General features: G+C 37.5%; 2 protein-coding genes across 4 annotated transcripts; both read left to right on the forward strand.

The window, feature by feature from the left end:
- The first annotated feature begins 2214 nt into the window (after window positions 1–2214).
- On the forward strand, window positions 2215–42997 carry LOC149797248 (procathepsin L-like). Its single transcript, XM_089960735.1, has 7 exons — window positions 2215–2257; window positions 3678–3820; window positions 5552–5710; window positions 19675–19863; window positions 22425–22590; window positions 26650–26755; window positions 42885–42997. Exons 1-7 carry the CDS (start codon window positions 2215–2217, stop codon window positions 42982–42984), a joined length of 906 nt encoding a protein of 301 aa, XP_089816861.1. The 3' UTR covers window positions 42985–42997.
- Window positions 42998–62984: 19987 nt separating this feature from the next.
- LOC149797249 (procathepsin L-like) lies at window positions 62985–196085 on the forward strand. 3 transcript variants are annotated; one of them, XM_089961948.1, is made up of 10 exons: window positions 62985–63063; window positions 80885–81066; window positions 87650–87792; window positions 89539–89697; window positions 107023–107055; window positions 111494–111682; window positions 114383–114548; window positions 118951–119056; window positions 192880–192993; window positions 194167–196085. In XM_089961948.1, the coding sequence occupies exons 2-9, from the start codon at window positions 80910–80912 to the stop codon at window positions 192977–192979; spliced, it is 1053 nt and encodes a 350-aa protein (XP_089818074.1). In that variant the 5' UTR covers window positions 62985–63063; window positions 80885–80909; the 3' UTR covers window positions 192980–192993; window positions 194167–196085. The 3 variants fall into 3 exon arrangements, with proteins under 3 accessions (XP_089818074.1, XP_089818073.1, XP_089818075.1); XM_089961947.1 differs by lacking the exons at window positions 192880–192993; window positions 194167–196085 and adding exons at window positions 120109–120221; window positions 121872–123144; XM_089961949.1 differs by lacking the exon at window positions 192880–192993.
- The last annotated feature ends 21415 nt before the right edge of the window (window positions 196086–217500 follow it).

Below are 217500 nucleotides of genomic sequence, written 5' to 3' on the forward strand. Positions count from 1 at the left end.
GATTTCCAATAATTCCACAGTTTGTTTCATGCTGATATGTGGAATTTGGAATTCGCTCTGCTCTTGCAATATTTTACTGTATGCCTTCATCATTGCCTTAAGGCAATGTACAGTCTGTGTCTGTCATCACGATATGTATGTAGGGTCTATTCGGGTGTAGTTTATTTTTCTGAATGATACAAACATCTCCATATTTCTCTATCAAAGTTAAAAACAAATGAAGTTGAAGAGACGACAGTTTTTTTTTCATCAGTCAGTAAATACAGTAGCTTCAAGTTTCGGAATTATTTTTCTGATAGCACTGTGGATGCATACCAATTACAGAAAATGCTCACTCTCATGCATTAGAATATGTCAACCACCTCTTTGAACTAAATGGATCGAAATAAAATATACTAATGTAAGTCACTAATACTCTAGCTTAGTACAGTGATGAAACATTATCAGCCTTAATACCACTTGTAACCCGTGATGACTTACAAAGTCAATATGAGCAAGATACAACATATGATCATTTATGCAATAAACGATAACGCAAATTATGGGTAACCAGTGATACACGGAGAACATATATAATAACTGGCATCCGTTCTTCTGCGTAAGAAATTGGATATTCTGTATCATTTGAGATCCTTCATATTTTACCTGAAGAGGATTTTGGGGCGTTCTGATCGTCTTTGCCATTGGTAATGTTGCTGTAGAGCATGTCCTTTCAGATACGCCCATCATGCATGTTGTCCACGGTAGCCCACTTTGTATAAAGAGTTCATGGTTACTTTGTTGTTTGGGCTTAAATGCAGTATTCGTTCAAGGGCACAAGGTTTCGTTCAAGCAAATTAGATAACATTCTTTGACAGACCTGAGTGGCAACTTACTTATAGCACGGAAGAGGACCAATCTAGATTTGGACGGTTAGGCTCCTTTTGCTGTAGTATCCGATTTTTGTTGTACTCATTTTAGACAATTTAAACATCGTTACCTTATATATTTTATCTTGTAGTACTTCTTCTTTTTACATTTATTTGGAACCGTCTATCTTCTTAACTCATTTATTGTGCCAGTCTTCATTTGTACATTTTTGGAATTTTCCTTTTAATTGCAATCATGTGGCCATTATTTCCTGACATGTTTTACGCATAGGTATATTGCTGCTTATAATCGTAAACAATTCAGCTACTTAATGGAGCAATAAGCAACTGTGTGTGTTAGCTAGAAATAAAATGCCACAAATGCAGCTGGAAACGACGAGAATGTTATAGAAGAAAAGAAAATCGTCGTGGCTTAGACCACTCGGCCATCGGCTACCTGGCCCCTTGGCATTGTACAACACCATCTTAATATGTTTTGCAGGGACACTTGTATTTATTCTGAGGTGGAGAATATATTTGACTAGTCGTCATGCATCGATGACAAATCAGTGTAGTAAGCAATTTCATGTAAGTTAGTCATATTTGGGTGACTCTTATGTATCATTGTCACACAATATCTGATTATCAAAATGGGAAGAAACCACTTAATCTACACCATGTGACCTACTTGCTGTGTCACTGAGAGCATGTTTCCTTTCATTGACCATTGTCTGAAGTGAATTTACTATATAATCCATCCACTTGCTGTTAACAGCGCTGGATTGTTTTTCGGGATATATACTTAATCATTTAAAGACATTTATTTTATTTATGGACCATTTATTTTCAGCTTATGTTTTCTCTTTATAATATCTATGAAATTACCTTTAGGCAATTGAATCAAACAACACTAGCAGGGTTCGTTTTCAACATGAAGATAATCAATGGCGGATGCGCTTTGCTTAAATCACTCAACATAATGCCATTACGTGATGAAAGTGATTAAACTTGAACTGAGAAAACTAGGGCTGATTAATTGATTATTCTCAGTTGTCCTGCTTTTTAAAGCTATTTCAATAGAATTTCATTACCACACCAGAAGGCTATTGGAGTATGAAATTCTCATCAGCTAACTACCATGTGCATATGTGCTCTCATGCCCATACAATATAAAATGTTGTCACTGATTCTCTTTAGATAACCAAAACTTTAGTTGCCGACTAAAAGTCTAAAGACGAAGAGACTAAAACATTAGAATTTGTCACCTTATTTAATAGTAGTCCGTACTAAATTCTGTATTCAATGTACGTCCCCAGTACTGATGCCGGCAGTTGCATATAAGTGAAATAGTCAAAGTGTGGAAAACATGGACCAGTCTTTCACCTTTGGCCTAGAATTGCAGGTTTCCTGTATTCTTTTGTCATATATCTCCCAGATCTTGACTCCCATGAGCGTTTTGCATCAGATATTATGACAGATGAATACTAATAATGGATGAATCGCACTTACATATGCTTAATCAGTATGTTAATACAAAAGAACGTACATCGTCTTTTCTCTTGTCAAATATGCAGAATTAATTACTTGAATTTGGGAAAAAATTAATCGTTAGAAACCATTGTGTGCTTGTTTTTAAATATTAAACTCACTTTGTATGAGTAACTACCAGTCTGCCTTCGCGAATGTAACTGAAGAACCCATTGTAAATGAGAGAGAGAGTCGTTATACTTTACCACATAAATAAATGAAAAATAAATAAGATGATGTTTTTAATCCCAAATTTAAAAATATATTATTCATTTTGTAAATATAGGAATCAAACACCGGAAATGTTACACGTACTAGATATATCTTATATGTATATATTGACCATTTATCAGTTGTTAGACTTTACAAATTGCACAGTACATGGTTTTATTTTTGTAACCTTTCTTATCATATTTCAATGGCTCCAACCGTACACCGTTAATCATGTTGACAGAAAATGCTATCAGACGTGTCCAGTAGCTTTAGATTGGAAACTGCCGTGTATTAACACGAGCGTAGAAAACAGTTATGGCACCCAATGTTACGACCTTCCAGATAAAAAAGAACCTGTAAAGTTGATATAAAAATAAAATATAAACTTTGATTATAATTTGACTCAGTGAAATGGAAGTCTGCAAACTGGATACGACGGGGTACTCCAAGTGCCTGTTAAACGTGAGAAACCACAAGATGACCGACTTGAAAGTTTAGTGACACGTAGATTTTAAGTCAACACGCTTGTAATGACCTATCACAGCACGTGTGTGTCCAGTCTTGTAAATATTGTCAATACCACTCCTTCTAAACAAACAATCTTACTAGCATCATGTTTTCCGACGCTTCTTACTTCGTTCAATATAGAAATGGATTTACAGTCTGACGCTTTATCAGTTGAGCTACTGCGAATCCTAAAATGAAAGAATGGTCTTTAGAAATAGTCTTGTTAATACTGCTGCATCATGATTCTGATGATTCCTTTAGAGAAGATAATTGATCATTTTTACACCATAATTCCGAGTTTATGTTGCACATGTCATGATATTTGTTGGAACATGGAGAAATATGCACATAAATTGTAAAGAATCAAAAGCCTGTTGGGGATATTTAATGGCGAATAAAAGCACGTTTGCATTAAAAAAATCCACACAAAAATACTGTGAACATGTTTATATGAGATGGGTTGGTCTTGATAAATTTAGAAATTCTACTCGGGGCAGGGTCTATTTACAGCTTCTATTTACCAAAAACGTCTTTGGAATGACAAATCTGTAGTGTCTTTCTTTGGTAATTCTGTCATTCCAGACAAGCAGTACGAGAACACAGAAGTTGAAATATATCGACAGTCTGTTTTTGCTGCGAATGTGAAGAAAATTGAAATCCACAACCAGAAATACAAGCAAGGAGAGATAAGTTACTGGCTGGGAATAAACCAATTTTCAGATCTGGTAAAGTCATTTCTAATGATTGAGCATAATATAGAAACCTTTTAAATAAACTCATCTGGAAAAAGGCCAAGTAAACTTGCCGTTGGACCCTGCATCCTTCATTCTGTCTTTAGCTGCCTTGTGCATGATTTGAAGGCTTTATTTGCGAACATACACTAGTGAAACTCAATGTGTGGTTAAAAGTTTAAAAAGCTATGCGGAAACATTCTCTTCTCTTTACAGACAATGAATTTGTATCATATATCACTTTTTTTTCTTCATATCTTTTAAGTGCCATCTTATGATCAGATTGCTTAAAGAAACAAGTAACCTCTCGGATAGCCCGGTTCTCAACAATCGTTTGATCAGGTTCTTTGTTGATAACGAATTTCGGGTGTGGATAAAATGGAACAGAAAGTTATTAATGGATATAAGAAGAGAATCAAAACTGTATGATTTCTAATTTGGCTAACTGCAACGGATGAATCCTTAAGGAGTCAAGACAGAGACATTATAATTAAAGTTATACACTAATATGTTAATCTGTTCCATTAAAAACCATTTATCCTTTTGTTTCTTGTTCAAATAAAAGTGCATTTCTGACATGCAATTTTAAATCTATTATGTTGCAGAAAATATCATTCACAGCAATATTTACAACATCAATAATTACTACTAATGCTATTACTATAACACCCGTAACAAAATAATAGGTTGTAATAGTGTCCTCTGACGTGTACATAATCCCACCTCCACCCCCACCTTACCTATTGCTAATTGAGTCTAGGCTAAAGATAGCAATACGGAAGATGTTTCGTTCAAGGATAGGATACCTTTCATTATGTATCGAACTATTCCATATCTGAATCCGAATCCGTACACATTGCAGGTAAAGTGTTTAGGTAGACGATATGGCGTAGCAGGCTGCTGAACAATTTTACATTTTTTGTACAATTGTGTATCAATTTTACTAAAAGATCAATAAAGCATTTTACGAACTTGAAAATTGAAATGCCTCACAACTGCTCAGCTGATAGTGAAAACGGCTAACAGACAGTACATACTACTTAGAGATTATTTTCACGAAGGCTGATCACATAACTATATTTGCGTAAAGGTAGAACTTGCATAGAAGGTGGCTCAACAGCATTTAGTTCAAAACCGGTATAACAAAAAATGGCTACGACAGTGGATGATTATCCTGAACTATCTTAATTAAATAAGTGTGTTAAGAAAATGTGTCATTCGAGTGATGCAATTTGAAATTACATGATCGAATGTTTATTTAAGGCTGGAAACATAAATCATATCGGTATATTCAAGACATTGGGGCCTAAATAGTGGACCGTGATGGTAAATAAGCCTGGTGAAAAAGTTATATCAATTTGGCTCTGCTGAGGAAAATTTACTAATCTTCTCACACAGAATGTCACTAACTAACTAAATATGTCTTCATAATTGCTTTTCAACAATACTCTTTTTCGTGTCAGACTGAAAAGATGTAGGAGAACTGTTGATATCTTCTCAAGTGTATTTCATCTTCAAATAATGAAAACTAACATTGCTGATCAGATTCGAATTGGACTTTGAACAGTTAACAGAAATAGTATCTTGTGGGAAATGCACAAAGTTCTTTAACATAAAACCTTGTTAGCTTTTAGGACCAAACATTCTAGGGTTAGATGCATTCAATATCACCACTCAGAGCTATGCACTTTACCCATCCAACGATTTTAAGTTTCTCTTTTGTAGACATCAGAAGAGTTTAATACACTGCATAGTGGATGTATAATGATGAGAGTCAATCTAACAGGCAGTACCTGCAGTACCTTCCAACCCCCACATAACGTGATGCTGTCTGATACAGTCGACTGGAGAGAGAAAGGATACGTAACACCTGTGAAGAACCAGGTACATTGACATTACAGTGGTTATACACTGTGTCATGTGAAAACATTTGCTGGAACAAAGAACAGAAAATCACTTAATTCGTTCATGATGATAGCCATGTACATATAACGGTTTCATATTGAAAACTTTTGAGTTCGAATCCCATGTGCTGGTAAACGTTTGTAGACAGCAAATCATGCTGGATTAATTGAAAACATTAGCAAATCATGCTGGATTAATTGAGAACATTCTTGCACCATATTTGATTTTCAAGGGCAACTGGATTCGTGCCCAATTCTCCGCCGTAATAAAATAACATATTAACGAGTCATTATCAACTCATTTATGCAAAAATAGTAAGTCATTTTATTATCTTTCCCACATAGCAAATAGCAGATATTAGCCACAGTTTCTAACAGAATATGGAAAATGATCCATATCAAATTTCAATGCTAAAAAAAGGATGAAGTTATGAACTAAACGAGGATTAAATGTTTACGTTACACGCTGACATGTGGAAGTGAACCTAGCCAGTGCATATCAACTTACTTGGTTATATATATATATGTATGTATGTATGTATGTATGTATGTATACGCAAATTTAAAAGGGTAACTTGAAATTACTATTTTTGAAGTCAAATCTGCACTGATATAAGGACGATTTGATTTAACAGTTTTTTTAACTTAAAAACCATTGAAAAATGTTGTCCATAATAGTGAAATAATTGTTGATTTTAGTAACTCCTTAACACAGCGAATGTCAAATTGCAGCTTTTCACCTGATTAAGTATCATGTCAGTGCCAAGCAGATAATTAAATTCCACACAGATGACCAATCGCAACTCGTGTATTTCGCATGCGTGTCAATCTTTCTAACTAAACCAGCATATTAGCAAATTCCACCTTCATGTAGTGTTACTCACTTTTTGTAAAGAGCATTACGGTAGTTTTTATTGACCTAGAGTTATAAGTAAGGTTGGAATTATGGCTTCTTCATTATTGAAGTATACTAAGAAAAGTATCGGTGGAAATGTTTGTGGCATGTATATGTCTAGTCCATTTGCAAACGGCACATAAGTAGTGAGGTGGAATACTTTAGCCTCAATGGAAATCAAAGACAAAAAGGTCGTGGGAACGTTTAGCTTTAAAGGGCAATTTAACATGGGAATATTGGGACTGTATAGCCTAAAAACATATTGGGATATTATAGCGACAAGGATATGGGACTGTTTAGCGACAATTGGCATTTACGTCATGGTACTGGCAATTGGAAACAATGTGGCAAAGGGCTGACCTGAATCGGACCAAAGAGCGGGAAAAGAGAGCTAAAACGCTTGGCGGGACGGGACATATAACTGGATAGACATAGACAAAGAAAGATATACATATATATGGCAGAGAGAATAAATATATCTTTCCGAGGCAATTGAGTGACCCTGAAAAAAGCCTTTGGGTTTCTTCTTTCGTCTAATGTGTTGGTTTCTTCCAACAACACCTTATCTTCCCCATGATATCCTTATTCTTCTTTTTCTTCTCCTTTACCTCCTGCACCTCTTTCTCCTTCTTATCTATCGTATATTACTTCCTCTTTTCATTTTGGTCTTTAGTTTCTATCTTCTCATTACATGCTTTCATCCTCTCTTTGTCTTCTATGTCTTCTTTATCTTAGTTTTCTTCTTTAATCATTTCTCTGAGCTGATCTTCGCCTTTTTCAAATTATTAATTTATATTTTCAAAACATGTAGATCATAGGCACGACTTCCTGCAACTTTAATATCTTGTACATATGTTTGCTAGCCATTTTCGTTTGTTATTCAAGGTTGAAAGGCACGAATGATGAACACTGAAGTGTATATACTTCAAGCACTGACGTGAAGGAAAACATTCCTTACACTCACTTCACGTATTACGTACTATCCACACAGAAGGGAAAGGGAAAGACCCACAATATCTACTACCCACATAAACCTACGCAAACGCATTCAAACACACTATACTATCCACACATGGGGAGAGGAAAAAACAAGCCCCAAATCTACCATCCATACATGGGAAGGATAAGAGAAACAAAATCTACTATCATCACACGAGACGAGGAAATAAAAGAACCAAATCTACTATCCACACACGGGAAGAGGACAAAAAACACAAATATACTATCCACACACGGGAAGAAGGAAAATAAAAACATATTATCCACACACGGGAAAAGAAAAAAAACACACACCCGAAATATACTATCCACACACCTGAAGAGGAATTAACAAATCCACAATTCTACTGTTCACACACGGGAAGGAGAATAAAAACTATACTATCTACACAACGTACGCGCACGCATGCAATTACACATACACGTATACACACAAACGTACGCGAACGTACACAAATTCACAAGCACACACACACATATCAGGAAAGGAGTGAGTGTTTATAATCACACTACTCCACATTCACAGCAATAGGCTACTTGAATAATCTCTCTTTTCTAGATATCTGGGTAGCCCTGAGAAGGGCTTTTGTTGTCGAACTCCAAATGCAAATTTCTTAATGATGTCATCTCTCTGATCTGGTCCGGGGCCACAGACACATCGCCGGCTGCAGTCTTTCTCCCAGTTTAGTTTTGCTCGTGGGAGTGCAGATGCTACTTGATTGGTTTCAGCTCCAGAATCTTCCGTTTCTGGGTTTGGTGGAGACTTCCTTCCTTCTTCTATGCCACACCCGTGGATGATGAGGTCGTGCTGCTGGTAGTGGCTGTGGTGCTGGTACAGGTTGATACTGGCCATGGAGGTGCCCTCGCCTCAGGCTAGACTTCACACAGAGGTCTCAACATGAGGTGAGGCAGGATCACACTCTTCCTTTCTTCCTCTTCTTTATTTATCATGTCCTCCTTCTCCTCTTCTTCAACCATAGCTGCTTCGGCTGTGGCCTCCATAGCCAATCCATCTAAAATACGCCTGGCATATCCCAGATGCATTTGGAACTTCAACATTTTTGCTATTCTTGTCACTCACCTTCTCAAAGTTGATATGTCAATGTTGGTTAGTCAGACTGGCGAACGCTTTCGCTTTATATATGTCAAAATCAGACCTGAAGGAAATCATCCACGTCGTCAAAACTTACAAGAGCCACATTACTATCTATCACGTGGAACGTTCCCCGTCCATGTCTTCCAATTTGTAGACAGCAGGATGACGGACACGCACTCGTCCAGTGACACGAAAATATTCAGTGGTCCAGTTGGGTAAGTAACCTTGGTCGAAAGTACGTTTGGTTTTGCCAATCCGGAGACCATCGAGCATGTTCCAAGTAAGCCGAATCTTTCTGCTCCCATTCGTGACACACCGCAAATGAAATATTTGATTTTATCCCCTTTTCCCAAGTAGATAAATCCTGCTCTGGCTAATTCTTCCGAGGTAGGTCGTCCCCGATGTCTAGGCCATTTTCCTCGAAACGTTTGGAATCAACTTTTACAGTCGCAGTATTCAGGCAAACGCACATGGAACGAATATTCGTCTTTCACATGTTCATTTTGATGACGGTACAGTGGCAGGAGCTTACTTGGGGTTGGATGACATCCGTAGGGTGGTAGCTGTGTGGTCTCACGTGAAAGTTGACAACCACCATGAAAACCAGTAAAGAATCCACGATAACGAGTGGAATCGCTTTTGCATCCGTAGCATTGACACGCACATCATCACTTTCCATGGTAGGTGTAGTGATAGTAGTCATAGTAAAATTCCCATGATGTGGTACTGAATCGCGGAGGTCACAGCATACGGCATCCCTGCAATCGCAAGGCACAGCGTCGCAATCAAGTTTCATCTCGCTTGATACTTGCTGTTTAAAAGGATTCATCTTTCTCGCTTGGTGTTGCTAGTTATAATGAAATATAGGTCTTGGACGTTGTCCCTTATATACTAATCGTAATGAAATCTCAAGCTTATGCATCGTTTCCTTTCTATTCCTAGTTTTGGAAATCTTCCTTTTATTTTTCCTGGACTGATGTACTAACTTCTATAAGATACCATCATACTTGTACCGTAGTGTGATGGATGGAAAAGCCATAGAAAGATAAGGACAGTGCGGTGACCATTGACCATTGACTATGTTCTAGAATAGCTTAATCTTTATAGATACATCGATCCATTCGCATTGTACTTTGTATCCCAATCCAGTCTCAGGTTGCAAGTAGACAAATCCTGTTTTTGCCCAAAATATTCGCAGTAGCTAATCTTGTTATATCCGTGGGCTATTGTTTTTAAACGTTTCCAATCGCCTGGCGCAATCAGATAGTCAGGCAACAAGACAGGAAAATAGCATGGTTTGTACTTGGAGTTCTAAGAGGGTCTCTCACTCGATTCTTGCTGTGTTGAAATCATCCTTCTTGTTGGTGACTATCCTCTTCAACCGTGTTTTTTATACCGACATGTTCGTAAGGTAAAGTGAAGTGATTGGGAATCCGCACTCGCTTGTGGTACACGAACTGATACACTTTTTACAAAGGTCGACTGCCGATTTGGTGTGTAGCTAAACGTACAATCTTGTGAGGTTGGTAAGTGGTCACTTTAAAATCTTGATCCTCTCCACATTGGAAGGCTTCTTTCAACATCCCAAAGTTCACCACTTGACTGGTTCGATGATTGAGAGTCAATCCTTTCACTTTCACTCCGTGTGCACTTCTCTTTCGGGGTTCCGTTATTCGAAGCCGTAAGTTTTGAGACCGCCTCAAGCAAAACTTAGAATCTTGTCGTTAGTTTACTCATCCGTCCAGGATGCTAAACGGACTCGTTTGAAGACAGGGTGACTTTGACCCAGGCGATCGATGTAGATGCAACTGTTCGTGTCAAAATACAGCACACGATCTCTTAATTGGTGTAACGCCTCGTACAATTGTGAGCGAACTTGGGCTCTCATGTAGGCCGCAATGATCACATTTCCTAATTCGTCAGCTTTTACAAAGTCCAGTTCTTCTTCGTAATTGATTAAGATCTAGTCCTCACGAACGACGTCCACGTGTTTCACGTATTTGGTTTTCTCGTGAAGCATCTGAAAGTAACGGGAAAGTTCTGTCAAATAATCCGTCTTGGGTAAACACGGTCGTTATGCCATTTTGCTTTACAAGCGACTTATCAGCACTTTATCAAACGATTGCCTTCCTTGTTTTACTCCACGTGGCTTAATGGGATGCCTTCCCGCTCCCAGTATTTCTCTTCGAATTTCTTTTGGTCTTTAGGAGTGTTGCACCTGGAGGGATATCCGCGGGCTTCTTGTTTCAGTTTCAAAAAAGCATCCACGTAATCTGCGAAAATGCCTTCCTGCGAAAGCATCCACGTAATCTGCGAAAATGCCTTCCTGAGTCTCGTCACCTTTGTGGTATTGTTCTGTCTTGGGAAAGTGGTAAATTTCGTACACTTCTAACAGTTGGTATCCCAGGTACAGAACCTTAAACAATTTCACGCTGACCCACGTTCCAGTCAGGGCTGGTTCTTACTGGGTGTGCTGACAAGGTCGGTGCTGGTTACACGTTTCGGCACAAGTACGGCAAAAGGGAAACATCAGTTTTCATTGGCAATGGAAAGGTAAAACGGGATGGTACAAGTCCGCGGGAGGCAAGACTTTGCACTAGATAAATCCTTCATAATGTCGTATGTTATCCTGATCGATGTGTTACGTCAGAAATTGCGGAAAAGTGACAATATTTGCACACATAATGATACAGCAAACATACGTCCAACGTTGGGTATTTTGGTATCAGAAAACATTTTGTCCATCGTATCCCAATAAATTGTGAGCCACCACCGTGGCATGGTGATGACAATCTCCGTAATGTTCGATGTCCTCTTGATCCACGTCTTGTAGATGGGGTCTAAGATCTATTGGGCGAAATTGGGCAGTGTGATCGGTCCCAGAAAGATCTTTTCACGTCCTCCAGGAATCTTGCTGAAGTGAGGACAATGACTAAAGATAGACTCTTGGATGCACTTCTTGCACGCTCGATGAGCCACGCAGAAAATATGATCGTGAATACGGTCTCAAACATGTATTCGAAATCGAAAGGATGAAATTGCCTTTCTTCTGGTCATCTTCCTCTTGATGTTCGGAATGGTATTTTTGAATGTAGCATTCGTATTCCAAGTCCACGATTTGGTGACAAATGTGACATCGTTTCTTTCTAGACATACGTGATCCTTGGCATTACTTGTACGCATGCCTTGTCCACAAGTAGTACGCAATCTCAGGAGTTGGCAGGCACTTTTCCACTGGGTACCTTGTGTCTTCAGATGTTGTTGGGAATAGGTAGGGCCGAAAAAAGTGCGGCGAGAAGTTGGTCAATGCACTCGTTCGTGTCCTTAGACGTCAAACATCCCTCACATTTCGATCCACAATGCTTATGTTGCTCTCGGTTTGTTATAGCCGTAGTCACATTTCTCGCATTAATAACTGTATCCCAGAAATGCAGTGAAACAGGTATTGGTATCGAAATGTTCATCGAGATAATATAATATATCTTCCATCTTTGAAAGTTTTGCCTCGAAACAACAGAGGTCCACGCACTTCTTGAGGGTTTACTTTCAAGATGTAGCGTGGAGCCAAGACGTCTTGCACTTTTTGCATTTCAGGAATGCCACAGCGTGTGTATTGGGAAAGTCCCGCTTTCTGTAACAAAAGTTCTGCTTCTCTTCATTGTTTGGCTATGTCCGATTGTCGTTCTTGTCGGCATACGTTCGTCCCACCACGATGGCACGTTATAAATCCATCTGTTCTTAATGGCTGTTAATTTGGACGAAGTTCTTTTTCGTGCTGCGAAAGTCGACCACCAATAACACCTTTTTGCGTCCGGTCCCTTGCGTAAGAAACACGTGAGTCATGAACAATGTTGCTTTTCCATCGGTGATGTGAAACTTGTCGATGGATTCTTGCACGAGTTGAATCTTGTCAATGACATTGGAATGAGCTAATTCTGATGGGCTTCTAAACTTGATCCAAACGGGGACCTTCAGACTGTCGTGATGAATGGAAAGTCTCAAGCGATCGTCTTCGTCTTCTTTGGCTTGACATTATCGGTTCAGTGTGGTTAACAAAGAATCCCACATCTTCGTCATGAAACCATCTAGTTCTAAAACGGTACGTCGGACTTGAGTTCTTTAAAATTTACCCTGTACATGTAGGCTGTGGTTCTATATTTATTAGAGGAAGGCATTTCCGTCTCTCGAATGTGGTAGTACTTTTCAGGGTTTAATAGTGGTGGTGGTAAACTTTGGTTTGTTGTAGACTCCTTGGGTCTGGATCTGGTTTACTCATGTTATCTTCAAAATCGCTGGCATGAGTTTGAGCCAAGACTTAAGCTACTTTGCGAGTGAAAGGTAACCGTTCTGCCTTTACTGTCTTCTCCTTTCTCCACGAAATGATGCGATAGTTTCATCTTGACTGCAAAAAGTCAAATGACTACATTTTAAAAGCTATGGGTCCTTATATACATGTCAGGCCAGTGTCGTCCCTATATAAAGGGTCAGTGTCTTCCCTCCCAGTATTCTTTTCACTCTCAATTCTGCCAGAGCGGTGAAAGAGCCAACATATGTCGACCTTAGGCTTAGGGAGGTGTCATACGAAAGTTTTCTTCAGACAAGCCGACGGACTTCACCCCCTCCTTGCTACATCTGTCAGAAGAAAGGGCATTGGATTAGAATAGAGAATGTGAAGACCGTCAAAAAAACAAGACAGGTTTCAGAATTGAGAAACGTCAAGATACCTGTTATCATTATCATGCGAAAGGACATTGGTCATCAGACTGCGGAGAAACAACACGCGCAAGAGGAAGAGAGGGGTTCTGAACAGAAAGAAGATGAGGTACCCTCCAAAAAGGAAAAACCCAGACACGTCCAGAACGAGGAAAAAGAGAAAAAAGAATACAAGGAGAAAGTGAATAAGAAGAGGAGAATCCCGTGAAAGTGAAGCAATTCGAAACACATAGAGAATGAACAAAGACACAGAAGAAGTCTATGAACGTTTTAAAGTGTGGTGCTGTGTTGTGAACTGGATTGTATAGATTGAACCAGAATAGACCAGACAGAAAACGTAAGTGTCTCTTGGTTTTGATTTTAGAATAAGGACCTACACTCACGCACTCACACGTTCATCTTGAGGCAAAAAAGGGATTTTGAGTTTTAATTGATTTTGGCAAAATGAATTCTATCCCTTTTCGAGAGAATTGGATGCCTCTTAGAAGGACCGTTGTGTGTTCTTTTTAAACAAACTCAGAAACGGGAAGCAATCAGCTTTTACTGATTTAAGCCTTTGCCACGGCCAAGACCTATTTCTGGACTTGCTACTGTCGATGATTTGGTAGAAATCACTAGGGCTGGGATCTCAGGTGTAGTAGTGGCGTTGGGTTGTTTGGCTCGGGAAGGTTTTTTTCTCTTGGGTCGTCTTAAAGAAGACTGATATATTTGTTCAGATTAATTAACTCTGTCAAAATGTCTAAGAGTACAGTCATTGCTTGACTTTCACTGTTCTACGTCTCTTTTATACATTGTTTCTTCTCTGCTGCTGTTTCTTCTTCCTGTCGTTTCCTTCTTCTTGCCTCTTTTTCTAGCTAAATCAGAAGAAGTTTGAGGAAGAGAAGAAGACCTATGTAATGGCCTCTACATGAACGGGATGGTGTTCATAAAAAAACAACGGACCTTTTCAGAGCAACTCCATTGTCTCGAAAATATTTGTTCTCTTGACTGATGTTTTTTAGGTGTAATAGATTGGTATTCATCAATGTATGTATGTATGTATGTATGTATGTATGTATGTATGTATGTATGTATGTATGTCTATGTCTATCCAGTTCTATGTACTGTCCCGCCAAGCATTCTACTTTTTCTCTCGCTGTTTGGTCCGATTGAGGTCAGCCTCTTGCCAAATTGTTGCCAAGGGCCAGTACCGTCATGGGACTGTTTAGCGACAATTGGAACTGGCGTCATGTCAGTCCCAATCGTCGCTAAACAGTCCCATACCCTTGTCGCTATACTGTCCCAATATGTGTGAGGCTATACAGTCACTTTATTCGCCATCTTAAATCTCCTTTGACGCTAAACGTTCCCACGAATTTTTGACTGGGATTTCCACTGAGGCTTAAGTATCCAACTTCACTACTCACATATTCAGATATTGCACTTAGAGATCTGGGTCTGGGCAGTTTGTTATTTAATCTGTAAAAAAAACCAAAGAATATAGAGACTCATTTGCTGGTACGTTATGTGAAGGTATAGCATAGTCTGTGTTGTTTGTAGCCTGACTCGTCTTTTGAGCGAGTACGTAGGTTAATTAATTTAATATAATATGACACTTGTGTTTCCAATTGAGCTAGCAGACAGCATCCGTTGGTGATTTACCTAAACAATAACTTAAGAGTCATCAGAAAATCTAACAGCCAGGCATGATTTTGTATCGTTACGTACATCTGTATCGTTACATACACATTTAATGTTTTACGGCTGATCTGGCATTCAATACAGGTGTGTAATCCGTGTGTTTTTATCAGACGACCTGATTGGAACAAATTTTGTGCCTTCTCTGACGTCAGCGTGTTGATATCTCTAGATGCAGTGAATCAAAATTTTAAATATTCCAACTCGTTGTAATTTCAATACTATTTTCAAGTTGAAAGCATTTAGAAAGCGTTTAAAAGGAGTGCGGTATGTAATACATACAAAACCGCATTCCTGTTAAGTGGGGATGGTTGGATGGTTAGAAAGAATTATTTTCTATGGCGCGTGAACACATCTCAGCCTAATGGTCAGAACATATCCATATTGCGTAATAGAGACGTTTTTTCCGCCAAATGATAACAAAAATGTATGAAGCTTTGTGTATATGTTTCAGATAAAAAATAAGCTACTTATTGCCAATCTTAAAAAAGTAAGATTTGAAATAAGACTGAGGTTTCATCCTATGTCAGTTTTACATGTATTAATTTTTGTATAAAACCTGTTGCTGATATTTGCTATCTGTTCATTTTCAGTTATAATGTGGCTCGTGCTGGGCATTTAGCGCGGTAAGTATATTTATAGAAAATGTTGCATTTCTGAATTGTTGCACCAGAAACATGACAATTTCCATTGTGCTCAGTAACGGAAACTGTAAAATATGATTATCAAATACAAATAACATATAAGTAAAATACAAGTGTCACTTTTCACACATAATCATTCCTCCAGTTCTTTTTAGAGCAAACTACTGACATAGGATTGTATCAAGTTGCCTGTCTCCCACTAGTGTGGCTTTCTTTCTATTCAGTCCTTGACTTTCATAGATAGAGATCACTATTTCTCTTTGTTTGGCTTCTTTCCACTTTCAATTTTAGATGGTCTACTTATGAACATTGTAAACTCAAGCTTCTGTTTATTTAGTTTGTTCGGCAATGTATTTAATCCTATCCAATTTTCCAAACTAATATTTAATAGTAAAGTTAGTAAACGTTTCCGTTTATTGTTATTCATTGTAAATACCCAGTAATTAACACTTAGGCACATATTTGTTTGAATTACTACACAAGAAAGATTCTCAATGAATAATGTCGATATTTTTATCGGCAATGGACGATATAATTCTCCGGTCAAGTTATTGAGTAACGATCGTCTGACGAAATCGTGAAGATACATGTGTGTGTTGGCGGATTGTTATACGAATGCCTTATAAATCGTTTGCACATAATTTGAACAACTGTGAGACTGACTCTGATGATTATCAATTACGTAAGTTAATTGATTTATAAATTCCGGTGAGAATATTGCATCAAGTACCGTGTGATGATTGGTTGTGTATGCTAACTGAATGAGAAAATGTATGTCTACTATTGTTTGAGAAACACAAAATCTGATTAAAATCAGATCTCCGCTATTATACATAAAGATGTGACATCTACCACTTAGGGGTCATGTTCTGGTAAGATACGTTTTTACCATAGCTAATTTTATCAACCAATCAATTGATGTCTTATATATTCGCGTTTATAGACTGAGCAGAGTGGATGACGAGCATGAATGTGTACCGAACAATCTGATTCACTTTCGGGTTTTTCAGGCTGCATTTTCATTGGCTAATTCAAAGGTCACTAGAACATGACCATAAATATTTTCAGGATAAATGTTTTCTGTTCGGTCAATAATATCTCTGATCGAGAACATCGATCAGTTTTCCGAACTATTTGTGATCAACTATTGACAGAGGCCTGGTATCGGAGGCTATAACAATTCTTGTCTAGACTGTAATTATCTGAGTTTGTTGGGAGTTAACTTGATATTTATTTTCTCCTTTAAACCTTTCAACAATATTAAACTGTCCATATCCAACTTGTTTTCCAACGAGTTCAGATTTCTCCACCAAATAGATTACTGATCACATTAACATTAGGGTTACTCCATGAAATACCCTCAGAATCCAGCCTTTCTGAAAGATTAATCAAATTCTCTCTATCAATATAACATTAACAAGGGAAACAACTCTTGCTGGTTATACCCACTTAACTGGCCACCGATATCCATGATATCAATTTACTTTGTCTTGTCTGATGTCAAGAGTGAATCCGTCTAAATGTATACTTACGTCAACCATTTAATTTTCATCTTTTCTGCCGCATATTAAATTTGGATGTTTAAATATTTTACGAACAACATTTACGAGATCTCCGTTCATTTTATTGCTAGTTTTGCATTTATCGTTCCGTTTGGTACAATGCATATAAAATCGATCGGTGATAGGCAATTTTCACAAGTGGAATAGTCGCGCGCTGGTAAATTTAAATTAAGTTTAAAATGTTTAAATGTTTAAAATGACAATTAAACGGCCGCGAAAACTTAGCATGCTAAAAAGTATCGTAGCAGCAAATTTGAAACGTCCATCCCACTTCGGAAACGTTGATGGCTTTTATGAGCGAATGTCGGTATGTCCCCTCCACCAGTATGAAAATACAAACCCATAGCCAGCGACGACTGCGAATATCACCGCAGACAGTCGAATCCACTACGAGCGATTCCAGCTCAGTATTGGACTCGCGAATGTTTAATAATGTCCAACAGGACTTATTGTCGAAGACGTCGGCGAAAGAGCTGGACGAAAATCGCCCTCTCAATATTTTTAAGTCTTTTTACAGGTTTGTGCATGGCTTTGGAATTGTGGATACCAGAGGTGCGGGATTGAAGTAAAGTTCGGCAGCCGGACCAGACCACAAGTCAATTATTGTCCATCATACGCCGTCTCAGCCTACTGCTAACCAGTCTAGCCGTCCAGACAATCTATGTGCAGTTAATGAGCTCATGTTCTGCCATCTCGAACTAGCAAATCGGCCTGCCGACCATGTGTCTCGAAAGCACCAACTCTAACGGCATCTTACGCCCAGCAGACTGTTTAGTCGTCCTCCTGCCGAGCCGAACGAAACATACATGTTTCATAAAGCGAATTGATATTACATTTGCAGCTGTGTGACCTATAAAAACCAGCTGGACCATCATTCCACAGCGCCTCGATGTTCGGTACTGAACATCGTGTGATTGGTGGGACTGCATATCCAACAGGGAAATTAACTAAGTACGTTGATGATACGTTGTTCTCGTTACTGAATGGAATGTTGTACCACTTGACTCCGAGTGTACAGGATTAGTACAATTGCTCCGTCGACGATGGGGATACGACCTACATGCCTTGGCATTTAAGATACGAAGGCTCCTACAAAACATATTTCCGCCAACAATCAATCCGACCTATAATGCCAATCTTCTATGGATGTGGATGACGATGACCACAGTCCGTCATTCAGAATCTTACCACAGTCTTCAGACATTACGAACATTATAGGCGTTTTACGGATAAAATTATCGATCCCGGTAAAGTAAGACCCTTTTACTTTGGTGAGTCAATTATCCACAATAGTGTCACCCCATTGTTACAAATCACATACTGATATGTATTATTCAGATTTAGCAACTCTAGACAATGCTATTTCTGCCATCAATATATCTTTTTCACTATATTATAAAGTGGACAGACAAGTGTTTAATGCTACATTGTGTCGACTTCATTCCTACTTGATCTCGCGTCTTTGGCGATTTCTCGTCTAGGTGAAAACACCGGAAGTGACCATGTGTGTCTGCTACTCGGTAGGCCGGGATCGCCAAGATAGATGATATGGCTTCTCAGCACACGATGGAGAAAGTCCTCACAGTCTCGCCGACTATTCTAAGTTCGAGTTCTTTTCTTCCAACTTGAGGAAACAGTTATAATACAAGACTTGCTTCGTGGTGGCACTAGTTTTATAATGCAGGGTGAGTGAGCTACCTGAACACTCTCTGTATCCAAACTATATGCTGTTCAGTTCTGATGTCTCAGCCGTTCTCATTACGCAACCTGATTTTTATGTTGTAAAAACGTGTCACCAGCAAATAAATTTGGGTTTTCTCTCCTCGATCGACTCGTCCAAAGAAACCGAGCTGCATGACTATGCACGTGCAATAAGATATTATCTTTCGCTAACGAAGACTATTTGGAGCGAAAAGTAAGACATTATGACACAAACGCTGACCGCTTGTCTATATGGAGTTATTAAATCAGTAAACTTCACTTCAGTAAGTATCATTATTGATGACCTCAGTTCAAGAAATACAGGCCATTATAAAGAGCCTGGTCTTCGAAAGAAATAGACAGTCATATTAAATTGGTGTTTTACTGAGAGACCTCAAAGAAAATGGTGCCAATCTAACATCCAATATATCCAAGACAGGAGCTGAACTTGAAACATTTGTTATCGCTGACGATTATCTGAGATTGTTTCCGCTAAGAATAGCTAAAGGGATAAAAGTTCTTCTATGGAAATCCTGGAAATTCGTTTAGTCCAGTAGAGTGTTATTTCGTTTGAGATTTTTGTTTTCTTCTTGCTTAATAAATGCTGTTATAACATGTAACAAAGAGTTAATATTATATTTGTGTTCTCTCTCTCAGACAGGATCTCTGGAGGGTCAGTACTTCCGTAACACGGGTAATCTGATCAGTTTTAGTGAACAGCAGCTGGTGGATTGCTCCACATCCTTCGGAAACAAGGGGTGCGAAGGCGGTCTGATGGATCAGGCCTTTGAGTACGTCAAGCAATATGGTATAGAGACCGAGCTGGATTACCCATACACAGCCGAGGTATACACGTAAATTTTGTTGTCTTACCTTCCTTAAATAGCTCAACATAGGTTTTTCTGTGGTCACGCCGCATTGTGATACAGCTTCATTTTAAAGTTGTTTTTCCAAGGAGAGTATGTCACAGTGCATGTTTCCGATGAGACATTGATTCACGTGCCTTCGTTGGGTAACCAATGTACATTTAGATGGAATGGCTCTCACTGTATGTATTTTAGTATTACACGCACCTCCCCCCCCCCATGTGAACAATTAATCAATAATTCAATTACTCGTTCCTCTATCAGGAGAGTTTGTTTACAAATATAGAAAATAGGACTAAAAAGAGAAATTTAACAATTTATATTGATGATTTCGCAAAGTATACCAGAACGTGATAGACATTAAACTAATACAGGCGAAGAAAGAACAAATGGGATATCAACAATTAGGAAATACATGCGAGTAAGCAAAATTGGCATATCATTGTTGTACATATACTTTTAAAAGTAAAGGCGCGGTGTGTATAACAGTACTGATCCATTGATAGAAATGACTTTGCTTTAAAAATGGGGTCTCATCTATACAATCATTTGGTAGCGGCTGATCTGGGAAGTTCTTATTTTGAAAAATGTTTGGTCTACAATTTAAGAAAAACACTCGTAATACAAGGGTCATAGTCGAACACTCTATTTGAAATACGAATAGAGTGCAGAACAGTGATACTGAGCAATTATTACAGTACACAGCAGACTGTAGAACTGGGTGTAACACGTTGATGGTGTGGAAACATGCTGAACATAAGTAAATGAGCAGACATGGCGCATAGTGTTTATTTTATTCTGGATATTATTAATAGTGTGTACAAGACTGTCCCTGTTTAGCCACTGACTTATTCTACAGTAGAACTGGATTATCCCCGTTCAATATATCACGCAATATATCTTACACTTAAGCGTGGAAATCAGCTCTGAGTATACCAGGTTCATGGTGGGATCCACGTTCTACATTAGCACATGAACTGATATGGACTTATGGTGTTTGGAGTTTACGTAATTCAACAAATAGGAGTTTAATGATAAAGTTATCTTTATAAACGCTCAATTAAACGATATGTATTGAGTCTTGGGTACATTAGTCATTAGTAACACTGAAATTGAAAGCAGAATCAAAAATGTTTCTGAGAGTTAGAGACAGTGGCTGTACATATTAAAAGTATATGAATTGCTGGCATCATCTTCAAAATTAATTTAATCATGCCAGGAGTTCATAACCTAAAAAGCTCACTTTTACATGTATTGATAAATAAATTAAGAGTTTTTAATATTTTATAATAAGAGATTTTACAGATGAATTTATTCTTAAAGATGAAAGGCTGTCTTTCTTGGAATAAACATTACACTTCTGTCATTATCTGTTTTCGTGTTAAGGAAGGTATTACAATTTGTTTTCTCCCTCTCTCTCTCACGCACGCGCGTGCACACACACACACACACACACAGGTAACCTTACGACAGCTAAAAGGAGTCATTACATCAATGATACCAAGTGTACTGAAATTTTTTAAGAAAAGTAGAAAATACTGGAATCGTAAAATCAGCAGTATTTCCGCCGTTCTCCTTTTGATATATATTTGTACCAGGGATGGAAATATACCCGGCCCCTCTCATCAGATTAGGTTTAGTTTTGCACTGCCCAGAATATTACCCGTCCTTACCGGGTTTTAAGATAAATTATTTGATTTCGCCGGGTTGGGTTCCGCCACCAGTAAGTAATAAAAAAAAATTAAAAAGCAAGCTAAACCCGTTGTTTTATGGTTGAGAAAAGCGATTGTGAGCGAGGTGGATTACGAAACCTGACACAATAGAAGTGGAGAAAGCCAACCCAGTTAAAACTGACCCAACCAAGTAGTTTAGTTTTCTAACTGTTACATGGAGCCGGTACCAGGCATAATTTTCTTATTCGACCATCAATACGTTTTTATACACAAAGTTAAACAAACAATATTTTTAAAGATTAAGACTACAAAGACTAATTATATCCAACTAATATTTTTCTCGCGAATTTGTTTTATAATTAAAAAAAAATGTCCAGGATTGCTGAATTTGGCAGCCATTATGAAAATCTTGTTTTTTTTTACTCCTAAACAGAAAGACATCTTGACATGGATTTGTCACCAAGAGACTTGATTGATGCTTAATTAGTCACAAATAAAAGTAACCCTGGTCTGACATCTAATAGGGCCACTATGTTGTTACTCCAGAATGGATAAAAGTCAGCATGGTGGTTCTTCAATAGCCTTCAAATGCTGTCTGACTGGTCCTAAATTAAATCAGTGCCAGTCTTACATCTACAGAAAGATTGTTATTATTCAAGAGTATCAGAGATGGTTTCAAATTGCAGTGGTGAAAATGATGAAAATTGAAATCATTTTTGGCCTGTAGAGTATCAGACCCTAAGACGAACTCATGTACTAAACATCCAGTAATAAATTCAATGAAATGTAATACTCTACATCAGTGAAGTTTTCAAATGACCAAATTTATATTTTTTAGCTTCAGTTATGTTTTTATGATTGAAAACAGGATGATAGCTGTAATTATGATGCCTCCAAGGTAGTGACAAAGGATACTGGCTGTGTAGATATTGAGAGTGGTAATGAATTAACCCTACAGAAAGCTGTTGCTACCATCGGTCCGATTTCCGTAGCTATTGATGCAAGTCAAAGTTCATTCCATTCCTATTCAGGAGGTAATTATAACACCATTCAGTTTTTTCTTTCATCTTTGTTATATCCTGGTCTTTGTAGAAAGAGTGATATGTAGTGTTTCTTCCAGCTTTCTAAAATAAAAAGTCCTGAAGACCTACCACCCCTCGTCAAGTTTAAGGTCCTTCATCACTTAGTTGTGATGATGTGGGTGGTCAGTAGTCTATGTTTGATTATTAACTTGGTATACGATTATTACATTACCATTGTTAATGAATAGTTCCTTTAAATAACTAAAGGAAATTTATGTGAATGGTTCTTTTCATTAATATTATTTCATTATTTTCCAATACTCTTTTTCATTATAAGAAAATGTCTACGGCGCATGTGCAGCATCCAAAGAAATCCAAACCAAATACTGCAGCTATATGACTCAACTTTCTTTGGAAAGGCTCCAAAGTTGTTAAACAAAAACGAAATTTTGTTGGTCCTTTTAGTAATTTTAAAGCAATTCTTTATATTTGGGACATATTAGTATAGTTATTTTCATTTATGATGCATTATTTACGCTTGATTGGCAAAAACTATCACTATTAATACTATCATCCCATGCAGAAAGACAAAAGTCCCCATCGGTTTTGGCATTAATTTGAATTCACGTGTTTTATATCCAACGTACTTTCCCTTATGAAAGACCATCATGTATTATCACGTTAACAACTGTAGTATTTAATCGGGAAGGTTCATGTTCTATAATTCTTAACGATTTTCTCGCCTAAAAAACCTCAGTCATAATTAAACGGTATCTTTATCATTGGGAAACTTCTTACATTTTGATGATCTAGAACACTTTCTTAATAGTCGTAACATAAAGCAAAATATAGCAGATGCTTTAGATTGCATTTTTGTATCTTTTAAAAATATGTTGCATATGTTTACATGAGACTTTTCAATTTTATTATCGAAAAGGTGGTATGGTACAGCCTCTAAAGATGTGGTGTCTATTGGAATCATTGTGTCTGCACATAATCTAGTTAGAACACCTATGAAATGTGCTGAATAATATGGTTATTATGCTAAAATGGATATGGGAACAAATGAGTGTCAATTAGAGTTATTGCCTTTTATGACTTATAGATAACTGCAGCCTGGGATAAAATTTTGTGAATACAATCTAGTCTCACATTTTTTATTCCACACTAGTGGGAGGACATGGAGCTGGATGTAGACTATAAGAGAAAGGTGTGAACACAACTACTATTTGTTTTACAGGGTCGTCATTAAACTTTGCATGTGTTAAGGAGGTAAAGATCCGCATATTGACATATCATTGTACCCCCTCAATGCTTGCTACATTTATCATTCTTTTGTGACCTGCATCTTTATGCGGTGTAAGACAGACTTGTGGATTCAACTTGTTGTACTGATTTTCGCTCTACTAACCGTTTACCAGAGTAGCTAATTCATGACCCTTTTGTTCGTTATCCTCCGTTGTCTTTCGTCCATCTGTCCATTAGTACAAGCTTGCTATTTCTACTCTATCACACTACGACTTGCAGGATAGCAACGAAGCTTTACATATGCAATGGCAATTTTAAACATCGTGTTGTTACTACCATTGAGAATGAATGGTCACATTACCATGGACTTTCAGGAAATTCTCATTATGATGTCTGGTCCGTTCTAAATAAAATGGTGATAATCTCACCTCTAATATGGCTGGCAAGGCAACCGTCGCAAATGTTTTATATTTCACTTCTCCTGAGCGAAAAGCTATATCTACACAGGGATTTCACCAAAATAATTATGATATCAAGCTGGTCCTGAATAAAAATAGTTCAGATCAAACTTCAAATTTGGCTACGATCATGAACTAAATTAAACTCTTGCTATTAATTCTCCTGAATGGTTGGTCATATCAAGAGCGGGATTTTAGGAAATGTCTTAAAATAGCATCTAGTTTGTCCAAGTGAAAATGGTTACAATTTTCTATTTCAGTATAGCTGCGACAATGGCTGATTATAAAATCGTATTGCTTAATATCAGATATGGTTTCAACACTCAACAGTAAAAAACAAATTTGGTCTTATATTGAAGACCTTGATGTGACTCATTTTTCTTGATTGCTATGAAATTTTTGCATATTATAGTCAATAGGTTAAGATGTAAATACCGAGCAATTTGTGCGTCTGTTAGATTTTGATAATTATGTTCTTTTTGGGTTTCAGTTGGATGCAGTATATGATTTGTAAAGCTCTTGCAGTTTTTGGTAGATTGCATTGAAACCTAATCTTAATACATAGTATGATCATCATCAGGAGATGTAAATGCCGAACACTCATTGTACTAGCGATATTTTCAGAATAGTTCTGTCCTTTCCTTGACAATAGACTCATCTCCAATATAAGATAAAGGTGGTATGCGAGAGATAAAACGGAATATTTAGATGGAAAAATAATTATCATTCCTCATGTTCCAGTTGCATTTTAATTATCATTATTACTGATTAAAGTTCATTGGCAAAACTTTCATTTCTCCGATCCTCTTAAATATGCAATTATAAAACTTAATTTATATAGGCTTCTATTGAAGTAGTATTCTTTGCCAGAAAAAGTAGTTCACAGTTATTGGGTTTCGTTTCTGTTACAGATAATCTTGAGTATGAGTTGTTTACATTATTTTATCACGACAATGGCTTCCAGCAAAGGAAAATAAGAAATAAAAATTTTTGAAGCAGTAACTAGTCAGTGAATCTAAAAGTTTAGGTTGATCCAGTTTGTTTAGTTTCAAATAAGAGAAATCTTTTATTATCAATTGAATAATTAGAAAATATATATTTCGTATGTCATTTAAAGATGTACGTTTATATTTAGGTCAAATAAGCATTTTCGCTTATCTCTTTTTCTCTTTCTCTCTCTCCATCAACATGAATATTTCGTAAAAAATGCTAAGACTATAGACTTTCACGTTTACAATTATTTAATCAAAGAGGAGGACTAAAACCAAAGTCAAAACAACAAAAAGTAGACTTTATGTATGAAACCTTTTTGAATAATTTTTTATATGAATTGTGCACATATTCAATGACTGAAGTTAATGATCTGTTCCATTTCGATATTTTTCTATATCCTTGCACCCGTGCACATTGTGAAAAACCTTCTGCTAATTAATAGTGTCTAAATGTATATTAACGTTTGCAATATGATAATATGTCACCTACACAGACAGTGTCGAATGCCTCTCACAGGCTACGACAAAACGGACAAATTAGCAGGAAAAACGATTGGTTCAATATTAAAGGTCAGTTGTTTCTGTACCGATTCTAGCTCGCAAAAACCTGACATTGATAATAATTGATTACAGGTCGAAGTTAAGTGACACTCAAAATTGGGTGCAACGTCTGTTGAAAACTAGACCGAAAGCTTGCCAAGACCAAACGTTTACGTTTGCATGCATAACTGAACAAATAAAGAACCAAATTACATACAAGAAAACCCACAGTAATCGAAGTCTTTTGTTTAAAGCTGTTATGCCCTGAAATCTATCAGATGTGACCGCAATGTGACGTCGGTACAACAGCCCTCCCCAACAATGTTCACTATACCAATTCGCGCAGAAACGTGTTAGCGACAATAACAATCTCCTCGTTTTCGCTTTAAAACAATCATTAATTTGACGACAATAGACGATCTGAAGCATTATGTGTTATGTTCACCATCCTAAATATATCATACATTTTTGAGCACCTTTGTTGTAAATGAAATAATGCAGTTGCAAATCACAGTGACACAGAATAGAGAGATGAAAACCAAGGATTGAAGGGTTTTGCCTCATTATAAGTGTATATATATATATATATATATATATATATATATATATATATATATATATATATATATATATATATATATATATATGATGGATAATATACGTTTTGGAGGAGTTGATATAAAAAAAGATTTCACTCATGAAGTAGACAAATTTTTGTACTGTCACTCTAGTCTTCGCCAATCGTGATAGTGCAATGTTTGACTTCTCTAGTCAAATAGTTCGTGATATTTGCTCAGGTAACGTAGATGTTCTTTATTTATCTTGCATTTCAGGGGTGTATAATGACGTCGAATGCAGCAGTACAAAGTTGAACCATGGTGTTCTAGTAGTTGGATATGGCACAGATGGTGGCCAAGAATATTGGCTTGTAAAAAATAGGTATGAATATGATGTAGTATCTATTCTCCAAATATTTGGCAGATACAAATTTTATCCATCTAACGTTTATAATACACTGAAACGTTTCATGAGACACGCGCAATTACATGTTTTATTCTGAGCCAGCGTAAAGAACAATACATATGATGTAGGAGTATCGTTGTACCAAATAGCAGCAGAGAAGTTCTACAGACCAGACGGTTCCGCCAAAATAAAGCTTCCTACGAGAACATTTCCCGTAGAAGCCTCAGAAAGCAGAAATAACGCTTCCCACGAAAATTAATTTGCGTAAATTCGTCCCCGAGTGCAATTTTTGTGTGCAAAATCTATCATTCTGGACAAGGAAAAAACATAACTTTTCGGGGGGGGGGGAATTTATTTGGTGTCGTGGACGTTGTCAAGGTTTGGCTGCAAATCCTAATTTTCCGTCGCATTAAAATAATATACTTGAAAATAATATGAGTCCGAAAACTAGTACAGTTGGAGAACCTCATTCTGCTAGATTAGCGCGAGAGCAATTAGCGGCACTAAAGAAGCTCATCCCGACAAAACAATTATTCAAGAGAAATGTTCGTGGTTACGAAGATGTACAACATGGAATTTCCGAGGTATCATCGAAATGGTTGAAGCCAGTGACCGGAACAATCGAGCAAGTCATATTTGGTGACGAAAAAGATCCAGATACCAAGAAAAAGGGAATTTTTCCCATGTTGAAAGGTATCGAGGAACAATCACGAACATTACCCGAGCGATTAGCAATAGCAGCACAACAACAAGGGCAACAAGGGCGACCTGCAATTGCTTATAAAATAGGTAGTAAGGGAAAACCTAGAGTAGGAAAACCCGTAATGATAAAAGGGAAGTTTAATATCGAGAATTTAAGAGAGAATTTCACAGATGAGGGATGGGAAATAATATCACAACCGCTATCTACGATGTATAGTTTAGATCAATTTGGTCAAATTGTGGAAGATATGTTTAGTGTTCGAAATGAATATTTGACTGAAAAAGGAAAAGGAAGATATCCAACTCGTAATAATTGGTATGGTATGTTATATAAAGTTTATACGGAAAAAACACAGGCAAGTGATAGGGATCCGTCTTTTAGAAGATTTACAACGGCAGCAAAAGATAGATATAATTATAATAAGCAACTAGCGGAAGATATAAAACAGCAAGCGAAAGAAAGAAAACAACAGGAGAAGGAAGAAAAAGCTAAAACACGAAAGAGAAAAGTAATACCACAGGAAGAAGATATTCAACCACAGGAAGAAGTTTTTCAACCAGAGGAATTAGGAGCTAGACCAAAAGAAAGAATTCCACCTCAGAAAAAGGAGAAAAAATCAAAAAAGAAACAAGAACAGAGTGACCAGGAACCAATAATTCAACCAGAGGAATTAGGAACTAGACCAAAAGAAAGAATTCCACCTCAGAAAAAGGAGAAAAAATAAAAAAAGAAACAAGAACAGAGTGACCAGGAACTAATACAACCACCAAGAGAATATAAACGACAATTGTCCGAAGGGATAAGGATGAAGGAAGAACATGAACTTTATTCAGGATTAATTGATCTTAATTTACCTGCTAATAATTATTTAAACAAGGAAATGGCGCACTTACTCAAAAACGATGATTCAAGAATTATGATGGCTGCGGATAATTCTCCAGAAAATAAAAGATTATTTTTGAGAAAAGATATTGCTGATAAAGTCGGAGATATGGAATGGCCGGCAATAATTTATTTTGGTGGTTTAGAAAAACCAATAAATTATTCTGATGAAAATTTCAAAAATTTTTTATTGAAAATTAATGAACAAAGTCCATCATCTAAGAGGGAGAGAGTAAGCCATTTACTTAGGTCAGACTTAATCCCCCACTTGTTACCGAGTTATCCGATCTTGAATATCCCCATCGAAAAACCATTAAGATGGGATATCCGTCGCGAAGGTACGGAACTCAGGAGTACCCCCCCATCTTACCCAGAAAGAGAAATATATTCTCCACCGATTTCTGATTTGCCAGATGCATCAGAACCAGAACCAAAGACAGGAAGCGGATATACCATTTGTCCTGACAGCGTTGTCAATGACGTGTCTCGCCTCGAGGTATTAATCGGAGGAAAACGAGCGGGAAATAACTCTCGTGAAATAATCAACGAAGCCTCAGATATTTGTCAGCGATTATTCCGTGGTGGCATCATTAACTCTAAAATTTATAAGGAGTTCGTTGATGAACTCATCGATTAAAACAACACAATTGAAATAACATGATTGTTCACAAGCATCAGCGCAGACCTAAACAGGTCCGCGTAGTAAACTCTCGATTGCCCGTGTACAAATATATTCACGGCAATGGATTCGGCGATATCATTGGAAGTCTCGTTACGCGAATAATACCTAAAATCGGACCCACGATCAAACAATTCGGGTTAAAAGCAATAGGAAAGATCGGCGAGACTGCTATCTCTGGTATCGGTAATTTGGCCAGCAAAGGCTTCAATGCTGTCAAAAGTAAAATATTAAATTTAATGCGCAAAAAACAACCCGTCAAATTACCTAGCACCAGAGAAATGCCACCCGAAGTCAGCAAAGCCATAAACGACGCAGCAAATAAAAAAATAAACGACCTAGCACAAGAAGTTGCTAAGACAAATATAGCGCAGGAAGTTGCTAAGACAAATCTAGCAAAGGAAGTAGCAAATACAAGCTTCATTTCAGGCAGTGGTCTTCGTTTTAGATGAAATTCTTATTAATAAATGTTTTCACAAGTGTCAAACGAAGTGTTCGACATGGACGAGCCTGTAGGCAGGGACACATCCGTGCGAGATTTCCAGTATTTCTCATACGACGTAGTTGACCCAAATACAAATAATCGCAAGGAAATTCAAGTCCACGATACAACAAGATATTTTCTTCCATCTGAGGCGTATATTGAATTTGTTGGTAAAATTGTAAAAAACGATAATACCGAATTTGACACCAATTTTAAGGTTGGATTTGTTAACAACGGTATCATGGCGTTATTCAAGAGCGCCACTTACATGATTGATGGAAGAGAGATCGAATCAATCACGAACAACGTTGATATAGCAACGACGATCATAGGCCTAGCCAGATACTCGGATGATTTTACCAGGTCGGCCGGCCCTAGTATGATGTTCGCCAAGGATAATTCTGATGAAGCTGATCATAATCAGTATAATATTGGTGTACCGACAAATGCCACTGGTGCTGCCGCCGCCGATGTTTCACGTGTAGTGCTCGCCCCCAATAACAATTACAATCTTGGATTTCACACGCGAAGGAAAATGTTAAAAGATGATGATCGAAAATTTTCCTGTGCAATTCCACTATCTCACATTTTTGGATTTTGCAGGCATTTCAGAAAAGTTATTTACGGAGCAAAACATACGATAACTTTCGTTCGAGACTCCCCCGCTGGCGATAACAGAGCCATCTGGCGAGAAACAGGCGCGGGTGCAGGTGATGACGGTAAAGTTGTCCTTGAAAAAATTACCTTGTGGATGCCATCGATAATTCCATCGATGATCGTGGAAGAAAAATTATTATCATTCATGAATCAAGGCGGAAAATCCGTCATGTCCTGGCTGACAACGATGACCGACTCCACCGATAATATTAATATTAACGGAATATTTACTTGGCGAATTGCATCACAACAGGGTGCTTCAGCACCTAGACACATCTTTGTTGTTCTCCAAAACATGAATAGATACGATCAAGAACACAATCATATGATATTCGATCAATTCGCGGCAACAAACGTTTCATTGAGAATAAACGGCCAACAGGAACCATCCGAGGAAATAGCCATCGATTTTGCCAATTATTCGACGACCCGCGCATATCATCGATTGTTAAGTTTCATGGGTCGCGATCAAAATATCGATACAGGATTGCAAATATCACAGCTGGATTTTAATACTTTCTATCCTATCTATTACTTTTCCTTGGAACATCTCGACCTGGTAAAACAATCCGTTGTCGATATCCATTTCAAAGCCAGAATTAACACAGTCGGAATTAATGCAAGAGCCATCGCAGTGATTCTCAGTGATAGAACAATGATCCTGGAAGGCATCAGCGGCAGAATGAGAGTCATCGACGCTCCTGTCGAGAACATGTGACAAATTCCAAATTTAGATTAAGCGGTTATTAATATGCCATACGAACACGTCAGTGTAACTCTGACCCCGGGTCAGATGAAAAAACTCTAATCAGCGATATCAAAGCGATGCGGTATGAAATTAACCTTGAAAAACGATCAAATTCAAGGCGGGCCTAACAAACTATCGCTGAGCAAAAGTCAACATGGACGATTTACCAAGGCCAAATCAGCGAATACTGGTGTTCATGTGAGCCTTTCCATAGGCGCCATCAGAGACATGGTCAAAACTGGCGGATTTCTTCCTTTCCTATTACCTCTGGCGAAACTAGCTCTTCCGGCGATTGGAAAGGCATTAGGATTAGGCGCGCTCGGAGGTGTTGGTTCTGAATTAGGCTCTACAATAATGAGAAAAATTACCGGAGGAAGATATCGTAAAAAAAAGGGATCCGGCCTTTATCTGAGACGACCCCCGTACGGATCCGGCCTAAGTCGAGTCTACCAGCCTCAAATTTAGATCTAATCAGTGAAGTAAAGAAAAAGAAAATAAAATTTTTCAGAGGCGTATTTATGCGGGATCAACTACCAGAAAAACCAAACCCTACCGAGACAGGAATAATTAACCTCGATGAAAATACCGGTCCTGGCACACATTGGGTTGCCTACGCGATTAATCCTCGCGAAGTTGTTTATTTTGATTCGTACGGATTAGCGCCACCAAACGAATTTATCAACTACGTGTCAAAACTGAAACTTCCGGTTTGGTATTCGACGCTTCCTACGCAGACATTAGCGGATCCACCGATATGCGGCCCAGAGTCAATTAACGTCCTCGACGCAATTTCAAAATCATCCGGTCCTTATCATAAAATTGTATTTGAATATGCCGTAGATAAATATCATGGTTGATATTTACGGTAGATCCCTCTACAGGAAGGAAAAAACAGAAGCAGGCGACATCGATACATCAAAATTTGCAACCAAGAGTGATATTAACAATCTCCTATCGCTGTCAGAGGTAGATCCTGGCGAAGTTGCTGTTTTTCAAAATACCGAGGGAAGATTACACACCAGCAACGTGAAAATAGCTGATATAATCAAGCGAGACGAATATAATGATCACATTAGTCAGTTTACTCGCCAATCGGAGATGGTATTAAAATCTATCGCTGATATTAACGATATTATCGCGGAGTTTCCACCAAAGGCCGATCTCGTGGATATAAAACAAAAAAATAGCGAGTTATCAGCGGCGATGCTTCTAAAGTCCGATAAGGCATCACAGGATGATTTCCAGGAAAAAATAACAAAAAGATTTAACAAGCTAAATAATGATCTTAAAAAACTCGAGGAGGTATCAAAAAATCTCAGTAAAAAACTCGACGAGGATATAAAAAAATTCATCGATACCTCCTCAACTACACACAGCGATCTCATCGAGAGAGTAAAATCCATCAACGAGGAAATTACCAAGATAAATATCTCGATGGGTCAGAAAACATCAATCGACGATCTCAACAAAAAAATCAGCGAGGAAATTAATAAACTCAGCGAACTTGTTATTCCCGAATTTACTAAGGGGTTTAACGCGGCGCGTGAATCGACAGATGAGAAAATAAAAAAAGTCAACAAGGATCTTCTCGACGCATCTACAAAAATTAGCGATATTAACACAAAAATATCACCACTGAATCTTCCATAATTGGCGCGTTTTCACGTGCCGGATCAGGTGGTAACAAAAAATCTTAACTGCAATGTGCCATTTGTGTTTAAGACATACAATTATACTTGGGACCCTGGAAACAGTATCGGGTTTTATTTCACCGTGCCAATTACTGGCGTATATCGAGTATATGTTATCTCTGAGATAAAATTTAAGATACAAGGACAAAACCGTAAAATCCACGAATTTTATCCTGGATTTTTTATTGTTTCGCTAAGTGAAGATAGCGATATGGTATGCGATCTAGAACCGCCAGACAGAACCACCACAGGACCGATTCCCTATTTTGTAATTTTCGAATATTTATCGGGATGGGAAACAGTTGGTATTCCGGGATAAACACAATTGGTAATCCGTAATTGTTATCGTAGATACTAATAAATGACCGCATCTGATTACCGCTACAATCAGGCGAGGTCATGGCAGGATTCGCTAAAAAAACTCCTCGACGATTACCAGATAAAAATAAAAAAATACCAGCGTAGATTAGTTACCATTGACGTTGCCGTGTACGTGATATCTGCGATAGTCGCCGGTGCGGGAATAATTTTATCCGCGGTAACAACAATCGCGCCAATCGTTGCAACGATCATAATTTCATCAACAACGACAATCGCTGGTGTTCTCAATATCATCGCGAAAAAAATCTCATCGTGCACAAGTGAAAAATTATCATTGTACAAGAATAAATTATCCCAGGTGAATGGCGCGTATTCGAAATTATCATCGTTACTTTCTGAAAGTCTCAACGATGGTGTTATCTCCGATCTAGAATTTTCTTCGATGATCAGTATTTACTCGGAGATTGAACAAATGAATATTAATAATGTCCGAGCTAGCCCAGATCGTGACAAACACGACACCGCCGACAACAACACTAATATCGTTAAGCTCCACCAAACCTGAATTTAGCATTAATTTTTCAACACCAATCAGCGTCAAAGAAATTGCACTAACACAACTGCGTGTCTACAACAGCTGGCCCAATGTTAGATCGACGTCATTCGGTAAAATGTTATCAAATAATTCGCTTGTTTTTGCCAATAAAAACAAACCCGATGGAACGCCCGATTGGATCGTCGTTGGTATACCAACAGGCAGTTATGAAATTGATCAGCTGGATAAGGAATTTACCACAGAATATCAAATATAACCGGCGATGCTACCCCGGGAATAAAGATATCCTCGCACGATCCAACTCTATCGTCGATGATAGAAGTGAAATCGCCGTACATGGTAGATATTTACCAATCAACGATTAGGACCATATTAGGTTGGCCTAAAATCGCACCTTTGGCAAAACCAGAAAAACCAGATTTTATTATTCCAGGTTGGTACGAGGAAGCTCCTCCAGAACTACCGGAACCAAAAAAAGAAGATTTTACCACCAACGAAGGATGGTATGGAGATATCAAACACAAGCCTCTGATCGGTAGCGCCATCAACCTCATGAATAACCACAAATTTAACCTGGTAATGTTCGCTTTTACTTTTATTAACGAAAGAATTCTCTCGTGGTTGCCTCTTCCTAAAATTCCCCCCGGTGTGAAAATCTTCGACGCTACCAACATTAACAGGATAATAGCCCCCATAGACGGTATCTTGGTAAGAAGAACCCTCGACGAATTTATTCAAGAACATGAATTACAATTAAATTTATTGCGGGGATCATTTCATGAATGCATCCTAAATAAATCAGGTTCATGTAGCGAAATTATCGGACGAGTGAAGATTTTAAATCAACTCGCGAATGATATTGAATATTATCATGGTATGTTCATTGGGGCGATAGTCGACGATATATCAATTGCCGATTATGTTCTTCCTATTAGCAAATTCGAGTTGATCAGAAATTCAGGAGAAAAACAAAAATTCATGAGAGTATTTGAATTAACCAAGGAAACGCTGCCAAATTTCAAATTTCCCGATTATGACGTTGATAAAATGAGAAAATCCGTCACTGATACCATCGATGATTTATTTCCGAAGTTACATGCCGCGTGGACTAAAAAAGTACAATCAGAATTGATTCTCAAACACAATAACGATCCGACCAAAGGTGGACGGCATATATCTCCTGGCATCGTTAATATAACGGAAGTTATCGCGATTTATCTTCACGCGGATGTTGTCGAGGGCAGCTACAATGTTGATTCGTCAATGTCAAATCAAGCACAACAGGGATTTATCTTGTATTCGTTCTCGCCTAGCGCTTCTCCTGGTTATTTGATAATAAAAGAACCAGTGAATCCGTTTTACCTGCGATGTCATAATCGGTTATTATCGAGGATAAATTTCAAACTAACGGATCAGAATGGAAATTTGCTTGATATACGCGGGGAAACTGTAAGTATCAATCTACTGGTAAAATCGTAAAATCTTTGATGATAATTAGGGAATCCTCGATTCCTGAATCTGTCTGCCAGGGAAAAATGGGCCAAAAAAATAAATAAAATCCAGGGAAATTTTCAAAATTAATATATTTTTTTAATTTTTGTTTTTTCGTGGAGATCTTCAAGAGTCTGCGATTTTCGCTTTTTCATCGACAAGCCTTTTCAGTTGCCTAACACGCGAGCTTGTAATTTTTTTTGATTCATATGCATCTGATAAAATCAACCTAGCTTTTTCCACTAGCGTAGATAATTTAACGAAATCCTCGATTTGATCATCGCTGACTGTCGCAAGTGATTGGTACATCGCAATCTGGATCTTTTTTATTAATTTGTATTCTGACGGCAGCGTATATTTATATTCTAGTTTTCCTTGAATGATCGTCTCGAATTCGGATCGAATTTTATTCGTGTCCAACTCCGAGGGAAGATTTATTTTTTTCTTCAGGTCATCGATGGCTTCGATGATGTCGTTTATATTTTGTTCGTCCATTATACAAATTTGTTAATATTCAATTATTCTTCAAAATCTTCGATTTCACTATCCGAATCAAATATTATTGGAATATAAGAAAACTCGATCCAAGCATCAGCATCATAAGAAAATGCCGCATGTTGAATTCCCTCTGCTACAAATTGCACCGATCGTGAGTTAATACCGAAATATTTCGCAGCTGCGTTCATTGAATCGAACATGAGCTCCATACCTGTTTTTTGATTTACCGATTTGACGGCCCTCGCATACTTCGGAAATTTACCGGTATTACCAAACCTTGAATTTTCACTCGAAGTTACAGCCCGGAGATTGGAAAGTTTGTTGTTAAGCTTATCGCCGTCAATATGATCGATAACAAGTCCAATCTCTATTGGTCCTTTGAAAACTTCGAATACAAACCGATGATTTGAATAACTCATTCTTCTTCTTTTATTATTTTTGCCTACTGAAAATCTGAGATATCCACTGTTATCAACATTACCAACATTTTTCCTCGTTCTGATATGTCTGACTGTACCATCCGATGACGCCTCGTAACCCTCGATGGTTGGATGTAATCTAAACTCGTATGTGATTGTTGCTGCAGGAATCGTCGATTTCAGATCCATATATGATATTCTATTTGTCTAAATCGTTATTTGTCTTGAATCGATTAATATAATCTTCTTCGCATGTTATCACCGAGGAAGATTTCTTTTCGTAATATCGGCGCAATTCCCGATAATTTTTCCCTCCACAGGATAAACATAATCGAGTTTTTCCTCGAGTGCCAACTTGGCAAACTAAGCACCGCTGTGGTCCTTTGCTACCACGTCGAATTGCATATATGTGAGCGCCACAATAATCGCCTCTGCAGGACTTGTCGCATGATTTTGTTGATCCGATTGTTATCCATTTGCATTGCATTATATAATTTAAACATTTGTCTAAAATATAATAATGGATGCATTTGATCTTGATGAGGCAGAATATATTATACCTGAGGTCGATCGTGCCAAGAAGGAATTCTTCGATGATGGAGCGATTCACACTTGGTCGACTTGGAAAACTAACTCTGTTGATGCTACGATGAATCTGGAACGGGCCAAGAAAATAATCGAGCACATAAAAAACTCGCATAAGGAGGAGCGATTTATCTTCGGGATAAAATTTATCGCACAAATGCCGGACGACACTTGGATCATTCGCGATAAACGAGATCCCGTGCGTGGCGGTAAGAAAAATGTTGTTCTCGATAAAAATTCGAAGCCAGGATTATTATTGGGAATTGACGGGCCCTATTATGCTAGGGCGTATCCATCTAGCGCTGTTGTTTATGGAATTTATCGGCTGAATAATAATCCTGACATGAAAAATCTACCTGCGATGAAAGAATCTCCTATGATAAATTGCGTGGCCGAGCGCGTTATCGAGCATATGAAAAACGCTCGTCGTGGATCTGGCCTGACCCAGTTGAGGTTGGATAAAATTAACGCGTGGGCGAAGACTGTTGTTGATGGTGCATCGATTGACGATGTGGCTGTGTTGAGCAAGAAACTTAAATTTCCTATCACAGTAAAAACGCTATCGGGGGAAATATTATACTCGTCGCCGTACAGATCTCGAGGAGTACCAATCGAAATTGTTGATCATAATTCACATGCGTGGTCGCAGTCGGTAATGATATTCCCGCGGGATCGTGTTGTTAAATTTTATCCCACAGATAGTAAATCTGCGGAATCCGCGAAGGACAATTCCGATGCCATGTTCAGATATATCAAAATATTACCCGCATCTGATCCAATATCAGTTTGGTTATTCTCGAGCGAAGAAAAATATGATCAGTTTATCTTGCCGCGCGGAGATATTTACCGTGATGAAAAATTAAATGAATCGATGAAAAATATCGCGGTGAAATATTCGTCAAATCCTGATCAGCTACTGACAAATTGTTTTACGGTTCCGTCTGTTGCCGCTCACGCTGCCAGAGAAAGAAATTCGTGGAAAACTACAAGGAACGAATACCTCGCTGATATTCAACTTAGTTGTATCGAATACGGCCATGGCGGATTGTGGAATACCAAGTATTATTTCGAAGACATGATCTCCGTTGATATGAGCGCGTGCTATCCTGGAAGTTTCCTCGGATATGGCGATTGTGCGGATTATTTTGCTAAATTTGGCCATCCCACCAACGAGATGACAAGGGTAGCGATTAACGGACCGTTGCCTGATTTTGTTATGACAGGATTCGCTTATGTTACTTCGTTCGAGTTTGCTGAAAATTTACATAAAATTTGTTATATTTGGTTCGGTCGGCATTTATCGCAGCGAAGATGGGTTCCCACGGTGTTGTTGAGATATATGCTGGATTCGTCGATGTTAATATCGTTGACGGTAAGTGAGGCGATTATATCATATAGGAAACAAACTGAAGTGTGGTTGCCGACAGATTGTGACAACGCGAAAGATATCGGAAGAAAAATAATTGGCAAATTTACTCAAGGAGGATCCGTTGATCACAAGCATCGACACGCTAGGTTGTTTATCAATGATGCCGAGATGGACTTTATTATCGCCGATACAGTGTCGCGAGGAATATTCTGCAACAGAGAGAATATTATCATTGATGGAACAAAGTTAGGTACGGTAATCAGCTACCTCGACGGAGAATCAGCGCAGTATACGCATTTGAGGTCGTCGATGCTCGCTTATGTGAGTATAAATTTACTGTCGATGATAAACAAATTTTCTGATATCGCGGTAAGGGTCGCAACGGATTCGTTTTATATCGATAAGAAATACCAGTATAGGCTGGAGAATTTAATTACCGATGGCTCTTGGGGAACTTGGAGGATAAAAAACGAAGATATTCTAGATTACTGTGAAGACGCCGATGTTGAAGATTGCGATAAATTTCATCGAGATAAATGTGAGGAAATATCGACGGCTGCATCCGCATTTGATCCGATTTCGCGTAACAAATTTGTCTACATGAATGGTCCTGGTGGTAGCGGTAAAACAACACGAGCGATAAATTTATTTTCAAATTCCGATATGATCGTGTTAACTCCAACTCACAGATTAGCGCGAGAAATAAAACAACGCGGCGTTGGTTCTTGTACGTATCACAGTTATTTCAAATACAGCGGTGGATTGTGGGATTCGGCTCGCATGGGAAACAAATATATCAATAAGATCATAATATTTGATGAAATTTGCACAGTAAGTCTTGTCACGCTAAAATCATTCCTGACCTGGCTGGAGGGGAAAAATACCGCCGTGATAATGTGCGGCGATCATGGTCAGCCTGATCCTATTGATGGCGAATCTCCTCATGAGTGGCTCAGGAACTTCGTTGACTATTACGAGGAAATCGACGCCGATTATAGATCCGATGATATTTTACTGACCGAATTTAAAAAAATAATTCGATTACAACCGAATAAGATTCAATGTGATGTGATGAGAAGAATAATCGATGAAACTCCGATGGATATTTTTCTAAATTTGTGGCGTCCCGATCATCTGACTGTTGCTAGTAGGAAAGTTGTTCGTGATGTTATCCAGGAAATGTTATTCAAGCTGCATTGCGAGAAATTTCCAACGTTGCAGGTGCCGTTATGTTACAGGCCCGCTGATACCAGGAAACAAAATATCAGTGTTACTTTACCCTGCGGAGAGGAAAATATCTTGGTCTTGAATGATATTATCCTCGTTGATATTAATCTTGTCAATGACGCGATAAACGCAGAAAGATCGCCATGGAAACTAGGATATGCAACAACGATACATTCGTCGCAGGGATTGACAGTGCATGGCCAGGTCTGGATCGTCGATGATAGAATTTCCTGGTCAAATTTAGTGTATTTAGCCGTGTCGAGAGTAAGAAAATTATCTCAACTAGGACGAATTCGAGTAAATTATCTTAGTGACGCTGGCGGTAGTTGAGTATCTTCGGGTATTATTTGTAATTCTTCCTTGGTAAATCCGCGTTGTGGCGCTAACGAATCTAGGATATAAATAGCTGGTCTTCCTGACGATCTTGTTACGGCGGATATTTTATGTGTTGTAACGCTCCAGTTTGGATCGGTTGCTCTTTTTCTGCCTCCTTCAGCTTCGCCCTCTTTGTACAAATACCTGACCGTGACACTACCTAGTACAGGTTGAATCGTGGAATCTCGCTTTAGGGGTATATTCGATTTTGTAATTGCAATTGCGGGTTTCATTGCTATTGTTCGAGTTACTTCGTTATTTAGCGCGTTAATCACATGAGGCAATCTTGATACCCAATCGTGAGATCGATTATTCTGAATAAATTCACGCGCGTACTGGTATCCGAATAATCGTTCTGCAAGCGTTTTATTGAATCTTTCGACGATAGCTTGATTGTGATGAACACCTACAATACCGCGACGGATTTTGACATTATTCTTTTTCATCAATGAAGTAACCGCACCAAGAAATTCTCGACCCGGATCAACCTGGAGAAGATTCGGCCATGTTAACGGGGATCGTGAATAAATTTCGTTAAATGCCTTTGCAATTTCTGTTGCTGTTTTATTCGATAACGGCTCCGCTTCTTTATACCTGCTAGCGATATCAACGACTGTCAAAACATATTTGTACGTGACGCCGTTGACGGTATCGTGAGGAAGAAACAGAAGATCGGCCTGATGGACCTCATTAGGGACACTGACAGTGAAACTCGCATACGGTATTTTCTTAGGCGGAGGAAGATATATTTGCCAGATTGCCTGTTTTGATAGCCAAGATTCAGCGACAGATTGTTTTACTTTTGCGGCCTTGGCAAGTTTGGCAATTGCTGATTTTCCTCGCCAAAATCCTCGCGGAGAATAATATATCTGCTCCATTATTATTTACCAGCACCGAGTACTAATTTACCTTTCATTGCGCCTTTTATCAACCAAGTTGCCAATTTTTCTTTGAAACTTTTGTCAGGAATCGCGTCTATTGCGTGAATTAGCCTGATATCAGCGAGATGTCTTTGTTGTAAATCGCCGCTGCGATACGCAAGATCGTGGTAGTAACACGCGTTATCGATGGCGTTTACTGGATCTTCACCTTGCTTTGGTTGGTTATTATCGTCGAGTCTTATATCTAGTCTTGTTCCGGGTCCACAGTAATTGTACCCTGGCAGATGCTTCTCTCCGGGATATTTCGCCCAGGGAGTTCCGGGTAGATTTGACAAGGAGGAGGCAATGTCTCCTCCGGTTCTATTTTTTTTTTTACAAATTTAAACTTGCGTGTCTTGCAAACTTCGCATTCTCCCTTGATTGCGTTTCTGTTATTGCGTGTGACGATTTCGATTGGATTTAGCGTAGCTGTGTGAGTGCGACACTTAACACAATATAGATCCATATATTCTAGTAACATGGATGTAATTGATTTTTCCGCCACAAAGCGACGCGAGCAAATAAAACATAACGCGGTATTACCAAATTCGATAAGGATGATAATTATTGGCCCGTCCGGCTCTGGAAAGACACAGTTGTTGCTAAATTTGATTATGCGATGGCTAAAATGGGATAAGTTGTATTTGGTTGCGCCGTCCGTTGATGATCAGCGATGTTATCAAGTGCTAAAGGAATTTAGCGACAATACCGACGAGGGCACGATCGAATTTATCACAGATATCAATGAAGCTCCATCAGTGGAAAATTTAGATGGCGATGTTAATAATCTTGTCGTATTCGATGATGTCATGCTGGACAAGCAAACTAACCCGGCTAGAATATTCTCGCGTGGCAGACACAAGAATACCGATGTGATTTACGTGACGCAGCGATATACGCAAATTCCAAAGGTAATTAGGGACAATTGCAATATCTTGTCGGTTTTCAATGGCGTTGACACTCACACGCTGAGAAATATTCACCAGACCTGGTGTAACGGTGATATGGACATAAACAAATTTAAAAATTTCTTCAGCCGCGCCCAGGCAACACCGCACGGTTTTATCACGATTAATCTTCATGATCCGCGTAGTAGATATCGAATCGGTCTCGATCAAATTTATTCATAAATTTGCAGCCAAACCTTGACAACGTCCACGACACCAAATAAATTTCCCCCCCCCCGAAAAGTTATGTTTTTTCCTTGTCCAGAATGATAGATTTTGCACACAAAAATTGCACTCGGGGACGAATTTACGCAAATTAATTTTCGTGGGAAGCGTTATTTCTGCTTTCTGAGGCTTCTACGGGAAATGTTCTCGTAGGAAGCTTTATTTTGGCGGAACCGTCTGGTCTGTAGAACTTCCCTGCTGCTACCATATATATCAAATAATTTCCTTCACCCATCTCGAAATAAAACACAAAAGCAGTTTTGCATTTATTAACACTTGCAGATTTTCCAGTTAGTTGATATCTTCAGAGTAAGTGGAATCCTAAATCAAAGTTTGATTCTGGGCTTCTAAGAATAACCACTCTGGTCACAAGTGTCGGATGGGGCTGGGTAGTCGGTAATTGAGAGGTGGATGGGAAGGGGGTTGCGTGATGTTTTTTTTTTTTTTTGGCACAAGATGTGACACTTTTATGAAGGACACTTGGGAAATAAGACATTTGTCCAGCCTGGAGAGACCAGTTACACTTTCATTTCTGTTCTATAGCATTATAAATGTTTGAGATCAAGTGATGAAACTTGGTACTATACATCAATGCTGGAACGTGTTTCATGTGCATCATTTGAAGTCCTATCTTCAAGGTCAAAGTTAATAGCTGAATATTTTGTTTTCTACCATACTTTCCATGCAGCTTTGGGTGGAATTAAGCATTATTACTAGAACTGGAATAGTCACTAGAAGGTTTAATATATACCTCATTGTGCGTGCTGTGACAATATTTTACGACAATAAGGTATGTCATATACCACATTCGGCACCCTATATTCAAGGTCAAGGTCACATGGCAATAGTCATGTTTGCACGTCTGATTTCTGAAGCAGCAGTTGTTTCAGATAAATGGGCATAGTTCACTAGAATGTGTAATAGTGCATGGGTGAGGTCTCATATTGAATGTCAACGTCACAATCCAATATATTAAGGTTTCTTTTATTTCTGCTTTATTTAATTATTGATGCTTGAGGTAAAGGGTTCAACCTTAGTACACTTAATGCTTCACAGTTTGATAGAATCTCATGCATCAGAGTCTTTGTTTCAACTTCAAGGTTATGATCACTTAGCAGCTTTCATAATTGTAAATAAAAAGCATTTATACATGTTTTGAAAAATTATCTTTAAGATAGAAATGTTGAAACTTACTTCCTTTTGATGTTTGGCCATTAACTTTAAACCTATTTCTGTAATGTCATAGATTTCATTATTGTAAAGTGTTACAACTTTTACAAGTTAGCCACGTGATACAAATTTATGAAATTAGTTTATTTTCTTTGCAGTTGGGGTGACAGCTGGGGAGAAAATGGCTACATGAGGATGGCCAGGAATAAGGGAAATATGTGTGGTATAGCAACACAAGCCAGCTATCCATTAATGTAGACATATAAAAGAGGTAAGCTTGATACATATGGGGTGGGAGATGTACAGTTCTTTTTCATTAAAGTACACTTCATTCTAAGGGGAATTTGAATATAGAAACACACCATAGACCCGTTTAAAACATTCAGATACATTAAAAGGTCTATTTTCCGATGTTTATTTTCTTGCATATTTATAAACAATTTTATTCCATTTTGTTGTCAACAAAACATTTTGTCCTTAATTAGCCACCTGTGTGGATGACAAGTTCCGCTATTCTATTTAATAATTACCTATAAGACATTCTGATCTGTCATCAGTACAAGTTGGCTAAATGAGAGTTGTTGATCCTTAATGTGTCTAAGTGAGTGCATAATGTAGGTCGATATTTGCATCCTTTATAATCCTAAGGTATGTGAGTCTATAAATTATGCCTAAATTTGCATTCGTAATGGGTCTCAGTGAATGAACGCATGATGTGTGTTTAATTTGCATCCGTAATGGGACTCAGTGAATGAATGCATAATGTATGCATAAATTTGCATCCTTAATAGGCCTCAGTGAATGACTGCATGGTGTGTGTCAAAATGTGGTACATTAAAAAGTCTTGTAAACAATAATTGGTTCTTTTTAGTTATCGATTTAGTTTCGTTATGCCAACATTATGTGACAGTATATACAGTCAAATTAATCGAATTAACTTAATTAAAATTCTGAGATTGTAATACTTTTCTTTCTTTTGCATTCATCAGTTATTATGTGATTGCATTAGTGTATGTATGTGTAACGTCTTGCACCTACTGCAGACTTGGAGATAGAAATTAAATTACTTGGGAATTATATTTCGTGATGTGTATACATACAGCAATAGTTGAATAAGTTTAATTTGTGTCATGATGCTTTAAAGAAGTAGTTATGGAATATTGAAAGAGAACGTCTAGTTTTAAGTTTATATTTACGTATAGCTATTAGGAGATATGTATCACATAATCTGCACACTTGGATGGCAAATATATTTTCTTCTAATAAAATAAATTGATTGGGAGAACAACATTATCACTCTCACGTTTGGCTTACATTCCAGACAAGCCCTGACATATATGATCACGTTTCTTTTTTTACAGTGACAACATGTACTAATGACTTGATGCTTGGGATTACAGTACTTCCATGGGAAAATTAAGAAACTATTTACGTACTAATGTTCATTACTGATGATGGAGCTAAATTAGCGTTGATGCTTTAAATTTTGGCATGATTTATCTGTGTTGAATCGATAGTTCTAGCAATCACATCATCTTTTACTGTCACTTTGGTTGGAAATTGTCAAAGAGAAGCACAATTAGATTATAGGTAAACATAACTAGAGGTTTGGTATGGTTAAATTTGTAATTTTATTAAACTTACTTTCTAAATTAAACAATAGCCTGACCTAATCCGATGCTTTCATATCATTCAAACATTTTACCTTGGGACTTTCGTTCTTGCAAACACATGGTTGATACGATAGATTGTCAAACGTTGGAACCAAAACATGCCAAAAAGCATCAGGATTTCAAACTTAATTTAAATGTTCGATTTATAAAAAAAACTATATGAATATTATCATGTATTTCCACTTTAAAAAGGACAGAATAAATTCTATTTAGACTTCTGTTTGGATATTTTTCAGACGAGACAGCTTGATGAAGATTTAAACAATGGCCTCATACCCAAACATCCTTCCAAAGGCAAAGTTGACTTTCCTGACACATTAATTGTTCAAAAACATCCATCCCCTACATTGAAGTGTAGACTTTGTATTTCTTCATGTATTCCTGGGACGAAAAACACGCGACGCTGTGAAGAGCTGATAAAACTAAACTGTAATTGCTAAGTAGATCGTACTAAACAATTATCATATCAATGTATTCTAGCAAAAATGACGCGCTCCACCTTTCATGCAAAGGACATCATTATCTTCCTGTAAAAGAAGCATTCCATCTTTCATGCTATTTTCCAGGAAAATGAGGCATTTCATCTTCCATGTTCACTTAGTTATGAATAACCATTATTGTATTGTAATAAAAATCACCTGTTGTGATGGAATTGGTAACAAATAATGTCTTACAATGGGTAGCATCCTCTACAATAATATTACCCACCATCACTGTTTAATCCTGGATGTCTTTAAAACTACATTGAAATAAGTTTACTTTTTATGATTTACCATTTCATAATTTTCTTGGTTCTTTTAATGCATGTTATAATAAGGCACCATTTTCAAACTATTTTTGCATTTTTAAAGGAGAATTGTGTTGATATGTTTTTAGTTTGTAATGCCTCAACATAAGGAATTATTTTTACAGCTTCTTTGCTAATATTTGTGAAAACCTTTATATTTTACTTCAATAAATATTATACCATTATAGGCAAGAAACTAAATATACAGCGTTTACTCACTTATCAATCAAGTCAAACTGCAAACAACAAAGATCCTGATCTTCTGTAGCATAATATACATGTAGACCAGGGTTTACGTTGTTTGTTCTACTGAATACTATACAAACTGCACATACTCAGATCTGCCAGTGCATTATGCAACGGTAGATATGGGTCTGTGCAGTTTGCAGTTCGATTAGTCTTATAAGCGAGTACATACTATATGATGCAAATTTTTTTTTCTGTGTCATGTATTTTAAAGAACATTCACTTTAACGTTTACGTATGGTGATATAAAATTAAATATCTGTCAAACAAAGCTATCTTCATCTATGTGAACTGAACCAATTCGTTACCTTTATATAGTACACATCACCTGAATATATATACTATATAGATCTGCAATGTGCTCGTCTTTTAATTGTAATTGTATAAATAAAGAGCTTATTTTAAATAACTCTAAATGTTCCTTCCATATATTTCTAGTAACACATATAAATTGACAGCCTTCATTGCTTTTGACAAATGATTTATTTTTCTTCATGCAGGCATGAAAGTATATTAATCTAGTTGAAGATGAAATCTGAAACCACCATTACCCATCTCTCCATTTCAAACAATATAGATACATACCGCATGAACCCTGCAGTGATTTCTGAGACCTCTTTTTACTTGAGACGAAAATGAATATCGTAATTTTAAAAGGAATTGTTTTGCCCTTTTTCTTAAGATACCTATACAGGCTAGTAAATGACTCAATTGATTTGCCCGTGGATAAGTAAACTTTTCCAAGAAAAATATTTGCAAGAGCTGGAAAGACAATAGAGGTTGTTACTGCTTTTCGCATCTTGTTGTGATAGGCATAGCGTGACGAGTAAATAAAGTTTCTCTTTTCTACATAAAAGTACGGAAACGTTATAATTCGTGAATAATGGTGATATCAATGTTATCATTTAATGTACATTCAATTTCTACTATAGAAACATTTTGAATATAGAGAATCCACTATAGAATGAATCTCCTTCATTGCTCTAAGAACTTGGATGGTGTGTGTGTGTGTGAACGAGATCTCCAGTGTAAAATTATATCAAGCTGTCTCACTTAATGACTCAGAATACCTGCTTTAATGTTTTCATGTTGTTATGAAATGAAATATAACTTTTAATACATTTTCCAATACTATTTTCCATTCACCAATTACGATGCATTTCAAACCATAAAACCTTCCCTCATGCTGGACTTCAAATTTTTTTGGTAAGGTAGTTAAAGAGACTCTAAAACATAATGAGATTGTTTAGCTTGTTTGTCGACACAAATTAAGACGTTACCATGATGGAAAAACAACAATGTGCATGATTCTCTAAGTAGATGCCTGGAAAATGTCCGAATACTTGATTATGTTACGGTGACTAGAACCCCGCTTAAACAAATTACGGTCTAGGGACAGAGATTGGGTCAATGGCACCCAGCCATCCTCATCCCGCACAACGCATACAACTGATGTCACAAGATGTATTGTGTTCCCTCTTTAACAACACAAGTTTACATATTGAAATTGTTACAATACCCAAGAGAGAGAGAGAGAGAGAGAGGGAGATCATATGGGAAAATATCAAAGTATCACCAAGAAAATTTCATAAGGGTCATGATGCCAAAAAATGTCAGTAAATAAGATGAATGACAAGAACATTCCATTATCATTTGATGTTGCATACAGTGTAAACATGTTATTTAATGACGGAATTTACACAGTACGTTTTGAAATTACTACGATGTCCCCTTATGTTCAATTGGTAAAAGGCTATACAAAGCTCACACATTAAGGAACATTGTATAGGCCATACATGCGAAACAAGCAATGAGTGAGATGGGCTAGAAGTTTAGTTAAGTCTATATCATCGTTTAATCTGTTTAAATTAATTTTTTAGTTTATAACTTAGGCCCGAAAATGACATTGTACTGAAAGACTCCGCAATACGCGGACGCTTTAAAAACAATAACCTGATAGCCCGAAAGCAAGGAAGGGTCGGAATATTTAGATGATGAATAAAACAGATTCATTCCCTCTGGGTTTTTTTAAAATCAGAATTAGAGTCGTCATAACTTACCCCTGCACTTGACTCTCAGACATCCAGAAAGCCGATCAGATCATTGGGTTGAACAGCTATGTGACTACCAGAAGGAATGACGATACGTCTAAGCCAATCGTCACGGTCTTTCTCTATCATGTTTTGCCCAAACGACTAGAAAATGACAGGAAATAAATGCTGCGTTAGTAGACAAAATGAACTGTAAATACTATTGCTGATAAAAAAGTATTCCTTTTTCTGATAGTGTTGAAACTAATGCTGATATTAATGCCAATGGTTTTCGTTTGAACTATTTTAATTGGCAACCACAAGGTTAATATCTAAAGCAATAATAATAATAATAACAATAATAATAATAATAATATTAATAATATAGAGAATAATATTATTATCATTACTATTATTATTGCAGAGGAATAAAATGTCTTCACTTGCTGCTAAAATAATGACCAAATAAAAGTTTTATTGCAAAATAATAACGGAAATGTGCGTTATTTGGATTTTTACAGCGACATCATCTTTCTCAATTGTATTTCCGTCAACATTGCGGAATGACTGTATCTTTAGGCAACAATTTTCTTATCATTAAAATGTTGGTAACCCTTCGTCTCATATTCCGAGTTATCTTTCAATAAGGAAATTCCCTACATAATCCGCTTGTAGCATGGCCTAGGAAAACACGATAATTACCATATATATGCATACTGTCGTGTTGCTTTTTCTCAGCGCAGAAAATGCAAAATGTATGTCGGATGGAAGTCATATGTCATATGTAGAACTTATTTGGAATTTCTAGAGTGTGACTGAAATTTTAATTATTGATTATTTACGATATGTAAACAGCCACGTCGGTTGGCATGCTTAACGGCAATTCTTCACAATTTTGTATACTTGTCATCAGTTTAATTAATTCTACCGCTTAATTATTTCAATACGTGGATCCGAATATTTATATAATGTTATTTATCCTATAACGTAATTTAACATCTTTGGTTTCTACATTTTTTTTGATCAAATATCAGGCGCGAAAAAGAATATTCAAACGATTTATTTAGTACAACCAAGCTTTATTCTTATTGGTCCCCTTGAGATGAAGACTTCTAAAAGCTGCATAAACTATTTTTAAGTGATTCTCATGGAATAAATCAACGGATATCACTGTTGTCCTTCAACTTGTTACAGTTTTGCCTCCGTTAGGTAATAGCTGACCTAATTGATCCTGACAAAACCAAAGCGCGGACGACACGAATGTTTTAACCTTCCCAACACCTGAACACATTCGTGCCTGCGTAATCGAAGGTTAGACGTCATGTATTTTGTGTTTAACTAAACAAAATTATGTCTTGAGATCCCAATTTGATAATAGGCGTTATAGTATTGAATATGATCTATTTGCCCACAGTTCGAAAGCGTACACTAATTTTATCTAAATAAGACCATTGAAGTTGGGTTTTTTCAGTTCTACTCCTGAACTTTAAGGACAAGGAATCGAATTATGTTATTGTGGCTTTGATGCAACTTAACAATGAAAATAATAACTGGCGGATTGTATGGACTTACGTGCAGTGTCCACCAAAACATTTTGCAGGGTCTTTAAGTGTGAATAAAATATTAGTTTAAACGACGTTTGTGTTTCTTAGACTGGAGCTCTGGAGGGTCAATATTTCCGTAAGACAAGCAGGTTACTTACTTTAAGTGAGCAGCACTTGGTGGATTGCTCAAACTACTTTGGTAAGAGGGCTGTCAAGGTGGTCTGACTGACCAGGGGATTGAGTGTATCAAGAAGTATGACATAGAGAATGTGCTTTTCTATCCGTACAATGCCATGGTAGAAAATATTGTTTTTGGTGTCTTTTCTTCGTTAATAAATAGCCCAACTTAAGTATCACTGCTTTAAAAGGCAATCATACAGCATTGTGAAAAGTTTCGTGTTTTAAAGTTGGATCCAGAAAAAATGCATTTTATTATATAGTGACATGTTAGAATGTTTCAGCGGGAGAAAAATAACGCCAGTGGCGATAGCACTTTTATCGCCACAAAGGCAAAATTCCTTTCGAAACAAATTTGTTCCCATTTAGGAAATGTATATACCCTATTGTATGTGATTAAAACTGGTATTTTCATATTTAGACTTATTTCATTTTCTTCTTCTCCTTCTCTCTCTCTCTCTCTCCCTTCATTTCTCTCCCTCCACATCAGGATATACAGATCTTTTTCTTATGTTCGATCATTAGTCTCGAATAAAAGAAGGAAGACAATAAACGTATAATGTAATATGTAGGTTAAAGTCAACAGTTCCTTATAGAAACAAGAAATATCACTTCGGTTTTTATAAAAAGCTGTCTTTCTTCAGGAATATCACATGAGCACACGTATTTTCCAAGACAAAACAGAATTAATCCTTTTGAATCCATGTAATTTGAAATCACTCTAAACAGCACAACATACAACTTCCAGTGTAAGAGCCCAGTTGAGAATACCTCTCCAAACAAAGGTTATATCGTATTATAAAACGAAAAAAGAGGTTAACGCGATCATGTTCCTAAACCTCGTCGAAATTATTTACTTGTTAAAATACACGTACACCCATGATGGCCCAGACGAAAACCAATTATTTTACCCTAAGAAGTAACATTTTAAAAAATCTTTTTCATTTTAAACACGTAATCCCATCATGATCTGGACAACACCCAATCATTTTAAAATAAAAATAGAACTTATGTACATGGTTGATACAAATTTTGAATCAAGGTACGGATCTATATCAACATATGGTGCTAACAAAACGAACAATCAAGGTCAAACTATTTTCTGGAAAGAGTAACATCTAAAGTGAATAAATTTTCATTAAAATAGCATGCAATAAAAAATAAATAAAAATTTAAAGTTGACAAAGGAACAGTTAAATTGAAATAAATATGTATTAAATCAGATAAAATTAAATCAAATATACATATCAATTTCACCATAAAGAAAAAGAATGATTTATATAATAAAGCTTTCTTTTTACTTCCGACTAATTGTACATGAGGTTAAAAAGAACTTATATAAATTACACACATCATACATGAAATAATACATTGTTATACACGGGAAAGTGTGTCTGCTATTAAATTATATTTCCCTTGATGTTCCGGATATCAAGGTTGTATTCCTGTGACAACAAACTCCACCTTAGTAGTCTCTGACTTTTATATATTATCCTGCCGATGAAAGTAAGAGAGTTGTGGTCATTAAACACAATAGTCGAAGAAGAAGCTGATCTTCTGTAAACTTCCAAATGTTGTAATACCAATATCGAAACCAAACTTTCCTTATCGATTGTTGAATAATTTTTTTGGTCCTTATTTAGTTACTTAGAAAATTAGCACACTGGATGATCAATATCATTTACATCATTTTGAATCAAAACTATTCCAACCCCAGCATCAACAGACAGTTAAATGATTGGATGAAATTTGGAGCTGTAAGAACTGGCGCGCTTTTAAATATGGCTTTAAACACGTCAAAAGCCTCCTGACATTTTTCAGTGCAAAAAAAATTGTTTTTCTTACTCAATAAATTTGTCTGGGGTTCAGCAATTATAGAAAATTGGAAAGGGAAATTCAGAGATAGCCTTGACCATATCATCTATAGGTTTAACTTGTCCGTGTCCCACGATATGTCCTAGAAAAAGTTACACTAGCACGGTAGAACTCACTTTTAAATAAATAAATTGTCAAACATGCATCAGCGAGTCTTTCAATGAATTTCCGTATTGTTGCTAAATGTTCTTTCCAAGAGTAGTTGTAGATGTTGACATTATTGATGTAAGCATCACAATTGTCTAGACCAGAAGTAATCATATTCATGAGACGTTGAAATGTACTTGACGACCCTTTGATCCCAAACGGCATTACTTTACATTGTTAAAATCCATCGGGAGTCACAAATGCTAAAATTTCTTTTGCTCTTTCCGTTAGTGGAATTCGCCAAAAATCCTTTCAGATGGTCAACTTTGGTGACATACTTGGCATTCCCGATGTTATCAATACTTTCAGCGATTCTTGGTAATAGGAATGAATTTGTTTTGTCACACTATTCACCTTTCTATAATCAGTACAAATAAGGAAAGTTTTATCTGGTATTCGAACAACAATGCAAGGTGAACTCCAGTCACTTTTCTTGGGCTCTATACAATCATTCTAATGCAAATATTGAATTTCTTTTCTCAAATATACTTGTTTGACAGGGTTCATCATGTAAGGGTGTTCTTTGACAGGTTTAGAACTTACAATTTCAACATCATGGAGAATGTGGTTTGTTCTTATAGGAACATCTGGAAATAAGTGATCATATTCAAATAACAACTGTTTAAGTTCATATCTTTCTTGTTCTCGCAAATGTGAACGTTTCTGGTCTAGATCATTCATAATGTTGCAATTCAGAAACATTTGTCACTCAAATATCAGTAGAATCCGATGTTATTCCGTCACTTAAATCTTCACTGAGTGGGACAGGTACAAATAAATTAATTGCATGTTTAACCTGGCTATCTTTTTCAATAAGTTCTTTTAGCATGTTTATGTGAGTATTTATGATGTAATTTAAATCATTAATTTTCCTGTTAACTGTGTAGGGACCAAAATGCTTGGCCTGAAAAGGATTTTATGGTATGGGCAAGAGATCTCGGAGTCTATCACCAGACTGAAAGCTCCTTTCCTTTGAGTTTTTATTATACCTTGACTTCATTTTAGATTGAGAAGAGTGCAGATTTTATCTTAGAGACCTCACAGGCCTTTGACATCTTATAATTAAAATTAGAAACGTAATCAAGAAGATGAATTTCAGAATCTTCATTAGAAAGAAGTTTTTCTTTCAATAACTTCAATGGTCCACACACAGTGGGTTCAAAAACCAGTTAAAAGAAACTCAAACCTAAAGATTCTTGAACTGATTCGCTAACAGCAAACAATAGTAAATGAATGACTTCATATCAATCTTTACCCGTATTAAAAACAATATGATCGAATCATATATTTTCAAAGACTGATGGAATCGTTCTAATGCCCATTGGCTTTCAGGGTGATAGGCAGAAGATTTGAATTGTTGGATGCCTACTTCGTACATAAAGTGCTGGAAAATCCCGGACATGAAATTTGAGACTTGATGAGACTGGACATACATGGGAAGGTCAAATTGAACAAAAAGCCTTCATTATTGTTTTATATTTTATATTCCTTAAATTTATTGCCACTGATAACCTTGTTTCTTAACGCACATGTAATGGTCAACATATATTGGTTACCTGACACGGTCTAGGTAAGGGACCAACACAATCTACCATAATTCTACTAAATGGGTCGTCAAAGGCAGTAATATGTTGTATATGAGCCTTGGGAATTTTCTGATTTGGTTTTACTACCATTTGACAGGTATGACATGATCTACAGTATTTACTAACATCACTGTTGATTTTTGGCTAGTAGAAGTGAGTCAAGATCTTGTGATACGTTTTATTCATCCCTAAATGACTACCCAATGGAGTATCATGGGCCTGACTAAGTATTTCTTGTATTTAAGGTTTTACAACCACAATTTGACATTTCACTGACCACTCGTTATCAGCAGGTACCTCGGGAGGTCTCCATTCTAACATAAGAATTCCATTTTTAATGAAATAGCAGACAGGAACTTCAGTAGCTTCAGTTTCACTAATGAACCTTTGAAACAAGCAGGAGATCTCAGGATCTTTTTGCTGTTTAACGACAAGTGATTGTCGTTTATCACCCTGATTAGAATAAAGAGAACTAGTCGTTAAAAGTGGAACACTGTGATCAATACCTTCTGATTCATCCAAACAAGGAGTGAAAGTGACCTCATCAAATACCTGACAAATACATGAGTCAGGTAAAAGAATACTGCCCTTATCAACATCAGTCTCAAGAGCTTTATTTGCCATAGCTTTAGTAACTGCACAAGCTAGCAATAAATCAGGGAATTCTTTCTCGATTGGATTGACTTTCTTATCCAAGCAAGGCTTCTCTGTTACAAGTGGATTGACCAGAACATTGTCTCCAGCTAGGTCGTTGCCTCGTAATAAATGAATGCCTTAACGGGTAAACCAGACACAGTTCCAACTGTCACTGTCCTGAAACTAAGTCTCATATCGCATTTACCAAATGGAGATGAACATTAACAAATCCGCTTTCTACTCCCCGAATAAGAACACTCTCATTAGAATAAGACTTCACAGAAAACATCAAAGTACATGACAATGCAAAAATATGGGAAGCTCATATGTCCTTTAAATTTTAATAGGGATTGAATTAGCCGAATCATTCAAGAGTGAAATAGAACCCTTCGATATGAATGGTTCATAATTCTCCATAATAAAATCAGACTGGGGATTATTAGACCACACAAATGTATTGCATTCGATACATGACAGTGACCCTGACCTTTAAGAAATAAAATCATTAGTAATAGGTCTATCTTCACTCTGATGCCTATTTTTCAATTTGTAGCAATTAGAAATAACGTGTCCTTTTTTCTTGCAATAGGTACGCGTAGGAAGAGATAAGGATCTTGAATCAAGCTTTTCTGAAGTTTCAATTTTGGAAATTGTACCAGTTTGAGATTTACAAAGGCTTGTATTAGGCTGAAATACGTTCTTGCCAGAAGACTGTTGAGTAGAAGTATTATTTACAAAAGAAATTTTATGAGTTAAAGAATACTCATCAGCAGCTTTAGCAGCATTTTCAAAGATTTGAATATGATGTTCGTCAAGATAAGATTTAATGTCACTATTGAAATCTTTAAGTAATACAAATACAAGTTGTTTGAGACTTTCATAATCTCGTTCAACTTTCTTGGCTAAGCAATATCTATCAAATAACTGCTCTTTTTTCTAGAGCATGAGTTCATATAGATTCTTTTATATAGTTACTGAATTTTTACCGTAATCTTCAGGGACTAACTCATAGCCCCTTAGGATGTATTCTTAACCACATCATAGTTACCACTTTGGTGAACTAAGAGTGAATTGTAAATATCGCAAGCTTTACCAGTGTGTTCACATTGTAATCACTGAGTCCAATGTTCCCTTGGCAACTTCTAATTTTCAGCAACATATTCAAAACGAGTAAAGTGTTTGTCTACTTCTCTTTCTCTATAAGGGGAGACTAATCTAATATTCTTTGCAAGATTAAAACTTGAATTTGGATTTGAAGTATGAATGTTCTTTTCACTTGCCAGTTCCATTTTGTCATTCATTCTACACTGATATCCCATCTGTTTCTCTCCTTCTTCCGCTTGCAAATGCATTTGATCTTTTTGTGACTGCATTTGGTTTTATTTCTTTATTCCTTATCTAACTGCATTTGCATCTGTTTATTTTTCTCTCTTTATTTTCTCTATCTCTCTCTTTCTCTCTCTCTCTCTCTCTCTCATATTTCTCATATTGTAACTGCATTTGCTTTTCGTGTAATTGCAATTGTCTTTCTTTCTCTTTTTCTTCCGCTTGTAAATGCATTTGTTTTTCTTTTTCGTCTTTCTTACGCTCCAGTGTCCTCATCTCCAATTCCATCTTGTATTTTAATTATAATTCCTTCACATTTATGTCAGAGTCTGATACAGATTTACTTATCAAAACCAAATCACTTTTATCCAAAACATTCTATTTACCAAGTACTGAACCAAAATATTTCTTATTTCCTGTTTCGTTAAGGAAGCCTATACCATTAGAAAGAGTGTATTTTATGGCAAGTTGAATTAGTTCAGCCTTTTTGAAAAGATCCAATTGTTCCTGGGTAGGATTTGAAAAAAAGATTTCCACGTTTGATGACATTTTAGAAAATGCTTGCCGATTTTATTAATAACTTCAAAAACTGGGTAAATTCAAATTTTAAAAAGAATTATGAAATATTCTATCCAAAATTCAAAATTATCCGTAGGACGAGCTACCCAAGTCTTATGTTACATGTTTAGGCTCTAATACACTATAACACAAGAAAGAATGAAAACAAGCTATAAAAAAGTATCATCATTTATTTCCTTGGAAAATTCTATACAAATGAGAAAATAGGAACTTATGGTTTTAAGAAACAAATAAAAAAAATAATCCAAGAATAATCCACGAATACAATTTTTGAAGTCCTAATACCAAAATGTTCTAATGATTTCATGTTCGAGTCCAGCCGAAGAATGCAAGATGAAATACGATGACGTATGCTGTAATATGTAGAGTTGAAGTCAACAGTTATTGTTTCCTTGTGTTGAAAATGTATTCTGATTTCCTAAATCGGAGTAATATTTCTTATTTCAACTAGAAATATCATCCGATTTTGAAAATCAGAATTAAATATTTTATAAAAGCTGTCTTTCACAAAAGCTGTCATACGTTTTCTTGACATTTTATGACAGTGTTGTCCTGATGAAAACCAATCATTTTACTCTAAAAAATAAAATTTAAAAATTGTTTACTTCTTAAACACGTAGTCGCTTCATGATCTCGACAACAACCAAAAATTAAAACAAAAAAAGAACTTATCTACTTGGTTGATACTAATTTTGAATCGAGGTCAAAATCTAGATCTACACCTGGTGTTTACAAAACGGACAGTCAAGGTCAAACTATTTTCTGGAAAAAGTAACATCTCCAGTAAATAAATTTAAAACTGACAAACGAAAATTAAATTGAAATCAATATATATTAAATCAGATATAAATAAATCAAATATACATAACATTATAAAATGTGTCAACCGTCGACCCTCTAGTTCACATGTATACATTCAGTCAGGTGCACAAAGATATAAATAGAAACGAACTCTACACAATAATAGGCTGACCATGTACTTTTTAGAATTAGTTTTCTACGTGAATCATGGAAACTGTCAGTGACTGAATGTAAATTATTTATTGATGTGTCATCCATACAGTATTGTATATCTGTAATAATCTATAATGAAATGTTTCACATTTGTTACAAAACAAACTCTTTACTAAATGCAGCAATGCATTGTTTCTACTTGGTGTCTACTTCATTGACCACTTAGAATGTTTAATGACATGTGCTGTGTAAAGGCCAAATACAATTTGTGTGAAAGCAGAATTGATGTATGACATGGAACATATTGAAATTCGTTCACATCCCAGCATCAGTTTCAAAATAAAATTGATCATGTCATAAAGTTATAGATCTGAAAACGAAACCTTATCGATGAATAATGCATGTTGAAGCTTTAATTTCTGTACCAAACATTACGACGTTGCTACCAAAAGCAAGGCACCAAGATATTCTTTTCATTCTTATTTTTTATTTACTTTTGTATGTATTTTGTAAGTATTTCTGTATTTTATCTGCGTGTGCCTTTATGTGTTTCAACTTTGCATGTATTTCTGCATTTCATTTTGTTTATGTACTAATGTATTTTATTTAAGTATTTATTTTATAAATTGCATTTATTCAATTTAATCTTATTCAATTTTTGATATTATATTTTGTCTAATTTACTTATTATGGAGATGGTACTTGACGGTTTCAGAGAGTGGGTGTACAGAAATAAAATTAAGCCAACAAGCACTGGTATTTAGAAATGAGTTTGATTCACGTGCAACGATTTAGCAATGCACAACGATTGCAAAAGTTAAGTATTTCTTATGTTGAAAAGACAGCAATTTAGTCTCTAGTTACATGTAACTCAGCATACCACTTAAGTTTTGATGTGACAGAAGTATACTCATTGATTACATGTAAATCGCATCACCACTGAAGTATTAGTGTGACAGAAGTATATCTCTAACATCAATATTTTGTTTTCCTATTGAAACCAGGATGAGAGCTGCACATACGGTGTCTCTAAGATAGCGGCAAAGAACTCATGATTTAGGGATATATATATATATATATGGGCAGCGAATCAGCCTTGCAACAAGTTGTCATACCTTGTAAATATAGCCAAGGTTTCAAAGTTATGCGCCCTTGAGTACGGTTTATGGGACTTTCAAACCTTTAGGGAGTCCTGCCTATTATTTTATTTTATGCTTAATAAATCGCTATAATTATGGACTACTCCAGCAAATTGGTATGAGTACTCTAATTAATACCGCTTGATTTTTATTGGATTTTCTCTTTGAAGAAGAGTAATGCAGTACAGATATATCAGTGCTGAGATAGCCTTTCCAGCAAAGATAGTAGGGAGCTGCAGCGGTTTTGTTGGTAGAGTGTCGGACTCGTAATCCAATAATTACAAGTTTGATACCCATCCAGATCAGTCCAGGTTGAATTTCTATACTTCGGGAAAGGCACTTGCCATACATTTTCTTGCCATACATTTTCTTGACAATGATATAGCCAATGCCTAAAGTGCCGTTAAAGTTAAGAAGCATATATTCATGCTTAATGAGTCAAACTACGTCTTCCATTGCTTGTATCAGATGGTAAAGGAGTCCAAGATAATCTCAACACTTTCAAAAGAATTTCACTTGACTTTTGAATGCAATGAATCTATGTTCCCGATACATTTTTGGAATGTTGTTTTTCTTATTCTAGCTAAATAGGACCAAATCTTGAAAATGAAATTAGAAAATTTTGTCGATGTCATATTAGTGAGGAACGAGAAACATGTCATTCATTATCAGAATTGGCAGCATCTACGGTTCAAGTTTTGTTGTCAGCATTTAAAACTATTCCTTGACATACAGTGTCATATCTCATTTGTCAATGGTTCGTCATAACAATTGCAAAATGTATGGTCATCTACAATGTGCATATATACAAACCATAATGCTCCAATAAGGTTTGTTAGTGATTCCTCTTTTTGTCCATGATTAATCCTATGTGTGACACCTATCTCATTAGCACAAATCGTCTTGCACTTTGCTGAATCACCATGTTTAGTAAATGTTATGGCCATCATCTGAAACTGAACATATTGGCAAATCAACTGCTTTTGTTTTCACTCGGAGCTGGATATAGTGTATGACAGAAATGTTTGAATGGAACGATTCAATTTCCATAATGAACATAGCAGATTGTATAACGAAAGCAGAATGCTCCGTATATCAACATACCAGTGTGTCAATAATTTCTTAATGCCCTTTTTTACCTGCTATAAATCGTTTCATGCAATTGACGATTTTATAATCCCATCCCCTATCCGCCTAACACAGATGTCTGTTGAAAAATACTACTTTCAATAATCTTGGATGGGAAAACCCAAAAGAACTGCACATTTGTTAACCATAAGTATACGAGCCCGACCCATTTAGTCTGTATAAACGAGTAAATAATCCTGCTCAGAGCCCACGTAAAACTATCGTTCGGAGCAGTTTATACAACTAATTATCATGAAGTCAATCAAATAGTAAGGTAATCCAAGATCAGCATATCTCACGAATCACTCAATTGGATGAGAGCAGATGATGATGTGGCAAATCATTCGAACACTGATGTGGAACAGTTTGAATTAGGTTTCAGTTAGTTTAGTTTCAATGAGATACCATGATATATATATATATATATATATATATATATATATATATATATATATATATATATATATATATATATATATATATATATATATTTACCAAAAGTTATTACACATTTTTTTCTTGACTGAAAATAGTTACTCCGTCACTATTCAAGATTACTGTTACGCTTGTGATTGGCAAAGTTATTTTGAAAGGTCGACTCTCACTCCATACAGAAAATGCAAAAAGCGATTATTTTGGTGGTTGGAATAATCTACAAATATGTTTAATGTTTTTGGAAGCAAAATGTCGAGATGCTGCTGTGATATAGGCAAATATCCTCCATCAGTAGAATTATCAAGGCTCAGCTAAGCTACTTTTCAGAACTACTTTAATTTGTCAAGTGCAGCCGCAAGGAGGGTTGGGTGGGGTACATTTTATTATTTGCATACTGCAAACACCATATCGATATAGTCATTCTCGGGTGTACGACATAGTTCGACATCGCAATGCCTCCCACCATGCTTGCCACACTCGAACTATGCTGATGCAGAAACATCACTTTTAATGCTGATAAAACTTCAAGATCTAGAAGGAACTTTGAACGTTAACATCCGATGAGTGCCAGTTACCGTCCACCCTCAAGCCACTACCAATACCACTGAGCTAAAATAGCACCAAAACAAATACTGCATCAAATTAACAACATTGTTACGACTCCTAGTTCGTAAACTAAGTAACATAAAACGCAAACCATTAAGTTTAGTACAATTAAACATATAATTTAATTCTAAGTTATAAATGATATTTCAATCGGATCTTACATTATTTAAATAAATTCCAAATAGTTCTAAGATATATTCGAAATAGAAAGTATTGTGCTAATGTATATTGCAAATATATCTCTCTCTATCTCTCTCTATCTCTCTCTTTCTCCCTCTCTCTCTCTCTCTCTCTCTCTCTCTCTCTCTCTCTCCGTGTTTGTAAACAAGTTGGCAACAAGTTGAAATAAACTAGTTGAAACATAATAAAGGCAAAGGTTTTAATTCTCGTAGAAACTGCCATGTAAAGTTTTGCAAAACACAACGGTTTTTGTTTTATTTGTTCGTCTTGTCTTTTTTCTATTTGCCTTTGAAAAAGACTCATCAAGAGTCAAATGCTCTCAGGCCAGTTAGATGCTAGTTGTGCACTGCTCGTTGTCACTTTATTGCATTTCTCGTAACCAATCCCTGACATAGGTGATTCTATGCTGTGTCCAGTGCACTTGAAAGGTGTGTTATTCCCATCTGAACTACGTCGCAGTACAACCCCATCTTACATACCTCGCAATAACTTAATTATTGACTAGGACAATTACTCCAAAACTGTACACAGGTTCATCTTTAGAACATTTTCTAAGGTCACAATCAAGACTGCATCTAGAACTTAATAATTGATAAATCAATTTTAGCCCATTAATTTAAAAAGGGACCTACAATTTTAACAACAATTGTAAGACGTTGTCTACTAATGTTCATTAGAATCTAGAACTGCGGAAAACATTTAAAACACAATCAATTTTAATACAAAATGCCGTGTCTCTTTTAATATATTTGAGTAGTTGTCTGAGAGTGTGCTGATGTGTGTGGTGGTATTAGATAATATTAAGTCTTCAACCAGTTTTAGTTGGTAAGTATATTAAATGCTTGAAAGGAAACAGACGTTAGTTTCTTTTCAAATTTGAATTTCCAGTAATTTTATGTAGCCTTATATGAAACGATAACTTATTTTAAATTAGACAAACGCGCGTTTAACATCAAGTACATTGACTCTCTCCCTCTTGGGATCTCAAAAGATTCAAGTCTCCAATTCAACTAATACTGTCGGGAAATATGCTAGATATGTGAATGACAGAATCTTGTGAATGCACCTGTCCTTATATTTTATACTATACTGGTGTTGAATTTTCCACATGTTGTGGTCACCAGAACAGGGGAGGCGATCATTGTAGTAGTACTAATTTCGGGAGAGGTATTGCCCTTCTTTGGACTATTCTCATCTACATCGCAGGGCATGGATTTGATGGGAGCAACGCGATTGTATATTTACGTGGACAAATTTATTAATGGATGTTGAACTTATTACAACATTTATTACTAGGACTTTTACTTATATGTATGTTGTTACTTGTTTAGCCTCGTATAAACTCTAACAAATAATGAGTGAAAACAAGCTTTTTACATTTTAACAAATAATTTATTATCCTGGAATATTTTGTAAAAATGATAAAGACGAAGAACGTACGGTTTCATGAATCAAATCCAAAAATAATCTAAGTATAAATTGTAAAAGTCCTAGTAATAAATGTTCCAATAAGTTCAAGTTCGTATCCTGATGGAAAATCCAAGATGTATGACGATGACGTATGTTGTAGTCAGTATTGTGATTATCTACAGTTCCTTCTAGAAATACAAATAATGGCACTCACGTGTTATAAATCCAAATTCGATTTGCAAGCAAAGTCTTTCCAAAATGTCTGTGTGAGCACTCCTCAAAATATTTCCAGTTAAAACAGAACTAATACCCTTGAAATCCAACTGATGTGAAGAAAATTAAAACTCAAAATCTGGCTGCAACAAATTAAGTAGACATTACTCAGTTTTGATTAATGTCACCTTCCAGTCCAACACCTGGTGTTTATGAAAAGATTAATTGAGGTCAACAAATTTACTGAAAAATTATCATCTCCAGTGAATAAATTTACAATACAATAGCATATAAGAAAGAAAGAAAAAATTAAAACTGACAATTAATTAATATTTAATCAGATATACGTAAAAATATACAATTTAGTGAAATAGGTTGACACCATATATAAAATGGCCATGTTGTTTTCAATTCATGCACACATTCAATAACACAATACATGTTTTAATGCATGAGCGCATTTACAATCTCAGTAGTGTGATTCCGTCTAACACATTCATGAACTGTGTAAAATCCCCAAGCTGCCACATTGCCGTATGAAGTAACAATTAACTACTGATGCAATAACTAGAGTAGGGATAATCATGTGATCGCAACTGCAATTAAACAATTACTTATGATGCGAGACAATTAATCACAATTACGTCTGAGTGTACCCACCATCTGAATCTGAACAGTTCATGTAATATTTAATGTTTATCTTCATTTTCATTCTGCAAGATAATGGAAGTCCCAGTTGTCCATGACGTCACTTTGTTTACAGTTTCCATTTTGTAGTAAATACTTATGTGTGTTCTTAGTTCGCATGGATTAGACAGAATATTTGTGTAAATATATGCGTCCTCACTTGTCTTGATAAATATCATATTTCTTAGAAATAAGAACACAGTACCCTCCTTTATACATCACAATTTGCTATTAATTTACTACCAGAAACTACTTTTCGTTCCAAGACAGCAAATTCATGTCCCCGGTACGGGATTCTGTACTTAATCCGATACTTCCACCAAGTATGTATGTGTAAAGTTTCATGACAGTCCTCTTAACAGGACGGCGGACGACAGTCAACAGTCGATTGCATAAATTCTTCATATTTATGACAAATACACGTACAACTCTGAATGTGATTGAGTAGGAGCACTATGTACATGTGGCCAAACGTAATGCGTAAATTGTGCAGCATAATAATTTTTCTAAATAATATACCCAAATTTATGACGCGTCAATTCTTTTGAGAGTAACGTGTTGCGTTGTATTGAATCTATACAAAAAATAATTGATAATGCGTTAATATTTTAGAAAGTAATATATAGTTTTAGCAAATAGTTACTTTTGCCATTTATCAAGTGAACATCCATTCTTTTCTTCACACTCAAAAAGTACTATAAATTGTATTTATTGTCTGTTTCTTTTACGAGATTTCAAAATCAACCAGTGGATATTCTAATCAGGAACGGCACTTGAAAGTTATTGTGCTTCGGTTTAATGTTCTCCTTATGGGAATCAGTAAACTGGATGTTGGTTAAATGACTATTTCATGAAATTTAACTTTCTATGATGAGAACATTATAAATGGACTGAGTACCAGTCCGCAGTAATTTATAGATCATGTGAGTAGCCTCGTGACAGTTATTGTCCCGCAGTTGTTGAACAAGGAGCGATTCAGGTAGGTGTTTTGTTTTTGCCTCCTCAAAGCCGGTTATTTTGTTCGGTATGCCATTAGTTTCATCTGATCTACGTGTAGATACATAACAATGCTAACGTCTATTGTGATAAATGCCCTAGTTTCCATACAAAGCAAATCAAATATATATGGCGATTAAGGTTCTAATTTTAATACTTAATACAAATCACTTTTGTGACAATGCTCTAACTTCACTTCCGGATACAGTCTTGTGACAAGATAATGTCGGCTCAAGCTGAGCAGACTTATTTAGGTTCTGTTATAGGCAATTTCGTGAATTAGGTTACACAGTTATGCTACTCAAAATAGTTTTCATCAGAAGTATTGTACCAGATACCTCCAAGCATGAATACTGAAAGGCTGTGCTTGGTATCAATTTTCAGGCATTCAGTAACGACGGAGGATAATATTACGACTGGAGTGTACGTTACCTTGGTAAATTGTCACGACATAATTTACATGAAGCTATTCATACGGCTGCATGTACTTCATATGTAAAGGATATTACCAGGGCGTTTATAACAATCGAGCAAATAACTGACCTAATCCACATGACAGCCTTTATGACAGCTGTTTTAGAATTGAAACAGAGAAAATTATACGTTTAATCTTTTCATAATTTCTAATGTATTCACTGAAATTTTCAAGTCACCGCAACTAAAACTAATGTAATGTTATACTCATTTACTTGACTGGCTCTGGTCAGAGAAGCTTTTATTAGTATCGGTTAATGGACAGTGGAATGGGAACAAACCTTACAGGTTTTGACCCACCCACCAATTCCACTATTACCGATGCTTTTAATTTTTATTGGTAAATAAACCCTATATTCACTGGATTATTTTATGCTAAATCATTCAGATAATTTCGAGCTCGTATCATAAGTATTCACGGAGATATCGAAAGAAAGACGCTGAATCACCGACATCATATCTTTCAATTTTTATCAGTGTATAAAAAGTTGTTAACTGCCAGAAACATCTAATTATGAAATTCAACACTCCTTGTCTTAAAGTGTGTATATATTTGTCTTTGATCCGGTCAAAGAAAGATAACCATAAATTAATGTCTAAATCACAAAGGCACTAAAGCTTTAAGAATGCATTAAATTTCATTTGGAAATAAGCAATTTTATCAGCTATATCACTGAAGGTGTATAGGTCGGTAGATTGCCAATATTCATTGATAGTCAGTATAGTAAGATATTTACAAAGTTGAATGCATGGCAAAAGTGAGTAAATTTATATGATTAAAAGCTCACAAACAAACAAATTATTACAAAAGAAATGTGATGCAGGATTCTATATATGCAATAAGCAAACAGAAAAGGTTCCGGAAAGGACTACTCCATAGTACAGCTCCTTTATAGATATGTGTACCACAAAACATTTGCAGCGAGGACTTTTATTGCCACAGCGACGTGACCACACCTGTATTTCCATATTTGGACATAATAAATTGAATAATATTTCGTTCCCTTCTCTCTCCTTTTCACTCTGTCTCTCTACATCAAGTTGAAGGGATCTTGAAATGTCTCGAGAATGTTGACCCTGAAGTACACGTTGATGTAATAAGACGGAGCTAACAAGAGAGACTAAAAATGAACCCCAAACAAAAAGAGTAGGTTTTAAGTATTACCCCTTTTGGGTTAGATTTACACATTAATCAATTTGTGAGTGACTGAACCTAAATGACCTGTTGCTATTCGATATGTCTTACACATCCAGTATCATATGGCTAATTCACTCAATAACAAACGGTGTACATTTTAAAGAAAATATCTTGATTAAATAAAGCAATAAAATTGATGTAGTTTGAAATGACAACACAACAACAATCGTGTATGAAAAAGATGAAGTAATCATACATATTGTCCATGGTGAACCGAATATCACTGACGATCGAACTTTGGGTGCAGATCTATTTCCGAAATAGTTTGTAAATACACAAAACGTCACAATTGAATTCAGAAATAAATGCAAATACAGATCAAAATCATGATATTTAAACTCACAATCATTAAAAACAAATGTTAATGGTGTTGTGCTCTGAAGTCTACTGGACCGTTCTGTCATGTTTATGCGTCACCCCCACTCCAGCAATGTACAAAGTATCAGGCCGCTTAAGAAATGTTTTAACGGAAATAAGTCTCATCCTTGAGTTATAAAAACAATGGCAGATAAGAGGGTACAAATGTAAATTAATGAGCTGTATCTGCAATCTTCACCATTTCCACATATGAACCTAAAACCAAATTATGTCTTTGCAATCTTGGAACGAATATAACTTGCCCAGTTTTGTGGTTTATTTATATTGCACGGCTATTTTTTTTATTTTTCTTCATCTTAGCTCATGATGTAACTTTGGGAAATAAAGAATACAGTCATTATCACTAACACTCGCGATACCCAATGAGGTCATTAATTTATAGAGAGCTTACCGATACTGTTTTGTACCTTTTGTCTGCACTCCGATTTAATGCAAAATTGCTGTAAGAGATATATATCTTGGTGGCGGAAAACACGGGAAGATTCCGGGAAGAAGTACCGAGATTTCCCACATACCCATATTGGTCGAGCAGAGACTAGGACTCACGCTAACAGCCGTGAGATGTGTGTGTGTGTGTGTAATTAGACCATATGGTCACCGTGACCAATGACCAAAATTTCAGACGGTAAGCAGCAGGGGGGGCGAATCCGACATTTTGTCCAAACGTCATTTGGCTTAATTAGTACTTTCTGCACTCAGCGGATCCGGTGTCGTCAGCGCCTGGTAAAAAAAAAACGACGTCGTCGTCGGGGGGATCGTCCGGACGTCATTTGGTTTAATTAATACCTTCTGCGCGCCGATCCCAGCGTCGTCAGCGCCTGGTAAGCACAGCGACGACCGCGTCGATGTATGTCATCGCCCCCCCCCTGCTGCTATGATCTTACAAACAGAGTGATCACTAACTCCTCCTCTTGTAGGTCATTTAGGTTATTTGACTGATCGGTAATTCTAAAATTAATTCTCGTTAAAAACCGATCATGGCATCGCATATAGACCGGATTAATCGGACTCTCAATGATCAAAAATCCGGGAGGGGCTGTTGGTGAAAACGAATAAAGGATATACCCCTGTTGAGCTTGATTTGATTGCTTGGTATCCACCTGGTAACTCCCTTCGATAACATCGCACACTAGATTAATCGCTATCACCGATGCAATATTTACGTTGTATGGAGCAATATGCCTACCACCATCTCCGTTATCGTATCTGAGGATAGTTGATGGGGGGGCGTCCGCGGGTGGATTCTTAGGCCATCCTAGTATGGTTCTTATTGAACTGTTATAAATATCAACCATATACCCCGGTGTGCTTATTTCAATCGTCGACGATAACGTCGGTTCATGAACCGTAATAGCGATTTTTGATTCTTTTCCTGTGATCGATTTTATCCTGCGTTGAAATTCCTTATTGATTTGTTCTATTTGGTATGACCCAGTTGGTATTGTAACCTCCTCCCAGTCTGGGGTCCCATCGGGTTTATTTGTCCGTGCAAAAACCAGCGAGTTATTAGGTTGTTGTCCGTTAAATGCGTCCGCTCGAATATTAGGCCAACTGTGATATATTCGCAATTTTGCCAGTGCTATTTCCTTCACTGGAACCGGCGACGGGAAGTTCACACTGAATTCTGGCTTCGTTGACGTTATCGATATCATATTTGTTTGTACCGGAGTGGTGTTCTCCGCGATCCGCTGAAGTAATTGAGACCCTTCGGGGTTCAGCGACATTATTATTATTCGTTGTTTTTAGTGTCTAATTTCAACAACCAGGTGGTTCCGGCTTCCAGTTGAAAATCCTCGATTTTTGACATCGCGGAGCTATACAACTGGACCATCGTGGAGAATTCAACATCGGATATGAACAAATTATCAATCGATAACGAGATCAACCCGGATAATTTCGAGTACGCGTCGGATACTATTTGATGTTTTACTGTATACTCGTCGAGTTTTTTCTGAAAACACGATGATATCTTTTTAGTGATTGCGTTGGCGACTCCAGCAATTGTTGTCATCGCGGAGACAGCGATTGGAACAGCGATCGGGGCTATCGTGGTCACCGTGGATAAAATAACACCGGCGCCAGCTACTATACCCGACACCGAGTACACGACCGCGTCGATGGTGGTTATTTTTCTGCGGTATTTTTTTATTTTTGCGCGGTATTGTTCGGAAAGCGTTTTCAAATTCGCGGAGAATTCTTTTGCGGTATCGAATCGATATTGATGTGACGTCGGTGATACCTCTGATTCAATTACCCTGGTGGTCATTTTATTCTAAAAGAGCTAGTGTTTTTAATTACTTAGATTCGCTACAAATTCCACATACCATGTGATGTTTGCCCGGGCTAAATTTCCATCAACGGCATAAATTGTAAACTGTTCAGTTGCGTTCTTGTCTATAATTGTTGATATTGTATTGTTAAACCCGGATGAACTCGACGATAATATATTAAACTGCATCATTGAAACCAGTGTCAATCGATAAATGCCCTTAACAGTTGCGGTAGTATTTACTGTATTCTGTGTAGGAGTCCAATCGAATGATCCATGCCGAATTGTGTATACTGTGTTGATGATGTTCTCATGAGGGATTTTTATTTTTTCGAATTGCTCTGCTACTCTCGGTAGTCCGTCTTTAATCGCTTCAACATCAGTTCCGATTATTTCTATTCTCCGCAAATTCGCGTCTATATTATTCTTGTTCGCTGCAACCCTAGTAATGAGTATATCTATTTCCTGTATATGCGCGTCCACAATTTTTTTGTTCGCTGCAACCTTAGTAATGAGTATATCTATTTCCTGTATATGCGCGTCCACATCTTTTTTGTTCGCTGCAACCTTAGTAATGAGTGTATCTATTTCCCGTGTATGCGCGTCCACATCTTTTTTGTTCGCTGCAACCTTAGTAATGAGTGTATCTATTTCCCGTGTATGCGCGTCCACATCTTTTTTGTTCGCTGCAACATCAGTTTTGACTGTTTCTATTCTCCATTCATGCGCGTCTATATTATTCTTGTTCGCCACAATATCAGTTTTGATCGTTCCTATTCTCTGTTCATGCACGTCTATACCTTTTTTATTCGCTACAATATCAGTTTTGATCGTTTCTATTTCCCCTGTATGCGCGTCTATATTTCTTTTGTTCGCTGCAACATCAAGTTCGATTGTTTCTATTTCCCCCTGTATGCGCGTCTATATTCCTTTTGTTCGCTGCAACATCAGTTTTGATTGTTTTTATTTCCTGTCCATACACGTCTATATTTCTTTTGCTCGTTGCAACATCAGTTTTGATCGTTCCTATTTCCCCTCTATACACGTCTACACCCTTTTTGTTCGCTTCAATATCAGCTCTGATTGTCATTATGTCCTGTGTATGCGCGTCTATATTCCTTTTGTTCGCTACAATATCAGTTTTGATCGTTCCTATTTCCCCTGTATGCGAGTCTACATTATTTATGATCGTTGCAACATTAGCGCCGATTATTTCTATTTCCCGTTCATGCACGTCTACACTCCCTTTGTTCGCTGCAACATCAGTTTTGATTGTTTTTATTTCCTGTCCATACGCAGTGATATCATTTATAGTTGTTGTGATTTCATCCAGCTTGGTATTTTTTTTACCAAAGAATTTATCAAAGTTGTCGTCGATCCTGTTAACATTTTTTCGTAACGTGTAAAATTGGCCCGACAGCGTTGTAAACTCCGAAATAGTATTTTTTATTGTTGCAAGATTCGGTTCGGTTACCGTCGGGGTCCCGAAAAAACTAGCGGTAGTGAGTTGTATATCGGTGACAGACTTTTTCACCTCGGTGACAGATTTTTTCACCTGCGCGTCAAGTTCGGTCACCGATCTATTCAACCTTATAAAACCGTCTTTGACTAATGTTATCGTCGACAGATGTTCACCCGGCTTGAGTCGTCCGTCGCTGGTATACAGCGCGATAGTGTCCTCGGCGGCATCACGCCGTCGTGTTAAAACGTCATCCAGCGACACATTACTGGATTTCAATTTACCCTGGCGGTCTTGAAATACAACTATTTCACCTGGGTCAACACTTGTTAAATTCAACGTATCAGCGATTTCATCCTCGATTAGTTTTTTTATGTCATCGGTGGCGGGCGTTTCCGTGGATCCTTTCAGCGCCGAAATAGGTCGTCCCCAAATATCAATCATCGTTATTGTAAAAAAAAACAGCGTTTCTAATTAACCCGCCGGGCCTCTACGACCCCACTAGTGTATTCGTTTACAACCACATGAGGTGGTTTTCGCGATGATGAAATCGCCGCGAGTACGTTCAATACTTCACGGCCGCATATCGGCGGGTCGCTTAACTGCTGTGTTGGCAGCGTGGAATAAAAAACCCGGGCTGAACACGTCCGGATATACCGCATAAACTCGTTCGGCGGGGCTAACCCGTATGAATCAAAATAGACGATCGCACGAGGATCAATCGCGTATGCAACCCAATGAGTTCCCGCTCCGGAGGACCCATCGAGGTTAATTATGCCGGTTTCAATATTCCTTGGTGCCGCCGGTAATTGATCCCTCATAAAAACACCTCTGAAGTTTTTTATCGCTAGCGCGTTTGCGGCGTCTATTAAATCAAAATTAGACATGGGAGTCATTGACTCCTGAGTCAATAAACGGTTCCCGGTAGTCTTAGACCCTTTCCCGAGTACCATGAATACGGGGTTCCCGGTAGTCTTAGACCCTTTCCGGCCACGGATCGTTTTTTTTTATAGCCCTTCCCGGTTGCCTTCTTCAATGCCATCCCCGCCGCGGTACCAACGGCTCCTAACGCCGCCGCCTTCGCCACTGCTGGTGAGGCCGCGGCAATCAATGCCGGAATCGCAGCTAACAGCGGAAATATCCCACCGGTCTTTTCCATGTTTTTAATCGCTGCGGCCGAAAAATCTATTTGAACACCCTTTTTATTCTTCATCGCATTATTGAAATGTTTTATTTGACCCTCCGTCAACGATATCTTATAATTACCACCCGCCATCTGCGACGGCTTCAGCGTTATTGTGGTCCCGCATTGCTTAGCCGACTTTGATCGTAATTTTTTGACTTGACCATCAGTCAACTCTACACTGACTACACTATACGACATTTTATTGTAAACGTGATTGTGCTTTCAATTACATGTTTTCCACTGACGCATCAACGATTCTCATTCGTCCACCAACACCTTCCAACAGCATTGATTTATCGCTGAGAATGACAGCAACCGCTCTGTAATTAACACCACCCGGGGCTATACGAGCTCGGAAGTGTATATCAACGACGGATTGTCTCGTTAAATCAAGATGTTCCAGCGAAAAATAATAAATCGGATACAGGTTTTTAAAATCAAATTGTGATATTTGCAAACCAGTGTCGACGTTTTGATCACGACCCATATATGACAGCAATCGATGGTACACACGTGCGACATGGTTGTCGCCGTAATTAAGCTGTATATCCTCGGATGGTTCCTGTTGTCCGTTTATTCTCAGCGAAACATCCCTGACTCCTAATTGATCAATTATCATATGGCTGCGTTCTTGATTACCCAATCGTTCCCTATTCTGTAGCGCTATAAAAATATGACGCGGGGCTGAAACGCCTTGTTTTGATGCCAAGTGCCATGTAAACGTATCGGCGACGTTATCCTCTTTAGCATCAGTTGTTACCGCTAGCCAACTCAACAACGATTTTCCTCCCTGTTCCATAAATGATAACAATCGTGCTTCCGTGGTAACTGATGGAGTCAGCACCGGCATCCACAATGCCATTTTAGTTAAAATGACTTTACCGGCAGCGACGCCAGCAGCACGCCATATTGCATTGTTATCATCGCCCCTTCGCGTTAGCGCGATTGTATGCTTGGCCCCATAGATAACCCTCCTGACATTTCTGCAGAATCCAAATATGTGATGGAGTGGAATCACGCATGAAAACTGCCGGCGTGGTCTTTTTAGCATCGACATTCGTGCTGCGAATCCCATATTGTAATTATCGTTAAGACTTTTTATAACAGTGAAATCAGCGTCCGGTTTTGCTCTGCGGTCTGGATTGGCTGCTTCAGCCTGATCACCTGCGATATCTTTTTTCGTCAGCACGTTAACGTACTGAAAATGATCAGCGTTATCGGCGGAGTCCTTCGCAAACATCATAGATGGGCCCGCCGATCTCGTATAATCGTCCGAGTATCTCGCTAACCCAATTATCGTCGTTGCAACATCAACCTCGCGTTCTATTGATTCAATTTCTCGCCCGTCAATAAGATATCTGGCGCTCTCAAATAACACCATGATACCGTTGTTGACGAAACCAACTCGAACATGATTGTCATCTGCGTATGGTGCATTATCGGCGGCATTTGTCACGAGTTCTCCCTCAATTTCGATAAACGCTTCACATGGCAGAAAGTATCTACTGGTATCTTGGACTTGAAGTTCAATTCGCGATCGTAGGTCAGGTTGCGCTGCATAATAAGAATAATATTGATAATCGCGGACAGAATCATCCCTGCGCACTGGGGCATCCATATCAAACGCGGGATCAGCGGTTCGCGCAAACATTTCTATTATTTATCATGTTGATGTTTTCAATTGCGATTTTTTCGTCGTAAATTCTTTGAATTCTGTTTAAGACCACTCTCCCGCTATTGCGTTTATGGGCGCGTTGGTGGATGACTGAGCCGCCAACGACTCTAATTTTTCTTCCACGGCGTTATTTATTACTTTACTGACATTCGCAGGCATCACTGTCGTTGATGGCATCACCGGTGGTTTCTGTTTTTTTCTCCTCACCAACGACATTAGTTTGTCCTTTGCTGCAGAAAGCGCCTTTCCGGCAACGTCTCCAATAGCGCTGATTCCCTTATCACGAATAACATCAATAGCCTTCATTCCTAATTGTTTGGCTAACGGCGCTACTTTTGGAGCCATTCTTGTAAATAACCCCGCAATGGTGCTACCGAGACCATCTCCATAGTACGCGCGGTAAACAGGCAATCGCGAGTTTACCACGTAGACGAGTACTGGTTTATCGTGGTTGTAGTGTATGATCATCTTTATTATAAAACACCGGTTTTTCAATTAGTGATTGTGATCACCAGTGATTGTGATCACCACCCCCTTCCCACCGCCGTGTGGAAAACCGGAATAAATTTTATCAAAATTTCCTTGGGTTTTTGCCCTCGATAAAAATCCGGTTTTTTTCCGGTTTTTTCTTGATTTCTAGTCATTTTTGGTTGCCTATAGTCGTTTTTTTTCGATTTTTCAGCAAAAACATCGATTTTCTCTAAATGATTTCCTGGGGTTTTTGCCCTCGAAAAACGGCAAAAAACGGTCAAAAAATGGCAAAAAATGGCAAAAAACGGTCAAAAAATGGCAAAAAACGGCCAGAATTAACAAAAACGATAATTTTTTTAATCATCCACGAGTTCGTCTATGAGCGTTCGATACGCACTAACGTCCATGATACCGCCCGTAAATAACCGCTTGCAAATATCAGCGGCCTCATTGATTATTTCCGGAGAGTTATTTCCGGCTCGTTTTCCTCCGATTAGTACCTCTAGCCGTGATATATCACTGAGAACACTGTTAGGACAGGTAACGCCGTAGGATTCTTTACCAACAGAGTATCCTTTTCCTTTTTTTGGTATTCTACTTTTTACTTTATTGTGGAATGCGTCGTAATCGGGGCCATCACCACGTAGTAATGCACTCTTGTGTTTATTCGCTAAATACACCATTCTTGTCCAATCCCTTAACGACTTTATATTTTTCTCGTAGCCGCTATTGATATGCCTATCTCGTAAATTCTTAGCAAAATTGTTGGCGGCAAAATCAATTAATTCTTCATCGCTGAAGGCCCTGATTTGATCTATTATGCCCTTCTTGAGTATATTCCTCTCTCTCTCTTTTTCTTCCGGTATTTCTTCCGATGTTTCTTCCGGTATTTCTTCTTCTGGTTCTCTTGCGGTAGCACCTAGTTCTTCTTCGTCGTCCATTGTAACATAAGGTTCTTGTGGTTCGGTTATAGCGAGTGGTGGTGGCCTCCGTGTTGTGGCAGTCGCTATTTTTGCAGGGAGTGTTTCTAAAGACCTTTTTGTTTGTTCGGTCTGAGCCGCTATCTTTTCAAGCGCATCGAGGACGGGTACAGTTGCCGCCGTAACATCTTTGGTCGCTTTAGTTACCGGGGCAAAGAGTTGTTCGCTTCCAACAGTAAAATCGGTTTGTAGTTGCTGCCGCGTTTGAAGTTGTTCTCGGACCCTGTCTCGTAACGGTATGAACTTTTTAAGCGCTGCTAGCCGCTCTCTGGCTAGCCGAGTAGTAAGTGATTCGCCTACCATTATTGCAATTGCGAAGCAATTTCTAATTTCTCGCCGGAGTTTTCGTCTATAATCCTTCTAATGTTTTTGATCTTACTAGAAATCTCCCGGCGTCGTTCACAAACACGTCCGAGTTTTTTTCGTATTATTTCAACGGCAGTGAATAGTCCAATGAATGCATTTGCGTCATTGTGGTACAAGTTTTCATTGATCGTATGTTGTAATCGTTTTATGAAAAAGTACACGCGGGCCAGGGTAAAACGCCCCCGTTTCGATTGTTCGTTAATAATCTCATAATCGGATAATATTTTTTCACTGTCGAGACCATCAGATAATTCAATTCCTTGATTTTTTAATTTTGAAATCTCGGCTAATATATTATTGATGTCTTCGATATTCATTATTCTTATAGAACATCTTGTTTTTAAATTAAAAAAAATGAAACCCCGTGTATCAATCCCGAGGTGTTCAACAATACTGAATACTTTGTTTTCTTCCGGAATGGACAATTTATTGTCATGGCGACTTCGTCAGCGCCATAGGCGCCGGTGACTTCGTCACTCGCTGATATTTACATATGAAAATCGAACTCTATGCCCGGTCTTTTTTGAGATTGCTGTTTGATATACTCGTTCTGCTACTTTTCGTATTGAGGCGATACAAATGTCAAAGTATCTACTGGCTTCATTCATCGACTGAAATATTTTTTCCTCGTGAGTTGTTGTATCAAATGACTTTACGGGTTTTGCTTTCTTTGGGTATTTACCGGTTTGGCCTTTTTTGGTATTTTGACTCTGCGAGACAGCTTGCAAGTTTATAAGAGAATTATCAGTCTTATTATTATTAATATGATCAATCACAAGTCCATTTTCGATTAATCCGTTGAATACCTCAAATACCGCCCTATGAACATGGTACTTCTTCTTTCCGGCACCAAACATCAGATACCCCTGATTACTTACGGTACCAACCGGCTTCTTCAGTTTGCGGTTTCTAACAATGCCGTCGCGAGATGCCTCGTAATTTACGAGCACAGGATGCGGCTGAAATTCTTGGTCCATTTGTATAATAATACTATTTGTCTAATTTATTATTTGGTTTAATTATAAATCTTTCAACGTAGTCTTGGGGGGTTTTGATGACGAAGTCGGCGGTGGGGTCAATGACGGCGTTTTTAATTCGCTTGTCATAATAGCGTTTTAGTTCCCTGTATCGCTTTTCGCCACAATTGATACACAACTGCGATTTTCCTCTTACACCGACGTGACAAACCAAGCACGGGAGGGGGCCAAGAGAACCATTACGAACGCTTTGTAAATGATACCCGCAGAATTCACCTCTACATGATTTATTGCACGGGGTTGTCGACCCAATCATCAACCATTTGCAGTGATTCATTATACTATATTCTTTCATTTAAATACTTGTTTTAATTATATGGATGAGTTCGAGAGATTAGCAGCAATTAAGCCCTGGAAAAATATTAAGTTCAATCTCGATAGAGTCCTCAAGGACGCACCAAAAGCGTTAATAAACGATAGAACCCTGTTGAGTAAAATACGCGATTGTATCGATGAATTCAAGCGTGATGGCGCATCTCATAGTTGGTCAACATTTCGAATTGATGGCGTTGTTGATGCTACCATGAACGACAACCGCGCAGCAACGATAATATCACAACTTGACGGTAAAAAGTATTTCTTCAGAGTAAAATTCATTGTCCGGGTGGAATCAGGTAATTGGATCATACGTGATAAATTTGAACCAGTTCTCAGCGACAAGAAAACAGTCATTGTTAGCCGCGACTCCAAGCCCGGGCTGTTAACCGGAATTGACAGACCATACTATGAACGAGCGTATCCTGAAACAGCAGTTGTTTATGGAATATACCCGTTAAATAAGAAACCTGATATCGGAAAACTGAAACCAATGAAACAGTCAACGGGGATAAATTGTGTAGCAGAACGAGTTACAGAGCATTTTACAAATGCATGTCGAGGAAACAAATTGACTGATTTACGACGTAGCAAAATCAACCAGTGGGAGGAGACAGTGCGCGAGCGTGGAGCAACCATCAGCGACATAGCGAGATTAGAAACATCGCTGAGATTTCCAATAACCGTTACAACGATAACCGGCGAAGTATTATACGAATCAAAGTACAAATCAAATGGGGCCCCAATCAAAATTATTGATCATAACGAACACGCATGGACGCCCGCGATCACAGTGTTTCCACGGGATAGAACAGTAAAGTATATTCCCGGGGAATTTATACAGGATGGTTTTCTCGCGGAGAGGAAACTATTTGATGCTATCGCTTATTTGTGTAAAAACGACCCTGTATCAGTGTGGTTACTTCGCAGCGCTGATATCTTTGATCAGTTTGTAAGACCAAACGGTGAATTATACCGCACTGAAGCATTTCACAACAGGATGAAAAAAACCGCCATAGAATTTGAAGAGCATGATGAACAACTGCTAACAAATTGTTTTACGATTCCATCGGTTGCGGCTCATGTTGCAGCGAGGAAAAATGCGTGGAGCCCAACACGCAAGGAATTTCTACCGGATGTACAATCCAGTTGTTTGGAATACTATCACGGTGACTATGGAACACTGAATACAACCGCGACGCTATGATTTCCGTTGATATGGTTGCCTGTTATCCAGCGAGTTTTCTCGGGTATGGATCCGCCGCTGAGTACTTTAGACGATTTGGACACCCCAGACATGAAATGACTCGTGTTGCTATTAATGGACCACTGCCCGATTTTGATTTAACCGGATTCGCTCGCGTAGTATCATTTGAGTTCGCGACAGGACTTCATCGCTGTTGCTATATTTGGATCGGTAGACACATGGCTGAAAAGAAGTGGCTGCCAATAGCGCTGCTACGGTACATGATTGATTGTAGCATGCTTGTATCGTTGATTGTCAGTGACGCGATTATATCATACCGAGCGCAGACTGAAGTCTGGTTACCAGAACCGGAGCGTCCAGATAGCATAATTGACGAATCCAGAAAACACATCGATGGCGACGAGGAATATATCGTCGAATGGTCCAGGAGGATATTCAACCAACGAAACCACGAGGCAAAAGATCTCGGTAGAAGAATAATTGGTAAGTTCACACAAGGTGGAAAAAACTGCGACTACAAACGATATTGCTCACGGCTGATTATAGATGACGCAGAATATGATTTCGTAATCAAGGACGCAGTGGCGAAAAATAGATACGTGAACTGCGAAACAGCTTTCTTGTCCAATGGAACAAGGTTGGGTACAGTTGTTACCTACAGCGATGGAGACAGCCCGGCATACCCGCATTTGAGGGCGTCTATGCTGGGTTACGCCGCTATCAATTTATTCTCGATGATAAATAGATTCCCCGGCACCGCGGTTAGAGTAGCCGTTGATTCGTTTTATGTTGACGTAGCGTATAAGGAAAACGTAGCCGAGTTTACTAGTCCAGACGAGAGTTGGGGTACATGGAGAATTAAAAATGAAATACGACGCGATTATTCCCCGTCAGCAGATGTCACCGTTGAAAACAATTACTTACGCGGTGATAAATTATCAGAATGGTCTAATGCACCACCGTGTTCTGATCCAATTTGTAGACACAAGACGGTTTATTTAAGCGGCTGTGGCGGGTCAGGAAAGACGACTCGGGCAATTGAATTATTTCGAACGCGGGCAAGTATAATCGTGCTTACACCGACCCATAGACTAGCGCGAGAGATAAAACAACGAAATGTTGACGCCGTTACTTATCACAGCTTTTTTCGATACAGCGGCGGCGAGTGGACTCCTGATCGAATGGGTGAAAAATTTATTCCTGGGGTTATCATTTGGGATGAGATATGTACTGTTTCGTTAGATGTTTTACGAATGTTTCTTGATTGGTTGCTGCTCGATAATACAGCGGTAATCATGTGTGGGGATCATGGCCAACCACCACCATTTGTCGGCGAGGGTCCACATGATTGGTTAAGGGGTTTTGTGGACTATTATGAAGAAACCGATACTGATTACCGGGCACTTGATGAACAACTGCGCGGGGTTAAAAAATTAATCAGATTACAGCCGGATAGAATTCAGTGTGAAATAATCCGCGAGGTGATTCCGGAAACGCCGTTAAATGAATTCTGGGAAACATGGAGACCAAACGATTTAATTGTAGCGAGTAGAAAGATAGTCAGAGACACACTTCAGCGGAAGTTGTTTACGTTGCATAAGGAAAAGTTTCCAACGCGCCCAGTGCCGTTATGCTATAGACCCGCGGATACACGGCGGCAGAACATTGAAGTTGAGATTCCAGGCCGGCCAGAAAAACAAATTCTCGTGCTGAATGATATTGTGCTCGTTGATATCAGCGTCGTCGAGGACGCGCTACGTGCTGATAAATCCCCGTGGACGCTAGGATACGCAACGACAATACATTCCTCGTGAGGGACTAACTATAACGGACACAATTGTTTGGATAGTTGATAATCGCATCGAATGGTCGAATCTAGTCTATCTTGCAGTGTCCCGAGTACGGAGGATAAATCAGCTTCGAAGAATTGTTGTTGACGAAGTCAGTGACTTTGTCACCGACGGAGTCACTGACGGAGTCGCCATCGATGCAAGCGTCATTGATAGAAAACTCTCGGGTTACCGCCAACAGGATAAAAAAAAACAGCGGCGTTTTGATATTGATGCCGAATTAATAATTGCGTTACGACAACAACAGAATAATCACTGCGCGAGTTGTAATTGTGTAATGCGCTGGCGCTATTCGGATAAAGACGCTCGCCAATTTACCGTGGACAGGATCGATAACAGTCTCGGTCATGTCAAAACCAATGTGAGGTTGACCTGTCTTGAGTGCAATAGACGCAACGGCGCTAGTTAAGACCACGCGGGGGTAATTGAGTATCGTCAGGTATCACTTGTAGTTGCTCGCGTGTAAACCCTCGCTGTGGGGCAGTTGAATCCAGTCTATAGATCGGTGGTCTACCAGTTGATCGTGTTATCGTTGATATGTTATGTGTGGTAACACTCCAGATAGGATCAGTAGCTCTTTTTTTACCGCCTTCAAGCTCTCCTGGTTCATATAGATATCTCACGGTAACATCGCCGAGAATCGGCTTGGAAACGCTATCTATTTTTGATCTTCCGGGTATATACTCGTATTTAATCGCGTCGCTGGGCTTCATGTTGATTGCTCGGGTAATCTCGTTATTTAACGCTGTAATTACGCCTGGCAACCTTTTGACCCATTCACGAGATCGTTTTTCTTGGATGAATTCCTTCGCGTATTGATATCCAAATAACCGTTCAGCAAGAGTCCGATTGAATCGTTCAACAATTGCCTGATCACGATGTAGCGCAGTATGACCTCGTCGTACCGCGACGCTATGATGTTTCAGCGTTGATAAAACAGCGCCGCGAAATTCACTACCAGGATCAACTTGTAATAGATTTGGCCAGCGCAGAGGACCTCTTCGATAAATCCGCTCAAACGCAGCGGCTACTTCAGTTGCTGACTTTGTTTTTAACGGCTCCGCTTGTTTGTATCGACTCGCAACATCAACTACGGTTAGCGCGTATTTGTAACCGTTGTCATGCGGCAAAAATAGTATATCAGCCTGATGAACTTCATTAGGTACAATGACATCAAAGCGCGAAAAGTTGATTTGTTTAGGCGGTGGTAAATAAATTTGCCATATAGCCTGTTTGGATAACCAATTTACCGCAGTGGCCCTCGTTACTTTTGCAGCGCTTGCGAGTTTACCAATTGCGGCCTTCCCCTTCCAGTATCCTCTCGGAGAATAATAGATGGATTCCATGTTGTTATTATAAACGCTAGCGTTTTCAATTACCAGCGCGAGAAGCTCCGCTTCCAATCATTAATTTACCTTTCATAGCCGATTTTACCAACCATGAGGCCAATTTTTCTTTGACGGATTTATCAGAAATAGCATTTAACGCGTGAATCAATTTTACATCCGCGATATGACGCTGTTGCAGATCGCTACTTTTGTAGTAAGCAACATCATGAGCATGACACGCCTTATCGATAGCGTTTATTGGATACTCGCCGGGTTTGGGCTGATTTTGATCATCGAGTCTGATATCTAATCGTGTTCCGGGGCCACAGTAGCTATATCCTGGGAGGTGCTTTTCTCCTGGATACTTTGCCCACGGTGTTCCGGGGAGTTTTGATAACTTGGCTGCGATGTCACCTCCTCGCTTTTTTTAAAAACATCTCCGGGTTTAATAAATCTAAATTTCTTTGTACCGCATTGTACACACTTACCAGTAAGCGCCGATCTGTTATTTCTTGTTGTAACGGTTGTCATATCATTTGTGCCAGTACGCACTCTACACTTCACACAATATAGATCCATAATTTATGTATAGAGATATGAATATAATTGACTTTTCAGCGACTAAAACAAGAGAACCAGTTAAGCATGTTGCAGCGTTACCAAACTCGATCCGGATGATTATCATCGGACCATCTGGATCCGGCAAGACGCAATTGTTACTTAATTTAATAATGAGATGGATGAAGTGGGATAAGTTGTATTTGGTTGCTCCTAGCGTAGATGATCAACGATGCTACGAGGTGTTGAAATATTTCAACGAGAATGCATCAGCGATCGCTAAAAAAAATGTTATTGAGTTTATTACAGATATCAATGATGCACCGGGTATTGATGATATTGATGGCGACGTTAACAATTTAGTCGTGTACGATGATGTTATGTTAGACAATCAAAAAAACCCAGCTAGGATATTTTCCAGAGGCAGGCATAAAAACACTGACGTGATATATGTCACTCAACGATACACTCAGATTCCAAAAGTAATCAGAGACAACTGTAATATTCTTGCTGTATTCAACGGCGTTGATACACACACGCTACGAAATATTTGGCAGACATGGTGCGGCGGTGACATGGACTTTAATGTTTTTCGAAACTTTTTTAGTCATGCTCAGTCGACCCCACATGGATTTGTAACGATAAATTTACATGACCCTCGGACACGATATCGTATCGGACTTGACCAAATATTCGGTTAAATTGTAAATAGCCACTTAGCAGCAGGGGGGGCGATGACATCGACGCGGTCGTCGCTGTGCTTACCAGGCGCTGACGACGCTGGGATCGGCGCGCAGAAGGTATTAATTAAACCAAATGACGTCCGGACGATCCCCCCGACGACGACGTCGTTTTTTTTTACCAGGCGCTGACGACACCGGATCCGCTGAGTGCAGAAAGTACTAATTAAGCCAAATGACGTTTGGACAAAATGTCGGATTCGCCCCCCCCCCCCCCCTGCTGCTCGGTAAGGATTGTGTGGAAGGAGGTATGGCTCGTATATCTTTCACATATACGCGAACTTTAAAATATTGTATTTTTGTGTTTTTTTAGGTACTTGAAACAGACCACCATCATTATGTATGCAAATTTCATGACATTTGTTGCGGCAACGGCATTGGTAGCAGCAGCTCCAGAAGATCAGAGTTATGTTAAGTGGTTTAAAATCGAGGCAGCAAATGCAATCCATGCAACGAAAAATGGAGAATCTTGGAAATTGTTCAAGGCAAAATACAGTGAGTTAAGTGTATATCAAAATGCATTTGGAACCTAACCCGTATGCTTTAGCAGGGAATATTGCGATACCCTTGTCTATTCGTAACCCGCATCTCTTACACGTTTGCTATACCATGCTAACCTGAAATTCGCCAGCCATGGTACAAAGAAAATACAAGAAAGTCAGCTGTAATACAGTGGACAGGATCCACAGTGTAGCACCATATCACACAATACATGAAATGTCAAGACCAGTCAATTATAATAACACGTTACATTTGTATCATTCAAGATGTACAAGACAAGTTGGGGCTGGACTCGAAATTTAGGGTTTCATTGATGCAGTTACAAGTGTAGTTTGATCCGTATTAGATTGTATTACAAGTGCAGACACGGTGATTGCATATTTTAACATTTAAATGTAAGCATATAGTATCGCGTTTATATATACACGATATGTAAATAAATGACAGATTAGAATGAATGGTTAAAATACATCACAAAAGCAAAGTGTGTACCCGGATAATTGGTTTTGCAGTGTAGTGACTGCTGTAGAATATGATGAAGCTCAACCGAATTATTAAACTTAATATTGATTTTTTAACCATCCTTGAGAAACGAATAACAGTGTTCCCTTTTACAAATATTGCCAAAGGACGCAATAGAACTGTTAGATTTCTGTGTTACATGCTTCGATTTGAACAAATCTAAACAATTCTTACCTATCTCTACTGGTCTTGGTCCAGAAGAATGTTCAGCCTCATGGGATGGCATGTTTTCATTCCTTATGTTAGCACAAGTTTGTTATCGTTACGCCTCCTTAGCCACTTGGAGGATTGAGATGAAACGTTATACACACATTGGTCTAGTTAGTTCTAAATTAAAATGCTGCCACTTAGAACGTCTTAGTAGTCTTGTCATCCTCCTCCTAAATGTTTACTGACATCAATATGATGGTTACACCAAAAGACTTCCAATAGTGAAGTATTGTTGGTCCTAAATGAAAATGGTGCCGATCCTACGTACATCAGAATTCAGTTAAGGAACTTGGTGATGGTGTATCATCTGAAAAAAGCTTAGAGTTCTGAGGAAATGCAATTTGTAAACAGTTTTGACCCTTTATTAATATTATGATTTTATTGTTTTAGCTTTATACAAGGCTCAAAAGTGGCACTAGCTAGGTAGCGGTTTGCTTGTTACATTTCTTATATTGGTAGCTGACAAAATACTCGAAACGGTTCATGCTAGTGATATTCCGAAAGTATTTACAAGTTTGTTTTTCAAAATAAAAGCTATGCTAGTCGACATCGAAAATAATTAATATTCGCTATAAAAATGTTGTCAGTATGAACAGAGTTTAATTTCAGGACCTTTGTATATCTCATTTCTACAGTGGTGAAACGCAATTTGTTTTAGACACAGACTTAAAATTTACTTGCTCGACAAACCACATTTTTCAGCTATTATTTTAACAGCCACCCACTTCCAACACAAATTAAATGGTCGGCTCTTATACTTGTGATAATGTTCATGAGTCGGAACCATAATCTACATTCTGTTGGCTGTAAGGGATCAACAACTGACAAGAGTTCCAACAATTCTAGAGCTTTTCATGCTGATATATGGAATTTGGAATTCGCTCTGCTCTTGCAATGTTTTACTGTATGCCTTCATCTTTGCCTTAAGGCAATGTACATTCTGTATCTGTCATCACGATATGTATGTAGGGTCTATTCGGGTGTAGTTTATTTTTCTGAATGTTACAAACATCTCCATATTTCTCTCTCAAAGTTAAAAACAAATGAAGTTGAAGAGACAACAGTCTTTATCCATCAGTCGGTAAATACATTAGCTTAAAGTTTCGGAATTATTTCTCCGAAAGCACTGTGGATGCATACCAATTACATGAAATGCTCACTCTGCAGCATTAGAATATGTCAACCACCTCTTTGAACTAAATGTATTGAAATAAAATGTACTGATGTAAGTCACTAATACTCTAGCTCAGTATAATCATCAAACAGTCACAGCCTTAATACCACTTGTAACCCGTGATGCATCACAAAGTCAATATGAGCAAGGTAAAACATATCATCATTTGTGCAATGAACGATAACGCAAATTATGGGTAACCAGTGATATACGGAGAACATATATAGTAAATGGCATCCGTTCCTCTGTGTAAGAAATCGGATATTCAGTATCATTCGGTAATGGCACTTTAGTGTTTGCTGCATTCCATCTGCTGACTAAAATGCCCTATCCTGGAACGAGGGCCTCTCATATGTGACACAACTGTGTTCCGTGATAGGTAGAGCCTAGCTGACGCCCTTCTTCCTGAATGTGTGCTTGCGGTATTGCTTATCTAGCCACTGTTTATCGTGATAGTGCACTCCAACCAATAAATTCGTTTTACCAGAGACTCCCGCTCTTTGATGCCGATGTTGAGATCCTTAATTTTACCTGAAGCGGATTTTTGGGCGTTCAGCTCGTCTTTTGCTATTGGTAATTTCATTGTAGAGCATGTCCTTTGAGATACCTCCATCATGCATGTTGTCCAGCTTAGCCGACTGTGTATAAAGAGTGGTTACTTTGGTGTTTGTCCTAGGAAAGGACATCATCCTTGGTGACCTTTTCCTTGTATTTGATACCCAATAATGCAATGCAAAGAGCGGAAGTGGAAGTTGTTTAATTTCCTTTCTTGGTGATTGTCATACAGCATACAAATAACGTCTGTCTGATAGATCAGCATCTTAGTGTTGATGGTAAGTTTATCACCCAATGCGCGTTTTGGGAGTCTACCAATGGTGGTTGCCGCCTTTCCGATGCGGGTGATTTTCTTTTCTTCAAGTGACAAATTGTCAGTCAAGGTAGATTCTAAGTATCAACACTTGCTGACCACGTCCAGAGGAATGCTATCGAGGGTGACTGCTGGCTGCTGTACAACGCCATGTGTTTCTTTTATGTCCTGTTTTTACCAAATATGGTGATATCTGACTAATAGTTAATTGAGGACACGCCAAACGTTTTGCAGCATTCACTTTTTGGTCCTCGGGGATAACCTGCTCAAGGGTTTCAACTGCAAGCATGTTGTGTTATCTGTCATGCTACTAGGTATTGTTGAGTGGCAAGTCTTCCGAAAACTGAACAAGTCATGTTCCTTATTCATAGATCACATGTTTTCGCTTTTACTCAAAGTTTATAACATTCGAAACACTTAAGCAGACGATCTACATAAGATGGAGGGACCTAAGATTGGAGCCAGACTAGGGGTATGAGTACTAATAAATTTACAAGTGACATTTCAGAACTTCAAAATTTAAATGTAGTATTCGTGCGATGGCACTAACTTTCGTTCAAGCAAATTAGATAACATTTATTGACAGACCGGATCGGCAACCTACTTAAAGCACGGAAGGGGACCAATCTAGATTGGGGGTTGGGGTCCTGGTGCTGTAGTATCCGATTTTTGTTGTATACATTTTACACAATTGAAACATCGTTACCTTATGTATTTTATCTTGTAGTACTTCATTTTTCTTTACATTTATTTGGAACCTTTTATTTTCTAACTCATTTATTGTGCCCGTCTTCATTTGTACATTTTTGTAATTTTGTTTTTAATTGAAATTATGTAGCCATTATTTCCTGGCATGTTTTACGTATAGTTGTATTGCTGCTTATGATCGTAAACAATTCAGCTACCTAATGGAGCAGAAAGCAAACGTGTGTATTAGCTAGAAATAAAATACCACAAATGCAGCTGAAAACGACGAGAATGTTATAGAAGGAAAAAAATCGTCCTGTGATATGATGAAAGTGTCTGATCAAGAAGAAATTGGCAGATCATGTAGAATAAGTGGCACAGCACAGTTTTTATTGTTTTTTAGTTGAATGCCGTTTGTCAGCGCAAGATAGGCTATACATAACAGCCAGTATAACTGATGGGGGATGTACTCATAAAAACTCCTGTAAGAACCACCGACACACAAAAAACCTCTGGCAACATTAACTCAAAACCGCATTGGCCGTTCCCCAGATTTGAACCCGCGTGGACAGAGTCGAGATGGCAGTACTATGTAAAGATGAGGGCTTAGACCACTCGGCCATCAGCCACCAGGACCCTTTGCATTGTACAACATCATTTCAATATGTTATGCAGGGACACTTGTATTTATTCTGAGGTGGAGAATATATTTGACTAGTCATCATGCATCGATGACATATCAGTAAAGTAAACAATTTTATGTAAGTTAGTCATATTTGGGTGACTTATGTGTATCATTGTCAAACAGTATCTCATTATCAAATTGGGAAGAAATCACTTAATCTACACCAAGTGGCCTACTTTCTGTCTCACTGACAGGATGCTTCGTTTCTTTGACCATTGACTGAAGTGAATTTACTATATAATCTATCCACTTACAATTAACGGCGCTGGATTGTTTTTCTGGATATATACTTATTCATTTAATGACATGTATTTTATTTATAGATCATTTATTTTCAGCTTACGTTTTCTTTTTATAATGTCTATGAAATTAGCTGTCAGCAATTGAAGCAAACAACAATAGCATGGTTCTTTTCCAACATGAAGATAATCAATGGCGGATGAGCCATGCTTAAATCACTCAACAGAATGCCTTCACGTGAGGAAAGTGATTATTTTTTAACTGAGCAAACTAGAACTGATTGATTGATTATTCTCAGTTTTATTGCTTTTTAAAGCAATTTCAATAGAATTTCATTACCACACCAGAAGGCTATTGGAGTATGAGATACTCATCAGCTAACTACCATGTGCATATGTGCTCTCATCGCCATACAGTATCTAATGTTGTCACTGATTCTCTTTAGAGAACCAAAACTTGAGTTGCCGACTAAAAGTCTAAAGACGAAGAGACTGAAACGTTAGAATTTGTCACCTTATTTAATAGTAGTCCGTGCCAAATTCTGTATTCAATGTACGTCCCCAGTACTGATGCCGGCAGTTGCATATAACTGAAATAAACAAAGTATGGAAAACATGAACTAGCCTTTCATCTTTGGCTTAGAAATGCAGGTTTTCTGTAATCATTTGTCATATATCTCACTGATTTTGAATCCCGTGAGTTTTTGTATCATATATTATGACAGGTTATTGCTAATAATTGATGAATCGCACTTACATATGCTTGATCACTATCATAATACAACAGAACGAACATCGTCTTTTGTCTTGTCAAATATGCAGAATTAGTTACTTGAATTTGCGATACAATTAATCGTTAGAAACCATTTTGTGCTTGTTTTTAAATAAGATTAAACTCAGTTTGTATGAGCAACTACCAGGATGCCTTCGTGAATGCATATGGATAACCCATTATAAACGAGAGAGATATATATTCGTTATACGCTACCACAGGTCTAAATGAAAAATATATAAGATGATGTTTTTAATCTCGTATTTAAAAATATATTATTCATTTTGTAAATATAGTAATCAAAGAGTAGAAATATTACAAGTGCTAGATATGTCTTATATGTATACATTGACCATTTATCAGCTGTTAAACTTTACAAATTACACAGTATATGGTTTTATTTTTGTAACCTTTGCTATCATATTTCAATGACTCCATCCATACACCTTTAATCATACTGACACAAACAAATTGCTATCAGACATGCCCAGCAGACTTAGATTGGAAACTGCCGTATATAAATAGGAGCGTAGAAAACAGTTATGACACCCAATGTTACGACCTTCCAGATATAAGGAACTTGTACAGTTGACATAAAAATAACATATAAACTTTGATTATCACTGACCCATTAAAATGGAAGTCTGCACACTGGATACGACGACGTATGTTAAGTACCTACTACACGTGAGAAACCACAAGGTGACCGACTTGAAATTTTAGTGACGCGTTGATTTTAAGTCAACGCACCTTGTGATGACCAATCTCTGCCCATCTTGTAAATATTGTCAATATCACTCCTTCTAAATAAAAAATCCTATTGGCATCATGCTTTCTGATGTTCCTTACTTCGTTCAATATAAAAAAGGATTTACAGTCTGACGCTTTATACATTATCGACTATATCATGCTGAAGAAATGGGCGCTAAGTGTCTCTCCTGACGGACAGGCTCATGCATCCGACCAAAGCTGGCGTGGTTGGTATCGAATCAGATGGTTTTACAGTATGAAGCTTTATCAGCTGAGCTACTGCGACTCCTAAAATGAAATATTGGTCTTTAGAAATAGTCTTGTTAATACTGCTATTTCATTATTCTGATGGTTCCTTGAGAGAGGATAATTGATCATCATTACATCATAAGTCCGAATTTTTGTTGCACATGTGACGTTTTCGTTGGAACACGGAGAAATATGCACATAAATTGTAAAGAATTAATCCTGTTGCATGGTGAATCAAAGAACTTTTGTATTTAAAAAACCCACAAAAATACTGTAAACACTTTTATATGGGATGGGGTGATATTGATAAATTTAGAAATTCTATTCGGGGCAGGATCTATTTACAGCTTCTATTTACAAAAAAAAACTCTTTGGGAAAACAAATCTGTAGTGTCTATCTTTGGTAATTCTGTCATTCCAGACAAGCAGTACGAGAACACAGAAGTTGAAATATATCGACAGTCTGTTTTTGCTGAGAACGTGAAGAAAATTGAAATCCACAACCAGAAATACAAGCGAGGAGAGACTAGTTACTGGCTGGGAATAAACCAATTTTCAGATCTGGTAAAGTCATTTGTAATGATTAAGCATAATATAGAAAGCTGTTAAAGAAACTAAACTGGACAAAAGGCCAAATAAACTTCCAGCTGGACCCTGCATCCTTCATTCTGTCTTAAGTTGCCTTGCGCGCGATTTGCAGGCTTTATTTACGAACATACCTTAGTGAAACTCAACGTGTGGTTAAAGGTTTAAAAAGCTATGTGGAAACATTATGTTCTCTTTACAGACTATGAATCTGTATCATAGATCACTTTCGTTTCTTCGTATCTTTTAAATGCCATCTTATAATCAGAGTGCTTAAATAAACAAGTAACGTCTCTGATAGCCCGGTTCTCAAGAATCGTTTGATCCGGTTCATTGTTGATAAGGAATTTTGGGTCTGGAGAAAATGGAACAGAAAGTTATTAATGGATTTAAGAAGAGAATCAAAACTGTATGATTTCTAATTTGGCTACCTGAAAACGACGAATCGTTAAGGAGTCAAGACAGTGACTTTATAATTAAAGTTATATACTAATATAAATTATTCTTTTCCATTAAAAGCCATTTATCCTTTTCTTCTTGTTTAAATAAAAGTGCAGTTCTGACATACAATTTTGAATCTTTTATGTTGCATAAATAACATTCACAGCAATATTTAAAACATCAATAATTACTACTAATGTTATTACTATAACACCCGTAACAAAATAATAGGTTGTAATAGTGTCCTTTGACGTGTACATAATCCCACCTCTAACCCCACCTTACCTATTGCTAATTGAGTCTTAAGCTAAAGATAGCAATACAGAAGATGTTTCGTTCAAGGATAGGATACCTTCCATTATGTATCGAACTATTCCATATCTGAATCCGAATCCGTACACATTGCAGGTCAAATGTTTAGCTAGACCGACATGTCTTAGCAGGCTGCTGAACAATTTTATATTTTTTTGTACAGTTGCGTACCAATTTTACTAAAAGATCAGTAAAGCATTTTACGAACTTCAAAAGTGATATGCCTCACAACTGCTCAGCTGATAGTGAAAACGGCTAACAGACAGTACATACTACTGAGAGATTATATTCACGAAGACTCATCACATGACTACATTTGCGTAAAGGTTGAACTTGAGAAGGAGGTAGCTCAACAACAGTCGGTTCAAAACCGGTAAACCGGAATAACGACAAATGGCAACGCGAGTGGGTGATAATCCTGGACTAACTTATTTACATAAATAAGTGTTAAAAATGTGTCATTCGAGTGATGCAACTTGAAATTACACGATCGAATGTTTATTTAAGGCCGGAAGCATAAATCGTATAGGTAGATTCCAATGGCCTAAATAGGTGGCCGTGATAGTAAATAAGCCTGGGGATAAATATATATCAATTTGACTCTGCTGAGGAAAAAATACTAATCTTCTCACACAGAATATATCACTAAACTGACTAAATATGTCTTCATAATTGCTTTTCAGGATTTACTCTTTTGCGTTTATAATCAGACTGAAAAGATGTAGGAGAACTGTTGGTATCTTCTCAAGTGTGTTTCATCTTCAAATAACGTAAATTAACATTGCTGATCAGATTCAAAGTGGACTTCTAACAGGTATCAGAAATATTGTCTTCTATGAAATGCACACAGTTCTTTAACAGAAAACCTTGTTAGATTTTAGGGTCAAACATTCAAAGGTTAGATGCATTCAATCTCACAACTCTGAGCTATGCACTTTACCCATCAAAAGATTTTAAGTTTCTCTTTTGTAGACATCAGAAGAGTTTAAAGGACTACATGGTGGATGTATAATGATGAGAGTCAATCTAACAGGCAGCACCTGCAGTACCTTCCTACCCCCACATAATGTGAAGCTGTCTGATACAATCGACTGGAGGACGAGAGGATACGTAACACCTGTGAAGAACCAGGTACATTGATATCACAGTGGTGTCATGTTAAAACATTTTCTTTAACACAGAAAAGAAAATCACTTAATTCACTCATGATGATAGTCATGTACATATAATTGTTTCATACTGAAAACTTCTTAGTTCGAATCCCATGTGCTCGTAAACGTTTGTAAATAGCAAATCATACTGGTATAATTGAAAACATTCTTCCACCGTATTTGATTTTCAAGGGCAATTGGATTTGTGCCCGATTGTCAGACTTAATAAAAGCACATATTAACGAGTTATACTCAACTCATTTATACAAACATAGTACGTTTGTTTGTTATCTTGCCCATATAGCAAATAGCAGATATTAGCCACAGTTTCCAACAGCATATTGAAAATGATCCATATCAAATTTCAATGCTAAAAACATAGGGTGAAGTTATGAACAAAACGAGGATTAAATGAAGCGTTTACGTTACACGATGACACGTGGATATATATATATATATATAAGCAGATAATTAAATTCCACATGGATGACCAATCGCAACTTGTGTATTTCGCATGCGTATGACTCTTTCTTACTTAACCAGCATATTAGCTAATTCCACCTTCGTGTAGTGTTACTCACTTTTTGTAAACAGCATTAAGGTAGTTTTGATTGGACTTGAGTTATAAGTAAGGTTGTAATTAAGATCTTTTCATTATTGAAGCATACTAAGCAAAGTAGTGGTATAAACGTTTGTGGCATGAATAAGTCTTGTCCATTTGCAAACTGCACATAAGTAGTGAAGTGGGATACTTTAGCCTCTATGTAAATCCCAATCAAAACGTTCGAGGGAACGTTAAGCCTTAAAGAGTAATTTAACATGTGTTATATTGGGACTGTATAGCTTCAAAACATATTGGGATATTATAGCGACAAGGGTATAAGACTGTTTAGCGACGGTTGGCATTGACGTCATTGTACTGGCGACCGGAAACAATGTGGCAAGAGGATGACCTGAATCGAAGCAAAGACCGGTAAAAGAGAGATAAAAAGCTTGGCAGAGAGAATAAATATGTATTTTCGAGGCAATGGAGTGACCCTCAAAAGAACCTTTGGGTTCCTTCTTTTGTCTAATGTCTTGGTTTCTTCCACCAACACCGTATCTTCTCCATGATATTCGTATTCTTATTTCGCTTCTCCTTTTCATCCACCTCCTTCTATTTCTCCTCTATCGCATCTTTGTTCCTCTTTTCATTCTGCTCTTCTGTGTCTATCTTCTCATTACATGCTTTCATCCTTTCTTTGTCTTCCATATCTTCCTTATCTTCTTTAATCATTTCTCTGAGTTGATCCTTCACCTTTTTCAAATTATTAATTTATATTTTCAAAATGTATAAATCATAGGCACCATTCTCTGTTCTGACTAGCAATACTTCTACTGTGCCCATGGTATCCACGTCTTCCTGCAACTTTAACATCTTGTACATATGTGTGCTGGCCATTTTCTTTTGTTATTCAGTGTTGAAAGGCGCGAATGATGAACGCTGAAGTTTATATGCTTCAAGCACGGACGTGAACGAAAACATAACTTAAACTCACTTCACGTATTACCTACTATCCACACAGAAGGGATGGGGAAAAACCCACAATATCTACCACCCACACCAGCGTACGCGAACGCATTCAAACACACTCTACTATCCACACACGGGAAGAGGAATTAACAAATCCAAAATTGTACTGTTCACACACTGGAAGGAGGAAAAAACCAAACTATGCTATCCACACAACGTACGCGCACTCATGCAATCACACATACACATGTAGACACAATCATATGCGAACGCACACAAACACACACATATCAGGAAAGGAGCGAATGTTTATAATCACACAACTCCACATTCACACCAACTTGAATAATCTCTTTTTTTCTAGAGATCTGGGTAGCCCTGAGAATGGCTTTTCTTGTCGAACTCCAAATGCAACTTTCTTAATGGTGTCACCTCTCTGATCAGGCGCCACAGACACATCGCCAGCTCCAGTCTCGCTCCCAGTTAAGTCTTGCTCGTGGGAGCACAGAGTCTACTTGATTGGCTTCAGCACAGAAATGTTTTGTTTCTGGGATGGTGGAGACTTCCTTCCTTAATCTATGCCACACAAGTCGATGATGAGGTTATGGTGCTGGTAGTGGCTGTGGTGTTGGTACTGGTTGTAGTGCTGATACTGGCCGTGGAGGTGCCCTCACCACAGGCTTGACTTCACACAGAGGTCAGCATGAGGTGAGGCAGGATCACACTCTTCTTTTCCTCTTCTTTCTTTATCCTGTCCTCCTCCTCCAATTCGTCAACCATAGCTGCTTCAGCGATGGCCTCCATAGCCAGTTCATTTAAAATGCGCCGGGCATTTTCCAGGTGAATTTGGAGTTCCAACAATTTTGCTATTCTGTTCACCGTTTCAAAGTTGATACATCAATGTTGGGTAGTCAGACGAACGTTTTCACCTTATATATATGTGAAGGAAATCATCCCCGTCACCAAAACTTACAAGACCCACATTACTATCACGTGTAACGTGCGGACCTAAACGAAACATTCACTATTACCTACGATCAGTAACTTTTACCTGCAATCACCAACTAAAAACAAAAACACAGATTATTTGACAAGTTAATGAACCGAGGTCCTAATAGACACACTTCTACGTTTTTGCTATAAAACAAAGAAACGAAGTCCTTATAGACACAGTTCTAATTTTTTAACTTTCTGATAAACACAAATACACAATATTGGCTATTGGACTAGTATCTCTATTCTACCGTATTGGGGTTGCCCTGAAAATGGCTGTTTTTGTGGACGGGAAGTTATGGCAGTCTTTTATTGTCTAAGATTGTGACCCCGTCTGGCAGCAGGTTTTATCACAGGATAAGGTCTACTTCTTCGGAATGAGAAGGAAAACTCTTCGTGCCTACACGGCCCTTTGCAAAACCTCTTTCTGGTTCCTGCTTTGATTGCTGCTGCTGCACGCTCTGCTCTCTTTGCTTCTGAAGTCTGTACATCGTCATTCATTCTTCTTTCACCTTCATGATTTCCTCTCTGAATACCTCTTCTATCAGGTCGTTGGGCACTTTCAGTATCCTGACATTCTCTATCTCTTCAGGCTTGGGTATCAGACTTTGCCTGACGCGATGCAAATGCGCGTAGGCTTCGTTTAGCTTAGATAAATAAGACGTGATCTTCATAGATTGACAGGTCAACAATGGATGGTCAGGCTGGATAATGCTTCAACTTATATGGTTCAAGGGCGGATGCAACAGAAAATATCCCTACGATTTTTGTTGGGTTGGAATAATATAGAGTATATCTTAGGATGAGTAGTCAAAGAGCTTGCATAATGAATAAAATTAAACACAAACGGCAGACACATTTATTCAAAACAACATTTTTTATTAAAACAACTAGTAACCATCAATTAACAATAAAACAAACAAACTATTTTGACACAGTTGCCAACGCCGTGAAGACAAGTCAGATTTTCACTGAAGGATCTCATCGGGCCATTGATGTACACTTTGTTTTCTAGCTAAAGACAAAAGATAGCCATAGCTGTCGCAAAACCATCGATCTAATTTGTCATCGTTTCTAGAAGAGTTACGATGAAAAAAAAGTCACCAATGTTCTAAGCAATATCCAAGACTGCGTTGATGAAGAAAATACACATAATAATGTCCACATACCATGGAATATGTGCTTCTAATTTCACATTATTTAATCGTGTCGTCTGGACATTTCTACTCATAAAGTCGATGGTGTCGTCTTCCAAAGGTGGTAATCAAATAAGAATCAAAATAGTCCACACAACCCTCTTTTGGTGAAGTAGACGGCTTCACAGTGGGTCCATGGGAGGTGACTGTCGTCCGTGTTGTTGACATAAGCTAGATGGTTTTGAGGTGTGCGATGATGAAGTTCATCTTTAGCACACATGACAGGATTCCAAGAAGCAGTGTACGAACTGTCGTATAAAAGGTAGTAAAGTTCCCAAGTATCCATTTTTTGTTTTCTTGTTTTTCCCCTCACAGCTAATGATAAGTCATCACTTCAATCCTGACTTATTGCTTGAAAATCTCTCTCAAGTAACCGTTTCTTCGTCTTGACTTCCCACACAGGGCCAACAGAGCTTCGATGTGATGGATATCTAGGGCAATCAGTGGAGGAAAGGAATGCTCACGCAAATCATTATACCAGTGATGCAACATTGCTTCCTCCAAGATGAGACTTATAGCGTCATCCAGATACTCGTCCAATGTTTCGTTTTGACTCAGCGTCATATATTTATCGTGTTGAATTTGACTGGGACGATCATTTTGACATCCGTAGCAATCTTTCTTGATCAATTCCATTATTGGTTCTGCCAGGTGTTTGGCGAAACAGGAAACTAAATGTTGTTCTCGTTCTTGGCATCTGGACCTAATCACTATGTCCTTCACGACTCCTTTGTCTTCCACGACTTTCACGGTATCCTCCTATTCCGTTTCCAAACAGCCTCCATCATTCAAAGAGCGAAACATGTCTTCCATAGTTTATTTCTATCGTATTGTCAAATTGGGCTTAAAATGAAGTTCACCGTGTGTGGTAGAGCTTCTGAAAACTTTAGTTCCACACTCTGTTGACCGGATTTTATAGAGTGGAAATGACTCTCGTCGCTGCCTTGGTCTGGAGTGAAATTAAAGGCCCACAAAGCGTAACCTCCTGCATAATCTTTGTACGAAATGCCGTAACTGGTGTTGGTCCCTAACTGTCCCGTGGCTTCGTAGAATGACAAGTACCATTTCAAGTAATTCTCCTGGGCCAAGTTAGGTTCAAAAGGTCTGGTACACAAAGTCTTGCCATCCCTACTGGCTTCGATTTTGGATACTCTGTAGTGTTTAAACTGGAAAGGATTTTGATCATGGGATCCGTTGAGGACTGCATTGTTAACGATACCAACGATTCAACATTTGGGTAACTGTCCTTGGAACAGTTGATCTTCGATCTTAAATCGGAGTCCAACGGCAATGGTGAAAGTTTTCACTTCCACGCATCATACTGACTACTTGGCAGTCGTTCTTTTCAAAGTGTGACTGATATCATTTCTCACTTTAGGTAACACTTCCACACGACACACGTAAAATTTCGCTTCTTGAATAATGGTTTTGTACTCGTTGGCATGAGCCATCAAATGGAAAACGGTACTGCTGATATTTAGTTTCAGGCAGATATCCACTCCATTCAGCAAACATTTGTCTTGAAAATACATGTCCAAATGCAAACGAACCATCCGTCTTATACTAAGTTCTTGCGTGGTTTTATTTCGACGGTCGTTAAAGTCTAAATTGTGAGGAGAATCGTCATCTGCTGTCAGGACTGTGTCGTTAAAATTGTCATCGCCTGCTGTGTCAGCTTTCCATACTACACAAGCATCCAGATGAGTGGTCTTGGCATATTTTCTGTACGCCAAGATATTTTCCAGGTACGATAGGTAAGGGTCAGCATTTGTGCTACTGCTAACGAGTTTGCTATTCAGGGACAAATCCACTTTACTGAACAATAAATGCACGAAACTGTTGACGGAAGCTACTGTAGCATCGGCTCCTGGAGCGGTGTTGTCCGCTTTGATCACTTTGATTTTCAGGTACGATTAACTGCTATTCAGATCGATCTTATCATCGGGCTGTCCTTTGATTTCATATTCCATGGGAGCTGAATCCGTAAAAGAGGAAGAAATTCTACTCTTTGGGATTCTTGCATCGTCATCATGGTGGGTGGCATGGCAAACAGATACAGCTCGACTTGGAAATGTCACAAGACTCTCTGTGCATCACCTCTCTCTCTCTCTCTCTCTCTCTCTCTGATTTCTTATTCAAAAACGTCTAATTCTGTGCGGTTCTTCTTTTCTTGGACTTTCTAGCTCCGAGGGTATGAAGTCCTCAAAAGGGTATCCTCGTCGTCTCTTTCTGCTTTTCCTTGATGTGGCGTCAGGAAAGCAGGAATGGCCGACGTGGTAGCGTACATGGCATTTATGGGAGTTTCTAATCGGACCAAAATGTCTTTGCCCGCTTGAAGCAAGATACGTTTGCTTTTAAGAAAGCTTTCTTTGGATTTTGTTGGTGAATGATGACATTTTTGAGAAATTCTTTGCCTTGCGTCAACGTGGCATCTTTCAAGGCATGCAATCCACGTGTTCCCATCGGCTTCAACGGGGGGGGGGGGGGGGCGGGGGCCACCTCGCGAAAGGCCAATTTCAACAGATCTCCTACACCATGTCCTCGCTGTCGAGCGACTCATTGGTACACAGAATACATGACTTACGAGTCGTTAGAGAATCGTTTTCGAAAATAGAGTTTCACTGTGACTTTGTCTTTCGTGAATGAAATATTTTGTCCCAGATCTCCTTTTATAGCAATGTCAACAATATCAAACTACCACGTACTGACGGTTAAATAATTAAGATGTACAAATTTGCGGTCAACGTGGTAGGTGCTTCCACCTTCCTGGTCAGTGGTCGTGCCAGAATCCACTTTGAAAGAAATGACACGCAGTACGGAGGTATGTCCCACCACGTTGTTCTCCACCACATCAAAGTGCACAAAAATCAAACTGAGTCCTTGGTTCAGTTCTATAAAAGATCTAAAATACTTCGAAAAATCCAAGTTTTTGATGATGAATGGTACGACCTCACCCTGGCTTAGTCATCTTGACATTTCCACCCAAAATGTCAAACAATTCGGGAAAAAATTGAATGGTCAACCTTTGTTATCCGGAAATTTGATCAGTAGGAGACGAGCTACTTGATGATACTACAAGGTGATATATTTTTGTTTTCTCTCCAATAATTTACCAGACAGTGCATTGAATCTGTCAGCAATCATGACCACCAAATGTTGACCACTAAAATAATAGCCTGCCGCAATTTTCGCAATATAGTTGTACCATGGAGTAGTGGGGGCTACTTGTCGTTTCTTAGTTATCTACAGTTGGGTTTTTATCCAAGTGCTCTTGCACTTGGGCGTCTAGAACCTCGACCTCTGAAGTGTTTTGCTTTTCAAACAGCACAATGTATTGTGGGGAAACACCTCAATGAAACTGTCACTGGGTAATGTTAAATAAAATTGATTGTTGTAATTCATAATTACAGAATTCCGCTGTCTGAGTGTCCGAGGGTCATTCGAAGTCAGATGAGTGTCTAAAAAGAGGATTGATGTTGAAGTGGTGACTGCCGTTAGGCACAAGACTCCCGTTGTTCCCGTTAGAATAGTTCAGGGAAGAATTGAGAAGAAACTGCTCAGTAACATGGTCCATAATTGTTTGTCTCATTATTGTAAACTCACATTCGCAATGGCAGCACCGATGACACATAACAAAGATTTGGCAGAAAATACGACTTGCGTTTTAAGCACACGTTCTCTACACAGTATTCACAAGGGATGCTTTTGTAAATCTAGCAGAGAAGAACTGTGTGAAGGAGTGGTCACGGTTGTAGTGGCAGCTGAGGCTGTGTTGAAGGGCATGATGGTCACCTCTTTTTATAGTCGATGACTTGCGAAGCATCCATCCAAGAATCAAAACTGGGAGGATATCCTTTTTCGACCTACTTTGACTTCTTTGACACGTCGTTTTTCCACTTTACTTCTCATCGTTCGAGATTGTTTTCGATCTCGTAAACTTCGTCTTCTTTCTTAGTCACGCGATGTAACTCGGGCAATAAAACGTTCATTTTAACACTTCCCCGTTCATGTCTTCCAAAGACGGCAGGATGACGGACACACGCTCGTCCAGTGACATGAAAAGATTCAGTGGTCCAGTTAGGTAAGTAACCTTGGGCGAAAGTATGTTTGGTTTTGCCAAAACGCACCCAATCTCCTGCTGCCAATACTCCACCTTTCTTGGGGACAGCCACCGTAGGGAACGTACCAAACAGGCGCACAAAACAGTCACTTCTTTGTCGGAAATCACTTCTGGCGGGGGGTGGGGTGGAAGCATATATGATGCTCCGATGATAAGATTGGTTATATAAGCTTCGACCAGGTGTGGTGAGACGTCGATGCATATGAGAATGTGTTGATGTGTAAAATATTTCCGCATGCGTTCTTTCAAGGTGCACTGAAAACATTCCATGATGCTGGATTTGGTTTCGAAAATCTCGGTGGTGAAAGAATGAATGTCACGTTTCTTTAATTCTTTCTGGAAATCTTGGTTCAGAAATTCTGTGCCTTTGTCGGGTTTCTATCAAAGAGGGTGACGACCACTTTATTTCAACACCAGCTTGAGGGCTCGCACTAACTCTTTGCTCGATCTGAAAGTCAATGACACGACCCAGACAAACTTAGAAAAGTCTCGACGACACAAAACAACTAACTGTAGCTACGATTGTAGGTGGCCAAATGAGAGACATCGTCTAAATCGATTTGCCATTGATTATCGATGCCCTCATGGGCCTGTTTTTGTAACCATTGTTACACTTGAAGTAAACGGAGAATTTTCAGTCGGGTTTTGGCAGCATTTCTTAACTCATCCGTAATGTGCAGGATGAGCTGGATCGTACTAAATGCTGGCCAACACCTTCTCCATTTTTAATAAGTCATCCACTCTTCAGCGATGCTACTCTCGTGTGGTATTTTCTTAGATTATAATGCTTTGCGTGTCTGACAAGCGATAGATGGGTGTCGAGGAGGAGGATGTCTGAACAGGGGTAATCGTTTCTTATTTCACTTTCTTCACCTTCCTTTTCTCTTCTGTGCAATAAGGGGTGGCCATAATTTTTCTAATTTATCAAATTCTGGATGTGAGTGGTGAGGTTAACTGGCTTATTTTTTCTGGTTGTGTTGTTAACTTGCGAACTTTTTCTGGAGTTTGAAACTTTTCTTCTTCACCTTTATCTGTCTTGGTCACTGTGGGTAGTGGTGATGGACTTGTCATCAGGGTCATACAGTCTTTCAGAGTCGGCTGAGCTGGTTCCTCTAAAGGTTTTTGGTGAAAGAGTAGCAGTCACTCCAATACTTGACCGTACTGTTGCGATTGTTCTATTTCTGACAAATCGCTGAGATTGTGTTGTAAGTGGAACATTTCGGTCAAATGAGGATCGTTATTCTTGCCAACGATGGTATTTAATCCTTCGTTTGTAAGGCATTAAAATCAGTTTTCGTGATTCCATCAGGTTTCAGTGGTCACGTCTAAGATCTTTTAACTCCAGATATCCCTTTTATGTATATAGAAGTATGGGTAAATTACCTCCCAGAAGTCCTAACGTAGGCCCTACTATAGCTTTGGCAAGTGATGATAATGGGGTATAACTCCTCTGCGTTGTACCAACATATTTTCTGTTGACGGATGGGGATTTTCTTTTGAATGATTTAGTGCAGAACGTTTGGCTGAGTTTATTTTCTTCTGATGTTTATACAAACGTATCGTACCTTTCACGACATTCAGACAAACTTCGCTCGCAGTATCGATGAGGCCTTTGGAGGATGTTTGAATGAGTATTTTTCGCACGGGTGGAGACGCTTTGGACAGGACGGACGTGTCCACATGTTTGAATAAACAAGGAATCAGTCCTTTTCTTTTATTTTCTTTGTGGAGTAAAGAAGGCATTTTGTTGGGGGGGGGCGGGTGAAATATGTGTTTGTCGGTTCCGGGACACACACCAAAAATACACTAACGTCGATGACTTGCCACACGCCCGTTTTTCTTTTTGGACTATGGCTTCGTTAAAAATGGTGACGATGTGTTTTTCAAAATTTTTGGACAGGAGAACAACGATGATGACGGTGTGCAGTTCGTTCATAGGACGTCTTTGGGCGTTTAGAAGCACACATATATATACTCTGCAGACCATAGCGTCCTTTCATCTTGTTTTAATGAAAGTTTTTGTTCAAGGTTTTGTTTGAACTGATTGACCATATTTTATATGCCAGGCAATACTCCCCTTTGCTGGCTTCTCCTTTTCTGTGAACGATAGGGTCTTTTCTAAGGGTGGCGTAGATGCTAGGCTAAGCCATTATTTGGATGACGAGACGGTCCTTGTTGTGTTTTTTTTTTTTCCTTTTTGGACATGAGAACGACGAAGGTGACGGTGTGAACTTCTTAGAGGGGGATCTTTAAGCGTTCAGGAGCAAAAAATCACCGATTCCCATCCGTTGCCTCGTGTCCTTTTTATCCTGGAATGCGTCGCCACTGATTGTCTTTACATGGTATAAACTTGATGATAGGCATCACGCTTAGTGAAGAGGTTGGCAAAGGACTAAATTGGGACAGTTCTGGCTTGGATAAATCCAGTAAACTTTGCCCGATCTCTATTGGACTTTGATTTTGGTGGCAGTTACTTTGTGAGCTAAAGAGGAAGAAGGTGTCGCCACTTTAGGAGACGTTCTTGGAGCCGTGGGTTTCCATTGTTCATCAAATGTCAAATTTGGTTAGTATGGCATCACCAGCGACGGAGAAGTGAAAGAACCTGTGGCTAGTGGAAACGCGGTCAACGTCGCTGGAGGTCGTAGTTAGAGAATGTAAGATTACGTCCTGGACGAAGTGTCTCTCTTGCGGGTAAAAGCTGTTTTCAGCGACCCAAATTCATGGGATACACGGCAATCGCTGTATCACGAGTGATAACGATCGTGGTATGATAGTCCGTTTTTATACCTATTTTGTCAGAAGTAATATGTGTACATTTGCACAAAACTGATCGTACTCCGTCGTCGTATCCATAATCGTTTAGCCACTAGTTCACACGTCAAACACCGCATATAATTTTCCTTTATATACATAATTTGATAGCGCAAAAGATTTTGGTAATCCTTTAACTTTTCTGTTGGAATTCGATATAGTATTACCACCTTGTAAATATTAGGATTAGTAGCCAACAAAGTCTTCTGGTCGTCGTCCAGTTCCAAACTGTCTGACCAATGGAAAGTTTTCAAATGAATGAGTCCTCTTATACTACTCAGGTACCTGTGATTCCAACATTGGTGACGTAAAGGATGCAATTGTTCTTTGCGTTTGACGTCTATTTTGACCAATTCTCGATAAAATCGTTCTCTCAGTTCCAGATGTAGATTATGAATGTCCGCTTCTAAACTAGATATTCACAGCAATGTCTTTCTTTTGATTCAGGCAATAAGTATGCTTTTTAAACAGAACTTACCATACTCCAGTAACGAATCGAAATTTTTTAGTTACTAGTTTGCACACTACACATCGCACAGAATTTTCCTCTACATACAAAATTTGATAGGGTAAAATATTTTGGTAATCCTTGAACTCTTCCTCTGGAATTCGTTGTAGTATGGCAACTATTTAAGTAGTAGGATAAATAACCACCAAAGTCTTTTGGTCTTCGTCCAGTTGAAAAATGTCTGACCATTTGAACTCTTTCAAATAAATCAGTCCTCTTATAACATTCGGGAACCAGTGTTTCCAACATTGCCGACGTAACGGACGAACTTGTTTCTTGCGTTTCACTTGTATATTGACCAACTCTTGACACAGCATCGCAGTCACGTTTTATCTCGCTTGATAATTGCTGTTTAAAAGGATTCATTTTTCTCGGTTGTTGTTGGTAGTTACAATGAATTATCGGTCGTGGACGTTATCCCTTATATACTAGTCGTAATGAAATCTCTGTACATCATTCCTTTTTTATTCCTAGTTTTGGAAGTCTTCCTTTTGTCTTCCTGGACAAAGGTATTGCCTTCTCTAAGATACCGTCATATCTGTACCGTATTGTAGTCGGTGGAAAGACCATATAAAGGTAAGGACAGTGCGGAGACCATTGAGTATGTACCAGAATAGCTGAATCTTTATAGGTACATCGATCCATTCGCAACTTCAGACCATAAATGAAACATTGGACTTCGTATCCCAATCTAGTCTCAGGTTCCAAGTAGACAAATCATGTTCTAGCCAAAAGAATTCACAGTAATTAATCCTTCCCCATCGGTGGGCTATTGTTTAAACGTTTCCAATCGCTTGGCACACTCACAACAGTCAAGCAAGAAGACAGGAAAATGGTATAGTTTGAACTTGGAGTTTTCAGTGGGTCTCTCCCTCAATTCTTGCTGTGTTTTAGTCATCCTTCTTGTTGGTGACTATCCTCTTGAAGCCGTTTTTTTATACCGGCTTGTCCGTAAGGTAACGTGCAGTGATTGGAATCCGCACTCGCTTGTGGTACACGATATTATACAATTTTTCCAAAGGTCGACTGCCGATTCGGTGTGTGGCTAAACGTACAATCTTGTCAGACTGGTAGGTGGTCACTTTAACATCTTGATCCTCTCCTCATTGCAAGGTTTCAATACCCCAAAGTTCACCACTTGACTGGTGCGATGATTGAGAGCCAATCGTTTCACTTTACACTCCGTGTGCACTTCTTCTTGGGGGTTCCGTTATTCGACGCCGTAACGTTTGGGACCGCCACTAGCAAAACTTGGAATCTTGTCGTTGGGGTGCTCACCCGTCCAGGCTCCTAGACGGTTTCCTTTGATGACGGGGTGACGTTGACCCAGGCGATCGATGTAGATGCAACTGTCCGTGTAAAAAAAACATAGCACACTATCTCCTAATTGGTGTAAAGCCTCGTATAATTTTAAGCAACATGGGCTCGCATGTAACCGGCAATTCGTCAGCGTTTTCAACGTCCAGTTCTTCTTTGTAATTGACTAAGGTCTAGTCTTCACGAAGGACGTCTAAGCGTTTCATGTATTTAGTTTGTCGTGAATCATCTGAAATTAACTGGAAGGTTCTGTCAAATACTCCGTCTTGGGTAAACACGGTCGTTATGCCATTTTACCCCACAAGCAATTAAACATCGCTTTGGCAAACGATTGCCGTTCTTTGTTTTAATCCACGTGGCCTAAAGAGATGTCTTCATGCTCCCAGTATTACTCTTTGAATTTCTTTCGGTCTTCGCGAGCGTGGCACCAGGAAGGATAGCCGCTGGCTTCTTGTTTCAGTTTCAGAAAGACATTCACATAGTCGGCGAAAATGCCTTTCTGAGTCTCGGCACCCTTGTGGTATTGATCTGTCTTGAAAAAGTGGTAAATTTCGTACACTTCTAATAATAATTGTTATCCCAGGTCCAGAGCCGTAAACAATTTCGCCCTGACCCATTTCCCAGTCAAGGCGCGTTCTTCGTGGGTGTGCTGACAAAGTTGGTCTTGGTGTTACGTTTCGGCACAAGTACGGCACAATTGAAACATCAGAGATAAAAGAGAAGAAAGAAGACGAGGTGAATGTGAGTAAGAAGAGGAAAAACCCGTGAAAGTGAAGCAATTCAAAATACGTAGAGAGTGAACAAAAGATACAGAAGATGTCTATGAACATTTTATAGTGTTGTGTTGAGAATTGAATTGTATAGTTTGAACCAGAATAGACCAGACAGAAAACGTAAGTGTCTCTTGGTTATGATCTTAGAAGAAGGACATACACTCACGCACTCACACGTTCATCATGATGCACTAAAAAAGGATTTTGAGTTTTAATTGATTTTGGCAAAATGGATACTATCTCTATATCTTTTGGAGAGAAGTGGGTGGACATTAGAGGGACCGCTGGGTGTTCTTTTTAAGAAAACAAACTCAGAAATGTGAAGCAATCAACTTTTACTTCATTAAGCCTTTGCCACGGCCAATGCCTATTTCTGGACTTGCTAATGCCGACGATTTGGTAGAAATCTCATCGGCTGGTATCTCAGGTGTAGTAGTTGGATTAGGCTGTTTGGCTCGGGAAGGTCTTTTTTTCTTGGGTTAACTTAAAGAAGTTTGATACATTTCTTCAGACACCTTAACTCTGCCAAAATCTCTAAGAGTACCGTCTCTGTTTGACTTTCACTGTACTACTTCTCTCTTAGACCTTGTTTCTTCTCTGCTGCTACTTCTTCCTGTCGTTTCCTTCTTCTTGCCTCTTCTTCACACTGTTGTTGTTGAAGGAGAAAATATTGTTCTGCTTATTTCTACTGCTGTGAAAATTTCTCCAACTCTCTTTTCTCTCTTTGCTTAAAATCATGGACGTGTGGTAAAGAAGGAGAAGGTGGCGGAGGTACTGGTACCGCAACCAATTCCTGCGAAGAAGAGAGAAAATCCATTAAATCCCAATTAAAATCGGTCTCTCTGGAAGTTAACTTTGGTAGCCGCTGATATGCCATCGGTTCTCGTTTCCATGGCCGGTACACCCAAATTCATCATCATTTTAGTTTCCGTCATATTTTGACGCATTGATTCACTACGCACAGACGCTAGCTCATCTATATAGGGAATATGACGGATTGGAAGACAGACTCCGCACTGTGACTAAATTTTGTAACGCGTGTTAGGATTGATAACAAAAAATAAATCCGTTTCGATCCACTCTTATACTATAAATAACAGCGGTTCACTTCATTCCTTTCACTTGTTCTCATTACAAGATGTAGACTCTCGTTGAACCATCTACTCTCGTGTTGTCGATGCTGTTCTGTAAGGACTTACCCATATATGTCAAATCATGATGGACAATCATCGGGATCAGCGATATGTGTAACAAGATAACCGAGTGGGATATTTCGGATTGACAACAGAACACGTTTTGACGACACAGATATATATGGTTTAATGTGGTGATTTATATGAGCAGTAGATTATGAAGATGTGTGCGTGTTTATAATCCAAATATTGGATTATTTTAACATAAAACGCGCAGAGTTCAGTAACACAAAAAAACACAGGATAAATGATTCACAAATGATTCAATAATGGAAAGATGAATATAGTTCACTCAAATAGTAAACGATGTAAGCTTTTTACTCATAGTAAATGTATTCGCTCAGGTAGCGAAATTATGTTGCTAAACACAAGAACGGATATACCATCTATCTTTCCAGTCCTGAATGATACACTGGGTCTTACTAACCCAAACTTAGCCTACAGCTAATAAAATACATGTACGGAGATACACTCCGTTACCCGTGCACCATATCCGCTCCACAGCTCCTACGAATCAATTTCACAACTGCTACAGACTCCGGACCCTCGGAAACTATGATCACTCGGAACATTAGACCCTCCGGACACTCCAAATATTAGACCCTCCGGACACCCTGGTCCTTTGACGGCTCTACAGCTGGGTCACCTTAGTCACTCTTGACATTAGACACTCCGGTACCTTAAACGGTCCGGACAAACGGACGTTTCTACACTCAGACAACACCGGACACCCCGGATATTCCTACCCTCAGACAACACCGGACACCCCGGATATTCCTACACTAAGACAACACCGGACACCCCAGATATTCCTACCTTCAGACAACACCGGACACCCCGGATATTCCTACCCTCAGACAGCTGAAAATATACCCGATACAGTGTACTAAACTTGGTACAGACATAATAACGTAAGGACGTCATGCATGGTAAGTTATAAAGATTATATTATTATGGCAATTACAAAATGGCCGGTTCAATAGTAAACCGAACCCTGCTAAATAAGACTATAGTAAACAATTCTTTAAAAAAAAATGTAGCTTTACATTACCAATATAAATCCTGTACTACGTTGCAACAAGAATAAAAAAAAATGCACGCATTATGCTGTATAAAGAAAACTATATAACAAACATGCAAAGGTAAATATGGTAATAAACTAGTTATCATTTAAGACCAAAAAATTACCTACCCCTACTGCTGGAGTTGTGCGAATCCTTTAAGCAGGCCGCTTGCTGACAAAACCATTAGTATTGTAAAGACCCTTTACATACAGTAAAGTATTTATACGTTTAGACTTTTCGTTTTGCCGTATCGAAAGCACCTTGCACGTGTGGCATAGGTCGAATCGTACTCACGATTTCGAAATACAATAGACCATATACATAATCACCCTCGGGCATCGTTGTACAGCGAAAGAAACGAAACCCGAGTACATGTATATAATGAATAACATTTACACCATTCCGTGACAATATGAGAGGTTGGAAAAGAAGGATCTGTGTGGAGAGACAAGGCTGTCTGAAGATAGTCCTTATCTACGGTCCAGAAGTCAGAAGAAGTTTGAGGAAGAGAAGAAGACTTATGTAATGCCCTTTATTTTAACGGAATGGTGTAACAAAAAAAAACGACTTTTTCAGGGCAACTCCATTGTCTCGAAAAGATTTATTCTCTTGCCTAATTATTTTAGGTGTAATATATTGGTATTCATCAATGTATGTATGTATGTATGTATGTATGTATGTATGTATGTATGTATGTATGTATATATGTATGTATGTATGTATGCATGCATGTATGTATGTATGTCCTTATGACTATGTCTATGTATATCCAGTTATATGTACTCTCCCGCCAAGCATTCTACTTTTTATCCCGCTCTTTTGTCCGATTGAGGTTAGCCCCTTGCTACATTGTTCCCAGTGGCTAGTACCATGACGTCAATTCCAAATGTTCCTAAGCAGTCCCATACCCTAGTCGCTATACTGTCCCAATATTTTTGAGGTTATACAGTCCCAATATTCCCCATGTTAAATTCCCCTTTGAGGCTAACGTTGCCACGATCTTTTTGACTGGGTTTTCCATTGAGACTAAAGTATCCAACTTCACTACTCACATATTGAGATGATGCGCTTGGGGATCTGGGTCTATGCAGTTTCTTATGTAATCTGTAAAACAAACAAAGAATATAGAGCCTCATCTGCCGGCACATTACATAAAGGCATATCAGGGGCTATGTTGTTTGTAGCCCGACTCGTCTTCTGAGCGAATACGTGTGTTAATTAATTTAATATAAATCCAACAGCCAGACAGGATTCTGTCTCGTTATGTACATCTGTATCGTTACATACACATTTAATGTTTTATGGCTGATCTGGCATTGAATACAGGTGTTTCATCCGTGTGTTTGTATCAGACAACCTGATTGGAACTACTTTGGTGTTTTCTCTGACGTCAGCGTGTTGATATCTTTAGCTGCAGTGAATCAAAATTTAACAAATTCCAGCTCGTTTTTAATTTCAATACTACTTTCAAGCTAAAACTATTTAGAAAGCGTTTAAAAGAAATGTGGTATGTAATACATTCGTGCTTAGTGGAGGTGGTTGGATGGTTATAAAGAATTATTTAATATGGCGCGTGAATACATCTCAGCCTAGCGGCCAGGACATATCCATATGCCGTAATAGATACTTTGTTTCCGCCAAATTATAAAAACAAATTATAAATCTTTGTGTATATGTTTCAGATATCAAATAATCTCATTATTACCAATCCTAAAAATGTAAGCTTTGAAATAAGACTGGGTTTTCATCAATTGTCAGTTTTACTTGTATTCATTTCTGTATAAAACCTGTTATATTTGCTATCTGTTCATTTTCAGTTACAATGTGGCTCGTGCTGGGCATTCAGCGCAGTAAGTATATCTATAGGAAATGTTGCATTTTCTGAATTGTTGCACGAGAAGCATGATCATTTTAATTGTGCTCAGTAAGTCAAACTGTAAAATATGATTATCAAATACAAATAACATATAAGTAAAAGACAAGTGTCACTTTGCACACATATGCATTCCTCCAATCCTAGTTAGAACAAAATACTGGCATATGATTGTATCAAGTTGTGTCTCTCCCGCTCATGTTGCTTTCTTTCTCTTCAGTTCCTCACTTTCATACACAGAGATCATCATCTCTTTTTGCTTGATTTCTTTTCACTTTCAATTTTAGATTGCCTACTTATGAACATCGTACTCTCAAGCTTCTATTTATTTAGTTAGTTCAGCAATGTACGTAATGCTATCTAATTTTCCAAACTAATCTTTAATAGTAAAGCTTATACGTTTCCGTTTATGGTTATTCATTGTAAATACCCAGTAATTAACACTTAGGCACATATTTGTTTGAATGACTACAGCAAGAACAATTCTTAATCAACAATGTATATATTTTATTGCCAATGGACGATATTATTCACTGGTCAAATTATTGCGTAACGATGGTCTGACAAATCGTCAAGCCACTTGTGCGTCTTGGCGGCTTTCGTTTTCTTAATGCCTTATAAATCGTTGCCACAAAATTTGAACAACTGTGAGACTGACTCTGATGATTATCAATTACTTAAGTTAATTTAATTATACATTCAGTTGAGAATATTTCATCAACCACCGTTTGACGCTTGGTTGTGTATGCTAGCTGAATGAGCAAATGTATGTTGACTATTGTTTGAGAAACACACAATCTGATTAAAATCAGATCTCCGGTATTATACATAAAGATCTGACATCTACCACTTAGGAGTCATGTTCTGGTAACCTATGTTATTACCATAATCGCTAATTTTATCAACCAATCAGATGAAGTCTTATATCTTCGCGTTTGTAGACTGAACAGAGTGGATGATGAGCATTAATAGGTACCGAACAATTTGATTCACTTCTAGGATTTTTAGGCTGCATTTTTATTGGCCAATTCAAAGGTCACTAGAACATGACCATAAAGCGGTACTCGTCAAATCTTCAAGTAGGACATGGGAGAATTGGTTTTAATCAGATTGAGAAACACAACATGTATTGAAGACAAAAACGAAGAAGACTTCATTGCTTTAGTTTTCATTGGTCATTAGTAATTAAATTAACACTTATCTGTGTTGTCATCTTAAGAAATAAACTTCGATCAAAAAACTATAAATACAATTTACACAAACATTAACAAATAGAAAGGTTTATAATATTTGATACAATGTTATTTCTTGCTTCATTGTACAGTCTTAAATTATTTTCAGGATAAATGTTTTTCGTTCGGTCAATAATACCTCTGATCGAGAACATCGATCAGTTTTCTGAACTATTTGTTATCAATTATTGACAGAGGCCTGGTATCGGAAGCAATACTAATCCTTGTCTAGATTGTAATTATCTGAGTTTGTTGGGAGTTAGCTTGATAGTTATTTTCCCCTCTAAACAGTTTAACAATATTAGACTGACCATATCCAGCTGGTTTTCCAGCGAGTTATGATATCTCAGCCAAATAGATTACTGATCACATTAACATTAGAGTTACTCCATGACATACCCTCCGAATCAAGCCGTACTGAAAGATGAATCAATGTCTCTCCGTCAATAGAACATTAACAAGGGAAACAACTCTTGCTGGTTATACCCACTTAATTGGCCACCGGTATCCATGATATCAATTTACTATCTCTTGTCTGCTGTCAAGAGTGAATCCGTCTAAATGTATACGTATGCCAACCATTTCACTTTATCTTTTCAGTTGTATAGTAAGTCTGAATGTTTAAATATTGTACATAGAACATTTACGAGATCTCCATTCAGTTTATTAGTATTTTTGCATTTATCGTTCCGTTTGCTACTATGCATGTAAAATCGATCCGTGATAAGCAATTTTCAAAGTGGAATAGTCCCGCGCTGGTAAAGTTAAATTAATTTTAATTATATGTTAATTGTTGCACTTTTAAGACGCTTGGTAACGCGATTACACCCTTGTTCCAAACATTTCTATATTTTGTTGTATGAACTTGCTTGATAGTTTGGTCTCTTATCATTACACCCAAGTGCAAAAAGGGCAACCGATTCAATATTGTGGAGGACAAACAAGAGTTGTATTTGGCATGCACAGTGTACGTGTAATCACAAACATATAAGACTACTTGTCAAGGACAGCAGACATATGATCCAATGTTTAAAATGACAGTTAATCGGCATCCCACTTTCGAAACGTTGATGGCTTTAATGGTCGGATCTCCGTGTGTCACCACCACCACAATCAAAATACAAACCCATAGCCGGCGGCAACTGCGAATATCTCCGCAGACCCAATCGAATCCACTACGAGCGATTCCAGCTCAGTATTGGACTCGTGAATGTTTTAATATGTCCGACAGGACTTATTGTCCAAGACATCGGCGAAAGCTGGACGAAAATTGCCGTATCAATATGTTTAAGTCCTTTTCCCTGTTTGTCCATGGTTTATGAAATTATGGAAGCCAGAGGTGCGGGATTGAAGTAAAGTTAGCCAACCGGACCAGATCGCAAGTCAATTATCGTCCACCGCACGCCGGCTCAGCCGACAGCCAACCAGTCTAGCCGTCCAGACAATCTGTGTGCAGTTTATGGGCTCATCTTCTGCCATTTCGGACTAGCAAACCGGCCTGCCGACCATATGTCTCGAAATCACCAATTGTGACGGCATCTTACGCCCATCAAACTGTTTAGTCGTCCTCCTGCCCAGCCGAAAGTAACATACCTGTGTCATAAAGCGAATTGATATTACATTTGCAGCTGTGTGACCTAGCAAAACCAGCCTCGCCGGAAAATCATTCCAGGGTGCCTCGATGTTCGGTACTGAACATCGTGTGATTGGTGGGACTGCATATCCAACAGGGAAATTAACCACGTACGGTGATGATACGTCGTTGTCGTTACTGAATACAATGTTGTACCTCTGGACTCCGAGTGTACAGGATTAGTACAATTGGTCCGTCGAAGATGGGGTTACGACTTACCTGCCTTGATATTTAAGATACGAAGGCTCCTATAAAACATATTTCCACCAACAATCAATCCGACCTATACATCCAATCTTCTATGGATGTGGATGACGATCACCACAGTCCGTCATTCAGAACCGTACCACAGTCTTCAGACATTAAGTCAATTATAGGCATCTCACGGGTGAAATTAGCAATCCCGGTAAAGTAAGACCCTTTTTCTTTGGAGAGTCAATTATCCACAATAGTGTCACCCCACTGTTACAAATCACATACTGATATTATTGTCCAGATTTAACAAGTCTAGGCAAAGATGTTTCTGCCATCAATATATCTTTTTCTCTATACTGTAAAGTGGACAGACAAGTGTTTAACGCTAGATTGTGTCGACTTCATTCCTACTTGATCTCGCGTCTCTGGCGATTTTTCGTCTAGGTGAAAACACCCGAAGTGACCATGTGTGTCTGCTATTCGGTGAGCCGGGATCGTCAAGATAGTTGATATGGCTTCTCACCACACGATGGACAAAGTCCTCATGGTCTTATCGACTGTTCTAAGTTCTTGTTCTTTTCTTCCACCTTGCTGAAATAGTTATTATACAAGACTTGCTTCGTGGTGGCACTAGTTTTATAATGCATGGTGAGTGAGCTACCTGAACACTCTCTGTATCCAAACTACATCCAAACTACATGCTGGTCAGTTCCGATGTCTCAACCGTTCTGATTACGCAGACTGTTGTTTTTTATGGGTGTAAAAACGTGTCAGTAGCAAGTGAATTTAGGCTTCCTCTCCTCGATTGAATCTTCCAGAGAAACCGAGCTGCATGACTATGTACGTGCCCTTAGATATTATCTGAGGCTAACGATGACTATTCCGATCAACCGTAAAAGACCGTTTAAGACTGGAAAGTAAGACATTATGACACAAACGCTGGACGCTTGTCTAAATGGAGTTATTAAATCAGTAAACTTCATTGAGCAATTTCCATCATTGAAGACCTCAGTTCACAAAATATGAGATATTTTAAAGAGCCTTGCATACGAAAGAAATACACAGTCATATTAAATCTGTGTTTACTGAGACCTCAAAGAAAATCGTGCCAGTCTAACATCCAATATATCCAGCACAGGAGCTGAACATGAAACATTTGTTTTCGCTGATGATTATCTGATAGTGTTTCCGCTGACAATAGCTAAAGTGATAAATGCTTTTCTCTTGAAATCCTGGAAATTCGTTTTGGCCAGTATATGTTATTTCATTTGAGATTTTCGTTTTCTTCTTGCTTGATACATGTTGTAATAACATTTAACAAAGAATTAAAATTATATTTTTATTCTTTCTCTCAGACAGGATCTCTGGAGGGTCAGTACTTCCATAACACGGGTAATCTGATCAGTTTTAGTGAACAGCAGCTGGTGGATTGCTCCATATCCTTCGGAAACAACGGGTGTGAAGGCGGTTGGATGGATCAGGCCTTTGAGTACGTCAGGCAATATGGTATAGAGTCTGAGCTGGACTACCCATACACAGCTGAGGTATACATATACATTTTCTTGTCTTGCCTTCCTTAAATAACTCAACATATGTTTCTCTGTGGTCATGCCGCATTGCGATAATTTCATTTTAAGGTTGTTTCCAGGGAGAGCACGTCACAATGCATGTTTCCGATGAGACATTGAATCACGTGCCTTCGTTGTTTGCCGAATGTACGTTTAGATGGAATTGCTCTCGCTGTGATTTTTTTTAGTATTACACGCAACCCAACCCCCCCCCCCAATGTGAGCAATGAATCAATAATTCATTTACTCGTTGCTCTATAAGGAGAGTTTGCTTATAAATAAAGATAACATAACTAAAAAGAGAAATTTAACAATTTATTTTGATGATTTCGCAAAGTATGCCAGAACGTGACACACGGTAAACTAATACAGGTGAGGAAGGAACCAATGGGATATCAACAATTAGGAAATACATCCGAGTATGCAAACACGGCATATCAATGTTGTACATAAACCTTTGAAAGCAAAGGTGGGTGGGGAGTTTTTTTAATAACATTACAGGTCCATTAATGAAAATTACTTTGTTTTAAAAACGGGGTCTCATCTATACAATCAGCTGGTCTGTGAAGTTCTTATTTTGAAAAATGTTTGGTCTGCAGGCTAAGAAAAACACTCGTGATACACGGACCAGGGTCCAGCACTCCATTTGAAATACGGATAGAGTGTAGAACAGTGATACTGAGCAACTGAATGTAACACATTGATAGTGGGGAAACATGTTGAACATACATAAATGAGCAAATATGGCGCATATTGCTTATCTTATTCTGGATACCATTACTAGTCTGTACAACACTGACCCTGTTCAGCCACTGACTTATTCTACAGTAGATCTGGATTATCCCCGTTCAATATATCATGCAATGTATCTTACACTTAAGCGTGGAAATCAGCTCTGAGTATACCTGGTTCATGGTGGGATCCACGTTCTACATTAGAACATGAACTGATTATTTGGAAGTAAATAAAGATGTGTGGATCTACCATGTTAATGGTCTCGTACATGTTATTCATAAGTAAATGACCGCATATGGATATATTATGTACATGGCGATACATTCTTTACATAAGCACATGAGCAGATTTTGTGTTTGGGGTTTACATAATTCAACAAATGGGAGTTTAAGGATAACGTTATCTGAATAAACACACAATAAAACGCTGTGTATTGAGTCTTGCGTACATTAGTCATTGGTAACACTGCAATTGAAAGCAGATTTAAAATTGTTTCTGAATGTTAGAGACCGTGGCTGTATATATTAAAATTCCATGAGTTGCTGGCATCGTGTTCAAAAATAATTTAATCATGTCAGGAGTTACGAATGTAAAATGTTCACCGTATAAATGTATGGATAAATAAATTTTTAATATTTTATAAGAAGAGATTTTACAGATGGATTTATTCTTAAAGATGAAAGGTTGTCTTTCCTGGAATAAACATTAAACTGCTGGCAATATCTGTTTTCATGTTAAGGAAGGTATTAAGCGGTCATTTTTCCTCTCTCTCTTTTCCTCTCTCTCTCTCTCTCTCTCTCTCTCTCTCTCTCTCTCATACACTCTCACGCATGCACGCATGCGCACTCACACACGGGTACATTACAACCGCTAAAAGGAGTCATTACATCAATGACGCCAACTGTGCTGAAATTTTTGAAGAAAAACAACAAGTGCCGGAACCATAATATCACCAGTATTTCCGCCGTTCTCCTTTTGATATATATTTGTACTAGGAATAGACAGATACCGGGCCCCTGTCATCAGACTAGGTTGAGTTTTGCACTACCCGGAATTAACCATCCTGACCAGGTTTTAAGATAAAAAAAAGTTGATCTTCCCGGATTGGGTTCCGCCACCCGTAAGTAATAAAAACAATTAAAAAGCAAGGTAAACCCGTTGTTTTATGATTGCGAAAAGCGGTGGTGAGCGAGGTGGATGAGGAAACCTGACACAAAAGAAGTGGAGAAAGCTAACCCAGGTAAAACCCACCCAGCCAAGTAGTTTTCCACCTGTTACATGGAGCCGGTACAACGCAAAATTTCCTTATTCGACCATTACTAAATTTTTATATGCAAAGTTAAACAAACTACATTTTTAAACATCAAGACAACAAAGACTAATTTATAACCAACTAATATTTTTCTCGCGACAAATTGTTTTAGAATTGCACAACATTGTGCAGCATTGCTGAATGTGGCAGCCTGTCTGAAAATCTTGTTTTCGGTAATCCTAAACAGAAAGACATCTTGACATGGATTTGTCACCAAGAGACTTGCTTGATGTCTGATTAGTCCTAAATAAAAGCGATACTGGTTTAACATCCAATATGGCCACTATGTTGTTTCTCCTGAATGGATACAATTCAGCATGGTGGTTCACCAATGGACTTTGAATGATGTCTGACTGGTTCTAAATTAAAAGAGTGCCAGTCTTACATCCAACATAGAAAGATTGTTATTGCTCAAGAGTATCATAGATGATTTCAAATCTCAGCGGTGAACATGATGCAGCTGGAAATTACTTTTGGCCTGTAAAGTATCAGACCCTGAGAGGAACTCATGCATAAATATCCAGTAATAAAGTCGCTGATGAAATGTAATACTACACATCAGAGAAGGTTTGAAATGACCAAATTTATATTTTTAGCTTCAGTTATGTTTTTTATATAATTGAAAACAGGATGATAGCTGTAATTATGATGCTTCCAAGGTAGTGACAAAGGATACTGGCTGTGTGGATATTGAGAGTGGTGATGAGTTAGCCCTAAAGGAAGCTGTTGCTACCATCGGTCCGATTTCCGTAGCTATTGATGCAAGTCAAAGCTCATTCCAGTCCTATTCAGGAGGTAATTATAACACCATTCAGTTTTTTCTTCACCTTTGTTATATCCCCGTATTTGTAGAAGGAGTGGTATGTAGAGTTTCTATCAGCTCTCTAAAATAAATAGTCCTGAAAACCTATCACCCAATGTCAAGTTTAGGGTCTTTCATCATTTAGTTGTGATGCGGTGGGTGGTCAGTATTCTATGTTTAATTATTAACTTGGTATATGATTATTACATTACCCTTCCTAATGAATTGTTCCTTTACATAATTAAAGTAAACTTATGTGAATGGTTCTCTTCATTAATATTATTTCATTATTTTACTATACTCTTTTTCAGTATAAGAAAATGTATACCGTGCATGTGCAGTATCTGAGTCCAAAGAAAGCCAAACCAAATACTGTAGCTATATGACTCTACTTTGTTTGAAAAACCTCCACAGTTGTTAACAAAAATGAAATTATGTTGGTCGTTTTAATAATTTTAAAGCAAGTCTTTATGTTTGGGACATAAGCGGTATAGTTCTTTCCATTTCTGGTGCATTGTTTACCCTTCACTGGCCCAAACTATCACTAGTATTACTATCATCCGATGCAGAAGGGAAAAATCACCATTGGCTTTGTCATTAATTTGAATTCATGTGTTTTAGATCCAACGTGCTTTCCCGCATAATTGGCCATCATTTATTATCACGTTAATAACTGTAGTATTTAATTGGGAAGGTCGATGTTCTATAATCCTTCACGATTTTCTCGCCTAAAACCTCAGTCATAATTAAACGTTATCTTGGTCATTGCGAAAAGTCTTATATTTGTAATATCTACTACACTTGCTTAACATTCGTAACATAGCAGTTGATTTAGATTGCATTTTTGTGTCTTTTAAAAATATGTTGCATGAGCCCTTTGAATTTTATTATCGAAAAAGTGGTATGGTACAGCCTCTAAAAATGTGGTGTCTATTGGAATCATTGTGTCTGCACACAATCTAGTTAGAACACCTATGAAATGTGCCGAATAATATGGTTATTATGCTAAAATGCATATGGGAACAAATGAGTGTCAATTAGAGTTATTGCCTTTTATAACTGATAGATAACTGCAGTCTAGGACAAAATCTTGTGAATACAATCTAGTCTCACATTTTTGATACCACATTAGTGTGAAGACTTGGAGCTGGATGTAGGCTATAAGAAAGACTTGTGAACACAACAAGTCTTTGTTTTAGTGGATCGTCATTAAACTTTGCATGTGTTAAGAACATCGAGATCCGCATCTCGACATATCATTGTGCCACCTCAATGCTTTCTACATTTATCATTCTTTTGTGATCTGCTTCCTTATGCGGTGTAAGACAGATTTGTGGATTCAGCTTGTTTTACTCGGTTTCGCTGTTAACCAAAATAGCTAATTCATGGCCTTTTGTTCGCTATCTGACGTCAGCCTTCCGTTGTCTTTCGTCCATCCGTCCTACGGCATAAGCTAGCTACTTCTACTCTATCACGCTACGACTCGGATGATTGCAATGAAGCTTGACAAATACAATGGCAATGTTAAAAATCGTGTTATTATTACACGTCTGAATGAATGGTCACATTACCATGGACTTTCAGGAAATTCGCTTTATGATGTCTTGTTGGTTCTAAATAAAATGGTGATAATCTGACTTCTAAATGTTTTTCTTGTTCTTCTCCTGAGCGAAAAGTTATATCTACACATGGATTTCACCAAATAATTGATATCAAGCTGGTCCTGAACAAAATAAGTTCAGATCAAACTTCAAATTTGGCTACGATCATGAACATTAGTTCTTCTGAATGGTTGGTTATATCAAGAGCGGGTTCTTAGGAAACGTCTTCAAATAGCGTCTAGTTTGTCCACATGAAAATGGTACTAATTTTCTAACTTAATATAGCCGCGCCAATGGCTGATTATAAACTCGTATTGCTTAATATCAGATATGGTTTCAACACTCAACAGTAAAAAGCAAATCTGGTCTTCTGTTGAAGACCTTGATATTCGTTTCCGCAGTTAGATATGTTTTCCCTTCATGTGACTCTTTTTTGTTGATTGCTATAAAATTTGTACATATTATGGTCAGTAGGTTAAGATGTGCATACCGAACAATTTTGTGCGTTTGTTATTTTCTTAATAAGTATGGTCCTTTTTGGGTTCCACTTGGAGGCATTATATAGTTTGTAAAGTTCTTGCAGTTTTTGGTAGATTGCAATGAAACCTGATCTTAATACATAGTATGGTCATCCTCCGGAGATGTAAATGCCAAACACTAATTGTACTAGCCCTATTTTCGGAATAGTTCTGTCCTTTTCTTGACAATAGGCTCATCTCCAATATAAGATAGAGGTGGTATGCGAGAGATACAACGGAATATTTAGATGGCAAGTTAACTATCATTCCTCATGTTCCAATTGTATTTTGCTTGTCATTATTACTGATGAAAGTTCATTTGCAAAACTTTCATTTCTCTGATCTTCTTAAATATACAATTATAAAATTTGATTTCTATAGGCTTCTATTGAAATAGTATTCTTTGCCAGCAAATGTAGTTCACAGTTATTGGGTTTTGTTTCTGTTACAGATAATCTTGAGTATGAATTGTATGCACTAGTTTAGCACGACAATGGCTTACAGCAAAGGAAAAAAAGAAATAAAAATTATTGATGATGTAACTAGTCAATGAATCTAGCATTTTAGGTTGATCCAGTTCGTTTAGTCTCAAATAAGAGAAATATTTTATTATCAATTGCATAATGAGAAATTGAAAAATCAGAGGGAGAAGGATGATATCGCCAAGCGACGATACCACTTTTATTACCACAGTGACGATATAACTTTTGGAACTAGTTCTTCTGCCAATGTCGAAAATATATATTTCGTATGTCATTTAAAGATGTACGTTTATATTTAGGCCAATTTAACATTTTTGCTTATGCTCTTTTTCTCTTTCTCCACCAATATAAATATTTCGCAAAAAGTGCTAATAATATAAACTTTCACGTTTACAAGTATTTAATCAACGAGGAGGACTAAAACCAAAGTCCAAACAACAAAAAGTAGACTTTAGGTATGAAACTTTTTTGAATAATTCTTTACATGAATTGTGTACATTTTCAGTGACTGAAGTTAAGCCAAAGTCAAAACAACAAAAAGTAGACTTTAGGTATGAAACTTTTTTGAATAATTCGTTATATGAATTGTGCACATTCAGTGACTGAAGTTAAACCAAAGTCAAAACAACAAAAAGTAGACTCTATGTATGAATCTTTTTTGAATAAGCCTTTACATGAATTGTGAATTGTGCACATATTCAGTGACTGACGTTAAACCAAAGTCAAAACAACAAAATGTAGTCTTTTATGTTATGAAACGTTTTTAATACTTCTTGATATGAATCGTGCACATATTCAGTGACTGAAGATAATGATCTGTTGCATTTCGATATGTTGCCTTACCCGTGCACCCGTGCACTTTTTTAAGAACCTTCCGCTAATTCTTAGTGTCTAAACTTATATTGCAATTTGATACTATGTCACCGACACAGTGTCGTATGCCTCTCACACACTACGACAAGGGACACATTAGCAGGTAAAACGATTGGTTCATTATTAAAGATATGTTGCTTTTGTACCGTATCTAGCTCGCAAAAACCAGGCATTTATAATAACTGATTACAAATCCAAGTTAAGTGACACTCAAAATTGGGTGCTACGTCTGTTGAAAACTAGAACGAAAGCTTGCCAAGGCCAAACCGTTTAGTTTCCATGCATCAGCGAACAACAAAATAATCCAATTACATACAAGAAAACCCACAGTAATCGAAGTCTTTTCTTTAAAGTTGTTATGCTCTGAAATCTATCAGATGTGACCGCAATGATGTGACGTTGGTACAAGACAACTCCCCAACAAAGTTCAGTATGCCAATTCGTGCAGAAGCGTGTTAGGCAATCTGAGCAGCATTTGTTATGTTCACCTTCCTAAATATATCATAAATGTTTGTTGTAAATGAAATAAAGTAGCTGCAAGTCGCAATGGTACATAATGGAGAGATGAAAACCAAGGATTTGGAGGGTTTCTGCCTCATTATCAGTATATATATATATATATATATATATATATATATATATATATATATATATATATATATGTATATGTGTATATATATATATATATATATATATATATATATATATATATATATATATATATATATATATCAAGATGGATAATCTACGTTTTGGGGGAGTGGATATTAAAAAATATGTCACTCATGAAGTAGACAAATTTTTGTACTGTCACTCTTGTCTTCGCCAATCTTGATAGTTCAATCTTTGACTTCAATCTTCAAATAGTTCATGATATCTGCGCAAAACACGTAGATATTCTTTATCTATCTTACATTTCAGGGGTGTATAATGACGACGAATGCAGCAGTACAAAGTTGGACCATGGTGTTCTAGTAGTTGGATATGGCACAGATGGCGGCCAAGATTATTGGCTTGTAAAAAATAGGTATCAATATGATGTACAATGTGGTATCTATTATCCGAATATTTGGTACATACAAATTATATCCATCTAACGTTTCTAATACGCTGAAACCTTTCTTGAGACACGCGCAATTACATACATCTTTGATGTAGGTGTTTCTTTATACCATATATATCAAACAATTTCCTCCACCCATCTCAAAATAACAACACAAAAGCAGTTTTGCATTTATTAACACTTGTACTGTTTCCAGATAATTTATATCTTCAGCGTAAGTGGAATCCTAATTAAAAGTTTGAGTTGGTGCTTCTAAGATTAACTGCTGTGGTCATAAGTGTTGGATGGGGTTGGGTAGTCGGTAATTGAGAGGTGGGTGGGAAGGGGGTTGCTTTGATGTTTTTCGGCACAAGATGTGATACTTTTATGAAGCACACATGGGAAACAATACATCTTGCCAGCCTGGAGAGACCAGTTTAAATAGGGGCCTATTTAAAAAAAATTCACAGTATATACAAAAAAACTCTGTTATCTATGCAATGCCGAGAACCCAACGATTTGTTACATATTTATTAAAAAGATCCACATGGATACAAGTAGGGAGACCAGTATTTCGGCATTTGCATCAGAAGCTCGTACACAGAATGCAGCTTATTAAAGTCAGAATGTAAGAAACCAGTCAATTAAACGATCAGTTGGTGAAAAACTGTGATAGGTCCTAAAAAGGATGGTGCTTGTGATTAATGAAGACAACTAAGGTTAACTTTTATTGTCTTGGTCATGATGAAGCATTCATAATTTTGGAATTGAGAAATGAAAATAGTATTCTGTTTAACCCTTAGTTATACCGTCAGCAAACAAGGATGTAGAGAGTATAATGAAGTCACTTGTTTTTTTTTTTTTCATTTATATGTCAGACTGTTAATTACTTAATTTAAACTTAGTTCCTTTTGATGTCTGGCTATTAACGTTACACCTATTTCTGTAATGTCATAGATTTCATTATTGTGAAGTGTTATGACTTCTATAAGTTAGCCACGTAATACAAATTTATGATTTTTTTATTTTCTTTGCAGTTGGGGTGACAGTTGGGGGGAAAATGGCTACATTAGGATGGAGAGAAATAACGGAAATATGTGTGGTATAGCAACACAAGCCAGCTATCCATTAATGTAGATATAGAAAAGAGGTAAGCTTGATACATATGGGATGGGAGATGTACAGTTCTTCTTCATTAAAGCACACTTCATTCTATGTTGAATTTTAATACAGCAATCACACCATAGACCCGTTTAAAACATTCATATAGACAAAATAGTCTACTTTCCGATGTTTATTACCTCAGAGATTTAGAAACAATTTTATTCAAGTTTGTTGTCAACAAAACATTTTGTTTTTAATTAGCCACCTGAGTGGATGCCTAGTGTCCGCTATTCTATTTAATAATTACCTATAAGACATTCTCAACTGTCATCAGTACAAGTTGGATAAATTAGAGTTGTGCATCTTTAATGTGTAGAAGTGCGTGCATAATATATGCCGATATTTGCAACCTTAAAAGGCGTAAGGTGAGTAAGTCCATAATGAACGTCTCATTATGCATCCTTTATGATCCTAAGGTATGTGAGTTCATAAAGTATGCCTAAATTTGCATCCATAAATGGCCTCAGTGAATGAATGCATGGTGTGTGTCTATATGTGCTTTTAATTCCGCTTGATGTTACGCAGAAATTGTGGTACATTAAAAAGTCTTGTAAACAATAATTGGTTCTTTTTAGTCATCGATTTAGTTTCGTTTTGCCAACAATATGGGACAGTATATGCAGTCAAATTAATCCAATTAACTTAATTAAAATTCTGAGACTATAATACTTTATCTTTTTGTGCATTTATCAGTTATTATGTGATTGCATTAATGTATGTATGTGTTACGTCGTGCACCGATTGCAAAATCGGAGATAGAAATTAAATTACTTGGGAACGAAAATTCGTGATGTGTATACATCCAGAAATAGTTGAATAAGTTTAAGTTGTGCCATGATGCTTTTAAGAAGTAGATATGGAATATGGAAAGAGAACGTCTAATTTGAATTTTACATTTATGTATAGCTATTAGGAGAAATGTATCACATAATCTGCACACTTGGATGGAAAATATATTTTCTTTCAATAAAATAAATTGATTGGGAGTACAACATTATCACTCTCACGTTTGGCTTACATTCCAGACAAGCCCTGACATATCTGATCACGTTTCGTTTTTTTACAGTGACAACATGTACTAATGGCTTGATGCTTGGGATTACAGTACTTTCATGACGAAATTAAGAAACTATTTACGTACTAATGTTCATTACTGATACTGAAGCTAAATAAGCGTTGTTGCTTTAAATTTTGGCATGATTTATCTGTGTTTAATTGATAATTCTAGCAATCACATCATCTTTTACTGTCACTTTGGCTGGAAATTGTCAAAGAGAAGCACAGTTAGATTATAAGTAAACATAACTTGAGGTTTGGTATGGTTCAATTTGTAATTTTATTATTTACTGTTTGTTCCACAGAAACTGACTTTGCGAATGAAACAATGGCCTAAGATAATCCGATGCTTCACATCATTCATACGTTTTACCTTGGGAATTTCGTTGTTGTAAACACATGGTTGATAAGCTAAATTTTCAAAAGTTGGAACCAAAACATTCCCAAAATAATCAGCTTTTTCAAACTTAATTTAAATTTTAGTTTTTTTTAAATAATAACTATGTGAATATTATCATTTATTCCACTTTAAAAAGGACTGAATAAATTCTATTTGGACATCTGTTTTTTTATTTTACAGACGAGACAACGTCATGAAGATTTAAACAATGGCTTCACACCAAGAGATCCTTCCAAAGGCAAAGTTGAATTTCCTGACTCATTAATGGTTCAAGACCATCCATCCCCTACACTGAAGTGTAGACTTTATATTTATTTGATGTATTCTTTGGACGAAAAACACGCGAAGCTGTAAAGTGATGATAAAACAAAACTGTAATTGCTAAGTAGATCGTACTAAATTATTAAAATATCAATGTATTGTAGCAAAAATGACGCGTTCCACCTTCCATGCAAAGGACATCTTTATCTTCTTGCATCATCTTTCATGCTATTTTCCAGGAAAATGAGGCATTCCATCTTCCATGTTCAAATAGTTATGAATAACCATTAATTGTATTGTAATAAAGATCACCTGTTGTGATAGAATTGGTAAAATATAATAGGTCTTACAATTAGTACCATACTCTATATTAATATTACCCACCATCACTGTTTAATCCTGGATGTCTTTAAAACTACTTCGAAATAAGTTTACTTTTTTATGATTTATTATTTCATGTTTTTCTTGGTTCTTTTAATGTATGTTATATTACGGCACCATTTTCAAACTATTTCTGCATTTTTAAAGAAGAATTGTGTTAAATGTTTAAAGGAGAGCTGTATTATTATTTTTTTAAGTTTGTAATGCTTCAACGTAAGGAATTATTTTTACAGCTTCTTCGCTAATATTTGTGAAAACCTTTATATTCTACTTCAAATAATATTATACCATTGTAGGCACAAAACTGAATAAACCGCGTATACTCACTTATCAGCGAAGACAACCTGCAAACAACAAATATCTGATCTTCTGTAGAATAATGTACCTGTAGACCAGGGTTTATGTTCTACTATTTTAAATACTGCACAGACCCAGATCTGTCAGCGCATTATGCAACGGCATATCTGGGTCTGTGTAGTTTGCAGTTCGATTAGTCGTATAAGCGAGTATGTACTCTATATGATGCAAGTTTTATTATGTGTCATATATTTTAAAGAACACTCACTTTGACGTTTAGGTATGGTGATATCAAATGAAATATCTCTCAAACATATTTATCTTCATGTATGTGAACTGAAGCAATTTGTTCCCTTTATATAGTACACATCACCTGAATATATATAATATCCATCTGTAATGTGTAATGTGCTCATCTTTTAATTGTATTTGTATAAATAAAGAGCTTATTTGATATAACTGTAAATGATCCTTCCATATATTTCCAGTAACGCAAATAAATTGACAGCCTTCATTGGTTTTGACAAATTATTTTTTCATGCAGGCAAGAAAGTATCTTAATCTATCTGAAGATGAAATCTGAAACCACCATTGTCCAACTCTCCATTTCAAACAATGTAGATAAATAACGCATGAAACATGCAGTGATTTCTGAGATGTGTTTTTACTTGAGACGAAAATGAATATCGTAATCTTAAAAGTAGTTGTTTTGCTCTTTACTTAAGATACTTATACAGGCAAGTAAATGACTGCAATTGATTTGACCGTGGACAAGTAAACTTTTCCAAGAAAAAGATTTGCAAGAACTGGAAAGCTGATCGAGGTTCTTACTGCCTTTTGCATCCTACTGTGATAGGCATAGCATGATGAGTTCATAAAGTTTCTCTTTCTATATAAAAGAACGGAAACGTCATAATTCTTGACTAATGGTGATATCAAAGTTATCATTTAAAGACCATTCATTTTCTACTATAGAAACATTTTGAATATAGAGAATTAACTATAGAATGACTCTCCTTCATTGCTCTAAGAACGTGGACAGTGTGTATGTGTGTGTGTGTGTGTGTGTGTGAAAGAGATATCCAGTGTAAAATTATATCAAGCTGTTTCAGTTAATGACTCAGAATAACTGATTTAATGTTTTCTGAGTTGTTATGAACCGAAATTAAACTGTTAATACATTTTCCAATACTATGTTTCTTTCTATCTCTCTCTGTCCACCAATTAAGATGCATTTCAAACCATAAAACTTTCCCAAATGCTGGACTTGAATAAATATTTTAAGATAGTTAAAGAGATTTTAAAACATAATGAGATTTTGTAGCTTGTTTGTCGACAAAAATTAAGAAATTATCATGAGGAAAATAACAACAATGTGCATGATTCTCTATTTAGATGCCTGGAAAATGTCCGAATAATTGATTATGTTACGGTGACTCAGACTCCGCTTAAACAAGTCATAGGTTGACTTTTCATCAATGAGTGTGCAACGCCATATTTAAAATAGCTCACATATTCATAGAATAACCAATATCGACAATATTTTCAGTATTGTTATCATTTTTGAGAACACAATAAATATGTAAATTTACTTGTCAATCAGATATTTGTAGACCGGATTACTTAGTATCGGTCACAGGGTCATGGTCATTCACTGGTGACTGAGGCTTATGTTATCGGTCTAGGGACAGAGATCGGGTCAATGGCACCCAGCCATCCTCATCCCGCACAACGCATAAAACTGATTTCACAACATTTATTGTGTTCCCTCTTTAACAATACACGTTTACATATTGAAGTTGTTACAATACCAAACAGAGAGAGCGATCTAATGGGAGAATATCAAAGCATCACCAAGAGAATTCCATGAGGGTAATGATGTCAAAAAATGTTAGTAAATAAGATGAATAAAAAGTGCATTCCATTATCATTGGATGTGCATATAGTGTAAACATATTATTTAATGACGGAATTTACACAGCACGTTTCGAAATTACTACGATGTACCCGTATGTATAATAGGCAAAAGGCTATACAAAGCTGACACATTAAGGAACATTGTATAGGCCATACATGCGAAACAAGCAATATACTTGGCGAGATGGGCTAGAAGTTTAGCAAAGTCTATACCATCTTTAATTCTGTTTAAATCAATACTTTAGTTTATAACTTAGGTCCGACGATGACACTGAACCGAAAGACCCCGCAATACGCTGACGCTTTAAATAAAATTACCTGATAGACCGAAAGCAAGGAAGGGTCGGGATATTTAGATGATGAATAAAACAGATTCATTTCCTCTGGTTCTTGATCAGATGATTTCGAGTCGTCATAAGTTACCCTTGCACTTGACACTCAGACATACAGAAAGCCGATCAGATCATTGGGTTGAACAACAATGTGACTTCGAAAAGGAATGACGGTACGTCTAAGCCAATCGTCAGGTCTTTATGATGTTCTACGAAAACAACTAGAAAATGACACGAAATAAATAATGCGTTAGTAAACAAAATTAACTGCAAATGCTATCGCTGATAAACCAATATTCCTTTTTCTGATGGTGTTCATTGGCAAACACAAGGTCAATGTCTAAAGCCGTTATTGCTATGATTATTATTATTATTATTATTATTATTATTGCAGAGGAATAAAATGTCTACACTTGCTACTAAAATAATGACCAAATAAAAGGTTTATTTTGTCCAAATAATACAGACAATGTGCGGTATTTGGATCCTTAAAGAGACATCATCTTTTCTCAATTGTATTTCCGACAACATTGCGGAATAACTGTATCTTTAGGCAATAATTTTCCTATTATTAAAATTTTGGTAAAACCCTTCCTCTCGTATTCCGAGTTATCTTTCAATAAGAAATTTCCCTGCATAATCTGCTTGTACCAAGGCCTAGGGAAACACAGAAATCTCCATGTATTTGCATACTGTCATGTTGCTTTTTCTCAGTGCAGTAAATGCAATGTTTGTCGGGTGTAAATCATATGTCGAACTTATTTGGATTTTCGAGACAGTGACTGAAATTTCAATTTATGATCATTTACGAGATGTAAATAGCAATATCGGTTAGCCAATTTATCACCAATCCTTCACAATTTTGTAAACTTTCATCAGTTTAATTAATTCTACCGCTTAATTATTTCAATTAGTGGAACCGAAAATTTGTATAATGTTATTTATCTTATAACGTAATTTAACATATTTGATTTCTACATTTACTTTGACCAAATATCAGGCGCGAAAAAGAATATTAAACAGATTTATTTAGTACAACCAAGCATTATTCTTATCGATCCCCTTGAGATGAAAACTTCTAATTGCTGCATAAACTATTTTTAAATGAATCTCAGGGAATAAATCAACTGTCGGCTTGTATAATAGTTTATGTATGTACTGTTTATAATTTCAACTTCTTTAAAGTCGGGGGAAACTATTGTTGAGGCCTCTTTCGACGTTGCATATGCTATATATTCACATGCTTCATCTCCTTTACTTCAATCTCCAGATTGAATAGTAGTTTCACGATATAATCCATATCATCTGAAATATTTAAACAAAATACCCAAAAAATAATCTTGCATACATCATAGCCCACACACAAAACACTAATCCAAATCGGTAATCTCGACGGCAGCCATTATGTACATTAATTTTACATTTTTACTTAAATAACTTCAAACTAAGTAGTTCGCGTTTGAAAGTAGGGATGATATTTGTTTTTATTTTTTCCATTTTAATGATTTTGAAAAATTTCCTTTAATTTTAAAGCTGCGAGGAGATAACTCTTCGAGTCCGCCATATTCCTGGTAAAAGGAATATTGCAGCGGACATTCTGAATAGACTGAGATTTGTGATCCTCACTGAAAGTTGTCTGTAGAATAATCACTTGTACAACTGTGGGTTAAACTCCTGGGTTACAGTCCGGTAAAATTTATTTTATTTTTAGTTTGACGTTGTGAAGACATGGGAAATTTAAGCGCAGGACCCTCTGCATTACCTCTCTGATTAAATCGGCTAATTTCAAGTTATATACATCTGATCCAGTTGTCCTTTCTTCCAAAAATACACACCTTAATCTTTGAAGCTACGGAATGTTTATCATGTTTGCCGGAACGTCATGCACCTCTGTTGCTCTTTTAACAAAAGAGTATGCCAAAACGTACACCGTCCACCGAATAATGTTTGTCGTACTCATCACTGTGTTTAAACAACACGAAACTACAAACTTATGTTCATGCAATTAAACCGTGTTGTCCGATTGTATCAAATGGCGCGTACAGAAGCCTCATTTTGGATAAGGTAAAGGTCACGCGATAATTGGCGATTAAAACTGATTAATCATCATGGAAAACAAGTATTATCAGAGGAGGAATAATTGAGAAGAAAAACATTGGCTAAACAAACATATAGTGATGAATGTACCCAGATTAGGTGAAATCCTTAGTGAATTTATTCGATACTGCACTGAACAGGAAGCTCTCTCCTTATATCGCTCTTGTACCAGACCTGAAGGTCTGGGCAGTGGAAGCTTTCATTTTAAAATGGATCGTCTGTACTCGTAATCGTTTACACCTTTCAAAATCATTCTGCTGGTGCTCTACTAAATCGGGATCTTCTTCCTCTAGGCTCTCACTGGAAGCCCGCCTCACCCCACCACGCTGGAATCAATGGTCGTAATTGAAGGACCAACTGGCGATGCTCATAGACGTGGCTAAAAGCTTACTATTGAGGATAACCCTTCTGCCACAGCACAGAGGATCTTTCCTCCCCAACAACCGGTGTTCTGCACCTTCGTGCTTGACCCATTCTCGAGTGATTGATGCGTGAGGATCAGTTTTCTAGCAAGGTTCCAAATTTTATTTAGGATTCAATTTATGGGCTAGGATAATATATCGGTCAACTGTTTACAAGACAAGGTTGAGAATCTTATGCAATTGGTAAAGTAGTAAACACACTGATCATAGCTTTTCGCTTCAAAAACAGATGCAGAATTTTATATATTATTTAGGATGTCCTTTCTAATACCAGTACGTTTTCTAGGGGTTCTGTAACTGTGTGGGAAAATCCTTGTTTGATCTTATCACACCCGTATCTTGCACATTAATGTCCAGATGGAATTTTTATTTTGTTCCTCGTGCGTTGTCAAGCCCCTCTTATGAACCTTAGAATGACGTTTCCTTGGAAAACGCTACCCTTATCATACTCTTGATATTGTTATCAATATCTGCTTAGCGTCAACGTCAACAAGAGAGAGAGAGCTTCATACCTTGCCATTGGAAAAGTATTGTTCACAGCTGAATGGTAAATGTGATTATGTTTTCTCTTTTTTTGCCAAGAGAGCTTATCAGTACAACATAGACAAGGGATAATTTTAGTCATGAGAATTACAATTCATAATGCTTGGACTATTGCTACATTTTGAGTTTTCTAGAATCACCTTCTCTTTGAGTAACGTCATTAGAGTTGCCTTATGGAGGACTCACACTAACTTTTTTTCTTTTCACCTTCAATCTTTGGTGCCCCAGACCTAAGTCATTTTGTTTCTTACTTCATTCTATGGTGACAGCACAGCCCTCAACCATCCTACTGTAGCAAATACACATTGAGTAAGGGTAAGTGCGATTGGTTTCTACACAAAGATGTTACACAGTTTGTTTTGTTTGGTGAAAATGGACATTAAACGCCTCATTGGCTATATCATACACATGAAATGATAACTGTTTGACAAGTTACCTTATCATATAGATCATGTAGTGTCGAGACTTGATCTAGCTGAAATATATGCATGCTTGTATGTATGTCGTAAGTTTGGGAGTTCATACGATGTCATGTTTGGGTGACCTTTTAATTCACAGCACAGATTACATCTTTCACATTTATAAAAGTGATCAACATTATCCAGAACATATCGTTTCTAACAAGAACTCTCCTTGAAACAAAAATATAATGATTTTCTGACAGGTCACAAAAAACATCGAACGGAAATTCCAAGGTTACAAGTAGACATCAACTATAATCAGATGGGCAAAAGGTCATTACATCCCCTGGACATCAAACACTTATAAAGTCAAATTTTGAAGAAAAGCTTCAAAAAGTAAAATCTTCCAGCATTTACACAATATTTAATGCAGATCGAAAACCAATTTCTCCAGTAAAATGTACTCCAACCGAATTCTTGGAATATACCGTAAAAATTAGACAGGGCGTCCAAATCTTTGACAGCTTTACTTCCCTTGACTAATGCCCAGAATGTTGTACTGTTTGACAAAATGATAGAACAAGAAAACAAATAAAAGAAAGATTTTGTACAGAATACGATCGCCATGTGTTATCAAAAAAAAAAAATTGGCTAGCGTTTTCATTTTTCAGTTTCTAAAGAAAGAAAGGTGGAGAATTCGGATCTACTGATCATAATATACCAAACCTGATGACCACAATGGCCGTTGACTGTGCAGCATCAGACATTTTAATTTTTTCAACTCCCCCAGGATCGCTTTTATGTCAAAACCTACCGCAAATCCAGAACACTAAAACAAGGACGTTAGACAGATGTTTATTCCAGTGATACCTGATTTGGTCTGCTAAAGATCTGGGAGCCAGGGCATGCGCCAACTTCTTCTTCAAGCACCAACAATGTAGAAAATATGTTTCGAAATACAGAGAAAATGTAGCTGGTTCAACATGTTGAGTAAAACGCGAGTGCATTAATGATAGTCTAAATTATGCGGAAGCTGCGATTTTATTTGTGTGTGTGTGTGTGTGTGTGAATCTAAAACAAATGTCAGAAAGATAATTTATTTTGAGCGGAATAAGACTAATATACAAGACTTTACTTGTATGAATTGGAATGAAATAAAGCAAATAATGACTCCAGAAGCGATGTAAAACAATATAAAAATGTAAATCATTGTATAATTGCTTTTTAAAAATTAAGTAATGTAATAATGCGGTAGCTATAGTTTTCGATTCATGATAGTATATAGCTATTGATTTTAAGCGATATATTAGTGTCAGAAAGTATTCCTTCTATTTTATTGGAGCAACAATGAGGTCTGCCACAGGCGATACCATCCACAACAAGGGCAAGCAGATGGAGAGTTGGGTGGAATACTACTCCGAACTGTACTCCAAAGAAAACCACGTGACCAATGATGCCCTCAACGCCATTGAAAACCTGAGTCTCATTGCCGAACTGGACGAGAAACGTACTGTAGACGAACTAAAGATGGCCTTAGAGAAACTGTACCTAGGTAAAGCCCCAGGGAAGGATGGCATCACAGCAGAACTCATCAAGTACGGTTGTCGTCGCGTGCTGCTCACACACCGTCACGACCTCCTCTGCCAGAGCTGGGACGAGGGTGCAGTGCCTCAGGACATGAGAGACGCTAACATCATAACACTGTACAAGAACAAGGGCGACAGAAGCGACTGCAAAAACTACAGGGGCATATCACTTCCCAGCATCGTAGGTAACGTTTTCGCACGCGTCATCCTGAACAGACTGTAGACGCTTGCTGACAGAGTTTACCCTGAGTCGCAGTACGGGTTCCGCACAGAGAGGTCCACAATCTATATGATCTTCTCTGTCAGTCAACTGCAAGAACCATGCAGAGAACAACACAGACCCCTCTTCCTGGCCTTTATAGACCTCACCAAGGCATTCGATCTGGTCAACAGAGACGGACTCTGCACAATCCTGGCGAAAATTGGTTGCCCTCCAAAGCTGCTAAGCATGATCCAGTCCTTCCACGATGACATGAAAGGCACAGTGCAGTACGATGGCTCAACATCCGGCCCCTTTGACATCCGCAGTGGAGTTAAACAGGGCTGTTTCCTTGCCCCCACGCTCTTCGGCATCTTCTTCGCAGTCCTGTTCAATCATCCCTTTGGGACGTCCACAGAAGGGATTTACCTGCACACGTGATCAGACGGCAGACTTTTCAACCTTGCACGACTGAAGACAAAGACCAAAGTGCGTGAAGTAACCATCAGGGACATGCTGCTCTAACCACTCACCCAGAAGCTGAGCTTCAGCGCCTGATGGCCCGCTTTGGTAAAGCATGCGATGAGTTTGGGTTAACCATAAGCCTAAAGAAAACAAACGTGATGGTTCAGGACGCGGACCCCCCAAGCATCATCATCAACAACTACGAACTTGAGGTGGTGAGTCAGTTCATGTACCTTGGCTCTACCATCACAAATAACCTCTCTCTCGATGCTGAGTACAACAAGCTGATCGGAATGGCTTCAGCAACTCTCTCGAGGTTGTCGCAGAGAGTGTGGAACAACAGCATGCTGAGCCTGAACAATAAGTTCACCGTGTAGCGTGCCTGGGTGCTAAGCACTCTCATGTACACCAGTGAAACCTGGACTCTGTACGCCTCACAAGAGAAAAGACTGATCGCCTTTCACATGCTATGCCTCCGACGCATACTCGGGATCACCTGGAGCGATCGAGTAACAAACAACGAGGTGCTCGAGCGTGCCAAGATTCCCAGCATGATCACAATCCTCCGCCAACATCGCATCAGATGGCTGGGCCATATCCGTCGGGTGGATGACGGACGGAACTCGCCTCTGGCAAAAGGTCGATCGGACGGCCACATCTCCGCTTCAAGGATGTCTCCAAGCACGACATGAAAGCCCTTGATATCGATGTCAATACCTGGGAAGACCTCGCTCTAGACAGATCAAGCTGGCAACATGCTCTCATCACTGGTATGAAAACCGGAGAGGACAAGCTACGCTTGCTAGCGGATGAAAGACAATCGCAGAGGTAGAAGAAGCAGCTCCAACCAACACCAGACGCAACATTCAAATTCAGCAAGCTCAGCAGGGACTGCCACTCCCGCATTGGACTGCATAGCCATAGCAGACGCTGCACAACCACCAACCGGGACATCTCTGATGGCGCAGTTCCATCTTCTAGCGAGACTAACGGATACCAACTGAACTGGAGCAACAAAGAGTTCGTTGGCATTCAACTAGTCATTGTATATTGGTAAGCTCTTCAGGAGGAATAAGTTTTACATCCATTTATTCAGAGAGAACTTTTTGACCTTCATTTCATCCTTTATTGACTGTTGAAAGTCTTTGTTCACGTATTGTTTAATTTCAGACTTGATGTGTGATAAATGTGCTACTGCACCCTTACAACCAAAGCAGTCACTGCGGCCTAGATTTGATGTTTTCTCAACATGAGTTACGTATTTGTGTTTATGATCACATATATTCTTCCATCTAATGTGTATTCTCACCTATTCAGAACGCCTTCTCTGGCTGAATCAGCTGTAATTCAGGATAAATATGTATATTCATTGGTACAGTTTCGATATCAATGACTCGGCATTTAACAACGTAATTATATATGTGTGTAATGCCGCCTGACACATTTTCTTTACAAAATATTTACGCACGTGACTTTCAATCAGTACCCTCTGATTTGTAGAGTTGAAAATAATAATAACTTTTCGAGCAGATTTTAAACAACTTTTTGTAAATAAAAGAAAAACAATATTAAAGCAAAATTTAATATTTGGTTTTAAGTAACTCGTTTTACTATCACATGCTATGGAAATGTTCTTTTTATCTTTTTATGTACTTTGTTCCATTCTGCAGCTGGTATTTATGTATATATATCTGTAAATTTGTTTGTATTTTTTAGATATGTATATGGATATGCAGGTTGTTGTTGTTGTTGTTGGGTTTAACGCCATTTTTCAGCACACGATAGGCTATGTATGGCGGCCAGTATTAATGGTGGAGGAAGAACCCGGGAAAACCCCGGGAAGAACCACCGACCCACGAGAAGCTACTGGCAAGCTTTCTCACATACCCACATTGGTCGAATCCTAGACTCGAACCCACGCAGACAGAGGTGAGACGGCAGTGATCCGTAACGAAGAGCGCTTTAGACCACTCGGCCACTCGGGACCCCGGATATGCAGGTATGTATGTGGGTTCATTAAAATGTATAAGGTACAAAATCAATTGCAAAAACCAAACTTTTATTAAAAACAGGGACACAATTTTGTCGTCGAGATAAATTTCATCTGAACCTATTTTCTGAGTGATGATTAATATTTACGAAGGCTTGTATAAAGACTACTAAAGGTTTCATATAATCGGTTGAAAACAGTCATTTGAATGGATGAATATTTTCTCGCACTTCATTTTGCTTTTCCAAAATAAATAAACTTACAAAATATCAGTTACTTTGAACTGCATTAATTAGAAAATGCAAGTTAATACATAATCAAAAGAAATGAATAACTTAGTCATGCGATGTTCATAATTATCTATTAATCATCTCGTCAACAATGATAATTTCTCAGCACGAGATTCCTGTGAAAGGTAATGCTCGTTCCCACTTATTGTTTGGCGTGGGTCACATGACCAAGGATTATTGGACTAACCTGGTCGCAAGCTATTTTTTTATTGTCAATAACTTATAAGCACGAGTTTATTGAAATGTTTCCTGGTGGCTCTTGATTCAGTTGGAACTCGGTGCTTCATTCAAGACTGGGAAGGTATAATATATTGATTAATATTTACAAGAGGAAGACAAATGTCCAGCATGATAAGGGGTATTATATCAGAGACGTGCGATTTATATGCTTTGTAGGTTTCTAAATATCTATAAATTCTAAGAGATTAAAGTTGTAAGAATGAGTATAGTTTGTTTACATCCAAGCTGGTTCTAGTCAATCTCCAGTTTATCATAAACAATGGTAACTTAATGACTTAACTGTTGACAGTCATACAAAGCGAACTATCTGTGAAAAAATGATCCTTCAGCGGTGTAAATATGGTGTACATTCCGTACTTTGTGACGAAAGCTGCATTTTAAATAATATTTCAGCATTGCCCTACCATTATATGTACCTGAGGTATGTAAACTTTGGTAATTAATTCCGCAGCTGAAACAATGATACGGATACAGGTATACAACCCTAAACTAGAAAACAGCTACAAATCAATTTCTTTTCACGTGTGCAAATTTATTCATGTATGGATCACGTGTCGATTACTCTCCATTTGCTCTCCCTTCTCAAACAATAACTGAAAGTCATTAATGCCATTTTCTTACCAAAACAGAAAGTCAATAAATTATTTTTGTAAACAAGTGTGTCCATAACAGTAACGATAAGTATATCGGCTTTACTATAATAAATGTGTTGACCAAACGGTTAGATGATAAAGATATTGTACTTAAACAACGCATTTGTCATTCACATTTAAGCGAATCTTAGAATATTGTACATATATGATTTGTCTTTTTAGTGACTTAACATTGCATGCAAGTTTTCTGACATTTATGATGACAATATCTTGTGTTTTCAGCACCAGTAAATATGAGTTATGTCCGATGGTTTTAAATCGAGCCAGCCAATGAACTGTATGCAAAGATAATTGGACAGTCGTGTGAACTCTTGAAGGAAACGAACAGTAGCTAAATTTGCTTTTAATTAGTGTCACTGGGAACTTTATCCGTATATTTTGGCAGGGAATATTTTTGAACTTAGCTCTCTGCACCCCTTAACAATGCAATCTCCCCCCAGTTTAATTTAACCAAGCATGGTACATTGTATTCGCGAATGGTGTGTGTATGTGTGTTTGTCTAACGTAGCTTTACAATATTTCTGTTATATCACGACGATGTCTGCAGTGTGTCAGTTTACAGTGATGTCTAGCACTGTGGCATCATGCATGCCGCAGTATGTAGTATCATGTCCCACACAGTCACATTATCCTGACACCAGGTCGACCAGTTCTAATAGTAACCTCTTAATGCTGACGGCCAAGCGAGGCAGCTGCTAGTACCATTTTCAAACGTCTCTGGTATGACTCGTCCGGGTTCTAACCCGAAACCTCCCACATCCGAGGAAAACGCTCTAACCACTGAGCCACCGGAGCGGTCCACAAAGTAATCAAGAAGTATCTCAACGGTCTTAGTCCAGTGTCATCATGCTTCAAAGCGAGAGCAATATAGACACAAGTCTGTTCACCGAGGTACGTATTGCACGTGTAACATTTCGACATGTCAAGAAAGGTGTTTTAGCAATGTGCAACAATGTATGGGTCACAGTGACACAGCTACATACGTTTATACACATCATACGAGAAATGAAATACATGGTGATCACATCTTGAATAATCTTCAGCAGAGAATAATCCATTTATACATAAGTTGTAGAAAATCAACATCTGATTTTCAAGAGTAGTTAACGATTATGAACCCATCTTTGTCATTGCACCATTATTCTTGGTCATATTACTTTAAATGAACCTGGTAGAAAACTATGCATCGTGATTCTAATTGATTGTGATACATTGATTACGTTGGTGGAAGTAAACAATCAACTTCCAGTAGAACAAGCAATATAATCGCTGTTATTTTTCAAAATTTGACCTAAAATGACACTTTTCAAAAAATATTATTTAGTTTTGAATTCATATCCTAAATATTGCTGTACAGTTGAAGTTATTAATCTGTAACGTATGTAACCACAATGCTGTGAATAAGGCTATTTATCTTCTGTCGTGTGCATTTACAGGAATTGTGTAAAAATAGATTCTAAATGTCTTCGACTTTGTCATTTGCAGATAATTTACAAAAACGAATTCTTGATTAAGTGACTGTGATTAAATATTTGTCCCCTATTGGCAATTGCAATAATGTACATTCTAAGTATCCTTATCAATAAAAACTAATTACAACGTATAGCTCCTTTTATGCTTATATGAAATTGTCTGAAAAATATACACAAAGAATGAAACACAAATAAAACAGTAATGTACATGAGTACCCACCAACTGATCTCATTGCACCTATGAAAGCGAACCCATAATATTTCCATCGAAAATGTGCACAAAGTAGCAAAAGCGTTTATAATTTTAGCAAAGATCATGCTTAAATTCCATGAGACAGACATAAAATTTAAAGAACAACGGACGAAAAGGTGTACCACAATTGCTTTTCAGTATGGGCATACATATATACAAATAACAGAAAAAAGTGGAAACCGACAAGATTTTAACATTCAACAAAAGTCTCTAGAATACAAAGTGAAATTCAAAAGATAACTTCCGGTATTGTGTATTTAATTCCAAATATTCATAATTCCAAATGCATGGAGATCCTACTGAATACTAGTGTTATTCCGAATAAGTTCCACTATGTTTTGATGTGCCTGTCGGCTCTAACGTGCTAATTTGTCAGTGGCTTGGAATGTGATGTACTGTTTTTGGATGTATCAAAATAATATAATCCATAATGTTCTTGTTTGAATTCACTATTATTCCAAATGAATGTTCCAGCGTACGAATATAATTAAGCACATTCTAATTCTATTGAATAATAATTTGAATAAATAAAACCAGCCAAATGAAAAAACGAACACAACAATAAGATAGATCCTGCTTCAGATGTTATGCTAGAAAACTTACTTTTTCAAGTAAAGGCTTAATATAAAAAGCTAGTCACAATAATAGAGCTAAGATGTAGGTTAGTTTCCTTTTATAAAACACTAAAAGTTGTTATTTAGTTTAAGAATTTCCAAGTGGAAATCTGATATCCTAAATACAGACCCAAATAAATGTCTACTTCCATTGATAATGATCAGAATATTTAATCTGCACTCATAGAGCAATATTATCAATGTATTATGCTGTTTAAAAAATAAATCAGGTACACTTTTAACCTGATTTTGGATAAGGTCAATTCTAAAATAGAGATGTACACAACATATACTTACTCATTAAGAAAAGCCAACAAACAATACAACTTAAATAAACATTACAGCATACATATATATATATATATATATATATATATATATATATATATATATATATATATATATATATATATATATATATGCCTGAATGAATTTCAGATCAAAGCATTTTTCGGCTACATTCCGTTGAAATCTAAAAGCTTAATCCCATGTTAATAATCTAATACTCTCACACAATCTATAAAAAAAACTGCATATTAAAGCACAAGGTATCTCCTATTACACATAAATAGATGCAAGTATTCAAGTGAGGTGAATAGTTAATGTTTTGTAAGTAGATTAAACGTACACAGATGAAATAATGCTTGCCCGTGATCGTGTAGCAATTGTACACTATATGCGTTAAAGACCACAATAAAAACCATTAAATTTGTTGCTAACTGTGCAATTAGTCTAACACGTCAGTGGCTACATTATATAAGTGAATAATAATGAGCAAGCTGTAAAGACATGTACTTATTTCAGTCATTACAATAATGTCAATCATCTTTTGTGAAACATGTTGAATTCACAATTTGAAATGTATAAGTTTATATTGTGTTTGTTCTAAATAACATCAAGTTATATATTGTGAATCTATTACACTACCGTCACTATTTTCTTGGGAGAACTCTAACAGAACAGTAGTGTAAGAGAGACGCTTTGTTTTATTACAATTTTATTAGGGAAATGTCATTTGTGAATGAACAAATCAAAGGCAAGAATATTACCGATGCTAAGTGTTTTCATATGTATATTGATGCATACACTGTACTGACCATTTTACAATCCACAACTCTGACATTTAGCCGCAACGTTAGTTACATTTTTAGCATTTTGAATATCAAAATAAAAGTAGAAGACTAGTTTAACTCATTTAGGGTAAAATTATGGAAAGTTTATCTACATTCATTTTGGGGAAACAAAAGCAATGATTAAATGGAAACATTTTATTCAGGGTTTTTTGCTAAAGTTAGATATGTAGCACGATGGTGAATATTCCTCACTGGGACAGAGTCCACTAACAGGCCAATGGACACGTTTAAAAGCAATCCTCTTTTGTTTGATAAATCTGATGATCCTAGCACTGGTAATTCTGTCATTCCAGACAAGCTGTACGAGAGCACAGTAGAGGAAGCCTACAGACAATCTGGTTTTGCTGAAAACGTAAAGACAATTGAGATACACAGCCACGAAATACGAGAAATGAGAGATGAGTTACTGGCTGGGAATCAACAACCTTGCAGATCTGGTAAAGCGTGTTCTGATGACACAGTAATTCATACAGATTTGTTTCACTAACATGCCAAAAAGAGATGTGAGCTTAAGACACGATCCTGCATCCTGTCATCTAACTTCTGTCCTTTACATTTGGCTTGTTGGTGCTTTCCTGGCTCCGCTTAGATATGTTTTACTCCACACATCGTACATTTTATATTTGTAATTGATATGTAATCTGGTTGAATTTATTGACATTCCATAGGCTTTCTTTAACCATGAATTCTGTGTTTGTGAAACGTGTATCGCCGTGCTTCCCCCTTTTGACCTCTAACCGAAGTTTGAGCCTTTAAGGTAGGCCTCCAAATGTAAGGATTGCCTATGGGCCAGAAGTGAATTCAAAATGTAAGTTTGACTTTTTATGCCCAGAAAGTACATGCTTGGTTATAGGGTGAAGATTGGTTGTTTTAAAACTGTCCGTTGGGGTTAGGAATGGATCCCGGAGTAAGTTGTAATTTAATGCTCTATAAATTTGTGGTCATAAGGTGTGGATGTCGGTAGTAATCTGGTTACGACAGAAGCCGAATCCCTCGAGTAATGATGAAAACCATGGACAAAGACTCTTCCTTGTAATTATTTGCATATTCTTGCTCAATACTCCTGCATATCATTATAGGCTGGATGTCTCATTAGTTTATGTTAAGACTCACTTGTTAAGTTCGTAGGGATAGAGCAAGATACTGGGGAATAACCCACTGGCCCAAGTACTGATACTTAGGTCATTTATCACATATGCAAATTTTCATACATTTGAGACACATTGAAATTTAATTACACATTATCCTGAGCCCAACATCCAGGGTAGTGAAAATATTCTAGACGTGTTGGCACAATCATACACCTATTGAAGTATCAATGAACGAAGTTGCAGGTGTTAAGTGTAGGACAAATTTATTGGCATTTAAAAGATTTGGCCGTACGCATTTTTGTATGTACATACGGATCACAATATACTTCATAATGAATGTTATTTAAACTTGCCTTGAAAATTTATATCATTTATGTCAGAAGAGTTTCGAAACCAGCGGAATCCATACATTTCCACCGCTTTGGTGGCCTAAGTGGTTAGAGCGTTGTTTCGGACGTCGTAGGTCACGGGTTTGAACCCTGAACGAGTCTTACCAAAGGCATACAAATGGTATTTACCTCTGTCTCGCTTGGCGCTCACCATTAAGATGTTATTGTTAGGATTGGTCCGACTGGCGTCAGCATAAAGTTAATGGGTGGACATGATGTCACGTGTCTGCAGCAGATTGCCCCAGTACTAGACATCACTATAAACTGCCACATTGCAGATATCGTAGCTATATGACTCAAAGTGTTAAAGCTACGTTAAAAATAAAAAACACTGTATATTTAAATGAAAGGTTCTGATATCTGACTGGTAAGTAAGCCGTTTATGGATCACCCTTGTACTAATATCTTCAATCCATATTTAAACCATGCCATTATTAAAGGACGTTTGGAGAAAATAAGCTAGGTGTGTGATCCCGGGTCATCGTGTGCTTCCTCTGTTAGTCGAATATTGTTTTAACTGACCATCTAAACAACAAGTAAGAAAATTGACGTTAGGTTTTAGTGACCTTATCTACGTTTTTGTACTTGTATCGTTGAGATAGCTTTAAAACTGGAAGTCTGGCAGGATAAAATCAAACCAACAACTGAATTTAAGATGAAACATCCAATAGGTTAAGACAAGGAAATAATACTACTCAGAGTAGAGGTAGAGGTAATTTAACCATCCAAGACTTCTAACTGTACGCCTCTTTTCGAGAGGTAATTTAACCATCCAAGACTTCTAACTGTACGCCTCTTTTCGAGAATGTTAATGAGCTTAAAGCACTTTAAACTGTTTGTAAAAAGATGTAAGTTAATCTAACAGAAGGCTGCACTAGTACTGTTCTACATTCTAATAATGAGATTCTGCCTGATCAAATAGACTGGAGACAGAAGGGATTTGTAAATCCTCTGAAGGACCACGTACGTTGCACGTGTGTTACATGGTGTCCCACGTGTACAAAAAAGCCACATAACAATAAGATATTTCAATCATGGCAGCATGCAAGGGCATGTAATTTTTATAGAGATTAAAGAAATCTAAGATATGAAGGCCCAAAGTCTGTGTCTTGGGTGTTCTGGTAATTTTTTACAACGCAAATCAGGTGAACTAAATTAAAAATTATGTAAAGAGTTGTATAAGGGCAAGTCACTCTGTACTTACTGCCAATCGTTGTTTACACTTGAATTGTCTAGCTATTTTCTACGAGATGAGCATGCTACACTTGATAATACATGTTCAGTTTTGAGTAACATAAGAAAATTACATGCTGTGTCAGAACCAGCTGGGTTATGAAAGAATCTAATTCTTATTGTGATCTCACCTGTAAAGTAATTCCTCTTAAACTGCATTATTATAATCATCTGCATTAACCTCTAAACTAAAACGACAAAGCTCTTGAAATAGCCTAGTATCATTTTTGTTCAGTTTTATATGTTTAAAGATGACTGTGGCAACTCCCAAAACAGAGTCAATAAGTTAAACGTTTTCCTCTGATTAAGCATGCTATAAGTGTACAATGTCTACAAGGCACACTAAATGACCCAAAACCCAATTCGTCAATAAACTAAATTAGTTCTTTTTGGAAACCATATTTGATGTGGATGATGAACTCTTCCTCTTTGATCAATCTTTTCCGCATTGAGTTTAAAGAAAACGCCTCTTAATATTTACTATCCAATTTTTACAAGGACGGTGAGGCGCCTGCTATTCATTCAGCACGGTAAGTTTATTCACAGCTCGGAATTTAATATTCGAGACGTGTTAATTTGATTTACTAAAGCTTTCTCAATTTAAAGCCAATTAAGTGAACAACAGCTGGTGGAGTGCTCAACAGACTTTGGAAACGAGGGCTGTCAAGCTGGTCTGATGGACCAGGGGTTTGTTTATATCAAGTATGGTATAGATAATGCGATGGATTATCCGTACAATGCCAAGGTACAAAATATTGTCTTATTATTATGTTACGTCTTTAGGCTCGAATACACAGTTATACAAGAAAGAGTGAAAACAACAAGCTTTGAAAAAATAGAATAATCTGTTTCCCTGAAAAAATCTGTAAACATGAAAAAATATGAACTTACGGTTTTAATAATCAAATCCAAAAATAATCCAAGAAAAATCCACGAATACATTTTTTGAAATCTTAATAACAAAATGTTCTAATGATTTCAAATTCGAGTCCCGACGAAGAATCCAGGATGGAAGACGATGACGTATGGTGTTATCTGTAGCGTTGACGTCTACAGTTCCTTGTAGAAACAAGAAATGTCACTCCGGTTTTGGAAATCAGAATACATTTTTATAAAAGCTGTAATTGTTCAGGAATGTGACATGAGCAAACGTATTTTCCAGGGGAAAAAACATAATTAATCCTTTTGAATCCAAGTAATCGGAAATAACTCCAAACAGTACAACATGCAACTTCCAGTGTAAGAGCCCAACTGAGAATATCTCTCCAAAACAGAGGATATATCCTATTATAAAACGCAAAAAGAGTGTCACGTGATCATGTTCCAATACCTCGTCGAAATTATTTACTTGTTAAAATACACGTACACCCAGCGTGGCCCTGAAGAAAATCAATCATTTTATTCAAAGAATTTTGTTTCTAAATTAATTGTTTGCATCTTTAACACGTAGTCCCATCATGATCTCGACAACAACCAATCATTTTAAAATAAAAATTGAACTTATTTACGCGGTTGATACTAATTTTGAATCAAGGTCAGGATCTATATCAACACCTGGTGTTCACAAAACGAACAGTCAAGGTCAAAATATTTTCTGGAAAAAGTAACATCTCCAGTGAATAAATTTACATTGCAATAGCATGTAATGAAAAATAAATAAAATTTAAAACTGACAAATAAACAATTAAATTTAAATAAATATATATTAAATCAGATATAATTAATTCATATATACATAACATTATAGAATGTGTGGACCCTCTAGTTCACATTTATACAATCAGTCAGGTACACAAAGATATAAATAGAAACGAACTCTATACATTAATAAGCTGACTTCCTGTATTAACGTTTTATAATTTGTGTTTAACGTGAATCATGGCAACTGTCAGTGACTGAACGTACATTACCAATTGCTATGTGTCATCCATACAGTATTGTATACCTGTAATGATCTATGACAAAATGGTTTACATTTGTTACAAAAAAAAACTCTTTATTAAATGTATTAAATGTAATAATGCATTGTTTCTACCTGGTGTCCACTTAATTTACCACTTCAAATGTTTAATGACAAGTAATGTGTAAATCCCAAATACAATTTGTGTGAAAGCAGAATTAATGCATCAGAAGGTACATATTAAAATTCGTTCACGTGCCAGCATCAGTTTCAAATTAAAATTGATCATGGCATAGTGTTATAGACCTAAAAAGGCCACGTTATCGTGGGAAAATGCATGTTGAAGGTTTAATGTCTGTACCAAACATGACGACTTTGCTACCAATAGCTGACTATTATCATGGTAAGGCACCAAGATATTCGTTTCATTCTTATTTATTTATTTACTGTTGTATGTATTCTTGTATGTATTTCTGTATTTTATCTGCGTGTGCATTTATGTGTTTGAACTTTGTATCTTTTCATGCATTTTATTTTTGTATGTACTTACGTATTTTATTTCAGAATTTATTTTATAAATTGCATTTATTCACTTTGATCTTATTCAGATTTTATTATTATATTTTGTTTAATTTATTTATTATGGAGATGGGAGTTGGCGGTTTCGGGAGAGTGTGTACAGAAAGTAAAATTAAGCCCACAAGCACTGGTATTTAGTACTGAATTTGACTCGCGTGCAATATTTTAGCAATTCACAACGATTGCAAAATTTAATTATTTCTTATATTCAAAAGGCAGCATTTTAGTCACTAATTACATGTAACTCGACATATCACTGACGTTTTGATGTGACATAACTATAGTTATTGATTACATGTAAATCGCATCACCACTAAAGTATTAGTTTGACAGAAGTATATCTTTAACATCAATATTTTGTTTTCCTATTGAAACCCGGATGAGAGGTGCACATACGGTGTCTCCAAGACAGCGGCAAAGAACACATGATTTAGGGATATATATATATATATATATATATATATATATATATATATATATATATATATATATATATATATATATATATGAGTAGCGAATCAGCCTTTCAACAAGCTGTTGCTACCATTGGGCCGATTTCCATAGATATGGATGCCAGTCACAGCTATTTCCAGTTATATTCAGGAGGTAATTAAAAACCACTCAATTTTGTTTCACCTCTGTAAAGGTAAAAAGAGATCATATTTCATACCTTGCATATATAGCCAAGGTTTCAAAGTTAGGGCCCTTGAGTACGGTTTATGGGCCTTTTAAACCTTTAGGAAGTCCTGCCCATTACATTATTTTATGCTTAATAAATCGCCATACTCCAGCAAATTTGTATTAGTACTCTAATTAATACCGCTCAATTTTGTATTGGATTTTCTCTTTCAAGAAATGTAATGCAGTATAGATATATTAGTACTAAGATAGCCTTTCCTACAAAACAGTAGGGAGCAGCAGTGGTTTGGTTGGTAGAGTGTCGGACTCGTAATCGAATAATTACATGATTGATACCCATCCAGATCAGCCAAGTTGACTTTCTATACTTCGGGAAAGGCACTTGCCATACATTTTCTTGGCAATGATATAGCTAATGCTTAAAAGTGCCGTTATAGTTAAGAGGCATATATTCATGCTTAATGAGTCAAACTACGTCTTCCATTGCTTGTATCAGATGATGAAGGAGTCCAAGATATTGGCATCACTTTCAAAACTTTCATTGGACTTTTGAATGCAATGAATTTATGAGCCCGATTCAGTTTTGACAGTTCTTTTTCTTATTCAAGCTAAATTGGAACAAATCTTGTAAATGAAATTAGAATTGTTTTGTCGGAGTCACGTAAGTGAGGAACGAGAAATACGTCATTCATTATCAGAGTTGGCAGCGTCTAAAGTTCAGGTCTTGTTGTCAGCTTTTAAAACTATTCCTTCATTCTGTCTTTGGCATACAGTGTCGGACCTCATTTTTCAATGGTTCGCCATACAAATTGCAAATTTATGGTCATCTACAATGTGCATATGGACAAATCATAATGCTCTCAGCAGGTTTGTTAGTGATTCCTCTTTTTGTCTTCAGGATTAATCCTATGTGTCACACCTGTCTCATTAGCACAGTTCGTCTTGCATTTTGCTGAATCGCCAGTTTCTGTAAATATTATGGCCATCATCTGAAAATGAACATAATGGCAAATCAATTGCTTTTTTTACTTGAAACTGTATATAGTGTATGACAGAATTTTGTGAATGGAACTATTGTTTCCGTAATGAACTTTGCAGATTGCATGACGAAAGCAGACTGATCAATATATCGACATGTTAGTGTTTAAAAACTTTGTTAATGCCCTTTTATGCCTGCTATAGAACATGTCATGCTATTGGCGATTGTATACTCCCATCCCCATTGCCCCAAATACAGTTCTCTATTGAAAAATACTACTTTTAATAATCTTAGAGGGGAAAACCCCAAAATAACTGCACATTTGTTAACCATTACTATACAAGCCCGACACATTTAGTCTGTCTACACTAGTAAACAATCCTGCTCAGCGCCCATGTAAAACTATCGTTCGGGCAGTTTATACAACTGATTATCATTGATTCCATCAAATAGTAAAGCAGTCAGAGATCAGCATATCTCACGGATCACTCAATCGGCTGAGAGCAGATGATGATGTGCCAAATCATTTGAACACTGTTGTGAAACAGTTTCAATTAGGTTTCAGTTAGTTTCATTTTAGTTAGTTACTATGATAGATATGTTTTTACTGAAAGTTATTACACATCTTTTTCTTGAATGAGAATAGTTAATCCGTCACTATTCAGGATCACTGTTACGCTTGTGATCGGCACAGTTATTTTGGAAGGTCAACTAATTTTATTATCAAATTTAAATTTCCAGTAATTTTATATAGGCTTATATGAAAAGATAACTTATTTTCAATTAGGCAAAGGCGTGTTGAAGATCAAGCACATTGACCCTCTCCATCTTGGGACCTCAAAGATTCAAGTCTCCAAATCAACTAACACTGTCTGGAAATACGGCATATATGTGAATGACAGGATTTTGTGAATGCCCCTGTCCTAGACTGGTGTTGAACATATCACCTGTTGTGGGCACCAGAACAAGGAAGGTGATCATTGTAGTAATACTATTTTCGGGAGAGGTATTTCCCTTATTTGGACTATTATCATCTACATCGTAGGGCATAGATATGATGGGAGCGAAGCGTTTGTATATTTACGTGGGCAAATTAGTTGTCTTTATTAATAGATGTTATCAAATTTTTGCATTATGCACATTTCTGACCCTGTTGCATGTAGTCATCTACTTGATAATGTGTAGTCTTCATGACAAATAGTCATTGACTGCAAAATGTGACAGATACATTTATGTGGGCATTTGTAACTGAATTTATGCCTATGTAGCGCTTCACTGGAGTACACATGGGAACTAAACTATTAAGTCCTACAAATTATTCTTCCAGTCATTAGCCAGACATGGTAATCTTAACATTTCAGATTGATTCAGTTCATGACCATCAACTAAGAAAATATACATAGACTTATTATGTTACATTTCAGGAGTGTACGATGAACAACATTGCAGCAGTAAACAGCTGGACCATTCTGTTCTAGTTGTGGGTTATGGTACAGATGATGGCAAAGATCACATGCTTGTTAAAAATAGGTATATGATCTAAATATATGGCTTCATATTTACTCAGTACTCCAATTGCACGCATTACAATTATATTCCACTTATTTAAAATGTAGATACATTGAGGCATTAATGTAGGGTGTGAGGTGGTCAGTACCCGGGTGGTGGTGATATGCATAATGCTTTTACAGATGCAATTGTAGTTTAGAAACACAGGTGGTGTATCAAATATGTTATCAGTCTACAAGTGCGAGGCTACACAGTAACTGATTTATAGGATGTTTACACTAATATCGATTCAAAAGTCAAACGTAGCCAACCATTCCAGATTTCGTTGAATATTTAGAAAATTATTGTAGCCATTGGAATACCATTGTCCAAATAAAAATAGGTGGCGTTATCTGTACTTTTGGATGTATTCCTACCTTTTCATAAACTGGATCCGTCCATTGAACACACATGCCCAATTAAAATATCCAGAGCCGTAAAGATACCTCCATGACATTCGGTATGCATAGGTATTGTGATGACAGTTTATGTCCGATATAAGCGCTTAGTATTTCCGAGTCATATCTCAGTTTTTAAAAGTTGTATGTTCACATCTGTTTGGGAATATTGTTTTCGCACTTGCTGACATATCTAGTTACATAAACAGAGATATGATATAGGCTCGTAGAATGATGCGTTACGACTGTCTATTGTACGCTGTATATTACTTTCAACTTTTATATGGATTACAGGACGCTTACATCCTAAAAAATTCATGCTAGAATTCCTGATACGCATGCTCATTGGGCGATATCTTTGGAAACTAGTCTCGTATTCCTCTATAAGGGTTGCAATCGTTACGCTTACACTCAAGACTGAGGTGATGTTGCACAGTCAACATGCAATTTTGACGGATATACACCTCCGGAAAATCAATACTCCCAATATTGGAAGTCACGAATTTTAGTGAAAGCAATTTTGCCACTTCCTGACCTTAGAGTGCTGGCCTTGATAACTTGAAACCAGAGCTGAAGTGAACTCGATTCATGAGTGATCATATAATTGTCATGTCGAATATAATAATCACGCTAGGGACCTTTTGAAACGTTCAAACGAATAAATGTCGATTTTTCATTATTCACTGAACTATTTTAATGCAGTTTGACATCACCAATTCGTTTGCTACTATCATCCGTTATCTCTAATAAAAAAACTGGTGCCAATCAAAGGGCCACGTTGGTAAATGGATCTGCGCATCCTTAACAGAAAAAGAAACGCAATGTTGCATCTTTTATTGCATGTACTAGCAGTATGTAAAAGACCCGTTTAGCTTCTCCTGGGTGAATGGTTCTTTTCGGGGTTTACCAAGGTTCTTCCTCCACCACATTATCAGTGATTTTTGGCCACCACTAGAGATTACACGTGGGGTGACAAAGTCGGTTTGTGCTTACTGTGAGGTTGAAACTAGTTACCTATGCCGAACATTACTGTTTACTTACTAGCAGAACATTCTTGATAATGGTTAAACTTTCACTTGTATTGGAAATAGTCACAAACTTAATAACTTGTTCGCAAATGATAATGTTGGATCATAAATATGACTTTAAGTGTGGTTCAAATTTGACAAATTGTGTCACGGACTTTTTGACTTTTCAAACGATCCAATGACGGTCCAAACAGTTGAATCATCTGCAACATGGAGGTGCCGAATATGTTTAATAAAAATTATTAAACATTTGAGCTCCAATTTTGACATGAGTTATTTTTCAGGCTTTATTTCAGATGCACGTGAGGTTTAACATTCAGACGTTTCTCGAATATTTTTCAGATGACATCGGTGAACATGTACATTAGTCGAAGACAAGGGCCTCATTTCAATAGTCTGCCTTCATGACAAGGACCTCATTTCAATAGCATGCCTTCTTGACAAGGGCCTCATTTCCATAGCCTGCCTTCATAAAGCAACATAGAGGATCTCTAAACATCAATCACTCCCAAAAACAAGCACCTCCGTTGAAGTGTGGACCCTGTATTTATTCATTAGTCTTTAAATATAAAACTTTTGACCCTGTGAAAAACGTATCAAGTATTGAAGCAACTGAATAGTACTCTTAATAATGAATTAAGAAAGGCTTAATGTAATTATTTTCTATCAAAATAAGGCATTCAACCTTGTATGAATATAATAGCGTTATTTTCTATCAAAATAATTAATTCTACCTTCCAAGCATATAATAACGATATTTTCTGTCGAACAGATGCACTCCACCTTCCATTGTATGTAGTATCACTGTTTTCTCTGAAAATGACGCATTTCAGCTTCGACGCATATAATATTGCACTTCTGCATGAAAATAATATATTCTGTCCTTCATGAATATATCATTAAGTTAAATCAAAAAATGTCTCGCAATGTCAAACAGAACAAAACAAAGAATATTGAATGAACGTTATTAAAATAATGATCATTTTTTCCGATGGCATTGATAATAAATACCTCAGTTAAGATCCATTTTCCTCATGAATACTACCCGTTATTACTGCTGAATGTTGGATCGTAAACTATTTTAAAATGTAACTGTTCTCATGATATACAACTTTCTGCTGGATGCTTTTTTGATGCATATTACAGGACACAATTTTCAAACAATTCCCCATTGAGAACTGTTATTACATAGAACTGATACCCGATAAAAAAGTAATGTTTTAAAGCTATTTGCTAATATTTGTGGAAACCTTTTCTATTTTCATTGAAAATAACTTTGTATCATTACTGATACATATTTAATATACGATGCAATTATTTTACTGAAGATTTTGTCTCAGCTTTAATGGAGGAAAATATGACATAAGACATATCTCTAAAATAGAATTCCACCGCTTTAATATAGGACGCATCACGTGTAAAAACAACATCCACAATCTCAACTATTTTCTAAATAATTGTGTACGTACTTAGTTTGTATTGATAGTTTATTCTGTCTGTATGAACATTTCTTTCGTGTCCATTATGTCTATTCTCTAGTCTTGTCAGCAGGTAAGTGCATCATTGGTTTGTATTGAGTGTATGTGTCTGTGTGTCTGTGTGTGTGTGTGTGGTTTGGATTTTTGACGTAGCTTTAGCAATTTTGCAGTCGTATCGCTACGATGTTTGCGGTGTGACAGTTTATAATGATGTCTAGCACTCGGGAATCATGCCGCAGACAGGTAGGATGATGTCCAACCCAATTACTTTATCCTGGCACAAGGCCGACCAGTCCTAACACTAATCATTTAATGGTGAGCGCCAAGCGAGACAGCTGTTACTACCAATTTTTATAAATCTTTGGTATGACTCTGACGGGCTTCGAAACCTTCCGCATCCGAGACGGACGCTCGAACCAGTTCTGCCACCTGAGCGATGCCGTATTGATTGTTCATTATACTTGCATAAAGAACCTTCACCATGATGCACCATAGTATATAGTCTTTGAAAATTATTACGGTCTCTCGCTAAAATAGTAGTACAGACCATCAAAGTATGCGTCAAATTCTTAGGTCAAAGTTAACAAAAAAACGTATATATATATATATATATATATGCTATTGTGAAACAAATCAAATTAAATACTAATAACAGCAAAGAAAAACAGTTTCAGATTAAATAGTAATTGATGTTTAAATGTGTCAAATTTAGTGGAATAGGTTGACGCCATATATAAACTGGTCATGCTGTTATCAATTCATGCAAACTATCAATAGCACAATACATGCGCGTTTACAATCTCAGTACTGTGATTCCGTCTAAAACATTTATGAACTGTATAGAATCCGCAAGCTGCCACAGTGCTGTATGAAGTAACAATTAACTACAGATGCATTAACTAGAGTAGGGATAATCATGTGATCGCAATTACAATTAAACAATTGCATATGATGCGAGACAATTAATCACAATTACGTCTGAATGTACCCACCCTCTGAATCTGAATAGTTCATGTAATACTTAATGTTTATCTTCATATTCTTTCAGCAAGATAATGGAAGTCACAGTTGTCCATAACGTCACTGTCTAGTTTCCATTTTGTAGTCTGTAGTTATCTGTGTTCTTATGTTGCATGGATCATTTAGAATATTTGTGCAAATGTGTGCGTCCTCGCTTGAATTGCTAAATTTCATATGTCATAGAATTGATGATACAGTACCCACCTTAATACAGCACAATTTGCTGTTAATTTCCCGCCAGAAAAGTATTTCTTTTCGTTCCGTGATAGCAAACTATAATGTCCTCGGTACGCGGTTCCATACCGCGTCCGCGATATCCACCATGTGTGTGTGTGTGTGTGTGTGTGTGTGTAAAGTTTCCAGGCAGACATCCTAGTTGGACGGCGGACGACAGTCAACAGACCATCGCATAAATTCTTAATGTTTATGACAAATACAGATACAACTCGGAATGTGACTATGAGTAGGAACACTATATTCATGCGGCCAAATGTAACGCGTAAATTGTGCATCATAATACATTTTATAAACAAAAACACCCAAGTTTTGAGACTAACGTGTTGCGTTGTATTGAATGTGTAGAAAAAAAATTGATAACGCGTTAATATTTTAGAAAGTAATATGTAGCTTTAGCAACAAGTTACTTTGGCCATTTGTTACATGAACATCCATTTTTTTCTTTACACTCAGAAACTACTATAAATTGTATTTTATTATCTTTGTTTCTTTTAGTCAGATTTCAAAATCAACCATTTGACATTCCGGTGAGGAAACGCACGTGAAAGTTGTTGTACTTCGGTTTAATGTTTTCCTGGGGAGTATCAGTAAACTGGATGTTGATTACGTGACTATTTTATGACACTTAACTTCCTATGAAGAGAATATTATAAATGGACTGAATACCAGACCACAGTAATGTCTAAATCATGTGAGTAGTCTCGTGATAGTTATTCTTCTGCCGTTGCTGAACAAGGAACGATCTGGGTATGTCTTTTGTTTTTGCCTCATCAAAGCCGGTTATTTTGTTCGGTATGCCATTAGTTTCATCGTCTGGTGTACCTTTAGATACATAACAATGTGAGTGTCTATTGCGATAAATGCGTTAGTTTCCATACATAGTAAAAAAATATATATTGCGATTAATGTTCTAATTTTAATACATAAGACAAATCTCTATTGTAATAATTTCTCTAATTACTCTTCCGCGTACGGTCTTGTGACAAGGGCAATGTCGGCTCAAACTGAGCAGACTGATTCGGGTTCATCGTGAAATAGTTTACACAGTTATGCTACTCAAAATATGTAACCAGATATGTAAAGGTATTGTAACCAGATACCTCCACACATAGAAAGGCTGTGCTTGGTATCCATTTTCAGGCATTCAAAAACGATGGAGGCTATTAGTACGGCTGGAGTGTACGTTAACTGGGTAAATTCGCACGACGCACTTTACATGAAGCTATTTGTGGGGGTGTAGTGGTTGTCTAGGGGTGGGGTTCTTCTTATAGACTTTAACGAATTATGAGAAGTTCCCCTGGTCCTTATTCAGAAGGTTAATTCTGGACACTATATTATTTATTGACTAAATATATTTATGGCTACGAGCCCCCAGTCAGCAATGCCGACAGTTAAATTAAAAGAAATACAAAGATGAAATTTAAACAATAACAATTTAATAAATGAAATTTAAAAGAATTTAAAGTAATCAATGTCTCTCTTTCACCCAATGATCCCTTTGATCATCATTTGAGTTCACAGTGTGAGGAGATTTTTCCCTTCTTGAGTGCTACTCATCTAAATCTCTTCGTTCCCTTGTCTTTCTCTCCTTTCGTGATCTCCACTTCCGCTTCCTCTTCTATAATCCTTGTTCCTTGCCGTTATCTTGACTTCCGGTTCCTCTTCTAGTATCCGGAACCCTTGACGATATCCCTTGAGGTCACCCGAAATTCACTCGGTATCTCTCACCGTCACCCGAAATTCTCTGAACTTCTCTCGTCCCCCGAAATTCTCTGAAATTCTTTCGTCCCCCGAAAGCTTCCTGTTGAAAGGTATAATGCATTAGCATAGGGTTATAAAAATCTTCCCTCACACTACGTCACTGAACTGAACCATCAGTTTAAGGCGGGACATTTGGGTCGCGCATGCGCACACATCGAAATTCCCATACACTTCCGCCGCTTACAAAAATGGCGCCATAACACAATCACACAAAGGATTCAAATATCTACATACTGAGCCCTATCAGTATATACATACAAAATATTTTAAATACGATTGTACTAAAATATTACTACGATTAGTAATATGACTATCTATATATTTATATATATTTATATATATTTCCTCCACAAGCGTACCAAATCCACAATATTCACATTCAAATGGTGATAAACGGCAATCCGTTACTCAATGGCAAAATCTATCATTACGTAAACAAATTTCTTGTCTACCAAAATATAACTACGCAAAGAATTACAATATTAATTCTTATAGCGGCTAGCGAGCAATACAATTCTTCACAAATACAAATCGTCCTTTCAAAAGGGCGTAAACGTAATAATCCACGAAATAATATGCACACATATTACTAGCGAAAGAAGAGAACATTTTCGCCTCACAAATAAGGTGTACATAGTAACATTATGAATAATGATGCAACGAATCAACATCGTAATCAATCGTAAACAAAAGTACTAGCTAAAGTCATGAAAAAAATGCAAAATATTAAGGTCATAATTAACTATTCATACTTCAATACAAGTAAAATGTATACATACGACAAATTCTCTTCAATTAACAGCAGTCGTATCAAGCAGAATCAACGTAACATCAAACTTACCTGATCGAAGCTATTTCATGAATTTCCTAAATTCCGCCAATTTTTACGAATGGCTAACGGAGTGTGTGTCACTGCGACTCTTAAACACCAACTGACGAATTTCAGGCTTGTACCAGTCTTATGCCAGTTTCTCGAATCAAGTCCCACCTACAACGCATCCCGATTGGATGGCGACGGACTCTGGTCATTTGATCGAACTGTCAATCATAAAAATGTCAGTCTGTGTGTCCCCATGTACTGTCCAGCCTACCATTGTCGGCTTCCGGCTCTTTGAAGTTGTCTACGTCACGTGTTCCCATGTACAAAGATTCCCGCCAGATTTCCACTCAAGAGCTCAAACAAAGACTGGGTTACGTAAGAGGATTAGCCAACTTAGGCACTTGGAAAAACAAAGCTTACCTGGCTCCACTTACAGACTTATAAATACATGTATAATACAAGGGGTTGGGGTAAAACATCACATCCCCCCACGCTTGAGAATAAAATCAGGATTTTATTCACTCAAACTAAAAAAGCAAAAGTGTTACACGATATAAGGAACAAAATCAGCAAAATGAACTAAATGCTAAACTGAGTATGAACACGAAAATATAACAAATGATCTATATCATTTCGGCGCTTCTACTCATGAAATCTGCGCCTACGTTTTCAGATCCTTTCACGTATCTGATCTGCATCTGGTACTGCTGTAAAAACAGCGACCATCGCATCAATCGACCATTGGACAACTTTGCCTGCGCCAGATAGGCGAGTGGTTGGTGGTCGGTCTCCAATATGAACTTACGTCCATATAGGTATCGCTCGAACCGTGATATGCCGAACACGATTCCAAGACATTCCCTCTCCGATACTGAGTAATTCTTCTCGGCAGCAGACAACTTCCGGCTGCCGTATGCGACAGGAAAAAGCGTCTTGTCATGCTCCTGGAGCAGTACTGCTCCCAGTCCCGTGTCGCATGCATCGGTGCGCAGAACGAATTCTTTATCCAAGTCCGGTAGACGAACAACTGCGTCGGATGTAAGTCTATCCTTTAGCGTTTGGAATGCGTGCTCACACGCATCTGTCCAAACGAACTTACTCGGGGTCCGTTTCTTGGTTAGGTCAGACAACGGGCCCGCAATCGCGCTGAAATTAGCGACATACCTCCGGTAATATCCGGCCAGTCCCAGGAATGATCTCACTTCCGTTTTCGTGGTGGGGCGTGCGGCGTTTCTCAACTGCTCCACCTTCGACTTCTCTGGAGACAGCGTGCCTTGGCTCAGGGTATGTCCTAAATAGTCTAATGTCCTGAAACCAAGGTGACATTTGGAAGGGCGGGCTGTCAAGCCCTCCTGACGTAGCCGCTCCAAAACGTCAGCTAACAGAGCGAGGTGTTCACCCCATGTCTCTGTAGCTAACAAGAGGTCATCCATGAAGTTGTGGACACCCCTATCGCGCAAGGGCTCCAACAACTTCCGCATCATTCTGGTAAAGACGCTGGGCGCGTTTTGTACCCCGAACGGCATCACCAACCATTGGTATGTCCCGTCGGGAGTAGCAAAAGCAAGCTTCGGTCGGTCTTCTTTCCTTACCGGAATTTGCCAATACCCCTTGGACAAATCCAGTTTGGAAAAATATTTCGCTTTCGAGACCGAAGCGAAGATATGTTCGGGGTCAGGTAGCATTTCAACTTGAAATTCTGTCACCTGATTCAGCTTCCGGTAGTCGACGCAGAACCGATGGGTGCCGTCCTTCTTCTGCACTAAGACTACTGGTGAGCTGTACGGAGAGTCGGCAGGTTCGATTACTCCCAGAGCAATCATCTGCTCGATTTCTTCCCTTACAACTTGTCGTTTCGCGTGGGGCAAGGGGTAGGGTTTACGCTGAACTGGTCGGTCGTCCACCATCTTTAACCCGAACTCGACAAGCGTCGTCCTCCCGGGTTTTTCGGTTAGCACGTCGGAATATCCGGCCAGCAAGGTCTCTATCTCGTTCCGCTGCCCTTCAGTTAACATGGGGTCACACTCCACGTCCGACGGAGTCTCGGCCCTCGTTAATGGACAGCTCGGGACAGTGTTAGCACCTTCCGTATCGCCTTCGATATCCTCGGTGACTATCGCTGCGACAACAAAATCGCTGGCGGTCTCCCTTTCCCGGTACCTCTTGAGCAAATTGGCATGGTACAATTTCTCTTTCGTCGGTAGCTGTATCCGGTAGGTTTGACCTCCGACCTTCTTGGTGACGACGTATGGACCCCTCCAGGAAACTTGCAACTTGTTGTGTTCCTGGGGCAACAACAACAACACTTTGTCCCCTACTTCAAACTGACGTGGTTTTGCGCGCTTATTGTAATTTTTCGCCTGTTGCGCCTTAGCTCGTTTGAGGTTTTCTTGCGCGAGAGAACAAACCTCTTCCAGTTTGTTGCGCAAGTCCGCGACGTATTGGTAGGTAGTGCGTACTTCCTCTACAGCGTGGTCGTCTGTCCACAGCTGTCTCAGTACGGCGATTGGGCCGCGTACGGTTCTCCCGTACAAGAGTTCAAAGGGAGAGAACCCCAAACTCGCTTGCGGTACTTCCCGGTATGCAAAAAGCATGGCCGGAATATACCGGTCCCAATCCTTGGGGCGGCCTTCGCACAATTTCTTGAGCGTGTTTTTCAAGGTCCCATTAAACCGTTCGACCAATCCGTTACATTGGGGGTGATACGGTGTAGTCGTGAGGTGTTTAATCGACATGAGACGATTCACCTCCGCCATCACACGACTCATAAATTGTGTTCCTTGATCGGTCAAGATCTCGTCGGGCACTCCGACTCTTGACCAGATCGCAAACAGAGCTTCCGCGACGGTTTCCGTGTCAATGTTACGCAACGCACCGGCCTCCGGATAGCGTGTAGCATAATCGACAACCGTTAAAATATATCGATTTCCGTGCGCAGACGCGGGTTTTATCGGTCCGATTAAATCCATGGCAACACGTCTAAATGGTTCATCGATAAGGGGCGTACTCCCCAAAGGGATGGGTCGCTGACCCGTTTTCGGTGCCATTCTCTGGCATTTGTCACAGGAGAGACAGAACCGTTTTACGTCTCCCTGGACCCCTGGCCAGTAAAACTCTTTTACAAGACGGTCACGCGTCTTAGCAATTCCCATGTGTCCACCCATGAGACTCTCGTGTGCAAGTTTCAGTACTTCGCAACGCTTTTCCTTTGGCACGACGACTTGCTTGAAGTGTTCGTTGTGTTTCCTGGCGTGGCGATACAAGATTCCCTTCTTGTAGACAAACTTCACCGCGCCGTTCGGAGTTTCCCTTTCTGTTCCCGCTTCTGCGTGTTTGTGCAACTGCGCCAGAGTTGCGTCCTCCTGTTGCAGCTTCCTTAACTCCGCTGGAATAACATTACTAACCGGTGTCGAGGTAACTTGGATTGGCTTTTGTTTCGGCTGTCGACTCATGGCCCTGGTTTCAACAGTACTCACTGGCATAGGTGTGCAGGTTTCGGGGTTCGGCTGGGGTAACACGTAACGGCAACCCAATATGACGTCATGTGATAGCCCCTCCAAGCAAGCAGCTTCAATTTTCCCCTTCACGTATGGTGAATCGAGGTCAATGACAGCTACTGGTAATGAGTCACGCGCGCAGTTCGCGTACTGAACTTCTATTACCTCCCCTGTATAGTCCTCCGGCTTGACATATTTCTTGTCGACAAGCGCGGAGACGCTGCACCCAGTGTCATACAAGATGGTGGCGCCTTCACCATTGACAGTTGCGGCCGCAAGGTTGGCTGGGTTGCGACTCGCTTCCGGCACACCTTCCTTCTTAGCTACGACATTCACCTGGGTCTGCCTGCCCTTGGGACAGTCCCTGGCAAAATGCCCCAGGCGCTTGCAATTAAAACATGTCGGCGGCCCTCGCCGACTTGCAAGTCCTGGTTTCGTGGGTGAGGCCTGTCCAGGTCGATAGGCGGCAGCCCTACCTGTAGGTGCCCCTCCGACCTTCCCGTCGCCCTGACGGTTACGGACAGCCGGCTCAACCTCCCCCATACGACGCGACTCAGAGGGTCGGGGTCGGTCAGTAACCCCGGAACCTCCACTCTTCGAGTGCGCCTGCTCGTATCGCTCCGCCATGTTAGCGATCTCTTCGAGCGTCCGGTGTTCTCTTTCTGCTAAGAAAACTGTCAACTCGCGACGGTAAGTACCCAGGACATGTTCCTTGAGTATTACCTCGCGTAGCCCTTCGTACGTGCGTTCGACTCCGGCCATTTTCATCCACTTCTCAAATAAACCTCGAACACGGTTGTGGAATTGAGAGTGGGTCTCTGTTACCTTTTTCACCGAGTCCCGGAAAAGTTTCCGGTAAGTCTCGGCGGTCAGCCGATAATGGCAGAGAAGCGCCTTCTTGAGGGCAGTGTAGTCATCAGCCTCTTCTGCAGTTAAGCCGTGGTAGACTTCCCGAGCTGCACCTTGCAAAAAGGCTGAGACATTAATGGCCCAGTGCTGTTCAGGGACCTGATGAGCGCGTGCGAGTTTCTCAAACTGGACGAGAAAATCGTCAATAGCCTCCTCCCTATCATTGAAGCGTGACATGTTGATCTGGACTATCCGGTGGTCGTTGAAAGGTCGGCCGGTTGTTCCAGAGCTTGTACTGGCGTCGTCCCGTCCGTTGGTCCTAGCTTCAACTCTGACCTTTTCCATCTCCAGAGTGTGAGCGAGTCTGGCTAGCTCCAGCTCTTTCTGGGCGTCTCGGTCCGCTGCTATCTTGGCTAACTCTTGGTCCGCTGCTATCTTGGCTAGTTCTCTCTGGGCTTCTCTTTCCGCTGCTTTTTCGGCCTTCCATTCCTTGATCCTTTCTTCTATAAAGGTTGCCAGGCGATCTCCCTCGTATCCAAGATCTTCCGACCCCATGGCGCGGTATTCCTTTATCATTTGTCGTTCGGTAGCCATTATACTAATGTAAAGTGATACCTTGTCTCAAAATTCAAACAATATACAGATATTTGTAATACCAGTTTAAATACTTACCTGTCGACAACAACTAGTTTCGTTCAGGTAAGATATTTGTTCGATATCTGCTTCACACGTACTGCTATGAATGGAAGATCTACAAAGCCTGCACATATGACAATAAAAATACAAGATGAGAAAATCACAAAATTTCAAATACAAAGAATGGAAAATATCTCACACTGTTCACTAATACTTCTACCAATAACTTTAAGTCCCAAAATAATATATATGTCTAATTCATATCCCGGACGAAGCGCCCACTGTGGGGGTGTGTGGTGGATGTCTAGGGGTGGGGTTCTTCTTATAGACTTTAACGAATTATGAGAAGTTCCCCTGGTCCTTATTCAGAAGGTTAATTCTGGACACTATATTATTTATTGACTAAATATATTTATGGCTACGAGCCCCCAGTCAGCAATGCCGACAGTTAAATTAAAAGAAATACAAAGATGAAATTTAAACAATAACAATTTAATAAATGAAATTTAAAAGAATTTAAAGTAATCAATGTCTCTCTTTCACCCAATGATCCCTTTGATCATCATTTGAGTTCACAGTGTGAGGAGATTTTTCCCTTCTTGAGTGCTACTCATCTAAATCTCTTCGTTCCCTTGTCTTTCTCTCCTTTCGTGATCTCCACTTCCGCTTCCTCTTCTATAATCCTTGTTCCTTGCCGTTATCTTGACTTCCGGTTCCTCTTCTAGTATCCGGAACCCTTGACGATATCCCTTGAGGTCACCCGAAATTCACTCGGTATCTCTCACCGTCACCCGAAATTCTCTGAACTTCTCTCGTCCCCCGAAATTCTCTGAAATTCTTTCGTCCCCCGAAAGCTTCCTGTTGAAAGGTATAATGCATTAGCATAGGGTTATAAAAATCTTCCCTCACACTACGTCACTGAACTGAACCATCAGTTTAAGGCGGGACATTTGGGTCGCGCATGCGCACACATCGAAATTCCCATACACTTCCGCCGCTTACAAAAATGGCGCCATAACACAATCACACAAAGGATTCAAATATCTACATACTGAGCCCTATCAGTATATACATACAAAATATTTTAAATACGATTGTACTAAAATATTACTACGATTAGTAATATGACTATCTATATATTTATATATATTTATATATATTTCCTCCACAAGCGTACCAAATCCACAATATTCACATTCAAATGGTGATAAACGGCAATCCGTTACTCAATGGCAAAATCTATCATTACGTAAACAAATTTCTTGTCTACCAAAATATAACTACGCAAAGAATTACAATATTAATTCTTATAGCGGCTAGCGAGCAATACAATTCTTCACAAATACAAATCGTCCTTTCAAAAGGGCGTAAACGTAATAATCCACGAAATAATATGCACACATATTACTAGCGAAAGAAGAGAACATTTTCGCCTCACAAATAAGGTGTACATAGTAACATTATGAATAATGATGCAACGAATCAACATCGTAATCAATCGTAAACAAAAGTACTAGCTAAAGTCATGAAAAAAATGCAAAATATTAAGGTCATAATTAACTATTCATACTTCAATACAAGTAAAATGTATACATACGACAAATTCTCTTCAATTAACAGCAGTCGTATCAAGCAGAATCAACGTAACATCAAACTTACCTGATCGAAGCTATTTCATGAATTTCCTAAATTCCGCCAATTTTTACGAATGGCTAACGGAGTGTGTGTCACTGCGACTCTTAAACACCAACTGACGAATTTCAGGCTTGTACCAGTCTTATGCCAGTTTCTCGAATCAAGTCCCACCTACAACGCATCCCGATTGGATGGCGACGGACTCTGGTCATTTGATCGAACTGTCAATCATAAAAATGTCAGTCTGTGTGTCCCCATGTACTGTCCAGCCTACCATTGTCGGCTTCCGGCTCTTTGAAGTTGTCTACGTCACGTGTTCCCATGTACAAAGATTCCCGCCAGATTTCCACTCAAGAGCTCAAACAAAGACTGGGTTACGTAAGAGGATTAGCCAACTTAGGCACTTGGAAAAACAAAGCTTACCTGGCTCCACTTACAGACTTATAAATACATGTATAATACAAGGGGTTGGGGTAAAACATCACACTATTCATACGGCTGCATGTACTTCATATGTAAAGGATGTTACCAAGGCGTTTATAACAATCGAGCAAATAACTGACCTAATCCACATGACAGCCTTTATGGCAGCTGTTTTAGAACTGAAACTGATATAAAATTATACATTTAATCTTTTCGTCCATACAAATATATTCACTGAAATGTCCAAATTACTGCAACTAAGACTGATGTAATGTAACACTCAATTACTTTACCTGCTCTCGTCAGAAATGCTTTTATTAGTATCGGTTAATGGACAGTGGAATGGAAACAAACCTTACAGGTTTCGATCCCCTCCCCCCACCCACTGTCTATTACCGATCCTTCTGATTTTATTTGTAACTAAACCTTATATTCATTGGATTTTTCGATGCTAGATAATTCAGACAATTTCGGACTCATCTATAAGGTTTTCATGGAGATATCGAATGAACGACGCTGAATCACCGACATCAATTTAATTTTAATCAGAATGTACATAAGGTTGTTAACTATCAGAAAAATATCATTATGAAACTTCAACAATCCTTGTCTTAAAGTGTGGATATATTTATGTTTCATCCAGTCAAATTAAGATAACCATAACTTACTTGTCCTAAATCCCTTAAAATAAAGGAAGGTTTTAAAATTGTATATACCTTCAGCAGCATAGTGCAGATCAATATCGTACAACAGTTAGGAATGTTACTCATTTGTTCACTAATACGTCGTATCCAAATACACAACCTCAAATTTTGATTTTTTAAAAATGCTTGTAGGCAACCTATTCTGACAATGTCGCACTCTGAGCGCAGGATTGTGGGTTTCTCTTACTACTATAATGAGTCTGGGCACACTTATTTTTATCACGGACGAATAATTGGAAAAACCTGCATACTATAATTAGTGCACATGGTAATTCCATAGAGCTTCAAAGTTTGTTTTTACAAAAGATGGGTTATAACTTGAGTCCTAATTTCTCGGTAAGATTCTTTTCAAAAATTAAGGTCATTTTCAGAAATAATTGTACTCGAATTGGGTGCTAGATTTATTTTAATCACACAATCTTATGCAAGATAATGCAAACACCGTATTACTTTATTTTAATATTATTATGTGTCCTATTTGGTAAGAACTAAATATTGCTTTATTAAAGAGTCATATGTAAAACTGTACTTAGCATTATGATTTGTTTAAAATAAAGGATGTGATTGGTAATAAATCTATATTGAATTCCCACCAAAAAAAAAATAAGTGCACATATATGATAGGTTTGGACCCCTACCTACCCACCCCACCCTCACCGTCCACTGTCTATTACCGATACCTATAAAAAAAAATTGTGACAAAACTCTATATTCATTGGATTATTCTATGCTAGATCATTCAGATACTTTCGGACTCGTCTCTAAGGTAATCACGGAGATATTGAAAGAAAGACGCTGAATCACCGACATCATTTCTTTTAATTCTAATCAGAATGCATATAAAGTTGTTAACTGTCAGAGACATATCATTATGAAACTTCAACAATCCTTGTTCTAAAATGTAAATGTATTTGTCTTTCATGGAGTCAAAGGGAGATAACCATAACGTACTCTGTCCTAAATCACTTAAAATAAAGGCAAGGTTTTAAAATTGTATATGCCAGCAGCAGCATAGTGCAGATCAATATCATACAACAGTTAGGAATGTTGCTCATCTTTTCACTAATAAGTCGTATCCAAGCACAAAACCTCTCATTTTGATACAAAATGCTTGTAGGCAACCCTATTCTGATATTGTGGCACTCTGAGAGCAGGACTGCTGGTTTCTCTTACTATTGTCATGTGTCTGGGCACTCTTATTTTTGTCACAGACGAAAAATTGGAAAAACCTGCATACTGTAACAAGTGCACATGTCTGATTATATGAGGCACTAAGGGCTTTAAGAATGCAATAAATTTCATTTGGGAATAAATGATTTTATCTGCTAAAACATTCGAGGTATTTCGGTCAGTAGATTAACAATATAGTCACTGATAGTCACTAGTGTAACACATTTTCATGGTTGCTTTGATGGCAAAAGTGACTAAATTTATGTTGAAAAGTTCGCAAATGTACACACTTATATTTTAATTAAGTATTTCAAAAGAAGAATGATTCAGAATTATATATATATATATATATATATATATATATATATATATATATATATATATATATATATATATATATATATGCAATAAGTTAATAGAAAAGGTTCCGGAATAGACTTATCAAAAGTACAGCTTCTTTATAGAGATGTGTACCACGAAAAAGTTTGTAGCAAGGACTTTTATCGCCACAGCGACGTGAACAAACCTGTATTTCCATATTGGGACGTTAATAATTTTATATTTCGTTCCCTTCTCTTCCTTTTCCACTCTGTCTCTCTCTCTCCATTAAGATGAATAGATCTTGAAATGTGTCAAGACTGTTTAAATATCTAGTATACATTTATGTAATAAGACGGAGCTAACAAGAATGCCTAAAAATGAACCCCAAATAACAAGAAGTAGGTTTTAAGTATTAACCCTTTTGGGTTAGATTTCCACATTAATCAATTTGGCTGAACCTACATGATCTGTTGTTATTAGATATGTCTCACACATTCAATATCGAATGACTGATACTCAGTAACAAACGATGCACATTTTAAAGACAATCTCTTGATTGAATAAAGTAACCAAAATTGAAGCAGTTTTAACTGATAACAAGAATCGTGAATGAAAAAGATGGACTAATCAGACATTGTGCCTATGGCGAACCGAAATTGAGTGACGATCTAACTGTGGGTGCAGATCTATTTCTGAAATAGTTTGCAAATGCACAAACATTCACGCTTGAATTCAAAAATAAATGCAAATAAAATCAAAATCATTACATGTAAAATCAATCATTAAAATTTGATGTTTAATGATGTTATGCTCTGAAGTCTGCTGAACCGTTCTGCCATGCTTCTACATCACCCCCTCTCCAGCATTGTTCACTGCATCAGTCCACTTAAGACATGTATTAACGGAAATAAGTCTCATCCTTTACTTATGAAAATAGTTATTAACTGACAAAATACACACTCGGTGCATTATATACACAATCTAATTTTATAAATGTTCGATGTCCTAAAACTATTGTAAAATTTGACAGCTTTTCTTTGTCAATGTAGTCGTGCAGCCGTTAATTACTGACACAAAATGGAGAAACAAATCCCTAAAATCGAAGGAGTTTGTCTTGCAATAAATAAGGGAAAGTAAATGGACGTGTTTTGAGTAGATACAAGGAAATATTGACTCATGAAATTGAAAGATTTTGTCTTGTCACGTCTGGCTTCGTCACGGTTGACATTACATCATTGCCACTTCATTCGGGAAATATTTCCTTATAATCTACCTAATAAAATGTATATTGTCTATATATTTCATACGGAAATAAATTGTCCCTTACCTGTTCCAGTATTAAGTAACACGAGCCGATTATAATCGGTATCAAATGTTCTGCACTATATATGCGACGCTTTATATACTTGTGCCGATATCCTTCAATAATCCCTCATCAATTCAAAGCCCTATCACACAAACGACATTTGTTCTTGCCTCTTATTCGGTCTATAATTAATGTAATTATGGATAATTACCGACTAAGGTAGTGGCTATTTTTGTACCTGCCTTAAATATCATAGAAAAGGAGATTAATATTTCATCACTGAATGGAAGATTTTATATACATGGGTGGAAACTGGTGAATGGAAGATTTGATATATTTAGGAGGAAATCGGTGGATGGAAGATTTCAACTTCTGTGAAAATTGGTGAATGGAAGATTTCGTATATAAATAGGTGGAAATTGGTGGATCAGATGGTAAATTCTCTTTACTGATAAATTTTGATTTTGCTCAGCTTAGTAACCAACGGGTGCGATGAAGGGGAGAGAGCTGGGCGAGATAGATGCTGTACAATTCTTAGACCACTGGTATCGTAGTAGTTGTCGTTGTTGTTGTTGTAGTTACGTTTTCATTTATGTTCGTTTCCAGCCCGATTAAGGTGGAAAATTTGTAACTGAACATTTCATCTTACCCATGAGTTGATCTTATATTTACATTGTACACTCTATGTAGGAACAAAAATTGTTGATAAATAAATCTTAATCTAAGTAGATGCTGCCCTATGAACGTGCCTTCGATGTTTATCCAAAAAAGAAAGGAATATTATTTTAATTCTTTCAATTTTATCTGTCTTGAACGCAAATACATGAAAGTGTTATTACTTGACTTGTATTATTGCAACTTGTACAACTATCTTTCTGTCAGAATGGAGAATTGAGCATACACACGTACATTAGTGAGCTATACCTGCAATCCTCAGCATTTCCACAGACGAACCTAAAACCACATGATGTCTTTGCCATCATGCAATAAATTTAACTTGTTCATTTTTACGGTTTATTTATATTCAACGGCAAATGTGATTTTCATATTAGCTCATGATATAACTTTGGGAAATAGAGAATAGCGTTATCTCTCTCTCTCTCTCATATATATAAACGGTTCTTGCTAGTGATATTCTGGAAGTATGTATACATTTATTTTTCAAAATAAGAAATATGCTAGTCGACATTGAAAATAACTAATTTTTGCTATAAAAAATGTTGTCAGTACTGAAACAGTTTAATTTCAGGACCTTTGTATATTTTATTTATACAGTGCTGAAACGACAATTCGTTTTAGATACAGACTTAAAATTCACTTGCTCGACGAGCCACATTTTTCAGCTATTATTTTAAGACAGCCACCCACTTCCAAAACATTAAATGGTCGCTCCTTATACGTGTGATAATGTTCATGATCTGAACCCTCATCCACATTCTGTTAGCTGCAGGGGATTACGATCTGACAAGATTTCCAACAATTTCACAGTTTCTTCATGCTGATATGTGGAATTTAGACTAATGTTGGAATTCGCTTCTGCTCTTGAAATATATTACTGTATTCCTCATCTTTGCCTTAAGCAATGTACAGTCTGTGTCTGTTTTCACGATATGTATGTAATGCCTATTCGGGTGTAGTTTTCTTTTTCTGAATGATACAAACATTTCCATCTTTCTCTATCAAAGTTGAAAACAAATGAAGTTGAAGAGACATCGGTCTTTTTTGCAGCAGTCAGTAAATACACTAGCTTCAGGATTCAGAATTATTTTGTCTGATAGCACTGTGGTTGCATACCAATTACAGAAAAAGCTCATTCTTCAGCATTAGAATATGTCAACCACCTCTTTGAACTAAATGGATTGAAATAAAACGTACTGATTAAGTCACTAATACTCTAGCTTAGTATAATGGTCAAACAGTCACAGCCGTAATACCACTTGTAACCCGTGATGAATTACAAAGTCAATATGAGCGATGTACAACTTATTATCATTTTTGCGATAGACGATAACGCAGCTTATGGATAATCAGTGATATAAGGAGAACAGAGATAGTAGGTGGCATCCCTTCGTCTGCGTAAGAAATTGGATATTCAGCATCTATTGGTAATAAGACTTTAGGTTTTGCTGCATTTCATCTGGTGGCTAAAATACCCTATCATGGAATGAAGGGCCTTTCGTAAGTGACACAACTGTGATGGGTAGAGCCTAGCTGCCGCGCTGCTTCCTGAGTTAGTGCCTGCTTTATTGTTCATTTAGCAACTATTTTATCGTGATGTTGCACTCCAACCATTAGATTCGATGTCCGTCACCTCTGCTGTTTCATTTTGCCAGTAACTCCCGCTCTTTGATGATGATGTTAAGATCCTTCATATTATACCTGAAGCGGATTTTTGGGCGTTCAGCTCGTCTTTTGCCATTGGTAATTTCGCTGTAGAGCATGTCCTTTGAAATGCGTTCATCATGCTTGATGTCCAGCGTAGCCGACTGTGCATAAAGAGTGCTAGGTTACTTTGTTGTTTGGCCTTGCAAAGGAAGTCAGCCTTGGTGACCTTTTCTTCCATTTGATACCCAAGAATGCGATACAAAGAGCGGAAGTGGAAGTTGTTTAGTTTCTTTTTTTTTTTGGTGACTGTCAGTAGTTCATGTTTCACTGCCATACAGCACGATAATAATAACGTATGTCTGATAGATCAGCATCTTAGTCTTGATGGTAAGTTTGTTATCACCCAAGGCGCGTTTTGGGAGTCTGCCAAAGGTGGTTTCTCCCTTTCCGACGCGGGTGATTTTCTTTTCGTCAAGTGACAAGTTGATTGTCAGTGTAGATCCTAGGTAGCAAAACTTCTTGACCACATCTAGGGGAATGCACTCAAGGGTGACTGCTGGCTGCTGTACAGCACAATACCCTTCTTTTAAGTCCTGTTTTATCAAATATGGTGATAGCTGACTAATAGATAAATGAGCTCAGGATACGCAAAACGTTTTCAGCATTCCCTTTTTGCCCCTCCCTTGGTATAACCTGCTCAACGGTTTCAACTGCATGCATGTTGTGTTATCTGTCATTCTACTAGGTATTGCTACGTGTCTCATGTTTTCGCTTTTACTCAAAGTTTATAATATTAGATACAATTAAGTAGGCGATCTACGTAAGATGGAGGGACCTAAGATTGGAGATGGGCTAGGGGTATGATTATTAATACATTATATCTTGTAGTACTTCCTTTTTTACATTTTTTTTCTTACAGTTTATCTTCCTAACTAATTTATTGGGCCCGTCTTCATCTGCATAGTTTTGGAATTTTTCTTTTAATTGCAATCATGTAGCCACTATTTCCTGACATGTTTTATGCATAGGTATGTTGCTGCTTATGATCGTAAACAATTCTGATACAAAATGGAGCAATAAGCAGCAATGTATGTTAGCTAGAAATAAAATGCCACAAATGCAGTTGAAAACGACGAAAATGTTACTGGATAAAGCAAGTCGTGGTGTGATATGAACAAAGGGTCTGATGCAGGAAAAAGCTGCATATCATGGCGAATAAGTGATACTGTACATTTCTTGCTGCTTTTAGTTTAACACCATATGTCAGACTGTACATGGGGGCTAGTAAAACTGATGGAGGATGTACTCGAAAAAAGAAACCGGTAACAACTACCGACACACGAAAAACCTCTGGCAAGATTTCTCTCAAAGCCGCATTGGCCTTGCCCCAGACTTGAACCCACGCGGATAGAGGTGAGATGGCAGTAATATGTAAAGATGAGGGCTTTAGATCACTCGGCTATAGCCCACCCGCCCCTTGGCATTGTACAACACAGTTTTAATGTGTTTTGCAGGGACATATTTGTATTTATTCTGAGATGTAAAATATATTTGACTAGTCATCATGCATCAACGAAATAAATAATTGTAAGCATGTTAGTCATATTTGGGGGACTTATATATATGTATCATTGTCACACAGTATATCATTATCAAATTGGGAAGAAATCACTTAAGCTACACCAGGTGGCCTACATCCTGTGTCATTGAGAGGATGTTAATTTTCATCGACCATTGTCTGAAGTGGATTGACTATATAAGGTATCCACTTACAGTTAGCGGTGCTGGAAAGATTTTATGGATGCATAGTTAGTAATTTGAAGACGTTTATTTTTGTATGCATCATTTATTTTCAGTTTATGTTTTCTTCTGCACTCATTTAAAGCAAACAACAGTAGCAGGGTTCCTATTCAACATGAAGATATTCAAAGGCGGATGTGCCATGTTGAAATCACTCAGACAGAATGCCATTACATGAGGAATGTGATTATTTTTGAACTGAGAAAACTGCGACTGATTAATTGATCATTCTCAGTTTTACTGCTTTTTAAAACAATTTCAACAGAATTTCATAACCAGACCAGAAGGCAACTGGAGTATGAGATACCCATCAGCTAAATACCATGTGCATACGTGCTCTCATCCCCAGGCAGTATCTAATGTTGTCAATGATTCTCGTTAGAGAACCTAAACTTTAGTTACCGATTAAAAGTCTAAGGACTAAGAGACTGAAACATTAGAATGTGTCACTTTGTTCAATAGTAGTCAATGCTAAATTCTGTATTCAATGCGCGTCGCCAGTAGTGATGCTGGCAGTGGCATATGAGTGAAATAATGAAATCATCAAACACATGAAGCAATCTTTCCCCTTTGGCATAGGAGAGCAGGTTTTGTGCAATCTTTTGTTAAATATCTTCCAAATCTTGACTCCCATGAGCGTTTTTGTATCAGATATTATGACAAATTAACACTAATAATCGATGAATCGCACATACATATGCTTAATCAGTATTATAATACAAAAAAGAGCTAACGTCGTCTTTTATATTGTCAAATATGTAGAATAAATTACTTGAATTTGTGAAAACATTAATTGTTAGAAACCATTTTGTCATTGTTTGTAAATAACATTAAACCCAATTTGAACGAGTAACTAACAGCATGCCTTGCCATGTCTAAAAGAACAATATATAAGATGATGTTTTAATCTCGAATTTAAAAATGTATTGTTCATTTTGTAAATATAGGAATAAACGAGTTGAAATAGTACACGTGCTAGGTATGTCTTATATGTATACACTGACCATTTATCAGTTCTTAGACTTTACAAATTACACAGTACACGGTTTTATTGTTGTAACCCTTACTCTCATATTTGAATGGCTCCAAGCATACACCTTTAATCATGTTGACACAAAAAATGCTATCAAACATGCACAGTTACTCCTCTAACGTATTAGCTTTAGACTAGAAACTGCCTTGTATTAGCACGAGCGGAGAAAACAGTTATAACACCAAATGTTACGACCTTCCAGATAAAAAAGAACGTGTACACTTGACATAAAAATAAAATATAAACTTTGATTATAATTTGACTCAGTAAAATAGAAGTATGCACACTGGATACGACGGCGTACTCCAAGTACCTGTTAAACGTGAGAAACCACAAGGTGACCTACTTGAAATTTTAGTGACTGTAGATTTTAGGTCAACACGCTCCACTAATTTGTTTGCCGCAGTGATATCAGAAATCCACTGAGTATGTAACTAACGGTGCAAATGTCAGAAAGTGAAGGTGTTAGTTAAGAAGACTAAAGAGTAATTAAAAAATGAAAAGTCATTTTAAATGGCATATATATCGTATAAACTCGCTTTTGAGTGTTTTATCAGAGGGTCTAGAACTACTGTCTTGATTACGAAACGGCCCACTCACAGAGTTTAGAGAGGTCTATGACCCATTGAGTATTTTCTTTATGTAATATTTATATGCTATGGACCCATTACTGTAGAAACGTTTTGTCCGGCACCTATGATGGGAACTGGCAGTATACAATCGAGAAAAAAAGGCTATGAACAAATTGTATCTGCAAAATTTGTTTAGTGTAAAATTTAGCCTATGCTTTTAATTGTAATGTCTTGATTGATTTTTATCTCTACATGTCGTAGACTATAGAAGCTAACGGAATGGTATGTTATCTTTCATCAGTGCATCATCTGTCCATCTATTACCGCAAGTGTGTTATTACCATATCTCCCAAACTATTTGGAGGATTGCCACGAAATATTACACACCCAAAGTTGTTGGTCCTAAATTAAAATGTACCGCTCTGACGTCCAATATAGTCATCACAGCCTCCATTTAGAAACACTTCTTATCGCTGCTCCTCCAAATGGTTGGTCATATCAACATAGAATGTTTGAGTTTCACTGAAACATATCGTATAGTATTCGCTTGATGATGAATGAAAATGGTGTCTATCTAACATCGATTATTTCTGCCACAACGGCATCGCCGCTCCTCCTGAATGGAAAGTCATATTGAAAGGGCTTTTAGAACACTTCTTGTGATGACTTCTTGGTTCTAAAGTAAACTGATGCCGATCTGACCTTCCAATATATTCACCATGATGACCATTTTGAAAGTCTTCTTGTTGCAACTCTTCTTAAACTGAAAGTTTTATTGTGTTGGGTGTTCACCAGAAGACATCTAGTAATGTCTAGTTAGTCTTAAGAAAATGGTTTTAATCCGGCATCAGACAAGATATATCCATATGTGCTCTGTCTTGGAAATCTTGTCATTGCCACTCCTTCTCAACAGAAAATCCTATTGGCATAGGGTTTTCCGATGTTGCTTACTTCGTTCAATATGAAAATGGTCCCAGTTTGACCTCAGATATGGCCTTCCTTGTATTGTTACTCCTTCTGAATGGAAGGTTATTAAGACAAGGAGTTTACATATCTGATTTTCCCTAACCGAAAACGGTGCCAATCAGACATACAGTATTGTCAGTACCACATTTGCTTTGGAAATCGTGTTAACACTGAAGAATATATGAGATGCCATCAACATGCAAAAGGCTTGTTTTAGTTTTCCTGATTTTAATGTAACATTTACTACATTATCGACTATATGCTGAAGAACAAGGCGCTAAGTGACTCTCCTGCAGGACACGCTCATGCATCCGACCGAAGCTGGCGTGGTTATTATCGAATCAAATGGATTTGCAGTCTGATGCTTTACCAGCTGGGCTACTATGACTTCTAAAATGAAAGAATGGTCTTTAGAAGTTATCATCATTGGCGGCTTAGTCTCGAGAGACCATGCGAATAGCGCCCTTGAAGTGTAGTCTGGCTCTGGTGTGTTGTCATCGTCTACTGTGGCTGTGCAGGCCTATGCGCGAGTGACAGTCCCTATTGCAGTTAGTGTAGACATACTGGGAAGTCTGAGTTACTGGGGTTGCTGCCGAGCTCTTATTTCTCTCACGTTTCTCTTCCGCCAACTGGACTCTCCTCGTATCAGCGACTGCTATGCCCTTGCTTAACGTTAGTCTCCAGATGCCTTGGTCCTCGGCCAGCACTTCCCAGCAGTCGGGTGCAATGTCAAATGTCTTCATGTCCCTCTTGCACACATCCTTGAAACGGAGTAAGGGGCGGCCAGTTCGTATGGTGCCAGTGGTCAGCTGTCCATATAGGATGTCCTTTGGCAGCCTCCCATCTTCCATGCGTCGGACGTGTCCAAGCCATCGAAGGCGGGTTTGCTCATCAGGGAGTACATGCTGAGGGTACTTGCACGCTAACGGATCTCGCTGTGTGGAACGGGGTCTTGCCAGATGATTTTCAGGGTGCGTTTTAGGCATCGTGTATGGAAGGAGTTGAGCCGGCGCTCTTGCCTCATGTAGGTGCTCCAGGTTTCACTTCCATATAGAAGGGTGCTGAGAACGCAGGCCTGGTAGACTTGGATATTGGTGTGCTCTGTCATCGCGTTGTTTTCTCACACACTCTTAGTTAGTCGTGCCATGATGGTGTTTGCCTTTCCAAGCTTTCTGTCCAGCTCCACATCAAGTGAGAGAGTGTTGCTGATGGTTGACCCTAGGAACGTAAAGTTGCTGACTGCTTCCAGGGTGACACCATCAATTTTGATGGAAGGGGCAATGGTGGTATATTGCACGCTGACGTTTGTCTTTTCCTGGCTGATGGTGAGCCCAAACTGCTTGCAGGCATCAGCGAAACGTTCTCCCAGTCTCTGGAGGGCATCCTTAGTGTGGGTCACAAGAGCCACGTCATCTGCAAAAAGCATCTCTCTGATGAGCACCGACCTCACTTTGGTCTTTGAGTGCAGTCGTGCCAGGTTCAACAGCCTGCCGTCGCACCTGGTGTGTACATAGACGCGATCAGTGGACGAGTCGAAGGCGTGGGACAGGAAGTAGACTGAAGACGATCCATCATACAGGACTGTTCTCTTCATATCGGCATGGAAAGAGATTATCATGCTGCGGATTTTTTGGGGTGCAACCGATCTTACTGAGAAGTTCATAAGGGCCCTTCCTGCTGACCAGGTCAAAGGCCTTGGTGAGGTTGATGAACATCATGTAGAGTGGTTGACCTTGCTCTCTGCTCTTCTCTTGGAGTTGTTGTTGTTGTTTTCTCCCATAGCCTTTCCTTCTCACGAAGATATCCACAAGGCAGCGGAGCCATCATCCAGTGGATGGGACTTGGTAGGTTTGGAATCAGAATTTCCTTCTCATGGACGAACTGCCTGACAAGGCTAACGAACTCCATCTGCCCGGGTTTGGAGTCAGAGTTTTCCTTCTCTTAGACTGGCTGCCTGCCAAGACTAACGAGCCCAGTCTGCCCACCCAGTTATATCGCTGGGCATTCGGTCGCGCAACAATGCAGTCTCTGTGGAAACAGGAGGTCCCGCGTGAAGGTGCTGCTGTGGAAACAATAGTGTAGGAGAGGCCAAATACAATTAACCTCCTGCCCAACAGAGCCAGACAGTGGTCCCGCAGCGATCACTAAACCTGAAAAGGAGAAGCTGAGAGACGCTTCACTTTCATTTGGCGAGCGGGACGTCAGGCCCAGGCCTCACACACACCCCTCATTAGAAGTAGTCTTGTTAATATTGCTACATCATTTGTTCATGGTTCCTTGAGAGAGGATACTTGATCATTTTAACACCATAATTCTGAATTTCTGTTGGATATGTGACGTTTTGTAAATTGTAAAGAATCAATAGCCTGTTGTCGATATTTAAGGGTGAATTAAAGCAATTTTATATTTAAAGAACAAACATACTGAGAACACGTTTATGTGGGATGGGGTGGTATTCATAAATTTAGAAATTCTACTCGGGGAAGGGTCTATTTACACCTTCTATTTACCAAAGGAAACCTCTTTGGGTTGATAAATCTGTAGAATTTATCTTTGGTAATTCCGTCATTCCAGACAAGCAGTACGAGAGCACAGAAGAGGAAGTATATAGACAGTCTGTTTTTGCTAAGAACATGAAGACAATCGAAATCCATAACCAGAAATATAAGCATGGAAAGACAAGTTACTGGCTGGGAATGAACCAATTTTCAGATCTGGTAAAGTCATTTCTAATGATTAAGCATAATACAGAAAACGTTTAGAGAAACTCACCTGGATAAAAGGCCAAGTAAACTTCCAACTGGATCCTGCATCCTTCAGTCTGTCATAAGTTGCCTTGTTTGTGATATGTAGGCTTTATTAACCAAAATAACTTAGTGAAACTCATTGTGTGGTTCAACTTTTAACAACCTCTGTGGAAACGTTCTGTTCTCTTTATATTCTATGAATTTGAATCATATATCACTTTCTTTTCTTTATATATTTTATGTGCCATATTATAATTTGACAGCTTAAAGCAAAAGGTAACTTCCATGCTGATAAGGAATATTCGATCTGGAGAAAATGGAACAGAAAGTTATTAATAGATATAAGAAAAGAATCAAATCTGTATGATTTCTAATTTGGCGAACTGCAAAGGACGAATCCTTATGGAGTCAAGAAAGTGACTTTATAATGACAGTTAACTAATATAAGATATTCTTTTCCATTATAAGCCATTTATCCTTTTGTTTCTTGTTTAAATAAAAGTGCAGTTCTAAAACGCAATTTTGAATCTTTTCTTTTGCAGAAAATAACATTCACAGCAATATTTACAACATCAATAATTAATACTAATGCTAATACTGTAACACCTGTAACAAAATAATAGGTATTAATAGTGTCCTCAGACGTGTACATAATCCCACTTCCACCCCCACCTTACCTGTTGCTAAATGTGTCCTAAGCTAAAGATAGCAATACGGAAGATGTTTTGTTAAAGGATTGGATACCTTCCAGTAAGAGACTAGCTATTCAATATCTGAATCCGAATCCGTACACACTGCAGGTCGAATGTTTAGCTAGACCAACATGGCGTAGCAGGATGCTGAACACTTTTGCATTTTTTTGTACAACTGCGTATCCATTTTACTAAATGATCAGTTAAGCATTTTACGAACTTGAAAAGTAATATGCCTCACAACTGTTCAGCTGATAGTGAAAACGGCTAACACATAGCAGACACTACTAAGTGATTCTTTTCACGAAGGCTAATCACATGACTATATTTGCGTAAAGGCTGAACGTGTATCGAAGGTAACTCAACAGCAGTCGGGTCAAAACCGGTATAACAAAAACTGGCTACGTGAGTGGATGAGTAACTTGGACTATCTCAATTACATAAGGATGTGTTAAGAAAATGTGTCATTCTAGTTATGCAGCTTGAAATTAGAGGAGTGCATGTTTATTTAAGGCTGGAAACATAAATCGTATCGGTAGTTTCAAAAACATTGTGGCCTAAATAGTAGACCGTGATGGTAAATAAGCCTGGGGAGAAAGATTTGACTCCGCTGAGGAAAGTTTATTAGCCTTCGCACACAGAATATGTCACTAAACTGACTAAATAAGTCTTCATAATTGCTTTTCAGCAATAATCTTTTTCGGTTTATAATCAGACTGAACAGGTTTCATCAACCTTAGTTTGTATAGGAGAACTATTGGTATCTTCTCAAGTGTGTCCCATCTTCAAATAATGTAAACTAACATGCTGATCAGATTAAAATTGGACTTGGACAGTTAACAGAAAAAACGTCTCGTGGGAAATGCACAAAGTTATTTCAGAGAAAAACTTGTTAGATTTTAGGACCAAACATTGAAGGCTTAGATGTATTTAATCTCACAACTCAGAGCTATGGACTTCACCCATCAAAACATTTTAAGTTTCTCTTTTGCAGACATCAGAAGAGTTTAAAGGACTGCATAGTGGATGTATAATGATGAGAGTCAATCTAACAGGCCGTACCTGCAGTACCTTCCTACCCCCACATAATGTGATGCTGCCTGATACAGTCGACTGGAGAGAGAAAGGATACGTAACACCTGTGAAGAACAAGGTACATTGATACTGTATATATGAGGTTTAAAGTGGCTTAATGTCACATTTGTGCATATTTAACTGGATGGTTTGAAACTACTATTTTTGAAGTCAAATCTGCACTGATATAAGAAAAATTTGATTTAGCAGTATTTTAAATATAAATGCCATTGAAAAAAGTTGTTCATAATAGTGATCGGATTGTTCGATTGATTTTAGTAATTCCCTAACACCGTGAATGTCAATTGCAACGTTTCACCTGATTAAGTATCATGTCAGTGCCAAGCAGATAATTAAATTCCACATAGTTGACCAATCACAACTCGTGTATTTCGCATGCATGTCAATCCTTCTAACTAAACCAGCATGTTAGCAAATTCCACCTTCATGTAGTGTTACTCCCTTTTTGTAAAGAGCATTAAGGTATTGTTGATTGGACTAGAGTTATAATTAAGGTTGGAATTAAGGCCTCTTCAATATTGAAGTATACTAAGCAAATTATTGGTAGAGATGTTTGTGGCATGTATAAGTCGAGTCCATCTGCAAACTGCACATATTCAGATAATGCGCTGGGATATCTGGGTCTATGCAGTTTGTTAGGTAATCTGTAACACAAACAATATTGAGCCTCATCTGCCGCCAAATTATGTGAATGCATAACAGGGTACATGCTGTTTGTAGCTTGACTCGTCTTTGAAACGAATACGTATGTTAATTAGTATAATATAATATGACACATGTGTTTCCAATTAAGCTAGCATACACCATCCTTTGGTGATTTACCTATACTATAACGTAAAAGTCACCAGTAAATCTAACAGCCAGGCAGGATAATGTATCATTACATGCCCATTCAATCTTGTATGGCTGATCTGGCATTCGATACAGGTGTTCAATCCGTGTGTTTGTGTCAGACACCCAGATTGTAATTACTTTGGTGTCTTCTCTAACGTCAACGTGTTGATATCTTTAGATGCAGTGAATCAAAATTGGGGTGGTTGGATGATTAGAAAGAATTATAATGATATGGTGCGTGAATACATCTCAGCCTAATGACCAGGACATATCCCAATGCCGTATTAGAAACGTTCTTTCCACCAAATTATAAGAACAAAATGTATAAAGCTTTGTGTATATGTTTCAGATATAAAACAAGCTCCTTATTTCCAATACTAATAAAGTAAGCGTTGAAATAATACTGGGTTTTCAGCCTATGTCAGTTTTGCTTGTATTAATTTATGTATAAAACCTGTTGTCAATATTTGTTATCTGTTCATTTTCAGTTAAATTGCTCGTGCTAGGCATTCAGCGCAGTAAGTATATTTGCAAAAATATTGTATTTCTGAAGTGTTGCATCAGAAACATGATAATTTCCATTTTGCTCAGTTAGTGAAACTGTAAAATATGATTATCAAATACAAGTAACATATATAAGTAAAATACAAGTGTCGCTTTTCACACTTAAGCATTCCTCCAGTCCTAGTTAAATCAAACTACTGATATAGTGCTGTATCAAGTTGTGTGTCTCCCGCTAGTGTGGCTTTCTATCTATTCAGTCCTTGACTTTCATACATACATTTCACCATCTCTCTTTGTTTGGCTTCTTTTCACTTCCAATTTTAGACGGCCTACTTATGAATATCGTAATCTCAAGCTTCTGTTTATTTAGTTTGTTCAGCAATGGACTTAATCCTATCCAATTTTCCGAACTAACTTTTCATAGTAAAGGTTATATGTTTCCGTTTATGGTTATTCATTGTAAATGCCCAGTTATTAACACTTAGGAATATATTTGTTTAAATGACAACAGCAAGAACAATTCGCAATGAATAATGTAGATATTTTTATCGGCAATGGACGATACTATTCACTGGTCAAATTATTGTATAACGATTGACCGACAAATCTTCAAGCCACTTGTGCGTGTTGGCGGCTTTCGTTTAATTAATGCCTTATAAATCGTTGCCACATAATTTGAACAACTGTGAGCATGATTTTGATGATTATCAATTACTTAAGTTATTTGATTTATAAATTCAGGTCAGAGAATTTCTTCAACCACCGTTTGATGCTTGGTTACGTATGCTAGCTGAATAAGCAAACGTATGTCGACAATTGTTTGAGAAACAAACAATCTGATTAAAATCAGATCTCCGCTATTGTACGTGAAGATCTGACATCTACCGCTTAGGGGTCATGTTCTGGTAACCTATGTTATTACCATAATCGCTAATTTTATCAACCAATCAGACGAAGTCTTATATATTCGCATTTGTAGACTGAGGAGTGTGGATGACGAGCAAGAATGTGTACCGAAACAATTGGATTAACTTTAACATTTTTCAGGCTGCAATTTCATTAGCTAATCCAAAGTTCACTAGAACATGACTGTGACGTGTTTAGGCTCTTGCAAAACGTAACAGAAACAAGTGAAGACAGCAAGCTTTGTAAAATTTAACAAATAACTTATTTCCCTAGAAAACCAAGGTAAAAATGAGAAAAAGAACTTTACAAATCAAATCCAAAAAAAATCCAAGAAATAGAAAATAGGAGTCCTAGTAAAAAATAAAGTCCTAATGAAACTGAGTTTGAATCCCGATGAAATCCAAAATGGAAGGCGATGACGTATGATGTGGTCAGCGTTGTAATGTTGTGTCAACAGTTCTTTGTTGAATCACAGAAAATAATATTCCAGTTTTGACTTCCGAATAAATTTCGATAAATGTCCATGTCCAAGAATTTTGTAGGAGCACTTGTATTTCAAGGGAAAATAATCGTGAATTCAAAATATTGGAAGAAAAATTAAAACTTCAACTCATACTGGTCACAACAAAACACCTTTAAGTGTCAATGATTTAGAGCCCTTCTGGCTGATTCTTATCATAACATAAAGTATAACACTGACCAAAACATAAAACAGATGCCCGGATGTTGGTCAATCCTCAGGAAAAACCTAATTGATACATGTCATTTGACACGTAGGTCAGAAATGGCCTTGATCCCACTTTATGAATCTTACTCGGAGAAAAAAATAGAAAAATAACAACAAATTGTTTACTAGAAACTATCTCTGGTTCTGAATCAAGGTCAGGAACTAGGTCAGCATTAGATACAAAGTTTATATTATTAGTTGTTTATCACTGAATTAAAGTTTTGGACAAAAACGTATCCAGTAATTAGTATTTCATTACAATAACACGTAATGGAATAAAAAAAATTAAAACAAACAAAGAAACAATTAAATTCAATCATATATAAATTAAATCAAATAAATGTAACAATGACCATAAAGCGGTGGTCGTCAGATCTTCAGATATGACATGGGAGATCTGATTTTAATCAGATTGAGAAACACAGTATGTATTGAAGACAAACACGAAGAAGACTTAATTGCTTTGGTATTCATTGGTCAATAATAATTAAATTAACACTTATCAGTGCTGTCATCTTTAGAAATAAACTTAGATCAAAGATCAATAATATTTATAAATACAATTGACACAAACATTCACAAACAGAAAGGTGTATAATGTTTGATACAATATTATTTCTTGCTTCATTGTACAGTCTTAAATTATTATTAGGCGAAATGTTTTCTGTTTGGTCAATAATACCTCTGATCGAGAACATCGGTCAGTTTTCTGAACTATTTGTGATCAACTTTTGAGATTGGTCTGGTATCGGAAGCAATACTAATTCTTGTCTGGATTGTAATTATCTGAATTTGTTGGGAGTTAGCGTAATATTTATTTTCCACTCTAAACAGTTCAACAATATTAGACTGACCATATACAACTGGTTTTCCAACGAGTTGAAATTTCTCCGCCAAATAGATTACTGATCACATTAACATTAGATTTACTCCGTGACAACACTTCTGAATCCGGCCATTCTGAAAGATGAATCAAACTCTCTCCGTCAATATAGCATTAACAAGGGAAACAACTCTTGCAGATTATACCCATTTAATTGGCCAAAGGTATCCATGATATCAATTTACTTTCTCTTGTCTGCTGTCAAGAGTGAATCCATCTAAACTTATACTTGTGTCAGCCATTTCACTTTATCTTTTCAGTCGTATAGTAAGTCTGAATGTTTAAATATTGTACATACAACATTTACATATACGAGATCTCCGTTCAGTTTATTGGCATTTTTGCATTTATCGTTCTGTTTGCTACAATGCATGTAAAATCGATGGGTTATAAGCAATTTCCACCAGTGGAATAGTCGCGCGCTGGTAAATTTAAATTAAATTCAATTATACGTTTTTTATTGCACTTTTAAGGTGCTTGGTAACGCTAGTTCACACTTTTTCTAACTATTTATATTTTTTGTTGTATCCACTTGTTTGTTAGCTCGGTTTCTTATCATTATTTCCAAGTGCAAAACGTACAGTCGATTCAAGACTGGGGAGGGCAAACAAGAGTTGTATTTGGTATGCACAGTGTATTTGTCATCACAAACATGTAAAGTCTACTTGTCATGGACAGAAGACATCTGATCCAATGTTTAAAATGACTATTAAAAACGGCCGCGAAAACATAGCATGATCAAACGTATCGTAGCAGGAAACTTGAAGTCTCCATCCCACTTCGGAAACGTTGACGGGTTCTAGGGGCGTATGTCGATATGTCACCACCACCACAATGAAAATACAAACACATAGCCGGCGGCGACAGCGAATATCACCGCAGTCTCAGTCGAATTTACAACGAGTGATTCCCGTTCAGTATTGGACTCGCGAATGTTTAATAATGTCCAGCAGAACATATAGTCGAAGATGTGACGAATGAATTTGACGAAAATTACCATCTCAATAGTTTTAAGTCCTTTTTCCCGTTTCGGCATGGTTTTTGGAATTATGGAAGCCAGACGTGCGGGATTGCAGTAAAGTTCGCCAGACGGACCAGCCCGCAAGTTATTTATTGTGCACCATACGCCGTTTCAGCTGGCTGACAACCGGTCTAGCCGTCCAGACAATCTGTATACAGTTTCTGCGCTCATGCTTCTGTCAACTAGGACATACGAACCGGCCTGCCAACCATGTCTCGAATGCACCAGCTGCGACGGCATCTTACGCCAGCTGACTGCTTAGTCGTCCTCCTACCCAGCCGAAAGTAACATTCCTGTTTCATACAGCGAATCGATATTACATTTGCAGCTGTGTTACCTATCAAAACCAGCCTCGCCGGACCATCATTCCACATTGCCTCTAAGTTCGGAAATGAACATGGTACGATTTGTGAAGATTGCATATCCAACAGGGAAATTAACCACGTACGCTGATGATACGTCGTCTTCGTTAGCTAATGGAATGATGTACCACTGGACTCCGAGTGTACAGGATTAGTACAATTGCCACGTCGACGATGGGTTACGACCTACATGCCAGGACGTTTAAGAACCGACCACGTAACGGATACATTTTAGCTTGAAGGGGCCTACAAAACATATTTCCACTAACAATCAATAACCTATAACGTCAATCGTCAGTCCATGATTCAGAATCTTACCACAGTCTTCCAACATTGCAAAAATTACCAGGTGTCTCACAGATAAAACTCGCGATCCCGGTAAAGTAAGATCCTATTATTTTTTTGGGGTGACTCAATTAACCGCAATATTGTCACCCAACCGTTACAAATCACATACTGATTTGTATTATCCAGATTTACCAAGTCTAGACAATGATAGTTATGCCATCAATATGTCTTTCTCACTATATTATAAAGTGGACAGACAAGTGTTTAACGCTACTTTGTGTCAACTTCATTCCTACTTGATCTCGCGTCTTTGGCGATTTTTCTTCTGTGTGAAAACACCGGAAGTGACCATGCTTGTCTGCAATTCGATGGGCCGGATCGCCAAGACAGTTGATATGGCTTCTCAGCACACCTTGCTGAAACAGTTATAGTACAAGACTTGCTTAATGGTAGCGCTAGTTTTATCATGCAGGGTAAGTGAGCTACCCACACACTCTGTATCCAAACAACTGCTGTTCAGTTCCGATGGCTCAGCTGTTCTAATTACATAGCCTGATTTTGTTTGAAAAAACGTGTCACCAGCAAATGAATTTGCACTTCCTCTCCTCGAATGACTCTTCCAGAGAAACCGAACTGCATGACTATGTACGTGCCTTTAGATGTCATCGTAGGGTAACGAAGAATATTCGGAGGGACCGTCAAAGACCGTTTAAGGCTGAAAACTAAAACATTACTCCACAAACACGGGCCGCTTGTTTATATACAGTTATTAAATCAGTAAATTTCACTTGATCAAGTACGATCATTGAAGACCTCAGTTCACAAAATACGAGTATTTTAACTAGCCTGGCCTTGGAAAGAAATAGACAGTCATATTAAATTCCGGGTTGCACCGAGAGACCTCAAAGAAAATAATGACAATCTAACACCCAATATATCCATGACAGCAGCTGAACTTGAAAAATTTGTTTTCGCTGAAGATTATCTGAGATTGTTTCAGCTGACAATAGTTAAAGAGAGAAATGCTCTTATCTCGAAATCCTGGAAATTCGTTTAGTCCAGTAAAGTATTATTTCGTTTGAGAATTACTTCTTGCTTAATGAATGTTGTTATGATATGTAACAAAGATTAAAAATTATATTTTTGTTCTCTCTCTCAGACAGGATCTCTGGAGGGTCAGTACTTCCGTAACACACGTAATCTGCTCAGTTTTAGTGAACAGCAGCTGGTTGATTGCTCCATATCCTTCGGAAACAACGGGTGTGAAGGCGGTTCGATGGAACAGGCATTTGAGTACGTCAAGCAATATGGTATAGAGACCGAGTTGGATTACCCATACACTGCAGAGGTATAAACGTAAATTTTTGTTGTTTTGCCTTCCTTAAGCAACTCAACAAATGTTTCTCTGTGATCATGCCGCATTGTAATACGGTTTCATTTTAAAGCTGTATCCAGGGAGAGTATGTCACAGTGCATGTTTTGATGAGACATTGATTCACGTGCCTTCGTTGGGTAACGAATGTACATTTAGATGGAATGGCCCTCACTGTGGGATTTTTAGTATTACACGCCCCACCCCCATGTGAACAATCAATCAATAATTCAATTACTCTTTCCTCTATAAGGAGAGTTCGTTTACAAATATAGAGAATAGGACTAAAAAGAGAAATTTAACAATTTATTTTGATGATTTCCGAAAGTATACCAGAACGTGAGTGACTCACATTAAACTAATACAGGTGAGGAAGGAAAAAATGGAATATCAGCAACCTAGAAATACATGCGAGTATGTAAAAATGGCATATCGATGGTGTACATAAACCTTTAAAAGCAAAGGGACAGAAAAAAGAAAAAAGTTTATTATAGCAATACTGGTCCATTAATGAAAATGATTGCTTTACAACGGGGTCTCATCTTTACAAACATTTCGTAGCAGCTGGTCTAGCAAGTTCTTATTTTGAAAACTATTTGGTCTACAGGCTAAGAAAAACACAGTCGTGATACGAGGATCAGGGTCCAACACTCCATTTGAAATGTGAATAGAGTGTAGAACAGTGATACTGAGCAACTATTACTGTACACAGCAGACTGTAGAACTGGCTGTAACACGTCGATGGTGGAGAAACATGCTGAACATACGTAAATGAGCAGACATGGCGCATAGTGTTTATTTTATTCTGGATACTATTAATAGTGTGTGCAACATTGACCCTGATGAGCCACTGACCTATTCTACAGTAGAACTGGATTATCCCCGTTCAATATATCACTCAGTGTATCTTACACTTAACCGTGGAAATCAGCTCTGAGTATACCTGGTTCATAGTGGTATCCACGTTCTACATTAGCACATGAACTGATATGGACTTACCTCGTTAATTATGAGATGCATATTATTCGGAAGTAAATCAAGATGTCTGGATCTACCATGTTAATGGTCTCATGCATGTTCTTGATAAGTAAATGACCAGATATGGATCTATTCTGTTCATGGAGATACATTCTTTACATAAGCACATGAGCAGATTTGGTGTTTTGGGTTGATAAAGTTATCTGTATAAACGCCCAATTAAACGAAGTGTACTGAGTCCTGCATACATTCGTCATTAGTAACACTGAAATTGAAAGCGGAATTAGAAATGTTTCTGAGAGTTAGAGACAGTGGCTATACATATTAAAATTATATGAGTTGCTGGCATCATGTTCAAACTTAATTTAATCATGTCAGGAGTTACGAATGTAAAAGGCTCACCTTATAAATGTATGGATAAATAAATTAAAAGTTTTTAATATTTTAAAGAAGAGATTTTACAGATGAATTTATTCTTAAAGAGGAAAACCTCTCGTTCCTGGAATAAACATTATACTTATGTCAATATATGTTTTCGTGTTAAGGAAGATATTAAGAGTTTCTCTCTCCCTCTCTCCCTCTCTCTCTCTCTCTCGTACACTCTCACACACACACACACGCGCACACACACACACACGAGTAACATTACAAACGCTAAAAGGAGTCATTACATCAATGAGACAAAGTGTACTGACAGTTTTGAGAAAAAACAGCAAATGCCGAAATCACCAGTATTTCCGCCGTTTTCCTTTCGATCTATATTTGTACTAGGGATGGATAGATTCCCGGCCCCTGTCATCAGACTAGGCTGAATTTTACACTATCCGGAATTAGCCGTCCTGACAGGGTTTTAAGACAAACCTTTGGTCTAGCCGGATTGGGTTCCGCCACCTGTAGGTAATAAAAAGAAAATGTTTACAAGCAAGGAAAACCAGTTGTTTGATGGTTGAGAAAAGCGATGGTGAGCGAGGTTGATTAGAAAACCTGACACAGCAGAAGTGGAGAAAGCCAACCCAGTTAAAACAGACCTAGTCAAACAGTTTATTACCTGTTTCATAGAGCCAGTTCCCGGCAAACTTTCCCCACCCGACCATCACTAATGTTTTGTACACAAAGTTAAACAAGCAATATTTTCATATATTAAGAAAACAAAGACTAATTCATATCCAACTGAGAATTTTCTCCTGACTTAAAAATGTTTAGAATTGCACAAGAATGTACAGGATTGCTGAATTTGGCAGCCATTCTGAAAATCTTAATTTTGGTACTCCTAAACAAAAAGATGTCTTGACATGGATTTGTCACAAAGAGACTTCTTTGATGTCTGATTAGTAGCAAATAAAAGTGGTCCTGGTCTAACATACAATAGGGCCACTATGTTGTTACTCCTGAATCGATAAAATTCAGCATGGTGGTTCACCAATAGACTTCTAATGATGTCTGACTGCTCCTAAATGAAAAGAGTGCCAGTCTTACATCCAGCTATGAAAGTTTGTTATTGCTCAAGAGTATCAGAGATGGTTTCAAATCGCAGCAGTGCAAACGATGAAACTGGGGGAAAAAATGGTCTGTAGAATATTAGACCCTCAGAGGAATTAGTTTACTAAATATCCAGTAATATAGATACTGATGAAATGTAACACTCCATATCAGTGAAGGTTTAAAGTGACCAAATTTATATTTTTAGCTTCAATTATGTTTTTATAATTGAAAACAGGATGATACTTGTAATTATGATGCCTCCAAGGTAATGACAAAGGATATTGGCTGTGTGGAAATTGTGAGTGGTAATGAATTAGCCCTGCAGCAAGCTGTTGCTACCATCGGTCCGATTTCCGTAACTATTGATGCAAGTCAAAGCTCATTCCAGTCCTATTCAGGAGGTAATTATAACATCATTCAGTTTTTTTTTTTTGGGGGGGGGGGGGGTTTCTCACCTCTTTTATATCCCTGTCTTTGTAGAAAGAGTGGTATGTAGTGTTTCTTTTAGCTTTCCAAAATAAACAGTCCTGAAGACCTACCACCCCTGATCAAGTTTAGGGTTTTTTATCACTTGGATGTGATGAGGTGGGTGGTGTTACGAAATACCTGATATGGCTTGTGTAGACCACCATAAATTCTAGCATTTGACGTGTTTCGCGCGCCATAGTTTTTGGTAAGTATACTTTTCCTTTGCATCGTGTGACGCCTTCATTGCTTGCGCGGCACGTGCGTAATATATGTTAACGAGTGTGACTATATATATTACTTAGGAATCTTGACTGACACAGCCATTAGAGGGAAGTTCTTTATGTATTTAGCTGTCGGGGCGGGATCGCCAATATATCTTAGTGTGAGCCAACGAGTTAGGTGAGTTATATTTTTAATCAACGTTCTTTTTAGTTAATGTTCAGTTTCGCAAAACACGTTCAATGTTGTATTATACGTTTGCGTTGTTTTATCGTACTTGTAGTTTAATTCATCAAGAGTGTATGGCTTATATAATTTAGTAGCGAGAGATGGTACGATTCGGATTATTAACAGGGATTTGAACATATATGCAATACTCCTGCTGGTAGGTCATCTTGTTGTTATTATTATAACTAATATTGAAGACGTATTATGTTTTTATTACATTATTATTATATCATATTTCTATTTTTTGTATGCCATTCGTACGTCATAGTCGTACATAAGGAATATTTCAGGTGTGTTAGTATTAATCCATTTGAAATACTCAGATATTTTAATCTAGATACACACAAAGCAGACTATTTGGAAAGTTGTTTCTTTTCATATTCAGCCAACTAGGGGTGGATAACTAGGTGCGGATTACTAGTTGTGGATAACTAGGTATGAGTATCTAGATGTGGATAAATGTGTGCGGACTAACTAGGTGTAGCCAGAGACCGTAGCAATAATGATGCAAAACCGCCAGGAAAGTGCCAACGTACATGTGCATGAGAAGTCTGGATGGCTGAAGTGACTGAGCCGGGGAGCGGGTCAAAGGGTATATGAAATGTTAAGCAAACATTGGACATATAAGAGGAATTTCACCATAGTGTTTGACTATAAGAGAATTCCATTTTATAATGTTTGACTATAAGAAGGTCATAATGTTTGAGTAAGCGGAATTTCATTATAGTGTTTGACTATAAGTATTTCATTAGTGTTTGACTATAAGAAGGTCGTAGTGTTTGACTAAGAGAAATATCATTATAGTGTTTGACTATAAGTATTTCATTAGTGTTTGACTATAAGAAGGTCGTAGTGTTTGACTAAGAGAAATATCATTATAGTGTTTGACTATAAGGTCATAGTGTTTGACTAAGAGAAATATCATTATAGTGTTTGACTATAAGTATTTCATTAGTGTTTGACTATAAGAAGGTCGTAGTGTTTGACTAAGTGAAATATCATTAGTGTTTGACTATAAGAATATCATTACAGTGTTTGACTATAAGAATATCATTATAGTGTTTGACTATAAGAATATCATTAAAGTGTTTGACTATAAGAATATCATTATAGTGTTTGACTATAAGAATATCATTATAGTGTTTGACTATAAGAATATCATTATAGTGTTTGACTATGAGAATATCATTAGTGTTTGACTATAAGGTCATAGTGTTTGACTAAGAGAAATATCATTATAGTGTTTGACTATAAGTATTTCATTAGTGTTTGACTATAAGAAGGTCATAGTGTTTGACTAAGTGAAATATCATTATAGTGTTTGACTATAAGAATATCATTATAGTGTTTGACTATAAGAATATAATTATAGTGTTTGACTATAAGAATATCATTATAGTGTTTGACTATAAGAATATCATTAGTGTTTGACTATAAGGTCATAGTGTTTGACTAAGAGAAATATCATTATAGTGTTTGACTATAAAAATATCATTAGTGTTTGACTATAAGAATATCATTAGTGTTTGACTATAAGAATATTAGTGTTTGACTATAAGAATATCATTAGTGTTTGACTATAAGAATATCATTAGTGTTTGACTATACGAATATCATTAGTGTTTGACTATACGAATATCATTATAGTGTTTGACTATACGAATATCATTATAGTGTTTAGTTATCTAAGACAATTTTATAATTATTGAATATTTCAAATAAGCATATCTGTTCTTCATAGTTTTCCATTGGATCCATATTATGTACCTTTGTATTTATTTTGATGTCGTGTTACTTCATCATTAGTGTGAGAGAATAATACATCTTTTTATTGTCACTTGCATACGTGTGTTATTTCTTAAATACCGATTCCGTCTCAAAGGGTGTTAGCTCGATTACGTTACAGGTGGTCAATAATTTGTGATTATTAACTTGGTATATGATTATTACATTGCCGTTGTTAATGAAGAGTTCACTTATATAGCTACAGTAAACTTATGTGAATGGTTCTCTTCATTAATTTTATTTCATTATTTTCCAATAATCTTTTCAGTATAAGAAAATCTATACGATGCAGATGTGGCATCTAAGTTGATATTACATTAGACTTGTAACCAGTCCAAACAAAGCCAAAACAAATACAGTAGCTATATGACTGTATTATCTTTTTGAAAAAGCTCCAAAACTGTTTAACAAAAGTGATATTTTGTTGGTCTTTTTAGTAATATTAAAGCAAGTCTTTATATATGGGACATACGCAAGATCTTTCATTTACTGGTGCATTATTTACACTTGATTTGCCCAAACAATCACTAGAATTGCTGCCATCCAACGCAGAATGAAAGACCCCGTCCGTTTTTGCATTTTTGAATCCAGGTCTTCTAGATCAACCCTAATTTCTTAGATCAGACGATCACTTATTGTCATGTAAAGAACTTTAGTATCTAATCGGGAAGGTCGATGTTCTATAATTCTTCATGATTTCCTCGCCTACAACCTCAGTCATAATAAAAGGTTATCTTGATTATTGGAAAACATCTTACATTTTGGTGATTTAGAACACTTGATTAACAGTCGTTGCACATATCAATATATAGCAGTTTATTTAGATTGCGATTTTGTGTCTTTTAAAATATGTTGCAGATGTTTACATGAGCCTTTTGAATTTTTCATCAAAAAGGTGGTATGGTACCACCTCTAAAAACGTGATGTATATTGGGAACCTTGTGTCTACGCACAATCAAGCAAGAACACCTATGAAATTTGCTAAATAATATGATTATTATGCTAAACATGCATATTGGAATAAATGAGTGTCAGAGTTATTGTCCTTTATGACTTACAAATAAATGCAGTCTAGGATAAACTCTAGTAAATACAATCTACTCACATTTTTGATTCCACATTAGAGGGAAAACTTGGAGCTGAATGTAGTTTGTAACAGAAATTTGTGAACACAAGTCCTTATTCTAGGGGATAGTCTTTAAACTTTGAATGGTGTTATAATTACCTCGAGCGGACAAGATCCGCATATCGACAAATCGTTGTGCCCCCTCAATGCTTGTCAGATTTATAATTCTTTTGTGACCTGTAGCTTAATGCAGTGTAAGACAGACTCTTGTGGATTCAACTTGCTTTGCTGTTTTTCGCTCTACTGGCCGTTAACCAGAAGAGCTAATTCATGGAATTTTGTTCGCTGACCGACGTCAGTCCTCCGTTTTTTGTCGTCCCTCAGTCCTTTAGCACAAGCTTACTATTTCTACTCAGTAACACTATTATTTGGAGGATTGCCATGAAGCTTGACACATTCAATGGCAGTGTTAAAATATTGTTGGTACTACCCTTCTGAATGAATGGTCATATTACCATGGACTTTTAGTAAATACCCTTTATGATGTCTATTTGGTTCTAAATGCAATGGTGCTGATCTGACATTAAATATGGCCGGCATGGAAGCCGTTATAAATGTCTTGTATTTTACTTCTCCTGAACAAAAAGTTAAATCTTTACAAGGATTTCACCAGAATAATTATGATATCAAGCTTGTCCTGAACGAAAATGATTCCGATCAAACCTCAGATTTGGCTACCATCAATGAACACAATGAAAATCTTGACATTAATTATCCTGAATGATTGGTCATATCAAGAGCGGGTTTTCAGAAAACGTCTTCAAATGGCGTCTAGTTTGTCCTACATGAAAATAGTGCTAATTTCCTATCTCAATGTCGCTGCGAAAATGGCTGATGTTAAGATCTTATTGCTTAATAATATCAGAAATGGTTTCAACACTCAACAGTTAAAAGCAAATCTGATTTTATATTGAAGACTTAATATTCATTTGTGAAGGTATATATTTTGTCCCTCTTTCTTGATTGCTGTGAAACTTCTACATATTATGTTCATTATGTTAAGATGTACATACCTAACAATTGTGTGCAACTGTTATTGTTTTGATAATTGATGTCCTTTTTAGGTTTGAAAAGCCCTTGCAGTTTTTGGTTGATTGCAATGAAAATTAATTTTAATACATAGGATGGTCATCATCAGCAGATGTAAATGCCGCACTCTCATTGTATTAGTCCCTATTTTCAGAAGAGTTCTGCCCGATTCTTAACAATAGGCTCATCTCCAGTATCAGATGGAGGTGGTATGACAAAGATACAATGGTATATTTATATGGCAAATTAATTATTATTCCTCATGTTCCAATTGTATTTTATTTGTCATTATTACTGACAAAAGTTCATTGACAAAATTTTAATTTCTCTGATCTTAAATATGCAATTATAAAACTTGATTTCAATAGGCTTCTTTTAAAATAGTACTTTTGGCCAGTAAAAGTAGTTCAAAGTGATTTGGTTTTTCTTTCTATTGTAGATTATCTTGATTATAAATTGTATGCATTAGTTTAGCACAACAATGGCGTCCAGCAAAGGAAAGGAAGCAATAAAATTATTGATGAAGTAAATGGACAGTGAATCTAAAATTTGAGGTTGATCCAATTCCTTTAGTCTTAAATAAGAAAAATATTTTAATATCAATTGCATAATGAGATATTGAAACATATCAGTGGGAGAAGGATGATATGGCCACAGCGACGATGCCACTTTTATTACCACAGTGACGATATCACTTTCAGAACTACATTCTTTATCCAATGTCGGAAATCTTACGTATGAGATTCAAAAATGTACCTTCATATTTAGGCCAATTTACCTTCATTTTTTTTGCTTCAACTCCTTTCTTCTTTCTCTCTATCTCTCTCTCTCTCTCTCTCTACATCAATATAAATATTTCATAAAATATGCTAAGACTATAGACCCTCACGTTTACAATTATTTAATCAACGAGAAGGAAAAAAACAAACTCCAAACAAGTAGATTTTTTATACGAAACTTTTTAAAATAGTTTTCTACATGAATAGTGCACATATTCAGTGAATGAAGTTAATATGTTGATATTCGATATTTTGTTTCACACGTGCACATTTCAAATAAAATTCTGCCAAGTATTAGTGTCTAAACTTATATTAATGTTCGCTATTTGATACTATGTCACCGACAGTTTTGTATGCCTCTCACAAACTTCGACGAAACGGATAAATTGGTATAAAAAAACGATTGGTTCATCATTAAAAATAAATTGTTTCTGTACCGATTCTAGCTCGCAACACGATTATAATGATGTTATAAAACGATGGAAAAGCTGGGCAGTGATAATAATTGATTACAAATCGAAATTAAAAGACGCTCGAAATTTTGCTGCAACGTTTGTTAAAAACTAGACCGAAAGCTTGCCAAGGACAAACCTTTACGTTTGCATGAAGAACTGAACAAAGAAAGAACCAAATTGCATTAAAATTCAGTTATCAAATTCTTTTGATTAAAGCTGTTAAGCTCTGAAATTTCTCAGATGTGACCGCAATGTGACGTTGGTACGGCACCCCTCCCCAACAACGATCACTATACCAATTCGCGCACGAAACGTGTTAACGACAATAATACTCTGCTCGTTTTCGCTTTACAATTGTCATTAATTTGACGAAAATTGACAATCTGAAGCATTATTTGGTATTTTCACCGTCCTAAATATACGATAACGTTTTGAGCACCCTTGTTGTAAATGAAATAACGCAGATGCAGGTGGCAATGGCATAGCATGGAGAGATGAAAACCAAGGATTTTGGAGGGGTTGTGCCTCATTATAGGTATACATATTATTATGGATAATCTACGTTTTGGGGGAGTGGATATTAAAAAGTATTTCACTCATGAAGTAGACAAATTTTTGTACTGTTACTCTTGTCTTCGCCAATCGTGATAATGCAATCTTTGACATCAATCGTCAAATAGTTCATGATATCTGCTCAAGAAATGTAGATATTATTTATTTATCTTGCATTTCAGGGGTGTATAATGACGTCGAATGCAGCAGTACAGAGTTGGACCATGGTGTTCTAGTAGTTGGATATGGCACAGAGGATGGCCAAGAATATTGGCTTGTAAAAAATAGGTATCAATATGATGTAGTATCTATTCTCCAAATATTTGATACATAACAAATTATATCCATCTAAGGTTTCTAATACACTGAAACATTTCATGTGACACGCGCAATTACATACATGTTTTGTTCCAAGCCAGCGTAAAGAACGATACGTATGATGTAGGAGTATCGTTATACCATATATATCAAAACAAGTTCCTTCACCGATCTCGAAATAAAACACAAAAGCAGTTTTGCATTTATTAACACTTGTACATTTTCCAGATAGTTTATATCCTCAGCGTAAATGGGATTCTAAGTAAATGTATACAAGTTTGATTCGGTGCTTCTAAGAATATCTAGTCTGGTCACAAGTGCAGGATGAGGTTGTGTAGTCGGTAATTGAGAGTTGGATGGGAATGGGGTTGCCATGATGTTTTTTGGCACAAGATGTGACAAGTTTATGAAGCACACTTGGGAAAAAAGACATCTGGCCAGCCTGCAGAACCAGTTTAAAGAGGGGCATGTTTAGGAAAGTTTCACAGTATATACAAATTAACTCTGTATTTTATGCAATGCTGAGAAACCAATGATTTGTTACATATTTATTAAAATGTTCCACGTGCAACCAAGGATAACAGTACTTCAACAGTATTATTAAAGGCTCGTACATAAAAAATAACTTATTAAAGTCACAATGTAAGAAACTAAGCCATTAAACAGTCAGTTGGTGAAAAACTCTGATAGGTCCAAAAGAGGACGGAGCTTGTATTTGATGAGGATAAGTTAAATTTTGTCTTGGTCATTTTGAATCATTCATAATGTTGGACTTCAGAAATGAAAATAATATTCTGATTAACCCTTAGTTATACCTTCAGCAAACAAGGATGTAGAGAGTATACTGAAGTCACTTGCTTTTTCATTTATATGTCATACTGTTGATTATTTGATATCTCCTTAACACGTGAGAGTACTTGTGGAGCTATTCCAAATGTTTGGACAATTGTAGCTTCGACTCTTGCAGGGAACGAGTAATCTGTACGAGCTTGGTTATGTGAAGATGTATATAATTTATACAGGTTCATGGAAAGGAGGAATACGAATGTATAATACACATTATATATTACTTCCAACTGTTATATTGTTTGTATAGGGTATATTAAATTTAATACATTTTATGCATGCTGCCCAGATTGAAGAATTGATGCTAGAACTTGGGATAAGCACGCATATCAGTTGAAATCTGTAGAAACCGTTTTCCTTTTCCCGTTGAAGAGTTATAGTAATCTGCCTTGTACTGTAAGTTGTTGTGATTCGATCAGTTTTGCAAAGCTGGTACCAGCAAAGGCACACTGCTAACTAAAACTGAGCAAATTAGCATACGGACTAAGTTAGCCGCCTACGTCAAGAGGTTATGATATGAAAATTGACATATATTTCAATTACAAATTTACCAGATTCAGAACTGATGGCATTGGATATGATACACAATTTGGAACCACGATGAAATCATGCTCTGTCACTATGACAAATAATGTAAATTTGTGATCGAATTCAGAGATTATGTATTTAACAAAGGGTCATAAAATTATATTTATGAAGAGAGAATTACAAAGAGAATGATAATGTCCAATCACTGTACTTGTTTTTATTCCCTGCAGTTTTGAAGTAAAATATAAGACATGGTATCTACACTTCCGTCCAAATCCCTGTCACACTTTCATTTCTGTTCTATAGCATTATAAATGTTTGAGATCGAGTGTTGAAACTTGGTACTATACATCATTGCTGGAACGTGTTTCATGTAAAACCATTTGAAGTCCTATCTTCAAGGTCAAAGTTAAAAACTGAATATTTTGTTTTCTATCATACTTTCCCTGCAACTCTGGGTGGAATTATGCATTATTACAAGAACTACAATGGTCACTAGAAGGTTTCATATATACTACATTGTGGGTATTGTGACAATATTTTCCGACAATAAGGTATGTCATATACCACATTAGACACCCTATATTCAAGGTCAAGGTGACATGCCAATAGTCATGTTTGCTTGTCTGATTTCTAAAGTAGCAGTTGTTTCAGATAAATGGGCCATGCTTCACTAGAATATGTGTGACAATGCATGTGTGAAATCTCATCTTGATGTCAACGTCACAATCCAATATATTAAGGTTTATTTTATTTCTGCTTTATTTAATTATTGCTGCTTGAGGTAAACCATAGTGCACTTAACGCTTCAGTTTGATAGAATCTCATGTATCAGCGTCTTTGTTTCAGCTTCAAGGTTATGATCACTAAGCAGCTTTCTTAATTGTAAAAACACATTTTTACATGTTTTGAAAAATTATCTTTAAGATAGGACAGTTGAAACTTACTTCCTTTTGATGTCTAGCTATTAACGATGCATCTCTTTCTGTAATGTCATAGATTTCATTATTGTGAAATGTTACGACTTCTACAAGTTAGCCACATGATAAAAATTTATGAATTTTGTTTATTTTCTTTGCAGTTGGGGTGACAGCTGGGGAGAAAATGGCTACATTAAGATGGCCAGAAATAATGGAAATATGTGCGGTATAGCAACACACGCCATCTATCCATTAATGTAGACAATAGAAAAGAGGTAAGCTTGATGCATATGGCGTGGGAGATGTACAGTTCTTCTTCATTAAAGCACACTTCATTCTATGTTGAATTTTAATACAGCAATCACACCATAGACCCATTTAAAACATTCATATACACAAAAGGTCTACTTTCCGATGTTTATTATCTCGCAGATTTATAAACAAATTTATTCAAGTTTGTTGTCAAAAAAACATTTTGTCTTTAAGTAGCCACTTGTGTGGATGCTTAGTGTCCGCTATTCTATTTAATAATTACCCATAAGACATTCTGAACTGTCATCAGTACAAGTTGGCTATATTAGAGTTGTGCATCCTTAATGTGTCTTAGTGCATAATGTATACATCCATCAATAGTTGAATAAGTTTAGTTTGTGCCACGATGCTTTAAAGAAGTACTTATGGAATATTGAAAGAGAACGTCTAGTTTTAATTTTATATTTACGTATAGCTATTAGGAGATATGTATCACATAATCTGCACACTTGGATGGAAAATATATTTTTTTCAAAAAGATAAATTGTACAACATTATCACTCTCACGTTTGGCTTACATTCCAGACAAGCCCTGACATATCTTATCACGTTTCTTTTTTACAGTGACAACATGTACTAATGACTTGATGCTTGGGATTACAGTACTTTCATGACGAAATTAAGAAACTATTTACGTACTAATGTTCATTACTGATACTGAAGCTAAATAAGCGTTGTTGCTTTAAATTTTGGCATGATTTATCTGTGTTGAATTGATAGTTCTAGCAATCACATCATCTTTTACTGTCACTTTGGCTGGAAATTGTCAAAGAGAAGCACAGTTAGATTATAAGTGAACATAACTTGAGGTTTGGTATGGTTACATTTGTGATTTTATTATTCACTGTTTGTTCCAAAGAAACTGACTTTGTGAATGAAACAATAGCCTCAGATGATCCGATGCTTTCACATCATTCATACGTTTTACCTTGGGAATTTCGTTATTGCAAACACATGGTTGATATGCTAGATTTTCAAACTTTGGAACCAAAAACATTCCCAATATAATCAGCTTTTCAAACTTAATTTAAATTTTCGTTTTTTTTAATTAATAACTATGTGAATATTATCATGGATTTCTACTTTAAAAAGGACTGAAGAAATTCTATTTAGACATCTGTTTTTATATTTTTCAGACGAGAGCGCGTCATGAAGATTCAAACAGTGGCCTCATACCAAGAGATCCTTCCAAAGGCAAAGTTGAATTTCCTGACACATTAATTGTTCAAAAACATCCATCCCCTACATTGAAGTGTAGACTTTGTATTTCTTCGCTGTATTCTTTGGACGAAAAACACGCGAAGCTGTAAACATCTGATAAAACAAACTGTAATTGCTAAGTAGATCTTACTAAACAATTATCACATCAATGTATTCTATCAAAAATGACGCGTTCCACCTTCCATGCAAAGAGAAGCATTCCATCTTTCATGTTATTTTCCAGGAAAATGAGGCATTTCATCTTCCATGTACAAATAGTTATGAATAACCATTATTGTATTGTAATAAAGGTCCCCTGTTGTTAAAATAATAGGTCTTACAATTAGTACCATACTCTACATTAGTATTACCCACCATCACTGTTTAATCCTGGATGTTCTTAAAACTGCTTCGAAATAAGTTTACTTTTTTATGATTTATTATTTCATATGTCTTGGTTCTTTTAATGCATGTTATAATACGGCAAAATTTTCAAACTATTACTGCATTTTTAAAGGGGAAATGTGTTAATTTTTTACAGGAGAACTGTATTATTATTTTTTTAGTTTGTAATCCCTCAACATAATGAATTATTTTTACAGCTTCTTTGCTAATATTTGTGAAAACCTTTATATTTTACTTCAAATAATATTATTCCATTGTAATTACAAAACTGAATAAACCGCGTATGCTCACTTATCAGTCAAGCCAAACTGCAAACAACAAAGATCCTGATCTTCTCTAGCATAATGTACATGTAGACCAGAGTTTATGTTGTTTGTTCTACTATTTTAAAAACTGCACAGACCCAGATTTGCCAGAGCATTTTGAAACGTCAGATATGGGTCTGTGCAGTTTGCAGTTCGATTAGTCGTATAAGCGAGTATATACTATATGATGCAAGTTTTCTTCTGTGTCATATATTTTAAAGAACACTCACTTTAACTTTTAGGTATGGTGATATAAAATGAAATATCTCTCAAATATAGTTATCTTCATGCATTTGAACTCAAGCAATTTGTTCCCTTTATAAAGTATACATCACCTGAATATATATACTATATAGATATGTAATGTGCTCATCTTGTAATTGCATTTTTATAAATAAAGAGCTTATTTGATAGAACTGTAAATGATCCTTCCATATATTTCCAGTAACGTAAATAAATTGACAACGTTTTTTGATATGGCAAAGAAAAAATTTCATGCCGGCAAGAAAGTTTCTTAATCTAGTTGAAGATGAAATCTAAAACCACCATTATCCAACTCTCCATTTCAAACAATGTAGATAAATATACGCATGAAACATGCAGTGATTTCTGAGAGGTGTTTTTGCTTGAGACGAAAATGAATATCGTAATCTTAAAAGGAATTGTTTTGCCCATTACTGAAGATACTTATACAGGCAAGTAAATGACTGCAATTGATTTCCCCGTGGACAAGTAAACGTTTCCAAGAAAGATTTGCAAGAACTGGAACAATAATGGAGGTTGTTACTGCCTTTTGCATCCTTCCGTGATAGGCATAGCATGACGAGCTCATAAAGTTTCTCTTTTCTATATAAAAGGACGGAAACGTCATAATTCTTGAATAATGATGATATCAATGTTATCATTTAAAGACCATTCAATTTCTACTATAGAAACATTTTGAATATAGAGAATCCACTATAGAATGAATCTCCTCCATTGCTTTAAGAACTTGGATAGTGTGTGTGTGTGTATGTGTGTGTGTGAGTGAACGAGATCTCCAGTGTAAAATTATATCAAGCTGTCTCAGTGAATGACTCAGAATAACTGATTTAATGTTTTCTGAGTTGTTATGAACTCAAATACAACTTTTAATAATTTTGCAATACTATTTTCTTTTTAATCTCTCTCCATCCTCCAGTTAAGATGCATTTCAGACCATAAAACGTTGCCACATGCTGGACTTGAATAAATATTTTAAGATAGTTAAAGAGATTTTAAAACATGAGATTTTGTAGCTTGTTTGTCGACAAAAATTAAGAAATTACCATGATGAAAATAACAATGTACATGATTATCTATGCAGATGCCCGGAAAATGTCCGAAAACTTAATTATGTTACAGTGACTAAGACTTCGCTGAAACAAGTCACAGGTTGACTTTTCATGACACCAACATGAGGTGGAACATGTCATGTGACACTTATCTGTATGTCTATTTGTTAACTCTTTCATTTCTCAATAAAAACTCATTTTCCATCATCTATCAAAATTTGGAGAAAACAAAAGCTCAACCCTCGGGCAAGGAGAAGTGTACTGTTTTTATTTATTTATTTTGTTGTTTTTGTTTTTTGGGTAGCAGGATAATGGTTATGGTTATGGTCAATGAAATAAAGAAAATAATTTCTGCACAATAATGTTAGTTCTACAGCTCTATTAAAGACCTGGACTAGATGGATGGTATGTAGTTTAAGGGCACTATTTAAATGAATTTTTCATATTCTGCTCTTGAATAAGTATGTTCACCAAAGTTTGTGGAGATGTTGCAGGTAAAAATTCAATTGATTTAGGGTCCGAAAACTCAATGATCATTATCACGTAAATAAAAAAATCTTTATATTTCATGTACAACAAATTTGTTCCAGACCTGGTACTGTGACTAAAGTTTGTAATTGTATATGGTCAAAAAGTCAGATATAAAGGTCATTGTGACTAAAAGAGAAATGGCCTTTTCAAAATAATTTTTGTTTTACAGAAATGGTTATCGACAAAACTTTGAATGTATTGCTCTTTTGAGCAAGACATAAATCTGGACTTTAAATATTATGGTGAAGATCGTGGAGATCCAAGTACGAAAACAATGGGCTCTGTACAATAGGTTTCGTTCACCTTTCTATCGTCTTCAACAGTTCAATGCCACATTCAGAAAAATATGTTAATTTTTGGGTTAAATGTTTTCATATTCTTATATTTCCTAAAGCCCATAAATCGTACCTACACGTTACGGAAGATCACCGCCGTCTCAAGGTCAGTATCTTGAAAATTGAGATAATCGAAATACGCCATCATCAGAGGGAAGAGCAGCAATCGCTTTGTAATAAATGTGTAAATTGGCTTGTCTATCAGATTTTTGTAGCCCGGATTACTTGGTATCGGTCACATTGTCATAGTCATTCACTGGTGACTGAGGCTTAGGTTATCGGTCTAGAGACAGAGATCGGGTCAATGGCACCCAGCCATCCTCATCCCGCACAACGCATGCAACTGATTTCACAACATTTATTGTGTTCCCTCTTTAACAATGCACGTTTACATATTGACGTTGTTACAATACCAAACAGGGAGAGAGATCTAACGGAGAATATCAAATTATCAGCAAGAGAGTTCCATCAAGGTAATGATGCCAAAAGATGTCAGTAAAAAAGATGAATGACAAGAACATTCCATTATCATTTGATGTTGCAAATAGTGTAAACATATTATTTAATGACGGAATTTACACAGTACGTTTTGAAATTACTACGATGTTCCCTTATGTGCAATAGGCAAAAGGCTATACAAAGCGACCACATGAAAGAACATCTTATGAAATAACCATAGGCCATACATGCGAAGAAAGCAATGTACTGAGTGAGATTGGCTAGAAGTTCAGTAAAGTCTATATCATCTTTTAATCTGTTTAAATCAAATGTATCTATAATTTAGTTTATAACTTAGGTCCGACGATTACATTGAACCGAAAGACCCCGCAATACGCTGACGCTTTAAATAAAATCACCTGATAGACCGAAAGGGAGGAAGGTTCGGAATATGTAGATGATGAATCCAACAGACTCGTTCCCTCTGGTTCTTGATCAGATTTAGAGTCGTCATAAGTTACCCTGTACTGGACGCTAAGACATACAGAAAGAAGATCAGATCGATACGTCTAAGCCAATAGTCACATATGATCTGTCCAACCAACATGAAACTGACATGAAATAAATGCTATGTTAGTAAACAGAATGATCTGCAAAGACTATCGCCCATCAACCACTGTTTTTATTTCTGATAGTGTTGATACCATTGATGCCATCAGTCTCATTGGTTTGGTTTAATCTATTATCATTGTTTAGCAAACACAAAATGTAATGTCTAAAGCGCTTATTATTATTATCATTATTATTAGTAGTAGTAGCATTAGTATTGCTGCTGTTACTTGTGCTACTACTACTATTACTACAACTGCTACTACTACTATAAGAATATACCTTTAGCTAATATAAGCTACTGATAGAAATATTGAAAATGTATCATATACTTATATACCACTAACTAAATCGGACTCGCTATTTCTGCATACTCCTTAATTGGAAACTGGTGGTAAAACCATTCCAAATGCTTTTTATGGAAAGAAATGTAAAAGAAATATGAGCAAGAACTTACTGATGAAATGCAATTTTTTGAGAATAATACTTCTGTTGAAAATACGTTTTAGAGTCATTGTATTCAAGAAAGAAAGAACTAGAAAAGCAAGAAAAGGAAAGTTTCAGGAAGTATTGCCTGGTCAAAGACAAATTTGATGGAGAAGAGGACGAAATCATCAAGATATTTTAGCCATCTAGATAGTAGAACTCGTGTGACAAAAATAATTACAAAAGTAATTAAGAGCCCAAATAAAATTATAATGAATCAATCTGACATGCATAGAAAACGTACCAGGCAGATTTTATGCAAACGTTAAACAACTTCTATCAGGCAAATGTTTGAATATATCTGTGTCGTCTGAGATGGATATTCGCTGAAAGATCCAGAAAAACTAAAACGTTACCTTTGAAGTGAAAATAATGGTTACAAGACTTCAAAAAATACAAGATAAATCAATCTCTGTATTTTAAAAATGGTTGGAAAATCTTCAATCTAGACAAAAGAGAAAACAATTAGTAATACTGTATAAAATTAAACAAGGCAAACACAGGATTATCTCATTATGTTATTCCCTATACTGGTGTCCGAAAATAAAATTATAACCTGCCACGTTTAAATAATATAGCCACATGCAAGTTCAGGATAGATTCTACCAAATCATCTTTTATACCCTCAACGTTAGCCTCGTGGAACCATCTTGAACAGAACATAGAAATATGGAATCCAGCAAAATGCCTAGTTTTAATCATCAAGCGCTAGATATTATCATTCTAGAGTGTGACATGATGTAAGCATATTACAAACTGCTATTTACCGCGTTCAACTTGTTGCCAACCCTTTTACTTCCTGTGGCGATATACGTACCATCTGGAATATCTTCATATCTTCAGCTGAGTTGATGAAAAAATAATTCTCAGTGTTATTAGCAGCTGTCAGTTTGGAAGTGATGCTTTGGGGTAAAGGACGATGGAAGTGAATACTATCCCATTCTGCAATATGTATGCAAATATGTAACTGATATGGGACAATTCCAAAATTCTTATTCAGTTCAGTAAAGCTGTCATAGCGGCCTACCACCATCGTTCTCTCCAATGACTTGTCACTACAAGTTTTCACCTCACTATTGTCACGCTGAAACATGTTTCAATACTTGCATTATGCAGGGAGAGCGCTGATTAAATTTTTAGAAATTTGTGCCGAGTCCCATTTTATCATAACACTGGTCAACAGTGAAATCATTACTGACTTGAAAAGGCCCTAATCTGTAGTATTTTGGTGTGCCGAACACGAATATAACCGTGAAAAATTTGTATTGGCTCTCGTTTTGAAGATATTCATATACCTCATTTTCTATGTTTCACTGTGTAAATTTCTCCAGTAGGACTGCAGCAACATCCGGAATAATGATGTAACATTGCATAATACCATCATGCTCACATCATCCACAGTTGATTGCATCATTTTCTGATGCAATGCAATACTAATGCCATGCGGCTGCTGAAGTAAGTTGATGTCAGCAGTGTACTATACATGTGTAGGCCTATTATACTAATGCCAGGCGGCTGCTGAAGCTGACGTAAGCAGTGTACTATATAAAGCCCAATCAGATAGGTTCAGCATTTAAAATATTTTAGACGTTGTGCGAGACAGTTCAAGCTACTGTTACATAAAACTTATTATTTTATCCATTTACGTACAATAAAGAACAGTAATGCCTCGAAAGTGTGTTAATACCGCGGACAATTTTTGCTATATTTGTGGGGAAGTGACATTTGCCAACCAGAAGAAAAGTATCAATTCTCAAGTGAAGAAGGCATATCATCTTTACTTCGGATGCAAGGTTGGTGACCAAGACAAGCCTTGGGCTCCGCATATATGCTGTGCTACATGTACAACACAGCTTTCACAGTGGTTGAATTGCAAAAGGTCATCAATGCCGTTTGCAGTCCCAATGGTGTGGAGAGAGCCAAGCAACCACCTAAATGACTGTTACTTCTGCTTGGTTCCTCCTCTTTCCGGCGGAATAACGAAGCGAAAGAAGTCGAGAATAGTCTACCCAAACATTCCGTCTGCATTGAGACCAGTTCCACATGGTGAGGGACTTCCTATTCCAGAACCTCCAGCAGAATATTCTCTTGATTCATCTGACGAAGACAAAGGTGAGTCGACCTGTTCTTCTCCTGGTCCATCAGCATGCAGTGATCCAGATTTTCACTGTGGTGCATCATCAACCCCACACAGAATAACACAGGAAGAACTAAATGACCTGATTCGTGATTTGGACTTATCAAAGAACAAGGCAGAATTGCTAGGATCAAGACTCCAACAATGGAATCTTCTAGAAGAAGATGTCACAATTACTGCATATCGAAAGCGCCACCAGCAATTGGAGCCTTTCTTCAGAAAGGAAAGTAATCTGATATTCTGTTCCGATATTGAGGGCCTCATGAATGCTTTAAAAATCACTCATGACCCACAAGAATGGAGACTATTTGTGGACTCTTCGAAACTGAGTCTCAAGGCTGTGCTTTTGCACAATGGAAACATTCTTCCATCTATTCCAGTAGCGTATGCTGTCCACATGAAAGAGACATACGATAACTTAAGGCAGCTACTGAATTCCATTGAGTATAACAAGTACAGCTGGCACCTCTGTGGTGATTTGAAGGTAGTTGCCCTTTTAATGGGACTGCAGCAAGGATATACAAAATACATGTGTTTCTTATGCGAGTGGGATAGCCGAGCAAGGGAAATGCACTACATGAGGAAGGAATGGACTCACAGGCAGAATGTAGCCATTGGAGAGAAGAATATCCAACACCCAGCTCTGGTTGAGGCTCAGAAAATCTTGCTACCACCCCTTCACATCAAACTAGGTTTGATGAAGAACTTCGTGAAAGCCATTGACCGGACTTTGCCAGCATTCCGATACCTGCATGAAAAATTCCCTCGACTCAGCGAAGCAAAGATTAAAGAGGGAGTTTTTGTGGGTCCTCAGATTCGAGAGCTTTTCAAAGATGACCGGTTCAACAACTTGCTGGAAGGTGACGCGAAACAAGCATGGAATGCTTTTCGCCTAGTTTCTACAAACTTCCTCGGAAATGTTAGGGCAGAAAACTATAAGGAACTAGTAGAAGACATGTTGATGAAGTATAAGAAACTTGGCTGCAATATGTCTCTAAAGATTCACTTCCTTCATTCCCATTTGGATTTCTTTCCTAGCAACTGTGGTATTGTTAGTGATGAACACGGCGAACGTTTTCATCAAGATATCGCAACAATGGAACAAAGATACCAGGGAAAATGGTCCACTACAATGCTGGCTGACTACTGCTGGACACTCCTCAGAGATGCTCCCGAACAGCTGTACAAGAGACAGGCGAAGAAATCTAAGATGTAGTCAATGACTTGATTTTTTATAGGTAGGCTATTACAGTTGACCTTTTACTATTGGAATGCATTTCGTTATGTAAACATTAATTTCTTGCAGATTTCAAAAAAACTAGAGCCAATTTTGCAATTTGACTGTCATATTCGTGTTCAGCACATAAAAATTGATAAGAATTGACTAATTTTATTTCAGTAACATGACTTTTGTAAAAATTTGTTGTCCAGTGTAATGTGATAATAAATATGTTTGAACTAGACAAAAGTCTTGTTCCACAAATGTCACAAAATACGGTAATAGGAATATGTTAGTTCCTGAAACACAAAATAATCAAACAGTACAGCTATATAACGCATGCTGTAAAGAGGACAATCTAATCGAATAGCAATATCGGTCAGAAATCCCGGTATCGTCCGTCTTCGCAAACTTGTAGCCTAGAAGAAATAACATTATCATGGAAAGGAAAATAATGAAATTCTACATTTGGTGGCAGGCCTTACAAAAACAATGTGCATGTAATTTTACTATCAGATATATTCTTAGTTTTTCGAATATTGTGAACTTCTTCCTCCGATTTCTACCTTTCTGCCTTTTAACTGCATTTATTCAATAATGTAGCCTCGTCAGTAGTGAAGTGGGATACCCTAGCGACAATGGGAATTAGCATTACAGAGACCCCTGGGACACTCTGGCGACAATGGAAAATTAACATGGAGAAAAATCGTGGGACACTCTGGCGACAAGGGAAATTAACATGGGAAATAGATTTTGGGACTGTTTAGCGACAAAGGGAAATTAACATGGGAATAAATCGTGGGACTGTTGAGCGTCAAGGGGAATTGAACATGGAGAAAAATCGTGGGACTGTCTAGCGTCAAGGGAAATTGAATATGGGAATAAATCGTGGGACTGTCTAGCGTCAAGGGGAATTGAACATGGTGGGATTGTCTAGGGACAATGATGGTAGAGGGTCAAACACAACAGAGACAGAAACATACATACACTAGTACAAGCGTGAGATTTATATATAAAGCATTACCAAGACCTGAAATCTTGCTGGGGTGTTCAAAAATTTGCATAATTGTAATGATGCTATAAATAGCTATAATCAAGGAAATGCTCAACGACAAAGTGGATGTGACTAAAAGTAACGCTAAAATGACGAAATTGTCACAGAATTTAAAGGAAAATAAACATATCCCCGAAAATTAAGTTACAATGGTTTAGACTAAAATGGATAAAATTAGTAACTACTTACAATATCAACTTCTGTGACGATCGTGGATAAATACCTATGTATCTATAATCAGCTGAAATTCCTATGAAATCCCACTATCCATTTATAGCTCCAACTTGTGGGTTATCCCTTTGGAAAATCCCACTATCTTTTTATGGCCTCAGCTTGAGTGACGTTCCTGTTTATGAATTCTAGTATATATGTATAGCTACAAAATGTGGAAATCCCCAAGTCCATATTTATAGTCTCAAAATTTCCAGCGTCAGTGACGTCACTGTACTGAACACTAAGGGATAAATGGCAACAGTGTTGCAAGTGGCTGACCTGAATATGCGCTACTGTAGGTAGGTAGGTAGAGTGTATCTGATAGGGATAAAGTGAGCTTTATAGGGACAAACAGAGACCAATACACACACACACACACACACACAACATACGCGCGCAGACACACGCACACACACACACAAACACACACAGAGGGAAGAGGAAAAAACAAACCCCAAATATACTATCAACACAGAGGGGAGATAATACAAACCCCAAATTAACTATCCACACAAACGTACGCGAACGCATACAAACCCCAAATATACTATCCACACAAGGTCGCTAACGCACACAAACACCAAATATACTAACCACACTCGGGAGGAAGAAAAAAGAAAACAACCAAATATACGATCTACACAACGTACGCGAACAGACACACACAAACTATAAAAGGGATAAAATTAGTAACTACTTACAATATCAACTTCTGTGACGATCGTGGATAAATACCTATGTATCTATAATCAGCTGAAATTCCTATGAAATCCCACTATTTATTTATAGCTCCAACTTGTGGGTTATTCCTTTGGAAAATCCCACTATCTTTTTATAGCCTCAGCTTGAGTGACGTTCCTGTTTATGAATTCTAGTATATATGTATAGCTACAAAATGTGGAAATCCCCAAGTCCATATTTATAGTCTCAAAATTTCCAGCGTCAGTGACGTCACTGTACTGAACACTAGGGGATAAATGGCAACAGTGTTGCAAGTGGCTGACCTGAATACGCGCTACTGTAGGTAGGTAGGTAGAGAGTATCTGATAGGGATACAGTGAGTTTTATAGGGACAAACAGAGACCAATACACACACACACACACACACACACAGGAAAGAGGAAAAAACAAAATCCAAATATACTAGCAACACAGAAGGGAGATAATACAAACCCCAAATAAACTATCCACACAAACGTACGCGAACGCATACAAACCCCAAATAAACTATCCACACAAACGTACGCGAACACATACAAACCCCAAATATACTATCCATACAAACGTCCGCGAACGCATACAAACCCCAAATATACTATCCATACAAACGTACGCGAACGCATACAAACCCCAAATATACTATCCACACTCGGGAGAAAGAAGAAAAAAACAACCAAATATACGATCTACACAACGTACGCTACCACACACACACACACACACACACACACACACACGCACGCACACACGCACACCACAGAGGGAAGAAGAAAACCATTATACACTATCCACACGGAGTGAAGAAATAACCCTTTATATATATACTATCAACAGAGAGTGAAGAAAATAACCCATTATATTCCATCAACACAGAGTGAAGAAGAAAAGTTTTTTGAAAGCACCTAAGCCCTCACCTGCAATGACCAACTCTGCCAAACACCTACACCCCACCCCACCCACTCCCAACACTACAAAACCCATTTAACTCGTTATTGTATGGCATCAGTGTGTGCTTTAGGAAACATCAAGACACAAAATAATGGATGAATAGACTGACTATTGTTTACGGACTTGCATGCCTAAAGAGCGTGCGTGAAGGAAAACATCCTTCCATTTCAATTCTAACTAAAACATGATCCAGAGGGATAGAGAGGTGAAAGGGCACAATTTCATAAAGTGTGAGTAAAAACAAAACACGCCATCCTTATTATACAATGTCAAGACCAAGAGACACTTACGTTTTCTTTCTGGTCTATTCTCTTTTAGAAGGTAGTATGAAATTTCACATCAGGGCCAACGCATCGGCTCACATTGTCAATTTTTCCATTTCCATGTCTTTACTGGCACAAGTTCTTCATCATCTTCAATTTCTTCTTCTTCTTCTGAATCCCTCTTCTCTGTTTCGTCTTGTTTCTGTTTCTTCTCTTTTCTCGTAGGGCACTCTGAATTCCAGTGTCCTTTCTCCTGACAACGATATTAGGTATCTTGACTTTTGTCTCTCTTTCTTAGACGAAGCAGGTATTTTGGAGACAAATACCCATTTATCTTTGCAGATATAGCAAACTTCATTAGCACACACTTTCGTATGACTCTCATCAAATCAACGACCAAAAGTGTAAGTTTTGTTGCCACTTTCGCCTGTGAATTATGCTTTCGTATGACTTTTAGCAAATATTTGACCAGCAGGTCGATCTCTGCTGACTCTTCCATCTTCTTGATCGTTTGAGAGTGGAATGAATACTCTGACGCTAAGACACTCTCCTTAAATACAGGGACCTGCTGCGTATGAAACCTAGTCAAATGTAATTTTGCAATAAAATGAAACGATTTCATTGAGGAAGTAAAAGGCAATGATGTACTGTATCGCCTCACACAAAACCTGAAGTGTTAGCTCAGATCCGTGTCAGCGATTTCGAAGACGACATAACTGAGCTTTCATCAATGCTCTCCATTTATGCCACAAAACCACGAGTCCTGATTCACGCCAAAAGAAATTTCGTTCGGTCCATAAAAAATAGTGTCACATCTGAGAAACGCAAAAACGAACTTCCAGAAAACTGAGAACGACGGCTTACACCTACAACGTGAAATGTATGAGTTCAAGTAGTGCGTAAAACTTAGTCAAATTAAATTTTTATAGTCAAGACGAAACGATCTCTTTTCGAAGAAGAAAGCAGACACCAAGCGACAATGGCGATCCGTGTCACACAACACTTTTCAAAATGTATATGATCAGAGGTTTGTTCTAGCGATCTGCACGGTTAAATTAAATGTTGATGTATTTTGTAATAAGACGGACACAATTTCCATGGGATCGCCCATGGAACCATTGTTCGTGCATTAGTTTAATTTTTTAAAATATTTTTTTATATAAATCGCCTATAGGATAGACCTAGTAAAGCATGGCCATTCTCGTCACTGTGTGAATAGCTACTCAAGTCAATTCGAAGTGAACACAGTAAGAAAATAAGTATAGTCAATGAAATGGCTTACAACGGGTGATGCATTGTTTTGTTCTAGGACTGTGTGGCATAATAATCCCTATGTTCTTGCGTTGTTACCATTACAGTGCAGACAGACTGAAATGTGAACTTACATGCCCTCTTTGTGTGTGTTGTACCATTTCTTCTTACCACATCAAAATACTGAGCGTCACAGTATTGGTTCGCGTTTTCAAGCTGATCATTTTTTTTTATATCTCACTTAAACATTTTAACATAAACACTCACACTCACATTGGTAGAGTCAGAACAGATGTGTTACAGTATTGAGGGGCATGTTATCTTTTTTTCTTTTTCAAACTAATAAATTTGGGGTTTGTATGAAGTAAAGAACCGAAAGTACAGTGAAACTCAAGGATGATGACCCAATCTGTCTGTCTATTGATGCGTGTATTTACTTAAGAAGAAATATGACCTCTAAAACACAAAGAGATACGGCAAGCATGATTAGAATGAACATAACGATGTTTTCCTTCACGCCCGTGTAATTTAGAGCTTCAATCCTCTTTGAAGACAAACTTGGTCTCCTTTTGTAGGGCTTGAAATAATAAAAAACCTGAAAAAATCTTAAGCACTTTGCTATAGATAATTTCATCAACAGACTAAACAACATAAATACCGTTACAACACTAGAAAGCCTTAAATCTTCTATCAAAAAGAAATGCATCAAAAAATTAAAGATTAACGATAACTAACCAATGAAACCGAATTTAACAAAGGCAGTGACATGTGAAGAAATGGCTCTCACTTTGGAAAGGTAGGCGAATGTACTCTGTCATGCACCATCAACTTGAAAAAAAATTATAAACAGAGAGAAACCTGAATTCAAAATTCAGTTGTTTTTTTCTTCAAAATTGTTTCGTTTCTTTTTTCTTTTTTTGGAACAAATCTAAGCACTAATATAGAGTGGAAAAGGGAAAATGCACATACAAGCTTTGATATTTCTGAAAAAATGAGGGGATATTCCTAACGTTCATAACCACCTATGGACTTGGACTTGTCTGTGACTTATACACAAAACAAGATGTACATATTTCTGGTCAAGCTGCAAGTGTGTGCGTGTTTTTGAAAATGGTAAAAATTGGATATACAATTTTCTCGTGACACTTATAAAGTGAAGAGTCGGTGCAAGTGTCAAAAGCCAAAGTCATATAAGTTTTGTATTTTGTACGGCTTGTAAAGATTTCCACTTTAGAAAATGTGAAGTATCACAAGTTATTATCACAAACAGAAGTGGAACATAGGGGCTTGCAAGAAAGAAAATAACCCAGACAGTTGGTGTCATCAAAAGTGCTAGAGACGGTACCCGAACTTGCTTGCTTGCTTACTTGAATTAAAGTGATTTTCGCTCTAATGGAGCATATATCACTGGTTTAATAACGCACCGCGTGATTTTTAATTACTCCTGGGGAAGGAAAGAGAGCCTCATCTCCCAGGCTTTTATGTACTCACAGACTACTTTTAAATTTAGCCACTCAGGTGTAGGACTAACTAGTCCTTAACAACCTGACTGAAAGGCTTTAAACATGAGTGGGAATAGTCTCACCACACACTCATTTTTCTGTCCGAGCGTGGTAAAGGAGGAAAAAAGGTGCTCAAAAAGACAGCCATGGGTGTTAAGTACTCAACAAAACGCTAGCCCGTACTTATTTCAAATCAAGTCCCGTTTTTGCTAATGGACAGTAAAAAGTACCAATAATGTGTTAACCACTTGTGCAATTAGTTCAAATCTAACGAGTCTGTTAAATTTCCTACTTCCTGACATATCTATCTAATATTAGTACTTAGTGTACATAAAAATAGCCATACTGATCTTATTTAAATTATTATGTCTAAGAGACATATACCAGTTTGGTCACTGTTAGGTTTAAAAAGTTAAGTTTGTTGCGGTGTTCCAATGGGTCAAGTTTGTTTCGAGAATAGTTTAGTCAAGGAGGGATACCAAGCCAAATATGGTTCCCTAGTTAATAAAAAGCAATCTTTTGGAGCCCTAAAAAAGGCTGTTTTTTCTGTTAGAAGGTAACACGTCTCTCTTTTGCTTTCACGTTCTTTCCCGCACTCCTAGTCTCATGATTCTTGATATCAGGAAATGCGTAGCCATGATGGGCGGCAATGTAAGCAGCGGCTTCTACCAGTTGACTGAGGGGGTATCCAGTGTAGGTTTGTCTGTAGAATTGGGGAAGAACTCTGACCCTAATCCCCATTGAGAAGGTCTTGGTTTAAAGGTGTCTAGAGATTTGTAGGCAACGTATTGTATGGCTCTAATAAACTACCCTGCTTTGTTGACGTCATGCAATGCTTGATCTAGTCCCATTTCGGTGTACTTCTCAACGAGGGTCAGCGTCCCCTTCCTCCTCCTCAACCGCCTCAATTTCCTCTTCTGGTTCTGATACTAATTCTTTAGTTGAGGTAGATAGTTTCAAATCATCTGCTATGGTGTCTGTCGCTGTTATTGTTGTTGTGGTTGTTCTTTCAGCTGAGATTGCCTGTAGTATCGGAGTGAGAAAAGAACGTTGTTGTTGTTGTAGGGTTTAACGCCATTTTTCAGCACGCGATAGGCTATACATGGCGGCCAGTATTAATGGTGGAGGAAAAACCCGGGAAAAACCCGGAAAGAACCACCGACCCACGAGCTACTGGCAAGCTTTCTCACATACCCACATTAGCCGAATCCGAGACTCGAACCCACGCAGACAAAGGTGAGATGACAATGATCCGTAACGGAGAGCTCTTTAGACCACTCGGCCACTCGGGGCCCCAGAAAAGAACGTAGTGCCTCCGATAATTACATTTGAGTTTGCCATACCGTTTGTCTAACATAATTGGCCCTTTATTTTGCCACCACTCTTTCCGGGGCAGGTTGTTTGTTAGGTATAGTCGGCTGTGGACTAGATGTTATTTGTGTTCTCGAGGTGGGTGGAGTGCTAACTTGCTAGGTCTGCATTTCTTGCTCCCGCTACTGTTGCGTATATTTCTTCCCTCCACACCGAGTTGTGGGCCTAATTCTTTTAATTTCGTTGTACCCTTAACTTACATTATCAATATTATCACCAACAAAAAAAAAACGCACAAACCTAAAAGAAACACTCACTCACTTTTTTACAGAACATTACTATTTTTAAAATTTTGATAAGCGACGGAAACGAAGGACTTAGAGTCGCACTTTCTAACCAAGATAAAGAAATCATGTGCTGATAGACTCACTTCTGTATTTTTTCTTCTAACTGACTAACATATCATAGGCAATGGAATGTTATTTCTTTTCGAGAGTATGGGGTAGCCCTGAATTTTTTTTTTTTGGAACCTAAAGCTATGGCGGTCGCTTAGGTTATAAGATGGCGGCCTCCTCTGACGACAGGCTTTCTCACAGGATAAGGTCTGCTTCTTCGGAAAAGAGAAGAAGAACTCTTTGGTGTCGATACAACTGTTGACAAAGCCTCTGTCAGGTTCATGCTGCTGCTGTTGCTGCTCTCTCCGCTGTTTATGAAGTCTGTACTTCTCCATCCATTCTTCTTTCTCCTTCTTGAATTCCTCCTTGAAGAGCTCTTCTTTCAGGTCTTCAGTGACTTTTAGCATTCTCACATTTTCTATCTCTTCTGGCTTCGGTATCAGACTGTGTCTGACCCTATGCAAATTCACGTAGGCTTCGTTTAGCTTAGCTAGTTTGGAGCACATCTTCGTAGGAGGATGAGTTAACAATGGATGGGCAGACTAGAAACTTCCCCGGTTCTTAAAGTCAAAGCGCGGACGTGAAGGAAAACATTACTACACGGTTTTCGAGCCCGAACGTTCAAATAGTGTTATGGGAGGGATAGAGAAAAGTCATAGAGCATGAATCAAGATTTCTATAGCCAAACAAACCACAAAGGCATTTTTTTCTTCAAAACACAACATTTTTTTTATTCATACTAACAAACAACTCTAACATTTTTTTTAACAATAATCCAACACTATAACATCAAACATTTTTTTCAAATGCCAAACATTTTTTTTAAATTCACACTCTACTTTGAACAGGGCTGACAACGTTGTGAATGAAATTGTGATTTCCACTGTTGGAAGTCATTAGGCCATTGATGGACACTACGTTTCCTAGTTAGAGACAAAAGATAAGCATACTGGTCTCAAAACCATCGATGTACTTTCACATCGTTTCTAGAAGAATGACGAGGATCAAAATGAGTCACTAAATGTTCTAAGGAATAGCCCAGGCTGCAATGATGCAGAAAATACACACAGTACTGTCCACACACCAAGGAATCTGTGCCTTGTAATTTCACATTATTGAATCGGGTAGTCTGAGCATTTCTTCTCATAAAGTCGATGATATCGTCTTCCAAAGGGTGCAATCCGTACGAATCGAAATATTCCACACATCCTTCTTGAGGAAAGTAGACGGCTACCCAGTGGGTTCCTCGGAGATGACTGTCGTCCGTGTTGATCACATAAGCTTGATGGTTTTGAGGTGTGCAATGAGGGAGTTCATCTTTAGCACAGACGACAGGATTCCAAGAAGCAGTGTACAAACTGTGGTTCAAAAGGTAATAAAGTTCTCAGGTATCCATTTTTTGTTTTTTTTTCTTCTTCACAGGTAATGATAAGTGATCAATTCGATCCTGACTTTTTGCTTGAAAATGTCTGACAAGTAACCGTTTCTTCGCCTTGTCTCCCAACTCTGATCCAACAGAGCTTCGATGCGATGGATCTCTTGAGTTGTTAATGGAGGACAATAATGTTCACGCAAGCCTTTATACCACTGTTGTAACACGTCTTCTTCCGAGATGAGACTCCAAGCTTCGTCCAGATATTCGTCCAATTTTTCTTCTTGACTCAGCATCAGGCATTTATCGTGTTGAATTTCACTGGGATGATCGTTATGACATCCATAGCAATCTTTCTTGATCAATTCCTTAATTTTTTTCTGTCAAGACTGTAGCATAACAGGAAACTAAATGTGATTCTTGTTCTGGCCATCTAGACTTCATCATGATGACTTCTTCGTCTTTGTCTTGAGGTTCTCCTTCCTCAGGATCTTCACATTCCATGTCCAAAGAATCCCTGCTATACAAACATTGATAAAAGTCTTCCATGACTTCTAATAGTCTAGAATTACTTCTCTCAAACTGTTGGTTTATATCGTATTGTCCAATTCAGCATACAGGATGACGTTCACCGTATTATCTGGGCGTAGATTTTCTACAAACTGAAATTCCACACGCATCTGGCCGGATTTTATAGGGTGAAAATGTCCCTCCTCGCTGTCTTGACCTACAATTCGTTAGCGAACCGTTTTCGAAAATGGAGTTTCACTGTAACTTTCCCTTTGGAGAATGGAATATTTTGTCCCAGATCTCCTTTCATAGCAATGTTGACAGTGTCTAAATACGACTTACTGACGGGCAAATAGTGAGGATGTACAAATTCACGGTGTACGTGATAGGTGTTTGCACCTTCCTGGTCATTGTTTGTGGTGCTATCCACTTTGAAAGGAATGACACGCAGTAACGGAACAGAGGTGTGTCCCACCACGTTGTACTCCACCACATCGGAATACACAAAGATCAGATTAAGTCCTTGGTTCAGTTCTACCGGGTTTCCAAAAGCTCTGTAAAAATCCATATTACTTTTGATCTTGGGGCTCAAATTGTTTGCGACCATTTCTGCATGTCCACCCAAAATTTCAAACAAACTACCATTGAACCTGAGGGACAATGTGTCCGCATCTTGAAATTTGATCACGAGACGATGAGCCACTTTATGGTACTCAATCTTCACACTTTGTTTGGCTCTGTTCAGTGCTTTGCCAAAGGCTAAGTTGAACCGGTCCGCAATAGTGTCCACCAAATGTTCACCACTAAAATAATAACCTGAAGGAATTTTCAAGGTGTAGATAATGAAGGCTGGATTGCTGGCTAGTCTTGTGTCCCCTAAAAACCCGATTTTGTTGATTTCTTCCTCCAATTGGGCATTCAGGATTTCCACCTCGAAAGTGTTTTGCTTTTCGGTGATGTTTTTGATTTGTGTTGGGTGAATGATTTCCACTAAAGCCACTTCCCAATGGGCTTCGTGATCTAACTGGATGGTCTGAGGTAATTTGACCGTGTAACAGCACAACGTGTTCTTGGGAAACACCTCCATGGAACTGTCGCTGGGTAAGGTTAAGTAAAATTGGTTGTTATTGCTCATAATTCCAGAGTTTTGTGGCTCTCCGAGGCGATACTGGAAGTTAGAGGAGTGTCTCCGCCCAAAATGGGGTTGTTGTTGGAGTGGTGACTGGTACTGACACTGGACACAAGGTTCCCGTTGTTCCCGTTCGAGGAGAATTTCAGCGAGGGATTAGGAAGCAGGTAACCGATCTAACTGCTCAATACAATGGTCCACAAGTGTTTGTCTCCTTGTTGCAAACTCAAATTGGCAATGGCTGCACCGATGACACAATACACCACGAAGGTTTGGCAGAAAAAGACGATTTGCGTTTTAGGCACACGTTTTCCATACCACACCCACAAGGGTTGTGTTTGTAAATCTTGCAGAGAAGAATTGGGTGAAGGAGTGATCGCAGTAGCTGAATCTGTGTGAAAGGGCATGATGGTCACTTCTTTTTATAGTGCGAAGCGTCGATGCAAGAATCAAAACTGGGTGGATATCCTTTCCAATGTACTTTGACTTCTTTGACACGTCGTTTGCCCACTTTACGGTTTCTGCGTTTGACAATGCCTTTGATGTCGTACACGTCGTTTTTTTTGGTGACACGACTTGATTTGAAATAAGTACGGGCTAGCGTTTTGTTGAGTACTTAACACCCATGGCTGTCTTTCTGAGCACCTTTTTTCCTCCTTTACCACGCTCGGACAGAAAAATGAGTGTGTGGTGAGACTATTCCCACTCATGTTTAAAGCCTTTCAGTCAGGTTGTTAAGGACTAGTTAGTCCTACACCTGAGTGGCTAAATTTAAAAGTAGTCTGTGAGTACATAAAAGCCTGGGAGATGAGGCTCTCTTTCCTTCCCCAGGAGCAATTAAAAATCACGCGGTGCGTTATTAAACCAGTGATATATGCTCCATTAGAGCGAAAATCACTTTAATTCAAGTAAGCAAGCAAGCAAGTTCGGGTACCGTCTCTAGCACTTTTGATGACACCAACTGTCTGGGTTATTTTCTTTCTTGCAAGCCCCTATGTTCCACTTCTGTTTGTGATAATAACTTGTGATACTTCACATTTTCTAAAGTGGAAATCTTTACAAGCCGTACAAAATACAAAACTTATATGACTTTGGCTTTTGACACTTGCACCGACTCTTCACTTTATAAGTGTCACGAGAAAATTGTATATCCAATTTTTACCATTTTCAAAAACACGCACACACTTGCAGCTTGACCAGAAATATGTACATCTTGTTTTGTGTATAAGTCACAGACAAGTCCAAGTCCATAGGTGGTTATGAACGTTAGGAATATCCCCTCATTTTTTCAGAAATATCAAAGCTTGTATGTGCATTTTCCCTTTTCCACTCTATATTAGTGCTTAGATTTGTTCCAAAAAAAGAAAAAAGAAACGAAACAATTTTGAAGAAAAAAACAACTGAATTTTGAATTCAGGTTTCTCTCTGTTTATAATTTTTTTTCAAGTTGATGGTGCATGACAGAGTACATTCGCCTACCTTTCCAAAGTGAGAGCCATTTCTTCACATGTCACTGCCTTTGTTAAATTCGGTTTCATTGGTTAGTTATCGTTAATCTTTAATTTTTTGATGCATTTCTTTTTGATAGAAGATTTAAGGCTTTCTAGTGTTGTAACGGTATTTATGTTGTTTAGTCTGTTGATGAAATTATCTATAGCAAAGTGCTTAAGATTTTTTCAGGTTTTTTATTATTTCAAGCCCTACAAAAGGAGACCAAGTTTGTCTTCAAAGAGAATTGAAGCTCTAAATTACACGGGCGTGAAGGAAAACATCGTTATGTTCATTCTAATCATGCTTGCCGTATCTCTTTGTGTTTTAGAGGTCATATTTCTTCTTAAGTAAATACACGCATCAATAGACAGACAGATTGGGTCATCATCCTTGAGTTTCACTGTACTTTCGGTTCTTTACTTCATACAAACCCCAAATTTATTAGTTTGAAAAAGAAAAAAAGATAACATGCCCCTCAATACTGTAACACATCTGTTCTGACTCTACCAATGTGAGTGTGAGTGTTTATGTTAAAATGTTTAAGTGAGATATAAAAAAAAATGATCAGCTTGAAAACGCGAACCAATACTGTGACGCTCAGTATTTTGATGTGGTAAGAAGAAATGGTACAACACACACAAAGAGGGCATGTAAGTTCACATTTCAGTCTGTCTGCACTGTAATGGTAACAACGCAAGAACATAGGGATTATTATGCCACACAGTCCTAGAACAAAACAATGCATCACCCGTTGTAAGCCATTTCATTGACTATACTTATTTTCTTACTGTGTTCACTTCGAATTGACTTGAGTAGCTATTCACACAGTGACGAGAATGGCCATGCTTTACTAGGTCTATCCTATAGGCGATTTATATAAAAAAATATTTTAAAAAATTAAACTAATGCACGAACAATGGTTCCATGGGCGATCCCATGGAAATTGTGTCCGTCTTATTACAAAATACATCAACATTTAATTTAACCGTGCAGATCGCTAGAACAAACCTCTGATCATATACATTTTGAAAAGTGTTGTGTGACACGGATCGCCATTGTCGCTTGGTGTCTGCTTTCTTCTTCGAAAAGAGATCGTTTCGTCTTGACTATAAAAATTTAATTTGACTAAGTTTTACGCACTACTTGAACTCATACATTTCACGTTGTAGGTGTAAGCCGTCGTTCTCAGTTTTCTGGAAGTTCGTTTTTGCGTTTCTCAGATGTGACACTATTTTTTATGGACCGAACGAAATTTCTTTTGGCGTGAATCAGGACTCGTGGTTTTGTGGCATAAATGGAGAGCATTGATGAAAGCTCAGTTATGTCGTCTTCGAAATCGCTGACACGGATCTGAGCTAACACTTCAGGTTTTGTGTGAGGCGATACAGTACATCATTGCCTTTTACTTCCTCAATGAAATCGTTTCATTTTATTGCAAAATTACATTTGACTAGGTTTCATACGCAGCAGGTCCCTGTATTTAAGGAGAGTGTCTTAGCGTCAGAGTATTCATTCCACTCTCAAACGATCAAGAAGATGGAAGAGTCAGCAGAGATCGACCTGCTGGTCAAATATTTGCTAAAAGTCATACGAAAGCATAATTCACAGGCGAAAGTGGCAACAAAACTTACACTTTTGGTCGTTGATTTGATGAGAGTCATACGAAAGTGTGTGCTAATGAAGTTTGCTATATCTGCAAAGATAAATGGGTATTTGTCTCCAAAATACCTGCTTCGTCTAAGAAAGAGAGACAAAAGTCAAGATACCTAATATCGTTGTCAGGAGAAAGGACACTGGAATTCAGAGTGCCCTACGAGAAAAGAGAAGAAACAGAAACAAGACGAAACAGAGAAGAGGGATTCAGAAGAAGAAGAAGAAATTGAAGATGATGAAGAACTTGTGCCAGTAAAGACATGGAAATGGAAAAATTGACAATGTGAGCCGATGCGTTGGCCCTGATATGAAATTTCATACTACCTTCTAAAAGAGAATAGACCAGAAAGAAAACGTAAGTGTCTCTTGGTCTTGACATTGTATAATAAGGATGGCGTGTTTTGTTTTTACTCACACTTTATGAAATTGTGCCCTTTCACCTCTCTATCCCTCTGGATCATGTTTTAGTTAGAATTGAAATGGAAGGATGTTTTCCTTCACGCACGCTCTTTAGGCATGCAAGTCCGTAAACAATAGTCAGTCTATTCATCCATTATTTTGTGTCTTGATGTTTCCTAAAGCACACACTGATGCCATAAAATAACGAGTTAAATGGGTTTTGTAGTGTTGGGAGTGGGTGGGGTGGGGTGTAGGTGTTTGGCAGAGTTGGTCATTGCAGGTGAGGGCTTAGGTGCTTTCAAAAAACTTTTTCTTCTTCACTCTGTGTTGATGGAATATAATGGGTTATTTTCTTCACTCTCTGTTGATAGTATATATATAAAGGGTTATTTCTTCACTCCGTGTGGATAGTGTATAATGGTTTTCTTCTTCCCTCTGTGGTGTGCGTGTGTGCGTGTGTGTGTGTGTGTGTGTGTGTGTGTGTGGTGTGTGTGGTAGCGTACGTTGTGTAGATCGTATATTTGGTTGTTTTTTTCTTCTTCCTCCCGAGTGTCGATAGTATATTTGGGGTTGTATGCGTTCGCGTACGTTTGTATGGATAGTATATTTGGGGTTTGTATGCGTTCGCGTACGCTTGTGTGGATAGTTTATTTGGGGTTTGTATGCGTTCGCGTACGTTTGTGTGGATAGTTTATTTGGGGTTTGTATTATCTTCCTTCTGTGTTGATAGTATATTTGGATTTTCTTTTTTCCTCTTCCCTGTGTGTGTGTGTGTGTGTGTGTGTGTGTGTGTATTGGTCTCTGTTTGTCCCTATAAAACTCACTGTATCCCTATCAGATACACTCTACCTACCTACCTACAGTAGCACGTATTCAGGTCAGCCACTTGCAACACTGTTGCCATTTATCCCCTAGTGTTCAGTACAGTGACGTCACTGACGCTGGAAATTTTGAGACTATAAATATGGACTTGGGGATTTCCACATTTTGTAGCTATACATATATACTAGAGTTCATAAACAGGAACGTCACTCAAGCTGAGGCTATAAAAAGATAGTGGGATTTTCCAAAGGAATAACCCACAAGTTGGAGCTATAAATAGATAGTGGGATTTCATAGGAATTTCAGCTGATTATAGATACATAGGTATTTATCCACGATCGTCACAGAAGTTGATATTGTAAGTAGTTACTAATTTTATCCACTTTATAGTGTGTGTGTGTGTGTGTGTGTGTGTGTGTGTGTGTGTGTATGTGTGTGTGTGTGTGTTCGAGTACGTTG

Source organism: Sinohyriopsis cumingii, chromosome 6 (assembly GCF_028554795.1).
Source record: "Sinohyriopsis cumingii isolate HCF-2022 chromosome 6, ASM2855479v2, whole genome shotgun sequence".
NCBI lineage: Eukaryota > Metazoa > Mollusca > Bivalvia > Unionida > Unionidae > Sinohyriopsis > Sinohyriopsis cumingii.

Bases quoted from the DNA above. Each gene is read 5' to 3' on its own strand.
- LOC149797248 (XM_089960735.1), top strand. From the start codon at position 2,215: ATGGACCAGTCTTTCACCTTTGGCCTAGAATTGCAGGTTTCCT. The intron at 5,711-19,674 runs GTACATTGACAT...TCTCTCTCTCAG, and splicing joins TAACACCTGTGAAGAACCAG to ACAGGATCTCTGGAGGGTCA. The intron at 26,756-42,884 runs GTATGAATATGA...TTTTCTTTGCAG, and splicing joins TATTGGCTTGTAAAAAATAG to TTGGGGTGACAGCTGGGGAG.
- LOC149797249 (XM_089961948.1), top strand. From the start codon at position 80,910: ATGTATGCAAATTTCATGACATTTGTTGCGGCAACGGCATTGGTAGCA. The intron at 89,698-107,022 runs GTACATTGATAT...GTTCATTTTCAG, and splicing joins TAACACCTGTGAAGAACCAG to TTACAATGTGGCTCGTGCTG. The intron at 119,057-192,879 runs GTATCAATATGA...TTTTCTTTGCAG, and splicing joins TATTGGCTTGTAAAAAATAG to TTGGGGTGACAGCTGGGGAG.